A 288,358-nucleotide genomic window follows, 5' to 3' on the forward strand; every position below is an offset into this window, starting at 1 on the left:
CTGTTATTGATTTCTAGTTTCATAATATTGTGGTAGGGATAAATACTTGATTGCATTTCAATATTTTTTTATTTTTAAGAGTTACTTTGTGGCCTAACACATGATCTGTCCTAGAGAATGTTGTATGTGCACTTGAGAAGAATGTATATTTTGCTGGTATTAGATGCAACATTTTCGTCTATTGAATCCATTTGGTATAATATTGTTTAAACTTGCTATTTTACTTATTTTCTGTCTGGGTGATCTATCCATTGTTGACAGTGGAGTATTAAAATCCTGTGCAATTATTTCATTGCTGTTCTTTTCTTCTTTTATCTGTGTTAGTATTTGCTTTATATATTTAGGTGCTCCTATGTTGGGTGTATAAATATTGATAATTATCATATCCTCTTGATGAACTGATCCTTTTATCCATATAATGACCTTATTTGTCTCTTGTTACCCTCTTTCACAGCAAGTCTATTTTGTCTGATGTAAGTGTAGGTATCCCTGTTCACTTTTGGCTGCCATTTTCTTGGGATATCTTTCTCCATACCTTCAGTTTTCCCCTATGTGTGTCTTTTTTTTTTTTTTTTTAATTTTATTTATTTATTTGATAGACAGGGATCACAAGTAGGCAGGGAAGCAGGCAGAGAGAGTGGAGGAAGCAGGGTCCCCGCTGAGCGGAGAGCCCGACATGGGGCTCGATCCCAGGACGCTGGGATCATGACCTGAGCGGAAGCCAGAGGCTTTAACCCCCTGAGCCACCCAGGCGCCCCTCCCCTATATGTGTCTTTGAAGCTAAAGTGAGTCTCCTGCAGGCAGCATATCACTGAAATTTGTTTTATACCGATTCAGTATTTCTATAGTATTTGTTTGGAGCATTTATTTATGTTCAAGTAATTTTTTAAGATTTATTTATATATTTGAGAGAGAGTCAGTGTGTACGAGCAGGGGGAGGGGCACAGGAAGAAGGAGAAAGAGAATCTCAAGCAGACTATCCGCTGAACATAGAGCCCTATGTGGGCTCAGTCATGACCTGAACCAAATCAAGAGTCTGATACTTAACCAACTGAGCCCCCCGGGCACCCCTGGTTAAGTTTTTGGTATGTAAGGACTTAACTACTGCAGTCTTATTGTTTTCTGATTTTTGTATTTCCTTAATTCTTTACTTCCACTCTTGCCGTTTTTCTTTGTAATGTATGACTTTTTTCTTAATCGTTTGTGCTATCTACTACATGTTTTTCCTTTGTGGCTACCTATGAGCTTACATAGAATATTTTATAGTTATGACATCCAATTTTAAGCTGATGAAAACTTCAACTGCATACAAAACTCTGTGCTTTTCCCCATACACCCTCATTTTAGGTTATTGGTATTACAATATACATTTTTAAAATATTGTGTATCCATTATCAAATTATTATGTAGTTATTTTTAATACATTAATTTTTAAAGCTTTTAAACTAGAGTTGAAAGTAATTTATGCACCACTATTACAACATTAGAAAACTCTGATTTGGACTATTTATCTTTATCATTGAGTTTTATATATTTAGGTGCTTTTTACTGTTTTTCTTTGCTGATTTCATTTCCATTTCACTATAAAGAACTCTACCATTTCTCTTAAGGCAGGTGAGACAGTGATGGTGATAAAGTCCCTCAGCTTTTGCTTGTTTGGGAGTTTTCTGTTTCTCAGGACAGTTTTCTGGGAATAGTATTCTTATTTAACAAGTTTTTTGCTTCAATATTTTGAATATGTCATCAGATACTCTCATGGGCTGCAAGATTTTTACTGAGAAATCTGCTCATATTTATGGGACTTCTTGTATATAGTTAATCAGTTGCTGCTTTCAAAATTCTCTATTTTTGACTTTTGATAATTTAATTATAATGTGTCTTGGTGATCTTTTCAGGGTCATATGATTTGAGGATATTTGGGACTCATAAGCCCAGATGTCCATTACTTACCTTGAATTTGGGAATTTCCAGCCAGTGTTTTTTTAAAAAACGTTTTTATTAATATATTTTTGTTAAATTTCTTTGTCATTTTTTTCCCTGCAAGATTGGGTGTTGGTACCACTGTTGTAGTTTAACTTCAGTCCCAAATTCCATGAAAGAGAAATCAGCAGTAAAGTTTTAGAGGGGAGGGAGGGAGGCAGGCCAAGGAGTAAACAGAGTTTGGCTAGAAAAAAAGAAGAGGGTGTGTGTAGTGGGAATTCCCAGGTAAGGCCATTCCTTGAAGGATGGGGTTGGCAGGCAGCTTGCCTCATGAAGGGTTGGGAAGAAAGATCCCCTGTTGGGTCCCCCTCTTCCTAGAGTTTCCTGTCCTTAGGGGAAAGTTATTAACAGGAATCAACCACAACCTCAAACAGGGTTCTCTACCCACCTCTCACCCTGGTTTGACTCTCACCTCTACTCTGCCTGGGAAGTGTATAAGAGATTGGCTTCCTTTGATCCTTCTTTCTGTTGAAGATGCTGATGTGATGGGGGAAGGGATATAACCCACTTAGAGACTACTAAACTTGTCACAGTTTCTGCTCCTCTGTGAGTTCCTGTCATCTAGGCTGGTTGCATTTCCCAAAAATGCCTTCCCCCATCCCCATAACCCAACTGCCAGAGCTTTGGAGAGTGGGGTCCTAGCTCAAGTGCCTCTAACCCTGTGCAGTAGGAAGGTCTTCCTTAGGCCCCTAGGATATCTAATCAAAGGCTATAAGTGAGTCCAAACCAACCAAATAAACTTTAGGGGGAGAGAGGAGCATGGGAGAGATCAGTGGGTAGACATGATTGCATTGGACTTCTTCTTTCCTTCACACATTGCTGTTGAGACAGGCCATTGTATTTTTTAAATAGACTTTCTGTCCTTTGTGTCTCTCTCCACTCTTTCCAGGACCCTCATGATGAGGAATGCAGTGCCACAGCATGATAATTGCTCTGGTTTCTGTGAGTTCTTCCCTTCGTCTTTGTTTCTAGTTGACCCCATTTCGTGTAACTCTGCCAATTCCCCACGGTGTTCCGTGTGAGGTGGGATAGAAGTAAGCATTCCTGATGGAATGCTGGACAAGCTGGATATCAACCTCAGGCTCTCTTTTCTCCACCAGAGAAACCATGGACCCAGAGGAACCCTGTCAGTGTGGCAGTGTGCCAGCCTGAGGGAAGGGCAAATTGGTCAAAATGAAACCATCCCTCTTAGTCTTCTAATCCGGCTTCTCCCAGTTTTTGTTATTCAAGGGGTGCTTCATCCACACCCCTGGATTCTGATTTTTCACACTGGTGTTATTTTCTGTGAATAGTTGTTTGTTGGTCTCTTTGTAATGGGGACCAAAATCCAGGACTTCCTTTTCTGCCGTCTTGTTTTCACAGTGAAAGTACTGGCATTGGCTCAAATGTGATTTAATAATCTTCCAACTGAGGAAAAAAAATGAGTAAAAGTAAATGAATACTTTCTTTACAGAAGAAGATCAACTAATAAGCATAGGAAGAAAGATGGAATTAGAAAGTCACCATTTATAATGTCATTATAAGAGTTGAGTCAGGCAATGATTGTTAGCAGATGCTAAAATCATGAGATAAAAGTTTGGGAGTAATTCTTGATGGAAAATGAGTTACACTCAAATTCATCATCTTTAAGATAAGCAATGTTTATCATCCTGCAGTTGCTGCAGATCAGAAATCCAGGAGGGATTTAGCTGGTGGTTCTGGCTCAACTTCACTCATGACCTATTGACCAGGACTGCATTCATCTCAAAACTCTACTTGTGGTTTAAGATCTGCTTCATTATCAGTCTTCAGGTCCTTAAGAATTGTTGGAATGAGAGCCTCAGATTCTCCCCATGCCATACTACCCCAGCATGAGTGATGAGACAGAGAGATAAGGAGAGAGGTGGAAAATACTTAAGTTTTATTTCATAACCCAAGCTTGGAGGAGACATCCCACCTCCACTGTTTTATCTTGTTGTGAGCAGAGAGGCTGTAAGTTCAGTCTGCACTCAGGGGGAAGAGTTTACACAAGTACATAGCATGAGCAGAGAGCATGCTCTGGGGTAATCTCAGAAGCTGCCTATCACATCAAGGAACCAAATATTTATATGATGCCACAGACTGCATACTAATTATTAATGGAAAATGAATAATTACAATAAAGACATATGACTGTTATCTTAGTCTCCCATCCAAGTATTAACCAGACCCGACCCTGCTTAGCTTCCGAGATCAGACAAGATCAGGTGTGTTCATGGTGGTATGGCGTAGAAATGACTGTTATCTTAGTGATTAAACTTAGCATCACTAATAGTGAGACTTCCTGGATTATGTCCTTACAGATGTGACAAAATAGGAACTTCTCAACATTACCTATGAAAATCTTGTCCAATGCTTTTAACTTGAATCTAATCATTAGGCCTAATTTAATTTATAATACATCAAGGGATGGATGAAATTTACTGGATTATTCAGGATATGCCAGAGAAATAAAACCAATAGGATATACATATATATGAAGAGATTTATTAATAAGGAACTGGCTCATGCAAATATGGGGGCTAGTAAATCTCTGGATCTTCTCTCTACAAGTCTGAAACCCAGGATAGCTGGTGGTGTATGTAGTTCCAGCTGGACTCAAGGTTATTAGAGCAAAACAGGAGCAACCATTGGTGCAAGTCCCATTATGGACGCAGAAGACCAATGTCCCAGTTCAGTCAGGGCAGAGTGAATTATTCCTTCCTCTGCCTTTTTACTCTATTCAGGTCCTTGATGGATTGGATAATTCCTACCGGCATGGGAAAGGCAATCTGCTTTACTCAGCTACCAACTCAAATGCTAATCTCCTCTGGAAACACCCGCACAGACACACCCAGAAATAATGTTTAACCAAATATCCAGGCACCTTGTGAGCCCCTCAAGTTGACACGTAAAATTAAACATCATAATTACCAATACCTAAGAAAGGAGCCAGACAAATCCAGAATGTAGACCATTCTACATAAACCATTTTGCTGGATTGTTAAAAAGTCAATGCCATGTGGAAAGAAAGTTAGAGGAATTAATCTAGAAAATAAAACCATACAACCAAAAGCAATGCATGAGTCCTAATTAGATTCCAGACTGGACAAAATAAATATATATGTATGTATGTGTGTGTATATATATATATATATACACAGTAGAACCTTGAACAATGCAGAGCTCAGGGGTGCTGACTTCCCACACAGTTGAAAATCCACATATAACTTTTGACTTCCCCCCAAAACATAAGTACTAATAGCCTATACTGTCCCAAAGCCTTATCAATAACATGGACAGTCAATTAACAAATATTTTGTATGTCATATGTATTATATGCTGTATTATTACAATAAAGTAAGCTAGAGAAAATAAAATGTTATTTTTCAAAAGATTTTATTTATTTATTTGACAGAGAGAGACATCACAAGTAGGCAGAGAGAGGGACAGAAGCAGGCTTCCCACTGAGGAGAGAGCCTGATGCGGGTCTTGATCTGAGGACCCTGAAACCATGACCTGAGCTGAAGGCAGAGGCTTTAACCCACTGAGCCAGCCAGGCACCCCAAAAAGAAAATGTTATTAAGAAAATCATAAGGAAAATACATTTATAGTACTGTAGTCTAAAAAATCCAGGCAAAAGTGACCCATGCAGTTCAAATCTATGTTGCTCAAAGGTCAACTGTGTTTACACACACACATATGAAAAGGGAGGGAGAAGAGGAGGGAGTATAGGGAAAGAAGAAAAGCAAATGTGGAAAAAAATATTAATAGTCATTAAATCTATGTGTGGCATATATAATGTTCACTGAAGAATTCTTTAAACTTGGGGCACCTGGGTAGCTCTGTGGGTTAAAGCCTCTGCCTTTGGCTCAGGTCATGGTCCCAGGGTCCTGAGATCGAGCCCCACATCGGGCTCTCTGCTCAGCAGGGAGCCTGCTTCCCTTCCTCTCTCTCTGCCTGCTTGTGATCTCTGTCTGTCAAATAAATAAATAAAATATTTTTTAAAAAAAAGGATTCTTTAAACTTTTCTGTACACTGGAAATTTTTCAAAATAAAAATTTGGTGAAAATATGTCTCATCCAAATAATTCCACTGGGCTTAAAATAGTTTCAGCTAGTCTTTTCTGGCATATATTTCCTCTCTGGGGAATGCCTAAAATAATAGTTTCTCTTACTTGCTCAAAATCATTCCTCAGAACAATTACTACATACATAATGCCACATTGTTGTGCAGTTATTTTTATAAGAACTGACTTGGAAGCTCCTGAAGGAAAGAACTGGGTTTTATTTTCACTGCCATTTCTATAAACCTACATAGTAGACTACTCTTATTAGACCATCTGCTGCTGCTCATTCAATTAAGGCAAAGAAAAACAAGAATTAGAAGCTAAGCACGGAAGTAGAGATCACCCAACACTGTAAATATGGTTTATTCATTGCAGAACTCATTCAGCTCTCAAAGAACCTTATAGTTTGTTTCCTCCCTGATATTGAGTGGCTCAGATTCTTCATAATTTGTAAATATTCTTTTGAAATAAAAGTGGCCCTCTTCTTCCCAACTTGATCTACAGATTCAAGCAATTCCATCCAATTAGCCAGCAAGTTGTTTCGTGAATAATGGCAAACTGATTTTCCCGGGAGTGACATTCGCATCATGCCAGTGTAAGACATCCCCCTTTCAAACAACTGAAGAGACATCCATCCATAAGCAAAGATGCCTCTGCAGGAGGCCCTGTGGGATCCAGCACTGCCTGCCAGGGGATCTTGGGGTACTCTCTCCCTCAGTGCATGCAATAATATCCAGACAGCCCTCAGAAGGGGCTGCAGAAAGAGGAAACGCCAGCAAATCTGCCTCAGAGCCTCCAGGCTGCAACTGGGGAAAAACCTGGAAAGTGCTGACTTGGGCAGAAACCCAGGGATAACAGAGACCTTGTAGAAGTCCCGCCTTCCAAGGGGAGATTTGAACACTCTATTGCAGTAGGAATAAATAAATAAATAAAATTATCAGTTTGGACACACTGGAGAGAATAAGAACATTTCCAGTGCCACCAGTCCCCCAAGGTAACACTGCATGGGATGGGACTAGTTGGCAATGACCAGCCCCATGGGAAAAGAGAGAGCAGTGAATAAATGCCAGGCTTCTCTTGCTGTGAGGTACACTGCCCGAGAAACCCATTTCTCGCTAGGAGCACCCAGAGTACTAAGGCAGGACCTCCGTGACTCCAGGGAGGGAGATTGGGAAAGATGCAGATAAGAATATCTAAGGGCATTAAAGGAACACATTTCTTGTTGACTGTACTCAGGATTTCAGCAGAAATTCCACCCTTAAGACTCTGGAAAAACCTCACCCTAGGATCCCCTTCTGGGTCCATAGGAACCACCAACGCCTTATGTGCTAAACCTACACTTGCCCCAAATCTACGGCTGGCTCTTCAGATGTGCTCCTGAGCGTGATGGTGAGAGTGAACTCTCCAGTAAACTGAGTATCTCAGACAAAACAGGCAAGGTCTGTGGGCAAGGGGAAAAGCACAGTCTTGAGCTGTATGTCCACCCTCCGGAAAAAAAAGAAAGGTTTCTAGAAACTAGCCTGGTGAGTTTTAAGAACCAGAGAAGACATATCAGCTTAAGAAATATATCATAAGAGGGAGTAAGAAGTGTGGAGCTGTTGTATCCGTACAAGGTTGGAGAAAAACCCAGATAGAACAGGACCAACAAATAACATATCCATCCTGAAGGTAAGTTGCAAAGATTTGAGAATTTCCTGCTGCTTTGAATATGAAAGCAGCAATGCAAAACTACAAGGAATATAAAGAATCAAGAAAACACATCATCAAAATCAAACAAACAAACAAACAAACAAAAAACAGGCCTCTAATAACCAAACTCAAAGGCACAGAACTTTATGATCTAACTGATAAAGAATTAAATATAGCTGTTTTGAGGGAACGTGAATGAGCTACAAGAAAACACAGAAACACAATTCAATAAAAGGAGCAAAATGATACATGAAAAAAAATGAGATATTTAACAGAGGTAAAAACACTTTTAGAAAGAATGAAACAGGGACGCCTGGGTGGCTCAGTGGGTTAAGCCTCTGCCTTCAGCTCAGGTCATGATCTCAGGGTCCTGGGATAGAGCCCTGGATCAGGCTCTCTGCTCAGCAGGGAGCCTGCTTCCTCCTTTCTCTGCCTGCCTCTCTCCCTACTTGTGATCTCTCTCTCTGTCAAATAAATAAATAAAATCTTAAAAAAAAAAAAAAGAACGAAACAGACATTTTGGAGCTGAAAAAAAATCAGTGAATAAAATTTAAAAATGTGATAGAGAATATTTACAGCATAGTAGACCAAATGGAAGTGGGAATAAATGATGTAGAAGAACTTTAAAGTAAGCTCATCAATGGAAAACAAAGAATAAACAACAAAAGAAATGTAGAAAGCCTATGTGGTAAGTAGGACTCCATCAAACGTAGAAATATTAGAATAATCAAGAGTTCCAGAAGGAGAATAGTGGGGGAATGTGGGGAAAGAGGACTTCAACTGCCTCCAGTTGTTCTCAGTCTGTACTTTCTAATTGATTAAGTTCTTCTTTCCAGCTTATCTTTTAACTCAGGCAAAAGACCTGGCAGCCACAGCATCCCGTGACAAGTAACAAAATTGCCCCCTCAAGGAATAAAGACCCCATGTGATTGACCCCAAGACAATGATCAACCTGACCTTTACTAACCAGCTGCAAGTCCCCACCAAACTTTATCCCACAGTTTTCTTATATAAACCCAGAGGTATTTCCAGCATTCTGGAGACAGCCTTTGAGATGCTAGTCTGCTATTTTCCCAGGGTTGGCCTCATCAAAATACATTCCTTTCTTGTTTCACCACCACGGTCTCTCTGCCTTTGGATGTGTCAGGGGTGAATGGCTATATGTCGTCTGTTGGGACCCCCAGAGCCAGGTGCTCATACACCCTTTGGCCCTGGTTACAGGAACAGAAAGTTGATTCAAGGAAATAACAGCTGAGAACTTTCCAATTCTGGAAAGAGAAGTAGACGTCAAAGTACATGATGATAATAGATCACCCCATTATCTCAATGCAAAACAAACTGTCCAAGACACACTATACTAAAACTGTCAAAAATGAAAGATCGGAGGAGCCTGGAAAGACAGCAGAATAGGAGAATCCTAAGCTCACCTTGTCCCATAGATACACCTAGGTAATAGTCACTTCAGCACAACTAACCCAGACAACACTCCAAACACTGGCAGAACAGACACCCCACAGTCGATTGTGGAGAAGAGGCTGCATCAAAAAGAGTAGGATGGGTGGCAGTAGAGATGAACCAAATTCTCCAGTAAGACTAACCACAAATAGGAGGGACACCGGAGGCACAGAGAAGGGAGAGGGATAGACCCTACATCAGCCACCCAATAACAGGGGACCTGCACTGGGAAGTTGAGTCCCCATAATATTTGGCTTTGAAATCCAGTAGGGGTTAACTTTAGGAATTTGTATAATCAGTGAGGCTTAACTTGGGGCACTTAAGAGATGAACAGGCTCAGCTTGGGAAGAGCCAGAAGATGATAAGAAATTGAGTTCTTGCTTTTAAAGAGGGAACATAAGAAACAACCCCTCCTAGATACAACATAGAAACAGCAGTTTGAAAGGATCCTGGGGTATAGAGAAGGAGATTTATTTACTAATCTCAGAACATGTGCAGGATGGTCAGGGATCTTTAGGAGACTTCTCCAAGAACAAAAGAGCTGATGAGTGTCATTTCTTCCCCACTCCCACCACCTAGCCTAGATAGCCAGACACAGCAGGAATCAGCTCGAACACTCTCCACCTAGCTTGCTAACACCACGTGCCCCCACTCCCTTATTCTTCTGTAGATCTTCCCACTCCAACGTGCCCATTCAGCAGGAGCTCCTCCAAAGTGCTCCTGATGTGTCTCATTATGCAAGCAGCACTGATAGCCAATAGCAGGGCTCCAAAGTGACTCCTGCCCTGGGAAGAGGGGAAGACAACTGCACACACCAGTTCCATCGCAGCTCCAGCAGCTGGCTGGGGCAGACTTCTGGGCGGACCCAACTACAAACATGAGTTGGCCCCAGCCTAACCTCTGAAGAGCACAGGGAATGGATCTTGCTCCCAACAGGCAAAATGGGCCACTGCAGCCTGCTGTACTGAAGACAACTGTAACTCAGCCACAATAGTAGGACATACAAAACACCCATAGGAGACATCCCTGAAGTGCCTGGTTCTGCTGAGCAGGAGACATTGCACCACAGGGCTCTACAGGACCTCTTCTTCATAAGGCCACTTCTTTCAAGAGCAGGAAAGGTAACTAACATGCTGATACATAAAAATAAACACAGAGAATTAAATAAAATGAGACAGAGAAATATGCCCTAAATGAAAGAGCAGGACAAAATCACAGCAAAAGAGCTAAACAAACAGAGATAAACAATATACCTGATAGATAATTTAAAGTAATGGTCATAAAGGTATTCATCAGACTTGAGAAAAGAGTGGAGGACCTCGGCAAGCTCTTTAATAGAGAAAACAAAAAAGAGAACCAATCAGAGATGAAGATAGCTGAAATTAAATTTCAATAGCTGAAATTAAAAATACACTGGAGGGAATCAGTAGTAGATTACCAGAAGAAGAAGATCAAATCAGCAAGATGGAAAACAGAGTAATAGAAAAGAAAAAAAAAAAAAAGCAAAAATAGATAAATAAATAAATGAATAAATGAATAAATAAATTAAGAGTAATAAAAATGAGAACAGGTTAAGGGAACTCAACAACATCATCAAGTGTAATAACATTCACATTGTAAGGCTCCCAGAAGAAGAGTGAATAAAGGGAGCATACAGTTTTACTGACAAAGTCATAGCTGGGATTTCCCTAATCTGGAGAAGGAAGAGACATCCAGAGGTATAGAGAGTCCCCAACGGAACCAACCCATGGATGTCCACACCAAGATACATGATAATTAAAATAGCAAAAATTAGTGATAAAAAGAAAATTTTATTTATTTACCTTAAGGATTTTATTTGTTTATTTATTTGAGAGAAAGCAAGTGAGAGAGAGCACAGATGGGGGGGTGCAGTGGGAGAGGGAGAAGCAGACCCCCCACTGAGCAAGGAGCCCAATGTGGGACTTGATCCCAGGACTCTGGGATCATGACCTGGGCTGAAGGCAGACACTTAACCTTCTGAGCCACCCAGGCACCCCTAAAAAGAGAATTTTAAAAGCAAGAGAATGAAAACAATTACATACAAGGGAAATCCCATAAGGCTAGCAGCTGATTTTACAGCAGAAATTTTGTGGGCCGGAAAGGAGTGACATGATGTATTCAAAGTGCTAAAAGGAAAAAACCTAAAACCAAGAATACTCTATCCATCAAGACTATCATTCAAAATAGAGGAGAGATGAACCGTTTCCCAGATAAAGGTTAAAAGAGTTCATCACCATTAAGCCAGTCTCAAAAGAAATGTTAAAGAGTATTCTTTGAGTGGAAAGAAAAGGCCATAATCAGGAGTAAGGGAATTAGGAAAGAAAGGCAATACACAGGCAAATACAAACATAACAAAAGTAGTAGATTAATCACTTATAAAACCAGTATGGAGGTTAAAGCACACAAACAGTATAATCTATTACATCAGTAAAAAGCTGTCAAGGTGGAGGTGCCTGGGTAACTCAGTCAGTTAAGTGTCTGCCTCTTTTTTTTTTTTTTTTTTTGAGATTTTATTTATTTATTTGAGAGAGATAGAGAAAGTATGAGAGGGGAGGGGGCCAGAGGGAGAAGCAGACTCCCCACTGAGCAGGGAGCCCAATGCAGGACTCAATCCTGGGACTCCAGGATCATGACCTGAGCTGAAGGCAGTTGCTTAATCAACTGAGCCATCCAGGCACCCTGCACCTGACTTTTGATTTCAGCTCAGGTCTTGATCTCTGTGTCATGATTTCAAGCCCCATATTGGGCTCCACACTGTCATGGAGCCCACTTAAGAATAAAGTCTGTCAAGGTATTAACAGAGTAAAACAATGTAACATATGACATCATGTATATAAAATATAGGGGGAGGAATAGCAGTTTAGTGCTTTTAGAATGGGTTCAAACTTACACAACCATTGGGGTGCCTGGGTGGCTCAGTGGGTTAAAGCCTCTACCTTCGGTTCAGGTCACGATCCCAGAGTCCTGGGATCAAGCCCCGCATCGGGTTCTCTGCTCGGCGGGGAACCTGCTTCCCCCTTTCTCTCTGCCTGCCTCTCTGCCTACTTGTGATCTCTGTCTGTCAAATAAACAAACAAACAAACAAACAAAAAAACTTACACAACCATTAACTTACTATAGACTGTTATATACATAAGATGTATATATAAACCTAATGGTAATGACAAGTGCAAAACCTGTAATATATATACAAAAAATAAAGAAAGAGGAACCTAAGCATATTACTAAAGAGAGCCCTCAAACTAAATAAAGGGGGAGAGCAAGAGATGAAAGGAACAGAAAAGACTTACCAAAAAACCCATAAAACAAGTAACAAAATATCAGTAAGTACATAGTTATCAATAATTATTTTGAATGCAAATGGACTAAATGCTCCAATCAAAAGACAAAGGGTGACTGAATGGATAAAAAAGCAAGACCCAGGACACATGGGTGGTTAAGCAGCTGCCTTCAGCTCAGGTCATGATCCCAGGCCCTGGGATCAAGGGCTCCAGGCTTGGTGGGAGCCTGCTTCTCCTTCTCCCTTTGCCCTTCCTGCCCCCCATCCTGTCCCTGTTTGTGCTTGCTCTCTCTCATGCATTCTCTGTTCTCTCTCTTAAATAAATGTCTCTCTTAAATAAACAAATAAAATCTTTTAAAAAAAGCAAGACCCATCCATATGCTGCCTTCAAGAGACTCATTTCAGACCTAGTGACACATCCAGTTGGAAAGTAAAAGGATGGAAAAATATTTATCATGAAAATGGAAGTGAAAAGAAAGCTGGGGTAGTACTTCTCTTAACTACAGGAAACAAACTGAGAGTTGCTGGAGAAGAGGTTGGTGGAGGGTTGGGGTAACTGGGTGATGGGCATTAAGGAAGGCACTTGATGTAATGAACACTAGGTGTTATATGCAACTGATGAATCACTAAATTCTATCTCTAAAACTAATAATATATTTTAATTAAATTGAATTTAAATAAAATTTTTTAAAGTAATGGAAACAGAAAAAAAAATAGGCTTTCATACAAAGAGATAAGGAATGGACACTACCTAATGATAAAGGGAATGACTGAACCAGAAGATGTAACAACTATAAATATTTACCACCCAAAATGGGAGCACCCAAATATATAAAGCAACTAATAACAAACATAAAGGTAGTAATTGATGGCAATACAATAATAGTAGAGGACTTGAACATCACACTTACATCAATGAATAGATCATCCAAACAGGAAATCAACAAAGAAGTAGTGGCTTTGAATGACACATTGGACAAGATAGTTCTAACAGATATATTCAGAACACTCCGTCCTAAAACAGCAGAACACATATTCTTTTCAAGAGTATATGGAACATTCTCCAGGATAGATCACATGTTAGGCCACAAAACAAGTCTCAACAAATTAAAAAAGGTTGAAATCATATCATGCATTTTTCCAACCCAAATAGTATGAAACTTGAAATCAATCACAAGAAAAAGTCTGGAAAGAACACAAGTAAATAACATGATACTGAACAATGAATGGATCAACCATGAAATCAAACAGAAATAAAAAATATACATGGAGATGAATGAAAATGAAAACACAACAGTTCAAAGTCAATGGGATACAGCAAAAAGCTATAGCAATACAGGTTGACCTCAAGATGCAGAAAAATAAATAAATAATCTAATCTTACACCTAAAGGAATGGAAAAGAAGAAGAAACAAAGTCCAAAGTCAGTAGAAAAAAGGAAATAACAAAGATTAGAGTAGAAATAAGTGAAATAGAGACTAAAAAGACAATAGAACAGATCAATGAAATCAGAATTGGTTCTTTGAAAAGATCAACAAAACAGTTAAATCTTTAGCTAGATCATCAAAATATACAGGAGGTGGAGAAAAAGGGATAGAGAGAGACAGAGAGGGAGAAAGAATTCAAGTAAAATCAGAAATGAAGGAGGCCAGGGGCACCTGAGTGGCGCAGTCTGTTAAGCATCTGACTCTCCGCTTCAGTTCAGATCGTGATCTCAGGGTTGTAATCTCAGGGTCATGAGATCCAGCCCAGCGTGGGGCTCTGCACTCAGGGTGGAGTTTGTTTCAGATTCTCTCTCCCTCTGCCCCTTTCACTCGTGCTGTTTCTCTTTCTCTCTAAAATAAATAAATAAGTCTTTTAAAAAAATGAAGGATTAGAAGTAACAACCAAGACTACAGAACCAAGACTACAGAAATACAGAGGATTTTAAGAGAATATTATGAACAATTTTATGCCAACAAATTAGACAGCCTAGAAGAAATGGATAAATTCATGGAAATATGTAACCTTCCAAAACCAAGTCAGGAAGAAACAGAAAATTTGAACAGACTGATTACCAGCAATGAAATTGAACCACTCTTCATAAAATTCCCAATAGACAAAAGTCCGGGATCGGATGACTTCACAGGTGAATTCTACAAAACACTTAAAGAAGAGTTAGTATCTATTCCTATTCTTCTCAAACTATTCCCAAAAATAGAAGAGAAAGGAAAGATTCCAAATTCATTCTATGAGGCAAACATTGTCCTGATACCAAAACCAGATAAAGACACTACAAGAGGCAGGGGTGGTTGGGTGGGGGGCTCAGGTGGCTCAGTTGTTTAAGCATCTGACTCCAGATTTTGGCTCAGGTCATGATTTGAGGGTCTGGGATCCAGTCTGGCATCAGGCTCTGTACTCAGCAGGGAGTCTGCTTGAGGTTCTTTCCCCACCTCTCCCTCTGCCCTTCATTGCACTTGTGCACTCTCTCTCTCTCAAATAAATAAATCTTAAAAAAAAACACAAAACTACAAAAACAAAAAAAAGAAAGCTACAGGACAATATCTGTAATGAACATAGATGCACAAATCTTCATCAAAATATTAACAAAAAGAATCCAACAATCCATTAAAAAATCATTCACCACGATCAAGTGAGATTTATTCCAGTGATGCAAGGTGTTTCAATATTCACAAATCAATCAACGTGATACATCACATTAACAAGAGAAAGGATAAAAACATGTGATCATTTCAGTAGTTGCAGAATTGCAGAAAAGCATTTGACAAAGTAGAACATCTTCATGATGAAAACTCAACAAAGTAGATTTAGAGGGAACATACCTCAACATAATAAAGGACATACATGAAAAACCACAGCTAAAATTACAGTGAATGGCAAAAAACTGAGAGCTGCTCTTCTAAGGTCAGAAATACGACAAGGATGTTCACTCCTATTACTTTTATTCAACATAGAACTGGAAGTCCTAGCCACAGCAATCAGACAACAAAAAGTAATAAAAGGCATCCAAATTTATCAGGAAGAAGTAAAACTGCCACTATTTGCAGATGACATGATACTATATATAGAAATCCCCAAAGACACCACCAAAACAACTTAGAACTGGTAAATAAACTCAGTAAAGTTTCAGGATACAAAATTAATACACAGAAATGTGTTGCATTTCTATACACTAAAAATAAAGTAGCAGAAAGAGAAATTAAGAGAATAATACCTTTACAATTACACCCAAAACAATAAAATACATAGAAAATTCACCAAGGATGTGAAAGACCTATACTCCAAAAACTATAAAACACTGGTGAAAGAAATTGAAGATGACACAAACAATATGAAGGTATTCCAACACTCATGGATTGGGAGAACCAATATTGTTAAAATGTCCGTACTACCAAAAACAATCTACAGATTTGATGCAACCCCTATCAAAATACCAACAGCATTTTTTACAGAACTAGAATAAATAACCTTTAAATTTGTATGAAACTACAAAAGACCCTGCATAGCCAAAGCAATTTGAAAAACGGAGAAGAAAACTGAAGGTATCACAGTCCCAGATTTCAAGATATACTACAAAGCTGTAGTAATCAAAACAGTATGGTACTTTCACAAAAATAGACACATAGATCAATGGAAAACTGAGTAAAGTCTCCAGAAATAAACCCATACTTTTACGATCAATTATTCTGTGACAAAGGATGCAAGAATATATAATGGGAAAAATATAGTCTCTTCAACAAATTTTGAGAAAACTGAACAGCTACATGCAAAAAGATGAAATTGGACACCATACAGCATATTCTATTCTTAGATCATACAAAAAGAAGACAAAATAGATCAAAGACCTAAATGTGAGACCTGAAACCATAAAATTCCTAGAAGAATGCAGAGGCAGTAATTTCTTTGACATTAGCTGTAGAAACATTTTTCTAGTTGTGTCTCTACTGCCAATGGAAACAGAAAGGAAAATCAAACTATTGGGACTACATCAAAAAGAAAAAAAAAAAAGCAAGTTTTGCACAGCAGAAGAACCATCAACAAAACAAAAAGGCAAACTACCAAATGGGAGAAGATAATTGCAAATGATATATCTGTTAAGGGGTTAATATCCAAAATACACAAAGAATTTATACAGCTCAACACCAAAAAACCCAAACGATCCTATTAAAAAATGGGGAGAGGACATGAACAGATATTTTCTCAAAGAAGACAAATGGATGGCCGACAGACACATGAAAAGATGCTCTTTATCATTAATATCAGGAAAATGCAAATCAAAACAATAATGAGATATTACCTTACACCTGTCAGAATGGCTAAAATAAAAACACAAGAAACAAATGTTGCTGAGGATGTGGACAAAAAGGATCCCTCGTGCATTGTTGGTGGGAACATAAACTGGTTCAGCCACTCTGGAAAACAGTATGGAGGTTCCTCAAAAGTTAAAAATAGAAAACAAAAACACTAATTTAATCCCTATGTTTATTGCAGCATCATTTACAGTAGCCAAGATAAGGGACCAACTCAAGTGTCCATCAATAGATGAATGTATGAAGAAGAGGTATCTGTGTATACAATGGAAGATTATTCAGCCATCAAAAGAATGCAGACTTGGGGCGCCCGGGTGGCTCAGTGGGTTAAAACCACTGCCTTCGGCTCAGGTCATGATCTCAGGGTCCTGGGATCAAGCCCCGCGTTGGGCTCTCTGCTCGGCGGGGAGCCTGCTTCCTCCCTTCTCTCTCTGCCTGCCTCTCTGCCTACTTGTGATCTGTCTGCCGAATAAATGGATAAAATCTTTGAAAAAAAAAAAAGAATGCATTCTTGCCACATGCAACAAGAATGGATCTAGATGGCATAATGCTAAGCGAAATGAAAAATTGCTAATTAGTGACATCAGAACATATGAAAATATCCAACACAGAGGCAAACGGAAATATACAGTCAGCTTTAGAGAACTCTAATTTTGTAATAGGATGGTGTGCTAACCACTTAACTCAAGTACAAAGGTTGAAAGAATAGAGTAAAATAAAATAACTGTAGCTACTACAATTTGTTAATAAGTACACATCTTAAAGAGAGGTAAATTATAATATTAAAAATATAGAGGAAGGACATGTGGGTAGAGTTTTTTATGTGATCAAAGTTAAGTTGCAATCAGCTTAAAATGAATTTATTTTACCTTTAAGAGGTTTTATGTAAGAGTTATGGTAATCAGAAAGCAAAACCTTAGAGCAGATGCACAGAAGATAAAGAGGAAACAGAGCATCCAACTACGGAAAACTATGAATTTACAAAGCTAGGCAAAACAGAGAGAGGAAGACAATGGAACAATAAAACCATCAGAAAGAAATTAATAAGATCATATTAGCAAGTCCCTCTATACCAATAATTAAATATAAATGGACAGTTCACCAATCAAAAGACACAGAATGACTGGGTGGATAAAAAAAAATCCAAGGACATACCTGCCACCTATAAAAGACTCACTTCAGATTTAAGAAAAGCTCATAGCAAAGAGATGGAAAAAGATACTCCATACAAGAGAAATCCAAAAGAGATCAGGGATACTTACCTCTGACAAAATAGGCTTTAAGCCAAAAATGGTAACAAGAGATAAAGAAGATATTTACATAATAACAAAGGAGTCAGTTCATCAAGAACATATAATAACTGTACATATGCACACCCCAAATTGGAACATTGAAATATATTAAGCAAATACTAAAAGATCTAAGGGAAAAACTAAATACAGTAAGAGTAAGGCCGCTGCCTTCGGCTCGGGTCATGATCTCGGGGTCCTGGGATAGAGCCCCTCATCAGGCTCTCTGCTTAGCGGGGAGCCTGCTTCCTCCTCTCTCTCTGCCTGCCTCTCTGCATACTTGTGATCTCTCTGTCAAATAAATAAATAACATCTTTAAAGAAAAAAAAAGGAAAGATCGCAAATAAACAACGTAACTTTACATCTCAGGAACTAGAAAAAAACAAACTAACCCCAAGGTAACAAAGTAAGGAACAACAATTATCAGAGGAGAAATAAATGAAAAAGAGATGAGAAAAACAATAGAAAAGATCGGTAAAAATAAGAGCTCAGCTTTAAAAGAAACAGAATCGAACTTTTAGCTAGACTAAATAGGGAAAAAAAGAAAGATTCAGGTAAATAAAATCAGAAATGAGGGGCACCTGGGTGGCTCAATCAGTTAAGCATCTGCCTTCAGCTCAGGTCATGATCCCAGGGTCCTAGGATCGAGTCCCATATTGGCTCCTTTCCCAGCAGGGAGCCTGCTTCTCCCTCTGCCTGCTGCTCCCCCTGCTTGTGCTCTCTCCCTCTGTCAAATAAATAAATAAAATATTTAAAAAAATAAAATCAGATATTAAAAAGGAGACAATACAGTTAATGATGTAGAAAAAAAGGATCATCTGAAACTATATGAACAATTACAAGTCAGCAAATTAGAGAACCTAGAAGAAAAGTACAGATTCCGAGAACATAGGACCTGTGACTGAACCTATGACTTAGAACCCATGACTCAACCAGGAAGAAAAAGAACAATTAAACAGAATCAAAACAGGTAAGGAGGCTGAAGCAGTAATCAAAAACCTCCCAACAACAACAAAACAGCCCACATCCAGATGGCTTCATTGGTAAATTCTACAAAACATTTAAAGAATTGATGCTAATCCCTCTTAAACTCTTCCAAGAATTGAAGAGGACAGAACATTTCCAAACTCATTTTATGAGATCAGCTTTACTCTCATACCAAAGCCAGATAAGGATACTATAAGAAAGGAAAATTACAGACCAAGATCCCTGATAAACATAGATTCAAAAATCCTCAACGAAATGCTAGCACAGTATAGCATAACATACTGAATTGTGAAATCACTGTGCTCTATGCCTGAAATGAATGTAACATTATGTCAACTATATTTTAAAAAATACTAGCACATTGTATTCAAAGCACATTAAATAGTTAACACAATATAGTTAGCTGGGAAATATCCTTTGTATGTAAGTCAATTAAGGTTGGCTTATACACAAATCAATAAATGTGATAGAACACATTAACAACATGAAGGATTAGAATGATATAATCATCTCAATTGATACAAAAAAATTTTGACAAAATCTGATATCCTTTCATGATAAACATTGCAACAAATTTGGATAGAGGGAATGCTCCTGAACATAATAAAAGCCGTATATTGCAAGCACACAGCTAACATCATATTCAATCATGAAAAGCTGAATGCTTTTTATTTAAGATCTGGAACAAGACAAGAGTGCCTACATTTATCACTTCTGTTCAACAGTACTGGAAGTCCTAGCCAGAGCAATTAGGCATCCACATCGGATAAATAAAAGGCATCCATATCAGAAAGAAAGATATAAAACTGTCTTTGTTTTCAGATGACATGATCTTACATATAGAAAACCCTACAGATTCCACCAAAAACTGTTAGAACTAACCAACAAATTCAATAAAGTTTCAAGACACAAAGTCAACATAAAAAATCAGTTGTGAAAAAAACGGTTGCATTTCTATATACTAACAGCAAGCTATTTTAAAATGCAGTTAAGAAGACAATCTCATTTAAACTAGCATCAAATAGGACACCTGGGTGGCTCAGTTGGTTAAGCATTTGCTTTTGGTTCAGGTCATGTCCTTAGCATCCTGGAATGGAGCCCCACATTGGACTCCCTGCTCAGGGGGAGTCTCCTCCCTCTCCCTCGGTCTATCTCCCCTTCTTTGTATACTCTCTCTCTGAAATAAATAAAATCTTTAAAAATAAAACAAAATGAAATAAAGTAGTATCAAAAACAATAAAATACCTAGGAATAGATTTAAACAAGAAGGCAAAAGATTCGTACACTGAAAGTGTGAAAGGTGAAAGGGATAATACACAGATCAAAGAAGTTCAAGTCGGCATGAATAGATGGAAAGATATTCTAATTTCAGGGATTAGAAGCATTAATATTGTTAAAATGTCTACACCACCCAAAGCAATCTATACATTCAAAGCAATCTATATAAAAATTCCAATGGCATTTTTCACAGAAATAGAAAAACAATCATAAAACTTGTATGGGACTACAAAAGACCCCAAATAGCCAAAACTATCTTGAAAAAGAAAAACAAAGTCACAGGCGTCAAATTTCTGGACTTAAACTACAATTGGCCCTTGTACAACACTGAGGTTAGGAGTACCCATGCCCTGTGCAGTCAAAATCCAAGTATAACTTTTGCCTCCCTAAAAACTTGACTACTAATAGTCTACTATTCACTGGAAGCCTTACCAATAACATAAAGAGTCAATTAACACATATTTTATATGTTATATATATTATATATTGTATTCTTACCATAAGGTAAGCTAGAGAAAGGAAAATGTTCTTAAAAATTATAAGAATGAGAAAGTATATTTACAGTACTATATTTAAAAATTCTGTGTATAAGTGGACCTGTGAAGCTCAGACCTATGTTGTCCAAGGGTCAACTGTATATTACAAATGGTATGGTACTGGCGTAAAGACAGGTAAATCAAGGGAACAGAACAGAGAGCCCAAAAATGAACCCTTGCATATATGGCCAACTAATCTTTGACAAGCGCAGAATACATAACGGGTAAAGAATAGTTTCTTCAATAATTTGTGTTGGAAAATGGATAACAACAGCCCACAATAGCCAGACTATGGAAAGAGCCTAGATGTCCCTCAACAGATTAATGGATGAAGAAATGTGGTATATATCTATACAGGAATACTATGCAGCCATCAAAAAACCCCCAAATCTTGCCATTTGCAACAACATGGATGGAACTAGAGGGCATTATGCTAAGCAAAATAAGTCAATCAGAGACAGACAATTACCATATGATCTCACTGATATGAGGAATTTGAGAAACAAGACAGAAGATCATAGGGGAAGGGAGGGAAAAATGAAACAAGACAAAACCAGGGAGACAAACCATAAGAGACTTTTAATCTCAGGAAACAAACTGAGGGTTGCTGGAGGGGAGAGGAGTGGGAGGGATGGAGTGGCTGGGTGATGGACATTGGGGAGGGTATGTGCCCTCAAATACCATCAAATCACCATAGCTACATAGTAAGGCTTAAAATCAGAGTAATTTCTCCCATTTTCTTCTTTGTCACAGCTTTTTCTAAGGCCATGTGACTTTCCAAATAAATTTTATTTTATTTTTTCCATATAAATTTTAGAATAAGATTGTCTGCATCTACAAAAAACCCTTGCCAAGACTTTGATAGGAATTACATTAAAATGATAGACTGATTAGGGAGCACTGACAACATTACTATTTTGAATCTTCCAATCCATGAATACAGTGTGGCTTTCTATTTATTTCAGCCTTAATTCTCTTCATCACCACTTTGTAATTTTCAACATACTTTACAGGCTTTGTGTAGTGTATACCTAAGCATTTCACTTTCTTTGGGGTAAAGGTAAATGGCATTATTCTCTCCCTCAGCTTTATAAATGTGTAAGTGATAAACTTGTAAATATTTAATATGATTGATTATATGTATATATTGTGTATATATATGTGATTTATATATACACACATATATATATGTGTGTGTATATATGTGATTATATATATACACACAATATATATGTGTGTATATATAATCACATATATACACACAATATATACATATATTCATATATATGTGTGTGTATATATGTATATATTGTGAGATGTCACCACAATCAAGTTAATTAACACATCCATCATCTCACATATTTACCATGTAAAAAAACAACATTGTGTTTTTAAATTTTGGATCTGCGTGTTCATTTTGGTAGGCAGAAATGTCATTGACTTTTGTGTGCAACATTGTTGAACTCATTAGTTCTAGAAAATATTTTTAGATTCCTTGGGATTTTCAATCATTATTTACAAACAGACAGTTTTATTTTTTCCAATCCAAATTGTATACCTTTTCTTTCTTTTTCTAGACTTATTGCAGTGGCTAGAAATTACATTACTATATTGTATAGATGGTGAAGAAAACACTCCTGAATTTTTCTTGATATTAGGGGAAGAGCATTCAATCTTTCATCATTATGATGTTAGCTGTAGGGTTTTTTGGATGAGGCTTTTTATCAAGTTTAAGTTGAGTGAATTCCCTTCTACTCCTAGTTTGCTGAGTGTTTTCATTTTTCTTTTTTTTTAAACTGAGGCAAATGTCACATAACATAAAATTAACCATTGTAAATTGAACAATTTTGTGGCATTAAAAATTCCTTCATGTTGTGGTATATATCAGTGCTTCATTCTCTTTTTTAGCTGAATAATACTCTGTGGTACGTGTATGTGACATTTTGTTTATCCATTTTTGTCCATTGATGGACATTCTGGTTATTTCCAATTTTTGGCTATTGCAAATCAGGGTGCTATAAACATTTGTGTACAAGTATTTCTTGGAATTTCTGTTGTCAGTTCTTTGGGTTATATACTTAGGGGTGAAATCGCTGGGTCATGTGGAAATTCTATATGTAACTTATTGAGGAACTTCCAAATTCTTTTCCTCAAGGGCTGAACCACTTTACATTCCTACTAGCAATGCATTAGGATTCCAAGTACTGTACATCTTCACCAATAATTGCTAATTTCCTTTTCTTAAAAAATGTCACTTATGAGTGTAAAGTAGTATCTCATTATAGTTTTGATTTTCATTTTCCCACTGCCTGTTGATGTGAATCTTTTTATATCCTTGTTGTCCATTTGTTTATCATTTTTGGAGAAATTTGTATTCAAGTCCCTTTGCCTATTTTTTTAAAGAGATTTTATTTATTTATCTGACAGAGAGAGATAGCAAAAGAGGGAACACAAGCATGGGAGAGCTGGAGAGGGAGAAGCAGGTTTCCCAATGAGCAGGGAGCCTGATGCCAATGCCAGGCTCAATCCCAGGATACTGGGATCATGACCTGAGTCGAAGGCAGATGCCCAACAACTGAGCCCCCCAGGCGCCCCTCCTTTGCCTATTTTTAAAGTGGTTGTCTTTTTGTTATGAAGTTGTTATTTATATATTCTAAATACTAGACTTTCATTGTATGAATAATTACAAATATTTTCTCCCATTCTTTAGGTTGTCTTTTCACATTCTTGGTAATGTCCTTTGATGCACAAATGTTCTCCATCATTTTTTTTTTAATATTGTCTTGCCTATTCAGGCTGCTTGCAATTTTTTTTTAAATTTATTTATTTGTTAGAGAGAGAGAGTGAGCGAGCACAGGCAGAGAGTGGTAGGCAGAGGCAGACGGAGAAGCAGGCTCCCCGCCGAGCAAGGAGCCCGATGTGGGACTCAATCCCAGGACACCGGGATCATGACCTGAGCCGAAGGCAGCTGCCAACCAACTGAGCCACCCAGGCGTCCCTGCTCGCAATTTCATATGAATTTAAAGACTCACCTTTTCATTTCTGTGAAAATGGCAACTGAACTTTTGATAGGGATTACACTGAATGTGTAGATCACATTGAGATAATTACCACCTTAACAGTATCTTCTAATGCATGAACATAAAATTTATCCATTTATTTAGGTCTTTTTATATTCCTTCAGTAATGTCTTACAGTTTTTCAGTGTATAGGTATTTTATTTCTTTGATTAAATTTCATTTTTTATGCTATTGTAAATGAAATTGTTCTCTTAATTTCCTTTTTGGATTTTTATTCCTGGTATATAGAAGTACAACTGATTTTTGTATGTTGATCTCCTATCCTGCAATTTTAATAAGTTTATTTATTTGTGCTAGTAGTTTTTAGATTCTTTGGGGTTTTTTTCTTAAGAATTTATTTATTTATTTGACAGAGATCACAAGTAGGCAGAGAGGCAGGTGGGGGTGGGGGGAGAGAAAGCTCCCCGCTGAGCAGAGAGCCCGATGCGGGGCTCGGTCCCAGGACCCTGGAATCATGACCTGAGCCGAAGGCAGAGGCTTTAACCCACTGAGCCACCCAGGTGCCCCTGGGGTTTTTTAATATACAATCATTTAATATGCAAAGAGTTAATTTACTTATCCTTTCTAATTTGGATGCTTTCCCCCTCTGCCTAACAGTTCTAACTACAACTTCTAGTAGGATGTTGAAGTATAGTGATAAAAGACAACATCTTTGTCTTGTTCCTGATTTTTAGAGGGGAAGCTTTTGGGTTTTCACCAATGACTATGATAATAGCTGTATTAGTCTATTTGACTGCTATAACAAAACACCATAGACTGGGTGGTTTGAAGAGCAGACATTTATTTCTCACAGTTTTAGAGGCTTGGAAGTTCAAAATCAAGGAGTCATCTCATTCAGAGAGCCCTCTTGCTTGTGAGGGCCATAGCTGTGTCCAAACAATGCCCACTCAATCTCTCTTTTCCTCTTCTTATAAAGCTACTAATTCTATCAAGAGAACCACACTCAAGACCTCATCTAGCCTCAGTTACTTCTCCAAAGCCCCATATCCAAATACCATCACATTAAGAGTTAGTTCTTGATCTTACAAACTTTGGGTGACACAATTCTGTCCATAGTACAAACTGCAGAATATTCATAAATGCTTTTTATCATATTAAGAAAACTCTTCTTCTATGACTAGTTTGCCGAGTGTTTATAACATAAAAGGGTGTTGAATTTTATCAACTTTTTTTTTCTTCTGTTTCTATTAGTATGATAGTGTGGGTTTTTCTCTTTCCTTTGTTCTAGTAATGTGATGCATTGCATTGACTTTCCTAAAATGAATCTCCCTTGCATTCCTGAGATAAATCCCAGTTGGTCGTGGTGTATAATCCTTTTAACATGCTGTTTGATTTGATTTATTAGTATGTTTTCTGAGGCCTTTCCTATCTATATTCATAAGGTAATTGATCTACAGTTTTCTCTTGTGGTGTCTTTGGCTATAGTATTGGGTAATGCCTGCCTTACAGAATGAGTTAGGAAGTGTTTCCATCACTTCTATTATTTGAAAGAATTTGAAAAGGATTGGTGATGATTCTTTAAACATTTGATAGAATTCATCAGTGAAGCCATCTAGTTCTAGATTTTTCTTTTTGGTGATTTTTAAAAATTACAGATTCAACCCCTTTAGTTTATAGGTCTGTTCAGGTTTTCTGTTTCTTCTTGGATCAGTTTGGTCATTTGTCCATTTCACCCAGATTATCTACTATGTTGCTGTGCAATTGTTCATAGTATTCCCTTATAATCCTTTTTAATTCTGTAAGGTCAGTAGCGATGTTCTTATTTTTATTGCTTGTTTTAGTTATGTGTGTCTTCTCCCTTTTTTCTTAGTCGGTCTACCTAAAAGATTGTCAATTTTCCTGATTTTTTTTTTAAGATTTTATTTATTTATTTATTTGACAGACAGAGATTACAAGTAGACAGAGAGGCAGGCAGGGAGAGGAAGGGAAGCAGGCTCCCTGCTGAGCAGAGAGCCTGATGTGGGGCTCGATCCCAGGACCCTGGGATCATGACCTGAGCCAAAGGCAGAGGCTTTAACCCACTGAGCCACCCAGGCGCCCCAATTTTCCTGATCTTTTCAAGAACCAACATTTGTTTTCTTCAATACTGTCTATTGTTTGTCTACTCTCTATTTCATTTATCTTCATTCTAATCTTTTTTATTTTCTTCATTATTTAATATTTTCTTTTTTCTTCCTAGTTCCCTAAATTGTAGAGTTGGGTTATTGCTTTGTGATCTTTCCTATTTCTTTTCTTTTTTTTTCTAATTTTTAAGATTTTAATTTATTTGACAGAGAGAAAGAACACAAGCAGGGGGAGTGGTAGAGGGAGAAGTAGACTCCCTTCTTAGCAGGGAGGCCAACACTGGGCTCGATTCTAGGACCCTGGGATTGGGACATGAGTCAAAGTCAGATGCTTAATGACTGAGCCACCCAGGTGCCCCTGATCTTTCTTATTTCTTAATGTAAGCAGTTGTAACTATAAATGTCACTCTGAGCACTGCTTTTGCTGTATCCTATGTGTTTTAGTTTTGACTCATATCCAAGTATCTTCATATTAACTTTGTTGACTTCTTCTCTGACCCACATTGATTATTTAAAAGAGTGTTATTTAATTTCCACAAATTTATGTATTTTCCAGTTTTCCTTCTGTATTTGATTTCTAGCTTTATTCCATGGTGTTTAGAGAAAATGCTTTGTATAATTTGGGCCTAAAATATCTATTCTGGAGAATGTTCCATGTATATTTGATAACAATGTATATTCTGCTATGGTGAGTGGAGTGTTTTATGTGTATGTTAGGTCTAATTGATTTTAGTGTTGTTCAAGACCTCTATTAATTTACTTATTCATTTATTTAAGATTTATTTATTTATTTTAGAGAGGGAGAGAGCATGAGCAGGGAGAGGGATAAAGGAAAAGGAGAGAGAGAGAATCTCAAGCAGACTCCCTGCTGAGTGTGGAGTCCAACTTGGGCTTGATCCCACCACCATGAGATCATGACGAGCCAAAACCGAGTCCCTCACTGAAAATGACCCACCCAGCTGCTCCGAGACCTTTATTTATTTCTAGACCTTTTACCTAGATGCTTTATCCATTATTAAAAATGAGTTATTGAAGTCTCAAATGATTATGTAGAATTGACTATTTCTTTTTTTTTAAGATTTTATTTATTTGACAGACAGAGATCACAAATAGGCAGAGGAGGCAGGCAGAGAGAGTGGGGAGCAGGCTCCCTGCTGAGCAGAAAGCCCGATGCGGGGCTCGATCCCAGAACCCTGGAATCATGGCCTGAGCCGAAGGCAGAGGCTTTAACCCACTGCGCCACCCAGGCGCCCCAAATTGACTATTTCTTCCCTTAAGTTTTCCTTTTAATGTTTGCTTCATATATTAAGGGGCTCTACTAGTGGTGTGTATATTTTTTAAATTGTTGTATCTTCCTAATGAATTAACCTTTTCCTCAATATATAATATTCTTCTTTTTCTCCTGCATTAATTTTTGACTTAAAATGTATTTTGTCTGACATTAGTATTGCCACTTCTGCTTGACTTTGGTTACTATTTGCATGGAATATTTTTTTCCCACTCTCTCACTTTCAATGTATTTGTGTCTTTGTATCCAAAATGAGTCTCTTACAGATATTATATAAATGAATTATTAATTTTTTAAAAAGATTTAATTTATTTATTTGACAGAGATCACAAGTAGGCAGAGAGAGAGAGGAAGGGAAGCAGGCTCCTGGCCAAGCTGAGAGCCCGATGCGGGGCTCAATCCCAGGACCCTGGGATCATGACCTGAGCCGAAGGCAGAGGCTTTAACCCACTGAGCCACCCAGGCATCCTGAATTATTAATTTTTAAAATCTGTTTACAAGTCTGTCTTTTAATGGTGAGTTCAGTCTCTTTACATTTAAAGTACTGTCAAGGATGTACTTCCTTCTGCCATTTTGCTATTTTCTATGAGCTTTTTTGTTCTTTATTTAAATACAGCCTTCTTTTGTGTTTAAGTTTTTTAGCATAACATTTTTATTTCTTCCTCAATTTCTTTTTTCTTTATTTTGTAGTTATTTTCTATATGTTTATCCTAGTGATTACAACTAATGTGCTAAATTTATAACAATCAAGTTTGAATTGATACCAATTTGGTTTCTTTTTTTTTTTTAATTTTATTTATTTATTTGCTAGAGAGAGAGACAGCATACAAGAGAGCAAGTGAACACAAGCAGGGGGAGTGGCCGGCAAAGGAAAAGTAGACTACCTGATAAGCAGGGAGCTCAACGCAGGACTCTGTCCCAGTTTGCTGGGATCATGACCCCAGCCAAAGGCATTCAAAGGTGGCTTAACCAACTGAGCCACCCAAGTGCCCCAACAAATTTGGTTTCAGTACTATACAGAAACTGTTCCCATACTGCTTTCTCCTCTGTGTTGTTATAGTCTCAAATTACATCTTTACATATTGTATGCCTATTAGCATTGATTTATAATTATTGTTTTTTTCATGTGCTTTAAATAATATAGGAGTAGGGGTGCCTGGGGGGCTCAGTTGTTAAGCATCTGCTTTTAGTTCAGGTCATGATCTCAGGGTCGGGAAATCAAGCCCTGCTTGGGGCTCCCTGCTTAGCAGGAAGCCTGCTTCTCTCTCTCTCACTCCCCCTACTTGTGTTCCTTCTCTCACTGTGTCGCTCTGTCAAATAAATAAATAAAATCTTTTTTTAAATAATAAATAAATAAATAAATAATACAGGAGGGAAGAAAGTGTTACAAACCACTAACAGAATACAATAATACTGGCTTTGTAGTTACCTCTGTAACTATCTTTCCCAGAGTTCTTTATTTGGGGGTATGAGTTCAAGTTACCATCTACTGCTCTCTCCGTTCAGCCTGAAAGATTCCCGTTAGCATCTCTTGGAGGGCAAGCATATGAGCAACGAACTCCTTCAGCTTTTGTTGATCTGCGACTGTCTTAATTTATCTCTCATTTTAAAAAAAGATTTATTTATTGTAGAGAAAGAGAGTAGAGGAGGGAGGGGCAGAGGGAGAGAGAAACTGTAAGCAAACTCCACATTGAGCATGGAGCTGGACACAGAGCTCAATCCCACCACTCGAGATCACCATCCCAGCAAAACCAAGAGTCAGTTGCTTAACTGAATGCTCCCCCCAGGTGCCCCTCTCTCTCATTTTTGAAAGTAAGTTTTGCCAGGTAAAGAATTATCAGGTGACAATTATTTTCCCTTTCAGTACTTAAAATGTGTTATCTTACTGTCTTCCAACCTCCATTGTTTCTGATAATAAATTGCGTATTAATTATATTGAGGCTCTCTTGTAAGTGACAAGTTGCTTCTCTATTGCTACTTTCAAATTTCTCTTTGTCTTTGTCTTTCAAATTTTTGGCTGTGTCTCGGTGTCAGTCTCTTTGAATGTATCTTTGAGTGTGAAGTCTGTTAATCTTCTTGGATGTGTAGATTCAATCTTTAATCAAAGTTGGAAACTTTTAGGCCATTATTTCCTCAAGTATTCTTTCTGTCCCCTTTTCTTTCTCTCTCTTTCTTATCTCTGTCTGGGACTCGCAAAGAATGTTGGTATTCTTTATGGTGTTACAGAGATCACTTAGGTTATATTAATTTTTCTTTTTTCATCTCTTCAGAATATATCATTTCTATAGTCCTATCTTCAAGTTTGCTAATTTTTTTTCTTCTGCCTTCTCAAATCTCCTGTTAAAAACCCCTAGTGAATTAATCATTTCAATTATTTTACTTGTCAGCTCAGAATTTCTATTTGTTTCATCTTATAATCTCTACATCTTTATTGATATTTTCACTTTATTCATATATTGTTTTCCAGGTTTCCTTTATATCTTTGTCTGTGGTTTCCTTTAACTCCCTGAACATACTTAAGATAGTTCCTTAGAGTTTTTGTCTATGATATCCAGTGTTTGGGTTTCATCAGGGATTGTTCATGTCAGTTATTTTTCATGAAAATAGACCATATTTCCCATCTCTTTTAATGTCTTATAATTTTTTGTTGAAAACCAAGCATTTTGAATATTACAATGTGGTAACTCTGAAAATCAGAATCTCCTCTTCTCTGTGGTTCTCTGTTGTTGGCTGTTGAGGTGAGCAGTTGTCTTTCTTGTTTACTGATTTTTCCAAACTGTGTTTGCAAAGACTGTTTGGTGTCATGTGTGGTCACTGAAGTCTCTTTTCTGTTATTTCAGCAGTCAGCTGAGAAGGCTGACAGATTTCCTTAAATACCTGATGCCAAAGGAAAAAGAAGAACAATACTCACCTGATCTTTGTAGTTTGAATCTAAGCTAGAGCACTCCTTCAACAAGATACCAACTTGCCTTAGCTTTTACTTCTTGTTCATATGGAGCTCGAAAATCAGCCAGAGGTGCAAGCCAATGGTCATCTCAAATCTTTTCTGACCAAACAGCTGGCCCTGGGCATGTGTGTGGGTCTTTGTATTCCATGGTGCATACACAGTAGCCCTTCAAAGTGCTTATTTCCCCAAATCTTCCTCCACAGCCTCTTCCTTTTCAAGCTCTGTATCTTCCCAGGCCTTGCTACCTCTGCTTTCTCTTGACTCGGGTGACTATGAGTGGTATATACTTTTAAATTTTTTGTGTGACATGTCTCCTGGACAGTTGTTCCAACCCAGTGGGGATAAAACAAAGGTCAGTCTCTATGCTGATCATCAGGTAGACCAAAATGCATTACTACAATTTTTTGAAAACAAGGTTCCCATAGCAACCGTAAGGTGCACCTGGATTTCAAGCTGTCATTCCCATAGCCACCACTTAGCTGGAGAATGGGGATGATAGGTGGGTAAACAAGAATATAATGTTTTCTTACTGAAGTTTATCAGTCTCTTTCTTTTTAAGCATTTTCCTGGTTGCTATAAGACTTTGCTTATATTCTACAGTTCCAAAGAAGTTGATTCTGCCAGTTTTTGTCAGCTTACTGGTTACTTCAGTGGAAAGATGGATTCTTAGATCTTCCCTCTCTGCCATTTCCATGATCTCTCTCCTGAGATTGTTTGTTTTTTTTTTTTTTAATCATGAATGGGTGTTGGAATTTGTCATCAATAGATATGATCATATTATTTTTTCTTTTTAGCCTGTTGATCTGGTGTATTACATTGATTTTTCAAATTTTGAACCAGACTTGCAAATCTGGAATAAATCCTTCTTGGTCATAGGGCTCATTTTATACATTGTTATGCTCACTCAGGTAACATTTTGTTGAGAATTTTTTTTGCATCTAAGGTCATGAGAGATATTTTTCTGTCATTTTCTTTTTTTGTATTTGTTTTGTCTGCTTTTGATATCAGGGTGTTTGTTATTGCTCTCACAAAATGAATCGGAAAGTGTTCTTTCCTCTTCTGGAAGAGATTGTGTGACATTGGTGTTAATTCTTTAAATGATTGGTAGACTTCTCCAGTGAAACCATATTGGACTGTAAATTTCTTTCTTGAGGAGCTATTTAAATAAATTCAGTTTTTAACATTGGTATAAGGCTATTGATATAATATTTCATCTCAGTTGAATTTGATCATCTGTGATTTTTGAAAAGCAGTCCATTACTTCTAAGTTGTCACATTTATGAATGTAATGTTTTCTGTAATATTCCTTTATTTCTTAGCGGCTGAAGCATATGTAGTGACATCCCTTGTTTCAATACTTATATTGGTAATATGTATTTTCTTCTTTTAGTTTTTGTCAGTCTTACTAAAGTTTATCAATTCTATTGATTTTAAAATAAGCCAGTCTCTTACTTCATTGATACGTGCTATTGTTTTTTATTTTCAATGTAATTAAATACTGCTCTGATCTCTGCATTAGTTCTTTCTTTATACTTTTCAGATTTCTTTTCTTCTTCTATTGCTAGTGTCTTAAGTAGAAACTTACTTTATTTATTTAAGTAATCTCTATACCCAGTGTCGGGCTTGGACTAACAATCCCAAGATCAAGAGTCACAAGCTCTAACTACTAAGCCAGGCAGGCATCCCACATTTAGTAAAAATTTACATTATTGAGTTGAGTCCCATCTCTAATGTAAGCATTTAGTGCAACTGACTTCATTCTCAACAATGCTTTAGCTGCATCCAACAAATTTTGGTATGCTGTATTTTTATTTTCAGTCAATTCTATTTTTAAATATTTACTTTGAGATTTCCTCTGATGCATGGTTATTTTCAATTGTGTTGTTTAATTTCTGGGTGTTTAGAGATTGTCTTATTATCATTCTATTATTGATTTTTAGTGTGATTTCAATATGGCCAGAAAATGTACCCTGTGTAATTTCAATTTTACATTTGTCAAGGTTTGTTTCATGGGACAAGATATATATCTTGGTAAGTGTTCCTTGGGCAAACAACAAGATGTGTATTGTTATTATCCAGTGCGTTTAGTCCACAGGTCACTCCATGACTGGTTGTGTTGTTCAAATTTTCTCTACCCTTTTCGGTTTTCTACCTAGTAATTCTATCAGTTATTGAAAGCTCATGTTGAATTCCCTACTGATAACTGTAGAGTTGCCTACTTTTCCACTCAATTCTATCATTTTTTGCTTCAGGTATTTTAAAGTTCAGGTTTTTGGTGAATACACATTTAAGATCATTATTTCTTCCTAGTCTGTAGATATCTTTATTATGTAATATTTCCCTTTATCATCTCCATTCTACTTTAGTAATTTTCTTTGCTCTACCACCTACTATTTCAGATGTTAATGTAGCTATTTGTGCTTTTTAAAAAATAATATTTGTGTAGTATATATTTTTACATGCCTTTATTTTAACCTAGCTATGTCCCTGAATCTGAAATGAGTTTCTTATCATGACATATCATGGCAAAACTTACAAAATACACAGATAAAGAGAGAATTCTGAAAGTAGTAAGTGACAAAAGGTCCTTAGCCTAAAAGGGTAGACACATAAGGTTAGCAGCAGACCTGTCCATTGGCAGGCCAGAAAGGAATGGAAGGAAATATTCAACGTGCTAAGTGGGAAAAATATACAAACAAGAATACTTTATCCAGCAAGGCTGTCATATGGAATAGAAAGAGAGGTAAAGATTTTCTCAGGTGTGCCTGGGTGGCTCAGATGGTGAAGCATCTGCCTTCAGCTCAGGGCATGATCCCAGGATCCTGAGATCAAGCCCCCACATTGGGCTCCCTGCTCAGAGGGGAACCTGCTTCTCCCTCTCCCTCTACTGCTCCCCCTGTTTGTATGCTCTCACTCTTTCTGTGGAGTACATAAATAAATAAAATCTTTTTTAAAAAAGTGTTCCTCAGACAAACAAAAACTAAATGAGTTAATGAACAATAAATCGGCTCTGAAAAAAATATGTAGGGGGACAATTTGAGTGGGAAAGAGAGAGTAAAAGTAACAAAGACTAGAAAGGAACAGAGATAATCTACAGGAATATCAACTTTACAGATAATACAATGGCACTAAATTAATATCTTTCAATAAATAATTTGAATGTAAGTGGACTAAATGTTCCAATTAAAAGACATAGGGTATAGGAATGCATTAAAAAAAAAAAAAGACCCACTGAAATGCTGCCTATAAGAGACTAATTTTAGACCCAAACAAACATCCAGATTGAGAGTGAGGAGGTGGAGAACCATTTACTATGCTAATGAACATCAAAAAAAAGCTGGAGTACTTTATCATGTGTAAGTCATACCAAACACACCATATTTTTAAACCAAAGACTGTAACGAGAGCTGAAGGAGGACACTATATCAATAAAGGGGTCTATTTAACAAGAAGATCTAACAACTATAAATATGTATGTCTCCAACTTGGGAGCACCCAAATATATAAATCAATAAATATCAAACATAAAGAAACTCACTGATAATAATACAGTAATAATAGAGACTTTAATACCCCGCTAAAAGCAATGGGCAGATCATCTAAGCAGAAGGTAAACAAGGAAACAAGGGCTTTGAATAACACACTGGACAAGTTGGCCTTAACAGATATATTCAGAATATTCTATCCTAAAGCAACAGAATACACATTCTTTTCGAGTGCACATGGAACATTCTCCAGGTTAGATCACATACTGGGTCACAAATCAGGCTTCAACCAGTACAAAAAGATTGAGATCATACCATGCATCGTTTCTGACCACAATGCTATGAAACTTGAAGTCAACCACAAGGAAAAATTTGGACAGACCACAAATACATATAGGTTAAAGAACATCCTATTAGAGAATGAATGGGTTAACCAGGAAATTTAAAAAGAAATTAAAAAAAAATACATGGAAGCAAATGAAAATGAAAACATGACAGTCCAAAACCTTTGGGATACAACAAAAGTGGTCCTAAGAGGGAAGTATATAGCAAATACAGGCCTACCCCAAGAAGCAAGAAAAGTCTCAAATATACAACCTAACCTTACACCTAAAGGAGCTAGAAAAAGAACCGCAAATAAAGCCTAAAGCCAGTAGAAGAAGGGAAATAATAAAGACTAGAACAGAAATAAATGATATAGAAATAAAAAAAACAATAAAACTGATCAACAAAACTAAGAGTTCGTTCATTGACTCTATTAATGAAATTGATAAACTCCTAGCCAGACTTATAAAAAAAAAAAAAAAAGAGAGAGAAAGGACCTAAATAAATTCAATAATGAAAGAGGAGAAATCACAACCAACACTGCAGAAATACAAGCAGTTATAAGAGAATATTATGAGCTATTATATGTCAACAAATTAGGCAATCTGGAAGAAATGAACAAATTCTTAGAAACATATAAACTACCAAAACTGAAGGAGCAAGAAATAGAAAATGTGAACAGACTGATAACCAGCAAATATATTGAAAGAGAAACCAAAAATCTCCCAATAGACTCCAGATACGGATGACTTCCCAGGGGAAGTCTACCAAATATTTAAAGAAGAATTAATACCTATTCTTCTGAAAGTGTTCCAAAAAATAGAAATGGGAGAAAAACTTCCAAACTCATTCTATGAGGCCAGCATTACCTTGATCTCTAAACCAAAGACCCCACTAAAAAGGAGAATTGCAGACCAATAACCCTGATGAACATGGATGTAACAATTCTCAACAAGATAGTAGCTAATCCAATCCAACAGTACATTAAAAGGATTATTCACCACAACCAAGTGGGATTTATTCCTGGGCTGCATGGGTGGTTCAATATCAGCAAGTCAACCAACATGATACCCCATATTAATAAAAGAAAAGATAAGAACCATATGATTCTCTCAATAGATGCAGAAAAAGCAATAGACAAACTACAGCATCCTTTCTTGATAAAAACTCTCAACAAAGTAGGGATAGAAGGAACATACCTGAACATCATAAAGGCCACATATGAAAGACCCATAGCTAATATCATCCTCAGTGGGGAAAAACTGAGGGCTTTTTCCCTAAGGTCAGAAACACGACAGGGTTTTCCATTCTCACCACTATTGTTCAACATAGTACTGTTAAGTCCTAGCCACAGCAATCAGACAACAAAAAGAAATAAAAGGCATCTGAATCGTCAAGGTAGAAGTCAAATTTTCACTCTTCACAGACAACATGATAGTCTATGTAGAAAACTTGAAAGACTCCCCCCCTAAAATTGCCAGAACTGATACAGGAATCCAGAAAAGTCACAGGATGTAAAATCAATGCACAGAAGTCTGTTGCATTTTTATACACCAATAAGGAAGCAGCAGAAAGAGGAATTGATACCATTTACAATTGCACGAAAAGCTGTAAGATACCTAGGAATAAACCTAACCACACAGGTAAAAAATCTGTACTCTGAAAACTATAGAACATTCATGAAAGAAATTAAGGAAGACACAAAGAAGTGGAAAAACATTCCATGTTCATGGATTGGAAGGAAAAATACTGTTAAAATGTCTATACTACCCAAAGCATTCTACACATTCAATGCAATCCCTATCAAAATAATACGAACAGTTTTTACAGAGCTGGAATAAACAATTCTGAAATTTGCATGGTACCAGAAAATACCCCAGTAGACAAAGTAATGTTGAAGAAAACCAAAGCTGGAGGCATCACAATTCCAGACTTCAAGCTGTATTACAAAGCTGTAATCATCAAGATAATATGGTATTGGCACAAAAACATACACATAGATCAATGAGCAGAATAGAGAACCCAGAAATGGACCTTCAACTCTATGGCAACTAATCTCCAACAAAGCATGAAAAAAATATCCAATGGAAAAAAGACTATCTATTCAATAAATGGTGTTGGGAAAATTGGACAGCCACATGCAGAATGAAATTGGACCACTTTCTGACACCATACACAAAAATGAATTCAAAATGGATGAACGACCTAAAAGTGAAATAGGAATCCAGAAAAATCCTAGAGGAGAACACAAGCGGCAACCTTTTTTACCTCAGCTGAAGCAAGTTCTTACTAGATATGTCTCCGGAGGCAAGGGAGCAAAAATGAACTATTTGGAATTCATCAAGATAAAAAGCCTATAGCAAAGGAAACAATAAACAAAACTAAAAGGCAACCTAGAGATATTTGCAAATGACATATTGGATAAAGGGCTAGAATCCAAAATCTATAAAGAACTTATCAAACTCAACACCCCCCCCAACCCCGCCAAACTCTAGTCACAAAATGGGCAGAAGATGTGAACAGATATTCTTCCAAAGACAAAGAAATGGCTAACATCACTTTGCATCAGGGAAATACAAATCAAAGCTGCAATGAGATACCACCTCACACCTGTCGGAATGGCTAAAATTAACAACTCAGGAAACAATAGATGTTGGTGAGGTGTGGAGGAAGGGGAACTCTCTTACACTCTTGGTGGGAATGCAAAACTGGGGCAGTCACTCTGCAAAACAGACACACACAACAGCATATTACGCAGCCATCAAAAAGAATGAAATCTTGCCATTTTCAATGATGTGGTTGGAACTAGAATGTACTATGCTAAACTAAATAAGTCAGAGAAAGACAAATTCTATATGGTTTCAATAATAAGTGGAATTTAAGAAACAAAGAAGATGAACAATGAACATAGGGGAAAGGAAGGAAAAGTAAGATAAAAGCAGAGAGTGGGACACCTGGGTGGCTCAGTCAGTTAAGCGGCTGCCTTCAGCTCGGGTCATGATCCCAGCATCTTGGGATCGAGTCCCACATCAGGCTCCTTGCTCGGCAGAGAGCCTGCTTCTTCCTCTGCCTCTGCCTGCCACTCTGCCTGCCTGTGCTATCTCTCTCTCTCTCTCTGACAAATAAATAAATAAAATCTTTTTAAAAAAGAAAAGATAAAAGCAGAGGGCTAGGCAAACCATAACAGACTCAACTATAGGGAACAAACAGGTTTGCTGGAGGAAGGTGGGTGGGGGGAAGGGGTAAATGGGTGATGGGCATTAGGGAGGACACTTGTGATGAGCACTGGGTGTTATACGTAGCTGATGAATCACTAAATACTACCCCTGAAACTATTAATACACTATATGTTAACTTACTTGAATTTAAATAAAATCTAAAAAAAAAGGAAAAATGAAATGAATTTCTTATAAACAATATATTATGATTATGTCGTGTTTTCTATTCACTCTGTTTATCTATCTCTTTTGATTGGTATATTTAGAACATTTACATTTAAGGTAATTATTGCTATGTTAACATTTAAGCCTCCCATTTTATTATTTATTTTCTCTGGTTCTTGTTCCTCTTCTTTTTTATTACCTTCCTATGAGTTACTTGAGCATTGTTGGGGATTCATCTGTATTTATTTGTAGAATTTTTGAATGCATATATTTTTATGGTTTTTAGTATTTGCTCTGGTATTAAAATATACGTATGTGTTGGGACACCTGGGTGGCACAGTCAGTTAAGTGTCTGCCTTGGGCTTGGGTCATGATCCTGGGGTCCTGGGATTGAGTTCCCCATCGGGCTCCTTGCTCAATGGGAAGCCTGCTTCTCCCTCCCCTGCCCCCCCAATAAATAAATAAATAAATAAATAAATCTTAAAAAAAAAAAAAAGGCTGGGAAAGAAATGATAAAGGAGAGTATCTTTTAGTATTAGGAAGGACAAAGAAACAGCAGAAATATAAATACACATAAAAGTATGTTATTAATTATACAATGGTATATTTTATCAATCATAATGTTTATACAGTGTATTTGATGATTGAAGCAAGAGCAAACAGAAGCAAGGGGAATGACAGACAGAGGGAGAAGCAGGCTCCCCACTGAGCAAGGAGCCCTATGTGGGACTCAGTCCCGGGACCTGGGGTCATGACCTGAGCTGAAGGCAGACGTTTAACCAACTGAGGCACCCAGGTACCCACCCTCATTGTTTCATTTAATGAGATTAAGATATCTGAAGATAAATTTTGCTGAAACTTTAACAATGTGGATAAAAAACACAACCAAATTTGCAGATGCTTGTGGAAAGGTGGAGAACTTGGGGGAAATATGAAAAGGTTAGGAAAGGAGATGAGGGTCATACTGTTATTTGTTTTTTTCCTGCGTATATTGGATTGAACAGACTTTTTTTCCCTTTCTAGTTCTCTGCCATCTCATAAAAGATAAAGAGAAAACCTCTCAATGCCTTTTTATAGTATGACAAATGTGATTTATAATAGCATCATTATTTCAAAACTGAAAATGCTGTTTGGTCTTCTGGGAAAATAAATATATCAGAATTAACTTGTAGCTCCGGAGGTCAGTGGGTTGCTATAACAACCAGAAAAAAAAATGGTGCAGTAATAGCTCTCTCCCTCAAAGACAGGTAATTTACTAAGGATGAGATCTGTAAATGCAGATATTTGTTATATAAATGCAAACAAGCACCAAACACATTCATTTGTTTCTTCAATAATGAGCACAACTCCATGCATAATGTGATGCCAGGAACAGGTGGAAAAAACCAGACATGGCCTTACTTATAATGGGGTGCCCATTTTAGTGGGGGAGACAGAAAACAAAGTATATATATATATATATATAGAGAGAGAGAGAGAGAGAGAGACAGAGAGAGAGAGAGATATCTCAATACACTAAATATTTCCTACATGTGAGAAAAGCCCTATAGGAAATAAAACAATGGAACCTGATACTGGACAAAGCAGAGAACTGCTGTTTTCTCTATATTCTTGTATAGAATATGGATATCATAAATAGCGACTTTAAGTATAGATTTAGTAAAGTGAAGAAATAGAGGATGGAGTCTTACAGGCTATTTATAAAAATTATTTAAGAAACAAAACTGCTGGGGTACCTGGGTAACTCATTTGGTTAAGTGCCAGCCTTCAGCTCAGGTCATGATCTCAGGGTCCTGGGATCAAGCCCCGCTCCCTCAGCTGCTTCCCCTACTTGTGCTCTCTCTCTGTCAAATAAATTAAAAAATCTTTAAAAAAAGAAAAAAAGAAACAAAACTGCTAACTAAAACATTATTATTATTTTGGCTCAAATTCTCATCAAACTGGGTGGATTCAACATGAGAATAAGAGTTGTTTGCGTATTTCAAAAATGGGCATTTTTTCATACCAAGAATCATTCCATTTTTGGTAATAGGCAAAAATTGGCAACAAATCTAAATGTCTCTGCTGAGCAGGGAGCCCAGTGTTGGCACTGGGCTCAACCCCAGGACCCTGGGATCATGACCTGAGCTGAAGGCAGACGCTTAAACAACTGAGCCACCCAAGCACCCATCTTCTGCCCATTTTTAAATTGGATATCTCTTGCTTCTATGTCATTTATTTCTGCTCTAATCTTTATTATTTACCTTCTTCTGCTAACTTTAGGCTTTATTTACTCTTCCTTTTCTATGTCCTTTACAGGTAAGGTTAGGTTGTGTATTTGAGACATTTCTTGCCTCTTGGGGTAGGCCTGTATTGCTATATACTTCCCTCTTAGGACCACTTTTGTCATATCCTAAAGGTTTTGGACTGTCATGTTTTCATTTTCATTTGCTTCCATGTATTTTTTTTTTAATTTCTTTTTAAATTTCCTGGCTAACCCATTCATTCTCTAATAGGATGTTCTTTAACCTATATGTATATGTCCAAATTTTTCCTTGTGGTTGACTTCAAGTTTCATAGCATTGTGGTCAGAAATGATGCATGGTATGATCTCAATCTTTTTGTACTGGTTGAAGCCTGATTTGTGACCCAGTATGTGATCTAACCTGGAGAATGTTCCATGTGCACTCAAAAAGAATGTGTATTCTGTTGCTTTAGGATAGAATGTTCTGAATATATCTGTTAAGCCCATCTGGTCCACTTAGCATAATCTCCTCCAGTCTGGTGATGGGTATTAAGGAGGGCACGTATTGCATGGAGAACTGAGTGTTATACACAAACAATGAATCATGGAACACTACATCAAAAACAAATGATCTACTGTATGGTGACTAACATAACATAAAAAAGAAAAAAAGTCCATCTGGTCCAGTGTCATTCAAAGCCCTTGTTTCCTTGTTGATCTTCTGCTTGGATGATCTGCCCATTGCTGTGAGTGGAGTGTTAAAGTCTCCTACTATTATTTGTATTATTTTCAATGAGTTTCTTTATGTTTGATATTTATGGATTTATATATATTTGGGTGCTCCCAAGTTGGGGGCATAAATATTTATAGTTGCTAGATTTTCTTGTTGGATAAAACCACTTTATTGATATAGTGCCCTCCTTCAGCTCTTTAATTGGTACTCTGGCTTTCTTTTGATGTTCATTAGCATGATAGATGGTTCTCCATCCCCCTCACTTTCAATCTGCAGTTGTCTTTAGGTCTAAAATGAGTCTATTGTGGGGAGCACCTAGGCCAGTTTTGTTTTTTTAAAACATTCATATACTCTCTGTCTTTTGATTGGAATGTTTAGTCCATTTACACTCAGTAATTGCTGATAGATATGAATTTAATGCCATTGTATTACCTGTAAAGTTAGTATTCCTGTAGATTGTCTATGCTCCTTTCTGGTCTTTGTTGCTTTTCATCTTTCTTTCCCACTCAGAGTCCCCTTAAATATTTCTTGCAGGTCCATTTTAGTATTCATGAATTTGCTCAGTTTTTGTTTGAGAAACTCTTTATCTCTCCTTCTGTTCTGAATGATAGCTTTGTTGGATAAAGTATTCTTGGCTATATATTCTTCCCATTCAGCGGGTTGAATATATCATGCCACTCTCATCTGGCCTGCCAAACTTCTGTGGATTGACATACACTTCCTTGTCTTCCCTTCTCTTCCTTTGCTGCTTTCAGGATCTTTTCCTTATCTCTGTATTTTGCAGATTTTACTACAGATTTTTGCAGATTTTGGTGTTGGCCGTCCTTTTGTTGAATTTAATGGGAGTTCTCTGGACCTCCTGGATTTGGATGTCTTGTTTCTTTTTCCAGAATAGGGAAGTTTTCAGTTATTTGCTAAAATAAGCCTTTGTCCCTTTTTCTCTCTCTTCTTCTTCTGGGACTCCTGTAATATGAATGTTGTTATACTTTATGAAGTCGATGAGTTCTCCAATTCTACCTTCATGATGAGTATTTTTCTTTCTCTCTTCTTTTCAGCTTCATTTCCGCCCATAATTTTGTGTTCTCTATCACTTATTCATTCCTCCGCTTCTTCCATCCTTGTCGTCATTACACCCAGTTGGTTTCGCATCTTGGCTATAGCATTTTTTACTTCAGTCTGACAAGTTTTTAGGTCTTTTATCTCTGCAGTAAGGGACTCCCTGGTGTCTTCTATGCTTTTCTCAAGCCTGGCTTTTATCTTTATGATTGTTGTTTTAAATTCTGGTTCAGGAACATTATATCTGTTTTGATTAGATTCCTGGCCATGACCTTTTCTTGTTCTTTCTTTTGGGATGAATCCCTCTGTCTTGGCATTATGTCTAGGTCTCTGTCTTCTGTGCACAAGGAAAGCCTGTTATGTTTCCTGCTTCTGAGAGTAATGGCTATATTAAGAAGAAGTCATATACTGTCCAGGGCCTGGCACTTCGGGAAGTGTTTCTGGTATATCCTGTGTGTACTCTGTTGTATTTTGGCTGCTCTTTCCCTCAGGTCAGTACTCTGCAGCGTTTCTCCTTGCCTGTAGTGGGGAATGTTTGGACCTTGTCCAGTCTGTGGTGAGTTTTAAATAGGTGTGCTCTGGTCTGCTTGTTAAAAGAGGCTAGATCCTATTTCCACTAGAGCTGAAGCTTTGCAGCACTCTCTAGTTAGTAGATTTGGTGCATGTAGGGGGTTTGTGTTGGTCTCTTGGAGGAGGGGACCCACTGCTGCTCTGGCTGTCAGGCACACATGTCCTAGAAAAAAAAGCACCTGCAGAGCACGAGGGGTGGGGCTTGGTGTAAGCAGCTCAAGCCTCCGCTGTGGGTCCTCTGCTGCTCACTGAAGTCCCTCTGTGCTGCCGGGCAAGGGGAAAGGGACATCAGCCTGGTCTCTCCCCCTGGAGAGAGGAGTTTGCGCTTGCCATTTTTTCAGGAAGCGCCCACAGAAGAATGAATAATCTCTATTTGAGTGTCCCAGGAATCCCTCAGATCCCTGTCTGGGTCCGAGCTGTCTGCCCACCTGGTGGCGCAGTGTTCCTTTCTTTTACCTCAGGTGCACAGGCTGAGTTTCAAAACTCCAAACTCCAGATACCCAGCTTGGCCTGGACCCACACTGATCCTCTGGGGGAGGGTCTCCCTGCACTGTGACTGGTGACAGTTTGTCCCAGAAGGGCAATTCCATGAATTTGTGGGGGCTTTGAGTTTATGGGGAAGTGCAGCAAAAAGCTGGCGTCCAGGTTAGCTGCCCTCAGTAGGTGTCTCTGCTTGTATGCTAATGAATGGGGCAGTGCAGTGGTACCCGCTGGCTCTTTTGTCCCTTGAGAGGCAGGGCCACCTCTCCTAAATGCATTCTAAGAAGGCAAACTATCTCTCCCCATGTGACCCAGGGCATCCTCAGACCACCCTGTCCGCTCCCGGGCCTCTGCCCTCCTTCTGCACTGAAGGACTGCTATGCCCTCTAGGCTCTGCCCAGTGCTGACTTCTAAAACTTCAGTCTTTGACTCACTGATTGCAAAACTTGCCATAATCAGCCCTCCTCATTTTCTCCATCAGTGGATTTTGGGGACGTGTTTTTCTTGTGTAATCCCCTGCACACTGCTCTCTCTCTTTCTCTCTCTCATCTCTCTGTGATCATGGCTCCCTCCCCTCTGCAGCATGTGTGATTCTTTTGTCCCCTAAATCATGTCTCTGCCCCTCTTATCTTGCACAATGTGGCCTCTTTTCTTTCTCTAGTTGTGCAGTTTGTTCTCCCTGTCCTCAGATCAAATTTCGTGGCTGTTCGGAATGGTTTGGTATTTATCTAACTGTTTGAGGGAAAAGGTAAGCATAGGGTCCTCCTACTACTCCGCCATCTTAATGCCTCCTCCCCAGGTGGATATTTCTTTGATGTTGCGTGGTATAAGTTCTTTCTTATTTGGATATTAACCATTTATTGGCTATGCCATTGAAAATTCATTAGACTGTCTTTGAATTTTGTTGGTTGTTTCCTTTGCTGTGTAGAAGCTTTTACTTTGATATAGCCCCAATGGTTTATTTTTGCTTTTGTTTCCCTTGCCTCAGCAGGCATATCTAGAAAAATGTTGCTAAGGTCGCATCAGAGAAATTACTGCCTGTGTTCTCTTCTAGGATTTTTACAGTTTCAGGTCTCACATTTAGGTCTTTAATTGATTTTGAGTTTATTTTTGTGTGTTCTAAGAAAATAATCCAGTTTAATTCTTTTGCATGTAGCTGTTCAGTTTTCCTCACCGTTTATTAAAGAGATTTTTTCCCTTTGCATATTCTTGCCTCTTTAGTGAAAGATTAATTGACCATAAAAGTGTGGGTTTATTTCTGAGCTCTGTATTCTGTTCCATTGATCTATGTTGATTTTTATGACAGTACCATACTGTTTTGATTCCTACAGCTTTGCAGTATATCTTGAAATATGGGAGTCTGATGTCTTCATTTTTCTTCTCTTTTTTTCAGTTTGCTTTGGTTATTCAGGGTCTTTGTGGTTATACAAATTTTAAGATTATTTGTTCTAGTTCTGTGAAAAATGTTGTTGGTATTTTGATAGTGAGTGCATTAAATATGTAGATTGATTTGTATAAAATGAATATTTTAATAATATTTTTTCTCCTGGTCCATGCTGCTGGAATATCTTTCAATTTGTTTATGTCATCTTCAATTTTCTTCACCAGTGTTTTATAGTTTTCAGAACACAAGTTTTTCATGTCCTTGGTTAAGTTTACTCCTATGCATTTTATTATTTTAGGTGCAATTGTAAATGGGATTGTTCTCTTGATATCTCTTTCTGCCACTTCATTATTAGTGTATACAAATGCAATGATTCCTATATACTGGTTATGTATCCCGAGACCTTCCTGAATTCATTTATCAGTTCTAGTGGTATTTTGGTGGAGTCTTCAGTGTTTTCTCTACCTAATCTCATGTCATTGGTAACTTCTTTCTTACCAATTTGTTGTCTGATTGCTGTGCCTAGGACTTCCAATGCTATGGTGAATAAAAGTGGTAAGAGTGGGAATCTTTGTCATATTCCTAATCATAGGGGACAAGCTCTCAGTTTTTCACCATTGAATATGATGTTTGCTGTAGGTTTTTCATATATGGTCTTTATTAGTTTGCAGTATGTTCCCTCTAAATCTACTTTGTTGAGGGTTTTTATCATGAATGGATGTTGTACTTTGTCAAATGCTATTCTATATCTATTGGAATGATCATACGCTTTTTATCCTTACTCTTGTTGATGTGATGTCTCACGTTGACTAATTTGTGAATATTGAACCATATTTGCCGCTCAGAAATAAATCCCACATGATCGTGGTGAATGATTTTAAAGGTACTGTTGGACTCATTTTGCTATTTTTTAAAAAAGACTTTAGTTATTTATTTGAGAGAGAGAGCATGAGACAGAGAGCACGCTTCATTTAGCTCTCTTGTTATGATTCTATCCTGTTCTTTAATTTGGGGCACATTCCTCTGGCTCCTCATTTTGTCAAATTATCTGTATCTGCTCCAGTGTTAGGAAAGTCAGCTATGTTTCCTCTTGCAAGTAGTGGCTTTATGAAAAAGAGATCCTATAGTCCCCTGCACTACAATGTCCTCTGTTCACCAGAACCTGATGCTTCAGGGGTTTCTCCTATGTGTGTTACATGCATCATACTGTTGTGGTAGAGCAGCATTTGTCTTAAGTCCAGTCATTTGCAGTGGTTTTCTTTGCCTTTAGTGGGCAAGATTTCATCCCTGTGTTGTTAGTGGCCCAGTCTGGGGCTGCCTTGGCCTTGTGTTGAGTCAGATAAGACATTTTCCAGAGCTGGAGTAGCACTAAACTGCAGGGTGCTCTCTCTGTGTTGTCCCCAAGAAGCTTTTGTTGGTGGGTGTGACCTGCAGTCGGACCAGTTGGTGGAGCCTCAGTTAGACTTGTACGTGTGATTATCTTCCCCTCTCCCTGAGGCAGGAGTCTCTTTGGAATGGTGCTGGGCCCTAAACACATAGAAGCTGTTTGCACAGTGCCACAACCTTGGATTGACTCCTGCCAATGGGATGTTAGAGGGGACGAGTCTGCAAGAGTACACAGGGTCAAGCCATGCAGTTAACAAGGTCGGTGCTGGTACTTAGAGGGAGGGACCTTGCAGCTACCTGGGATACCTCTTGCCAAGGCTGAGATGGAGGGTGCCTATCTGTAGGAGAACATGGGTGGTGGTGGGGTACACTTTTACAAAGCTAGGTAAAGAGTGTTGGTGATGTGCTGATTCCCACAGGTGTCCATGTATCTAGGCTGGGGCGGGGGGAGGAGCAGAAATGGCACCTGTCCCCCAGTCAGATGTTTTTGGAGATGTCTCCCACAGATCCCTACCCCTCCAGCACACGCTCCGAGATGGGTAAATAAATCTCCCTCATACACTCCAGACATTTTTCAAACTGCTGCTTCTATGTTGTATGTCAGTGGGGTTGCTTGTTTTGCTTTCTCTTTAAAGGTAGGGACTCAAGTTGCTATCCCCCTCTGGCTCCTCTCTAGAGCTGAGCTCACTGATATTTAAAGTTCCAGGTGCTAAGACACACTGATCATAAGAGTTTCTGATGTTAGGTCCCTTTGGTTTTCAGAGCCAAAGGTTTTAGGAATTTGCCTTTCCAACATGAGCTCCCATGCCTGAGGTTGGGGGTCTAGTGGGGGTCTGCTCCTCTCCCCTCTTTTCACCCAGTGGCATCTCTCCTTCTCAGAGACTGTGGCGCCTGGACGTATTTCTTCCCTTCCTACCTCTTCAAATGTGCCCTTTTCTCTCAGTTTAACTGTGGAGAGACTGTTCTGCCAGCCTGACCCAGTCTTTGGGTCACTTTCTGGGTTATTTACACGGATGGGGGTGTTATTTAGGTGTATTCATGGGACAAGGTAAGTCTAGGATCCTCCATTCCATCCTCCTACTCAGAAGTCTCCATAGAGTTCATCCTTTTAAAGTTTACAATTCACTCATTTTTACTATCGTCATGATATAAAAACTAGATATCTAAGGGTGCCTGTGTGGCTCAGTTGGCTAATTGTTTGACTCTTGATTTCAGCTGAGGTCTTAATCCAAGGGTCATGAGTTTAGTCCCTGCATAGGGCTTTGTGCTGGCCATGGAGTCTACTTAAAACAAGAATAAAATCAACTAGATATCTAAACTATTTAGATATTGTACAACAATCATCACAAATTTCAAAATATTTTCATTGCTCCCCCAAAACTCCATACCTATTAGCAATGAATATCCATTTCTTCCTGACCTTCCATATACCCAGCCCCCAAGTCCTCAGAAACCACTAATCTCCTTTCTGTCTCTGTGGTTTTGCCTATTCTGGACATTTCATTTAAATGGAATCACTTTGGAACACCTGGGTGACTCAGTTGGTTAAACATCTATCTTTGGCTTAGGTCATGATCCTGGGGTCCTGGGATTGAGCCCCTTGTCAGGCTCCCTGCTCAGCAGGGAGTCTGCTTGTCTGTCTTCCTCTGCCCCTCCCCACTGCTTGTGATCTCTTTCTCTCTCTCTCAAATAAATAAAGTTAAAAAAAAAATGGACTCATACATATGTGTCCTCTGTGTTTGATTTCTTTCACTTAACATATTGCTTTCAGTCCATCCATGTCATAACATGTATCAGAACTCTATTTCTACTTATGGTCAAATAATATTCCATGGTGTTGATTTTGGCATTTTTTCATCCATTTATCACCTAATGGGCATTTGTTTTTTTCCTACTTTTTGTTAGTTATGAATAATGCTTCTATGAACATTTGTGCACCAGTTTTTTCTAGATGTATGTTCCCAAATTTTCTTGAGTATATACCCAGAAGTGATATTTCTGGGTCATATGGTAACTCTATGTTTAACTTTTTGAGGAACTGCAAATGGTTTTCCAGAGCAACTGCACCTTTTTATTTTTTATTTTTTAAAATTTAAAAATTTGGGGGCACCTGGGTGGCTCAGTGGGTTATAGCTTCTGCCTTTGGCTCAGGTCATGATCCCAGGGTCCTGGGATCAAGCCCCACATCGGGTTCTCTGCTCAGCAGGGAGCCTGCTTCCCTTCCTCTCTCTCTCTGCCAGCCTCTGCCTACTTGTGATCTCTGTCTGTCAAATTAAAAAAAAAAAAATCTTAAAAAAAATAAAATTTTAAAATTTTAATTAAAAAATTTTCTTTGTTTTAGAGCGGGAAAGAGAGAACACAAGCAGGGGGAGGGGCCGAGGGAGAAGGAAAGAATCTCAAGCAGACTCCACACTGAGCCTGGACATGGGGCTTGATCTCACAACCCCGAGATTATGACCTGAGCCAGAATCAGGATTTGGATGCTTAAGTGAGTCACCCAGGCACCCCATCAACTGCACCATTTTAGATTCCCACCAGCAGTTATAAGGATTTCATTTTTTCCATGTCCTTCCCAGCTCTTGTATTCAAGGTTTTTTGTTGTTGCTATTTATTTCATTTTGTTCTTTTTTTAAAAAGATCTTATTTTTAAGTAATCTTCACACCCAAAGTGGGGCTTGAACTCACAATCCTGAGATCAAAAGTCCCACATCCCACAGACTGAGCCAGCCAACTGCCCTTCATTTTGTTTTTGATTCTAGCAGTCCATGTGGGTGTGAAGTGTTTTTGATTTGCATTTCCTTTAATGACTACTGATGTTGAGCATCTTTTCTTGTGCTTGTTGGCACTTGTATAGCTTCTTTGGAGAGATGTCTATACACATCCTTTCTCTATTTTCAATTGGGTTGTTTGTATTTTTATTATTAAATTGTATAAGTTCTTTACATATAGTAGATGCAAGAATCATATCAGATATATAATTTGCCAATATTTTCTCCCTTTACATTGTCTTTTCATTTTATTGATGGCATCAGATGAGGCACAAAAGTTTAATTTTTATGAAGACCAATTTATCTATTTTTTCCTATTATTTTGTCACTGATTTTTTTTTTAACAAAAGCCCTGGATGTCAAGCTTTTTTCACAGAATGTACTCTGAAAAATGTCAAATAAAGACAAGTCCCGATAATGGAGCTTTTAGGTGAGCCACGAGAGAAGCAAATCTCTGGAAATAGGGCTTTTAGTGATCTCCAAATCTATTATGTCTCATCCAGTGGCTGCTAAACTGCTATTTTTTACAGGCCCTGTAGTTGTGAAGCTGTTGAATTTTAAGGCTCCCATAAAGCTAGATGAGAAGGATGGGATCAGGGCATGTCAAAATGTCACAGGGCTTACTGCTCTTACCAAGATTCATCTGTTTCCCTTGAATGAACACTTCTTGGTCTTCAGTTAATTTCCATAGTTCTGATACATTTATTTTAAGAGTTTTTGCTAGAGCTTTCATTGCTTTTATGAAAGGGAAGATTTTGGGGGGAGATTGTTACTACATCATTTGGAATATCTACATCTAGAACTGAATTGCCCGATACACAGAAAACTTGGACAAATCTCAAGAGAATGATATTGAATGAAAAAAAAAATCTCAAAAGGTTACATACCATATGATTCCATTTATATGATACTCTTTAAATAAAACAAAAGAGATATGGATTACAGACTAGGGTTGGCAAGGGTTAGGGCAATGAGAAAGGAAAAGGTTGTGGTTATAAAAGAAGAGCAGTTACAACAGTCCTAGATGACATCTTCTTCCAACAGAAGACTTTTTTGTCTACACTTAAAATCTGTTGTTCAGTGTAGCCACCTTCATGAATGATCTTAGCCTTATCTGGAGAACTTGGGGCCGCTTCTCTATGAGCACTTGCTGCCTCACCTTGCACTCTCATGTTATGGAGAAGTCTTCTTTCCTTACTTCATGACCCAACTTCTGCTAGCTTCCAACTTTTCTGCAGCTTCCCCACCTCTCTCAGCCTTCCTAGGATTGAAGAGAGTTAGGGCCTCGCTCTAGATTAGCCTTTCCCTTAAGGGAATGTTGTGGCTGGCTTGATCCTCTATCCATACCACTTGAACTTTCTCCATCTCAGCACTAAGGCTGTTTCAGTTTCTTACCATTTGTGCATTACCTGGAGTAGCACTTTACTTTTAATTTTCTTCAAGAAATTTTCCTTTGCATTCAAAACTTGGCTGTTCAGCGCAAAATGCCTAGTTTTTGGTCTGTTTTGGGTCTTGACATGCCTTCCCCACTGCACTTAATGATAATGAGCTCCAGCTTTTCATTTAAAGGGAGAGACATGCAACTCTTCCTTTTGTTTCAATACCTAGGGGACACCCTAGGATTATTCAATGGCCAAATTTCAATATTGCTGTTATCTCAGGGAATAGGGAAACCCAAGGAGAGGAAGAGAGACAGGGAAACAGCAGATCAGTGGAGCAGTCAGAACACAAAACATTTATTCATTAAGCTTGCCAACTTTTTTTTTTTTTTTTAGAAAGAGAGAGAGAGCACATGGTAGGAGGGGCAGAAGCTGAGGGAGAGAGAGAATCTTATGCAGGCTCCACGCCCAGCGCAGAGTCTGACACAGGGCTTGATTCCACGACCCTGAGATCACGACCTGAGCCGAAATCAAGAGTTGGTGCTTAACTGACTGAGCCATCCAGGTACCCTTAAGCTTGTCATCTTATATGGGTGTGGTTTGTGGTACCCCAGAATAATTACTATCATAATATAAAAGATCACTGATTATGGACCACCGTAACAAACATAATCATGAAAATTTGGAAGTATTGTGAGAATTACCAAAATGTGACACAGAAACACAAAGTGAGCAAATGCTGTTGGAAAAATGATGCCAATAGACTGGCTCAATGCAGGAGGGCTAAAAGCTTTCAATTTGTTAAAAAAAAAAAAAAGAAAAGAAAAGAAAACTAACAATATCTGTGAAGAGCAATAAAAGAAAGCACAATAAATAAAGGTATGCCTATGTTACAAAACTATAATAATTATAACAGTATGTCACTGGCATAAATAGAGATGCATAGATCAACAGAACATAATACAGAGCCCAGAAATAAACTCCTGCATATAAGGTCAGTCAATATTTGACAAGGGACTCAAGAACAGCCAATGAGGAAAAAACAGTCCCCAACAAATGGTGCTGAGAAAACTGGACGACACGTAGAGAAAAATGAACAGGACCCTTAGCTTACAGAGACCTTATTTGAAACACTTGGTTATGCCTCACCTTTCTCCAAATGTTCTGAGTCTCCTAACAAGCAATCCAGTTGGCTGATTCCAACTCTCCATCCTGTCTCTTCTCTCAGACTTTCACAGAGCCAGCAGACAGTCAACATGGGAAAAGAAAGGACCCGAGTTCCTAGAAAATCAGAAATTGACCATATTAAAAGTTCTTGACATTTCAGAGACCTCAAACATTAAATCATATGGTTATTTTAATTTTGACTCCAGCTGTAATTCCAAACTTCATGACGAGAAATGTGTAGACTTTTTGATATAAATTTATTGCGTTTTAAAATAAGTGACATGATCATATCTTTAAGTCTGAACCTTGATACTGTGCAAATTGATTCAAATTTAGATGGTTTTATTGCTGCTCACAGTTATATTCAAATGGTATTCAGTGAGTACACAGAGGTACTATTTGAGAAAGTATACTTTATCATTACCTTGAGATATTTAATATCATAACTGTGAATTTTAATATAAGAAAACTTTGAAATTTATTAAGTTAGCTCAATGCTCTGATTTGAGATTCCTGAGGTATATCTGAACTGAAATGGACAAAATATAATACTAAAAATATAAATAGTATAAATACCAAATATAAATATAAATATAAAAAGCATAATGTAACACTAAAAAATAATACTGTGCATTTTATTTTTTAAAGATTATTTATTTATTTATTTATTCATGAGAGAGAGAGAGAGAGATTGAGAATTAGCAGGGGGCTAAGGAGTGACAGAGGGAGAAGCAGATTCCCCACTGAGAAGGGAACCTGAGCCGAAGGCAGACATTTAACCAACTAGGCCACCCAGGCACCCCTTAAGTTCTTTAGGTTTAAATAAGAAAAGTGGGCTTTAGTATTCTGTGAGTCTAATTGACAAAAACATCAAGAATCACTTAGTGGTCAAGAATAATATACAGAAATTCAAACTATTTAACTATTTATTCAAACTATTTAAGGATTATTCTTAAAATAATTTTAGTAATATATTGTTAAGATCTAGGATAGTCACAGTCCTATTTTACAGCAACACCTCCAGTCTTGATTTTTTTAAAACTCTGTTCAAAGCACTTTGATTGGTGTTTTGAGAGATATAAAGGTGAAATAGGCCCTATCCCTACAAGAAGGAACCTGTAAAGTTTAACTCACAAAGCTTACCAGTGAACAGGTAAACTCTCGGCTCCAAGCCACTTCCTTTCTTTTAGCAGAAAACCTGGCATCCTAATTCAGTGAAAGAATTAAGAAGTTCATCTCTATCTCTGTGAGCCTTTCTCCCTCCAACTTTGAAAGAGGGTCGTGGCTCCCATTCCAATATGACCCTGACCCTTGGGCTTTGGTCCATCTCCTCCCTTTCCTTGAGTTTCTGGGCCCAGGGTCCTCATTAGTCTCTTAATGGATTTTTGCCTGAGCCTCGCAAGGTGTTAAAGGTGTTAAAGACTCAAAGCAACCAAAAACACAACCTGAGGTATTCTCTCTTTCAATAGGTACTGTCTCTTCCTTTCCATAGAGTAGGCCACGCCTGCCCTTCTGCTTCTTCACATCTTACCGGGTAAGGGAGATAGAGTCCTGTCGACATCGTGTTAGTTGTCCTGCTGGATAATTCACGTTCTGGATTTGGCTGATTGCTTCTTCATACTGGTTTTACTTCGTCCTTCTGGCCAGGCTCTCCTGTAAACTGGAAGTTTGTTCTAATGGTTTAATTAGATTCAGGCTGAATATTGTTGGTAGGGGGCACCTGGGTGGCTCAGTCATTAAGGGTCTGCCTTTGGTTCAGGTCATGATCCCAGGCTCCTGGGATCGAGCCCCGAGCCCCACATCGTGCTCCCTGCTCCACAGGAAACCTGCTTCTCCCTCTCCCACTGCCCCCGCTGTGTCCCCTCTCTCGCTGTGTCCCTCTCTGTCAAACAAATAAATAAAATCTTAGGGAAAAAAAAAAAACATTGTTGGCAACACAATTGTTATAAAAACATTAAGTTTTTTGTTGTCATGTTATAAGAAGGGCTGTGAGACTTGAACTCACCTGCGCCCTTTCGTGGCTGGATGAACCCGTATTTGGCAGATGGCTAATTAAAGCTTCATCTCACTTATTCTGATTTATTCTTTCTAGGCTTCTGCCCCCAAGCAAATCTTCAGATTGAAACTTCTTTGCCAAATACCACCCATGGACCTTCTAAGGGCCAAGTCCTTTCTGTGATGTGACTTGGTTGGCCATACCCTGAAAATGACACAGGGAAGAGGTGTTACTGAATTGATTACTGTGGTGGGAGACTGCGGTACAGTCCAGCAAGGGACCCTCTGAGGATCCATACCGAATGCCTTTCAGAGATGTCTCTTTCTTAAAGCTGGGATCCTGCAACATACAACTACCAATTCCCAACCACTGTTGCTTAAGGACTGCCCTGGGGGCATTAACTTCCCCTTGAACTCGGGTGCTGTTGCAAGAGCATTGCCCAAGAGCATGATCTTTCAGAGAAACCTCTAGCCAGAAAAGCAAAGCAAAGTGGACTGTTATCACGGTCTGGGAGTGTGTACCATAGCTGCAGCTGAAATCAGAGGTTGTGGTGACATGGGACACCACATGCGTCTACTAGTGTCTCCAGATCTGATCTGACACCTAAGACTCTCAAACACATTGACAGCACTAACCACTTGGTCAATCCTGATAGCCTCCACTAATTGGCCTCTTCATTCTCTTCTTTTTCCTCTTAGTGAGAGCTGTTGGGGTGTGGGAAGAATGAGAGGGCTCAGCAGTGGGTTCCCAGAAAAGAGGGGAGTGGAAAAGAGCTCTGACACTATGAAGGCTTAATTTCTGCATTGTGAAAAATCTTTATTTGGGATTACATGGAATTTAACTTTTGGGTGTGAATTATTGTGGAAGGAGGATTAGGGAGATTTGAAATGACCGTCAAGGCAATAAAGCCTGCATGGTGTTGTGAATTGTCTTCATTCGAATACAGGAAGCCTGGGCATGTCTCTCTTAAAATATATTAGTTTATTAGTCTATTTAGTAATAGAACACCGAGTTTTAGCTGGGCACAGAGCTACCCCTCTAATGGCTATTTCCCAGTCCACCTTGCAGCTGGATATGGTGGTATGATTAAATTCTCCCCAGTGGAAAAATGGCACAATTATGTAAAAGTCCATTAAAAAAGGAATTTTTTGCACTTCTTCTCTTTCCCCTTTCTTGCAGGCTGGCAACATAGATATAATTCTGGTGAGTGTGCTTTTTGCCTATGGGGATGAGGATGACTCACTTGGAGTTGGGGGGAAAATGATGCAGGAACCTGGGCTCATGAAGAGTCTTATTGGGGAGACCCACCCTGCCAGCCTGTGACCGCTCACTTCTGGGACTCAGTGGAGAGAAACAAGTTTCCATCTTTTATCTTAGGGCCTCTTTGGTACAGAAGTTTGGCTTACACATGAACACAATATTCGAGCAAGAATCTTGGGATAGCCTATAGTCCTTCCTTTCTGATATACCTACAGCTCTCTCATCACCAAACATACAATTATAGGTCCAGCTCAATCTCTTCAACCTCTCATGTCTGCTCCTACCTCACTCACTAAGCCCACAGCTACTGTCCCTGCTGAGGGCTGCATCCTCTCACTGGACTACAACAATGTCCCTTTAACCGTTCTCGCCCCTCAACCTTGGGCCGTCAATACATTCAGAAGCTGAATCTCGAGAAAATAAATTCAATTGCATCAAGTCCCTACTTAAACATTCTCAGTGAATTCACACTATATGCAAAAATAGTCAATTCCCTGGCACAGAATATAAAGTTTCCAAGATCTGATGTTAACCAACATTGCCAGCTTGTTCCCATTCCAAACCTCCCCTCCTACCCTAAGATCTGGTCAAAACAAAATACATTCCATAACTTGAACATTCCCATCATTGGAACTCTTACTGTCTCTGTAGGAACTATAACTCTTTATTGAAGTTATTTCCTTAACGGTCTTCCTCAACATTCCCATCCTCCAACTTCATTGATTACAAGTAACTACCTACAAGTGGCTACCCAGAGTCCCAGGTCCTCCAGGAATTATTGGCCAGAGATATCAGAAAATATTGCCTTTTTCCACTGGGGCTTCCAACCTGGTAGGATGTGGGTCTTGGGTGTCCTGGTAATCATTTTGGCTGCCATGTCATAAAATCTAACCCAACTGATGGTATAGTAGAGATTGCTATTTATACAATATTTTTCCGTAGCATTCTACAAGAAGGGATCTGTAAAGTTAAACTTTATACTTGTTGACCCAGAGTAAAGACTACCTCTCCTAGGCACTCTTGCAGTAGGTGTGGCTACATGATTAAGACCTGGCTAGTGTCATGTGACTGGACACGATGTACACACTTTCCCTTATAGGGAAGGGTCATGTCCTCTTCCTACCCTCTTCCTTATATCTTCTTCCCCTTCCTTCCTTACATAGTCATGAACATAAGTATGAACTAGCTTGGACTGTGTGGACCAGAACCCTCTAGGGTTAGCAGAATGGGAAACCAGAAAGCCTGTTCTCAGGTGACTTTCTAGATGAGGGGAGACATAGCAGATTGTGGATTTATATGATAATCTTCTATCTTATTAAAACAACTATAGGGTCTCCACATACATACAACCACACACAGATCATAATTAATGTATAAGATGAGAGGAAAACATCAATCCCTGATATCTTCTCTACACAAAGAAAGCCATAAGGACTTGGAGACTCTGACCAGACTGTGCCTTGAAGTGAGAGCCATCGCTATTTGTTAGTTACACCAGAATTAAGGAATAGTTTTCTCCCCCACTCCAAATATTCCTACTATATGGTGGTTTCAAGCAGCTGTAATTGCTTTGGAGGTGAGACTCTAAAGTTTGATTCCATTGGAGAGGTGACTGTCCAGAGTAGGAATGGTTACTAAGAAAATACATCTCAAATGGGGGAAATGGTATACAACAATGTCTGTCCCTTACTCTCCCTGTGTCTTAGACCATGGTTAGTCCATAAGGTTCAAGAAGCAAGGAACTGCAGCTGATTGGCTAGATATGGGTGACATAATGGCCCCGAGTCAGGAAAAGGGCACAAAACCTATTGCCTATCTGGTTTTCTAAGACTTGGCAGCTTCTGTGAACACTATTTTTATTCCTTCATGAAATTAAAAACAAAACAACAACAAAAACTGGTTTGCACATATTTAATCATCTTGATGGTTCTAAAAATACCTTATTAATTCTCTTGGGATTGCTAGTCACATTTTCTAAGAATAATTTTCCCTACTACCTTCTTGCCTTATCATATTTGTTATAATGAATATTCTCTTAAAGTTAATTGTAATGATATGGTGTTTAAGTTAAGATGTGGGCGAGATCTGATGAGAGGACAGAGGCAAAGTAAAACACCTAAGAAGCACGTGACATAAAATGATTCCAACAGTTCAAATGTAAGCAGACTAGGGATGTCTACATTCTGGTTACACAGTTTAGGATTTCAAAGACAAACTTTCTTTTAAAATTTAGTGCACTGATACAGAGCTGCAAACTTTTTATACTTCCAACTTGCGAACATTCAAACAAATTCAATTAAATGATTTTAGTTTACATCTCATCTGTCATATTTTATATATTTTCCTTATGTCAGCACAAATTGACAAAAATGACGTCGGGCAAAGCACTGGTTCCTAGTTTAATGAGCAGTGAGTAGCAAATTGATTATATTTTAAATAGACTCTTTATGGTTAAATGTCCTTTTCCAACCACCTGTTAACCTGGTCATTATGAGATAAAGAACTCTGGCTACTTAGGTGTATGGCTTGATATGTTGCCAGTTTGAAACATCTGGAACCTATATTTTGCTTTGAATTCTCATTATACAGTCTTCCTAGATAGTAATCATATACATAACATACATGCATAACTCTTCAAGTTAAAGCTTTCAATTAGCTCATTTGATTAATTTCTTCTGATTCAGAAATCAAATTTAGTTACTTAACTACTCATGTTAATTATTAAATGGAAAAATTTAAACAGCAGAAATGTCAACTCTGTCTCAGTTCTGAGGTACCCCTTCATAGTCACATCCCTTTCAGATGGTAAATGTATATTATTTCATTAGCTCTATTTTAGCAAAGATGTAATAATGCTCTTCTCCCTCTTTAACAAATATTTGAGCAATATGCCTTGTGAAAAAAGGTGAATTTCTTTTTGTAGAAGTGTTCTTGGGACTCTGTCACAAGTGTTCTTTTCCTGGGTGTGTGGAATATCTTCAGAAGTGTCATAACACCCTTGGAATTATAAAAATATGAACATATACACTTTTCTGGGGAATGAGTCAAAAGCTTTCCTCAGATTCTCGATAAGATCCAGGTACAAAACAGAAGAAAACATTGCAACTACAGAAGAATGCAACTATAATTTAAATTTAATCCTAAACCCAAATTAAACAAGGTATTTGCTAACTTAGTCTTTTATCCTTCCGAAAATGCCAACGATGCTTACCATTTGAATTGTGTAAGTATTTAAAATAATTTGGGTTCGCTGAGCTTTTCAGACTACAGGCATAAAGATACAAAAAAAAATTAAGATCCTTCTAAATCCTACACAGAATAGCCTTACAAACAATATTATATTGAGCATTTGCTAAAAGGTGTGTCAATTAATTGTAAAATTGAGACAAAGTTGCTTTCCTGTCAAGAAGGGATTTCAACACTGCTGGTTGTGTCACTCATTGTACAAGCAAAGGTTTTATACACTTAGCAGAAATGCTAATTAAGAGGTCAGAAGGCCTGGGTTCCAGTGCCATTTTTATTTGTAACTAACCATATACAAATCACTTATCTGTAAAATAATGGTTAACATCTATCCCCTAATTCACAAATATATTATGAAACCAAAGTCTTCCCCCAGAACTTCTTTTTAAACCATGACATTACTGTTAATTAGCTTATACTTAACTAAAGGATGAAAATGACAAATTGTAGAATTTGTCTTTTATCAATCAGTTGCAGACTTCAACTCTGCAGATGGATAATCTGGTTGAGATCAGCACTGTCCTATTTCAACCTTACAAAACAAAAAGCTATCAACAAGAAGTTACTAGTGAAGAAGAGGTGGCCAAAAATAACACTACTAAGAAATCACTAAGTTGAGACCAGTGCTTTTAACATCCCTGATATCAAATGGAACAAAAGTTAGCCTTAGGCCACTAAAGAATGTTTGCTGCTTTGAGGGAACACATTCTTTTTTTTTTTTAGGGAACACATTCTTTTTTTTTTTTTTTTTAAGATTTTATTTATTTATTTGACAGACAAGTCACAAGTAGGCAGAGAGAGAGAGGGAAGCAGGCTCCCTGCTGAGCAGAGACCCTGATGCGGGGCTCGATCCCAGGACCCTGAGATCATGACCCAAGCCGAAGGCAGAGGCTTGATCCACTGAGCCACCCAGGCGCCCCTTGAGGGAACACATTCTTAACACATTGCTAGAGCAAGAGTCTTATTTCACTAGAAGTAATGTTAAACAGGAATGTCCTATGGACTCTTCGGATGCCCAATCAAAATGGCCAAGAAAACATCTGTGTGCTTGGTTTTTGTTGTTTTTTTTTAAAACCCTTTTCTCTCTCCCTCTTTTTTATTCAGAATTCAGGTACCTACCCCAGGCATACTCCTCAGTACTCTGATGCGGTGTAAGAAATGTTAGAATTCGGTCACTACAGAATAAACACGTAAGAGGAATTAACATTTTGAAAAAAAGATGCAAAAAGAGGATTCTAAGTCAGTATAGAAAAATTTATAGACTATAAGCATCTGTATATGTACACCATCTATCATGGATATGTGTTGTGACAGTCATATGTATTAAGCACCTCAAAAGGTAAGCACCTCTATTTCTCTGTATTTAACAGTATCAATTTTGTGTGATTTAGTTTCTAGTTCTGGACTTACCTTTACTTAATGGTGACACAAAAACAAACAAAAAGACAAAAAACAAAGACTGGAGCACGGTTCACAGAGAAATACAGAACAGATACAAATACCTTAATAAAATAACCATGTACACCATTGCTAGGGAAACATTTTAGACGAAATATACTTTCACTATTGGCCCCAAATGCCATCACCCACTTAAGTTATTTAACTGTCAACTTTTAATAGAAAAATAACTTTGTGATGATAATCATATACAGTGACTTACAAAACTTGACAGAACATTTCAATGCTACACAAAACAGTTCCATACACAACTTTAAGTTTTAAAGTTCTCTGCGGGCACTTGATTTTATGGTTGATAGATGCAGTAACTACTGATCTCAATAAAATACCTTTTTAGCTTAAATGTATTTTCAAAACCAGTATAACTTCACAAAAACAGTAAAGAATAAATCACTTCCTGCTGAAGAATCCTCTAAGATGAACACCAAAACTATACAGCCAAGATATTTTAGGAAAGCGTATAAACTGTTTAAGACTAGGCATGACGAACAGATAAAAATTTACATTACTCAATCATACATCCAGTGAAAAAAAGGATTGTTTATTTGATTGAATGAAGCACGTATCAGATATAGATGAAATATGATCTTACAAAGCAAGTTACCTTTTTTTTGGTTTAGAAGGGTGTTTAAATAATTGGTGATTCTACTAGATTGGATGTTTTTTAAAATAGAAAAATGGCCATTTAGCAACTGCACATTATATTCCAAAATTAAAAGCGAAATTTCTTTTAAAGCAATGGAATCCTGATTTTTTTTTTTTTTTTTTACTTTCTGTGAGCTCTTAAGACCATTCTGCACATTATCAAAATGAAATTCCATTTTATAACATATATCCAAATTTTTTTCTTTGCATAAGGGGAGAAAACCAAACCAAATTTAACTATACTAACTTATAATACTAAAAACTAGCTAGTTCAAAATTTGGGAAATCTACTGCTTTCATTATTCTGAAGGAAAATATAAACCTTCAAAGCCCTACCAACAACTTCTAGTCCAATGTTCTACTTTTTAAAAATTAAAAAGTTAAATTCTTCGTGGCACTAAATAGAATTAAAAAGTTTACAGAAGGCTAAGGTAGAAAATCAAAATATAAAGGGCGTAACTAACCCAAACAATCCACTGGTGCAACAAATATTTGAACAATGAAAAAACCACCAAGCATTCCAATCAATTAGAATAGTTCATATTTGCATATTTTAATCTCAACTTTTAGCACAGTAAATTATCATATAGGTTGATTTCATGGACTATTTAAATTCTGTAACATTACATTAGTAATTCAAACATGACCCTTTCTAAACCAAATCTGCAGTCCTAATCAACATTTTTCTTTTCAGGAAAAGGAAATCTTTTTGAGATACATTCCATAGTAGTAGAAACATTTTAGTGCTTCAAAATATTTACAAAGAACCCTGCTGATCCTGTGCATTTCGCTGAGGTGCTACCTGCACCCAGACTTCATCATCAGAAAAAGAACTTGAACTTCCTGACTCTGAGTCCAGTTCACTGAATCCATCTAAGTCCCATTCAGTACTAGACTCACTTCGAGCATCATCCTCCTCAGTGATGAAACTCTGTCCAGGTTCGAGGCAGGAAGGATAAACACGTGCACAGAGGCAAATAAAGCCAGAGTCAAACTGCAAAAGGCCTAACATGGTACCTATATTAATCCACTGGTCTTCCCTAGTATCGTATTCATAAACAGTCACCCGGTTTTTTTTCCACTGAGGGGTGGTGGAAGTGATGAGAAGCAACTTTTGGCCATGATTGACAATCTGATAGTTGTGGGTCTCTGAGTCCAAGGGAATGTTACTAATCCGCCTCCATTCTCCCCTGGCTGGGTTATAGACCTTCATGACTGGGATGTCACAGATGCAGTAGATCTCATCATTGAAGACACAGGCTTCCTGAAAGTCACTACGTTTAAGAGAAGCACAGTTCAGCCACGTATTGTGGCTAGGATCATAGTAGAGCATGCGCTTACTGTTCACAGCATAAAGATAGTTCTGAACCACTATTAGTTCAAAGGAATAGAAGGAATGGGGTACAGGAGCCACCAGCGCCCACTGGTTTCTCTGGACACTGTAGCATTCCACTTCCTTCAGTTTGACTCCAGTAATCGGGTCTCGCCCACCCAAGATGTAGATGTAGCCATTGAGGTAGGCCACATCCATGCCCTCCCGGCACAGCAGGCGGTCGGCAAGCTGCTGCCAGCTATTCTGGGCTGGCTTGTACACCCAGAGGTCCTTCCTGGGCTGAGCGGCCAGGTAGATGTCATGGTCTGGAGAGACACAGACAGCTGAGGAGGTGATAGTCTTAGTGTGAGCCAAGCTGGTTAAAGGAGATGGCATTGTGTAAATGTCCCCTGAGTATGGGTCATAGCAGAGAAAGGGATCTCTAGGATGTCCAAAGAAGATCACCATCTCCTTGGCACACATACCCAGTCTCTGGGGGGGATTTTCTGCTGTGGGTACAACAGAGCTGTTGCTGCTATCTGGCTTCGGGACCAGAGACTTGCACAACTTGTCACCATAGCGCATCTGCAGGGCCCCTTCAATAAAGTCCAGACAGTACTTCTTCACTATAGGCTTGGTCAGCAGCCCTTCCAGGTAATCCTGATCTTCATCTCTGAAGTGTGTCCAGCGGACACACTTGAAGACCTCCGCAGCGCTGAGGCCCCGCTCCTTGGGAGCTGCCTCCAACCACTGCACGGCCACATGACACACAGTCCGCTCACTCTCGATGTCCAGACTATCCAGACGCAGGACAGCCAGCAGCTGGGCCAAGCTCAGATCTGCCAGACTCTCCTCCCTTACTGAACCCATCCGGCTGAGTTGCTTAAAATTGTGGGCTATAAAGGACTGGGCCTGTGATCGCAGCTTGTGATGGTCGAAGGCGTCGGCAAACTTGAGGATAGCAGTGCAGTTGGCCAGGTCAAGGCGGCGGGCTAGGAAGGAGGCACAGGCTTCCCGCACATATTCGAGCTGCAACATGTCAGAGGCCGCGTAAAGGCGTTGCACGTTGGCCTCACTCAGCGACACGCGACCCGTGTAGCAGTAGTCGACCAGCACCTCGAAGGACTCGGCATCCACATCATGCATGGTCACGTTCGCCTGGTGGCTCTCGTACATGCCACCGGTGAACATGCTCTTGAAGTAGGGACACGCGGCAGCCAGCACGTTACGGTTGCAGGAAAAAAGGCGGCCGGTGCCAGGCCCGCTGCCAGGTGTCACCACCTCGATGGTCACATCACATAACAGCCGCGCGTCGTAGAAGGACTTCAGCTGTGCCAGGAGGGCTGCAGAATGAGCCGTGTCCTTCAGCTCCTCCGGGCCCGTAAAAAAAGCTGAAACAGAAGGCTTGGAAATTCTCTTGGGTCGCCTCCCGCCGCGGGGACTGGCCAGGCGGCGAGAGCGCGGAGCTTCTTCCCGGGACTGCATGGTGGAGATGGCGGCGGGGTACGAGGGCGAGAATGGGTGCAAGGACCGGGCTCTGGCTCCTCCTCGCCCTCTTTTCGAAGGCGCTAGATCGCGGCGTCCCTGAATAGACTGCAGGGGCCGCACTTACTCAACTCAGCCCTGAGCCGCGGTGCCGCCTCCCTTTATCGCGTAGACAGTGCCTGACTCACCCTCTTCCAGTTCCGCGCCCTTTCTCCGCCTCAGTTCGTTTACAGGACCCGCCGGACGGAACCAAGAAAGCCGCCACTGCCGCGCTGGCAATACCGGTAGGCGTCCAAGAGAACTACAGCTCCCAGGCTGCCTTTCGCGCCTCGAGGCATGCCGGGGCCCTCCAGACTCAAGGGGATAAGCGGACGGACAGAAGCCGTTGTGCATCTTGGGAGTAGTAGTTTGAGTAATATCGCGAGGTTTCTTGGGGCGAACTGCTTGGCTAACAGAATTTGAAAGCGTTAATTCTCCTGGATTTGTTGGTTTGTAGGATTGGCTTTGAAGTTCCAGGGTAAAATCTCCGTTTTAGTATTCGTTAATTGTGTGGCATCCCTCTGAGAACTTTTCCCTCTGTGAAGTGGGGATAATAGTTTTCATGGGATTGTGTGAGAGTGGAATGGGATAAACTGGAGAGGACATAGGGCACTTCAATAAATACTTGTTGATTAGAATAATTACATGCTTACACCATGCCTAGAATAGGAAGATTCGATCTTTGTTAGCTTTTTTTTTTGGGGGGGGGGTGTTAAAAAAAAATGAGATACCCAGAACCTGTGAAACCATGAGCAATTTCTGCAAGAAAACTTTGTTTATAATGTTGCTTCTTTTGAAGGGTTCTGAAGGTTATTACAATATTTTCAATACTAAACGATATCCGTAGGTTCATTAGGATGTCTTAGATAAAGATGAGGTCCTAGAGAACACCATTTATAGGTGGCCTCAAAAAAGCAGATAAGGCATATTGAACAGGTGGGTCTCAACATCTCACCAAATCAACACTTCCTCTGGGGAGCAAGATTATTTTCATAAGCTCTTAATATGAGTGTTTTTTGATTCGTCTAATACTTCTCATTTGACTTCCTTTCCACAAATCAGTCGAAGATTATAGTTGTCTTTATCAAGGAGTTTAAACGGGAGTTTTAAAATATTTAAACACAAGGCCTTGTACAAAAGCACAAGATCCTGAAAGCTCTATATTCATGCATGCTGTAATATTTTGAATTGATATAGTTCAATCTGTGCTTTACAAACGTGTTTATGTATGTATTGATCAATGTTCTTAGTTAAATGTTCAAAATCAAGTGCTTAGAGACTGGGTTTTGGATCGTCTTTTTTAAAAAGAAAACATTTACTTTATTTTTTTAAAAGATTTTATTTATTTATTTGACAGAGATTACAAGTAGGCAGAGAGGCAGGCTCCCCACTGAGCAGAGAGCCCAATGCAGGGCTCTATCCGAGGACCCTGAGATCATGACTTGAGCTGAAGGCAGAGGCTTAACCCACTGAGCCACCCAGGTACCCTGGGGAGCTTTTACTTTAAAAAGCAGTTGCTCTTGCCTCTAGTTTGTCACTCATTACCATAACTTAACAAAATCTTGGTATTACATTGATAGGTGGATAACACATGGCAGGAGAATAACTCAAATTGTTTTGCTCTCTTGTCCTATTAGCTGGAAAGCTTCTACTGGAAATAGATAGTGGGCTCCAGTACCTCCCCTGTAGGGTTGTTGGGTATATCCCTTAGATATACTTGAGAGAATTAGGTCATTAGTAACATTGATTGCTTTCTCACCTGTGCTAGAAGAGCTGGGGAAAAAGCAATTACAATTTTTTCATATTGATAAAATATACAGTAGTTACCATTTTAATTCTTTAAGAGTACATTTCTCTGGCATTAACTACATTCACGTTGTTTTGCAAACATCACCACCACCCATCTCCAAAGCTCTTTTCATCTTGCAGAACTGAAGCTTTGTACCCATTTACAGTAACTCTCCTTTCCACCTTCCCCCAACCCCCTAGTAATAATCACCATTCTATATTGTCTCCGAATTTGACTACCTTAAGTACTGCATATCAGTTCAGCGATTGATTTTTAACTTCCTTATATCTGCCCTTTGTTAGTTGGTTTGGATTATCTTTTTACACAATCCAAAGTATTTAGCAGGACAGTAAACAACGTGTGTTGGAGAGGATGTAGAGAAAGGGGAACCCTCTTACCCTGTTGGTGGGGATGCAAGTTGGTGTATCCACTTTGGAAAACAGTGTGGAGATTCCTTAAGAAATTAAAAATAGAACTTCCCTATGACCCTGCAATTAAACTACTGGGTATTTACCCCAAAGATACAGATGTAGTGAAAAGAAGGGCCATCTGTACCCCAATGTTCACAGCAGCGATGGCTGCAGTTGCCAAACTGTTGAAAGAACCAACATGCCCTTCAACGGCCAAATGGATAAGGAAGATGTGGTCCATATACACTATGGAGTATTATGCCTCCATCAGAAAGGATGAATACCCAACTTTTGTATCAACATAGACAGGACTGGAAGAGATTATGCTGAGTGAAATAAGTCAAGCAGAGAGAGTCAATTATCATATGGTTTCACTTATTTGTGGAGCATAAGAAATAACACAGAGGACATGGGGAGAGGGAGAGAAGGGAGTTGGGGGAAATTGGAGGGGGAGTTGAACCATGAGAGACTGTGGACTCTGAAAAACAATCTGAGGGTTTTGGAGGGACGGGGGGTGGGAGGTTGGCTGAGCCTGGTGGTGGTATTATGGAGGGCACGTATTGCATGGAGCACTGGGTGTGGTGCATAAAGAATGAATTCTGGTACACTGAAAAGAAATTTAAAAAATTAAAAATTAGGAGCACCTGGGTGGCTCAGTGGGTTAAAGCCTCTGCCTTCGGCTCGGGTCATGATCCCGGGGTCGTGGGGTCAAGCCCTGCATTGGGCTCTCTGCTCAGCGGGGAGCCTGCTTCCTTCTCTCTCTCTCTGCCTGCCTCTCTGCCTACTTGTGATCTCTCTCTGTCAAATAAATAAATAAAATCTTTTAAAAAAAAAAAAGAAAAAAGAAAAACCAAAGTATTTAGCAGGCATAGTGCCCTAAGTTCTGAAGGAGTGCTGCCACCGAACTTTGTGATGCTGCAAATGTTTAATACCTGCGCTGATAAGGTAGCTGGAAGCCACAGGCAGCTTTTGAGTACTTCAGATGTGGCTAGTGCAACTGAGGAATTGAATTTAACATTTTAGAAATCCAGCATTGGTATCACTGCAATTCAATGGGAAAAGGAAAGTCTGTTCAACAAATAATGTTGAACAATCAGTTCACAATGTAAAAAAAAAAAAAAAAAACTTTGGCCCTTAGCTTATACCACACACATAAAATTGTAAATGGATTTTAATATTAAACAGAGACATGAAAACTCTGACACCTCTAAAAGAAAATATAGAAGGCTGTCTCTGACTCTGAAGTAGGCAGACATTTTAGGGCACATACACAAAAACACTGATCATAAAAAAAATGATAAAATGAACTTCAACAAAATTACAAGCTTTTGCCTATCAAAAGGCAGTGAAAAAATTAAAAAGACAAGCCATAGTCTGATATATATGTATATATATACATATATATATATGCACACATATACATATACATATACATATATATAAAACTTTTATTTGTAAGGGCGCCTTGCTGGCTCAGTCAGAAGGGCATGTGACTCTTAATCTTGGGAGTTGTGAGTTCAATTGTCACGGTCGGTGTGGAGATTACATAAGTAAAACTTTAAAAAATTTGTGATACATAAACCCAATAGTCAATAAAAACATGAGGAAGCTGCTCCACGTCATTCATCCTCAGATAAATGCAAATTAAATTCATGAGAAAACACTGCATATCCACGAGAATGGCTAAATTTAAAAAGGTCAAAAGTGCTAAATGTTGGTGATGATAGGTAGCCTTTGGAACCTTCATATACTAATAATAGGAATATAATTTGGTATACTCATTTTAGAGAACTGGTAGTTTCTTTGGATGTTAAACAGTAATTTCTCCTAAGCATTTATTTGCCCAAGGGAAATTTTTTTTTCTTAAGATTTTATCCATTTTTTTGACAGAGAGAGAGACAATGAGAGAGGCAACACAAGCATGGGGAGTGAGAGAGGGAGAGGCTGGCTTCCCGCAGAGCAGGGAGCCCGTGCAGGGCTTGAGCCCAGGACCCCCCGGATCATGACCTGAGCCGAAGGCAGACGCTTAATGACTGAGCCACCCAGGCACCCCTGCCCAAGGGAAATTAAAACATACGTCTACAAAAGACTTACACAATAATGTTCATAGTACCTTTATCTGTAACAGCCAAAAACTGGAAATAATCTCCGTGGGCATCAATAGGAGAATGAAAAAAATTGTGGTATATTCATACAGTGTAATACTACTTGGAAATAAAAAGATACCACCTTTGATATATGCCATAATGTGAGGTTTCAAAACTTTTATATTGATCTAAAGAAGACAGATATACAAGAGTACACAGTGTATGTGAAGTTCCAAAATAGTGAAAATAAGTTACGGTGAATATAAATCATGTCAGAAGAAAAAAATCTTTTTAGAGGCTGCCACTGTTGGAGGAAGGGATTTTGGCAGATTGCTGGGTCAACTGGAAAAGAACGCAAGGGAAATTTCAGGGGTGATGCAAATGTCCTCTTTTTGCTTGGGCTGGTGGTTACATGGTGTATGCAGTTGCATTTAATTTACTATAAATTATACCCTCTCTGAGGAGAAGCCACTTCATAATTGGTGGCACTAAATAAAGTTGCAGAATTCTTTGCCAGGAAATTGTGAAGATCATTCCGTCATTAAGTAAGAATCTTTTTATCTTGAGGCGAGTAAGTCAACACTGCTCCAGTTCAGTCGATGTGGCACTCCATGTACGTGGGATAAAGGTGAGGTGACTCAGGGCAGTCTGCGCAGCCTCCCACGTTATGAGCGTTCAGTCCCTTTCTCTCCACAACCTCTAATTCAGGTCCTGTGTGCACTCAGGGGTCACTAGTTTGTCATCCTGCGCCCCATCTGTATTGTTTTTCACTCTCATTTTTAAATAGAGTCTACAAACTGTTCACGCTTTTATTTCCATATCCAAAATAACTTGCACTGCCATTAGTCATTGGCTACTGGAAGAGCTTTTGATGGGTCCACTCTTGTTCAATTAGAGAGGGCTTAGTGAGTGAGCAGCCTTGGACATGACTTGTGTTCCACATTATTTAGTAGCAAACAACTTGTTTCATATCTGTTTTAAACTGAAATAATTTTAAATTTATTATTAAAAAAATTGAAGTACAGCACACATACCGAAAAGGGGAACAAATAAAAATTGTAAATGCAATGAATTTTTTAAAAATGATTTACTTATTTGAGCTGAGCAGGGAGCCCAATATGGGGCTTGATCCCAGGACCCCAGGATCAAAACATGAGCTGAAAGCAGACACCCAACTGACTGAGTAGCCCAGGCACCCCATAATGTAATGAATGATCACAAAATGAATACACCTGTGTAACACCACTCAGGTTAAGAAATAAGACACTACCAGAATCTGAGAAGCATCCCCCTCAACAGCCTCCTAATCACTATTGACCCCTAACACAAAAGTCAGATGATTTTAAAGACAGTTTCTTTTAGTTTTTTTGACTGTAGTAGTTTGTTGATCTTAATCCCTTGACTAAACCTTAATTAAAAATATCTCTAAGTTTGGGGGCGCCTGGGTGGCTCAGTGGGTTAAGGCCTCTGCCTTCAGCTCGGGTCATGATCCCGGGATCCTGGGATTGAGCCCAGCATCGGGCTCTCTGCTTGGCAGGGAGCCTGCTCTGCACCGACCCCCCCCCCCCGCCCCCCGCCCTCTGCCTGCCTCTCTGCCTACTTGTGATCTCTGTCAAATAAATGAATAAAATCTTTAAAAAAATTACAAAAATATTAAAAAATGTCAACTTTATCTTCCTAGTTTGGGAGATAAATTGGTCTACCTGAATCAAGTAGGATTAAAAGTTTAACTGAAATTCATTGTACAAAAATAATATATGTAACAATTGAAAGTACACATAAAATATGTGTAACAATGGAATAATAGGTATCCTAGATCTCTGCTACTCCAAGTGTTGTTTGTGAGTCAAAAGTAACCACTATCACCTGGGAGCTTGTGGAAATGAAATGAATTGTGGAAATACAAAACAACAGGCCCCAGATCTTCTGAATTAAAATCTGCATTATGGTAACATCCCCAAGTGACCTGTACATATACAGAGGTTTGAGAAAAAACACCACCCAAGATTTTTCTGGGTTCATAAGTTCCAACTTTGGTTTTGATTTTTTTTTTTCCTCCAAAAAGTGTGTGCTTTAAGGAAAAGCCAGAGCTGGAGAATGAGGGAAGGGCAAAGACCTTGGTGGTGATATGAAAGTCTGAACTTCCTCCTGGAAAGGCGGAGCCTCCCTTTGGCTGAGGAAGCACTTTTCCTTTTGTCCTCATGCCTTCTTAGAGTCTGCTCTTCCTTGCCATGTTTAGAATATTAATACTATCGAATGAATAGAACAAATTAATTCCTCTTTCTCTTGCTTTCCCTCTTACAACTTTTCACTTTCTTAATGAATTTTTTTTGCAGACATCATGCTTTGAGGCTTATAGTATTTAGTGATTTTTTTCTGAAAATTTAAAAAAATGACATGTGATTTCACACTTGACATCATATAGCAAATTAGACTATCTTCATTTTGCCTCAATTCATGCAATGTTTTAATTTACATTTCCTTGGATAAATGTTTCTTTTATAATTTTTTTAAAGTTAATTTTTTTTAAGTCATCTCTATGCCCAATGTGAGGCATGGCCCAATGTGAGGCATGACCCCTAGATCAAGAGTCTCATGTTCTTCTGACTAAGCCAGCCAGGTGCCCCAGGATGTTTCTGTGACGTAAACCACCTGACAATAAAAATCAGTTTCTAATGTTTACCCTAAAACTCCCTATTTAATTGAATGTTCTTTCAAATTAAATCAGATTCTCCAGAGACATCGATTACTTTAGAGGGCAATGCTTACCCCTGGGGAAATAATAATGATATTGATCCAAACAGGATTAAATTATCTCTCCACTTAGAGAAAGTGAGAGGAAAAACAAAGGAAAGCTTTCTTTAAATAATGTCACCTATTAACGTAGAAAGAACAAGAACATCACCATTTTTTAAACTCAAGCTGATTTGGGCACAGCAAGAATCATTAATTGATGTTAAATCAATGAGATGAAAGGGCACTGGGTACATTCATTACATACAATTTGGTGTAACAAATTACCCTCAAATTTGCAGCAAAAATAATTTATTTACTCAATTTCTTAGAGTCCGGTATCCAGAGCAGCTAGTGATGCGCCTCTGGCTCAAGGGCTCTCTTGTGCAATTACAGTTAAGCTGTTGACCAGAACCACCATCGTGTCAAGCCACCACTAGGGTTGAATGATCTGCTTCCAAGCTCACACCTGTGCTAGTTGACTGAACTTAGTTCCTCGAGAACTGTCAGAACAAGGGTTCTGTTTAGTCATACAATGTGGGCTGTTCTACAGAGCTGCTCACATCATCCAGCTTCCACCAGTGTTGTTAGAGTAGGAAGTTAAGTTTTAACAAGATGCCTGCAGGCCAGCAAAGTGGGAGGCAAGGCTAGCCTTGTTGGGGGTGGAGGGGATGCGGGGGAAAAATTAGAAACCTGGTAGCATTCCAAAACAAAGCCACAAGAAGCTGGATCAAACCAGACAGGCCCAAGACAAAGGCCAGAAACCCTGACCAAGTAAGCGAGAAAGGCATGAAAACCTGCTCCTCCCCCACCCAAATCCCCTCCCCAAGTAATAAATATTCCACCAGCTTTCTTTGAGCTCACCTGCTCTCACATCTTGAAAGTGTACTCTCACTTTAATAAACTTTCTTACTTGCACTGCTCAACTGTTTTGTCTGGTCAGTCCTTGAATTCTCTCTTGTGATGAGACCAAGAGCCTCCTGTGACAACTCGGAGACAGGCTGGATGGAGGTCTCAGGGCCTGGGGGATCTCCCCAGTCCACCCAGCAATGGTGTGAGTAGCCAGAAAGAGAGGCAGGGCCAAAGGCAAGTCTTTTTATAACCTAATATTGGAAGTGAGAGTCCTACCCCTTATATCACATTCTATTAGAAGATAGTCAACTAATCCAGCTCCTGTTCAAGGGGAGCAGATTACACAGGTGCATGAATGCCAAGAATGAGATCACTGGGGTCATCTGAGAAGCTGCCTAGCACTATGAGGAAACAAATGTTGATATAATGCCAAAGTATTACCCCATAGATTACCTACTAATTATTATAAAGAACATGTACTATTTTAATGGAGTGATTTGACAGTTTCCAAACTCAGCATTACTAATAGTGGAACTTCCTGATATGATACACTATGAGTTTCACATTACCCAGGAAGTAGTCTTGCCAAATGTGTTAACTGAATTTAATTAATTTTTAGATTTAATATTACTTTACAGTACATTGAATGGATGAATAAAAGTTACCAATACCTTGAGGAAGCAGTCAGACAAATGTGAATGTAGGTCATTCTATAAAACAACTTTGTGGGACTCTTCAAAATGTCAACATCATGTGGAAAAAAAGTTGAGGGATTAATCCAAACACTAAAGACATACAACCAGATACAATCTGTGAATCCTGGCTGGATCCTGGATTGTACAAAACTAATAAGCAAAAACAGCCAAAAAGACATTTTGGGGATAACTGAAGAAATTTTAATATGTGATAGATCATATTATATAATTATTATTATTATTATACAATTAAGTATAATAATGGGAGTTATGATTTTGTAGGAGAATGTCCTTATTATTAGGACATGCTGAAATATTTTGGTGTGGTGTTACAAGGTCTGCAATTAACTTTTACATGTTCAAATAACCACCACAGGTATGTGTGTGTGTACACAGAGAGCAAAAAACAACAACTACAGCAAAACGGTAATAGTAGAACTCTAGAGTATATACTGTTCATTGAACAACTTCTTTCCTTCTTTTGAGGTTTTTTTTTTTTTGGCTCTATTTCCTTTTTTTCTTTTGTCTTTTCAAATTCTTATTTAAATTCTAGTTAGTTAACACACAATGTGACACTGGTTTCGGGAGAAGAATGCAGTGATTCATCACTTAAATACAGCACCCAGTGCTCATCAGAAGTGCCCTCCTTAATGCTCATCCCTCACCCACCTCCCTCCATCAACCCTGAGGATGTTCTCTTTTGTTAAGAGACTCTTATGGTTTGTTTCCCTCTCTCTTCCCACTCTTTAATCCCTTGCTCCCATATGTTCACCTGTTTTGTTTCTTAAATTCCACATGTGAGTGAGATCACATGGTATTTATCTTTCTCTGATTTACTTCGCTTAGCATAACACACTCTAGCTCCATTCACATCCTTGCAAATGGCAGGATTTCATCCTTTCTGATGGCTGAGTGATATTCCATCATAGATATTACCACATCTTCTTTATCAATTCTTTGAACTCTTTCCATAGTTTGGCTATTGTTGATAATGTTACTATAAACACTAGAGGGCATGTACCCTTTTGAATCTGCATTTTTGTATCCTCTGGGTAAATACCTAGAAGTTCATTGCACTGTTTCTTAAAAATTATTTTAAAAACTTCTTCCGGGTGCTTGAAAATTCTCTAAAGAATTGGGGGAAAAAAATATCATTTCAATGTTTACCTCATAATTCCATTGGCCTTAGAACTCTATTTTAGCTAATCTTTCCTGGGCACATAATTTTCTTCTGAAGAATGTCCAAAATAATAACCCCTTTCTTTTTGACTCAAGAAACTTCCAGAGAACAAGTACTAAATACATCACATCACTTGGTATTAGAGTTGGTGGCTTCTATTTTGGCTCTGTCACTCAACTGGAAGCTCTATGAGGTCAGGACTGGGCTCTATGGACATCACTGCACAGAACCAGGCACAGGGAATTACTCACGTTATACTCCATCTGTAGATGCTCAGAAGTTAAGCCAGAGAAAAACAAGAAAGAAAAACCAAGCAGAGAGTTCACTTTAAATATTGGCTTGTAGTTTATACAGTACAGAATTAGTTCCACTCTCCAAGAGCTCTACAATCTACATCCTGGAGATGCTGTGAGTGACTCCCATTCTTCACAATTTTTGTATTTTTTTGTTTATTTGTTTAAAAGTAGTAGTTAAAAGCCTAATTTTAACATGATTTACAATACTTTTCTTGAAATAGGGGTTTACAAAGTTTATAAGCCTGTATCACATAATCAATTTTCAAAATTTCATTTCTCTTTTCAACAGTGCATGCTTGCTTTCTGCTTGAAGAGTTGGATTGTACTTTATAAGCTCTTCAGTCAAGAAATGTGACTTACTCATTAAAAAATATATTTGTACATCCTGTGTAATTTTAGCAGTACTTTATAAACAGCTGCTTCTTGATATAGGTCCATTTCCTTTATATAATAATAAATAGTAAATCTGCACTTATTTTGCTGATTTAAGGTTTTCATCCAAAAATTCAATAATGGCTTCTTCATCTGCTGAATGAAGGAGTCTCTGAATTAGCTGATCCAGATACTTCTCCCCACATAAAAATTCCTGGTAAAAGAGTTATTATAAAAACCTGATTACTAGAAATAAAGCAGAAACAAAACAAAGAATTAAATGTATATTTACTTTGTTTCTTTACAGTCACTTCTTTTTTTTTTTAAGATTTTATTTATTTATCTGACAGAGAGATCACAAGTAGGCAGAGGCAGGCAGGGAGAGAAAGGGGGAAGCAGGCTCCCCGCCGAGCAGTGAGCCCGATGTGGGGCTCGATCCCAGAACCCTGGGATCATGACCTGAGCTGAAGGCAGAGGCTTAACCCACTGAGCCACCCAGGCACCCCTACAGTCACTATTTAATAGCAACAACGGATTACTAAAATGGCTCTGTAACATAATGGGCAACTTTGCTAACTTGGGAGGATCCCCAGTTATAGTGGCTTCTCATAAAAAGTGAATCCAAAAGAGTAAATAGAATTCTACTCTTTCTTTGTTAACATTATCATTTTGTTTAAAAATCAATCTTCTGGGAGTTGGATTTTTTCAACAACTCTGGAGACAACAAAACAAAGGAGATCTGAATCTCTCTTTAAAACTCCTTTGCTTGATGTTCCTGACAACAGGGTTCTAGGATCTCAAACCATCTTTGCTGAATCCCTTCTCCTTTTGTTCCCTAGAAAAGATAAGGCTTTTTCACTCTTGTCCTGAAAATTCCACCCTTGTCATTCATAACATTATTTCCCAAGGGCAAAAAAACCTGAAATGCCTCACTCAACGCCCCAGGCACTTTGCTGCCACTTGAACCCGCACACCTGAGCCCTGCTAATCTCTGCTCACCATTTCTGGGACCATTCCTGTTTACACTTCTCATCCCAAACTTCAAATTTAGATTTTATTTAATCTCTAAGTGGGTTATACTAGTTGTGTTTCTTCTTAAATTGGAAATATGGCAGTTTTAAAATCTAGAAGTCCTGTGTGACCAAAAAAAGATATATGCCAAAATATTTAGGGGACATGCATTTTGAGTGTGTACCTCGCTCTCAAATGGTTCACCAACAGCGCAGGAGATAGAAGAGGAAGAGAGGGCAAATGTTAACAACGGCTGCATCTACGTCTAGATGTATATAAAGTATATATAGTGTATGTATATGTATACAGTATATAAAGAGTATACTGAACCAGTCTTTAAACATATATACTTGAAATTTTCTAAATAGAAAGTTCAGAAAAATAAATGCTCTTATGTCTACCCCAGATAAGTCCACTGGGTGAAAAGTGTTGTTAGACTTCCCTGTAGTCTTCCCTACAGTTCATCTTTACAAGTCACTAAAATAACTTTGAGTACCTTTCCTGTGTCACAGAGGTTCTGAGTAACAGTTGTTGGGAACAGTGAATTAGCACAGTCTCATATTTTAGAAATGTTCAAAATCTAGACATTGGCTTAATGGAAATATTTCCATGTCAGCATCTGGAACACAGAATATTTAAAATTTTGATGTAGGCATGAACTTTTTTTTTTTTAAGATTTTATTTATTTTAGAGAGAAAGCAAGGAGGAGGGGCAGAGTGAGAGAGAGAAAGAGTCTTGAGCAGACTCTGTGCTCAATGTGGAGCCTGATGCAAGGCCCCATCCCAGGACCCTAGGATCCTGATCCAAGCCGAAACTAAGAGCCGGGAGCCCAACCGACTGAGCCACCCAGGCGCCCTCGTGTGAACTAAACATATATTTGGTCTTTCTTGAACAGTCTTAAGGTTGAATTTTATTTTATTTTTTAAAAGATTTTATTTATTCATTTGCCAGAGAGAGAGAGAGAGAGAGAACACAGAAGCAGGGGGAGCGGGAGAGGGAGAGGGAGAAGCACACTCCCCGCTGAGCAAGAAGCTCAACTTGGGGCTCAATCCCAAAACCCTGGGATAATGACCTGAGCAGAAGGTAGACACTTAATAGGCTGAGCCACTGAGGAGTCCCCTTACAGTTGAATTTTAGGTTAAGTATATACATTCATCTTTCAAATTCAACTGTAGGGGAAAAGATGCCTTATTATCTTTGTATCCTACAAAACACCAGCATATATTAAAACCTCAACCAAACTTTAAAAGTAAAGCAAAAGCCCTATGATGAAGTTTTAAAATTGAAATTTATACCATTTTGAGCATAATATGGGGAATTGCTTATAAAATCAGCATGCCCAGACCTCAAATTATCATGGTGTTGCCAAGGTGATTTCATCATTTGGAAATTATGTGAAAAGGATTTTCACTCTTAACTGACAATCAAACCACATTCAGAGTTTGATTGGAATAATCAGAGTGCCAGAGATACAAAGACCAAAGATGAAGGACTTGGGGAAGCTCATAATCTAGTGACAGAGCTAGGCACCACAACCAGCACAAGAAATTAAAAAAGAAGCAAGTGGGCGCCTGGGTGGCTCAGTGGGTTAAGCCTCTGCCTTCAGCTTGGGTCATGATCTCAGGGTCCTGGGATGGAGGCCCGCGTCAGGCTCTCTGCTCAGCAGGGAGCCTGTTTCCCCCTCTCTTTCTGCCTGCCTCTCTGCCTACTTGTGATCTCTCTCTCTGTCAAATAAATTACAAAATCTTAAAAAAAAAAAAAAGGCAAAAAGCAAGTGAGGGCTGTAAGGTTAATTTTAAGAAGGTAGCATCAGGGAAGAGTTTAGGAAGGAAGAACAAGTTTGCATTAGATCTTAAAAACAGAAGTTTTTTTTCTCCAAATAGAGACAAGCAGAGCATTTCAGTCAAAAGAATGAGGATGAAGCGAGGCACAGAGACAATGTGCAAGCGTAAAGGGCAAGGGGAGATTTTCAGTTCAGGGAGGAATACAGGGCAGGAGATAGGCTGATGTTACAGAATCTGCACAAGGACTTTAAGAAACAGAATAAAAACATAAAACAATAGATTACAGGGTAGTCTGCACTTACGATCTAGATGAGTAAAAATAAAAATAAAATTACCTACAAGAGAACCCACACTAAGAATATGAGGTGATCTCATAGAACCCAAGGATAGAAATGGAAAGGCTACCGCCACCGCCCTGGGAATGAAGCTGGCCACAGGAATAAATGAATGTGAGGACTGATAGCAACAAGATTCTTTCCACCCAGTTCTATTTTTGATCCTTTCAATATCAGCTTCATCTCTTACTGAACACTGCCTTCTCCTCACGGCTTGGAAATGTGGCTTCTAACCTCTTATCCATTTTACATATTTCAGTTTCAGCCGAGAATGGCCCTCTTTGTCTCCAGTTTAAAAATGCTTGGAAGGAACTAACTCATTGGTGGGGGCTCTTTCAGATTTCCTCCCCAAACAAAACAATTACTGTCTTGAGTCAGGATCACGATCCTGTAAGAGCAGAGCAGCTTCATCACGAACTATGTAAATGGAGTAGGGAGACCTCAGGCTCTAAGACCGCAGCTGAGCTGAGCAGAGTCCCACAGACATCCACTTTCTTCCCTCTCCACTCCTTCCACTCTGACCTGTGGCTGTTGCCCTTATCCCTTTTCCTGCCTCATCTATAACTATTCTGTTCCAAAGTTATTCACTCCAACTAGTCTCTTTATTGTCCTTCATACAGATTTTAATGTTTTACTACATTTTTTAATGACATTACCAAACTTTTCCATTTCACTAATATGGGATTTTTTTCCCCTTCCAATGGGCTGCTTAGTCATTATGAGAGCACACAAATATAATTTCCCTAATTATTTCTAAATCTGGCATGTTAGTTTAGTTAGTAATAATATGTTAGCATGCAGGCCAAAGTCAGATACTTTATAACTATAAAAGCCACTTAACCTGCCTCTGTTTCAAGACTGAATATTAACTCAGGACCTAAGGGCTAGTCTAAAAAATATTACCGGTCATAAGAATGCAGTCGTCTCAGGGAAAACCATCACTACTACCAGAAAAACAACTGAAAGAATATGGTGTAATCTGAACAATATGGCCAAACATGTTTGGTTATTACTGTGTGTTTCCTGAGGAAAGGGAAGTTAGCAAATATTTTCTCCTTTTTGACAAGGCTATTATTTTCCTATCTGAGACAGTCTTAAATTGCTAAGAAGACAGAGGAAGTGGCGTAAGATACACAGAAATTTCTAAACATTTTAAAAACACAGACATTGCCCTTATAAAATTAGGACTTTACTTTTGAGTACAGAATGGGACAGAATCAACTGAAAGAAGCCCTAGGTATCACATGACATCAAGGAAAAAAAAAATCAGAACCTTCTACCTCTTGCCTTTTGTATATAGTCCTTTATGAGAACCAGTTCATTTTCCCCTTCAGGGGAAACAAAAGAGGAATTTTCCTTTACTTCATCATTAATGTATTAATGCCAATGGTCTGGCTAAATGGGATTTAGTTAGGTTAATGTTCAAACCATGTTAACAGGGTCTTTCCCCAACAGCATAATTATAACTCCTGAAACTCATGAACAATTCATCGTGCTAGGCAGAACTCTAAGATGCTCCCTGGTGTACACACCTTGCAGAATTCCCTCCCTTACATGGAGGCAGAAGTTGTGAATATGATGGAATATCACTCCAGTGATATTAATCAGTTGATGTTGAGTCATTCAAAATATTACCAGGGTGGGCCTGGCCCAAACAGGTGAGCCCTTAAAAAGGCTTGAACCATTCCTGCAAGAGATTCAAAGTGGGAGAAAGCGTATGGAGGGGCCACTTAACAAGCAACCTGCTAGTGGTCTTTAGGGCCTGAGGGCAGAGAACTCTGCTCTGCCTGCCCAGACTCCTAACCTACGGTAACCATAAGATAAGAAATATTACTTTAAGCCAAAAAAGTTGTGGTAATTTGTAACACAGCAATAGGAATCTGATACAGTGTATATATGTATACTGAATATACCTTAATACACTGTGATTGCACAGCAAAGAATGTGGAGTTCAAAGAGACCTGTTTCAAACTGACACTAAGACCCCATTTCTGACCAACAAACTAATATGAATGTTTGCCTATTTGGGGATACAACCTTAAATTGGCTTCATGATTTTAAGTTACTTGATAATATTTTAGATAGAACTCTCTAGAATATGAGTACACATTCTTTGAAAAGCAAAGGTACATAAAACATATTAAGTTATATTACCTTAATATCACGAACTTCATATGCTATTCTGTGGTCAGTTACTCTATCCTGGGTGAAATTATATGTCCGAATTCTCTCTGACTGGGCTCTTGTTCCCACCTGTGCCACAACAAAAAAGTAATTCATATTTTAACTTTATAATTGCCTTTATTACAATGGGAAACATACTTATAAATGCCTTTTCTATTATAACAGTTTCAGTTTTTTTTAAAGATTTTATTTTTTATTAGAGACAGTAAGAGTGCCCTGGGTGGGGAGAGAGACAGAAGGAGAAACAGACATCTTGCTAAGCAGGGAGTCGATGTGGGGCTCGATCCCAGGACCCAGGGATCATGACCTGAGTCGAAGGCAGACTCTTAACTGACTGAGCCACCCAGTTTGGTTTTTTAGGTCATATATACAAAGTGACAAGGAACAAGAATGGGTAGAACTTAAAGACTACAGCTTTGTAAGGTTATGGAATAAGAATGAGTATTTCTTTGGTACTTTAAACTCCAAATATTTAAAACGAAGTTATCTTTGCACCCCAATCAGTTCTTCCTCCTGGCTTCTATAAATGGCACCACCACATGTCCTTGGTTCCCAGTGGGAAACTCTGACATCCCACAACTTACATAACATTTCACAGGCACTTACTACATGTCAAGCTTTGACACAGACACTGGGGGAGAAACCATTTTCAATTCATCATATTCTCTACCTGTCCATTCCCACTGATTTTAAGGGTCTCCTGTTATAATCTGCCCTTTTCATTTCTATCATTCAAGGGCTCATGATTTTTCACCTTCCTTCCTGTAAAAATCACCTGATGAATCTCCCATGTCTCTGCTTACATTGCATTGCCCTGCTTAGTCTGCTCAAAACAGCTTTCTGATAAGTTTTCTTCTTTCGTTTCTTCTTGTCTACTAAGCGGAGACAACTCAACTCAGCATTCAAGGCACTTCACAATGCAGCCAACTTTCCCAATATTATTTCTGAAAATTATGTGAACTACTATCATGCCACTTACTATACCATATCAAAATTATGGGCGTGTCTGTTTCATCAGCTAAAATATCATCTCAAGGGATGCCCTTCCCACACACTCTATCATCCCCCTTTCCAGCTAGCAACAACTGAGATAGATTAATGTGCTCCTCTGAAACTCCTTGCACTTGGAATCTTCTTCAGAGCACACTACAGTTTGCCTTATGCTATGGTTATTTGCATTCTAATCTCCTCATCTCTACTACCTCCCCAGCACAACACCTTCTCTCACTCACTTTCACATTAAGAAAAAAAAAAAAAGATACATTTATTTATTTGTCAGAGAGAGAGAGCGTGCACACAAGCAGGGGAAGCAGGAGAGGGAGAAAAGCAGGGTCCCCGCTGAGCATGGAGCCTGATGTGGGACTCTATCCTGGTACCCTGAGATCCTGACCTGAGCCAAAGGCAGACGCTTAACCAACAGACCCACTGAGGCGTCCCTCACTTTCACTTCTTAAGACTAAAAAAAGACATTTCTGTAACTTACTTTCTTTACTCCTCAGGCAAATGATATGAAACTGAATTAAATATGGCTGACCATCAGGAGAATATTTATTTATTTATTTATTTATTTATTTATTTATTTATTTATTTTTAGCGTAACAATATTCATTGTTTTTGCACCACACCCAGTGCTCCATGCAATTAAAGACTTTAAAGTCTAATCTCAGATATAACAAAGCAGGGATTATGGATTTTTAGAACATTCTTCAGGCTATCTATTCTGCAACCAGCCAGGTATAGAAACTACTACCCCAAAGTATCATATTAATGCCCAGGCTCCCACCCAAATCAATTATGTTAGACTCTTGGGGGCTGGGGCCTGAGGGACATACAAAGCTCTTCAGGAGATAAATGGACCAGGGTTGAGAACCTGACAAAATGTCTTCCTTATAAAAGCTACTATATATATTAGTTGAAGCAAAAACTTCTCTAAGCATTAGAAATACCTACTAAAAAGTTTCACACAGATGGATAAGTTAATTGGGAGGCATGGAGGTCTTTTCTGGTGCTTGAAACCAGAAATCTCTGAAGAGGACAAACACACACACAACTTACACCAGGCCAATCTTGAATTACTTATTTTTAAAATTACTGTGCGAGGGGCACCCGGTTGGCTCAGTGGGTTAGAGCCTCTGCCTTTGGCTCAGGTCATGATCCTGGGGGCCTGGGATCAAGCCCCGCATCGGGCTCTCTGCTCCGTGGAGAGCCTGCTTTCTCCTCTCTCTCTGTCTACTTGTGATCTCTGTCTGTAAAAAAAAAAAAAAAAAAAAAAATGTTCCCTCCTGGGCACCTGGGTGGCTCAGTGGGTTAAGCCGCTGCCTTCGGCTCAGGTCGTGATCTCAGGGTCCTGGGATTGAGTCCCGCATCGGGCTCTCTGCTCAGTGGGGAGCCTGCTTCCCTCTCTCTCTGCCTGCCTCTCTGCCTGCCTCTCTGCCTACTTGTGATCTCTCTCTGTCAGATAAATAAATAAAATTTAAAAAAAAATTACTGTGTAAAACATCTGGTACTAAAATGCCAAGTAGCAAGTGAATCCTAATGTCTTTTATTAATTCAAATGTCACTCATGGGGAATTCTTAGTGTTTATGTTACCACTCATGTGCTAAGAAGCAATGGTTTGTTAATGGGCATTCCTATCTGCAAATGTATATACTGATGCAGGACAACAATCTAGGATTACCAGAGGATTAATATTCCATTAATCCCATCACTTTTGCACTTGGAAGTTAGAATGTGGGTAAGGAGAGCCTGAAGGGCAAAAGTGTGAGAGCAGGACATCTTGCTTAAAAGAATAATTAATGGTTAAGTTTATATAATTCATTGTCCTGAAAGGCCACAAAGTCTTCCAAATGTTGTGTAGCATACCCACCAGCAAACAACACAAACACACAGTTATTCCACTTTCTCTTCCAACCTTTCTCAAAGACCAACTTTACATTTTTTAGGATTTAAAATCCTATAATCTGTTTACTTAAAACAGTGACATTTATTCATTTTGCTTAGCATGTACCTACATATTTGAATAAATAATACTACACATTTATATATAGTACAAAATTCAGAAAGTATAAAAGTATATAGTGGACATAAATCTCTCTTCTATCCCTGTCCCCATATCCCATCAGTAACAATCATCATTACCAGTTTTTTACAGTGCCATTTACTTTTATCCCATAGGGTTTTAATAAAAAAGTATAGGCTTTTAAATAAAAAAATCTGAAAGTCCCTTAATTTCCAGGGAATTATTTTATCTTTTAACCTAATCTCCTCTCAAAACAGGCATGATACAAACATTGGAGGGAAAAACTGGGAGATAATCCTGAGTTTATGCATATCTAATTGATTCATTTGCAAACTGGCATGTCCAAATTTAGCTATAATCAGTCTATATGCATGAAATTACTGCTTATTTACAAATAAGTATGTTTCCCTATGCTATAAGATAGCCCCATTTGATCAAGAACAAATGCTACATTTTCTACAGAAAATGATGACTTTTGTGCAGAGGTATTATTATTTTTATTTTAAGAACTCTCTACACCCAACACAGGACTCGAATTCCCAACCCCGGAATCAAGAGTCACACTCTCTACTCACTGAACCAGCCAGGTGCCCCACAGAGGTATCACACTGTGTAAGCCTTACCTGCAGTTTTCTAGTACTTTGTTGCTGACACTTGTCTTTCTCAATAATTTGCTGGTAGAGTCTAGCTCTCAACACACGCAAAGCTATTTCTTTATTTTTAATCTGTGATCGTTCTTGTTGGCATTCTACTACAAGCCCTGAAAAAGAACAAGGATCAGAGGTAAACTGTAGCTTCCAGAAGCCAGATTAAGACAGAACTGAGATGTCAATGATAACTCAATAAAACTGGGAAAAAAAGATAGGCCTCAGGAACGTTTTAAAGGGGGAAAGGCTAATCAGGAAAAGATCACAAAGGATTAAAAACAACTCAGACTTAGCATACTTTAGAAACTATACCTGAACCATGCTGATAAAAGCAGTAGATGGCTATTTCGATTCTGAGATCTGAAGGAGATATTTCAGATGAGAAGACTGGAAGCAGTTGCACCTAGAGATGGTTACACGTACTTTCATTCCCACAGCTCTGCCTCTCCCTCTCAGCTCATTCGGATAGACAGCCCAACACAGAGTCTCACCCCCACACAGAGCTGCTCCATTCTCTGTTTTAGTCAAGAAGAACTCAGCTTTCCTTAATTAACCACAAATTCGCACAGAGCTGATGTTTTAAAGATGACTTTCTACAACCCAAGCATCCGTCAACAGATGAATGGATAGGTGAAATGGCTCAGGTCATGATCCCAGGGGCACTGGGCTCCCCGCTCAGAGGGGAGCCTGCCTCACTTTCACTCTCTCTCGCTCTATCTCAAATAAATAAAATCTTTTGAAAACTAGATGAATGAATAAAGAAGATATGGGGGGTGTGTGTGTATAGATATATATTTATAAATGCATATATTTGGGAGTTAAGATGGTGGAGGAGTAGGGGGACCCTGAGCTTGCCTCATCCCTCGAACACAGCTAGAAAAATATCAGATCATTCTGAGTGCCCAAGAAATTGATCTGAGGACTGAGCACAAAATGCACATCTACAGGTAGAAAAACAGCCACTTCACAGAAGTTAAGGGCTGTGGAGAGATGATTTGGGAGACAGAAAAGCTGGGGGTGCTGCGGAGGGGAGGGAGCCCTGATCATGGGGAGAGGAGTGAGAGAGAGAGAAAGAGAGCACGAGGGAAGCAGCAGGCAGGGGGTGGCACAAAAAAACTATTCCCCAAAACCAGTGATTGGGAAAAGGAGAGGGGATAACTATTGCTAGTTTTTATAAGCAGCAGAGTGCCAAGTCTGAAGTTTTAGAAGACTGTGCCATGGATGGGGCTGTGCCTGGGGGGGTTTAGTGCTGCTCTGGTAGGAAAGGAGGGTGGAGACCTGGGAGCTGGGAAGAGTGGTCTGAGCACCCCCTGGGTCATGTGGGTAGAAAGAACTCCTCTTTTTGGAGTGCATCTGGGAATGGTGGCAGGGCCTTTCTGAAGACAGAAGAACTACTGTCAGCGATGTGTGTCCCTGTTCCCTAATAGGAAAAGAGACACCGGCTGAGGGCAACAAGCCTTGATGCTGGCTTTTAGCTGCACTTTACCATAAACCACTGTGCGGTGTGTGACTGCTTTTCTGGGACAAACCAGCACCAGCCAGCGAGGTGAGACCTTCCCCAAGAGGATCAGCGTGGGTCTGTGCCATGCGGATCCCTAAAATTTGGAGTTCTGAAACAGAGCCATGTGCCTGAGATAAAACACAGGAGTACTGTGCTGCCTAGTATGCAGATAGCTCAGACACAAACAGGGTGAAGGCAGGGATCTGACAGAAGCAGGGGACACGAGGGGGGTGATGGTTTGCTCATCTGTGAGCACTTCCTGAAGAGTGCTGGTGTGAACTCCCTGCTCCAGGAGATAGCCTGGCAAAGCAATTTTCTCTCCTGCCCATTAGCACTGACTCACTTCAGTGAGCAACATAGTGCCACCCAGTGGCGACTAACGCAGCTTATACCAAGCTCTCCCACCGCCTCACGGCCCTGCAGGTACATCTCCACTAGGGCAAGTTGGACTGAAAATCAGCACAGCAGGCCCCACTCTAGAAGACCAGCATGGACCCCTTACAGGCACCAAGTCTACTCATCACATAGTGCTGCAAAGCTTCAGCTTTAGGGAAAACAGGATCTATCTTTTTTTTTTTAAAGATTTATTTATTTGACAGAGTAGTAGATAATGAATAAAAAAATAAGACCCATCCACATGCTACCTATAAGAGACTCATTTAATTTATTTATACATTTTTTAAAGATTTTATTTATATAAAAAAGAGAGTGAGTGAGTGAGAGACCACAAGCAGGGAGGAGGGGCAGAAGGAGAAGCAGACTCCCCTGCTGAGCAGGGAGCCTGATGTGGGACTTGATCCCAAGACCCTGGGATAATGACCTGAGCTGAAGGCAGATGCTTAACCAACTGAGCCACCCAGGTGCCCTTTTTTTTTTTTTTTTAATGATTTTATTTACTTATTTGAGAGAGAGAATGAGTGAGAGAGAGAAGAAACTCATTTTAGATATAAAGACACCTGCACATTGAAAGTGAGGGGATAGAGAACTATCTACCATGTTAACGGACATCAAAAGAAAGCCAGAGTACAAACTAAAATTTAAACCAAAGACTGTAACAAAAGTTGAAGGAAGGCACTATATCAACAAAGATGTCTATCCAACAAGAAGATCTAACAACTGTAAATATTTATGCCCCCCACTTGGGAGCACCCAAATATAAATCAGTGAATAACAAACATAAAGAAACTCATTGATAATAATAAGTACTAGAAAGAGACTTTAATACCCCACTCACGGCAATGGATAGATCATCTAAGCAGAAGATCAACAAGGAAACAAGGGCTTTGGATGATTCAAATGACACACTGGACCAGATGGACTTAACAGATACATTCAGAACATTCCATCCTAAAGCAGCAGAATACACATTCTTTTCGAGTACATATGGAACATTCTCCAAGACAGATCACACACTGGGTCATAAATCAGGCCTCAATCAGTACAAGAAGATTGAGATCATACCATGCATCGTTTCTAACCACAATGTTATGAAACTTGAAGTCAACCACAAGAAAAAATTGGACAGACCACAAATAGATGTAGGTTAAAGAACAGCCTACTAAAGAATGAATGGATTAACCAGGAAATTAAAGAAGATATTTTTAAAAACACATGGAAGCAGGGGTGCCTGGGTGGCTTGGTCATTGAGCGTCTGCCTTCGGCTCAGGTTATGATCCCAGGGTCCTGGGATCGAGCCCTGCATTGGGCTCCCTGCTCGGTGGGAAGCCTGCTTCTCCCTCTCCCACTCCCCCGATTGTGTTCCCTCTCTCGCTGTGTCTCTGTCAAATAAATAAATGAAATCCTTAAAAAAAATACATGGAAGCAAATGAAAATGAAAACATGACAGTCCAAAACCTTTGGGATGCAGCAAAGGAGGTCCTAAGAGGGAAATATACTGCAATACAGGCCTATCTCAAAAAGCAAGCAAAGTCTCAAATACACAACCTAACCTTACACCTAAAAGAGCTACAAAAGGAACAGCAAATAAAACCTAAAACCAGCAGAAGAAAGGAAATAATAAATTTAGAGAATAATCAATATTGAAGCAAACAAACAAATAAGCAAAAAACCCAGCAGAATAGATCAAGGAAACTGGTTCTTTGAAGAGTTAATAAAATTGATAAGCCCCCACTTAGACTTAACAAAAAGAAAAGAGAAAGATCCCAAATAAAACCTTGAATGAAAGAGGAGAGATCGCAAGCAACATCACAGAAATACAAACAATTATAGGAGAATATTATGAAAAATTATATGCCAATGAACTGGGCCATCTGGAAGAAATGGACAAATTCCTAGAAACATACAAACTACCAAAACTGAAATAAGAGGAAATAGAAAATTTGAACAGATCTATAATCAGTAACTAAACTGAATCAGTAATCAGAAAACTCCCAACAAGGGGCGCCTGGGTGGCTCACTCAAGCGTCTGCCTTCAGCTCAGTTGTGATCCCAGCATCCTGGGATCGAGCCCCGAATTGGGCTCCCTGCTCAGTGGGGAGACTGCCTCTCCCTCGCCTTCTGCCCTTCTCCTCGCTCATGTTCTCTCTCTCTCTCACTCACTCTCAAACAAATAAAAATCTTTAAAAAATAAATAAATAAAAATCTCCCAACAAACAAGAGTCCAGGGACAGATGGCTTCCCAGGGGATTTCTACCAGGCATTTAAAGAAGAATTAATACCTATTCTTCTGAAAGTGTTCCAGAAAATAGAAATGGAAGGAAAACTTTCAAACTCAATTTATGAGACCAGCACTACCTTAATCCCAAAACCAAACAGAGTACCCACTAAAAACGACAACTACAGGTCAATATCCCTGATGAACATGGATGAAAATTCTCAACAAGATACTAGCAAATTGAATCCAACAGTACATTAAAAGGCTTATTCACCATGACCAAGTGGGATTTATTCCTGGGCTGCAGGGGTGAGTAAATATCCACAAATCATCAATGCAATACACCACATTAATAAAAGAAAGGATAAGAACCATATGATCCTCTCAACAGATGCAGAAAAAAGGCATCTGACAAATACAGCATCCATTCTTGATAAAAACCCTCAACAAAGTAGGTATAGAGGGAACATACCTCAAAATCATAAAGCCATATATGAAAGACCCAGGGCTAGTATCATCCTCAATGGGGAAAAACTGAGAGGTTTTCATCTACGGTCAGAAACAAGACAAGGATGTCCACTCTCACCATTACTATTTAACATAGTACTGGAAATCTTAGCCGCCACAATCACACAACAAAAAGAAATAAAAGGTATCCAAACAGCAAGAAAGAAGTTAAACTTTTACTATTTGCAGACAATGTTATACTTTTATGTAGAAAACCTGAAAGACTACAAAAAATTTAGAACTGATACGGAAAATTCAGCAAAGTCACAGGAATAAAAATCAATGCACAGAGTCTGCTTCATTTCTATACACCAATAATGAAGCATCAGAAAAAGAAATCAAAGAAGATTTCAAAAGAAATCAAAAAGAAATTTACAACTGCACCAAAAACTGTAAGATACCTAGGAAGAAACCTAACCAAAGAGGTAAAAGATCTGTACTCTGAAAACTACAGAACACTTATGAAAGTAACTGAAAAGGACACAAAGAAATGGGAAAACATTCCATGCTCATGAATTGGAAGAACGAACATTGTTAAAATGTCTGTACTACCCAAAGCAACCTACATATTCAATGCAATCCCTATCAAAATAACACCAACATTTTTTTACAAAACTAGAACAATCCTAAAATTTGTATGGAACCAGAAAAACCCTAAATAGCCAAAGCAATCCTAAGAAGAAAAGCAAAGCTGGAGGCATCAGGATTCCAGACTTCAAGCTATATTACAAAGCTGTCATCATGAAGACAGTATGGTACTGGCACAAAATCCGACACACAGATCAGTGGAACAGTATACGTAACCCAGAAATGGACCCTCAACTCTGTGGTCAACTAATCTTCGACAAAGCAGGAAAGAACGTCCAATGGAAAAAAGACAGTCTCTTCAAAAATGGTGTTGTGAATACCAACATGCAGAAGAATGAAACTGGACCACTTTCTTACACCACATACAAAAACAACTTCAAAATGGATGAAAGACCTCAATGTGAGACAGAAAACCATCAAAATCCTAGAGAAGAACACAGGCAGCATTCTCTTTGACCTCAGCCACAGAACCTCTTTTTTTTTTTTTTAAAGATTATTTATTTATTTATTTGTCAGAGAGAGAGAGAGAGAGAGAGCACACAAGCAGGGAGAGTGGCAGGCAGAGGCGGAGAGAGAAGCTGGCTCCCTACTGAGGAAGGAGCCCGATGCAGGACTCGATCCCAGGCCCCTGGGATCATGACCTGAGCCAAAGGCAGTGGCTCAACCGACTGAACCACCCAGGCATCCCGTGCCACAGCAACTTCTTACAGACACATCTCCAAAGGCAAGGGAAACAAAAGCGTAAATGAACTACTGGGACTTCATCAAGATAAAAAGCTTCTGTGTGGCAAAAGAAACAGTCAGCAGAACTAAAAGGCAGCCTATGGAATGGGAGAGGATATTTGCAAATGACATATCTGATAAAAGGTTAGTACCCAAAATCTATAAAGAACTTATCAAACTCAACACCCAAAAAACAAATAATCCAGTTAAGAAATGGGCAAAGGACGTGAACAGACATTTCTCCAAAGACATCCAGATGGCCAACAGACACAGGATGCTCCACATCACTCATCATCAGGAAAATACTAATAAAAACCATTAGATACCACCTCACACCTGTGAGAATGGCTAAAATTAAACACAGGAAATAACAATGGCTAAAATTAATAACACAGCATGTGAAGAAAGGGGAACCCTCTGACACTGTTGGGAATGCAAGCTGGTGCAGGCACTCTGGAAAACAGTACTGAGGTTCTTCAAAAAAGTTAAAAATAGAACTACCCTAACACCCAGCGATTGCACTACTAGGTACTTACACAGAATACAGAGTGGCAAGGGATACATGCACCCAATGCTTATAGCAGCAATGTCCACAATAGGCAAACTATGGAAAGAGCCCAGATGTCCATCGACAGATGAATGGATAAAGATGTGGCCTTGTGGCACCTATCTATCTATATCTACATCTCTATATATCTATATCTCCATATCTATATCCATAGATCTATGTAATGGAATATTATTATTCAGCCATCAAAAAGAATGAAATCTTGCCATTTGCAACAACATGGATGGAGCTAGAGTACTATGCCAAGCAAAATAAGTCAGTCAGAGAAAAACAAATACCAGATGATTTCACTCGTGTGGAATTTAAGACACAAAAGAGATGAACATACAGGAAGGGAAAAAAAAGAGAGGGATGCAAAGTATAAGAGACTTTTAATGACAGAGAACAAACTGAGAGTTGATGAAGGGAAGGTGGGTCGGGGATGGGCTAAATGGGTGATGGGCATTTAGGAAGGCAATTGTGATGCGCGCTGAATGTTGTATGTAAGTGATGAATCACTGAATTCTACACCTGAAACCAATAATATACTATATGTTAACTAGAATTTAAATACAAATTTGAAAAAGAAAAAAGATATTTATATATAATATATCCATAATGGCATATTACTCAGACATAAAAAAGAATTTTAAAAAAGAACAAAATCTTGCCATTTGCAACAACATGGATGTATAGAGGGCATAATGGTAAATGAAATGTCAGCTAAAGAAAGACAAATACCAATGATTTCATTCACATGTGGAATTTAAGAAACAAAACACACACACAAAGGAAAATGGAGACGATAAAACAGACTCTTAAATATATAGAACAAAATGGGCGGTTACCAGAGGGAGGTAGGTGATGGGAATTAAGAGTACAGTTATTGTGATGAGCACTGAATAATGTATAAAACTGTTAAATTATTGCAAACATATTATATATACAATATATATTTGAAACTAACATAACACTGTAAGTTAACTATACTAGAATTAAAAAATTAATAAAAAGAAAAAAATGAAAATGACTTTATATAGTTGATCCTTGAACAACACAGGTTTGAACTGCACAAATTCACTTATGCATTCTTTCTTTTAAAATATAGTATTATAAATGTATTTTTCCTTCCTTCTGATTTTCTTAATAACATTTTCTTTTCTCTGGCTTAATTTATTGTAAGAATGCAGCATATAGGGGCGCCTGGGTGGCTCAGTTGGTTAAGTGCCTGCCTTTGGCTCAGGTCATGATCCAAGGGTCCTGGAATCAAGTCCTGCATTGGGCTCCTTGCTTAGCGGGGAGACTGCTTCTCCCTCTGCCTGTCCCTCTCTCTCTCTCTCTCTCTAACAAATAAATAAAATACTAAAAAAATCTTAAAAAAAAAAAAAGAATGTGGTATATGACACATACAACACAAAACCTCTGTTAATCACTGTTTATGATACTGGTAAGTCTTCCTTCTGGTCAACAGTAGGCTATTAGTAGTTATGTTCTGAGGTAATCAAAAGCTATATGTGTATTTTGGACTGCAAGGGGTTGGGTAGGTTAGTACCCCTAATTTCCATGGTGCTCAAGGGTCAATATATAGATGTTATATGTAGAAACCAAAGAAGAAACTAAACTCTTTACAAGGAAGAGTTTAGAGCAAATATTTCTCAGCTGTCCTGGCTCTAAATTCAGCTAATCCCACATCTAATCATACATGTTTTCGTTAGCCAACTTCTGGATTTGGGTGGATTTTGCCAGTGTAGCCCAGTTACTAGCCCAAATCTCGACCTGAACAGTGACCCTTAAGACTTCAGGCTGCGCTGTCCTTAACTTTGCAGCTACCAGTCTGAAGGTCTGTGTCCAATTCCCGTTCTCAGGTACATTAGAGGTGAAAGTACTTTTCTTTCTGAAACACAGAACCCAGAAACTGTATTAGCTAGGCCAGCTGAACTGAAATACTGGCAATTCTTTGGGTGGAGATTTTTAAAATTCCTATAAAATTCTACTGTCCCTAAACAAAACAAAATTCTCCTCCCCCAATTAGTTTTCCCCTATCTAAATAAGCTACAACGTACACCTGCTAACATTTTCAGTAGGAACACCCAGGTTTCACCTCTATTAGTTTATTCTTTGTTTTTTAAATTTTGGTATCTTTTTATTTTAACCCTCCAGGATATAATTATTGATGTTTTATACAGATTATTATTATTAACATATAACATATTATTAGTTTCAGGGGTACAGGTCTGTGATCCATGAGTCTGTTAGTTTGTTCTTTTTTTTTTTTTTTAAGATTTTATTTATTTATTTGACAGAGAGAGAGATCACAAGTAGGCAGAGAGGCAGGCAGAGAGAGAGGGGGAAGCAGGGTCCCCACTGAGCAGAGAGCCCAATGTGGGGCTCGATCCCAGGACCCTGGGATCATGATCTGAGCCAAAGGCAGAGGCTTTAACCCATTGAGCCACCCAGGCACCCCTGTTAGTTTGTTCCTGACTGCTTTACTGCAGTCACGAGTTTGGGCTGGGGCACCAACTTGCTTTCGTCTTCAGGCATTCGCCTGGAGCTGTCTGGGATCTGCTCTTCTTTTTTCACCACCCGAAAGGATAGGAAAATAGTCATTTCAAGATATTCATAAGCTTTCCTTCAAATTCCTCCTCGTCTCAGCTGACCGGCAGTAAGCTTTGCTTACACATTAACACTATTCCTATCCAGAGGCTCAAGTCAGAATTTTTAGCCTACAACTCTTACTTACCAGCTCAGTAATTCCCAAGGGAATCACCTGATCATGTATTTTACTACACTTTCTGTAGAGGAGTAATAGTAAGTACTCCCTCAGGAATAGAGGATTAGGGTAGAGGGAGGTAAGTTGAATAACAGAAGAGCTGTTAAAGTAAGATGCTGCAGTTGTTAAAAAACTGTAAAAGGACTTTGAAAAAAAAACAAAAAATCTCTTGTGTTGTTTCAATACTCTACAGGACATTCCAAAATTCTAGGCAGCAAAAGTACTAAGTGGATATCTAATATATATTTGTTAAATAACTACATTTATTATTTAAAAGATTTTCAATTTTAAGTGAGAACAAATATACCATATTTTATTCTAAACAGCCCACTTAAAAAAATGAACATCTCTGAACTTGAGATGCATCACACTCATTGGCATATGATAGTTTAATTGGTAGTGTTTTTTATATTTCTTCATAGTAACAAAATAGTGATAGATCTTTCATTTGTTGAGTTCTTAGGTTAGATGAAATAAAGTATACATAACCAAAGGTTAAATAAAAATCCTATAATCTTAAAAGTACAAAATGAAGTAAAAAATTAAATCTGATTTGGAAAAACTAGGTATTATCCATAATCTATGATGATGAAGGGATACAGTGTAAGAATTACAGAGGCCCGCTTTCACTAACTGGTAAGAAACTAAAAAGCTTGCTTTAAAGCACAAAATATTAATGTCTTCATCTTGATTTGATAAATTCTACCAAAAAATTTTAACTTTTCCCCGAACAATCATTTAACCATACCCCTATGGTACCATTCTTCCAATGGCTGAAAAATGAAATTCTGTAGAAGCAGTAGGTTAGAAAACAATACGAGTCTTCAAGAGTCCATGTGCAAGAGGGAAACAGAAGAATGACCTACAATTACTATTGGAGGGATGCCTGGGTGGCTCAGTTGGTTAAGCAGCTGCCTTCGGCTCAGGTCATGATCCCAGCATCCTGGGATCGAGTCCCACATCGGGCTCCTTGCTCGGCAGGGAGCCTGCTTCTCTGTCTGTCTCTGCCTGCCACTCTGTCTGCCTGTGCTCGCTCTTGCTCTCTCGCTCTCTCTGACAAATAAAAAAAAAAAAAAAAAAAAGAAGAATGACCTACAGCTCTCACTTTCAAGGCTAGCATGGACATAGTTCCCATTCTAGGGTTGTGGAGGGGCCAGAATAGAAGACAGACTGAGTTTTCTTTGCAACAGATGCTGAAATCATGGTAAGCTTCCAAGCATACCACTGACTCAAGAAATCACTTGCTCATAACAACATGAACTCATAAAAGTCAGCAGGCCTTGTGATACATTGCTTAAGGGGAGGTTCAAGGGTAAGCCATAAGGCCTTTTTTAAATCAAAGAACTAGATCTAAGTGGCTAACAACTAATTTGGCCCAAGGTAAACTTTGAAACAAAAACATCGGTCACTTTTTGTCAAGTCAGTAATTTATGGCTGCACAAGGGTATATGTTTCAAAATATTCTGATTCATTTTTGTCAGAATTTTTATCACTTTTACCTGACTTTTTCTCATTTTAATTTTTATTTCAGCTTCAGATTATTATTATTCTAGACAGTTTATAATATAGAACAATATCCCACAATACAAGGTTAAAATAAAACACAAAGAGTATCTAAAACTTTGTGGATTTCTTACATAAATTATGGCAAGTTACAAGAATTATCACCTCATTTTTGGTAAAAAAGGATATGCTTCTATACGCATAAAAAAGAATTCAAAAGGATACACACCAAAGATAAATACCAACAGTGGTTATTGGGAATGGTTATAGATGTTTTCTGTTTTTTTGCTTATGTATATATTCTCAGTTTTTACAGTTTCTTATGGAATAAAAATCAACTTGAGAGAGATTATAAAATTATGCTGTTGATGGATATTTAGGTTACATTAACTTTTGCTATTATAAAAGTACAAGCAAAAATAACAGGCTGAAAATGAATTTAAAATTTAAAGGTGACATCTGATCTCAGGATGGCCTCCTCTTTCTTTTAAAAAATCCCACTAAAACAACAAGAACAAGAAATGGAAATACAAAATAAAAACAGGTGATGCACACAGCCCCAAACACAATATATAAATGCAGAAAGCATATGGAAGAATGGTAAATGACTTAGCAGTGGGGAGAAAGGTGAAACACAACTCCCTCTAGTGGGAGAGCTGGCTAGAAACAAGCCTCTTTGCTGTGCGGAGTACCAGAAGGGCTCAGGAATTGAGGCACCAGGTACTTCAAAAGCTGGGGACTAAAACCAGAAAGTCTTAAAGCAGATCTTTAAGTCCCCTCCCTCAGTCTGTAGGAGGTGGAAGGTACAGTCTTTAAAGAACTAAATAAGGGAAGTCTGACTTGGGACTTGGTACAAAGGAGAATAAATATGAAACATGGTACTGAAAGTAAGAGGATTAAGTTTGCTTATTGAATGGTGAGATCTTGACCTTACTCTTAAATGTATCTTGGAGGATCCTACTAAGGAGAAAACAAACTACCCAAGTGAAAAGTTGTACAAACACTGACATTTGGGAGTCCCTAATAAAAAAGCTAATTAATAATCTAACTGTCCCACAGTGAAACTTACTAGTGGGTAAGTGGCACCCAAACACTCAGAGCTTTTATGTATATACAAAGACAACAAAGAATTCCCAGACCTTTCTAAGCAGAAAGTAAGAGTGAAACAGAAAAAATAAACTCAAAGGAAAGAGAGACATTGCAGGAAGCAGAAAAAAATTTCAGGGAAATTAAAATTAATATATTTGAATAAAAAAGGAAAAATGCATCAATAATAATAAAAGGATGCTATAAAAATGGGACAATTCTGAGAATGAAAAGAAAACTTGTGAAAATTTTAAAAAAGAACAAATTTTTAAAATTCAGTAAAAGTGTTGGGGAAAAAACCTAAAACACAAAATGGTAGACAATGTGAAAGGGAAAAAAAAAAAGAAGACAAACAATAAATCCAAGATGTCTAACATCTGACTCAAAGAAATTCCAGGAAGAAAAAGAAAACAGTAAATAAGAAATTACTGAAGAAAATACTTCAAATACAAATACAATGAATGATAGGGGCATGTGGGTGGCTCAGTCGGTTAAGCATCTAACTCTTGATCTCAGTTCAGGTCTTGATCTCAGGGTCATGAGTTTAAGCCCTGTGTTGGGCTCCACGCTGGGTGTGGAGCCTCCTTACATGAAAAAAAAAAGAAGAAATAATGAATGACGAAAGTCTTAAATGTTCTAAGTGGAAACAATTTCCAATCAAGTATTCATGGTCAGCGGAGTATGAACTTAGAATAAAGCTGTTTTCAGAATATGTACATCTCATGCATCTTTTCTCAGGAAACCACTTGAAAAAGGATTCACTAAAATGAAGAAGTATACTAAGAGAGATGAGACAGGATCCAAGATACAGGAGGATCCAACACAGAGTAGGATCAAAGGGAATTCCCTGTTGGTGTTCAGAACCACCTCTGTGTTGTAGCCGTGGAGAGTGACCGCTCTAGACTAGAGAGCTCTGCCAGAGGTGTTGCTACCATGCGTTAGCCCTCTAGAAAATCTGGTTAATTTCATTCTACAGAGTTTTTAGAAGATCAAAGAAGACTCAGAGTCAAAGAGAAGCAAATATAAAAACAATGAAGTAATCATGAACCCTATGAAATGAAATCACAGTATGTCTCCCCTGCTATCAGAAAGTAGAACAATCCTATGAAATCTTTCATAGGCCGAAATGTTGTAAAGTGAAGAGCACTTACCATTAAGTTATATAGAGAATTTTTTGTGCATTCCAAGACCCCCCACCAAATCTGTTATTAAAACACATCTTGCTAATGGACGTGCAAAATAAATTGAGAAAGTAAACTTAGAAAATAAACTGAGATACACAGATGCTCACAGAGTTCATAGCTGTGGCAGCCTGATGCTGAGATGCTGAACACAGTTCTGGGGAAGGAGCTGGCGGGGGCTGCTCTCGCCACCCAGAGTGTGCAAATCTTCTACAACTGTTAGCTGCAAAAAAATACTGAACCCTATTTTTGCTTTTCACCTTTTTTTGTAAAAATGAAAATCTTTTTGAGATTTCTTTTGGTTGATGAGAACAGGTATAATGTAGGTCTTTCATTAAAGTAAAGCAGCTTCATGTGAATTTTTGAAAAGCAGGGAGATACCTGTATGCTACTTGGCTCGGCAGTGAACACTATATACTTGTTCTTTACATGAAAGTAGTGAAGATTAATTCTGCCAAAATATAAATATTTTAGGAAGAGGAAAAGAGGCTATTATGAGAGCCTAATCTTCATCTACTACATTAAGAAGTCAATATGTACGTAATCTTACATCTAATCTATCAGAAGAGCACGATCTGCCTAATATTTAGAATGAGGTAATTACCAGGAAAAAATAACTAAGAGTTTTAAACTGGTTGCCTGTGGCTAATGGGACATTAGGATCAAGGTAGGAGGGAGAGGAAGAAAAAAGACATGTTAGGAGCTGCTGGTTTTGGTTAAAGGATTTTCCCACTGGCCTTTAAAACCATTTAACACATAACATAAAAATTAATTTTAAAAAGGAAATTTTAAAAGCTTGAAATTGAAAGAAGTAAAGTGATAGAAGTGGAGAGAAGTGAAAAATGATAGAAATATTTAAAATCACAGTAAGGGCTGCAAAACTACTTCACAGTATACCAAAATTACCAATATTCAAAATAACAGCTTTAAGGCAACACAGACCAGCACCACAGAGGTAGTGGTCAGTCTAGAACAAGAGGATGACAAAAGCTCCATTGCCGGAGCATGTCCAGGACTGCTTTTGTGGGTTTTTTTAGGCTGGCACACCTCTGGTTGCTCATCACTGTCCAGTATACCTGGGCAGCTTCTTGGAATAGGAACACTCAGTGTCTGCATCCTTTACGAGAGGTGCCTTTTCCAAACAGAGGTGGGATATGAACACTGGGGACCTAAAACCCATGACCCAGTGTCACCTTTAAAGGGTTTGTGCAAGAAACAAGACCCTAACACAAAACTATTTTTTTCTCAATGCTGAATAGTTTTGTAAGACATAAAAACAGATCAAAAGTACAAAAGCAAATAGACTTGATTACCTGTGGGGATATGGACAAGTCTGACAGCACTATCTGTTGTATTAACATGCTGTCCTCCCGCTCCTTTGGCTCGAAATGTATCTATCCGCAAATCCTTCGGGTCCACCTTAACATCTACCTAGAACAAAAGGGAACATGGAAGTCAATTCTACACTCAACAAACACTTAACTTTTTTTTAAAGATTTTTAAAATTTATTTGTCAGAGAGAGAGAAAGATGGCACATAAGCAGAGGTGCAGCAGGCAGAGGGAGAAGCAGACCCCCTGCCAAGCAGGAGACCCAATGTGGAGCTCGATCCCAGGACCCTAAGATCATGACCTGAGCCAAAGGCAGATACTTAACTGACTGAACCACCCAGGCGTCCCAACAAATACTTTAATACTAAATTTATCTCAAGATTCTTCAAATAAACTGTGCTGTGTTCTAAGTCACAGCCATTAGACTAAGAAATAGCTTATAAAAATGAAAGAACCATAAACTCCCTATATTTGACACTGACTTTTGATGCCATGAGATCACTGAGTTTATGCAAACTTTCAAGTTTCAATATCCATCATCCCACAAAGCCACAGGATAGAAAACATACTCTCTCTCCATATATACATACATATATATATATATGTACATATGTGTGTATGTTAAGTGTGTGTATATACAAAAAGTTGATCTTCATTATTCCCTGATTCTGTACTTGCAAATTCACCTACTTTATTTGTTCCCCAAAATCAATTACTACAGCATTTTCAAAGTCACCAGAGAACTTGTGCAGGGCAGCAAAAAATCCAAGCTGTCCTATACGGGCACATTCCCAGCTGATGCCCAACAAAATGACAGTTTGCTTTCTTTTTTCAGTCTGACCAGAGATGAAGACAGGAGGGGGCAGAGCAGATAGTACAAGAAGCTCTGGCTCTCGGGTCAGCTGGACGGGGTGTGAACCCCAATTCTGGCATCTATCTGGTAGTGCAGTGGCCTCAGGCAAGTCACCTAACACTTCTGAACCTCATTTTCTCTTGTAAAATAAAGTAAATAGAATCTATTCTAAGTAACCAGGATGGGTTACTTTCCTCAGTCTTTAAATTTTATTTATTTATTTATTTATTTGGATGGATAACTTTTAAGATTACAATCTACGTAAAACACATAGATATAGAAATCTATATATATGTATATAAACATATGTACACCTGCATGTGCACACGTGCGCGCACACACACACACATACACACAATTTCCCCTAGGGGAAATGCTGGTTCAGTATTTGCTAAATCAGCATTTGCTGAGACTTTATAGAACATAACCACTGTGAACAATGAGAACCAACTGTGCATGTGCAGTGATTAGTGGACTGAACGGAGGCATCCAAAAAGATACGTTCACATTCTAACCACTAGACCCTTACTTGGAAAAAGAGTTTTTGCAGCTGTAATTGAGTGCAGATGAGATCATCCTGGGTTATTCAGACAGGTCCTAAATCCAATGAGAAGTGCCCTCAGACAGCTAAGGAGAAAGAGAACGAGAGGAACATGTGCATTCAGAGTTATACAGCTTCAGGCCAATGGACACCTGGAGACACCAGAAACTGGGGGAGGCAAGGGAGCATCCCTCCCCCACCCAGAAGCTTTGGAGGGAGCACAGCCCTGGCGATACCTTGAGTTTGCACTCCTGGCCTCTAGAACTGTTAGACAATAAATTTTTATTGTTTTAAGCCCCTATTTGTTACACACACACACACACACACCCAGTATAAAATACGCTGTTTTTCATGAAAGAACTAACATCTTATTTCACATTTACCATTCATTTGTACGAATGATAGTAAGTGTGACTCTTTGTAAAGCACAGTAGTAACAGGGTCAATTTTAGAATCTACTATACAGAGTGGTTATTCTTTTGTTTCCTCTAAAATGAGTACTCTATTGTGGAGAAAAAAAACATTCAGCTTTTGTTAAATATGCCAGTGTTGGCTACCTTAAAATTTCAATAAACACTAAAGAGATGAATGGCAATTTCCCATTTTTTGTGGTTTTAGTATATTAAGTAGTTATATAGCAAATATATGTATATTATATGTCATATTCTCCCAAATGTTACAGAAATTACCTAATGACTGTTGGGAAATTCTGAACAAAGAACCAGTGACTTAATAATATACAAAGAATTTTAAATGTCAATTAAGAGAATAATAAGACTTGGCTCTTTTATGAAAAGCAAACTCCACTACATGGGTTTAATTTTCAAGAATGTAAAAAGAATAAGGGGATGGGTGAGAACAGTGGAAGGAATAAGGAGTTAAGAAAGACAACTTAATAGTTTTGATTTCTGAGAGACATAAATGCTTCCATACACCAAAAATGAAATTAGATAAAAGAGGAAGGAAAAATCAAATCCTAACGTTCAATAGGAAAAGAAACCTAGGAATCAAAATATTTGCCATAATGATATCATAACCACACAGAAAAACATTACTTCTGATGGTCTTTGAACATCGTGTTCTGACTATCCTTTCTTGGTGGACTATACTCTAAGGATAGAAATCTTAAACACTGCTCAGTAGTTTACTAAGTAATTTTTAAAGTTTTTATATATGCTATATAATAAGGAAAAAAGTAAACACATTAAGTGATTAAGAAATAAAATTTTTACTCTAAGTGGGAAGAGATATAAATACAAGATGGTGAGGGGGGAAAAACTCCCTGTAATGTTAAATTTGAGTTGGTAATAATAACTTGAACCAGTGTTAAACTCATATGTATCTCCTTGCTCTGTCCACTATGAAATCTAAACATAAGCAGACTTTAGTAATAATGAGCATACCTAGTACCTAGACCTTGATTTCTGGGTACATTTCTCACCAAAAAAATTGAGATCTGACTCCCAAGTCTGAGGCAGAAAGGTAGAAGGTGGGCTTAGGATATCTAATTATACCAGAAAGCAAGGGTATGCTTAAAAATTGATGGGGTCATTGCAAAAGGGACTGCCCTAAAAAGGCTACTACTGGCCAAATCAGGGACAAGTTTGAACATCAAAAACCATAGTAATTATAACTCACACAATTTAAAAAACAAATGTGTTAAGTCTATAATGAAGTCAACAGATGAAATAATATTGAGTTTATGATGAGGTAAAATAAGAGAGAAAGCAAGCAAGAAGGAAGGAGGAGAGAAGGTAATAGGGAGGAAAGTTCTTGACAGAAAAGAATGCCAGGTAATAAATATAGAAGAAATGACAGAGTTACAAAATCGCCATCTTCCACCCCAAATGAAATAACTGATTCAGGCAAAAAACATCACTAATGGATGTTAAGATCGTGGAAGAAAAGTTGTTGGAAATAGGCTATATGTACCGCAGCGTTACTCAGTAACTGCAAAGAGAAAAATACATACTTTTACAACGGAGCTGGTTTTGTGGTCATCTTCACTGAAAATCAGACAATTTCAGATTATGTGCCTTCTGATAAGATGCAATATGAATGTAACTACACCTATAAAGTGTTCCCGCTCAAAACCTGTGACCTGAATGCAATGGGATAAAAGCACAGGTTGCAAGTACCAAGAGGAAACATAAATCCAGAATGTGGGACACCCTACAAGATGAAGGCTCCAGACTCTTCAAAAAAATAATGGCATTAAAAAAAAAAAAAAAAAAAAGGTTGAGGGACGTGTGGATGGCTCCGTCGGTTGAGTGTCCGACTCTTGATTTTGGCTCAGGTCATGATCTCAGGGTCATGGGAGTGAGCCCTGCACAGGGCTCCATGCTCAGTGGGGAGTCTGAGTTCTATAAGCCACTCTAGTAAATTACTGAACCCAAGGAAGGGGTTGTGGAAACCTCTCGATTCATAGCCACTTGGTGGGAAGCACAGGTGACAAGCTGGACTTGTGACTGGCCTCTGAAGTAGGAAGGAAGAAAGTGTTGTGGGGCTGAGCTCTTAGCTATTCCCCAGTAGATGCTGTCAGAACTGAATTGGCTTGTAGGACACCTAACTTGGTATCCACACAGAATTGAAGAAATTGCCTGGTGAGGAAAAAAACTTGACACATTAAGAGTAGAGAAGTATTCTGTGAGGAGACACGCATAGGAGTTTTTCATAGAAATATTACAGACTTGTGGTTGATTTCCATAGTTAATGGCATTTTTTCTAATAACTTTTTCAATTTTATTATTGATGCTATACAAAGGTCTCCAATCTATTGGTTCCTGGGGACAAGTGCGTAACTCCTAGTGTCTCATTTAATCCCTACAGAAGAATTATGGGGTTGGGGCGCCTGGGTGGCTCAGCTGGTTAAGTGTCCAACTCCTCATTTCGGCTTAGGTCATGATCTCAGCATCGTGAGATCGAGCCTCGAGTTGGGTTCTGTGCTAAGCAAAGAGTTTGCTTAAGATTCTCTCTCCCTCTCCCTCTGCCTTTCCCCACCCCAAAAAAGAAAAATTATGGGGTTGAGCTATTATACCCATTTTACTTATTTATTTATTTTTTAAGTTTTTAAGTTCCAGTTAAGATATAGTGTAATATTAGTTTCAGAATTTTGGGACTCATCACTTACATACGATACCCAGTGCTCATCACACAACAAGTGCCCTCCTTAGTGCTCATCACCCACTTAGCCCACGCCCCACCTACTTCCCCTCCAACAACCCTCAGGTTGGTTCTCTATAGTTAATTGCCTCTTTTACAGTTTGTTTCTCTCTCTCTTTCTTCCTATGTTTATGTTTTGTTTCTTAAATTCCACACGTAAGTGAAATCATGTGGTATTTCTCTTTCTCTGACTGACATATCTCACTTAGCATAATTCCCTCTAGCTCCATTCAAGTTGCTGCAAATGGCAAGATTTCATTCTTTTTGATGGCTGAGTAATATTCCATTGTGTATATGCACCACAACTTCATCCGTTCTTCAGTCGATGGACAGACAATGGCATCATTTAGGTAGAAGAATGTCCTATTCTTAGGAGATGTTAAGTTGACGATTTGAGGGATAAAGTCTCACAATGACTGCTATATTCTTTATAGTTATTTAAAAAAAAGTATATATACACACACGTATAGGAATCTAGCAAATGTGGCAAAATATAAGGAGGTGTTGACTCCAGGTGAAGGTTATATAAGTTTTTAGAGTGGTATTCTTCCAATTTTCTGTATGTTTAAAATTAAATTTTAAAAAGTTAGGAAAATAGAGGCAATATGGCTGGCTTCAATAAGACATTGGCCCCATACAGATATTTTATCACTGATCTCAACATATTATCTGTGGAAATCACATTTTTCTTAAGATAAAACTTAAGCAAGAAGAACTGAAAAGCTTTGTGAATTCTATTTTATGAAGAGAACTGGCTTCTAATTAAAGAAAACAAAATATCTTGGTCAGGCGTAAGAAGGGCAACTTTATCTGGGGAGGAGTTAAGGATTTCTCAGCAGAGACTGCAAAGTTCAATGTGAAACACCGAAAATCAGTTTGCTAGAAGCTAAGCTTCCTCAGCACAATACCCACTACATGAGAGTAAGTTTTCAACGTGTGCGGGTGAAGTCACCTCATCTGGCTGAGGGAGGACGATAACAGACATGGTTCCCGTGTGAATGCGCTGCATCCTCGATGACAGGCCCACCTCAGGGATCCGCTGAACTCGGTGAATCCCACCTTCATACTTCAGATGCTTGTAGACACTGTCACCAGAAATTCGGGCAGCTGCGTGATGCAGCCCACCTAGGAACATAAAATCCAAAAATTCCAATGAGTTCTCTTTTGAAAGGGATCTGGATCTTAAATACCCCCAATCTCAGGCCTGAATGCAAGCACAGAGCCAAAGACGAGAACATAAAATAGTACAAGACAGTATTTTCCCAATGTCAATGTAGTCATATATAAAAGGAAATATACCAAAACATTATTTATGCTTACCTCTGGGGAACAGAACAACAATATATTTTTTGTTTTACTTTTTATACTTTGTTTCTAAATTTTCTATAATCAACCAAGTTTTTTTAATAAAAGTATTACTAGAAAAAAAATACTGGAACATTTTCTGCATTGAACTGCCCTCTGCAACCTTAGGCTGATATGGTATCTACATATAAGAACGCTCAAAAACATAACAATTTAATAATGATGGAAAACTCTATAGGTACTCCCAAGTTCTCAAGAGTCTACTGAAATTTAGCTCTTGCTTATCTGTGGTGTGACGATAAGCACCCCCCACCCAAATCTTAATGCCTAAGCTAGTTTTTCCTTATTGGACATATTTTTTAGAAAAACTATTTTATAATAAAATAACATACAGAAGCCTGGGTGGCTCAGTGGGTTAAAGCGTCTGCCTTCAGCTCAGGACATGATCCCAGGGTCCCGGGATCAAGCCCCACATCGGGCTCTGCTCAGCAGGGAGCCTGCTTCTTCCTCTCTCTCTCTGCCTGCCTCTCTGTCTACTTGTGATGTCTGTCAAATAAATAAATAAATCTTTTAAAAAAAAAGTTTTAAAAAATAACATACAGACATAAAAAATCACATGAATCAAATGGTTTAGTGACCACGAGATCAAGAAAAAGAACTTTGTCAGTCACCCAAAAGCTCTCTCATGTGTCCCTTCCCAGTTACAATCCCCTCCTTTCTCACAAGTAACTATGATCCTGACTTTTATTCTTGTTACAATTTTATTACCTAAATGTGCTAGTCTAGTCTTGTCCATTTAAAAAAGTTTCAAAAGTCCTCTTTAAGTTTATTTATTTATTTTTGTGTAGTAATCTCTACATCCAATGTAGGGCTCGAATTCATGACGCCAATATCAAGAGTCAACCAGGTGCCCCCTAAAGTCTGATGCCTTTTAAAGCTCTTAATCTATACACGCTCATCACCTACTTCTTTTGTTCTTTCCAACTTCTCTCTTGAGGAACCTGGACGTTGACCTGTAAAATTTCCCACAGTATGAATTTGCCAACTGCATACTCTTGGTACAATTAATTCACCTGTCTTCCACCCTCTGTTCTGGCTATGAATTGCCAGATGGATCCAGAGACCGGATCAGACACCAGCTTGAGCTCCTTGGCAGGACTACAGGAGGCACGTAATGACTGTTTTCTTTCTTTTTATGGTCTTGGCAGCCTTTGATGTTTAATGTATCATGGGTTATAAAATAGTGATAGTCTAATTCTGTAATTTCTTTGTCAGGTATTAGTAGCTAAAATACATTTATAAAGAAACATTTCCCCTTATCTACTAGTTGATTACTCTGTGCTAGAATTATACAGGAAAGGCAGGATAAATGCTTGATTCTGTTTCTTTACCCATTTTACCAGTATCTGTGTTTTATAATTTGAGTTAGGATTAATCATCTGCAGACGACTATTTTTAAAATATCATTATGAATTCAAGGATCTGAATACATCTAGCATGGTCTATGGCCACACCACCCTGAACGGGCCCGATCTCGTCTGAATATATCTAGCATGTTTAAACCAATTGCAATTATTATGATTGAAGTTCAACATATCCACCTTTGGCCAGCAGGAGCCTCTTCAAGTCAATTTCTGAGTTCTTTTTAACACACCTCTTATTACAGTATAACAAAATATTCCAGGATTATCCTGAACTATTCTTGCCCCAGACCTGAAATCAGTGATCTCCCCAAGAAGTCTTGGTTCCTTTCAGAGAGAAATAATACTTAATTTTTTTTTTTTTTTTGCCTCTTCCCCCGCTCATGTGCTCTCTTTCTTTAAAATAAATAAATCTTGAAGGAAAAAAAAAATTTGAGATCACTTAGCTCGGAATTCCTCTCATATAATGAAACCTACCTCACAGGCAGGTATCATCTGGCCTTCGAGTCACCTTGTAGGACCTGGGGCTCATGGAACCAGCACAAAAATGTTGATATTCTGGTTACTGTTTCTGTGAGTAATAAACCATTCTCCACCTCTGACCCATGAAAGTGTGGCATGCTAACTTGTTAGCTTGCAAGTGGGGTAAAATCTCAGACCATTTGGAGTTCTTGACTACTGATATTTCCAGTGTAAATTCAAGATGACAGCCTCTTCTCTATCACTCTTGTCTTCTATACCAAGAATCTGGTTCTCAACAACAGAGAAGATACTACAATTAAAATATTTCATAACTACTCATCTACTTTATTCGACAGTACACATACAACAGTCTCAGAGTAACAATGTGAGTTCTGCCACAACATGATTACTAAAAACATTACAACTTTTTTGCATATGCTCTTCCTGTTCTTCCCCCATTTTTCAAATGGCTGTACTCTATACTGTCAGATGTTACAGTGGTTATATACTGTGTTCTTCCCTCCTTCTCCTCAAATAGACCTAGGTCTTTTTTTTTTTTTTAAGAGTTTGTTTGTTCATTAGAGAGAGAGAAAGAGAGAGAGAGGACCTAAGCATGGGTGGAAGGGTGAGGCAGAAGGAGAAGGAACCTCCCTGCTGAGCAAGGAGCCCGATGTGGGATTTGATCCCAGGACCCCGGGATCATGACCTGAGCCAAAGTCAGACGCTTAACTGCCTAAGCCACCCAGGTACCCATATAGACTTAGTTCTACAGGTAGCCACATATTTGATGCTCACCCCTACTCCCTATGCCAAAACTTCATATTTTAGCGGTCTAAAGTCCTATTTTCTAACAGATTCCTCAGAAAGGGACCATGGGAAAAGTGTTTCTTGAATTCCTGCATATTGTTAAGTTTGTACCCTTATACTTGTAAGTTAGTTTCATTGCTTATAAAATCCTTAACTCAAATTTCCTTTCCTTAACTATGCTGCCACTGCTGCTGCCACGTTCCTAATACGGTTCTAATGAAGACTCGGTGCTACAACATCAGATCTAACCCACTCAGTTTCTGAAGTCAGCATGGTGGGGCACCAGGATGGCTCAGTCAGTTGGGTGTCTGACTTTTGGTTTCTACTTAGGTCATGATCTCATGGGTCATGAGCTCAAGCTCTACATCTGGCCCTGAGCTCAGCAGGGAGTCTGCTTCTCCCTCTCTCTCTGCCCCTCTTCCCACTCACATACACTTGTTCTCTCTCCCTCTCAATAAATCAGTCTTTGAGAAAAAAAAAAAATAAAGTCAGCATGGTAGAAAAAAATTGGGCATAGTTTTAGATTACCCTAGAAAATGCCAAAGGAAGGTACCTTATCAGAAACTGACCTCGCTTAGTAAGTCCCACACAGCAATGCCTGGGTGGCTCAGTTGGTTAAGCGTCTGCCTTCAGCTCAGGTCATGATCCCAGGGTCCTGGGATCGAGCCCCATGTCGGGCTCCCTGCTCAGTGCGGATCCTTATTCTCCCTCTATCTCTACACCTCCCCCCGCCCCCCTTGTGCTTTCTCCCTCTCTGTCAAACAATAAAATCTTAAAAAAAAAAAAAAAGTAAGTCCAAAATAGCCAGTCTTCCTCCAGCGGTGGAACAGGTTGCTGTTTATCTTCTTGAACGCCAGATAAAGAAGATGACAAGCATTTAGGGGTCAGGTGATAGGAAAAATGTAATGTTTATCATTCACACTCGGTATAGTCAAGATGGTCAATTCTGAAAAATACCTCAAAACTGAGACAGAGCAAGGCCACAACAATTAAATTTTCCACCTCAAAATCATTCTGTACTTTTTTTTTTTTTTTTAAAGATTTTATTTAGGGGCATCTGGGTAGCTCGGTGGGTTAAAGCCTCTGCCTTCAGCTCAGGTCATGATCCCAGGGTCCTGGGATCAAGCCCCACATCAGGCTCTCTGCCTGCCTCTCTGCCTACTTATGATCTCTGCCTGTCAAATAAATAAATAAATAAATAAATAAATAAATAAATAAAATCTTTAAAAAAAAAGATTTTATTTATTTATTTGACACAGACAGAGACATCACAAGTAGGCAGAGAGGCAGGCAGACAGAGAGGAGGAAGCAGGCTCCCCACCGAGCAGAGCGCCCGATGTGGGGCTCAATCCCAGGACCCTGGGACCATGAGACCATGACCTGAGCCAAAAGCAGAGGCCCAACCCACTGAGCCATGCAGGCGCCCCTCATTCTGTGCTTTTAAAATTATTCCCCTCACCCCCTTTACCTACTTCATGTCCAGGGCACATATTTAAATTTATATGACCTGAAAGGAGAGGGCTGCTTTACTGTACAGATTACCAGAGCCAATCTTGGGCCGCCTAGGTTCAAATTTAAGCTCTTCCTCCTAGTTGTGTGTCCACAGGCAAGTTACTTCATTTGTTCATGCCTTGGTTTCCTTTTCTGTAAATGGTAATTACAGCTCGCATCACAGTACTGAGCACCTAAATGAGAGGCCATTCATACTGCAGATCACGTGAGTCGTGCTTCAAGTCCTGTGTAAGCATATGACACAGCCTGAACTCAACCTTCCTCCCTCGAAGGGGCTGTTGTGAGGAATAACTGAGATAAACACTCGTAGCATACTTGGCAGTGTTGATATGTACCGACAGTAAGTATCAGCAGTGACTGGAACTATATCATTGGCTCTCCTGGACCAGTTCAAGACAATGTGGGAGAGAATGACAATCAAGATTCTTGTAAATGGAAATTATGATGTAGGGCAGGAGAGTTGATAGACCTCTGAGGTAGAGGACAGCGAGGTGCACTGCTGGCCTTGCCAGCTGAAAGAAAACTGCCTTTGGTGGTCCTCATGGACGGGTATGGAGGAAAAAAGCATTTGTCAGATCAACAGCTGCACACCAGGTGCCAGGGGGTGTGAACAGCTCAAGCAATGAAACCACATCTGGTACAGCAGCTGTAATGAGAATCACCGGTTGGCTGAGCTAACAGTAACCCACTGTCATTCACTGAGCTCCATCTACTGCCTTTCTAGGCCAAAGAAACAAGTTGAATGGGGATGGGGCAGGAATCACTAACTTTGCATTTTCCAAGTCCTTGATGGTGGCATTTATCTCTGCCACCTCTCCAGGAAGGCAATGTTGCTTCTGGTTTACTATTTTCCCAGGTAGAGGCAGTTCTAGTGGCTTCTACTTGGCCTTTACCACCATTAACAGTTCTCATTCCACAGGTCAGGAAAGATGGGAATTCTGCTAGCTGCTCAGTGTATCTGCCAATTATGTATCCAGAACTGGGGAAAACACCACAGGTTGGGTTTGGGAACCTGCTGGGCCCACTGTGAGTGGGACTGAGCTAAAAGTCTATTCATCACATGACTCCACAAGCCCCTTCTCTAACGGATGGCCGTAGAGATGTTCTGGGTTTCCTGGCATTAGTATCAGTTCAGAGCCAGCATCCAGTAGTCCCTGCAAAGTCTGGTTATTTCCGCTTCTCTAAGGCATAGTTACCCTGGAAAAAGGCGACAGACCCCTTTTGGGAGGAGGCTGGGAGAAGGGTCAACAGCATAAACACCTAGCAATATATGGGGGTCCTTCCTCAAGGGGACCCCGCCCCCTCTTTATTCAAGGGGTTTGGGTCTATCCACTGGCTCAAGTCTGAGAGAACTAACTGAGGGGCCATGGCTTGTTTTTATGATTAAAGTTACATTTCTGTTCACTTGATCTAAAACTTTTCTGCTCATATAGGTAAGTGAGAATTTACTAGGCTTCCTACCTCTTTTACTTGTACGGGCACCACGATCAACAAGCGAATGCCACAGGGCTGCACAAGTCAGACACTTCCAATTGCTGCCTTGGCTCTGCCGTCCGTGACAGTAACCACACTCATCTGGCCTTTGGCTGTGGACTGCTCAACCCTTGACCCCTGCCACCCTGAAATCCAATGACTTCCAGTACACTTAGGTTTCCCAGTTTAGTTAACAGAGTTCCTACTGTCGAGTCTGGCCCACGGAGAAGAGCCATCACAGAGCCCCTTCAAAGATTCCAGGGCTCCCCTTACAAATTTATTTCTCACACTCATGGTAAGAAGTACGTCTTCTGGACACAGAGAACTAACCACCATGTTACCTGAAGTGACCTCTCCCTGAATTTAACTAGCAAGCAGAAAATAACAAAACGCAAGTATAAACATCAATCTGTTGGGAGGGAAGAGATAACAGAACATTTCATAGAATCCCTTTAACTTGAAGAGATTTCAATTTGTCAGATGCCAGGTACACAGAATAACAAAGTGTCAGACCCACACTACATACCCAGAGCTATCACCTTCCCCTGCTGCCACAAAAACCATCCTGTACTCATTTAGCTTGGACTATTCATGGAATACTTGAGTATTGTCCCTATCTGTACCTCCAACCACAAAACTACAAGGCTCTAAGTCACCTGATGCATGAATTTTTGCCTGAAAGTATGTTTCTTTTCAACCTTAGCTTTTAGTGCTGTATGAATCTGCGTTCCTCTCCATTTCAATTAAACATTAAAATATATACACATATTATTTAGTAAGCATATTTTATAAGATAGGTGTTTTTCACCCCTTCTCTAAGTTAGTACTCCTATTCATGTATTTTTCTTTTCCTGATTACAAATAGATCAATTTTTATATATTATTTTCTAATTTTAATGAGTAGAGGTTGACTCCTAATCTTTATTTATTTATTTATTTATCAGAGAAAGAAAGAGAGAGCGCGTGCGCATGAGCACAAATACAGGGAGCAGCAGGTAGAAGGAGAAGCAGGCTCCCTGCTGAGCAGGGACCCGATACGGGACTCAATCCTAGGACCCAGGGATCATGTCCTGAGCTCAGGGCCTGAGGCAAAGGCAGATGCTAAACTGACCCAGCCATTCAGGCGTCCCTCCTAGTCTTTAGAGTAAAATATTTAAAGTTTCCCTTCCTTAAAAAAATAGTCCTTTAGATTTTTTTTTTTAATTAAAAAAGTGTTTTTTATTTTTTAAGTAGGCTCCATGCCCAGTTTGTACAGCCCAATGCAGGGCTTGAACTCACAACCCTGAGATCAAGACCTGAGCTGAGAGTCAGATGCTCAACCAACCTAGCCATCTGGTGTGTCCCCTGCTCTTTTTACTTCTTAAAGTACCTTTATTTTATTTTGCCACTAAGCCAGTCTATCTAAAAGAAAGGTTTCCCAACCACTGTCTAGGGATTGTTGAGGCTGCTCTGCGTCCCTGGAACTAAATTACTCTTCCTGTTATTACTGAGCTCATCCTTCATTCTTAAAAGCTGGATTCAAAATATCTGAGAGCAGTCACTGCTGACATTTGCCACCATTCTCTCTTTCATAATGCTGTATTTCTAAAGATTTTTTTTTTTTAAAGTAAGCTCCACACCCAAAGTGGGGCTCAAACCTACAGCCCCAAGATGAAGAGTCACATTCTCCATCAGCTGGGCCAGCCAGATGTCCCAAAATGCTGCTGTTTCTGACTATATTCCCCTTGAAACTCTCCCATCTCTAGCTTCCATAATATTATACTGTACTCATCCTTTTCCTGCTTATCTCACTCCTCTCTTTCTTTTGCCAAGAGTCAATCTTTCTCAATGTGGCCATTACGTAGGATTTGGCACCCTGAATATTCCTTCTCCCTAGCCTCTCCCTCACATAATCTCTCAGTGTCAGATACCACCTTTGTGCTAAGGGCTACTGAATCTCTCTCCTTCATTCTGTTCTCTCACCAAAGCTCTGCTGACACAACTTCAGCATTTACTGGATATTTCTAAATGGGTGTTCACAATAACCACAGAGTTAGTCATTCGAAAACAACTTATCATTTTTCTTCCCGTATGGGCTCTGCTCTTCAACTTAAACGAATATCACAGTCTTTCTGGCTAGGAAGATCAGGATCCCCATGCCTCATCTTGTTTGTGTTAGAACAGACTACTAGGATGTACTGTGGTTCTGGATCTGACAAGCCTAAGTTCAATCCTAGGACTGCCATTACGTACTGTGTGGTCTTGGATCAGTCACTTATTCTGAGCCCGGCTCCTCATCTGTAAAATGGGACTGATACTACCTATCTCACAGGGCCATGAGGATCAGATCACCTACACTGTATGCAGGACACAGGAGCAAGCGCTGGCCTGTCTTTTGTCCGCTCTTCCTGTGAAGGTCTGCCACGATCTATGCCAGATCTAAGTCTTAGTCACACCTGGATTGCTCTAGGAACCGCTCTGCACTTTACCTTAAATCGAACCTCTTGGTCCATCCCCCACACTGCTATCTAAATAATCTCCCTAAGAGATATATTTACCAAATCATGTGCCTTTTTTTTTTTTTAAGATTGATTGATTGATTTGAGAGAGAGCAAGGGAGCAGGGCATGGGAAAGCAGAGGGAGAGAGAGTCTGAAGCGGACTCTGCACTGAGCACAGAGCTGGACGTGGAGCTCAAGCTCACAACCCTGAGGTCATGACCTGAGCTGAAACCAAGAGCTGGAGGCTTAACCAACAGCAGCAACCAGGTGCCCCCAGATCATATGCTTACTGATAAAATCTTCAACAGGTCGTTACTCTCTAACAATCAAGGTCTATTCTGCTTTTAAGGCTGTTCAAACTCTACCCCCTAGAACTCATTTCCTATGTCTTCCCATCATATACTCCAGTTTCTCTTCTGATCATATGTATCTTTCACCTTTTACTATGTCTTCCTCTCACAGATATGCTCTGGGCAGACTGGCTTCCTAACATTGCCCTACACACACACCAAGATCTTTCCCACCACCATGTGGCTGCTCTGGTTTTTTCTTCCCTCTTCTCTCAATTCCCTTTCCCTGACCAGTGGCCGTATTTAAAACCTGTATCAAGGGATGCTTGGGTGGCTCAGTTGGTTAAGTATCTGCCTTTGGCTCAGGTTGTAATCTCAGGGTCCTGGGATCGAGTCCCACATTGGGCTCTCTGCTCAGTGGGGAGCCTGCTTCTTCCTCTCCCTCTGCCTGCTGCTCCCCCTGCTTGTACTCTATCAAATAAATACATAAAATCTTTAAAAAGATAAAAAATTTAAAAAAACCTGTGCCAAGCACAACTTACTTATTCTAGATACTACTTTTCATCTTTCTCTATTGTTCAACTTACTTTAATCCTCTTTCCCTACTTTATTATTGGGTATCAATGCATAAGCAAGAAGAAGAAAACTTTCATACGGCTTAAAAGAATGAGGAAAAAAGAATTACTATCAGATGTTCTGATTTAACATAACTGAGTATTTAAAAGTTTAAGGACCTGCCTAGGTGACTCAGTTAAGTGTCCAACTCTTGGTTTCAGCTCAGATCATGATCCCAGGGTCCTGGGATTGTGTCCCACACTGGGATCCCTTCTCAGCGGGGAGTCTGCTTCTCCCTCTGCCTGCCCCCAACTCATGTGTGCTCTCTCTCTTGCAAAAATAAATAAATAAAATCTTTTTAAAAAATGGGACAACATGGTTCTAATCAAGATCAAAGGTAAAATAATTTTCAGCATCATCTGTGGATTAAATCCTCAAATATCCCTACCATAATCAGCTGGTGTATAATTCAGGAGTTCAAATTTCCAGTTTTTATAGCTTGAATAATTCTGGTACATATCGAATATTTCCCGAGTAAACTGTTGGCAGATATCACCTAAAAAAATATAAAAAATATTCAGTCAGCACAGACTTTTTTTTAAGAGAGCAATTCTTAGGTATAGACCCCCTGGGAAATAAGGAGTAACTATTTTTATAGTGAAACACATTTACTGGACTGTTAAAGTTATACTGTGTCAAACCAAGGTAAAATTTAAGTGTTTTTTTAGATCATTTACAATAAAATTATTTAACTGACCTCCAGTAGTTCTTCCAGATGTCACCTCTAAAATAACATCATTTTTGTCATATTTCTCCTTTGGCGCTAGACTCTGGAAAAGCTGAAAATGGAAAAAAAGATCAGCATTTGTATGTATATTTCCCATGATTATACTACTGCTTGATTTTAGACAAAAGACCTCCAGACATTAAAAAAAAAAAAAGTCAGTGATTAACAAAATTATATAGTATCCCAATGAGGTCTAGTCATTAAATGCTGCAATAAGTAGACAGCATTAGACCTAAAATAAGTGATCAATTCAAGCTAACAATGGAGTTACTTGTCAGGGTATTCTCCACAATGCTATCAGATTATCTTAATTTTTAAAAAATGCCCAAGTTTAGATCAAAGTCCGGAGGGTTCCATTCAAATTTTTTTCAGATTTTGCCTCTTATTAGCTCTAAACAGCAGCTTCTTTCATCTAATGAATGAAGTGAAGCTTTGAAAAGTCTTCACTTGGAGAAAATGAGGCCTCTTTACATATGATTGTGTATTTTCTCCTCCCACAGATGACAGCTGGCCCCAGGTCGTGCCCTGTGTTCTCAGTAGAGCTGTTCTGCTTAAAGAGTATATTGAGGACTCCCAGGGTAAGGCCGAAATAGTTTCTGAGCCGTGACAAGAAAACAAGGGGCTTCCTAATAAAGTAACTAGCTTCCTTCTAAACAAGAAAAGGGATGTAATTTTATTTTTTATTTATTAGTGAAAAGTTTTTCAAATCAAACTACCTACATGCCATGACTCCCCTACTGCCATTTTTTGAAATACTCCATCTCTGTCAGAAATGGTAATCTGTGAGAGGGAATATCAGACCAAGAATGACAGTCTTTCTGCCTTTGACTTGCTGGTTAAATCAGTTAAATCAGATAACAGTAACTGATACCTCCACCTCCTTCCTCTCAACGAGCCCCTCTATGGAGTCCCAGAGTAGGGGGACCGAAGGCAGGACGAGGGCAAACAGAACAGAAGGGAAGAAACTACAGATGCTATACAGCACTGTGGTCTTCATTGTCTTTTAGACAAATCATCCACTGAACTACAAGGAGCTAAAGATTTGGTATGAACCAACTGTGTCTGTACCTTTGGATTCACTCCACTCTATACAGAAAGCAAATTTTCGATCCTTAATTAACACAATCACTATATACCACTCCCCTTTTCTAAGGCTTAAAAACCCTATTCTTCCTCTTGGTAAACTAAGTTTCTTTACCAGCATCTACCGCCTTGGCTGGCAAGTTAACAGCTTTGGAATAAAATTGCTCGTGGAGGTGAGGGGGGAGATGATGTTTTATTCTCTGGCATCCCAATCGGTTCAACCTCATTCTGTAGCAAATTACAGTACTAAACCCAGCTTACTCATTCACCGTAAAAGAAGGTTTAATAAACTGGTGCTTGGAAAGTACTTTGAACACCAAAGTATAGCCTCGTAAAAACAGTATTCTTTTATAGTAACACGATTGAGCAGTTTACTTCCTAAAACATACCTCACTGTATAACATATGGATTTTTTGAGCAATGGTTTCCCTCTCTTCCAAGGCGAGTTCTTGTAACTGCTTTTCATCTTGTTTATTTAGACCTACAAACCATCAACAAAAATTATGTTTTTAAATACAGGAAAACTCCTAAATAGCTAGCTAATTTCTGTTTATAAATTTTATTTCAGTTGTGAAGGAGGGATTATACAAAAGAACAGTCAGAATAATTGGAAAATATTAATTAATTAATAAGTACTTGTGAAGCACGTCTAAAAAAACTCAGTGTGTAAGAAAGTATGATCATTGCCCAAAAGTTTATGATTTGAATGTCTAAAACTAATTACAGAAATCAATGATTAATAAAACAAGTCTGAAAAAGGACTGGTTAATTAAATGTAGACCCAAATAAGGTAAGTTGTGGAGTAAACTGGAGTGACCGCTTCTTGTCTGAAAGGTAGCAGCCATTACTCAGCACACCGTGGGTAATCCAGGAGGGCTGAAGCCTCCATTTTCTTCCCCCCAATGTCCGAAATAAGAACTCTTAAAATTTTGAAATCTCTTGAAATATTTATACCTAGTGAACACTTTTTAAAAGCACCATGTAAGTCAAATGAAACATCTTTGTAACCTCTGTTTTATGGAAACAATTGTCCTTTTCACATCATTTCAAGAGAGAAAGTTAAATCCTGGAACTCCCAACAAAAAAACTATCATGAGAGATAGCAGATCTTACAACCTTTGACTCCATTGCTCCGGATACCTAGACTCCATTTGTTAGTGGTGATGCTTGCCAGCTGATGTAGAAATGTTTGATTCTTAATAGCAAAGAAGAAAACAGAAATGAAACATCCTAATTATAAAACAGAGAAGGCTCTTGAAACTTCTTCCCTGGTCATGGAAGTCATTAACACCTGGTGGGATTCTATTCCTCATTCATACCTTCAACATCTAACACTTATTATGCACCAGATACTCTGCTAGTTGTTGGGGACACAGGGATGAATAAAATGTGGTTCCAGGTCTTAAGTGTCTCAGTCTGGTGGGAAATAGGACATGTACGCACGAGTACAGTATGGGATAGGACAGTGCCATGGAGGCACAAAGGAGGGGGTCTAACCCAGACCTTAGCACTTGAGGAAGGCTTCCTGGATAGATGTCCTCTGAACTAAATTCTAATTACGGATCATCTGTTGCAGAATTGTAGTATCACTAGTGGCCCCATATCATGTACTTATGCCACAAATGGACACTAGGCTGACATTACTCCATATAGGTACCTGCTGTGTCAAAGATATCAGAAAAACCTGATACGCAGTCACATAAAATTATTTTTGTGGCCTCTTATTATTTTCTGATGTCTGAAATCTAACCTAATTCAATTTCATTATATCAAGAAAGATTTGAGAGTCTATTATATCCTATGTTCAGTGCTACAGGAAATATAAAAATGAGTAAGACACAGGCTCTGTCTTTGAGAAACAGATAATGAGGGAAGGGGCAGAAATTAAGACAATTACATAAAGGATCAAAATTCAAAACAGAGAAAGGTAACATATTTGTTATACAGAGGGGACTGAAGCCAAAGTATGACATCCAAGCCATACTTTGTAAGTGAAATGAATTTTAACAAGGTAAAATTGGTGGGTAACAATGTGTGCAAAGACAGAAATGGGATGACGTATATATTCAGGGAACAGCAAGTTATCTATTTTTCTTGGAAGGTAGCATATACAAAGGGAATTAATACACTATACAGAGAGGCTAGTGTCAGTTTTCAGAAGCTCCTTTTTTTTTTAAGACTTTATTTATTTACGAGAGAGAGAGAGACAGCACAAGTGGGGTTGAGAGAGGGGCACAGGGGAGAGAGCGAAGCAGACTCGATCCCAGGACCCCGGGATCATGACCTGATCTGAAGGCTCTTAAATACCAAATCGAGAAATTTATATTTATAGGCAATGGGAGCTACTGAAAATTTTGAGCAGGGGAGTATTCTGATTAAGGTTGTACTTGGGCTGGGAAAACCTGGAAGTGGCACGAAAAGTTAGGAATGTATTGTAATTATCCAGGATGAGCTATAATAAAGATATAAATTAGCAGAAAGAATAGAAGGGGACTCATGAAGGGTACACTACAGAGGCAGAGGCAGACTCTATTGGAACTGGACTCATGCGGTGGCTAAGACAGGCTATGGAATCTCACTGAGTCCAAATCCTTGCTCCTTGCCTGACTGGCTGAGTGACCTCTGACATTTTAAGCTCTCAGTTTCTTCATCTATAAAATGGGGACATTAATAATAATTCCTATCTCATAAGATTATTGTAAATACTCAAATGAGGTAATATTTATAAAATACTTAGCTTAGTGTCTGGCATATGGTAGGACAGTAAATGTCACTTCTATCACTTTTATTACAGAATAGCAGGATTTTAGACCTAGAAGAGACTTTGGAAACAATCCAATCCAATCTCAATTATACTGGTAATACAATGTATACACCATTGTATAATGGTGATACAACCAAGGCTGAAAGAGATTATGTCAATTGGATTTAGAAGCATTTAGTAAACTCCTGTTATATGCAAAGAACCTTCCCCAAACTAATTGATTACAAATTTGAGTGGCATAATGCAAAGAGTAAAAAAAAAAAAAAATCCTCATTAAACATAGTGAGAGACTCATGGTACCACCAACAGATGGCAGAAAATCGAGACTTTATAGTTATAACTGTGACTGCCTTGAGATTGCTTAACATCTCTAACACTTAATGGAACAGGATGAAGCACAGAAGTTTAGAAACTAAACACCTGTAGTACTATCTGGATAAATGTTGAATCCCAGATTAGTCCACTGTGCCTTTCTCTCAACTTCTGCACATTTTGGTAATTTTCATATGAGAAAAAATGTTAAGGCAATAACCAATATTAAGAAATACCAAAACTAAAAATAAACATCTCTTACATAGATCAAAAAATTAAATGTAAAGTTAAAAAATTTAACTCTCAGAAGAAAACACAGTTGTACTCTCTGTAACCTTGGGTTACACAACGGTTTCTTAGATATGACACCAAAAACACAAGCAACAAGAGAAAAAAAGATAAATTTGACATCATCAAAATTAAAAAGTTATGCTGCTTAGGGGCGCCTGGGTGGCTCAGTCGATTAAGCATCTGCCTTCGGCTCGGGTCATGATCCTGGGGTCCTGGGATAGAGTCCCACATTGGGATCCCTGCTCGGCAGGAAGTCTGCTTTCCCCCTTCCCACTCCCTCTGCTTGTATTCCCTCTCTCGCTGTCTCTCTGTGTTAAATAAGTGGATAGGATCTTAAAAAAAAAAAAAATGTTATGCTGCTTCGAAAGATAACCCATAGAATAGAAGAAAAGTTTTGCATATCATATATCTGAAAAGGAATTTGTGGCTATAATATAAAGAAGTCTCACAATTCAATAACAGGACAAATAATTCATTTTAAAAATGAACAAAGGATCTGAACAGTCATTTATCCAAAGATGAGATACAAAAGGCCAACACGCACGTGAGAAGATGTTCAACATCATTAATCAGGGAAATGCAAATCAAAGCCACGATCAGATATCATTACACCCACTAGGATGGCTAGAATCAAAAGGGTGGGGTAAAAATAGTGCAGCCACTTTGGAAAACAGTCTGGTAACTTCTCAAAAGGTTAAATGCAGAGTTATGATAGGCAATTGTAGCGCCAATGTTCATTACAACCCACAAGTGGAAACAACTCAATATCCAGTAAATGATGAATGGGTAAATAAAAATAAAATGTGGTAGATCCATACAATGGAATGCAGTTCCACAATAAAAAGATATTAAGTATAAACACATGCTACAACATAGACGAAAGACAAACGATGTACTATATGACTCCACTTATATACAATGCCTGAAATAAGGAAATCTCGAAAATAGATGAGCTACTGCCTCGGGTTGGTAGGGAAAGGGGAATTGGGGCAAGTGGCCACAAGGTGCAGGGTTCTTCCTGGGATGATGAAATAATACTTGGACCCTACATGCCCTTTGCTGGGGTAGGAATTGCATTTTTGTGTCTCTGCTACATACGCAGGACAGTGCTCAGGAAAGGCCTGCTCAATAAATTAAAGCTTCTGTAAAGGTCAATATTCAGTCACCTAGACCCTAAAAACTTCTTGGCAAGCACCATGAGGAGCTTGGTCTCTTAATAGTTGATTTTTAGTAGCCAAAATACATCAAACACACAGAGTAGAATCCTGTCTTCTCCAAGTACAGAGTGCAGCCATTCTAGGCTTTTTAAAAGACTGTGTTCAATAAAGCTTTAACCTCTAAAATCAATCACATCGTTTACACACACATACTTTTTTACCTACTTTTACACATTGAATCTAAATCTTCAATTGCTTGCTCAGCCTCCTGAATTTCTCCGTAAATGGCTGCAAGTGGCGCCAACTCAGCATGCCTCCGATTCAGGGACTTCCAGTCCCCTTCATTCACAGACATACGCTGCAAACAGTCGTCAAGCGTCCTGTACTCCTTGTTCAGGTCCTCCATATATTTCTGTAGTGCTTTATGCTTCCACAGCATTTTGGACTGATGACAGTATCTCCTGGGACAATTCTTATTTAACAGATGGTGGAGAATGGGATTCCTGCTTTGTCTAAAAATCCACAGCCTTGTATCAAGATGGATCTGTGTAAACTGATGAGATTGGGAATGGAGGTGGTACTGGCGGGGACCATTAAGAAATGAATGTCTAAAAAGCCAAGCACACAGGTGACGATTCATCTCAGCATCTGAAATATAATAAACACAATCTGAAAAAAAAAATCAGCTCTACAAATACAAAAGCTGGAAGGAGCCTCAAGAAATCTTGTTCAGTTCATGGGCACTGCCAGCTCCAAACAGTCTGAAAATTCAGTAACCCACAAAAGGAAAATAATTCTTCATACCTCTGAATATAACATATTAAAATAAATGAAGATAGCACAGTTTTCTACTTACTCAATGTATATAATTAACGATGGCAAATGAGTAGGAGCATAATTAGTAAATACATCAATAGGCTGGGTTAAATCAGCTACTTTCTAGGAGGTACCCAAGATCTAGAATTGAGTATGTGAACAAGCACTTGAAAGGTATGAAAAAATCATGCAAGTTTTAGGTGATTCACATATATATAGATTTCTAAAGCTCGAAGGAAATATTAACTGTTTTCTTGTCTAATTCTTTAATTTTAGATATCCAGATGTCCATGGAAATCAAGTAACTTAATCATGATTATTTACTTAGCCAGACAGAGGCAGAGCTCATACTGGAATGCGGTCTGCCTGTTCACATTGCTTTCCATTTTCAATTCTGTAATCGGGTGCTTCCCTTTCAGCTAAGATCCTAAAGGAGGAAAACTTCAGATATTAACAGATTAAGAAAGTAGGTCTGGTAAGAAGGGACAGTGGCAATATTTGTATTAAGTGAAAAAAGCAGAATGGAAAACAATATAATCTCAATTGGGTTTTCAAAATTTTCTATGATATATGATATACAAGGAAAATAAGTAAATGGAATATTTTGCGGGGGGGGGGGAACCTAAAAAAGAAACATACCAAAATGTTAAAAAGATGATCTCTAGTTGTGGATACCTTTTGCTTGCTTTCTGCTTTTTCTACATTTCAGCGTTCTTAATTTTTCTATAAACACAGCATGCGTTACTGTCACAATCAGGAAAAAATAGTTACTTTAAAAAATTACAACTTAGGTGAAACCGGCTGTGTACACTAATTTCCTGCTCTTCACCTCTCTAATAGACATAATCAAAAGCAGCTTTATTAAGAAAGGGGAAAGATAAAGTATTTTAGGAAAAACACTTGACTCCTAAAATTCTGAGGTTCCAAGTTGAAATGAGGGCCAAAATTTTGCGATAATCAACCCTTATTGTCTCCAGTGTTCCTACTATGCTTGGAGGTGCATTCATGTATCAACTCATTTGATCATTATAAATCAGCTAACTTGAATATCATAATCTCCTAGAAACTAAAATATTCAGAGTGGTCTCCCAAACATTCAGATTTTGCAGGATTCTGCTAATTAACTTTAATATCTGAAGCACATTTGGAAAAAGACTGTGAAAGAATGCGCCAACGCCCAGCAGCCACACGTTAGAGTCCTTCAGCAGAAGTCACCGTGTCTTTACCTCTAGTCTCAAGCAGATCAGAGAAGTGTGTCCATTTGAAAAAGTGGACAAAAGGATGACAAATTTTTGTTAGAACACTTTTAGCTAAAATGTCCACTCTCGAAACAGCAGTAGAATGAGTAACTCTCAAGGTCTTGAACCTCAATATTAAGAGAGAACACACCCCCCTCCACTTAAACCAAGACATTTACTCGCTAGAGTAAACGGTATATGCCTGAGCACGGCCAGTGTCTCCATCACCCACCCCAGGAGTACCCCAGTACTCTGGTACTCTAGGAACAATTCTCAGAGTCGGCAGGTCAGAAGTGACACTAAGCCTGCGCCAGAACAACACGTGTAAGACACACTTTGTCACTCAGTATACGGAGTGATCCTATCGAGACAACATGGGGAAAAGAGGGGGGTGGAAAAATACTTTTTGAGATCAAAAAAGAGAAAAAAAAATAATTGTGAGTACCTAAGAAAAAGAAGAAAGGACGACAGCTTTCCTTTCTGAAGCCGGAACCTTCTGTGACCTGCTACATTTCAGCCCGAAAAACACTGACTCACTTTCACGTCCGGGTCACTCCTTCCGGGTTAACGCTTGCTCTCAGCGTCTCAAACAGTCGTCCTTGGGCGTGCGTAACAGCTAACAGGGGAAACCCGAGGGAAAAATGACAAATCGAGAAAGAAAAATAAATAAAAAGACAAGGCAATAAAGAAAATCCCAAGAGATGACTACGGGCGGTACTCATCCGGAGCCGGAGCCCAGGACGCGGGTTCCGACAAGATAGGTAGGGTGGGCGGTAGCGGAAAGTAGAATGAAAAACAACTTCCGGGAGCTCCTCCCCAGGAATCCTGGGAGTTGTATTTTGTGCACAGGCTGGCCTCCAAGCCCTGGGACAAAAGTCGACTTCTGGTTTCACAGAGGCAAACACAGGAGAGAGATCTCTACAATTCTGATTAGGAGATCAAGATTTACAATATATTAATAGGAAATTACAGGAATTTTTATATGTGGCAATTATATAACGGAGCCACTAAAGCAGTGGAGTTTTGTTTTGTTTTTTTTTGTTTGTTTGTTTTGTTTTTAAAGCAAAGTGGTTCTTTAATTTTTATTTATTTATTTTTTGAGGACTCCTTTTCATCATCCCCAGATTTAGGGATTCTACATGTTTTTTTCGTTTTTGTTTTTGTTTCTTTTTCTTTTTCTATTTTTACCCTCTATGGGATTCTGCATGTTAGTAGTTGTACTTTCAGCTTTCACTGTTTGAGAAAATACCTAATAACTAAAGGAGGATATAAACTTAAATTTCTAAAAATCATGACAGGATCCAAAAGATAGGAGACTATATATACACAAATTAATGACTTTATAGGTGTTGCATGCATAGATTGAATGTAGGGGCTCAGACTAGGTTCATAGCTTGTAAACTACTGATTAAATAATTATAAAAATCCAACTAATAAACAGTTCCAGGAAAATGCAAACATACTGCCTTACTTTGAATACCACAAGTCACATCACTGCCGTGTCTCAATATTTCTTCATCAAAAGCCAAGGTAAACATCATCCCATATAACTGACTTCACAGGATATTTTCTTAGGTTATGATTGCATATAAAAGGAACAATTAACTCTAAATGTAAATACCTAACATTACCCTACTTCAGGGTATTTACTTTTACCTAGGATATATTAATCCTATATTAAATGGTTTAAACCTATTAATTACTTTAATCCTTACTACAACAACCCTAAAATACCCATTTTGCAGAAGAGAAAACTAAGGCACAGAGAGCTTAAGTAACTTGTCCAGGTAAAAGAACTGGTAAGTAATAGAACTGAGATTCAATCAAAGCAGTCTGTGCTAATGTTCTGTGGCTCCTAAGCTCTGTACTCCATCTCTCCTCCCCCTCCCACAAAAAAAAGAAGAAAGAAAGAAAAAGAAAAAAAAAAAAGAAAACATTCCATTGTTCATTCAACAATGAGCACAGTTATACGCTACTCACTGTGTTCTGGACATGAGAATTTAGCAATGAATAGAAAAGACACAAATCTTTGCTCACATGGAGTTTATGTTCCAGTAAGGAACAAATTCCAAAGGATCCATAAAAAATCATTCTCCGGAATTATCCAATGAAATCATTTAATTCTTTATTTTGATTTGTGTATGCAGATATATAACTTAAGTAATATAGTATATAAAGTTTTATTCTCCTTTAAAAATAACCTTACTGCTATGGACTGAATTGTGTGCTCCCCCCACCAATTTAAGATGTTGAAGGTAACCCCCAGTGTGACTACATGGGGGACAGGGCCTTTAAAGTTAAATGAGTCATAAAGGTGAAGACCTGATCTGGTGATACTTGTGCCCTTATAAGAGATATCAGAGAGGAGCTTGTGAGTGCAAGCTCTCTCTTCTCTCTTTTTCTCCAATACAGGCCTCAGGGTGAAACCTACCTTGCTGACACCTTGATCTTGGACTTCCCAGCCTCCCAGCCTCCCAAAGTGGTATTTTATTATGGCAGCCCAAGCACCTAATATTTATGTATGTAAAAATTTATGGGGATATACATGAAACCTTATGATATACATGAAACTTCACATACTTTATGTATTTTATTTCTCAGTTAAAAAAAAAAGTCCCTAAAGGGATGTCTGCCTGGGTGGCTCAGTTGGTTAAGGGTCTGCCTTTGGCTCGGGTAGTGATCCCGGTGTCCTGGGATTGAGTCCTGTGCTGGGCTCCTTGCTTAGGAGGGAGCCTGCTTCTTCCTCTGCCTGCTGGTTTCCCTGTTTGTGCTCTCTCTGACAAATAAATAAAATCTTTTTTAAAAAATCCCTAAAGACATTTATGCTTGGTACAATAAATACTCCTTCCTCCTCCATGCTTTTTAAAAAAGAATATAATATGGTATGTCTATATTTATGAATATAAAATGATGTCCACAATTCATCATTAAATGAAAGATATTGTTTAAAAAAAAAACAACAACACAGCAAACAAACAAAAAAATAAGAAGGGAGGCAATGGGGGGTGGGAGTACAAAAAAAAAAAAACAACAACAACTCAGCAAACTGAGTTCCATTTAGAAACATATGATGCATGGGACACCTGGGTGGCTGAGTTGGCAAAGCATCTGATTCTTGTTCTCAGTTTAGGTCTTGACCTCAGGGTCATGAGTTGAAGCCTCATACTGGGCTCCATGCTGGGTGTGAAGACTATATAAAAACAAAAACAAAACCAAATATATGTGATGCATATATATTTAAAAGTCCAGTGGAATTACAGGTAATCATTTTCTTCTTTGTAGTAGTCTGGATTTCCTGAAGTTTTATGATGAGTATTATTGTAAATAAGACAGCTATAAAAGAAAAAAAAAGATTTTATTTATTTATTTGAGTGAGAGAGCACAAGTGGGGGGCGGGGAGCAGAAGGAGAAAGACAAGCAGACTCCCCACTGGGCATGAGCCCAACACAGGGCTCCATCTCACCGACCCTGAGATCATGACCTGAGCCAAAAATCAAGAGTCAGATGCTCAACGGATTGAGTCACCTAGGCACCCCCCAAAAGACATTCTTTATTGCTTGTTTGAGAAAGCCTTATGTGAGTTTTTATTATTGAATAATTTTATGAAGTTAACTTCTACCTCCAAAGAGTCTGATACATTACACGAAACATTCTTCTAGAGGTAGTAATAAAAAAGTTGATTCAGTGAAAGTTATAGCATTCGATCAAATTAGCGCCAAGAGCTCCTCTGTCTGAGATACTTCTCACAATAAAGTTGATCTCATAAAACTTTCTATTATGAAAGTATGTGTAATGGGCACCGACAGTTGGGTATTCCTTTAGAAACGAAATGACCTGGGTCCCTTTCCTCTGCCTTGGAGCTAACAACAAAATACTTGCAGCTATTTTTTCAGATTCATTTACAGCAAACTTAGCCCAAAGTCCAAAGGGGTAGAGAATGGGGATTTTGACTTCGATTCTTCTCAGCGACTTCCGGATCGTTTCAAAGATGCTGAGGATACCCTCGTGTCCTTGTGCCCATGACCGGAAGGCTGAATTGCGTCCTGCTGCGGGGATTCCCCATCAGAAAGCGCCCACTTAGGGCTTACCCTGAGAGAAGCAGAGCACCACGGCTTCCTCAGCCCTGGACGCTCTTCAGGGAGCCGGACCGGGGTGGCTGGAGAGATTGTTCCGATTGTTCCAGGCTACGTTGACACCTTTGGTCCCACCTGGGAAACTGTCGGAGGCACTGAAATGAACATGCAATCCCAGGATGCAAGCCATAAAACACGATGGGTTAGAGCGCCCTGTGCAATGCACCTTGGCTTTCGGTTCACCGGAGTTTAGCGTCTTGGTCACATCCTGAGGGATCCCACAGTGTGAAGGTTGGCGGCCACTTGGGATTCTAATCAGCTATATTTTATCACAGGAGAAGTGGAACTACGAATTTGACAATTTAATACAAAATTCAAGCCCTCGCTAAGGTGGAAAAGAAAGAGCAAGACAAAGATGATTCTACTTGTATTCATGTAAAGTATTTCCCCTGAGAGAAGCAGAATACGAAGTATGAAAAGGCAGCGTTTGTTCTCATACATTCACACCGGTTCTCAAATTTTTCTTAGCTTCGGCGGGAAAAAAAAGCAAAAAATGCGCCACCTGCCGGCGTTACGGAAACTAGAGCACTCATTATTTTCAGAGAGTGTGTGAGAGAAGTCAACTTACTCTTTTTTTTTAATTACAAAAAAGAAAAAGAAAAAGAAAAAAAGCAAAGGCAGGTCAAAGACAAACTGATCCTGAAAACTCCTTTTATTCAACTCCAACTGGTCGTAGCCTTGGCTGAAGTCAGCTTTGACAAGCTCTCCTAAGTCGGTGATTTCATCTCTTCCATAGATCATCCTAAATTTCAGGCTAAGTGTTTTTCTTTAATCATTTACTTTGATTTCAAATTGCATATTTTCACATCTTTGTTTCAGTAAATTTTATCTTCCCATCTTTTGCTCCTGACAGTAGTATGCGAATACCCTTTATAAGCATCAAAGTCTTTTCTTTTTTTTTTTTTTTAAGATTTTATTTATTTATTTGACAGAGATCACAGGTAGGCAGAGAGACAGGCAGAGAGAGAGGGGGAAGCAGGCTCCCGGCCGAGCAGAGAGCCCGACGTGGAGCTCGATCCCAGGACCCTGGGACCACGACCCAAGCCAAAGGCAGAGGCTTTAACCCACTGAGCCACCCAGGCGCCCCTTCTTTTTTTTTTTTTTTTTAATTTTTATTTGTTTGAGAAAGAGAGCGGGTGAGGGAGAGGGAACAAGATTTGGGGCGGGGGGTGGACAGACTCCCTGCTAAGCAGGGAGCCTGAGGTGGGGCTCAATCCCCAAACTCCAGGATCATGACGTGAGCAGAAGGCAGACACTTCACCGACTCAGCCACCCAGGTTCCCCAAAAGTCTTTTCCAACTTAGATCCAAAGTGGTGTGCATGGAGGAAATCTATATATAGTGTGTGTATATGTAGATGTATATCTTTCCATTTCTTCCCTTCTTATTACAATTTTCTAACATGTTCAAAAATAGAACCATGTAGTGAACCCCCATGTGCCAGTCACAAATCCTTAAAGTTATCAATGCCGGGTTTCACCAGCCCTCCTCCCTTGCCATCTTTCCATCCTCACTAGATTACCTTGAAGCAAATACAAAACATCATGTCTTTACATCTGTAAATATTTTAGCTCCAGAAGATAAAAACTTCTGAGAAATATAATCACCTCCCAAAACTAAAAATAGCTTCCTAATATTATCAAATACCTACTTCATGTTCAAATTTCTCTCACTGTAGCAGATTTTTTTCTTTTTCTCCTTGGCAGTTTGTACATATTGATATTCAAATAAGGTCTATATATATATATCAATTCTTTTTTTTTCTTTTAAGATTTTACTTATTTATTTGAGAGAGAGTGAGAACTAGAGAAAGAGCACACACAGAAGGAGAAGGAGAGAGAGAGAGAGAGAGCAGCAGACCTCCTGCTGAGCAGGGAGCCTGGGAACATGTCCTGAGCTGAAGGCAGATACCTAACTGAGCCACCCAGGCGCCCCCATATATTGTAATTTCTTCCTATATTTTTGGTTTGTTTTAATCTAGGTCTCCCCCTGCCCCTTTTAATCCTCCTTGCAACATATTTTTTGAAGAAATCAGATCTTTTGCCTTGAGGAGTGTCACACAGTCTGGATTTTCCTAGTATTGTGTTGAGACGTTTATTCCTTGGTGACCTGTATTTCCTATAACCTGGCTTGATCAGATTCAGATTCAAATTTTGGAGGCAAAAGTACTTTATAGGTGGGTTAGAAACTTCCAAAGGGAGGTGCAAAATACTTTAGTTGTGAGTTTTTAAAATGATACTAGAAGCTCTTCATTGCCTAGATCCATTATTTCCCTAGAGATTGCAAAATGGTGATATTTTATCATCCCTTCTTCATTCATTATAAAGAGAAAACGTTGGCTAGGAGGCAGTGGGCTGTTAATCAAAGCTGAAGGCTGAAAGCTACAAGAAGAAGGGAGGAGGAGGATGGGACAAAAGCAGAGATGGAATGTGTTTCGTTTTGCAGAACCAACAGTTTCAGCCAAGGAGATACCCAGTTAGGTGTTTCAGCTGACAGCCCCTTACCTGAGCTTGTTAGAGATGGACCAGGGTTGAGGACCTGTGCAGATGACCTTGAGTTGTCCTGAGGGTACCTTTAGCTCATTGTAATACTAAGATCTCCCATGGGAGTTTGTTGCCATTTTTTGAGCGAAAAAGTATATGCCTAGTGTGTTGACATGCTAGACATGCGCAACTAAACTAGAGTAGCCCTGCAAGTCCCCTGCCCCCGCCCCCCATATACTGAATCAAAGCTGCCTATACTAACCCCGTGGGGACACAGGGCTTTGGGAACTATCTCCCTGCCTCCTGACTTGTAACAAGTAATAAAAAGTTCTTTGCTTTTGACACTTATTTGAGTGGTGTTCAATTTAATGCTCCGCAAGGGTGAACTCCTTTGAGTTTGGTTACAAAACATGCCCTTCTCAACTACTGGTCTCCCTTGCTTTGAAATTTTTAAAAGGGAAAATGAAAACTTTGCCAAAGTGGAGAGGTGATTAAATCAGGTTGTGATTCCAGGGTCCTGGGATCCAGCCCTGCATCGGGCTCCCTGCTCAGCGGGGGAGCCTGCTTCTCCCTCTTCCTCTGCATACTGAATCCCCTTGCTTGAGCATGCGTGCACTCTCTCTCTAATAAATAAAATCTTTAAAAATAAATTTTTTTAAAAGCTTGCTTTCTGAATAATTTCCAGGATTTCCAAATCCTATATCAATTTGGTCTTTTCTTACTTCATGGATGTAACAGTTGTCTGCAATTCCCAAGTCCCAAAAGCTCTGAAAACCCTTATTTTCAATTCAAAAATTTCTGAAAACTGCAGTTTTGGTAAATCACTTGATGGGCAAATCTCCTGTAACCTAAACCAATTTGGCAAGCAATCCTGACTTGGACTGCTATGAGGCTATTTATATCTGTGTTTATCTCACTTGGAATAAACATCCATATATTTTACTGAAGAAATATTTATGTACTGGATTACAGGTTGCTACCCCAGATCCCACTGAGAGTCTTATGCCACATACGGTGTACACATTTTCCTTTCTAAATCCAAAATATTCCCAAGTTTGAAAACATGTGCACCCAACTACTTCAGACAGAGAACTGTGAACTGTAACAATAGTACAATGGTTAATACTCCCTGAGTACTTATTCTTTACTGGGTAATGCTCTAAATGTCTTTCCTTGAACTAACTCACTCAATCTTCATAACACCCCTAGATAGTTGATTGAGGTGCAAAGCCCAGTTTAGGAAACAGGCACAGCATATGGTTAGATGACTAGCTCTAAGTTGTGCCCAAGGGACAGTATCTTGGCCAAAGGGAGTTGAACCACATCGGCTGGGCTGCACTGTGACCCTGCTTCTGCCCTTGGTTTTCCGTCTCACTTAATCATGCATCATCCCCCCCAGCTCTGCACCATCTGGCCCCAATCTAGCCTTTCTTCCATCGCAATCTCCTCCAAGAACCTTATGTTTTTTTAAAGGTAAGACTATGATCCTTGTAGAGATATGAGATGTACACCTGTTAAGAATTTTAATTAGGGGGGCGCCTGGGTGGCTCAGTGGGTTAAAGCCTCTGCCTTCGGCTTCAGGTCATGATCCCAGGGTCCTGGAATCAAGCCCCACATGGGGCTCTCCGCTCAGCAGGGAGCCTGCTTCTCTTCTTCTCTCTCTGCCTGCCTCTCTCCTTACTTGTGATCTCTGTCAAATAAATAAATTTAAAAAAAAGAATTTTAATTAGGTATGAATGAGCGAAGGATGTTATAACTAAAGAAAAATCGCAAGAGAAGACATAAATATGCCATGAGAAGTGCTAAAATGAATTTGTTTAAAAGATGAAAAACTTGGGGCACCTGGCTGGCTCAGTTGGTAGAGCCTATGACTCTTGATCTTGGGGTTGTGAGGTTGAGCCCCACATTGGCTGTAGAGATTACTTAAAAATAAAATTTTTTAGGGGCACCTGGGTGGCTCAGTGGGTTAAAGCCTCTGCTTTCGGCTCGGGTCATGATCCCGGGGTCCTGGGATCGGGCCCCGCATCGGGCTCTCTGCTCCGTGGAGAGCCTGCTTTCTCCTCTCTCTCTGCCTGCCTCTCTGTCTACTTGTGATCTCTGTCTGTCGAATAAATAAATAAAATCTTTAAAAAAAATAAAATAAAATAAAATTTTTTAAATATTTTATTTATTTATTTGATAGAGAGCAAGAAAGAGTGAGAGAAAGTGAGGCAGACTCCCCACTAAGCAGCGAGCCCAATGCAGGGCTCAATCCCAGGACCCTAATTTCGTGACCTGAGACAAAGACAGGCGCTTAACTGAATGAGCCACCCAGGTGCCTCAAAAACAAAATCTAAAAAAAAAAAAAAAAAGACGAAAAGCTGGTCAATATATACGAGGCAATAATAATTCACATTGCCATTATACAGAATTTGCATCGCTAGGGATAAGAATCATTTGTATTGTTAGCAGTTTTCTACAACTTAAAAGAGTTATAAAATAGCTCAAAGGCAAGGGAAAACATTTCACTCAGCAGGACTGTCCCATAATCTTTCTGCCCATTTCAAAGCCTCACGCTTTTCTTCACCACATTAATTTCTCTGTCTGGTATGCAATTCATACTATGTGCCAGGCGTGCTAAGTGCTACGTGTTCAGTGATGAGAATAGATGTCCTTCCTGCTATCACTGTCTTTTATAGATCGGCTCACCAACTTAATCAGCTAGTTCTGCCTCCCTTTGAGCTCCCATGTAATCTCAATTACATCTCTTGTGATGTTGCTAAATCTTTCCTTGTATTATACTTAGCAATGTATTGTTCGCAGTGGCTGTTATAGTTCTGGGGGAACAGGATACAGGTCCCAAATTCTGAATATCTTTTGTGTAGGATAATAAATTATCTCTCTATTCTCGAGGAGGTAAAAGTAACTGCAGTTTATTTTAACTGCAGTTTTTGACTCTCTGCTGTCTGTAAGGTGATGCTATGTGCTAGAGGAAGATGATTAATTCAACAAAGAAGCTTTTGAGGACCAACTCTGAAACACAGTCAAATAAGACATTGTGTCCAATCCAGAGGCACTTCCGCCTCATGGAGGAAATGGACAAGTAAGTTAACAAATCAACATGGTGTGAAGAGTGCTATATGCGAGGTGAGGAATGAGTGTTCTGACAATGTGGAGGATGGCTGGGCCATCCTGGAATTGGGTGGCAGGGATGGCTTCTGGGAGAAGATGATGTTTAGTCTGAGTTTTGGTGGACAGGCTGGAGTTAGCTAGGCACAGAGAAGAAGGACAACACAGATATATATTGAGGACTTAAGAAATGGCCAGTAGTGCAGTCTGGCTGAGTGAGACATGAGGTTATAAAATCAGGCAGGTACCAAATCATAAACGGCTTCACATACCTAGGGAAAGAGGCTCAGCTTTCTCCTAAAATCTATGGAAGGATTTTAAGCCATAAGTGTGAGAGTTATCGTTTACCAAGATCACCTGGTAGGCTGAGTGAAGCCCCACTTCCTGGCACAATGTTCATATCCTAATCCCTGGAAGCTGGGAATGTGTCACTTTACCTGGCAAAAAGGGACTCTGCCTCTGTGATTAAGTTAAGGATCTCGAGATGGGGAGACTCCTGCCTTATCTTGGCGGGTGTGATCCCAAGAGTCCTTATGACAAGAGACGGTGGAGTTAGAGTCAGAGCGGAGATGTGCAGAGGAAGCAGAGGGCAGAGGAGAGAGAATTGACAGTGCTGGCTCTGAAAATGGAAAAAAGGGCCACAGGCCACAGGCCCAGGAGTGCAGGTGAAGCTGCACTTGAGAAGCTGCGAAGGTAAGGAAAGGAATTCTCTGCTAGAGCCTCCATAAGGAACATAGTCCTGCAGACACATTTCAGACATGTGACCTCCAGACCTTTAAGAGAATAAATCTGTGTTGCTTTAAGCCACTAAATGTGTAGTGATTTCTTATAGCAGCAATAAGGCCTGAATACAGACTCCCTCGGCAGCCATGCAGAAAATGAGCTGAAGGAGGCTGGTCAAGGGAGGCGGTTTAGCATGGTAGCTGAGTGCAAGAGCTTCGGCAAGGTGGCCCTTGCTTTGCAGTTTTGTAATTTAGTGCAAATTTACTAAAAAAAAACAAACAAACAACCTCAGTTCTCATTTGTAAAAGTACAATAACAGTATTTTTGTCATAGGGTTCCCATGAGGATTAAATACAAAACAGCCCGTTACATATAATGCCTGGCACAGGGTAAGTGTTCAATAATAGTTATTATGAAATGATTACAGTAATTTATTTAAGCAATCTCTCCCCCCATCGTGGGCCTTGAACTCACAACTCCAAATCAAGAGTCACATGCTCTACCCACTGAGCCAGTCAGGTGATCCTAAGTGATTACAGTCATTAAGAAGACAAGAGAAGAGAGAACAAGGAGAGAGCAGTAAAATCTCCAAAGAAGGTAAAAATGTATTCTCTTCTAAGCACAGATGGAGGAATTAATTCTGCATAGGCCAGAAGGCACTGTTTTTGCTGAGAAATGAAGAGAGAAGAAGATAATGGGTACAGGTGGGTGTTCAACCATTGTGGGCCGAATGAGTGAATAGACAGGGAGATAATGGCGAAAATCCAGACACTGGCAAGCGAGAGGCCACTGAAGAACAGGTGCGTGGAAGACAGAAGAGTGAGTGAGTGAGCCTAGACCCCCTGCATCTTGAAGAATGGATGGCACTGACAAAGGAATCAACAAATGTTTGTTCAAAGAGCAATAAGAGATTGTCATCAGAACATGGACTGTCCCAAAAAGAATCCACTTGGAGTCACTATCATCAGAAATTATAGATGTATATAGAACAACAGTCTGAGGGGTATGGCTCTTGGCTTTGTGCTGAAGTCAGGATGCTGGAGTTTCAGTGCAATGGCAGAAAGACTTCTCTCAAGGGGCGCCTGGGTGGCTCAGTCAGTTAAGCACCTGACTCTTGATTTCGGCTCAGCTCATGATCTCAGGGTCCTGGGATCGAGCCCTGCATTGGGCTCCCCACTCAGCATGGAGTCTGCTTGTTCCTCTCTCTCCCAAATAAATAAATAAGTAAATGAAGACTTTTTTCAGTGTCACACTGACAGACTACTAACCCCGCAAGCTGGGATCTCATCTCCATTAACAGGAATGTCATGCCTACTGTAGGAAGTCTCCCTAGAGTTAAATGAACATTGGCAAATCTCTTGTAATTTAAAAATAATTAGAAAAGTAAGAGTTGGTTCTTGGAATTTCTGATTTGAGACATAGGGCAAGTGTTGCTGATTCAAAATTTGGTCAAAACCCTCTAGGTTTCGGGGCGCCTGGGTGGCTCAGTGGGTTAAAGCCTCTGCCTTCGGCTCAGGTCATGATCTCAGGGTCCTGGGATCGAGCCCCGCATCGGGCTCTCTGCTCAGCAGCGAGCCTGCTTCCCTTCTTCTCTCTCTCTCTGCCTGCCTGTCTGCCTACTTGTGATCTCTATCTGATAAATAAAATCTTTAAAAAAAAACAAACCCTCTAGGTTTTGAAAAATGTATAATGACATGTATCTATCATTATAGTATCACACAGAATATTTTCACTGCCCTGAAAATCCTCCACATAGGATTTTTTCTATTTATCCCTCCCTCCCCCAACCCCTGGCAATCACAGATCTTTTTACTGTTTCAATAGTTTTGTCTTTTCTGGAATGTCATATAGTTGGAATCATGTAGTATATGGCCTTTACAGATTGGCTTCTTTCATTTAGTAATATGTATTTAAGATTCTTCCATGTCTTTCATGGCTCGATGGCTCATTTCTTTTTTTTTTTTTTTAAGATTATATTTATTTATTTAACAGACAGAGATCACAAGTAGCCAGAGAGGCAGGCAGAGAGACAGGAGGGGAAGCAGGCTCCCTGCTGAGCAGAGAGCCCGATGTGGGGCTCAATCCTAGCACCCTGGGATCATGACCTGAGCTGAAGGCAGAGGCTTTAACCCACTGAGCCACCCAAGTGCCCTCATTTCTTTTTTAGTAAAGAATAGTATTCCATTATCTGGATGTACCATAGTTTATCAAAGGGTAGGATTTTTTAAAGATTTTATTTATTTGGGGTGCCTGGGTGGCTCAGTGGGTTAAAGTCTCTGCCTTTGGCTCAGGTCATGATCTCAGGGTCCTGGGATCGGGCCCCGTATCGGGCTCTCTGCTCAGCAGGGAGCCTGCTTCCCCCACTCTCTCTCTGCCTGCTTCTCTGCCTGCTTGTGATCTCTGTCTGTCAAATAAGTAAATAAAATCTTTCTTAAAAAGATTTTATAAAAATATAAAAATATTCAAAAATATCTTAAAAATCTTTTTTAAAAAGATTTTATTTAGGGGTGCCTGGGTGGCTCAGGGGGTTAAGCCTCACTTTCAGCTCAGGTCATGGTCTCAGGGTCCTGGGATCGAGCCCTGCACCGGGTTCTCTGCTCAGCAGGGAACCTGCTTCCCTCTCTCTCTCTGCCTACTTGTGATCTCTGTCTGTCAAATAAATAATTCAATCTTTTAAAAAAATATTTTATTTATTTATTTAAGAGAGTAAGCATGAGAGAGAAAGAACACGAGCAGGGGCAGAGGGAGAGGGAGAAGGAGCCGACTCTCCTGCTGAGCAGAGAGCCCGATGCGGGGCTGGATCCCAGGACTGAGACCATGACCTGAGCCAAAGGCAGATGTTTAACCGACTGAGCCACCCAGGCGCCCCCAAATGCTAGGATTTTGAATCATCCACATGGATATTGGAATCATAGTAGATGGATATTATGAGTGAAGTTGAAAGAACTGTCAGTTGGCAAATGAACAAATGAAGGAAAGTGACCAAGATGAAAAGGAAAAGAGAATGATAGAGTTGGTGGGTATAAACTCAAAATAAATATAGGTGAAGTTTTATGATTTGGGAGAGGCAGTGGGATGGGAAAAAATGCTGATTCTCCCCCACCAACACCTACGGTATGTGAGGACAGGAAGATGCAAAATGAGAGACAAGGTCCTAGGAGAAGGGTTGGGTAGCAGTTCAAGCAAGGAGGAAGAGAGTGTTCAGCAAAGGGGTTGAGGATGAAGCCCAGTGGAAAGTATGGCACAGAGAACAGGAGGAAAAGGACTTTGCAGATAAAGCAGAGAGCCAAACAAACATGCATACAGCAGAAGTGAGATGCCTGGCGGGGTGTAAATCTGATGATGGTTTTGAGAGAACTCTTGTGTCATAATGTTTCTGTGTTGACCCCGAGACTTTAAATGATGCTAATTCTAGACCACATCTACTATTTGTGGGCCTATCAGCAATTTGTGGCTTCTATCTAGGGTTCCTAATTGAATTTTAGTGATGAGGGTTCTTTGCTTGTTTTTGTGCCTTTCCTAAATTTAACCTCAAGATGAATGGGAGGCATATTTAAACCTGGATTAGGATAGAATGCCTTGAAGCAGTGGTTCTCAACTCTGGTTGTACATTACGATCATCTGGAAAGATTTTTTTAAAACCCAACCACCACCCCACCCTAACTGAGTCATTATTTCTGGAGGTAGGACTCAGGCATCAGCTTTTGAAACTTCTTTTTTTTTTTTTTTAAAGAGGTGAAAACTTTTTTTTTAAAGACTTTATTTATTTACTTGACAGAGAGAGACACAGTGAGAGAGGGAACACAAGCAGGGGGAGTGAGAGAGGGAGAAGCAGACTTCCCGCTTAGCAGGGAGCCCACGATGCGGGGCTCAGCTAGATCCCAGAACCCTGGGATCAAGCCCTGAGCTGAATGCAAATGCTTAACAACTGAGTCACCCAGGCACCCCCTTTTGAAACTTCTTAATGTGATACAAGAGTGCAGCAAGGTTGACAACAATCGCCTTCAGACAACTTATAATTTATAAAACATAAAATAGTAAGACAAAGACATGAAAGAAGGACAGAGTGCTATGTAAATTCATGGAAAAGCGAGATCAGATCCACTGGAAAGACTTGGAAAGATTTTATGAAAGTCATGACATTTGAGATGAAGGATTTAAAAAAAAAAATTCAGGCAGTGAAAAAACAACATCTAGTTATCAGATTGAGCAAGAGTATGGAGTTTAGAAAATACTGGACCAGTTATAGTCATTGGTTCCCCTCCTACATAAGGTAATTGTAGGAGCAAAGAAAAATCTGGGAATAGACTAGTTCTAGACAATAGGAGCCACTGAAAGTTTTGATAAACTGAGAGACCCATTTAGGTTTTTGGGTAGAAACAACATATCAACACACCTACAAGCAACGTGCAAAATGAAATGGAGAGAAGACACTGAAAGTGAGGCACTAGTTACGAGGTTTTTGCAGTATTTAGTTCTAAGGTGGAGAGGGACTGAAAAGCAGGGAAGGAAAGGAAGAAACCTGACAGATCTAGCACCTAAATGACAAGGCAACTTGGTGTGGGGATTAATGAAGAAGAGTCAGAGGTGATCAGAGAATTTTAACTACAAGAGTACTACCATCAACAAAAATAGGGAAGTCAGGACTTGGACTGGTTTGATGGGAAGGTTAAGTTTTTTCTTTATGCCCAAATGGAAAATGCTTGGCAGGCCTTAGATGGAGCTCTTTCACAAGCAAGTGGGAATAAAGGCCAGGCCATCAAAAGAAGGCCTGAAGCTAGAGGCAGATTTGAAATCAGCTTGGTGCTAATAATGGAAGCTATGGGAGTGGGAGGATTTATTAATTCTGCTGGTTTTGCTGGTGAGCAGCAGGTGCTCAATGAACCCATTTTATTGCTGATGTTGAAAAAGAAAACAGAGCTGTGTAGACAACCAACGTTTAAGAGAAGGAAGAAGAGTTGATGGAGGACCAGCAGAGTAACTGGGAAGAAGAGAAAACCCAGGATTCTTCATGGTCTTGGTGACTTAAGGAGGAAAGATTAAGGAGGACAGGAAAAAAAAATCTTCAGAGTTGGCCGCTACCTAGCAGCCTTAACATGTAAGCTTCATGAGGGTAGATGTTTTTGTTAGAAGACTGCCTGTCACATTGTACTCAGTAATTAAGTATGGAACAAATGCATTCTTGAGATTTCAGACAACATTTTCAGAAGACTGTTGGAGGCAGAAGTCAAATCTTAAGGAGCAAATAAGAGTTACCACTCAGCCAGAAGAAACCTCATTATTTTTCTTGTCCATTTTCCATAAGTAGTCCGAATGACTTCTATTTTTTTTTTTAAATATTTTATTTATTTATTTGACAGAGAGAGACACAGCGAGAGAGGGAACACAAGCAGGGGGACTGGAGAAGGAGAAGCAGGCTCTCTGCTGAGCAGGCAGCCCGATGTGGGGCTTGATCCCAGGACCCCGGGATCATGACCTGGGCTGAAGGCAGACACCTAACAACTGAGCCAGCCAGTCACCTCCAGAATGACTTTTTAAAATTGTGTGTGGGTTTAAATAGGCTTTATGCCCAATATGGGGCTTGAACTCATGACCCGAAGATCAAGAGTTGCATGCTGTATGGACTGAGCCGGTCAGTCACCCTTTTATTTATTTTATCTTTTTAAAGATGTAATTTTTTTAAAATAACATTTTTTAAAGTAACATTTTTATTTAAAAAATTAAAAATTTTAAAATAAATTTATTTTTTTATTTTTCTAAAGATGTTATTTATTTGAGAGAGAACATGTGTGCATGAGCCAGGGGGTGGGGGTGGGAGGAAGGGGTAGAGAAAGAGGGAGAGAGAGAAGCTCAAGAAGACTCCATGCTGAGCACAGAGCTGGAAATTGGGCTGTATCTCTTGACCCTGATATCATGACATGAGCAGAAACCAAGAGTGAGACACTTAACCGACTGTGCCACCCAGGTGCCCAAAGAGTGTTCTTTTAAAAAAATCAGATCATGCCACATTCCTGCTTAAAGTGCTTCAATGGCTTCCTGCTGAACTTAGGACCAAACCAATCCACATTGCCTGAGATGGCCATCCCCTTATAAGCTGGTCTACATTTTCAACTGAACGCTTTTCATCTCACACACCACCCTCCAGTCACCTCCTTGAAACTGAAGTTCTTACCTGTCCCTTTTAGGCCTTGGCCGTGCTCACCTTGCCCCTGTATTAGGGCACTTGCATGAGGTTCCCTTCAGCTAGAAAATGCTGTCCCAGCTTTTTCCTTGTTAATTCACTTCCCATTCTTTAGGTCTGTTCACATGTTATCACCGCCCCATCCCAAAGATCATTCCTGAGTACTTGATTTAAAGTAGTCCTTCCCTCAATCCCCTCTGCCCTCACAGGACCTTGTTTTATTCCCTCCCTAGGACTTCCCAGTCTGGGAGGATCTTGTTGATCGAAGTGTTTTCTGTCTGTCTCCTCCCATTAGAATACAGGCTATATAAGGAGGGAGAAAATGCAAACATGGGGAGGGGAGCAACTGATGAATAAAAGTTTAGGAAACGCCAAGGGCAATGGGATCAAGAGTTCAAGGGGGCCCTGGGTGGCTCAGGTGGTGGGTTAAAGCCTCTGCCTTCCACTTGGGTCATGATCTCAGGGTCCTGGGATCAAGTCCTGCATCAGGCTCTCTGCTCGGTGGGGAGCCTGCTTCCCACCCCCACCCCCCACCTGCCTTTCTGCCTGCTTGTGATCTCTGTCAAATAAATAAATAAAATCTTAAAAAAAAAAAAAAAGAGTTCCAAGGAGGAATGAAGTACGCTTGCTTTCTCCAAAACAAGAGCAAGGAAGGAAGACAAGAGTAGACACATTAGGGAATTGAGGGTATAATGCACTACGCAACCTGATGAGTTCTTTTCCCATCAGCCTTTAATTACATGGTTCAGTTGGTTGTAGGACTAGCAGCAAACCATGCAGCTAGTTCTGTAAGACATGTTCTGCATATGGGGTGGAGGACATCCTTTTCTAGATTATTTTTTCCTTGCGTCTACTAAGCTTAGCAAGAGAAATCACTGGCGCGTATCATATATGCAAAAAGGTCTTCATAGATGTTGTTGTTATTAATGTACCGTGTGCATGATTCTGAAGAAGGTACAACCTGTCTGAAGCACCAGGAAGCAACATCTGGTGGAGGCCAATGATGGCCCAAGCCAGGCTTCAGCATTCTTCCTGAGAGTCAGCAAACTCAGATTTACAATGCGTGTGCTTTTTTTTTCTTTTCCCCCCTGTGGGCTTAGAAATGATAAAGCATTATATTCACATAACCTTGCTGTGAAAGATTACAAATAATGTTATTATAACCTTGTTTTCTGTTGAAAGGTAGAAATAAGATTTGCTCCAGACTAAACAGGAAGTTAGTAATAAAATTATAACGACTGGCTAATGCAGGCTTTCTGACTGTGCATGCATTACACCCTTTACACACTCTAAGACTTATGCTGACAACAACCAGCAACGCTATTGGCATTCTTTTTTTTTTTTTTTCTTTAAAGATTTCCTTATTTGAGAGAGAGTGTGAGTGCACAGCAGGGAGGGGTAGAGGGAGAGGGAGAGAGAAACCCAACCAGACTCCCTGTTGAGCATGAAGCTCGATGCAGGGCTTGATCTCACCATCCTGAGATCATAACCTGAGCCAAAACCAAGAGTCAGACATTTAACGGATTGAACCACCCAGGTGCCCGCTATTGGCATTCTTTTCAAGTCTTCACCTCTCCCCTTACTCCCACCCTAATGTAGACAATATAGGTATGTGTGTATCACATGCTACGGTGCGTGTAGTAAGGCAGATGAGGAAAATATTAAATATGAGGGTTTATAACTACTCACTTCTCCGTGTTTGGGATTGCAGGTTTCCTTTGCACTGCTGGGAGATGCTGGGGAGGCTATGGGAAGGGGAGAAGTTGGCAATGGGTGGGAAGCTGCTGAATGCAAATGAAGAACCAGTGAAGGGTGCCTGATTTAGGGGTGAGGCCATGGTGAAGATCCAGCAGCTACCGCAGAGAATGGGGACAGTTAGTGATTTGTAATGAGTCAGGCTGTACTAGGCCCATGGAAACTTTCAGAAAAGATAAACATTACATGCCTCCAAAATATTTACAGTTGGCACAATACTTTTTTCCACTTTTTTTTTTTTTTCAACTTGTCCTTTTGAAATCGGCCTTGAGGTGTGGCAGAATAGCTTAAGCCGGCTGAATGAGGTATATTCCAGAAAAGTCCATGTCCGATGAGAGTAAAAGGATGGCCTGACCAGAGTACTGGATCTTCAGCTCTTGCCACAATTAACCCTTTGCTCCTGAGAATGTAGATAAATTGGGAGCCAAAGAATTTTCAGGAATCAGTAAAGCATGGTGAGCAAGCAGTGGGTAAGGACTATGGAAATGATTGGGTATGAGGGTGCTGAGAGCACCCTCTGTCCTGCTCCATTGTCTAGAAGACTACCACCAACCAGTTCAGGTATAGCTCAGCTAAATTCCCATGAAGCTCTCCTTGCCAATTCCTCTCTAGTCGCTTGAGGAGCCTAGGATCTGCCCAGAACACTTAGGTCCCTCTGAGCCTACCTCCCTTTTAATAACAGTACTGTCTCTATTTTATTTTTCTAATTTAAATATATATATGTATATATTTATTATTATGTAGTCTCCTCATCCAATGTGGGGCTCGAACTCACAACCCGGAGATCAAGAGCCACACGGTCCACCAACTGAGCCAGCTCTTCACTATTTTGAAAGACCCCTGTGCTGCCTTCTTCCATCTCCAAACAAACTCAGGCTAAAGGGAAATTCGAGAAAGCCCCACCCCAGCTCCGATTACAGCCCATTCAGTGCAATTACGCATCAACCCCTTAGTAGTCACACAATCAGGCACAAATGAAGGTCCGGAACACACATAAATAAGTTTATGCATCTAATATTTACATATTCCTTGATAATATACCTACCTCATATGCATGGCTGTGCTTGCTATCGATGTATATACGTATCTTTCGAGACTCACACATTTCTATCACCAGGTTGCTTTTTAGGTATGACAGTGTCCCAGAATTGGAAGATCCTGGGTTTGACTATTGTTTCTCTCATTATTATTGGCTTATTAAGCCATGTTATTACATGGCTTGTATGAAGGGGAACCTTCTGAGGAGAAAGGGTAGGTAGACTTGGAGACTCAGTGGCCCCATAAAACCACCACAGTTTTCACCGCCAAGGTCAGGTGTTCTAAGCTGCTGACAGTATGTTTTTTTCCCTAACATTTCAAATATGCTTTCCCGTTAGTCCATTTCAAGGCCCGTCCAAGGACCTCACCTACACTGTGCATGTATGCGTTTTGGGTAGGCACCGAAAAGTCTTCTCTCAAAGTCTAGGAAGGAAAACAAGTTCGTCCTGAATGGAGAGTTTACTCGGAGCCAGCACCGCTTAAGTTCCCGAGTGCAGAGAAATCAAAAAGGTTTGACTCACATTCCGGTGGCCCGCAAGCCCAGCGATCAGAGCACGGCACAGTCAGTGACCTACGCGGGGCACCGGGGTGCGGGTGGCAGAAGCGACCTAGCCCTGCGCACACCGCGCTCCCCGCCGCCCGGAGTCCCCCGCCGCCTCTGGCCGCCAGGCGCCCGGCGCAGGCGCACATCACCCCGCTCGCGGGGACGGGCCCCGGCTGCCATCTTGCTGCGCACGGGAGCCGCGGCTGCTCGCCGGGCCGCAGGGCGGGAGTTGACAGGGTCCGGACCAGGTCCCCTTCCCTTTCTATCGCGAGCCCTGCCCAACGGCCTGCCCGGCCCCGACTCCAGGCCATGAACTGACCCACCGCCCGCCCCCCGGCTCTTCGCAGCGGCCCGCCCCCGCGAAACGCGGCGCCCGGGTGCCGGTCCTCCCCGCCGGCCGCGATGCCGAACGTGCAGCTGCCGCCCAAGGAGAGCAACCTTTTCAAGCGCATCCTGGTGAGTGGCCGAGGCCGCGCTCCCGACCCTGCCCGGTGCGGCGAGCGGTCTGGCGGCGGCGCCTGCGCGGGCTGGGCTGCTCCCGGGCTCCGTTCTTTGTTTACCTCCGCGCCGCGGCGACCTGACTGCCCGCTTCGTCCCTCTGCGGCCGCTCGCCGCGCCCCCGCCGCTCTCCGCAGTCCCTCTGGGCCAGGGCGCGTGGGCCTGGGAGTGACCCCCGTGGCCTCCGCGGCTCCCTGCGGCCGGACTCGCGACCTCTGCACCCCTCCTTCCCCCGTCATCCCGTGTGTTCCTTTCCCCCTCGGCCGGGTGTTCACTCACTGCTTCGTGCTTAACCCATTGCACAGCACACGCCGATACCGGCTGAAGATGGGGCGATCCTAGGGCGGAGTGGGGCTCCGGCTTACACCGGGGATGGGAAAAGCAAACCCTGGGAAGCCGAGCCTCCCTTCGCAAGAGTTTGCATGTTTCTGGTGTACGGTACTTACCCTCTTTAGGGAGCGAATAAACGACTTGAACTGCTTTTCCAAGTTACAAAGTCGAAGGCAGATAGCTCTTTGGTCGCTTCGAACTCCTTCAGGCCGGGACTCGGCAAAGTCGCGCGGGCTGGCTGATTTCACTCTGCAGGGGCGCCTTTACTTTGTTTCCAAGCAGAAACCCGAGTAATGACCCCGAGAGATGACCGCTGCCGGCCGGGAGAGTTTTCTGTAGGCTTCGTGCCACTGTCCCCGGTGCCTTCCCTCGTTTTCTAGGTTCCGTTCTTCCAGGAGGAGAGGCGACATGCCTTCGCTTTTCTCAGCACACATGGAGACTGTGGATTTTAAACTGCTGTTGTACATAGTGTATTTTCTAGGGTGTCATTTCTTCTGAATATAAGCGGGAATTCATTATGTACAGCGTGTGTTGGTTATATGACTATATGCTTACCTTTACTATAAATAAAATACTAAGTTTAGAATAGTTTTAAGTATTATCAGTGGTAGGTAGGAATTCATAGCAGCTCTTCTGTTTCAAGCCAGTAGAAACTTTATGCTTCTTCAAAATGTCAAAAAGATACACAGTAGATGGGATTAACATTTTAAGTCTTAATTTTATGTGATACTTAGTGGTGAGCAAATAATGAGAGACAAATGTAAAACACAAAAATTTCAAATTAAAACATTGTGGCAGATTGCTTCATTGGGCTTTGTGTGTGTGTGTGTGTATATATATATTTTTTTTCTTTTTTTTTTAAAGACTTTATTTATTTGACAGACGGAGATCACAAGCAGGCAGAGAGGCAGGCAGAGAGAGAGAGGGAAGCAGGCTCCCCAGCGGGCAGAGAGCCCGATGCGGGGCTTGATCCCAGGACCCTGAGACCATGACCTGAGCCGAAGGCGGAGGCTTTGACCCACTGAGCCACCCAGGCGCCCCTTTCTTTGTTATTTTAGTTTCGTTTTTTCCATACCTCTCTTTTTTCACAGGGTGGGTTTGGAGAATTGAACTTTTTGCCCCTTTCAGGCTCATCTGTAAGTTGTTGGTTGGATTTAAGTACATTTGGCATTATCCCTAAAGGATGACAGAAAACTTATTTTTCACCCTATTTGGGTATTTTCTAGTTTAAATCATGTTATCGGTAGATTATTTAAAAAACAATTACATGATTTATTATACTCTAGTTACAGAAAGTTACAGCTGCTGCTGAGTTAACTTTGTCCCTACATAAATTGGGAAATGCTAAGTACGTTTTTCTCTGGTTATGTAATGCTTATTATAAGGGTACATGAATTTAGGAGGGTGCTGCAAAAGTGAATGATCTTAGCATCTCACAGTTGCAATAAATGTGGGTAGAGTTTTGCTACAATAATTCCCTGACAAAGTCTCTTCATTAAACTTATTTTTCAAGTTTGGTTGGTGGACCAAAGTGCTCTGCCACCAACAATAAAATTTTTTTTTTTTTAAGATTTTATTTTATTTTACTTGAGAGAGCTTGCTGTCTCCTGTGCATGAGTGCAGGGGGATTGAAGGGTTGTGGGGGAGAGATAGAGGGAGAGGGGAAAGGAGACTCCCTGCTGGACAGGGATCCCAAGATGCAGGGCTCCATCCCAGAACCCTGAGATCATGACCTGAGCTGAAGGCAGATTCTTAACTGACTGAGCCACCCAGGCGCTCCCCCAACAGCAGATTTTTAAAAATGAATTATGAATGTACTTAAACACATCCATACAAATTTAGTAGCTAGCTTATTACATGTTATGGGCTTGTGCATGCCTGTCTTATTCCCCAAACTGGCTATTAGCTTTAGGTTTTTTTGAATTTTGGAGCTGCTCCATGCTTTCTTTTGAGAAGGAAACAACCAAACCAAGGAGTGGTAAGTGACTAAGTGTCTAAGGTTCTCTGTCTGGTTAGTAACAAAGTTGAAAGTAGAATCTATCTTTTGTACTGAGTATAACTTAACACTTTTCTTTAACCTGTGTGCTTGGATGCTAGGGACAGACAACATGGTTTGAATTATGGCTCTGACACTGGCTCTGTAAACTCAGTAACTGTGTGCCTCACTGTCTCCATCTGAAATGGCAATAACCTGTATTTCATAGGCTTTCCTGGGATTTAAATGAGGATTAAGTGAATGATGCCTGACTCTAGTAAATGCTTCCAAAAAGTGTTAACTATTATTATTACTGTTATTGGTAGTATGATTACTAGTATTTCTAGATCACTTGGTAAGTCAGAAAGAAACTATATTTCTCTTTACTGTTTGCCAGTGGTTCCTTCTACTTCTGTTTTTCTTCTTGTCATTTGTCAGATGAACTCCTGTAGTCAACACTATTTTTAATTTTTAATTTTATTTTTAAAGATTTTATTTGAGAGAAGGTGAACAAGAGAGAGAGTGTATAAGTGAGGGATGGGGGAAGGTGCAAAGGGAGAGGGACAAACAGACTCCTTATTGACTAGGGAGCAGGACCATGAGGTTATAACCTGAGCTGAAGGCAGATGCTTAACTGACTAAGCCACCCAGGTGCCCATTTATTTTTATTTTAAATATTTTAGGAATAGGGAATATATTCAGATGGCTTGGAATTCAGGTTTCTCTCCCATTGTTGTCTCCCACCTACTAGGTTCGCTTCCCTAGATGTAACCAAGAAGCCTCCTTTTTTTTGAACAGAGAGAGAACACACGCAGGGGGAGTGGAAGAGGGAGAAGCAGGCTTCCTGCTGAGCAGGGAGCCCCATGCGTGGCTTGGTCCCCGGACCCTGGGATCATGGACTGAGCTGAAGGCAGATACTTACCCACTGAGCCACCCAGGTGCCCCTAAACATTTCTATGAACGCTTTTCTAATTCTCCCCGCCCCATCCCACCCCTGCTGCAAAGATTAACCATTTCCTCCTTCTTTGTTGGAACTGTTTTGCTTTGAACCTAGGAGACTATTTTTTTGAGCGGTCCTAATTTGTGTAGACCCTGAGGATGCAGCATTGTTTACAATAGAGCTCATCTCTGTTCTCATGGAGTTCTTACAGTATGGTGAGGAAGATAGACACTGAATAAGTAATCAGATATGAATTTCGGAGAATGATAGTGCTGTGCAGAAAATGGAGTGATATGATAGAGAATATGTGTGTGGGGGTGGGAGGCTGGCAGTACTAGATAGAGTGGTTAGGCAGGTGACACGTGAAATTCTGCTGGTACGGAAGATCTGGGGAAGAACATTTCAAGTAGAAGGAACACATGTACAGAGGCCCTGATGTGAGCACAAACTTGGCATGTTGAGTACTAGAAAGAAAACCCATTTCAATGTAAGTGGGAGGGTAAGTGGAAGATGATGAGATGTTCTTGTGATCAATGGCTGTGGTGGACAGGTGCTGATTACTTAGCCTGGCTGGTGGTGTTTAGGAAGAAAGGTGTTGCTCATACTTGTATTAGCCTAGTGTGGAAAGATATGGTTTTTGGAATCAGACCAGAGTTTGCAAGTAGGCTGAGCTATTTATAAACACATTTTATGCACTCTTAAATTTCAATTTCTACATCTGTAGGGAGGAGATGATGACACCTACCTTGAGGGATACCTATGAGATATATAACAGGTTTTATCTGGATATGTAGTAGTTGCTGTGTGTGTGTGTGTGTCTGTGTATGTATACCTTGGTTTCATTTTTGAAGTTGCAAAAACATAGTGCAGTTTTTAGTGTTTTTCTATGTTGTTATCACATAATTTTTGCTTTTGAATTTTGAATTTTAAAAAGTTGTAGCAGTATTGGCTGACAATTAAATTTCCTATTTGTTAAGTGGGTTTTTCCCCTTTTTTCCTATAAACGTGAAAATACTCATTCTAGAACAACTTGGCAAGAAGTAGGTAATGAAAATATACGTCATGTTATAAGTGATAAAAATTGACTTAACACCTTCCCATCACATATGTTTTAGACGTAATTTTGGATCTTGAATTTAGAATTTATACAACGCAAAGAAAAGTTGCACCCTATATATTCATTTTATTAAATAATTTTTGTTCATATTTCTTTACAGAAATGCTATGAACAGAAGCAGTACAAAAATGGCCTCAAGTTTTGCAAGATGATTCTTTCGAATCCAAAATTTGCTGAACATGGAGGTATTGTCTCATCTGTGAGAGACTGCTTATCGGAGTATATAACAGTACTTTTAGAGACCTTGTTTCATCTATTACTTTGGGTAGAACTTAAGTTTATGCTTTGATTTCTTATGTATGAATTGAAGACAACATTAGCAGTATAGAAGTAGTATAGTGATACAGTCACATGCATTTTATTCTCTGGTAAATGTCATTCTTACATATCTGCTGACCTTTATAAATAAATTAGGTACTATCGATTTACCATTGGATTATCTTGAGCTGTTTTCTAGCACTGGTGTTACTAGATCTATATTTGCTTGTCTCATCCCTTCTCACTGGTGACCGGTGCTTGTTTGAAGGACAGATAAGATCAGACATGCTAGTTACGGTCCTCCAGCGGAGCACCGCCAGTTAGGGTCTCTGAATATTCGACATGGGTAATTCTTGAGACCATCTTATTCGGAAAGTAGGCTGATCTTGCTCAGCTTTCAACTAAAATTTAAAACGTTCTTTGAAGGAAATGGAAAGAAGTCTTCGGTTCATAAAGTTGGAGAAACGTAAAGTTTATTTTCATTTTTTTTCTCTATGGAACCCTTATCCACATGGCAGCTTGTAGGGAAATTCACTGTGTGAAAACAGATAAATGAAGATGTTTATAGGGGCCTGAACTGCTGGATCACCATGTTCTGAGAACCAGAGTCCACAGAGATCATTTGAAAACCATTGTTCTTGTCTCATTCTTGTGGGTATAGTCAGAGAATTATTTCACTGTAAGCCATCTTTCATTAGCTACCTTAAATATATTTTTGGGTTACCACTCCCTCAGTTCAGTGTTACACTCTTGGAATGCAAACTGATGTTAATCAGCCTAACCAGAGTTAGTTGGAATAAACTTACTGCCAAAAATAAGGTATGTTTTCCAACATTAAATAAACTGAATTTTACATTGTGTGCATCTCTTTGCTAAGGTAGATTGTTTTTGTGGGATATAAATTGGAGGATGATTAGAATTGACCTTGGATGAAAGCTCTGGAGCTACTGCCATAGATTTAACACAGCAGAATTTGGGGGCCCACCATATTACGTTTTTTCAGCTGAATCATCTCAGCCCCTCTGTACAGTCTTATAAAGGGCAGAAGGTATTTGAGGAACTCAGTCCCAGCCTCAGGGATTTCAGAAAAGGACCCAGGCTACGCTTTAATAATACTTAAATGTAGTTTTACTTTCTATGTTTGGACAGAAGTTTTAACTTTGTGATTAAAAAGACAAATAGTGCAAGCATTGGCAGATATCATATTAAAATAGTAGTAAGAGCTTAAAAAAATAGTGGAAAGAGAATAATTTGAAATTTTTGTGTGTAAATAGAGGTTAAAAAATATCTTTCAGAGACTTTGGCTATGAAAGGATTGACATTGAACTGTTTAGGAAAAAAAGAAGAAGCGTATGAATTTGTTCGTAAAGGACTTCGTAATGATGTCAAGAGCCATGTCTGTATCCTTTTGCAATAATTGAAATTTATTATTTCATTTATTTTCCACTTAGTAGGGTTTTCTAATTCAGGAAAAAAACAGACCTTTACTATGGAAAATTTTGTATAGAAGAGAGAATTTAATGAATGCTGTGTACCATTACTCAGCTTCCTTAATTATCAACATTTTGTAGTAGTTTCTTCTGTTCCCTACCCCTTGTTTATTTATTGCAGTAGTTGAAAGAGAATTCTCGTACTTTTTTACTTCAGCTGTGCTTTGTATGAGGGAAAAGTAACTGATCAGTAACTTGATTTTTTTTTCACATATCCATAAACTGAGTGATAACGTTCCTGTCATTCCGAATGAATTACTTGTATAGTGAATTTAAGCTCCTTAAACTTTGTTGTAGACACGAAAATTTCAGGAAAAAAAAAACCCGTTTTAAAGCAGATATGATATTGGTTCTTTAGTGGGGTTTCTGGTGCACAGGGACATAGCTGTTACTCCACTAGATACTTAACCATTTTTTTTTTCATTGGCTGGTATCTCAGTTTGTGAAAAAACAAAAATACTTTTTCAAAGATAGGTCATCGGAATTGATTTCCATTTCCGTTTTGCCTATCTGTATGCTTATTTGCCATCTTTTCACATGTTGCCCTTATCTTAATTTTTTACATTTTATTCATCTAGCTGTTGGCCAGTATTGAACATCAATACTCTAGATAGTGTTTTCACATATTTAGCTTAGGATTCTCTCGAAATACTACATAGTTATTTCTTTATCTCAGCATTTACCCCAGAAAGAGGAGAGAGGGCATGTAAGTATGATAGTTTTTTTGGCTCCAAGATATGCTGAGACCTTAATTTACTATAGATAAAAACTTAATTTTTGTGCTTTTTAGTATCACTAGTGAATTAACTGATGATTACATGTTTTAGAATTGATTGAATATAAACTAGTTCGAAGAGATAATTACAATTTTTGTATAAATAGAAATGAATAAGTGACTGGGGTGCTGGGGTGGGAAAGTGAGAGGGTGAAGGGTAGGGAGTGTGAAGAATTTTTCCAAGAATTTTCTGAGGTTATGTAAACATAACAGAAAATTCCAAATATATGTATGTGGAGGGCGTAGAATGATACACCCACCCTTCCATGTGCCTGTCACTGAACTTCATATAATAGCTGTCAGTCAGGGCTAATCTGGTTTCATCTTTTACCACCCCCTCGCTGTCCCCCTTTCTCTGACCCCAGATTATTCTGAAGTAAGTCCCAGACAACATAACATGTCGTTAAGGTAAGCTTTGTGTTAGCTATGTGGCATAATATATTCTAGTGTCCTTGAATGTCTCTATTTCCTTAACTTAGTAGGTTGGCATGTGTATGGACTCTTGCAGCGTTCTGATAAGAAGTATGATGAAGCTATTAAGTGTTATCGAAATGCCCTCAAATTAGATAAAGATAATCTGCAAATTTTGAGGGATCTCTCCCTGTTGCAGATCCAAATGAGGGACCTTGAAGGCTATCGAGTAAGTACTTAGTCCTAAGTGTTGTTTTTGCAATAGGCATAATTTTAAAATGTGGAAGTTCAGAATGAGGGGAGCATAGGCTGAAATTATGTAGATTTGATTGTTCATTGTAGTCTGGAATAGAAGGGGAAAGTCACCTGAGACCTTCTTCCCCAATAATAGTTTTAAGAAATGCATCCTTGGGGGCGCCTGGGTGGCTCAGTGGGTTAAAGCCTCTGCCTTCGGCTCAGGTCATGATCCCGGGGTCCTGGGATCAAGCACCACATCGGGCTCTCTGCTCGGCAGGGAGCCTGCTTCCCTCCTCTGTCTCTGCCTGCTTCTCTGCCTACTTGTGATCTCTGTCTGTCAAATAAATAAATAAAATCTTAAAAAAAAATTGCATCCTTGATCATTAAAAAACAGGGAAACAGTGTGTTCATTTAATGCTTTTTTAAAAACTAGATTATCTCCTATGTGTTAATATTGTACTAGATTCTTTGTGGGCTTGACGTTTACAGATTTGGTAAATAGAACTTTATTTTTTTATTTTTTAAAGATTTTACTTATTCATTTGACAGACAGAGATCACAAGTAGGCAGAGAGGGAGGCTGAGAGAGAGGAAGAGAAGCAGGCTCCCTGCTGAACAGAGAGCCCAACTCGGGGCTGGATCCCAGGACCCTAAGATCATGACACAAGCCGAAGGCAGAGGCTTTAACCCACTGAGCCACCCAGGTGCCCCATAAATAGGACTTTTATAATTGAAATCTAAATGTAGGGATTAATTAGTTTTCTCTGTTATGGGTTAGTAAATATAAAATACTGTGGGAAGGATTGTTGAAAAGCAGTCTTTCTGTGGTCCAGACCTCTTCGCACTGGCATCTTCAACTCTGCTGGGTTATCTCCATGTGCTTACTCCACTAAGTACCCTAACTTCAGTATGTCCACAGTGGGATTCTCTCCCTTTCTCATGTGAAGGAGCCCACAAACTCTTAACAGTTCTCTTTAAATAAGTTAAGTTCTTTCATCTATTGTTTACTTTTGTCTTCTATTGCCATGTAAATCCTTATGCCCGGTACCTAGATTTTTGCAGAGGTTTCAAGCATGCTGCTGAGCTTAATAATGGTATCATTCTTCCAGATCTTGTGGTTTTTCTTTTAGCCCAAGTGTGGTGGGAGTTAAAATCAGTTATCTGTAGGAATGAGGCAAGGAAATTAAGAATGTTGGCAAGACAGTGCTTGCCTAAAGGGGTAGTGAAATAAACAAAGATATAAGAGCTGGTGGTTAGAGGCCAAGGTTCTAGGGAGCCAGAGGCACTGGTGGTAGCTCAGAACCAGGGTAGGGATGTCACTGAGTAAGAGCGTTGGCCAGAGAATGAGCTGTCTGAATTTATAATTTCTGCATGGGAGTAAGGTCTAGGGTGTGGTTGTGGGAGGGGGTGCCTGACGCAGGGTGATGGAGATCATTAAAGATAAAGAAGTCCTGATTCTAAAACACTAAGTTGTTGGATGGGTGCTCCACAGTGTTGCACTTGTAACAGGATCGTGGTGGGATTTGGCAGAGAAAAAGCAACCGACGCAGACTTCAGTGAAGGAGGGAAGTGACAAAAAAGCAGTGGTGTCAAGGAGAGAGGTGTCAAGGAGGTGTCAAGGCGAGTGGTGTCAAGGAGAGAGACATATTAATGTCATATGTCTGAAGGAACCAGGCATATAAAGGCAGAGGTGTGAGACTGTCTAAGCTGTTTTCTCAAAGATCTCTCTTTCTGCCAAAGATCCGATCATATTACCGCTTATGGCATATAGTGTGGAAGGACTCCCTTGGCCCCTAGTCCCACAGCAGAAGCAAAATGGCACATTTACAGAACTTTGTTGCAGCTAGTGTTCTTCCTGAGGCCCTGCTCCTCCAAGCAGATGCACGTGCCTAAAACTTGGAGGCAAATACGAGCTATCAATAGGTGGGGGCCATGTAGGGAGGGGACATTTTCTGCTGGTGAAGATAATTTGGATTCTTCTGGGGCAGCCACGGTGGAATTTCTGGTGTTTTCTCCCTCGTGTCGTAGATACAAAGCTGTCTTAGAGTGGGAGCGGGATGTTCTGTTTGAGTGTTTGCCCTGGCTGCGTCTGTCCTGTTTCTGAGGCCTGCTGTAACAATGTAGTAAAGATGTTATAATTTCATACAGTGATTTTATAAACAGAAGAATGTATTTGAATAAAATGTATCTTAGTCTCTCTTCTAAGATGTTTAGTTACCAAAAGAAATCCCCATTTATGTAAAGGTTATTTTCTAAGGCAGCACAAAAGCATGGACCACACAAGGTCAGCTCCTCAGTAACAGCTTTACAGGGACCATTACAGAGTATTCTAGAACTTAAGTAATTTAACATAAAAAATATTTCTGTTTTATTCAGGAGCTGTTATTTGTTTGTGGAATTCATTAGAAAGGAATTAAAGGCATTAAATTATTTTCATAAAGCTCTGTGGTGAAATATAAAAATTTTGGAAAGTTAAAGTAAAAAGAGAAAAAGACAATTTTTAATTTAATTTTATTATTTTTTTTATTTTTTTAGGAGACAAGGTATCAGCTTCTTCAGTTGCGCCCAACACAGCGTGCTTCCTGGATTGGATATGCTATTGCATACCATTTGCTAAAAGATTATGATATGGCACTAAAACTTTTGGAAGAATTTAGACAAACTCAGCAAGTAAAAACTTTGTTCTGTTTCTCCTACCACACAAACTAAAGTAGTTGACTTCTATATTGCCCTGATTCCCAGTTGTGCATTAAAGTCTTTGGAATTTGTGGGAGCACCTGGGTGGCTCAGTTGCATAAGCATCTTGACTCTCGATTTCAGCTCAGGTCATGATCTCAGGGTCATGGGATTGACCCATGGGTTCTGTGCTCAGTATGGAATCTGCTTCAGATTCTCTCTCCCCTTCCCTCCTGCTCACTTTATCTCAAATAAATAAAATCTTTAAAAAAATAAAGTCTTTGGGACCTATGGGAAAACTTGAAAATTTTCACAAATTAAGACAGAATTCTTGATACAAAATAAATAATATGAACATTTTTATACGCTTATTGTTTTGATGACATGCAAATGACTAAAGAAAGAAAATACATAAAAACGAAAATAATTTTGTGATCGTGGGAATTATTTCTCGCGTATATTGCTTATGTTTTATATAAACATGTTAATACATTTTAATATATATGCAAAATAGAAAAATACAAAAAGATATACTGTGCATCATGAGATAAACAGATGTTAACATTTTGCCACAATTTTTCCACATTTTGTTATTTTTTAAAGAAATATTACTGAAGTAGCTGTAAAGGTCTCTCACGTCCCTAGAGGTAGCCACTATTCTGAAATAGGTATAAATTGTTCCTACTCATGTTTACATTATGTTTAAGTCCATAAAAGTTACAAACTATTATTTTGTGTATTTAAAAATTGACATGAACAATATGCAGTTTTTTCCTTCAACATGTCTTGCTATATACATGTGTTGATACATGTAGGGATAGTTTATGCATTTTTTTTTAAGATTTGGTTTATTTATTTGACAGAGAATGAGAGTCAGAGAGCATGAGCAAGTGCACAAGAAAGGAGAGTTGCATGCAGAGGCAGAGGGAGAAGCAGGCTCCCCACTGAGGAGAAGGAGAGGGAGAGGGAGAGGGAGAAGCAGTCTCCCCACGGAGCAGAGAGCCTGACATGGGGCTGGATCTCAAGACCCTGGAATCATGACCTGAGCCAAAGGTAGACGTCTGGTTTAACCTACTGAGCCACCCAGGCGTCCCTATCCTTTTCTTCTTTTTTTTAAAGATTTTATTTATTTATTTGAGAGAGACAGAAAGAGCATGAGCAGTGTGAGGGGTAAAGGGGGGTAGAGAGAGAAGGAGAAGCAGACTCCCCACTGAGCAGGGAACCAGGGAACCAGGACCCCTGGTTCATGACCTGAGCTGAAGGCAGCCCCTTAACCAACTGAGCCACCCAGGTATCCCAGTTTATCCATTTTTAACTTTTGCCTGGTATTTCATTATATAAATAAGCTGTAGTTTGTTAATTCCACTTTTTCCTTGTGCCAATACCACACTGTCTTGATTGCTGTTACTTTATAGTAAGTTTGAAATTTGAAATGCATGTCCTCCTACTTTGTTCTTTTTCAAGACTCTTTGGCTATGCAGGGTTTCTTTTATTTCCATTTGAATTTTAGATTTAGCTTGTCAATTTCTGCAAAAAAAGCATGCTGAGAGTTTGATAGTGATTGCATTGAATTTGTAGATCAGTTTGGAGAAAATCACTGTCAAAACAATACTGTTCTGATCCATGAACATGATTTGAAATGTCTCTCCATTTCCATAGGTCTTTAATCTCTCAGCATGCTTTCAGTCTTCAATGTATAGGTCTTACTTCCTAGATTTACTCCTAAATATTTTTTTCTTTTAGGTGTTGTTGTGAATGGAATTATTTTAGTTTTATTTTTGGGTTGTTGGTTGCTAGTATATGGAAGTATAATTGGTTTTTGTATTTTGATCATGTATTCTGTCACCTTGCTAAACTTTTTTATTTTCGTAGTTTTTTACATACTTTTCTGTGGGTATAGGATTTGCTGACCTGAATCTTTACTTTGCCATAGGCAGAAATGCCACCTTTTTGTTTATTTTATTTTTTTAAAGATTTTATTTATTTATAGGACAGACAGAGATCATAAGTAGGCAGAGAGGCAGGCAGAGAGAGGGGGGGAGTCAGGCTCCCTGCTGAGCAGAGAGCCCGATGCGGAGCTCGATCCCAGGACCCTGGGATCATGACCTGAGCCAAAGGCAGAGGCTTTAACCCTCTGAGCCACCCAGGCGCCCCCTTTTTGTTTATTTTAAAGAATGTGTTATTCAGTCTTCTATTTGTAATTGCTTCTTTTAGCCTGTGTGAATGACTTTTCTGAGATAGCAATTAAAGATCTATAATTGTTTTGTGTAATTATATAAATAAAATAATTCAATTTTTTTCAGGTTCCTCCCAACAAAATAGACTACGAATATAGTGAACTAATATTATACCAGAATCAAGTGATGAGAGAGGCAGATCTATTTCAGGAATCTTTGGAACATATAGAAACATATGAGAAACAAATATGTGATAAACTTTCGGTGGAAGAAATTAAAGGTAGGTTGACCTGCTTTTTCTTTTTTAGTGGCCTCAATTAAAGAACAAAAATTATACACTTTATTCTCTCCTAACATTTAAATAAGACTTGCTATATAATAAACATTTTTATTGTTAAGTCATTATTTATTAAGTTGATCCTCATAACAATACTATGTATGATTGTTACATCCATTTTAGAGTTGAGGGGCTAAGGAACAAAGAGGTTAAGTGACTTGCCCAAAGTCATATAGCCAAGTAAGCTCGGTAGTACTAGATTTGAGTCTAGGGGTTTTGACTCCAGATTCCATTTTCTTAGGCAGTATGTTATACTGCCTTCATATCCTCTCCCTTCCCCAAATATGGGTCCATGAAACAAATAAATAAATTACAATGAGAATAGTAAATGATAACACCGAGGTCACCATAAAAGCAAGATTCCTTTATTTTCAATATGGGCTAAGTACGAAGGCAGGATCCTGATAAATAGCTTGTTAAAAATGGGTCAAACACATTTTTTTAAAACAAAGTTTTGCTCATCAGTTACCATTCTCTGAGCAATACTATAATAAAATGTCCAACTAAAGTAATAATGAGTTTAAAACTAAAGCTTCATATAGTTGCAGGACTTCTGAAGCTTAATAAAAATAATAGCTAATGTTTATTTACTTTTCCTGTGTCTCAGAGTATGGTAATTGTTTAAACTGTTCTATTTCATTTGATTTTTTAGCACTTCTAACATAGGTAGATTATCCCCATTTTATAGTTTAAACTGTTCTATTTCATTTAATTTTTTAGCACTTTTAACATGGGTAGATTATCCCCATTTTATAGTTGAGGAAACTAAAATTTAGAGAGGTTAAGAACTTGCCCAAAGTCACCCTACCCTGCCTTTCAGGTGGTAGAGTTAATTTCTAAACACATCTTCCTGGCTTCAGAGCCCTTACTTTTTTTTTTTTTTTTTAACTTTATATTTTATTTTATCTTTTAAAGATTTTATTTATTTATTTGTCAGAGAGAGAGTGAGAGAGAGAGAGAGTGAGAGAGAGAGCGAGCGAGCATCGCACAAGCAGGGGAAGCAGCAGGCAGAGGGAGAAGCAGGCCCCCCACGGAGCTGGGAACCTGATGGGGGACTTGATCCCAGGACCCTAGGATCATGACCTGAGCCGAAGGCAGATGCTTAACCGACTGAGCCACCCAGGTGTCCCTATTATTTATTTATTTTTTAAAGGAAACTCTGCACCCAACATGGGGTTTGAACTCATGACCCCAAGATCAAGAGTCACATGCTCTACCGACTGAGCCAGTCAGTCCCCATACTTTTTTTTTTTTTTTTTTTTTAAAGATTTATTTATTTATTTATTTGACACGGAGAGGGGGAGAGAGAGAGAGAGAGAGAGAGATCACAAGTAGGCAGAGAAGCAGGCAGAGAGAGGGGGAAGCAGGCTCCCTGCTGAGCAGAGAGCCCGATGCGGGGCTCGATCCCAGGACCCTGGGATCATGACCTGAGCCGAAGGCAGAGGCTTTAACCCACTGAGCCACCCAGGCGCCCCCCCCATACTTTTTTTAATCTAAAAATCGTCTTCATTTTTATAGAGCAATTTTAGGTTCACAACAAAACTGAGTGGAGGTATAGAGATTTCACATACACCCTCTGTTGCCACACATGTAAGGGTTGGGCCATCCCCTTCCCCCGCCATATCAACATCCCCTACCAGAATAGTACATTTGTTGCAGTTAGTGAACCCCCACATTGACAGGTGATTACCACCCAGAGTCTACAGTTTACATTAAGGTTCGCTTTTATCTAGGTTTTGAGAAATATCTCCACCATTGTAGAGTTGTATAGAGTAGTCTCACTGCCTCTGTGCTGTCTATTTCTTTCTCCTTGCCCCCAACTCCTGGCTACCACTGATCCTTTTACTATCTCCATAGATGTGCCTTTTCCAGAATGTCATATAGTTGGAATCATGTAGTATGTAGGTTTTCTAGATTAGCTTCTTTCACTTAGTAATTCAAGATTTCTTCATGTCTTTTTATGAGTCCTTACTTTCTCTTTCCCTTTCATGAGTCCTTTCTAACTGCTATACTCTGCTCTTCCAATTAATGTATAATAACTTACTGATTTAATTTTTGTGAATAATATTAATATTGACAACACTTTTAATTTTTATTTTATGTGTTTATTTTTATTTATTTTTCCCCAGTTTTTATTTAAATTCCAGTTAGTTAACATACAGTGTAATATTAGTTTCATGTGTAGAATTTAGTGATTCAGCACTCAGTGCTCATCACAAGTGCCCTCCTTAATACCCATCACCCATTTAACCCATCCCCACTCACCTCCTCTCCAGCAACCCTCAGTTTGTTCTCTATTGTTAAGAGTCGGCTTTGTGTTTGCTTGTCTTTTTTCTCCCCTATGTCATCTGTATTTTTTTTCAAGTTCCACATATGTGTGAAATCATACAGTATTTCTTTCTCTGACTGACTAATTTCGCTTAACATAATCATCTCTAGCTCCATCCGTCTCATTGCAAATGGCAAGGTTTCATTCTTTTTCATGGCTGAGTAATATCATTGTGTATATAATATACCACGTCTTCTTTATCCATTCTTCAGGCAATGGATGTTTGGACTCTTTCCATAATTTGGCTATTGAACAACACTATTTTTCAAACTGTTGGTAAAACGGGGATAAATAATTTGATGTTCTGGTTTCTATTTTCTATCACTTATAATTGATAAGAGCAAAGAAAAATGACAATTATTTTCACATTCTGATGTATTACTGCAGTTTCTTGATTAAATATTAGCTTAGGTTGCTTTTTGTCTCTGGTGACATCAATCCAGAATGCAGTGCTTAAGAAGTAGATATGATGTATGAGATCAATTCTAGTTAAAAAGTCTGCAAATTGTCATGTAACCACATTCATCCATATGTTGCTAGTGAGGGTAATTTGGGAGTCTTCATTTTGAATATAAAGCCAGTTCTTTATACTGTTTATGGAGACAAGTTACAGTATTTTTATTTTTTCAGTGAACTGTGCAGGCCCAGAGACCTTTGGTATTTACAGATTTATGTTTTTTGTAGTCCTTAGCTTATTAAGATCTTTTTATAAACTTAAAAAATGTTGTTAGAGATTTTCACTAACTTATGCATATGTAATTGTGCTTACTTGTTCTGTATTCCTCTAGTAATAACTTTTGCCTGTGGTAGAAGCAGATAATAGAATTGAAAAATATGTTTTTGTCTATTTACCTAGGGTAAGCAGGGTAAAAATGGGACTAGCCAGCAATTAGTTTTGGAGGAGTGGGGCATGTTTATAGTTTTATATAGCAAACATTTATGTATATTTGTTTTTACCAAGCACTGTGCTAATCCCTTTAAATTAATTCATTTATCACAAAAACAAACTGAGGTAGTTGATATTTTATAGGTAAGTGGACATAGGAATTTTGTGCGATAAAGTGGTAAAACTGGAAATTGCATTTGATTAGTCTTCCTCTAGAGCTTGAGTAATATATATGTGTAAATAGTGAAATAATAGTGTATAATAACTACTTCAATATATTGTCTCCTTCAAGATGATGAAACCTGAAATAAAACATCTGAAGACATATTCAAAGGGTTATTTCTTTGAGATAGATTGGGGAAGGGGAAGTCTTATTGATAGAAGTTGAGATATATCCTTTTTTGAGAATCTCCCTTTTATCTTGGGTTAGATGTGCTTTCCTATATATCTGATTAGTTTAGATACTCATTTCCCATACCTCCTTTTTTTTTTTTTTAAGATTTTATTTATTTATTTGTCAGAGAGAGAGAGAGAGAGAGAAAGAGACAGAGAGCACAGGCAGGCAGAGTGGCAGCAGAGGCAGAGGGAGAAGCAGGCTCCCTGCCGAGCAAGAAGCCTGATGTGGGATTCAATCCCAGGACGCTGGGATCGTGACCTGAGCCGAAGGCAGCCACTTAACCAACTGAGCCACCCAGGTGTCCCCCCTTTTTTTTTTTTAACGATTTATTTGTTTATTTGAGAGAGAGAGTGAGAGAACGCGCGTGTGCATGCCTGAGCAGGGTGAGGGACAGAGGGACAGGGAGAGAGAGAGAATCTTCAGCAAATTCCCTGTGGGGAGTCAGGTTAGCCACTCAACCGAGCCCCTCAAATGCCCCTCCCATGCCTACTTTCAATTAGTGTGGTTTAGTAAAAGGAATTTGAACCTTAGGGGCAACCCACATGTGAACCTGGTTTGTGTGGTTTCTTGCTGTGAAGTGGTACTTAGTGTTTTTGTTTTACTGAGTTAAACTTCTCCAATTTTAGTGACGTCGAAAGGAAGCTAAGAGAACTGAATGGAGAATTGTTTAATAAATGATTTGATCAGGTAGAGTACATTCAAATCTAGCAGTAGGAATGTAGGGATGTTTCATTAGGGTTATTTACCAGTCTGTAGAGGGAGTCTTTAATTATCTTAAAGGGTATATAAAAATGTGCATAATACAAATATTTTTACTAAGAATTTAAATACCCTGTGTGTATATTTGGGATGTAGAGGGGAGCCAGAAATGAATGTTAGTGTAATAGAATGTTATATAGAATGAAGGTTCATTTCTGAAGTCAAGCTGTGAATTAATCTATGTTGAGTTGGATAAACTGCAGCATGCCCCAAAGGGAAGCACGTACGGTTCTGTTTTTCATAAACATCTATTATGCTAATAATGCTTAGTGAAGTCTATGAGATCAGAAGGGTATTTAATGTTTAAGTAAAATGAATGTGAATTTAAACTTAATTTTAGGGGAAATGCTGTTGAAATTGGGAAGATTAAAAGAAGCCAGTGAAGTATTCAAAAACTTGATTGATCGGAATGCAGAAAATTGGTGTTATTATGAAGGCTTGGAAAAAGCTCTGCAACTTAGTATGTAATGATTTTTCTCCTCTACGTAATCTTAACTAGTGTTTGAAGTAAATGTGCAGTTATAATAATATTTGAAGACAAATATTTTTAGCCTTAGCATTTATTTTTCCATTTAGGAAAATTATAGGTTAAACATGGCAGTGAAGAGGAATTTAGATATTTATTTATATGTAAGTGAGAAATGCTCACAGATAATTTTAAGTTCCTTAACCCATTAAAATGTTACCAATTTAGACTAACCAGAGAGCTGGGGAAGAAAACAAGCATTCCCTTTCTGGGAAGTTTAATATTTTTTAAAGAATTAGAGGTTTGTTACCCTCAGCCTCTAAGCATGAGAATTAGGCCAAAGAAATTTTGCTGAGGGTATGTACTGTACAGCATCAACATGAAAATTATTTTCTTAATTTCAATCTAGCTTAATTTGTATAGAGCAAAATTTTACATATTTTCTTTTCAAATTAGGTGACCTATCCTTTTTCGAAATCTATAGTATTTTTCCAAATCTTCCTTAATATTCTCATAATTAAATGTTAAGAGCAGTTAATACCCCTAGTAGATTTACTTATGGATAAATACATGGCTGAAATAATTATGAAAATATGACTCAAGGGGGTTGAAACAGCAGAACTTTTAAATTAAATATGGTAAAAATAGGTAGCTATTCATAATCATTTATAGAAAATTTGTTTTACCTTAATCACTGTTAGAAATTAATCCAGGTTTTCTGTGTGTGTTTAAAATTTAATATCACAAATAATTAATTTTCTTCCTTAAATTGTTTTTACAAAAATGATGAAAATTAAAATATTAATTAGATCATTAATTTGTGTCTTTAAAAATCAGGACAAAGGTTATAATATGTTTGAAGGTTGGAAAGGTGAAATAACTGTGATTTTTTTCTTTATCAGTTACATGTAGTTAATAATAGAGATATTTAAATGTTTAGTATAATGAATATATGTTCCATGTCAAGATCCATGCTTACTCTAAAATGTATTGATTACAAAACTAATTACATTACTTTATCTTTTTAGGTTCCTCCTTAGGACCTTTTCTACCCCATGGTAAGTTCTGGAGCTCCAACTTGTGACTTCAAGTAGGGCATTGAAATGGTTTGGTTTTGTCTTAATTTTACTACAGTTATAAGACTTGTTATATCTGGGATAGTGGAGAAAATTTTTTTAATACTCTTTAGATTAGGCATAAATATGAGACCTGCTTTTTAAAAATATGCAGCAAATAGACTTCATGTAAATTTTAGTGTAAGGGTTCTTGATATTTCTTGAAGTCTCCAAGTTGTTAACAAAATATGAAAATTATCTTTCCTATATCCCAGGTTTTGAATCCCAGCACATTGGAGCTCCAAAACATACTATTGGGGGAAGGAAAGAGTCTAAACAAAATCAAACATTACTTTTTTACGTATCGTATTTATAATCTTGATAGTGAACACTACATTTAGTACAGAGATACCTTGATCGCTAGCACCAGGGGTTCTTCTTAAAATACTATTTCTGTTTTCTGAATGAAAATCAATTAAAAACCTTACAGTTTAAAATCAGGTTTGTTTGCTTTTTCTTTAAATTCTCCTGTAAATTGTCATTTTGCTTATATGAAATAAAATCTGTCTTTGAAAATTATGCAGGATATTATTTTCGAATAACAAAGTAGACCCAGATCCAACTTTGCAAATTGTTGCTGCAGAGTAACATGTAGTTTATATTGAGTACTATAAAATTGGGTTTGTCGTGGGAGGGAAGACAACTTTCTGTTAGAAGTATTTTTTATATCATTGTATTTACAGGGAGAAATAATTGCCACTTTAAACAGTCTATACTAATGGGGTTCTTTTTAATGGATTTTCATTGAAGATTTTAAATGTCAAAGCTACCTTAAAAATTTAGTTCATCTTTTAAACTATAAAACATTTACATTCATGATGCTGAAACGGTTGCTTTTTAAAACCTAATAAATCAGTAGTGCTCGCTTCGGCAGCACATATGTTAAAGCCTAACCAGTAAGCAGTTATAGCCTTTTTTGGGGTGTGTGTAGGCCTCACTGAGTTAGAGAATTTGTGTGAGAAAAGTTAGAAAGGAGCACTTTGTTTTTCACGGGTTGTGCGCTAAGGAATATAAGAGAAGCGCTGTGTATCTTGAGTCTGTATGTCTTGTATGCGTCTGATTTGAGTTGGATGTAGAATCTATTGTGATGAAGTTTTGGATTTCTCTGGAGATTGGGTTTAAAATGGTGTTTTGCTGATCCTATTATTTCACCACCAGAGTTTTTTAATATTGACAATGCAATCTTCTTTATTACAGTTTTTAAAGTTTATTAGCATTTTCTCATAGATAAAAGTTCTGATGCTTTGAATCTCACACATATTTACTGATAATAGGCACTTTAGAAGAGAGGCTTCAAATTTATGAAGAAATTAGTAAGCAGCACCCCAGAGCAATTTCACCTAGAAGATTACCTTTGAATCTTGCCCCAGGTAATATTAGGATATCTTTTGTAACACTAATAATTATTTGTTATTCAACATCATTCACATTAAAAAAAAACTTGTTTCTGGTACAGAGTTTACTTTACATCTACACATGTCTTGGGGGTGGGAGTGATCAGTTATAAACTTATTCATGTGGTAATAAGTGTGTGTAGCGTATAGCTATATGTTGCTTTCAAGTATCAGAAGTTATCTATATAAGATTGTTTTTCTTATGTGACTTTAAATATTCAACACCAGATTTAGAAGATAAATTAAGTTCTCTAGAATTGATAACAAATTGTATGTGGGGATATTGTGATTTAAGTGGTAAAAGTTTTGAAGTTTTAGGTTTTCTTTTTGAGCATACATTCAGAGAAAGTGTGGTGAGCCCTTTGTGCCACCACAGTGTTGAAGAACATCGCCATTAGCTGTGAAGGCCCTCTCTCCTCAAAGTTGTCCACTTTCCTGAAATTTGCCTGTGTCACGCTGTTGTTTTTAGAGAGCTCCATGTATTTTGTATCTCTAGAAAACAGAACACGTCCCCCCCTGATTTACTTGTGTAAATCAGAGCACTGTGGTATGTATTGTGACTTGCATTTATCGAACAGCAGTATATTCACGACCTTGATCCAAGTTGTGCATGCAGTTGAACTCCTCCGCTTTGGGGCTGTAGAGGAGGTAAAAGTATATTAGTTCTTCGGATAATTATTATCTTTGTTGATGATTTTATAGAAAATTGTGCCTTTTTCTTAAAGTTGTCTCTATTTTTAGTTGAAAATGCTGTAGATCACTATTTATTGGGACGGGACTTCTCACGTGTCTTTTGACATAAGTCAGACCCTGGAAAGCTAAACAACTTTAAAAAATCTATTCTAGCATGGGGTGAGGAGGTGGTTTATTTTCTAATGAGTTTTCATTTATAGTGGAAATATTTGTTTAAATAATTGGGTTATAATTTTCTTTATCAAAAGATACATGGAAATTAAAAAGTTTTTTAGTTGACTGACTTTAAAAATATATCAAGTACCTGTTAGAAGCATATTGTATTAGATAGTACGAGTTCGTTGTAAACAGTGTATTTTCCACTAGTACATCTCAGATGATAAATAGTATTCTTCTGATGCTCCCGTTTTTGTTGTGGCTTTATGAAATATTGAAAGCAGATTTCCCTGAGATTTTTCAGGGAACATTAAGCTCAAGTGGGTAGTATCAGGCTCAGTGGGGAGGGTGACTTATTTGCTGAGATATTCTTTAGGCAGGTGAGTTGGGGAAGCTTTGGGTTGAACCCAGCAATCAGGTTTCTGTGGGACTTCTTAGAACTTTCATACATGCATTGTGAATTTCTGAGATGCGAAGAGGAGCATTCCCATAGTATTTTGTTGAAGATGTTTGTGTTTTGTTGAAGATGCTTGGCCCCATGTTTCTGTATGTCTTTTTTTAAGTAACAGCATTTAAAATATAATTCACATGCCATAAAGTTCACTTTTTAAAGTATGCAGCTCAGTGTTTTAGTGTATTCATGGAATTGTGCAACCATTATCACTATCTGGTTTCAGAAAATTTTCACCATTCCCAAAAGAAATCTCGTACTCACTAGTGGTTACTCCCTGACCTCCTAGTACCAGGCAACCACTAATCTACTTTCTTTGCCTGCATTTGCCTCTTTGGGACATTTCATATAAGTGGAATCATACCATATGTGGCCTTTGGTGTCTGGCTTCTTTTTTTAATCAGTCTCAATGTGTGTCTTATGTCACATTGTGAGTGGGGATATTCTTTTAGTTTGGAACTTTCAAATGCATTCATTGGCCTCACTTAAGTTTAAGTTTAAGAAGACTCACTTAAGAAGTTTAAGAAGACTCACTTAACTTTAAGATTATTATTACTTTTTTAAAAGATTTTATTAATCCATTTGACAGAGAAAAAGAGATCACAAGTAGGCAGAGAAGCAGGCAGAAAGGGGAAGCAGGCTCCCTGCTGAGTAGAGAGCCCAATGTGGGGCTCGATGCAGGGCTTGATCCCAGGACCCCGAGATCATGACCTGAGCAGAAGGCAGAGGCTTCTGAGCCATCCAGATGCCTCTCTAAGATGATTACTAACAAGATATCTTAGGCCTGTTTTTCCTTTATGGAACATAGGACTTCAACTTTACAGTTCCTCAGTTCTTTTCACAGTACATGAAGTTTGCCAAAAGCTCTTAGTGCATGATAGGAAATACATTTTTACTGAAAGGCAGCTTGGAACCAACTGTGGATTGTAAAGTGTGATTTAAGTTTTTGTGGCCTTACCCTGGACTATCTGGGATTCTGTCTTTGAAATGCTAAAGGAGTCTTTATACAAGATGGGGCTCAGTTGAAGGGTCTTAGGACATGGGCTTCAAAGTCAACGTCACTGTGAGGTTCTAACACATATGGATTACAAAGCTCCAGTGAGCATAAATAAAATCCTACAGATACCTCATTGTACCTGTGCAGAAATTGAATCCTTCGTGGTGTTCTGCCTGTCTAGAAATATTTTTATGTATAATAAGAAAGGTATTTTGACATTATCAAAAGCAGTAAGATTTTTGTTTAAGAAACATCATGGAACTTGAGAATGTAAGGTGAAAGTTTTGAAAAAGAGTTTTCAGTTTTGAGGTAAAAAGGCTTAAAACTGGGATGCCTGGGTGGCTCAGTCGTTTAAGTGACTGCCTTTGGCTCAGGTCGTGATCCCAGGGTCCTGGGATCGAGCCCCACATCGGGCTCTCTGCTCAGTGGGGAGCCTGCTTCTCCCTTTCCCTCTGCTGCTCTGCCTGCTTGTGTCGCTCTCTCTCTCTGTCAAATAAATAAAATCTAAAAAAAAAAAAAAAGGCTTAAAACTATCGAGTAGCAAACACAGAAGTCCTAGGTAGGTTTTCCAACAGCCTAAAATATTAAGCACTGTGAAAACAATGCAGGAATATAGGTACTTTTCCAAAGAAGTAGTTTTAATTCATCATTTTCTATTCTGTTATACAGATGAGAGGGAAGGAGATGGTTCCAGACTATTAAATACAAAGTTCTCATCAAATTTTGCTCCATTCTTCTTTATTGGGTTAATTATTATTGAGGTGTAATTACACATAATATTATATAAATTTAAGGTGTGCAACTGTTGATTTGATACATTATAATATTATCATAGTGGTATCATAGTATGTTAGCTTACACCTCCACTAGGTCACATAATTATCATTTCTTTTTTATAGTGAGAACATTCTCCATTATTTAGAATAAATTCCCAGTGAATCAGCTAGTCTTATCTTGCTGATTGTGTTAATTATTTCAGCAGTGGATTTTGAGACAGCAGTTTTTATTTGAATCCACACTAATCATCCAGAGAAGAATTAGCATAGCATCTGTGTAGACAGATGACCTGTTTGGTAAGCTGTAATGCTAAAAGGCACTAATGAGTAATGGTCTTTTTTTCCCCTAAAGGAAAGCCTGGCGAGGTTGGGAGTTACTAAAAATTATTTTAAAATAACTAGGAAGAAGAGAGATGGATTGTTTTTGTGGAAGGGTTTTTCTTATGCCTAAAGAAAGCGTTTAGGAGATGGATAATGGTAACTAATTTTGGAATAGAGCATGTGATGGAGCATTTGAGTAGCTGTCTGTGGGCCTCTTGTTTAGGTAATGCATTATTATAGTTCCAGATAAAAGATTATAAAAAAGTTTGTTTTTTTTTAAGATTTTTATTTATTTATTTGACAGAGATCACAAGTAGGCAGAGAGGCAGTCAGAGGGAGAGGAGGAAGCAGGGCCCCTGCTGAGCAGAGAGCCCAAGGTGGGGCTATATCATAGGACCCTGGGATCAATGACCTGAGCCAAAGGCAGAGGCTTAACCCACTGAGCCACCCAGGTGCCCCTATAAAAAGGTTTTTAAGTGCAAAGTTTTTTTCCTGTTTATCCCCTACCTACCAAGTTTATTTCTCTAGAGGCTGCCATTGTTACCAGTAGGTAGCATATTCTTGCATAAATATACTGTGCATATACAAGCAAAAATGTATGGGGTAAGGGTTCGTGTATAGCTTTCCTTTTTTCTCCCTCTTCTGTACAAAAGTGTAATAGCATAGATTGCTGTGCACTTGGTTTTCTCTTCTATATCTGTGCTTAAATTCACACAGAAAGAGCTCCCTCCTTCTTTCTCATAGCCGCTCAGTCTAAATAACAGTTTAATGGGAGATGAGGCTTTCAATATTATGGATAATCGAGAGTTGAGTATATTGTCTTTTAACTCCAATCTGCCAGGATGGTCTGAATTGACTGAGAAAGTTGACCAAGAAGAGGAGTTGAGAATAGCCTCTTACATGAAGATAAAATGCTTTTTTTTCTCAGTGGATGTCAGCAAATTTGGAAAAGACTCCTTTTTTCTTTTTTTTAAGATTTAATTTATTTATTTGAGAGAGAGTGAGAGAGCAAGCACAAGCAGAGGGGAGGGGCAGAGGGAGAAGCAGACTCCCCACTGAGCAGGGAGCTCAATCCCAGGACCCCGAGATCATGACCTGAGCTGAAGGCAGACACTTAACCACTTGAGCCACCCAGGCGCCCCTGGAAAAGATTATTAACTACAGAAATATAGTAGCTGTCAGATATCAAGGCCTATAATGGTAGACAACATTTATTGAGTGGTTGCTGTATGCTGGATACTGTTTACTGCTACATATTTACCTGGTTTGAGCCATCTGGGAGCATTCTTGAGGCTGCTGGCATTGTTGCCCTCACCTGCAGTGGGGAAAGTGAGGACTTCAGTGGACAGGTTATTTGCTCAAGGTCACACACAGAGGAGGTGGAAGAATGCACATTTCTCTAAGTACCCACATCTTACTGTCCACCACAATATTAACTTTTGCCTTATATCAAAGAAAGTGCTGGAAAGACTTGATCTCTGAAACTACTTTTGAGTTTTAAAGAAGTAATGATGTGTCTTTAACCCAGAGTGAAATTTTGTGTTGTTTTGGTAATCTGATTTTCAAAACACTTACACTTTGTATATGATCTAATAAAAGATTAGAGATTATCTGAAAATGAAAACAGTCTGTATAGTAACTTGAGTTAACAAATGTCAAACATGTTTTTATATTTGATAAATGTTCCTTTTCCTCAATAAAATTTAAATATCTCTTTCAAATTTTTGTGACGTATAATTATATTGAGTATGCATGTTTTGTTCAATATAGTCAGTCACAACAAATAAAAATAAACACTTTGGGTTGTTGGTATTTTTTTTTGTCAAGTGTTGATTCATAATGAAAACATAGAGGTAGTTTTAGTAGTTTTACTTTAGGTTAAGCCATTTATGACATATATATATTTTTTTTTAATTTTAAATGAGTGAGCAAATCCATGTCCCTGTATATTAACTCTTCCTGTCAAAAAAGTTAAAGCTTTAAGTGAGTTAAAGGCTTTGTGTTGTATTTTTTTTAAAGATTTTATTTATTTATTTGACAGAGAAAGAGATCACAAGTAGGCAGAGAGGCAGGCAGAGAGAGAGGGGGAAGCAGGCTCCCTGCTGAGCAGAGAGCCCAATGTGGGGCTCAATCCCAGAACCATGAGATCATGACCTGAGCTGAAGGCAGAGGCTTAACCCATTGAGCTACCCAGGCACCCCTTGTGTTGTATTTAAAATGAAAATGTTTCTAATTTTTTCTGCTTCCAGAAAGTGATGACAAGTTTTTTTTGGTTAGGGTTTAACCATAATAGAATTATTTACTTGATGTTGCAAATAGGGTATTTAATTCTAATGTTAAAATGCTCTGGGGCTCAGTCTAATGTCTAACAAAAGTTTATTTTGCTTATTATCCATCTTGCCCACTAGAATGTTAAGTTCCATGAGGGCAGAATTTTTTTTTTTTTAATTGTTTTAATCACAACTATAACCTAGAACAGTGCCTGGCGCATGGTGGGTCCTTGAAAGATGATTGTGGAATGAATATTGAAGTAAAGCACTTGTTCATTTGGAAAACATCTTCAAATTCTGCTTTAGTGTTTAAAAAGATATTTTGGCTGCTAATTGAATATAGTGCTGGTTACAGTAGGATCTTTTTATAGTCTGCAGAGTACTTTCTGAGGTGTCTGCAGATGAGGACCGAGTCTGCTGGTTAGTCAGATTAGGAAAGAGACTTGCTATGGGAACTGTATTCAGGATGGTTAGTAAGTAACTTTTTTCACTCTACTTAAAGCTGCACAATGATTTTCTTTACTTACCTTTTGAAGTGTTCTTTGAAGATATTTCAAACAGGATCTAGGGAAAAGTATAGTTGCCAACTAAGATACTTAGTGTTATCCTTTTTTGGTTGTTAAGAGTCAAGCAACAATGCTGACAGACTTTTGGGTTTAAAAATAGGATGGGGGATCATTGTTTTTGAGGGAGCTATATTTTAATTTGTAAAATCATTTTGAGAACTGTTTGCATCAATTGAAGTATAACAAAGTACACTTTTGTTTCTAGGTGAAAAATTTAGAGAACTAATGGATAAGTTCCTGAGGGTTAACTTCAGTAAAGGCTGTCCACCCTTGTTTACTACTTTGAAATCTTTATATTACAATACAGAAAAGGTAAAATTTGGTCTTTATTCAGTTTTGCTATAATCTTTTTACTAACTTATTATAGAAAGATTTCCATGTAAATAGTATGCTATGATTTAATAATTTTCTCTATTCTAGTATTCACCTTAGTTTAATAACAGATGAACTGAAATTATATGTATGTAGGATAAATACTATCAAAGGTATTGTCAGCCTGTGAAATTTACAGAATAAAGGCTTTATAAAAGCAGTAAGATTATAAACGTTGTTTTGAATGGGTGTACTTTTCTCGTAGTATTTTAAATTTGATATTGACACCAGAAGTCTGTATTTAAGTATCTCATGATAATTATTTCATAGTTTATAGATTTTTTAAAGTTTGTTATGCATTATGCATGCTTTTAACATTAGAGCATGAACGGTCAAGTTAGTGCAACAGTAAAATGCCATTTGGTCTATGGAGTATTATTAGTTTTAACTAGTAGGCAACATTTTAATAAGTAAGAATAGTTTTGGCTCTTTCTTGAATTAAAAGAATAGTATTTGTCTACCTTTAAAATTAGAAAATAGGCACTTGGTCTTAAATTAGGTACTTGGAAAATTAAAAATGAATAGAAAACAAGTTATATTTCTGTTTCCGGGCATTGCTTTTTCTTTCTTAAGGTGTAAAGTCTTGTGTTCTTTTCTGTAGTCAGAATTCCTGAAAGTTACTAGTGGATAAAGAAAAGATTTTATCAGACGTGGTAAAATATTTATAGTGAAATCTGTCACTTATGAGTTTAGTTTTGACCCATAATTTGTAAACTAGCAGTAGTTGTGAATATAATATATGGAAAACAAGGTCAATGATAGGTAGTATAGCCAAAGATACTTTCTTTTCTGGGGAAGCAGTTTTCATAAATAAAATGAAACAACTGGTAATATCTAGTGCTCCATAAGTAAAAGGTGTCATTTACATTTTTTAAAAAGTTTATGTTTCTTTAATGTCTGTAGTATCCTTTATTTGATTTTAGTGGTGCTGCTGTCACTTTTTGATAAATAGTGTTTGATTCATGGGAAAACATGGAACAGTCCCTACCAATAATTTCTGTAGGTTATTTAAAATAACATTTGCCAAAATTCCTCCCTTACTCTTTTGGGCAAGCGTGAGAGAAAAAAGGTGAGACGAGACTTCAGAAATAATAAAGATCTTATATGTGTGAATTCAAATACTGGTTTCTCCCGCAACCTGAAAGTAGAGCGTTCTTGTGAAATTTCTCTTGCTGAAGTGGTGTAAAGTTTGAAGAGCAGTTAGCATTAATTTATATGGAAAATCTCTTAAACACTAATTTATATTTGAAAATTTTTTGAAATTCCCAGGCCCCAAAATTACCTCTCTTGGCTTTTCTGATGTCTTAGGACACATCTTGCTGACAGATACACAAACCAAATCAAGACAAAGCACAGATGCTCACAGACAAAGTTCACATCTAGGGTGACTTGATGCTGAATGTCCTTCCTGGGGGACTGAGCTTGGCGGTGTCCCTCAATGCTCAGAGTGCGCAATGCCTCTGTAAGGGTTTACTGCAAAACAAATGCTGAGTACTGCTTTCACTTTCTGCCTTTTTCTGGGGAACTGAAGGTACCAGTGTCTGTCTTTGGTAAAAATGAAGTGGTGTCAAAAAAAAAAATGAAGTGGTGTCATGTGAGGAGCAAACTTTCGACAAGCCTGAGACATTGGTACTGCTTTTATAATAATATCTTGTGGCAGCTGCTGAATACAGTGGTCTTCAAAGGATTTGTTCCTCTTAAGCCACTGAGCCTTCACGGGCTCTCTCAGTTTTCACAAGGGGCACAGGCTTTTCTTCTTCCTCTTCTTCTTCTTTTTTTTTTTTGAAAGATTTTGTTTATCTGTTTGACAGAGAGCGCAGAAGCAGGGGGAACAGGAGTGGGAGAGGGAGGAGCATACTCCTCGCTGAACAGGGAGCCAGGTGTGGGGCTCAATCCCAGGACCCCAGGATCACGACCCCAAGGCAGATGCTTTAATGACTGAACCACCCAGGTGCCCCAGACTTTTCTTTTTTTTAACCCCCTCCCCCGGTATTGACCCCAAATGACCATCCTAAAGATGTAAAGCATTTGTTGGTATTTTATACAGCACACAAATTACATTTTTAAAGAAGGAACTGAGAATATATTAATTTATATAGGAGCCTTTGACATCTCTTTAGTGTTATCTTTAAGCATGGAATAGGAATGTTTACCAAGTGCTTTTGAGAACTGAATTAAACCACAGAAAATTGAGTTCAGGTTATCAGAACTTAGTATTGTAAGAAAAAAATGTACAAGCACGGGGAGTACTTTTCAAATAATTACGGCCATGTATATTTGTGACTTCTCCTAATGAGTGTGTTTTAAAATTGACTTCTAACCAGTAGTAAGTCTTGTAGCTAAATACTGCATTTTAACTCCGGAGGAAGTATTTAGAAGAGGTTGAGGCTGATAAACAGTTATAGTTTCATAAACTTCTGAGTCTTAAAGAATGATCCATGTTAGGTGGCATGAAAATAAAATAATATTTTGAAGTTAGACCAGGATATAGTACAATTGTAAAAAAGTATTTTAAAAATGTCTGCAGCATTTTTAATTGTGAATAGGCAATTTAGAAGCATGGAGAGCATTTTTTGGATAATTCCTGTCAAGGTTTTTTCCCCCTGTGAATTTATTTGTGGTGTCTGTATGTAACTGTAATAATTTTGGCTATAAAGTTTTGTTTTTCCCTTTCCCCCCTTGCAAGTTCGTAAGTATTTTATGTGTTATTTTAGTCTTCCTTACCTTCCTTTTTGATGACTGCATGCTCTTTTTTCAGTCATACCTCCATTGTTGAACTTTGGTTTTCCAAACTGTCACTGTTAAAAAAAACATTATAAATATCTTTGATCACGTACCTTTACTCAGGATTATTCCCGTCTTACAAATTCTTAGGCTAAATTAACGGGTAAAAGGTATGTACATTTTGTGATTCTCAGTAAGCACTGGTACTTTGGTTTCTATGAGGTTGTAGACACCAGTTTGTATCATTACTAGCAGTGTATGTATATGAAAGGTTCACCGTTCCCTCACCAGCATTAGATACCCTTGAATGTTTTCCCTTGTGTTTGCTTTTCCATGGATATAGTTTGTTTTTTTTTAACATAAAGTGGTTAAAAATGTAATATAACTAGGTTTGTTGATCTTTGTATTATGGAAGTTCATCTATTGTTTTAGAAACAGTTTGGAAGGTCCTCTTCCTCTAGGGCAGTATTTCTCAAGTTGCAATGAAGGAGGGGATTTTGACCCCCAAGGGACATTTTGCAACATCTTGAGACATTTTTGATTATCACCACTGTGGGAATATGCTACTGATACCAAACGGGTAGAGGCCAGGGATGCTGCTAAACATTCTACAATGCGCAGGACAGCTCCCCACAGCAAAGAATTCCATATTGATGTGTTGGGTTAAATAATTTGTTATAGGGACTGTCTCTAGCATTATAGGACAATAGACAGTGTCCTTGGCCTCTACCAACTAGATACCAGTAGCTCCCCCCTCCCCAGTATTTTTGTTGTTGTTAATAGCTTTATTTTTTTTTATTTTTTTTTTATTTTTTTTTAGTTATTTATTGGACAGACAGAGATCACAAGTAGGCAGAGAGACAGGCAGAGAGAGAGAGAGAGGAGGAAACAGGCTCCCTGCTGAGCAGAGAGCCCTATGCGGGGCTCGATCCCAGGACCCTGGGATCATGACCTGAGCCGAAGGCAGAGGCTTTAACCCACTGAGCCACCCAGGCGCCCCATGTTAATAGCTTTATTGAGATACAAATCACATACCATAAAATTTACCTACTTGAAGTGTATAGTTCAGTGATTTTTAAAATATATTCAGAATTTTATAACCATCACCACAGTGTAACTCTAGAAAATTTTCATCACCCCAAAAAGAAATCCCATTCCCTTTAACATTAGACAACCACTAGTCTACCTTTTTCCCTGTGCATTTGTCTGTTCTGGGCATTTCATACAAATGAAATAATAAAATATGTGACCTTTCATTCTCTATTGTTTTTTACTTAGCATGATATTTTCATCCATGTGGTAGTGTGAATGACTACTTCATTCTCTTTTATCACCAAGCACTATCCCATTGTATGACTATACCACACTGTAGCAGTTGATGGACACTTTGGTTGTTTCTCCCTTTTAGTTATTATGACTCACGCTGCTGTGGATATTTATGTGCTAATTTTTCTGTGTACATTTTCTTTTTTTTTTTTTTTAAGATTTTATTTATCTGAGAGAGAGAGAGAGCACACATGAGCAGGGGGGGCGTCGGGCAGAGGGAGAGGGACAAGGAGACTCGCTGCTGAGCAGAACCCAATATGGGACTCGATCCCAGGACCTTGAGATCATGACCTGAGCTGAAGTCAGGTGCTTAACTGACTGAGCCACCCAGGTTCCCCTATGTGTACATTTTCATTTTTCTCTTGGGTATATACACCCAGGAATGGAATTGCTAGTTCAAATGGTAACTCTGTGCTTACACTTTAAAAAGACTGCCAGATTGTTTTCCAAAGTAACTGTACAATTTTACATTCCCACAAGCAGTATATGAGGATTCTGATTTCCACATATCCTCACCAATAATCCACTTGTTATTACTTGGCATTTGATTATAGCCATCCTAGTGAGTGTAAAGTTGCTCTCATGGTTTGGTTAGCATTTCCCTGATGACCGATGATGTTGAATAGCTTTTCATGTGGTTATGGGCCATTCGTAAATCATCTTTGGAGACATGTCCATTCAGACCCTTTGGGTTAGTTGTCTTTTTATTAAGTTGTAAGAGTTCTTTGTATATTCCAGATATATGTCCCTTATAAATGATTTGGAAATATCTTCTATCATTCTGTGGCTTGTCTTTTCACTTTCTTGAAAATATCCTTTGATGACAAAACTTTTGATTTTTATGAAGTCCAGTTTATCTTTTTTCCCTTTTGTTGCTTGTGCTTTTGTGTCATAACTAAGAAACCTTTTCAAATCTAGGGTCATGAAGATTTATACATATTTACTGGGAGTTTTACATTTTTAGTTCATTCATTGAGATCTTTTTGGTCCATTGAGTTCATTTTTATTTATGGTGTGAGTCAGACCTGCTTTTGCAAATTACTGTCCAGTTTCCCAGCACCATTTGTTGCAAAGATTCTCCTTACTCTATTGAAAGGTCTTGGTGGTTTTGTTGAAAATAAATGGACTATAATGAGTGTTCATCCCTGGACTCTCAATTTTATTCCACTAATCTATTTGTGTATCTTTGTGTTAGTACCACACTATCTTGATTGCAATAGCTTTGGGATAAGTTGAAATTAGGAACTAAAGTATGAACCTTTCTAGTTTGCTCTTTTTCAAGATTCTTTTGATGCTTGTGGATTCTTTTTATTTAAATTTGAATTTTAGAATCAGGTTTTCAGTTTCTATAAGGAAACCAGCTGGAATTTTATAGGAATTGCTTTGAATCTGTAGATCACTTTAACAATATTAAGTTCTTCAGTCTATGAACTTCGGATGTCTTTACATTTATTCATTATCTTTTTTAATTCTTTCAACAATATTTTGTAGATTTCAATATACAAGTCTCGTACATCTTTTGTAAAATTTACTTCTAAGTACTTTATTCTTTTTAATGCTATTCTAATGGAATTATTTTCTTCATTTTCTTTTCAGACTGTAATTGATAGTATATAAAATACAGCTGATTTTTATGTATTGATCTAGTATTCTGCAGCCATGCTGAACTTGCTTATTTATTATTTATTGCTTATAATTGGTATAATGGATTTCTTAGATTTTTTTTTTTAAGATTTATGTATTTATTTTAGAGAGAGAGAGTGAATGCATGCAAATGGGGAAGGGGCAGAGGGACAGAATCTTCAAGCAGATTCCATGCTGAGCGTGGAGCACGATCCCACAACCCATGAGATCTGAGCCAAAACCAAGAGTCAAATGCTCAGCTGACTGAGCCACCCAGGCACCTCTGCCCTTACTTTTCCTTATGATTTTATGTGCAAGATTGCGTCATCTACAAATAGGAAGTTTTATTCTTCCTTTCCATTTTGTATTCTTTTAGTTTCATTTTCTTGACTAATTGCCCTGACTGGAGCCTCCAGTACACCATTGAATAGAAATTATTAGAGTGGATATCTATGTCTTGTTCCTGATCTTAGAAGAAAGAATCTAGTCTTTCGCCATAAAATATTATGTTAACCATGGGGTTTTTTAATTTAAAAAAAAAAACTTTTTTTAAATTTGATAGAGATCACAAGCAGGCATAGAGGCAGGCAGAGAGAGAGGAGGAAGCAGGCTCCCCGCTGAGCAGAGAGCCTGATGCGGGGCTCGATCCCAGGACCCTGGGATCATGACCTGAGCCGATGGCAGAGGCTTTAAACCAATGAGCCATCCAGGCGCCCCAACCATGGGTTTTTTACAGATGCCCTTTATAATGTTGAAGAAATTCCCTTCTCTTCCTAGTTCATGAAGGATTTTTATCAGGAAAGTGTGTTGGATTTTGTCAAATGTTTTTTCTTTGTCTATTGAGGTGATTGTGTGTTATTCTCTTGCTATGATGTATTATATGAATTGATTTTCAGATGTTAAGGCAATCTTGCATTGCTGGGATAAAACCCACTTGCTCATGGTCTGTAATTCTTTTTATATATATTGATGGGTTCAATTTGCTAGTATTTTGTTCAGAATTTTTTTTTTTTTTTTTTTTTTTACCTATTCCATAGAGGTGCTGATCTGTAGTTTTCTTGTGAGGTTTTTGTCTGTTTTTGGTATCAGGGAAATAAAGGCCTTAAAATGAGTTGGGAAGTGTTCTCTTCTCTTCTTCTTTTTGAAAAGTTTGTGAAAAATTGGTGGTATTATTAAATATTTGGCAGAATTTACCAGTGAAGTCATCTGGGCCTGGACTCTCCTTTTTGGGTAGTTTTTGATTACTTATTAGAATTCTTTACTTGTTATTGGTTTAGTCATATTTTCTCCTTCTTCCTGACTTGGTTTCTGAAATTTGTGTTTCTAGAAATTTGTACGTTTCCTCTCAGTTATCCAGTATTGGCATACAGTTAGTTGTTCCTCTTATTCTTTTATCATCATTTTATTTCTATTATGTTGGTAGTAATGTCCCCTCTTTCATTTTCAGTTTTAATAACTTGAGTGTCTTTTTTTTTTCCTGGTCAGTCTGCTAAAGATTTGCCAATTTTGTTGATCTTTTCAGAGGGCCAAGTTGGGTTTGTTGACCCTTTTCTACTTTGTTAATTTTCACTCTCATCTTTTTTATGTCCTTACTTCTGCTTGTTTTAAGTTTATTTTGCTTGCCTTTTTCCAGTGTCTTTTTCCTAACATGTTCTTAGTGTTCTATACTTTTGTCTTTTACCTAGCTGATTTAATGACTGAAAAAAAATGGATTTTCTCTAACAGCAAAAATCTGTATTTTCAGAAGAAGTTAATTAATGCAATCAGTTATTATTTAATTTTAGTTCAACTATCAAGGCTAAATAGTCTGGATAATTCTGTGTGTTTTTAGTGTCCTAAAGGAACCAAAACGACAAAGAGGAAGTTCAGATTAATTTTGGACTTCCTTTTCACCTATAATGGAAAGTTTTTTCTCATTTTCTTATCTAGCCATTCACTATGTCAGACTCTTGAGAGAAGATAGTGAATCATCATTAAGGTTTGTATAGGTTATGATAAGTCTGTTTGATTCCACTGAAGCTGGACGTCAGTGCCTAGAAGCGCTGAATCTGAATCACTTCAAACAGCATGGAAAGTGAGGACTTGATGAGACTCTGACTGGATGAGGCATCAGAGCTCTCAACCAAAGCTATATGGGTATCCATACACAGAAAGCGAAGGTAGGCTATTTCCCAGAAGACCCGTCTTTCTCGTCTTAAATCTGCCCATACTATGAAAATATCCCAACATCCTTACTCATTTAAATAACTTATGGGGCAACGTGTACCCTTTAGAAACTGGAGACAGTAGGCACAAAGAGAAAACTGGGCCTCTTGTTCGGTGAAAAAAGAGAATCCTCATGAAGTTCATTGGAAGATTTTTATGAGAAGTAGTGAACTGGCTGGGAAATATCTGTAATTGGTTGGTAGGGGTGGTGGGTATACTGGATTTTAATCCTGGAATACATTATCTATAAGGTATCTGTGGTTCTTTCTTTATTCTTAAGTAACTCAGGCAGGTGTAAAATTGAGTTAACATCTATCGTCTATCTAACTTCAGCTGGGAAGGGAAATTAGAAAAAAAATGAAGCTGGATAGCATTATAAAATTAATAGGATTCTGTCATCAGTATAATAATGACTTTACAGTTATGGTTCAGTAAAATTCTAAATTAAAATGCTTTATTTCATATTTACTTTTGGAAAAGTGGAAGATTTTTAGAAGGTGATTTGGGGCATAATTACCAAGGAAAGCAAGTTTGATTTGTATCAGGGCAATATGAAGGAATTTTTTCCTTAGATGCTCTAAGTAATGGAAGAGCTACATTAAGAATATATGTGTCTTTGTGAGGATGACAGATTTCTCACTAAAAGGAAAAAAAGCTCTTTAAAAAAAAGGAAAAAAAGGGAGTCAACAATCCCTATCTTTTTTTTTTATTTAAGATTTTATTTACTTATTTGTCAGAGAGAGAGAGAGAGCACAAGCAGGGGGGAGGGTCAGAGGGAGAGGGAGAAACAGGCTCGGTGCTGAGCAGGGAGCCAGATGCAGGACTTGGTCCCAGGACCCTAGGATCATGACCTAAGCTGAAGGAAGACCCTTAACTGACTGAGCCCTCAGGCATCCCAGCAATCCCTATCTTCAAAAATTCCAAAAGGCGTTATTTGTACTGGTAACAGTATCCGAGAACTCCCCAGCCAATATTTTTGAGACATTCCGATCAGCAGTTAATGATAATTACAATTATGTGCATGAATGAGTTTTTTGTTTATTTAAAAAGAGTTTTAAATCTGGGGAGAGGAAAATAAAAGCAAATGCTTTTCCTACCTAGGAAGACATCACAGTATAGTATAATGTCTGCTGACATGCATTTATTAATGTCCCTCATGACTTTTGCCAAATCGAGGTAACACTGATAGTGTTACTTATTTACGTCATATTTTTCATTAAATGTGATTGCTTTTTTGTTTTTCATAAAACCATGGGTTTGTGCTAATATATTTTTTATAACACACAGAAAGTAAAAATAAAACTTAAATTACAGTTGTTGAATTAATTATAATCATCTTGTATTCTACCATGTGCACCACACTTTGGGAAATACTGGTTTAGGGAAGAGAACATTGTTTTGGAATCAGGCCTGGTTTGGAATGCTGATTCCATCAGTCTTGGCCCAAGCACTTATCTGAGTCTGTTTTTGGATCTTAAAGTTGAAAAAAGACAATACTTGAAGGTTGATATGTGTTTTAGTTAAATGATAAAATTTGTAAAGTGCTTATTGATTCAAAGAAGATTTCAAGAGCTGGTCTTTCTTTTATCACCCCATCCTCACACCTCATCTCTGTAGGAAATTACTTAATTTTAACGTTGTAGTTCCTGGACAACTTATCTCTGTGGCTAGAGAAACCAAAATTGTTACTACCAATCACACATTTATTGGAAATTAATCTAGCAGTTTGGGTCCTTGATGATAAGGTATTGTGCTTAGTTTTTTAATTTGGGTAAAATCCAAAAAACTTCTGTAGCTTTTGTGTTGCAGTAACTATTTTAGACCGTGATTTGTATGTGTATGTAAAATAATCTGTATTGTGCAAAATTGTGTATTGAATATGGCATTACAGAACTTTGTCTTTAAGGTTAATAATTTTTTTTTAAGGATTAGTAATTCTTTTAACACACATAAAAGAGGCAGGTCAAGGGTCATATTTTTGGAAATTATAGTAGTCACAGTATTTGTTAGCAAAAATAAAGCTGCTTCAATCCTGATCAGATATTTAAATCAAGAGAAGGTGATTGAACTTTGAAATTTTTCTGTTCATAAAAAATTTTGGCCTTGTAATTTAAGATGTCCATTTTGAGGCTTTAAGTTTTTATTGTGATCTTAGATAACAAACTCAAGTGGATTGGATTTCTTGATTTTAAATGGCAGTGACAAAACATTTTCAAGAAAAATATCCGTTACATATTAAGTTCTATAAAAAAGGAGTTTAGTTTACTTTCTCATTGAGATATAAAGGATAAGTAAACTTGAAATGAAATGGGTCCCTATATCTGAATAAAATTCTTAGTCTAAAGACAAATTTGGAAAAATAGTTGTCTACTTAATTACTAAGTTAGTGATTAAAATACAGATTTTTTAGAATAAAGAAGTATGCCTAATGAACTAGGATTGCTGGTGTTCTCCATACTTTTTATTTAGGAGATTTCATGTGGACTTTCCATTATCTTGATTCTTTTTCTTTAATCAGATTTTATTTTGAGTCCTGAAGCTGGAAATCTGTTTCATTCAGCAGTTTTTATATTCCTTTATGAAGAATTATGTGTAACATCAGTATATATTGTCTTGTATATTTTAAATTATTGAAACAAGTAATTTTTACCCTAGAAATTCAGATACACCTTTACATAAAATCTGCTCTAGCTGCAGTTTTTGTGACTACCAGTAGATGGCATTGTAAGTTCATGAAAAAAAAAAAATATTTGCCTCCATAAATTAAACAACTTGAATACTGAATTCTAAGCCTGGAAACTTTCAAAGTTACAGATATTCTAAGTGACATTGATGGGGTGGGTTTGGTCATGGTGGGTTAAAAATGTCTGTTACCTTTAATTTTGTCTTACAACAATAGTTGGTGGGGATTTTTGGGTAACATTTATATCAGTTTGCAATCTTTAGTGTGTATCCGAATTAACAGGAAGCCTTGCTAAAAAGAGATTGCTGGGCCCAGAATGTGATTCTGTAAATCGGGGGTCTGGTGCCAAAATTTGTATCTCTAACATATTACCAGGTGATGCTAATGCTCACATTAATGATGTTGATAGTCTACGGAGCACACTCTAAGAACCACAGGTTTGATTTGTTTTTTTATTGTGGTAAAATACAGGTACCATAAAGCTAACTACCTTATTATTTTAAGTGCACAGTTCATTGATATTGAATACATTCACATTATTATGCAGCCATCCCCACCGTCCATCCCCAGAACTCCCTTCATCTTCTAGAACTAAAACTGTATACTCACTAAACAATAGCTTCCCATTTTCCCCTTCTCTCAGCCCCTGGAAGCCATCATTATACTTCCTGTTGCTATGATTTTGAGTACCCTGAATATCTCATACAGGTGGAATCCTGGCATTTGTCTTTTTGTCACTGGCTTATTTCATGTGGCGCAATGTGCTCCAGGCTTGTCCGTGTTGCGGCATATTGCAGAATTGCCTTCCCTCTTAAGGCTGAATAATACCGCATTGTGTGTCTAGACCACGTACTGTTGATCCCTTCATCCATCGGCGGACATTTAGGTTGCTTTCACATTCTGGCTATTGTGACTAATGTTGCTGTGAATGCAAGTGTACAAATATCTCTTCAAGACCCTGCTTCCACTTCTTTTGGGCATACACCCAGAAGTGGAATTGCTGGATCATTTGGTGATTCTGTTTATAGTTTTTTGAGGAACTAACCATAATGTTTTCCAGAGTGGCTGTACCATTTTGTGTTCCCATCAAAATTGTTTTCTGGTTTTTTGATAGTAGCCATTTTCCTCCGTGTGAGGTGGTATCTCCTTTTAGTTTTGGTTTGCATTTTCATGATGATTAGTGATGGGAGGCATCTTTTCACATGCTGATTGGCCATTCTTACCTCTTCTTTGGAGAAATTCTATTCAAGTACAGTTGCCCATTTTTGAAGTCTGTTGTGTCTTTGTTCCTGGGTTTTAGGAGTTCTCTGTATATTCTGGATATTAGTCCCTTATCTAATTTGCACATATTTTCTCCCATTCTGTGGGTTTCTTTTCTTTTTTACTCTGTATAATGCCTCTTGATGAACAAAATTTTAAATTTTCATTAAGTCCAATTTGTCTTTTATTTCTTTTGTAACATGCCTTTGGTGTTGTCTCTTAAGAAATTATTGTATCCAATGTCATCAAGCTTCTGTCCTATGTTTTCTCTAAGAATGTTATTGTTTTTCGTCCTTCCTTTAGGTTCTTGATCCATTTTGAGTTAATTTTTATATGTGGTATTATGTAAGAGTCCAGCTTCCTTCTGTTGCATATGGATATCCAGTTTTCCCAGCACCATCTGGGAAAAAACTGTCCATTCCCCATTGAGTGGCACCTATGTCAAAAATCATCTGACCATATATGTGAGGGTTTATTTCTGGCCTCTTTGTTATACCCCAGTAATCCCTATGTCAGTCTTTATGCCATTATCACACAGTTTTGATTACTATAACTTACTGTAGTAGGTTTTGAGATCTGGGGTGTGAGTCCTCTAGTTTTGTTCTTTTACAAATTATTCTGGCTATTTTGGACCCTTGAGGGTCCATGTGAATTTAAGGATGTGCTTTTCCATTTCTGAAAAAAAACAAAACCCCCCAAAACAAAAAAAACAAAAAACACACACACAAGAAGCCTTATTGGAATTTTGATAGTGATCACATTGAATCTGTACATCTCTTTGGGTAGTATTAACATTAGAAAATGTTTTTACTGAAGTATAGTTGACAAGAATTGACATTTTAATAATATTAAATGTTCCAGTCCATGAACATGAGATGCGTTTCCATTTATTTGTGACTTCTTTCAGTCATAGTTTGTAGTTTTCATTATACAAGTCTTTCACTTCCTTGGTTGAATTCCTAAGTATTTTATTCTTTTTGATGCTATTGTGAATTGAATCATTTTTGTAGGTTTTTTTTTTTTTTAGGTTGTTCATTGTTCCATATAGAAATACAACTAGTTTTTGTGTGTTGACTTGTATCCTTTTACTTTGCTGAATTCATTTTTTTTGTTTTAATAGTTTTGTTGTTTTTGGAATTGTTAGGGTTTTTTTGTTTGGTTGGGTTTTTTTGAGGTGGGGGGGGCAGAGAGAGAGAGAGAGAGACTCTTAAGCAGGTTCCACACTCAGGACTCTGTGCCTTGATCCCAGGACCCTGAGGTTTTGACCTGAGCAGAGACCAAGAGTTGGACACTTAACTGACTGAGCCACCCAGGTACCCCAGAAATTACCAGGGGTTTTATAAGTAAGGTCATACTATTTGCAGAACAGAAATCATTTTCCATTTTCCATGCTCTGGCTGACTTAATGGGCACTACTTGGTGTTTTGTGCACTAAACCTGATCAGGGAAAGTTTCCTGTCCTGCTCTTAGTCTCTAGTCTTAATGTATCCCTGTGAATCCAGGAGAATTGTCCATTAGTAGTAAATGTGCCATGTCTCATCCACTCATTGATACACCAAGTAGTTAGAAACTACTTCCTGGAGCCTTGTTGCTTGGGTTAAACAACTCCATACTTCACCATGGTACACTTTCAGCTTATTTTTATTTTCCTTTCACCTGTAAGATCAAGTTAGTACTAGTGCACACCTCATAGGGTTCTTTTGAGGATAAGTGAGTTAATACAAGTAAAGTCCCTAAAACAGTGCCATGTAGGGGGTTGACTATCAGTATAATTACTACTTTAATACATGTAAAGCACTTATAACGGTTACTGGCTTCTTATTGTTGTTCCTGTCTGCTATCTTCTTTTTGTCTGGTAGTATTAGTGGCATCCCATGTTTTAAAACTAGAAAACTTTAAAAATTATCAGTATTAAAATAATACCATGTTGGTCAGATACTATTAAAAGTTTTAATGGATTTCCTTCACTTTTAAATCTTTACTTTTTTTTTTTTAAGATTTTTATTTATTTGACAGAAAAGAGAGAGAGGGAATACAAGCTGGGGGATTGGGAGAGGGAGAAGCAGGCTTCCCACTGAGCAGGGAGCCTAATATGGGGCTTGACTCCAGGACTCTGGCATCATGACCTGAGCAAAAGGCAGATGCTTTTTAACGACTGAGCCACCCAGGCACCCCTACTCTTTATTTTTTAATTTTTTAAATTTTTATTCTTTTAAAAGATTTTATTTATTTTTTGACACAGCAAGCAAGAGAGCGAGAAAGAGAGCAAGCACAAGCAGAGGAAACAGCAGGCAGGGGAGAAGCAGGGTCCCCACTGAACAAGGAGCCCAACATGGGGCTCGATCCCAGGACCCTGGGATCATGATCTGAGCCACCCAGGTGCCCGTCTTTGTTTTTTTTTATTTTTTTACGAAAAAAGATTTTATTTATTTGAGAGAGAAAGAGAGAATGAGACAGACCTCAAGAGGGCAGAGGGTCAGAGGGAGAAGCAGACTTCTGCTCAGCGTGCGAGCTGGACACGGGACTTAATCCAGGGACTCTGAGATCAGGACCTGAGCCGAAGACAGCCACTTAACCAGGAGTCCTAAACCTTTACCCTTTTGAAATTCACAAATAAGGTAGTTATATTTTCCAACTCATTCTGAACAGTTAACATCAAAAGGGATTTAAAACCAATTATATATATGAGCTGTTTTTTTTCCTCTTGGGCTTCTAATTCATGTCACTTTTTATTTGCCACTTTCAGAGCAGAGCACGTTACCAGTGCAGCTTATTGTATTTCAGTCCTACTTGAGGGGGACATTGAGACGCAAATCTGTTTATCAGAATGATCACTGAAAGTAAAGGGAGTGTAAATATCTAGTTTGGAGTTTACTTAACCTTTTCCATTGAATCACTGTGTCATTTGGGTCATTTCATTTGTCTTTTTTGTTATGAGTAGCTTTAGAAAATTGAATATATAATTGTTTACTACTACCCACTCTTAACAGTGAGAAGCAAAAGGCAGATAAACTATTAGCCAAAAAAAAAGGTTTTGTAGTGATTATTGATAATTTGTCCTTTGAAAACTCAAACCTACTTATTGAGATGACAAATTAATGAGATTCTTTTTACTATTAATAAAGAGAACAGTGTATTTTCTGACAATAAAGAGAACAGTTTATTTTCTGTGTTTTTCTTGCTTTCCCCTCACACAGTGGGGAAGCCGGGGAGCAGACATCCTAGTAGTTTAGTTAATATGTAGTCCTGAAATAACCTCTACATTGTTTCCAAATCTAATGTACTCCACAGTAAATATGAATACCATTAATAAAATATTTTTAAATTTTAAAACTATGTTTCTTTAACAGATTTCTATAATCCAGGAGCTTGTTACAAATTATGAAACCTCTCTTAAAACGTGTGACTTTTTTAGCCCTTACGGTAAGTTTAAATTAGATTGAATTGGAATTTGGTTACTCACTTCAACTCATTTTTAATCACTTAGAGTAAAACTAGCCTGTATTTTATGTATGTGCTACCTGATACCTATTTACTAAATAGTTTTTGAATTTGTGAAGGAAATTAGAAGAGCACTTTCAGTCTTACTTAATTTAAATTTTCCATAATCTTGTGAGATGGGAGTTAACTGTGTTTTAACATGGGTAAACAGACTTAAGAGGCGAGTGGCTTGCTAAGATCGTACAGTTAGTTTCTATTGAAACCTGTTTTTCCCAAATTCCTACTTCTCTGTTCTTTCTACTCTTTTATTACTTTAAATTCTGTATGATTTAGTCTTTTGTTTCTCTTTATCAGGACATATGTAAATTAAGGCATCTTAGTTTAAAAAACATTCTAGAATGCTTTCAAGTCATGCAGATGCTAACTTTAGTCTGAGTTCTTCCTGTGTCTTTTACATGTTATTGCCCTTTTGTTTTTGTTAGTTTAAAACAAACTTCATAATGAAATAATAACACAGAAGTAGATGGGAGAATGAACCCTTGTGTCCCCATCACCCAGCCTCTATGGCCAACATTTTGCCAGTCCTGTCTGAAGTTATCTTGTGTCTCTTTTCTGGGGTATTTTTAAAGCAGACATCCTGTTTTACCTGTCAGTACCTTAGCACGCATCTCTAAAGGTTTAAAACACTTACACAGAAGATGCAGCCGGGGTGCGAGCTCACACAAGTTAACGCTTGTATCATAATATTGAACACCCAGTCCACGTGCAAGTTTCCCCAGTTACCTCAAAAAATGTCTCTGTGTAATTGACTTATTTGGCTCCGACAAAGGTCTACACTTTACATTTGGTTATGTCTCTGATAGTCCTTTAATCTTGAGCAGTAACCTCCCCTCCCATTAAAAACAAAAAAACAAAAACAAAAAAATCTCCACCATTTGTTGAAAGGTCATTTGTCTTATGGAATGTTCCATGTTATGGATTTGGCCGATTGCTTTCTCCTAGTATCATTTAATATATTTTGCTCTCCATATTTCCTGTAAACTTGTAGTTAGATTTACAGTCTTGATTAAATCCAGGTTTCTTGTGAATACTTATGTGTTGCTTTGTCTCACATCTGGAGCCAGAAGACTTTCTGGTTTTCTCTTTGTGATGTAATGATGGGTCCGTGTTTAGACGTGGTCAGCCTGATCTGCTGGTTAAAAAGTTCCTCTTACCTGGTGATTTTGGCAGCCCCTGAGGACCATTGCCTCAGTCCCTTATTTCATTCGAATCATTTTTTCCCCTGCATTTAATCGCTAGAATTTTTCTTATAAAGAACTTGCCTTCATCAAATATCTGGTTCCCCTGAAATATGGTTTATATAAAAGGAACAAGATAAATGCTTGTCTCTTTCCCTTATTTATTATTTGTTTTAATTTATGCTAATTTTTGTGTTTACATTGTTCTTTCATTTGATTAGCTAGTCTAGGAAACCCTTTGTTTTTCCTGTGGTGTGGGTAAATTCTCCTCTCTCCTCTTTCTGCCTAATTTCAGACCTGTATGTCTTCCCTGCTGAAATCCATTTGAAGAGCTTGGTATTTCTTTATCTACTCTTCTGTAGCTCGAGTTTCAGAATGGAGAACAGGATAGAGCTCAGCTGACTGTCACTGCTTTTGTCACATTTTAGGGTTCATTCCACCTTGTCAGGAAGGTCTCTTCATACCTTCAGCTTTGGCTTCCCCTGATGTAGGGTTGAGACCTAGGAAATGCAAAGCCCTGGCAGGTCTTGTTTGTGTGGGGCAGTTAGGGACTTCTCTTAACCCAGCTGTTTCCCCTGACTTTTCCTGGTCTGCTGCCTTACATTCTCAGCCAGAGAATTCATAGAGTTAGACTGATTTACCTCTTTCCCCAGGATGGTTTCTTTGGGGTGAGGTAGGTATTAGAAGCCTATGAAACCAGCATCTTGTTTCTCTGCCTGGCTGCTACTATTTGAACTTTATGGCATAAAGTCCTACCTTTCTCTTTTGAAATTGGTTATTTTTCTGTGTTTTTACCCTCATTTTTGTAGTAATTATTAATTTCATCATGCGTTAAGGGAGAAAGTATGTGATTTGCTTTACTTTGCCTTCTCTATAGTAATTTTATATTTGTTTGATTGCAGAGAATGGAGAGAAGGAACCCCCAACAACACTGCTCTGGGTTCAGTATTTCCTGGCACAGCACTTTGATAAACTTGGGCAGTATTCTTTGGCTTTGGATTATATCAATGCTGCAATTGCTAGTACTCCCACTCTAATAGAATTATTCTATATGAAAGCAAAAATTTACAAGGTAAAATCTTAGTTGTGTTTTTTAATGAATTTGATACTTTAAGGACCCTTGGAGTTTTTTCTATATAAAATATAAAAATAATTTCTAGGGTGCACTGATAATCTATTTCTAACACTCTAATGAGTGTTTTATGTTCCGTAGTGGTATAAACAGTATATAATCCTTGGTAATCCCTTGATATGTCTCTTAGTAAATGCAAATTGTAATTTATCCAAAGAGTTCTAGATAAATTTGTTAGAAGTGGTACCAAATTTCTAGTTTGTCTTTATTGACTTTTTCTATTTGTATTCACCCACAATTTTTTAATCATAAATACTGTGGTTTCTTTAATACTTTCATTTCTTAAAGCACATGGGTAATCTCAAAGAAGCTGCAAAATGGATGGCTGAAGCACAGTCTTTGGACACAGCCGATAGATTCATCAACTCCAAATGTGCGAAGTACATGCTTCGAGCAAATATGATAAAAGAAGCAGAGGAAATGTGCTCCAAGTTCACAAGGGTAGGAAATACCATACATGAGCGTGTACTTTTCTGAATTAGTAAGATGAAACTCCAGTTCTATGATGATTTGTGAAGTTTGCCACTGAAGTTCAAAAGAATTCATTTTTTGTTACTATTTGTATGAGTCCCATCTAAGTCGTGTCCTAAGTACGGTTTCTTCTGTGGTGGCGTGTGTGTGCACATGTGCTTCTGGTGGCGGATGGTTGAAAGACAGTAATAGGAACACAGTACCTTGTACACAAATAAGCAATATGCCAGACTTCAGTGTTTATGTGTAGTATTCAGTTTACAACTTTTTGTCTCATTAGTAATTTGTGGTTCCTTTTTAATTTCTCTTTTACAGTTGTTTTGGATCTGCTCATAGAGTTCTTTCTATGTAGAACTAATATTTGTGGGGGTGCCCTGGGTGGCTGTCGGTTATGCATTTAACTCTTGGTTTCACCTCACATCATGATCTCCAGGTCTTAATATCAAGCCCCACGTCAGGCTCCACTCTTAGTGCAGAGTCTGTTTGAAATTCTCTCTCTTTCTGCCCCTACTCCCCCTCGGGCATATGCACGCACATGCGCTCTCTCTCAAAGAAATAAATCTTTAAAAAAAAAAGAAAAAAAAGGACTAACATTTGTGGACTATAGTCTCTGGCATTTTAGAATTTAAGCTCTCCGAAATTGTTGGGCTTAACATCTATTCCTTTCCTTTCCCTCCTTCACCCTCTTTACGTATATTTTACCATGTGGACTTTTTATCTTGTTATAAAAATATAAGTAGACTAATGGAACTGGTAAGGTCAGAAACAGATGCACACGTATTTGGAAACTTGGCATATAGCCAAGGTGCTTTCAGAATCAGAGATGAAAAGGCATTGCTGACACAATTAGTTATTTGTATGGACAAACATAAAATGACATTCTTCTGCTGTACATAAATCAGTTGCAACTTGATTAAGAAAGTCTTGTAGTCTAGCTTTAGACTTTGAGGTAGGAAGCATTTTTTAAGGCACTGAAAACGTTAAGTATAAGAGTAAAGTGAATATATTTGGGGCACCTGGGTGGCTCAGTGGGTTAAAGCCTCTGCCTTCAGCTCAGGTCATGATGCCAGGGTCCTGGGATTGGGCCCCGCATCGGGCTCTCTGCTCAGCAGGGAGTTTGCTTCCCCCTCTCTCTCTGCCTGCCTCTCTGTCTACTTGTGATCTCTGTCAAATAAAAAAAAAAATTTTTTTTTAAATCTTAAAAAAAAAAAAAAGTAAAGTGAATATATTTGACCATATTAAAATTAAAGTTTACCTATAACAAATATAACTATAAGCAAAGTGAGAAGGTAGACCATAGAATTGGAGAAGGTATTTCCAATCCATATGATGGAATAAGAATTTATAAAGAAAAAAAAAAAAAGAATTTATAAAGAACTCCACAAAGAAATAGTTACTTAATACACATTGAATGTGACTTTGAGGCATAATGTGCAGACCATGTTCCCAAGTTTAATTTCCAACTTTTGATGAAAATACTTGGGAATAAAAAATTTTTACCTCCGAGTGCACATGACATACACATTGGAGGGCTTTAGTGCTGGTGTTTGTGAGTAAGTGATTTTAGATGAAAGTGAGTTAGCGCTGTGCCTTATGATACTAAGGTCTTCCTACTGCAGCCCCAGTGTACCACCTTCCTTAAATGTTAACCAGATTCTGGTTGTGTCAGGGTGTTTATCATAACCTCCTATAATTTAGAAGTCACAGAATAGCTTGAGCTTTTATTGTGAAAACTCAACTAGTTAGAAGAATGTCATGGAAACAAAAATACACACACACACTAAACCTCGTAAGCAAAAGACAAGACAAGAGAAACATGGGCAAAGGATGTGAATAGTTAGTTCACAGAAGTGGAAAGTGGAATGGCCAGAAAAGATGCTTTCATTAGTAATCAGGGAAATAGTAAAATCTTGTTTTGTACTATCTAAGTAGCATAAATTTAAGTCTGGTGTTAGTAGGTAATGGTAAGTAATCTGTCATATATACAGATATATATATACACACATATATATCATATATATGAATATCATATATAATATATCATTAAAATGGCTTTTTCATCTGAATCTTCCTGAATTCCACTTTCTCATATTTAGAGTAATGCAAATAATTTGTGTACCATTTGTAAGGGAAAATAGAAAGTGGCTTTAGCAATTATTAAGCCCTGTGCTAAGTACTTTATATACATAATCTCACTTAATCCTACCAGTCCTCTGATAGCATTACTCCCGTGTTATAGTCAAGAAAATATTTAGAGTGATCAGGTACTGTGCCAGCTGGAGATCACCCAGCTAGTCATTCATTTTGGAGCCAGGATTCTAGCTTAGGGGGTCTCTGACACTAAAACTAAAACACATGTTTTAGAATTGTAATAGGAGCAGAAACTGCAGTGACTAATGTTCCTGAAATTCACATGCTGCAGGGTCAACAGATGCAAAATGGTAGCTATTGTGGGGGGGAAAGCATTAGCAAGAACGATGGCTAACAGGTAAGGAGAAGGAAAAATAAACAAGGAAAATCATGATAATGTTTACGTTCACGTAGCACTGAACCATGTGTCTGGCATTTGGCAACAAAGAGGTAGTGCATAGTGCTGGGGCTCAGACTCTTCCATGCCCTTCGCAGGGCAGCACAGTTTTGGAGATGGCAAGACGGTACAAGAGTAGATGTAAAGGCAGCAGTGTTTGTGCAGGAGACAACCCGCTGAAAGGCCAGAGCAGGGATAAGAAGGAAAGTGCCAGTAAAACGAGTATACACAACTTTTTTTTTTTTTTTAAAGGAAGTTAGGTTTTATTTATTTATTTGACAGAGAGAGAGAGAGAGAGCACAAGCAGGCAGAGCAACAGGCAGAGGGAGAAGCAGGCTCCCTGCTGAGCAGGGATCAAGCAGGGCTTGATCCCAGGACTCTGGGATCATGATCCAGGCCCGAGGCAGATGCTTAACGACTGAGCCACCCAGGCGCCCCTGTACAAAACTTAAGTTGAATAAGTCCAGTGATATATGTATTTTTTTTAAGATTTTACTTATTTATTTGAGAGAGAGAACTCTAGAAGGGGAAGGTCAGAGGGAGACCAGACTCCCTACTGAGCAGGGAGCCCGATGCAGGTCTCGATCCCAGGACTCCGGGATCATGACCTGAGCCGAAGGCAGTTGCTTAACCAACTGAGCCACCCAGGCGCCCCAAGTCCAGTGGTTTTAAAAACGAACATGCACATATGCACACCAAGCCACAGTCAGCCAAGATGTGTCTGAAAAAGCACCACAGGGGACACCTGGGTGGCTCAGTTGGTTAAGCAGCTGCCTTCAGCTCAGGTCATGATCCCAGCGTCCTGGGATCGAGTCCCACATCGGGCTCCTTGCCCCGCAGGGAGCCTGCTTCTCCCTCTGCCACTCTGTCTGCCTATGCTCGCTCGCGCTCTCTCTCTCTCTGACAAATAAATAAATAAAATCTTTAAAAAAAAAAAAAAAAAGAAAAGAAAAAGCACCACAGAATGTGGAAGAACGGGAAGGGCTGGTGGTTGAGGAGAGGAGTCCCCAAAATCTGTGGTCCAGCTGGCTTGTCAGACTTGCATCTGGTCATCCACACTTGACAAGTTTTCCTGTCGGATGGAGAGCTGCTTCTGTTTGGCCACCCTTGTTCTTTGGCCAGGCATGTCCATAATGGTGGTAGACAGCCCATTGAACCAGGGGGGGAAGGCTGCTAACCTTTGAAAGTCATTTTATGTGTGATGATAAGTGATTCTAGCTGATGCTAATAAGTCAGTGAAGTGGCACATTTCCTTCTTGCAGAATTTTCACTGTTTTTTACAGTTTTTTTATAGAGTTGCTGATGCAAGCTGGACAGTTCTAGTTGGTAAAGATTTTCAAATGAAAAAGAATATAGATTTCTTACAAAAATATGTAATTATCAAAAAATGGAAAATACAACCATAAGGAAGAAATAGCATATACCTATAATTCCATTCACTGAGAGATAACCAGTTTTTTTTTTTTTTTTTAAGATTTTATTTATTTATTTGACAGACAGAGATCACAGGCAGAGAGGCAGACGGGGGTGGGGGGGACACATGCTCCCTGCTGAGCAGAGTTCCTGATGTGGGGCTCGATCCCAGGACCCTGAGATCATGACCTGAGCCAAAGGCAGAGGCTTAACCCACTAAGCCACCCAGATGTCCCGAGATAACCAGTTTTTATACTTTTAATGAGAATGTTGAAAATTGAACTGGTCACCCAAAAATGAGTGTGAAAAAGAACTGAAGGCTGAAGTTATTTATGTACATATGCCTTTACCATCTTCCCTGGTGGATCACATAAAATATATTTGAAATAACTCCTCTAAATTGTGACAAAGCTTCAGTGTCCCTCCATTGAAAGTAGGTGCTTTAAGTCTTACACTCTGCTCAGAATTCTCATTGAACCCAAGTTAACAACTGTTCTTCCCAAATACCATTATTTGGTTTTGTCAGCCCACTGCAAATGAGAGGAGTTGGCAAGGAACAGGAAACAGACACATGGACATGAAGAAAGTATCAACCAATGGCCTAATATGAAGGGAGGAGACTGGGAACCTGGAAAGCAGGCTTAGAATTATTCCTAACAGATTCAGCAATAATGGGTGTATACATCAATCATAGTGACCTGAGCCAACAGGGAGAGGTTAAACAGCGTTTGCTTAAAAAGAAGAAGATAGGCAGTGCTTCATAGGATTACTGTCTTAAATGGTTCATTCATTCATTAAGGAGGCTTCACGCCCAGCATGGAGCCCAACACAGGGCTTGAGCTCACAATCCTGAACTATCAAGAGTCAGACACTTCACCAACTGAGCCAACAGGCGGCCCTGTGGTGTTCAAAACTTAGCTTCAGCAGTTTGGTGCCTTTCCCGGGTAGAATGTTGAATACCCTGGCAGAGCTGGGTAAATAAGACATGTGATTTTGAATCAGCAGGAGCCTTTGGAAGCACCTTGAGATAGTTGTTTATTGCTATTTATTGTCATAATAATACTTGTAGCCATCATTGTAAAAGAGAAAATGAAGTTTTTATAGAATCTCTTTTATTGTTTGCTTCCTATATTTGTGAATGCTTCCCTTGCAGGAAGGAACATCTGCCATGGAAAATCTAAATGAAATGCAGTGTATGTGGTTTCAGACCGAATGCATTTCAGCTTACCAGCGTTTGGGGAGGTACGGGGATGCCTTGAAAAAATGCCACGAAGTAGAAAGGGTAAGTTGTAGAATTTTGACTTTGTTTTTCTCCTGTAAGGTGACGAAAAAAGCAGGTTGATTTCTACATGGGATCCTCTATCTGTTCTGACTACTTTGGAAACTTCATTGTGGAAAGAAATCTGGATCATTAGCCTTTCAGACATTCAGAAGTTGTGAACAGATGTCTGCTTTTTTGATCTTCAATTGGTTATGATTGTGACGTGTCTACATAATTTGGTCTGTGGGAAGAAGGAAAAGATTGATCTATCAAGCCATTATTGCTATTATTAACATACATTCAGAATTTCTATTTTGTAATCGGGCCATTGTTTGATTTCATCACTCACCCAGCAGGACACACAAGCCGATGGCCACCTCTTTCCCCTTTGTCAGGATCTGCTCTGTAGTCAGCCTCTCTCCAGTTTGTCTTCCCAGGATATTGTTCTCTGTGAACGGCAGTCTGCGGCTGGTTTGCAGGTTTATTGTATTACTTGCTTTTAGGATTATGTGTGATGTGCCTTAGCAAGGGGACTTTTCTTTTCCTTTGTGTGAATTTTGTTTTCCTGTTCTTTGTCATCTCTGAAGCACTCTCCTTCCAAATGGACAACAGGAGGAAAAGAGCCACAAAAGCGCGCCTGAGGCAGTCCTCAGCAGCCCTCAGTTGGGGGCTCAATCCGCACCCCCCCGCTCCCATGCTGACGCAGTATAAAGCCACAGGCGGCGTAGTCAGGTGAGCCTGCTGTCTGCACTCGGCAGTCACTTTGGCCGTTTTCCCGTGTTAAACTTCTGAGGTGACCCAGAAGAAAGAGAAATTTGCACATCCTCAGGATCATTATAATCATATCTCCAGCTTCAGCCCAGTCCTCCTAACATTAATGACCACGTATTTCTTTGTGATATTTATTGAGGATTGTTAGAATATGATGACTAGCAGTTCCATTTCTAAGTTTCATTTAGATTATGCTCTCCCTTGAATTTATAGTGATGTTGGCTGAGGAACATGAAATAAAATTCTATAATGTCAGATCAGCTATGTCTAGTTCAAGAAATATGATTTGACTGGTAGATAGCATTTTTGAAGAAAAAAAATTACAGGAAATCACTGGCTATCAGAGATTAAAATATGGCAGACATTGTCACCCTCTGTTCATGTTACATAACTATTGCTAGAAACTTTACTGTTTTGATTTTGGATTTGTTAGTCCTTGAGGACAGAACGAATTAGACACAGATTTTAAAAAAGAGTTGGGTGGGGGGTGCCTGAGTGGCTCAGTCAGTTAAGCATCTGCCTTTGGCTCAGGTCATGATCCCAGGGTCCTGGGATCCAGTCCTGTATTGGGCTCCCTGCACTGTGGGGAGCCTGCTTTTCCCTCTGCCTCTGCCCCTTCCTGCTGCTTGTTCTCTCTCTCTCTCATGCTTGCTCTCTCTCAAATAAATAAATGAAATCTTTTTTTAAAAAAGCCTATTTGTAGACCACTTGTAAGCTAGTCTTTTATAGTAAAAGTAAGACTTAATTCTTCTAGTGGTTATATGTTGAAGTGTGAATGCTTAGTACAAATAGGAAGATTAAATATTTATTGACTGATTAATGCTAAAATTCATTTCTAATAAAATTAACATAATCTAAAATAATTCTTAATGATGTATTTTGTGAAGATTCAAGAGTAATTGCAGAATTTACAGATTTATTATAAGTATCTGCATGAATTGCTTTTGTGCCTGGATTTTAACTACTTTTGTAAAGAAATGAGCACCTTTCAAAAATACAACTTTGCAGTTTACCTTCACCTTCAATGAATACAGTAGAAGTTCAAATAAGGGCTAGACCTTTCTTTTGCCTTCAAAAATTCATTCAAGAATTCTCTCTTCAAGCTTAGTTTCAGCTATGACACATATTGCTGTGAACTTTTAGTAGTTGGACTTAAAATGTTAGAATTCTGGAATGGTCCAGTGTAATACTTTGCTTTCATCTTGCCACCCTCAAAGGATTTTAGGATTATATGTAACAGTTATAAAGTCCAGCCCAATCTGTTTAGAACTTGAGTTTTATTAAAAACAAAAACAAAACAACCATCTTCAGAATATTGAATATAAACTTGTCTTCAAAATAACTTTAAACTATTTTCTTTTAAGAATTCCTTTCTTTTCCTATTTTTCCAGGTAATTAGTTTCTCATTATTTTAGTGTGGTTTATATCTGAAACAGAGCAGTAATACATATTTCTAAAACTTTATGATAAGATCTAGGATTTCCAATAGACCAGAGCCATAGGCAGTTCATAACTTGATCTTCTAGCGCATCTTAATCCTGATCCAGTTGATACCTGCTTTATAATGACAAATTTTCTATAAAGGGCACAGAGTCACATATTACGCTATTTGGTCTGGTTATTATTTTTTGAGTCAGAGGTTTTTGTTGCCTTTCTCTATGTGAGCTTTTTTGGTTTCCTCCAGGAACTCTGAGAAGTAATGGAGTGGGAGAATCTGGGTGAGAAGAGAGGGACTAGTAGGGAATTCTTAAAGGAAACCACGCTCTCTTAAGCTGTCACTAGCATTTCTCAGTTCTTTGCTGACTTGACTTAATGTTGATTCCAGCCTAATTTTGACAAGTTAAACAATTCCTACCAACATTACCTTCCCCCGGCCCCAAAAGAACTAGTAGTTTATAATGAGAAAATTGAGTTAAAAGCCTGAGCTGTATGTTAAAATTTGGGTACCTAGTTTCTGCAGGAAGCTGGTAGGTGACCATACTGTGTAATTGTTTAGCTAAAGTATGGGGAAACTAACTTCACCTGTTTGTGTCAGCTAGTAGATTTTTATGTTTTATAAATCTGGAGACTTAAATCACTTCAAGGTAGTGTTAGGGAGATCTTTGTAGTGATGGACTAGTTCTGTGTCTTGATTGTGGTCATATTTACATAAATTTACACATGTGATAAATTCATATGGAACTATATAACCACATTGTTCCGATGTCAGTTTTTTTATTTCGTTCTCATACTGTCTTTGCGTAGGATATAACTTCTGGGGGGACACTGAGAGAAGAGTGTACAGGATATCTCTATGCTAACTTTGTAACTTCCTCTGAATCTATAATTATTCCAAAATAAAGAATTTTTTAAAAAGAAAATCAAGCTAAGATTATTTAGTTGTTTATAAGTAGGATTCTGCAATATAGCATTTCTTCCCAAAGCAAAATTATTTTGTTAGTATCCTACTTTTCCTAATGTACTCTAGCCTTATGCTGTCCAGCACTGTTAGCGTACTATAGAGTGACCAACATCCTGGTTTGCCTGGGGCAGAGCAGGTTCTTAAGACACAGGGCTTTCATTTGAAAAACGGAGAAAGCCCCAGACGAGCTGGGATAAGTTGGTTACCCTATGTATGGAAGACTAACTGGAGAGAGGCAGCCTGTGGGCTGTTAACTGGTAAAGAGGCGGCTTAAATGTTTGTGGTTCCCTACTGCTCCCTCTAAGACTTGACTCAGACCGCGTCTACTAAAGCTGCTAGAGTATCTCCGGAAACTTGCATCTGCCTTTTTACACATAAATGTTTCTCAACTTTAAAATAAAGTCCTGTAATCTCGTAGATGTTATCATCTCATTTTGTATTCCTTGATTGTTGGCACTGCCATTTTTCCTGAGTTGTATTGGATTTTAAGATCTTATGGTGCTAGACATAACTTGATTTACATTAACCACGAAGATAATTTTGTGGTTTTTTTAAAAGCATTTATGAAATATGTAACCCTTTGGTTAAAAAAAAAACAGGTTCATGTTAATTCTTATGAGTTGGTTTGTCTTATTGATGAGAGGAATGCAGTTTTCAAACATAACCTGTTAAAGCATGATTCTTAAAGTTATCAACTAATGTTAAATGTTCATTTTTTCCCCCTCTACACTGTATACTCTTATTCTTTTTATCTTAGAATTCTTCCCTTAAAATCTCAGGTACTTAAAGTAATTCTGTGTGTAGAGTATTTCTAATCACCAACACAACTAAAATTATGAAATGTGGACAATTACTAATGTGTCTTCTGCACAGTGAGTTACTTTGGCCCCCAGGACAGAGGGCAGATGAAGTAGGAGAAGAGCTTAATCTGGTTTTGCGTATTGACTCATTAGTTTTTCTTTGTATTTTTAGAGAAGCTAAAATAGGGGAGAAGAAAGAAGATAGAGGTAGAGGTGCACATAGGAAAGAAAATAAAAGTTTACATTGTTTTAAAGTAGTGATGTTAATTGTCTTCTTGCCATGGAAGGAATTAGCTTTTTAACTTCTAGGGCCATGGACCCTTTGAGAATTGAATGAAAGCCTTGAACTCTCTCCTTGGGAAAATGTTATTATGCTCATTTATACACAGACTACATATTAAGAACCATTGCTAAAATGGAATGTTGGTAGATCAGTGGGAGTTTATTGAATGAGAAAAAAATCATAATGCTCTGTGTCCAATAAAATTTAAAATATCTTATTTGATTCCTTAACAACTTTGTGAAATTGGCTGTATACATTTCTTTATTCCTGAGATTAAATATTTGAGGCTGTAGGAAATTAAGAGGTCACACATGCCTGATAAGCACCTTCTCTCTTGAGTTGGCAAAAATTATGCTTATTGAATGTTCCACCCTATGCCAGACAGTGGGGTTAGAAATGGCAGGGCTTACCCTCAAAGAACTTACAGTTGAGTAGAATAGTCTGATTTGTAAACATTTAATATGAACCTATATATATTTGACCTTCATTTAGAGCTCTGTTTAACTTTGTCATGTTGATTTTGGGAGAATACTAAGGAGAAATATTTCCTTAGAGTGAAAAATTAATATATACTGATTTCAGTTTAAAAAAATCTGATCTAACTTACTACACAGACATTGAGTATCATCACAAAACATGATTTATAAGGAATGGCCAAGGATTGTTATAACAGAAACTTTAGTTGAATACAAAGAAGAGTTTGATGTCCTTTGTAGTGTTAAGGACTGCCCAGTAGAGAGGGCAACTAAGTGGAATTGTGACTGCTTACACTGTATTTGGGGCTTTTTATGATTTTCTTTTTAAAAATAGACATTGTTGACATATATGTAGGAATAATTTTGTGGTTTTTTTTTTAAAGCATTTTTTTGAGATAACCGATGATCAATTTGACTTCCATACATACTGCATGAGAAAGATGACCCTTCGTGCCTATGTTGACCTTTTGAGATTAGAAGATATACTCAGAAGACATGCTTTCTATTTCAAGGCTGCCAGATCAGCGATTGAAATATACTTGAAATTGTATGATAACCCCTTAAGCAATGAGAGCAAACAACAAGAAATAAATTCAGGTAACTGGAAAGGAACTTGTGTTAAAAGGATTGAAAAGAAAACTACATTTCAGAATGTCATTAGCATTAACAACATATAGAAAAGCATGTTGTCAAATGGATGTGAAGACGACATCAGGTCACTTATATGCTAAAAAAACGGTGGGTGGGGAGAGGGAGGTGCTTGGAAGAAGTCAGCTGGATCCTATTCTGTAGCTGATACTTATAAATAGCCCTAATGGATGAATTGCAATCTTATTTATTTATTTTAATTTTTTTAAAGATTTTATTTATTTATTTGACAGAGATCACAAGTAGGCAGAGAGGCAGGCAGAGAGAGAAAGAAGGAAGCAGGCTCCCTGCTGAGCAGAGAGCACAATGTGGGGCTGGATCCCAGGACCCTGAGATCATGACCTGAGCCGAAGGCATAGGCTTTAACCCACTGAGCCACCCAGGCGCCCCTTTTATTTTATTTTTAAAGATTTTTTTTTTAGGTAATCTCTACACCCAACGTGGGGCTCAAACTCACAACCCCAAGATCAAGAGTACCACATTCTACCAACTGAGCCAGCCAGGCTCCCCACAATCATTTTTATTTTTATCTTCAGTAGGCCAATTGGGAAAAATAGAAATGTCTGGGTTCTTTTTCTTTCTTTTTTTCCTTTTTAATAGCTTTGAGCCCTTTTGGGAAATACACATTCTTACAACTTCTACTGCCTACTTGGTTGAAAATAATAGTGCCAGTGAGAACACATGTACAGCATTTCATTCACTAAAATGTTAGTGTCTACAGATATTTGAGAGATAGTAGCATGGAGGCAAATTTCTGAACAGATCACAAGTATGTGTAAATGTCTGACTTACCCTTGATATGTTCCAAGAGGAACAGTGTCATCACACCACTGTACACAGATTGGGACTTGAGGCTCAGCAAGATAAAGTGATTTGCCTAAAGTAATGTGTTGTGTGCAAGGCAGACCTGGGCCAAAATTGATTAATTTTGTTTTATTATTAATTTATTTTTTTAAATTGATTAAATTTAGTCACAGTATTTGCCGGTTGCCTTCTGTGTACTGGTGTGTGTGCTGGGCTGTGGGAATATACTTTCTAAGAAACCTCTGTGTCGTTGCCTTTTCCCCCTTTCCCCACTTAAAGCTGTATTGCTTTAATGCAGTACCGTGTATTGCAGAAGAATGTGAGGAAAATGGAAACCTTGATTTAGAATTTGTGTTCACTTGGATATTTATAGAAAACCTGTCAGCCAAAGAATTGAAGAAAATGCTCAGCAAGCAAAGAAGAGCTCAGAAAAAGGCTAAACTGGAAGAAGAGAGAAAGCATGCAGAACGGGAACGTCAACAAAAAAATCAAAAGAAAAAAAGGGATGATGAAGAAGAAGAAGCCAGTGGTCTCAAAGAAGAACTTATACCTGAAAAGTTAGAAAGGGTGAGATGAATTTACTGTGTTTCTTTGTAGGATTTATGTTATTTGGTTCTGTTCTGGTCATGAACATGTTTTATTAAATCTAGAGATCAGAGCTGTTTTGTAATATTTCAAGGTCATTATGATAGTAGTCAATTACTTTTGAGTGGTAATATGCAAATTTTGGTCAATACGAATGATACATAGAATTGTAGTTGTGGTGGGCAGCACAGTGGTCCTTGAAATCTGGCCACATTCCAAATCCTGGAATTTGCAAATAAGTTGTATTCCATGGCAACGGTGAATTAATGTGGCAGATGGCCTTAAAATAAAGAAGTTAGCCTGGATGATCTGGGTGAGCCCGGTAGAATCACAGTGGGTCTTCAAAGGAGAGGGGTTTGGAGTAGCTGAGGAGGACTCAGTCCTCTGTTATCTGGTTCTGAAGAGGGAATGAGGGAGCGGCAAACGGAGATTGTGGGCAACCTTGAGAAGCCGAAAAGGGCATTGAAACACACTCTCCCTTAGAGCCTACGAAAGGGACATGGTCCTGCTGACTTCCTGATTTTTGAGCCTGGCGAGACCCATGTTGGACTTTAGATCTACAGAACTGCCAAGAGAATAACTCTGTGTTGCTTTATTGACACTAAATTTTTGGTAATTTGTTAGAGCAGCCAATTATCTGTTACATCTGGAAACATTTTGTATACCTTGATAGGTTTTAGTTACAAAGATAAAGCACTTCATCTCTGGGATTTTCTCAAAGTGTCGGTAGTTATTTGGGGATCAGATTTAGGGAAATATTTAACTTTCAGGTTTATTTACTGTGGAATCTAGCGTAAGGATTTTAAACTGATGATTTTTTCTACTTACACAATGCAATTGTATTTGTCTCCTTACTTTAAATGTTTCAATAATAAGGGCTATCAGTATTTGGTGTCCCATCTCCTTAAGCCTGTGGAATAATTTCCTGGACATTTTGGAGTTTTATGAGATTATATTGATTTTATAATCAAAAAACAATAGAGCTATTTTCATTTTGAAATTTTTGACTATTTTGAATTTGTTTACAGATGATAGTTTTAAAATGTTTTCTTATTTGGTCATATAAAGAGAACTGTAAATTACTTTAGATATGTATTAATATGAGATTTGGGGGGAAATTTAACTTGTGTAGCTGTTTTTAAATGTAATTTTCCTTTCTGTTTCAAAATAGATAGAAAATCCATTAGAAGAAGCTATCAAGTTCCTTATACCTCTTAAGAACCTTGTTGCTGATAACATTGACACTCATCTGTTAGCATTTGAAATATATTTTAGAAAAGGTAATCTTTTTTGAATTCAGTTGTTAATCCTTATATTGGTGACCATATTCAGTGTGATCTTTATCAGTTAGATCATTAGAGTTCCATTTCAGCCTTCCACAAAGGCTCCTGATCCCTTTTTCCTTTGCTACTCAAAACTTTACAGGGCAATCAGAATATTATGATCAAATCCATTTTGAGAATAGTTTGAACAGTCATACAAATTGTTTACCTGAAGCATTCAATTCTACATGATTTCAAGCTTTTCTTTAGAAAATAAAAATTGTCTTTGATAACCAAGTTCAGCTGTGAATTTTGCTTATGAATGTTACAAGAAAGGTAACATTTTGTCACTGGAATTTAAGTGAGGCTAACATAAAGTGACTAAAACAGCAAACATAAATATTCATGATGTTACTTTTATATTTTCTTTTCTGACACAGGGAAGTTTCTGTTAATGCTGCAGTCTGTCAAACGAGCTTTTGCCATCAACAGTAATCACCCATGGTTACATGAATGTTTAATTAAATTTTCTAAGTCTGGTAAGTATACAAAAGTTAATGTTAATGTAAAAGCGAAAATGACAGTTCAGCAGCCTTCTGTTAAGTTGGACATTAAAAAGATTTGCAACAATATAAAGCAAAAAAAAGATAATATTTGTAATGCATCTATAAATTAAACATACTAGCAAGGATATGCTAAAAATTAGTACATTTTTAAGCTGGAATATATTTATATTCCAAAGGAGCAATATTTTACTATGTAAAATGTATCAAGCTTAATAGCAAATGTAAATGTCTTTAAAAATGCTGATTTTGTTTCAGAGAGCAGATGAAAAAATTTTTAATTCCAAATATTTTGTTTTTATAGTGTCTAATCATAGTAATCTTCCAGATATTGTGAGCAAAGTTCTATCTCAAGAAATGCAGAAAATATTTGTCAACAAAGATTTGGAAAGTTTTAATGAGGATTTTCTCAAACACAATGCTAACTCTCTTCAGCATCTGCTTTCAGGTCAGTGTCTGACTCCCGGGGTTAAAACATTTATGGAAGAGGTTAGAATGTGATGAAAATGAAAGTTTGGAAAGATGTTCAGCCTTATAAAGTATCATAGAAAAAGAAATTAACACAATACCATTTTTGATCTTTCAAAATAAGAAAGGGTTTTTTTTGTTGGTTTGGAAAAAGGAGATGAACGTATGGTAAAGACATGGTGAATAAGCACTCGGTATTTTGCTTCTGAGAGTGTAAAGTGGCCGAGCCATTTAGGAAAACAGTCTGTCATTCTGAGTAAGAGCTTCACATTGGGGCGCCTGAGGGGCTCAGTCGTTTGAGTGTCTGACTCTTACTTTCAGCTCAGGTGATGATCTCAGGGCCCTGGTGTTAGGTCCGTGATCAAAGGAGCGAGACTGATACAAAGCGAAGATCAAGCAAAGCTTTATTTCACGCCAAGTATCGAGAATCAAACTGATGGTTCAGGGCCACCTCTTACAGAGAGAACCAGTGACTCCCAGCCTCACAGACTAACTTACAGAGCAAAGGCCATGTGGTTGAGCCTGGCCACACACAGGTGGCCAATGAGATTACAATACACAGAGAAAGCTGCACAGTCCCGCTAGGTCACACACGGGTGCCAATTGAATTAAAATTTACCCCATAGTAGCTATTTGAACTAGCCTATTACCTTGGTCAGAATTGGCGCCCAAAAGGCAGGGCCCACACTCCTTGGTAGCTAGGGAGACAGTATGCATTCTCCACTGATTGGATGTCTCCACCTGACCTGACCCACCCTTGTATTTGGGCTCTGTTATCAGGGACTGGTCGGCCACATTCTACTGGTTTCCCCGGACTTTTAAGTAAGTTCCCCATGGTGGTGGTGGGGGGGGGGGTCAGTTGAAGTTTTACTGCATAAACAACAAAATTACTGTTTAACCGAGATGAAATCGCTCTGGCTAAATAGGCCCTTACACTGGATTGAGTCCAACGTAGGGCTGTGTGCTGAGCGGGAATCTGCTTGAGACTCTCTCCCCTGCCCCTTCGTGTGTGTGCACTCAAATAAATTAAATAAATCTTTTTTTTTTAAGATTTTATTTATTTGACAGAGATCACAAGTAGGTAGAGAGGCAGGCAGAGAGAAAGGGAAGCAGGCTCCCCACTGAGCAGAGAGCCTGATGCAGGGCTCAATCCCAGGACCCTGAGATCATGACTGGAGCCGAAGGCAGAGGCTTTAACCCACTGAGCTACCCAGGTGCCCCTAAATTAAATACATCTTTAAAAAAAAAAAAAAAAAAAAGAGCTTCACATTATCTGTGATTTCTTGCTGTGGTCATACTTTTGCAAATAATTTTAAAGAATTAATCCAAAGCAGAGATAGGGCTTTACGTGTAAAGATGGTAACTGAAATGCTGTGTGTAAGTGTAGGGAAAAGAATGGAAACAAATTTAATATATGTCTAGTATGAGGGGAAATGGTAGTAAGTTTGTATTGAGATAGAAAACCAGGCAGTCCTGTAAAGTAATGTTTATTCAAAATATTTGTAGTAACAGCGGTAAGTAATTTTATAATATGAACACAGAATTAACATACAGTATAATCTCAACTATGTTTAAAAAAAAGCCTACATGGGATAAAGGCTAAAAAGAAATACATGTGGAAGCTTTAGTTGTTTCTGTTCACATTTTGTGGTTATGAGTGATCTTTTTTTTTCTTGTATTTTTATTACTTCATATGTTTTGTATTTTGAGAATTTATTTATATCCTACCAGTTACAGGAAGGATTTTAGGCAGTTTATACAAATTGATAAATAACAAAATGGCATGGATAGACAAGATGGTAAACTGGACAAAACATTGTGGAAAAGGCATTGGGGACAGCAAGAAGTGTATAATTATGCTCCTGCAGTAAGCCATATACTTAAATATTTCAACCTAAGTTTTCTTGTTCTAAAGGGAAACTTTTTGATTCTGGTGTCTATGGAAAAAAATTATTTCCTATGAAAAATGACAGCTTCTTGGTAGTAAGGACAGATAATTTCTCTTCAAGAATACAGGATAATGAAAGAAAACATTTCTTTATTATTATTATGGGAAATGCCTTCCCAAATATGTGAAATTCTAAGAAAAAGGTAATTTTTTCCACATAAAAATAAAAACACCATGAAGAAAGAAGGCTGGCGCACCTTCTGTCAAGTAGAGCATGTGACTCTTGATCTCAGGGTTGCGAGCTCAAGCCCTATGTTAGGGGAAGAGTTTACTTAATAAATAAAAATTTAGAAGAAAAGTCAAAAGGCCAATTGGAAAAAAATATTTACAGATATGCAACTAATAAAAAGCTAATAATATATGTAGAGCTCTTATAAATTAACAGTAAACAGTATAAATTGGTAAGAGTCCAAGAGAAAAATGAGCATAGAGTATGGACCAGGAGATATAGGAGATACAGACATGGAGAAAGAGGTTATTAAAATACCTGTTGTCTCCATTGTGAAAGGGAAGGCTTCACGGGTGAACTCTACCAAAAATTTAAAGAGGAGTTAATACCTATTCTTCCCAAACTATTCCCCAAAATAGAAGAGGAGGAAAAATTTCCAGATTGATTCTATGAGGTCAGCCTTATCCTGATACCAAAACCAGATATAGACAGTACAGAAGGAGAACCACAGGCCAGTATCGCTGATGAACATAGGTGCAGAAATCCTCAACAAAATATTAACAAACTGAATCCAATAATTCATTAAAAAATTGTTCACCACAATCAAGTGGGATTTCCTCCTGGGTTACAAGGGTTCAGTATTTGCAGATCAATCACTGTGAAACATCGCATCAATGAGAGAGAAAGGGTAAACACCATATGATCATTTTAGTGGATGCAGAAAAAATACCACCCAGGAATAGGGATTAAAAAAAAAAAAAAACCTTTAAGAATTACTTATTTTCTTTGTGAACATGAAAGCGTTTTCCTTTTGTCCCTCTGTCATACTTCTCTGTGATGGTAATTTGTTCCTTAGTTGTTTTATTTGAAGGTATCATCTTTAAAAAATGATTTTAGCTACAGGGTAGCCCATATTTATAATTTGAGCTTTAGCATTTCCAGGGGGAGGGGTGGTTGTTAAATCTGGTCTCCTGGTAAGTGTTTGACAACCATCTCTTTTTGACAGAAGAAGCCCTGATTTGCAGCATTTTGCCATAATATAAACACTCCCGTTGTGGCCCTAGTCTGGTAGTAGGATGTCTTTGAATTGGGAGTTGGGTGGAGACTTTGCATCTGGCTCCCAAGTTCTGAGTAGGAGTCAGCTCCAACCCACTGCTAATTAAACACTTGGAACCCTATTTGAAGTCACTGGTCGATGTCAGTTGAATCAATTTTAAGATCTTGGAGTTTACTCATTTTGTAGTATCTTGGTATTTCAGGGGCTAAAATGATGTATTTTCTGGACAAGTCAAGGCAAGAGAAAGCAATTGCTATTGCCACTAGATTGGATGAAACTATAAAAGATAAAAATGTAAAGGTAAGTGTTTCAGATTGATTTCTGCAAATTTGTGGATATGGAATGCTCTGACAGAACATGGGTCTTTACAACACAATTCTTGAGTGGGCCTTCAGAGTTATGTCTGGGTTTGGATCTCAGCTCTATCAGTTATGATCTGTGTCACACACATTAGGCAGATTTCCACTTCTTGGCTTCCTCTTCCTCATTTATAAGGTGAGGAAAAAACAGAGGCATACCTGGGAGATACTGTGGGTTCGGCTCCAGACTACTGCTGATAAAGTGAATAGCACAACAAAATGAGTCTGGTGAATTTTTTGGTTTCCCAGTGCATATAAAAGTTATGTTTATACTGTACTGTAGTCCGTCAAGTGTGTAATAGTGTTATGTCTAAAAAAAACAATCTAAATGCCTTAGTTAAAAAAATAGTTTATTACTGAGAAATGCTAACCATCATCTGAGATTTCAGCGAGTTGTAATCACTGATGACAGGTCATCATAACAAATATAATAATAGTGACTAAGTTTGAAATATTTGCAAAAATCACCAAAATATGACACAGGGACACAAAGTGAGCAAATACCGTTGGGAAAATGGTGACAGTAGAATTGCGGACACCAGGTTGCCATAGCCTTTAATTTGTAAGAAACACAATATCTGCAATTGCAGTAGAGCAAGGCACAGTAACACCGGCCATGTCTGTACCACTTACCTGCTTGGCGGGAGGGTTCACCAAAATACTGCCCTGCAAAGGGCTTATTCCCTGCCTGTGCATAGTAAGCCCTCAGGAAATGGGAACTACTGTGGTTAATTAAGGACATTTTCATTGTAGTGATTAGTTTCAGAGAGTCGCTTTTTCAAGTAATAGAACTTTGCCGTTTTTTAAGACTTTGCAGAATTGATTTCTAAAATGTTCCTGTTCTAAACTGAGGGTTGTTGGAGGGGAGGTAGGTGGGGGGATGGGGTTACTGGGTGATGGGCCTTGGGGAGGATACATGATACGATGAGCACTAGGTGTTGTGTGCAGCTGATGAATCCCTGAACTCTACCTATGAAACTAATAATACACCGTATGTTAAGTAATTGAATTTAAATTAAAAAAAATAATAAAATGTTCCTATTTTGAGGTGATTACTAACTGTGAGTAGCAAGTTATCCTACACTGAGGCCTTGCCAGTTTTCTCTTGCTTAATTAACACCTTGCAACTTTTGGTTATTAAGGTGATTAGTAACCCAGCCTTTTTTCTTAAAAATTATTTTTATTCTCGCCTTTTTAAATAGACTTTACTAAAGGTTTCCGAGGCACTGCTTGATGGCAGCTTTGGGAACTGTAATTCCCAGTATGAAGAATACAGGGTGGCCTGTCATAATCTGCTTCCTTTTACTTCCGCTTTCCTGCCTGGTGCAAACGAAGCTGACAGTCCCGGTGTGGCACTCAACCATACAGCCAACTATGATGTCTTGGCAAACGAAATTTGAAATCCCATAGAAAGTCGACTCCTGTAAGACTTAGAGCTGAATTCAGATCAGGGTTTCCTTTTCAGGGTATATTTTAATATAGGTATGAAATGAAATAATTGGATAGAATTTGGCAGTGGAGTATTCTGTAAACTTATTTTATCCTTTATCTGACCCTGCCAATTTACATAAACTCTTTTGAAAATTACCTGTTTATACCTGTACAGTTTTCTTAAACTTTCAGATCATCAGCATTGTGATGGGTGCTGTCACTTCTGTATTATGACTATAATTTCTTATTGTGCTCAGTTGTATACAGCCCCACTGTAGTATTTTCTTTAGATCCTGGTTTCAGAATCTGTGTTTTGATCTGTTATTGGTTTGTTGTATTATTGTTTATTTGGTTGCTTTTTGATTAAAGCACATCAGTTTTAAAGTGTAAACTATATTTTAAAAACAACGTGAAACTTTTTTTTGGCAATGTAGAGGTTTATTTTTAAATTTGTTTCAATTTGCCCTTTTTTCCACCTTAATTTTTTCATGATTTACCATTTCCTCCTTAATATCCATGAAAATGATACTTTCTGTTGAATAAGGGTACTCCAGTTTTATGTAGATGATTCAAAATGTGGGGACTGGTTTGCCTCTTAATCATAGAAATTCACTGGTAAATTTGTTGCATATCCCTAGATCAGTCTTTTAAGGACCTGTGTGTAAGAATTATGCTATCTTGATTAAATTGCTTCAGGTGTTAACAAGTAGTTTATATCTAAGTGGTCTGCTTCAAGGGAGCGTAATAGGGAAGAATACAAATTATAAGGAAACATTGTTACTCTTATAGCCATGCGTTGACTCTTAAATATGTTTTTGTATCAGCAAAATGAGAATTTAAACTATTGTTAGTTTAACTATTAAAACATTGTTGAGCATTTTTGGGCGGGAGTATAGGTTTTTGTTTTATCTTGTACAGAAAACAATATTGGAATCATTCAGTATTTTCTTTCAGAACTGTGTAAATATGTTTAATATTAATACATCCCTTTAAGGCAAATATGAATTCAAAAAGGGAGATTTTATTTAGAGAATCCATTCTAATTAAAAATGGTTTTCCTTCACTCTAATCTGTTTAGATTCATAATTGTTAAGAGAAAAAAACTCACTGTAAAATAATGGCAACCTATATAATGCTGTAATAAATTATTTTGTACACAGTTGCTTATTTGTATTTGTGTATTATTTCACATAAAATATTTTTGCAAAATGTTTTTTCTTCAAAGGAATAAAAATCATTTAATTTTTACAAGTTTATAAAAAAGAAAGTTGGTTATTAAAAAATAAACACCTACCAGTAAATTCTGGTGCCATAGCAGCTTGGCTTCTTTTTAGTGTTTTAATAATTTTTGAACCTGGCAGTCTTTGTCACGAAGTGATCCTGGCAAGCATGTGATTCATTATGTTACTTTCAGCAAGATGCCACTTGCATAAATGATTCCCATTAATCATAATGTGGAAATCATGCTGGCAGCAGCAGTGTTTTATTTTTTATTTTTTCCAGTGCCAGTCTTTTAAAAGGCATCTCACTGGGATCACTTAAGAATTTCTGAGAGTTGGGACGCCTGGGTGGCTCAGTTGGTTAAGCGGCTGCCTTCGGCTCAGGTCATGATCCCAGCGTCCTGGGATCGAGTCCCACATCGGGCTCCTTGCTCAGCAGGGAGCCTGCTTCTCCCTCTGCCTCTGCCTGCCTCTCTGTCTGCCTGTGCTCACTCTCTCTGACAAATAAATAAATAAAATCTTAAAAAAAAAAAAAAAGGAATTTCTGAGAGTTACAGGGTGGATACACTTGAAATGTGAGGAGTTGGGTTCAAGGTGTGGAAGGCAGGATAAAGGATGAAATCCAGTAGTGTCTGAGTCAGTGGATGGAGGTTGTATCTGTTCTCCTCCCTAACACCCATCCCACTTTGAGTATAAGCATCTTGTAAACCTGGTATAGGGGCACTTGGGTGGCTCAGTGGGTTAAGCCTCTGCCTTCCGCTCAGGCCATGATCTCAGGGTCCTGGGATCAAGTCCTGCATTGGGCTCTCTGCACAGCGGGGAGCCTGCTTCCCACTCTCTCTCTGCCTGCCTCTCTGCCTACTTGTGGTCTCTGTCTGTTAAATAAATAAAAATCTTTAAAAACAAAAAACAAAAAACCTGGGATAGGGACAGGGATCTGGGGGTGTGTCTTGTTCCCCCACTCCCTACCCGCTGCCTCCAGCTTGGCAGAGGCCCTTTACCTTTCAGAAAGCTTAAGAAGAAGCATCTGAGAACCAAGTACTTACAGAAGTCTCTAGTCTCAAGAGAAAAGTGAGAAGTCCTTTGTCCTGGGAGATCTGCCAAGATTATCAGAACAGATAGGAAAAGACACAAAGATTCAAAGCATAGTGTGGTAATTTAAGAATTTGACTTCCGGTTTCTTGTGATTTCTTGAGGAATGGAATGAATTTAGTGGGCAAAGCCTAGAGGGTAAAGAACCATAATTCAGTCTGTATTGTGTACCTATTATGTTTCAGACACTAGTCTAGGTATGACATGTACAGTAGTGAGCAGAATTAAGTGCTCTTCTCATGGAGTTTATATGCTAGTGAAGGGAGGGAGAAACAAATATAGGATATATTATTCGGTAGTGATAATTGCCATGAAGAAAAACCAAGCACAGTGTGAAGACAGAGAGTAGTGTTGATTATAGTGAAATTTTTGAATATCAAAGAAAGAATAGTTGAAAAGCTTACAGAGGAAAAAAGATTATTCTCAAAGGAAAGAGAATCAGATTTATCAAAAGCATCATTGAATATAAGAAGGAGGGTTTTTTTCAAGTAGTGAAGAAAAATTCCTTTGAGTTTAAAATTTTATATCCAGCCAAATTAGCCTAGAATGTCATAGTATCTAAAAATATCTTCAAGTGGGGCTCCTGGGTGGCTCAGTCCCTTGATCTCCTTTGCTTCAGTGATTTTCATCTTCATCCTGATCAAACTAACCAATCCTTTGTACACATCCCCTCCTTGTCATGGGTAGAAACTTTCACTTCTGAAATAACTTACACAAGTCATGCTGACTCTCGTCTTCTGTTCCTCTTACCCTGTTCATTCGGTTATTCCTTCCATAGCTGTTTCAGCTCATCACAGCCTCCCACGATTCTCCCGAAGAGCTTGAACCACCCATCTCTATCTTTGCTTTATAGTTCCATCAGTTCAAAACTCTTGTCAACAACTGTCTCCACTGTGCTTCATTTCTGTGCCAAGAAAAAATCCCAACTTTGGTTGATTTCAATAACAAGGATCCTCCATGGGGCGCCTGGGTGGCTCAGTGGGTTAAGCCTCTGCCTTCGGCTCAGGTCATGATCTCAGGGTCCTGGGATCGAGCCCCATATCGGGTTCTCTGCTCAGCAGGGAGCCTGCTTCCTCCTCTCTGTCTCTGCCTGCCTCTCTGCCTACTTGTGATCTCTATCTGTCAAATAAATAAATAAAATCTTTGAAAAAAAAAACAAAAAAAAACAAGGATCCTCCAGTTTCATAGACTGATGCCAGTAGGTAAGTGGGCTTAGTGGGCTCCAATCTCACAAGAGTTCATACTTGGTTTCCCAGTATGCTGTCTCTTAGCTACTTAAAAAATTCTCCACTCACTTCTCAGTGTGCCCTTTCTGCCTCGCTCTCAGGTGTGGTAGGTGGATCATGTGATAGCCCCTCCTGCCCAATGACATCCATGTCCTAAACCTGGAAACCTGGGAATATGTTACTTTCTATGGCAAAAGGACTTCATAGGTGTAATTAAAGATCTTGAGACAGGAAGATAATTCTGGATATCTAGAGTGGCCCCTGAATGTAATCACAAGGGTCCTTTATCTTTCTGTCATCTGTCTACATCTTTTAAGGAATTGGTCCATTTCATCTACTTTATCAGACTTGTGGGCATGGAGTTGTTCACAATATTCCTTTATTATCCTTTTAATATCAATGGGACCAGTAGTGATGGCCTCTCTTTTATTTCTGTTAGTAATATTGTGTCTTCTCTCTTTCTTGGATAGCCAGCTTAGAGGTTTATCAATCTATTGATTTTTTTTCAAAGAACTAGCTTTTGGTTTCACTGATTTCCTGTTTTCAACGACATTGATTTCTGCTCAAATTTTTATTATGTCTTGTTTTTGTTCTTTTCCCTTTGCATTTTTTTTTTGCCCTTTTTCTAGATTAGATTATTGCTTTAGATCTTTCTTCTCTAATGTATGCATTTAGTGCTATAAATTTCACTCTAAGCACTACTTTGCTGCATCCCACAAACTTTAATAAGTCCTATTTTCATTTAGCTCGAAATAATTTTAAATTTCTCGTGATATTTCCTCTTTGACTCATGTTATTTAGAAGTGTTTTGTTAATCTCCAAATTCTTGGAGATTGTTCAACTATTTCTATTATTGATTTCTAATTTAATTCCATTGTCATCTGAGAGCATGTTTTGTGTGAATTCCATTCTTTTATGTTTATTAAAGTGTGTTTTATGACCCAGAATGTGGTCTAATTGGTGAATAGTCCATGTCAGCTTGAGAAGAACGTGTATTTTGCTGTTGCTGGATGAAGTGATCTATAAATGTCACATCCAGTGGGCTGATGATGCTTTGGATTCAACTATATCCTGATTTTCTGGCTGCTGTATCTGTCAATTACTGATGGGGAGGTGTTGAAGTCTCCAACTATAATCGCGGATTTGTCTCTTTCTTCTTGTAGTTCTATCAGTTCTTGCTTCACATATATTGATGCTCTGTTGTTAGGCACATACACAAGGATTGTTATATCTTCTTGGGGAATTCACCCCTTTATCATGTGATGTTTCCTTTATCCCTAATAATTTTTCTTGTGAAGTCGTTTTGTCTGAAATTAATGTAGCTACTCCAGCTTTTTTTTTTTAATTAATGTTAGCATGGTATATCTTTCTCTGTCCCTTAACTTTTAATCTGTGTATTTACATTTAGAGTGGATTTGTTATACACAGCATAAAATAAGGTCTTGTTTTTTAAAATCCGTTCCGATAGTTTGTTTTTAATTGGTATTTTTAAATTGTTCACATTTCAAGTGATTATTGATATTGTTGGATTAAAATCTACCATATTTGTAACTTCCCATTGCCCTTGTTCTTTGTTTTAAGAATTTACCAAAATTAATTACAATGAACAGATCCAGGAAGCTCGGAGAATACCAATTCGGATAATTACCAAAAAACTACACCTAACCAAACTATATTAAACTGCAGAAAATAAAAGACAATGAGAAAGTCTTATAAAAAGAGAAAAACAAACCTCACTTTATCTTTAAAATGACATAGATAAAAATTACATCAGACAGCTCTGTAGAAACCAAGCAAGCAGAAGAGAATAGAGTGAAATATTTCAAGTGTTAAAAGGAAAAACCCACCAGCCAGGAACTCTGTATGCAACAAAATTATCCTTCAAAAGTGGAGGAGACAAAAAAAATTCATTTCAAGACAAGTCAGCAGTAGACTTGTCTCATATGCAATGTTAAAAATTCTTCAGAGAAGGAAAAATGATGTAAGTTAGAGACTTAGATGAGGTAAAGAGAAGAGTGTTAGAGATGGACTAAAGGTAAAATACAGTGTCTTATTTTTCTTACTTTGAATAATTTTCATTAATTCTTAATTCTTATTTTTAATTGATCTAGCACATAACAGTTTTTCAAAATAATAAGAGCAACAGCATATTGGATGATTGTAGCTTATGGATAAGTGGTACAAATGACAACAGTGTCATATGAGACAGGAGGGAGGAATTGGGAATACTTTCTTAGAAGGTACCTGCACTACTCAAGAAGTGATATAGAATTACTTGAAAGTTAGATCAGTTGTCCCAGAGAATCCAAAATCACTAATTCAAAGGGATACATGCATCCTGTGTTTATAGCAGCATTACTTACAATAGCCAAGATACAGAACCAGCCCAGATATCCATTGATTGATGAACGGATGAAGAAGATGAGGTATGCACACACAATGGAATATTACTCAGCCATAAAAAAGAATGAAATCTCGCCATTTGCAACAACATAGATGGAGCTAGAGAGTATAATGCTAAGCAAAATAAGTCAGGGAAAGGCAAACACCATATGATTTCACTTATATGTAGAATTTAAGAAACAAAACAAAAGGAAAGAAGAGAGAGACCAAGAAACAGACTCTTAACTATAGAGAACAACCTGATGTTACCAGAGGGGAGGTGGGTGGTGAGGATGGGAAATATGTGATGGGGATTAAGGAGGGCACTTGGGATGAGCACTGGATGTTGTATGGAAGTGCTGAATCACTGTATTATATACGTGAAACTAATATAACTATACAGTAACAAGAATTAAAAACTATAAAAAAGAAGACTTAATTAGTTGTCAATGTATATTACAAACACTAGGGCAACCGCTCAGGAAATTATAAGAGAAGTATAATTATTATGCTAAGAAAGGAGAGAAAATGAAACCATAGAAACGGTTCAGTTGAAACCAGAGAAGGCAGAAAAAGAGCAGATCAAAAAACAAAAACAAAAAACAAACGACTCCCCCCAAAGCCCCCAAACAAAAAACAAAACGGGCAAAGAATTAAAAACTGTTTCTATCTATTCTCTGTTTGTCTCTTCATCTATTGTCTATCTGATCTGCAATGTCTAGTTAGCTAGGCCTAGCCTCATGTAGCTTTTGAGCACTTGGACTATGGCTAATGTGTCTGAGGAACTGGATTGTAAATTCTATTTAATTTAAATTTAAATAGCCACAGATGGCCAGTGGCTACCATACCAGTGACATCTGTCTCATAGTTCTTCCCACAGGGGCGTCTTTTAGCAAGTCAGGCCCCAGAGGGATGCCTATTCTTTTCAAGACTTTATTTATTTATTTGACAGAGAGAGACACAAGAGAGGGAACCCAAGCAGGGGGAGCAGGAGAGGGAGAAAAGGCTTCCTGCAGAGCAGAGAGCCCAATGCAGGGCTCCATCCAAGGACCCTGGGATCATGACCTGAGCTGAAGGCAGACATTCAACAAGTGAGCCACGCGGGCGCCCCAAGGGATGCCTTTTTCAAATCGCTTTGTAAGGCGGCTCTGCGTGCTAACAGCCAGGGACTTCTCTGGGTTTTCCTTTCGCTGAGCTTGAGTGTAAGCTCCTTAAGGTCCCCGAGCTGGTCGGTTGGTCTAGAGAGTAAAAGCCAGAGCTCAGCACAAAGTAAGTATCCATTATGCTTCCAGACACAAAGTGCTGTCACAAAGCTTACTTGATTGTCGCCGTTGCCCTTCGAGAGAGGAATTAACACCTTCATTTTCCAGGACACTAAGGCCAGTAGAGAAACAAGCTTTTCCCAGGGTCATACTGCTTTTCAGGAGCAGAGCCGATTCAAACCTACCCCTCCCACCTCTGCATCATGTTCCCTCCTCTGTGTCACTGTGCTCGGTAATCACGTTTCTCACTGGCTGGTCTGGCTCTGTTTGTGTTGAAAGTCTCCTGGTCTCAACAAGAGAGCCGGTTCCCTGAGGGCCGGGCCCACCCTAAGCCCACTGTGGGGGCTCCTGTTTGTCCCCCGACAGATCTATCTCCCCATGAGCGCGCTTAAAGTGTGATTTCTGGGCTGTCATTGCGTTTGCCAGAACCATTTGAAGCATGTGGTTAGCTCACCGTTTTCCCACCGGAGGGCACACTTTTCCAGATTTATTTACTTTTCTGATTTCTTAGAATTACAAGAACCACTGTAGAAGGGCCTGGATTGTATTCTATGTTTTCATTGTTTCAGGGGAATTAGATGGCTTCCATGTGTGAGAAGTTGTGTGATATATACATTTCTGAGTCCATATACCCTGATAGGAGCCCTCTGTAGAGCCTACAAATTCCAGATGCAGCCCCTGTTTCGTGGAAAGCCCCCGCATTGGCCGATGGCTTCCTGGGGCGGTGAAGTTTCGTGCACCAGAGTGTCCTGCTCTGAGTGGAAGGACCCGCTCTCAGGCAGGTCACACCCGGCTTCTCCTTCTTTGCCGGGAGGAGAGTTATCAAGGCGAGCAGAACCCCATGGTTCACGAATCTCAAGTGGGAAGGCCCTCAGAGTCAAGGATTGCGTCAGAGCCATTTTGGTGACCCTCCCCTGGCACAGAGGAAGTCCCCCGGAGCCCAGGGGACGTTATGCTCCGCAGCCTTCTCCTAATTAGAGGGTAGAAGCAGCCACGGTTCTGTGCACCATTTAGTGAACTTGGCTCTCTTCCTGGGCTCAAAAGTTTAGACAATGAGAGTTTTGAATGTGGGACAAGTGAACCAAGTTTGTTTGTTTGTTTGTTTTTTAAGATTTATTTATTTATTTTTGAGATTGTGGGTGTGAGTGGGGGTGGGGAGCAGAGGGAGAGGGAGAATCCACAAGCACACTCCTCCCAGGACCCTGAGATCATGACCTGAGCCAAAACCAAGAAACAGCCACTTAACCGACGGAGCCCCCCAGGCACCCAAAAGTGAACCATGAAGCCTTTTCACGCACGTGTCCATCTTGTTCCATGTGTAAGAATAACATGGCAACTCTTCTAGGCAAATCTAGCTGCCTGTGGTCCTGCCCCAGAAGGTTCCAAGTTGCCTCTGTGCACCCACAGTTCTGCCTTTAAGCCTCACCGCAAAATGTCTGTCTGAGGTCAGTGTCACAGCCCAACTGCTGGTGTTCTCCCGTGGTCCCCACGGCATTGGAGAGTCGTGTGCATCTTACACAGCCTCTTCCCAGCGTGATGTCCATCGGCCGCCATCACTGGGGTCACGGAGTCACCTGTATTCCCTGGGTTCTGAGATGCTCTCCTCCCATCTTCATCTGTCTTTGTCTTTGTGGTGGGAAAGAAGTTGGTCCGCAGCGCGTGGCCCTAAGCAGGGGAGGGTCTCCCCTCAGTCAGGGAGGGGCACCCAGGGGCAGAATACTTTGAGAGCCATGTAATAACCTCCTCTCTTTAATTCCACACTGAACAGAAGGAATCGCTGTATTAGCAGACAGGACAGTGATCTTATCTATATAACAGGAAATGGCAACAGCGGAGAACCCACAGACAAAACAAGCAGGAGAACGGGAGATTGACTGGGACTTTCATGATTATTCATCTGTGGCATATTCTCACTTTTTTATTTCTTCTCACTTAAATATACATGTTTGCGGGAATCGGAGCCTCAGGAAAGTTTGTGATGGGAAAACTTGAAATGGGAAAAACGTCATTAGCTGCTTCATTTTCTCACCAGCGGTCTGAAGCTGCCTTTATTCCATCTTTGGGGCGAAACACTCGTATGGAGCTGAAGATGCATCCAGACTGCCCAGGAGCAGAGGCTGAGGACCGCTGAGCTTTCAAGGCGCTGCTGGGGAGCCACCATTTCCCCGAATGCTTCTCCGATTCCTCTGATGAAGTTCATCTGCCCCAAATAACACGTCAGCCCCTTCACAGCACCTGTCATGCCACGTTTATCATGCTTTATATCTTGGGCGGGCCTTATCTGGATACGTGTCTCCTCAGCACTACCAAACTGTAAGATCCTTGAGCCCAGGGGTGAGCGTCACGGTCTGGGTTCAAGTCTCAACTCTGCCGCTTAGCAGCGGTATGATTTTGGGAAAGTTAGTTAACTTCTCCATGACTTCGTTTTCTCATCTATAAATTGGGGCAATAGTACCTTCTTCATAGGACTGTAGTGAGGAAGAAGCCCTGTCCCTGTGTGCTATTAAGACCACTATCTTTGTATCTCCCCTCCCGCGACACCTTGTCAGGGCTTCCCACCCGGACTTGGGCTCCTGAGGGATTTTGCAGAGAAATGGGTTTTCACTGTGCCTTGAGGAATTTATTTTTAGACAAGAGGAACTTCTAACCAGCGCCCCACCCCTCCTGAGAACCCTATCACCCTCAAGGAAATGGAGTGCTGTCCTCAAGATCTCCCCATGGCCATCCTCTGCAGAACTTAAGAAACCCACGCAGGTCTCCTCACACAGATTCTTTGTTCTTAATTATCAGTGTAATATAATGACCTAAATATATCCCACAGGTCAATGCAGGCAAACAGATTTACGAAGTATGGCAAGTCTAACAATACCCTACATTAGATGTAGAGTGACCTTGTCTAAAAGACCAGACTCAGAGATACGGATTGACTGGCCTGGGCTGGAAGCTGGGAAATACTTCTTTTAAGAACCTGTGCATTCTGGCACCATGTTTGACTCTGGGACAACCCTCAGCTGCTCATCACTTGAGAGCTTATAGAACACACTTGGGACCCGCCCTCTGGATATTTCAGTTCCATTGATTTGGGTAGGGGCTGAGCACTGGCACTTTTTAAAAAGCTCCCATTGGAAAAAAGCAACCTAATTTTGATGTTGAGTCCCTCTGCTCTGGATGACGGTGGGATAGGAGAAGACGAGGCTGCGGGAGGGAAGTAGCAAGATGATCTGGGGAGACCATTCGCTGCTTAATATGAGAGCAAGATCTCCCTGGTTCTTTGCACCTCTCTTCCCAGCACGTGATCTGAGAGTAGTGCATTGAGGAAAGGACCCAGCTTTGGGAGAAAGACAGGCATGGTGATACGTCCAAAGTCAGGTAACTTGGGACAAGTTGTTTATCCACTGTGTCTCATCAGAGCGGAGATGGGGGCCTGATGTGATTGTAACCTGCTGGCAACACTCTGCAAATGAGAGATGTTATCTTCAGCCTAGTAAATGTTTGACTGTTTGTCTGCAAGGTAGCTTCTGAGCCCAAAGAGGCAATTGCTTCTTCAAAGCCCTTTGCATGTGAGGTGAGGGAGCAACCCTCCCGTACCCCCAGTGCCAGGGATCAAGACGGTCCCTGATACAGTGACTGTGTGTTCTGAACCAAAAAGTCAGACTAAACCTTATAAAGCCCATTAAAAGCTGTGAGTGTTTATATGAAGAAGATTATAAGAGGATAAAAATTCAATATCTTTAGGTAATAGTTCATATTTTTTAAATGCAAGTATGTACAGATTTCTGGGTTTTATACAGTATGTGATTATTTAAACCTGGAGTCACTCCGGAAAATTCAAGTCATGGGTTCTAACCTTGCATCCTGATTTTTCTCACGGCACCTCGGTACTCAGAAAATGAAAACAAGAAAGAAACCAAATTCAGGGGCACCTGGGTGGCTCAGTGGATTAAGCCTCTGCCTTCAGCTCAGGTCATGATCTCAGGGTCCTGGGATCGAGTCCCACATCGGACTCTCTGCTCCGCAGAGAGCCTGCTTCCTCCTCTCTGTCTCTGCCTGCCTCTCCGCCTACTTGTGATCTCTCTCTGTCAAATAAATAAATAAAATCTTTTTATAAAAAAATAAATAAATAAATAAATAAAAAAGAAACCAAATTCAGAGATATGGGGAGATGGGTAAAGATCTCAAGGCTCTCAGTTTCTGGTCTGTTGCTCTCTTATCCATGGCTGTTTGACATATAAACAGTCTGTTGCTAATAATTCTATTTTCACTTCCAATTTCCTAGTGGTCTTGAGAGTTGCCACTGACGTTGCCCAAAGCATATTATGAAACACTTAAGACTAGCTTGTGAAGGTCCTAATTAACCATGGAGCCCATTACAGGTGCTGCTCTACGGGCTATATGCTAGCCTGAGGACAGGGTGCTTTCCTTCTCACCAACATCACATGCGCGCATGTGTGCGCGCACGTGTGTGTGTGTGTGTGTGTGTATGTGTGTGTGAGTGTGAGAAAGAGAGAGAGAGAGATCGAGAGAGAGAGAGAGAGAAACAGACATTGGGTTGTGTTTCGGGCCTGTTCTCTCTCCAAGATGGACAGAACTTGGATTCCTCTCTTTCAGTAGAGGGATACCTTCCCACAAACTATTTTTACTCTTGTGTAAAATGATCTTGTGACATAAATGCTCATGAATCTGACTCCCAGGAATGTATCGTGAATAACTAATTAGAAACAAAGAGAGCTGTTTAAACTTTTTTTTGTAAAATCGAAAAAAGAAAAGCCGTCTAAATACTGGTCAATAAGGAATTGGTAGGGAAACCGTGGTCAGAGCAGTGGAACATTACACAGCCATTAAAAATGACAGGGACAGGGGCGCCTGGGTGGCTCAGTCAGTTAAGCCTCTGCCTTCGGCTCAGGTCATGATCCCGGGGTCCTGGGATCAAGCCCCTGCATTGGGCTCCCTGCTCAGTGGGGAGCCTGCTTCTCCCTCTCCCACTCCTCCTGCTTGTGTTCCCTCTTTCCCTATGTCTCTATCCAATAAATAAATAAAACCTTTAAAATATAAAAGGTACTTGGCACAAGAAAAACATTTTTAAAAAATGACAGGGACAATCATACTGATGAGAGGGGAGTTCTACTGCATATTGTTGAAAAAACCCAAAACCGAACCTGAAGACAACCTAAAACATTTGACAGTAGAAAAATTGCTTAAAAAATAGAATGGTAGGCCCTCATTATAATTCCAATTTTGAAGGCTGCATTGAATCATTGGAACACACTTAGCATAACGTTCAAAAGGCAAAGATGCTGATTGGTGCCGTGTAAATTATGTCTACATTGGGTCGAAGTCTGGAAGGCGTCAGCAGAAAGTGGAGGGATTAGATGGGGAACTTTTTTTTCCTTTTAAAAACTGCCCACGGTGTTATATCATCTTACAATTTAGAACATCAAGGTGTTCTTGCAAACTTATAAAATCTAAACAATTCAGTCTGACTTCCACATTCTCCCTGAACCTTCCCCGTTCTACCTCACCCCTCCCCGCTCCACTTTCTGGCTCTCTGCTCCAAGATGTTACAGATGAAATGGTCTCTCAACTCATTGCTTCAGAGAATGTAGCAGAGTAATAAGTTTATTAATTTTCTTTGGCTAAGAGGACAGGATGAAGTTTTAAGGGTCTTCTGCTGAACAACATAATGTAGACTTGAAATACTTTAGGAGTAACAAATGTAACGAATGTCCCTTAAATATGATAGGTGATTTAAAAATTATTATGGCAATTTTCAGCCTGGGGGACTCAGTCATTTAAGCATCATTGGTTTCAGCTGAGGTCTTGGGTAGCGAGGTTGAGGCCTTCCTCCCGCCCCCACCCACCCGCCCCTGCACCCGGCTCCCGGTTCAGCAGGGAGCCTGCCTGAAGATTCTCTCCCTCTGCCTCTCCCCCCACTCACAAGCGTGCACACTCTTTCTCTTTCTAAGATAAACAAATCTTTAAAAACTTACTATGGAAAAAAAAAAGGAAGACCACGTGTCCAAAAACCAAAACCAAAACCAAAAAATTATTATGGAAAATTTCAAATACACGCACAAGCAGAGAGAATAGGATAACAAGTCTCATGTACCGACGGCCCAGCTTCGAGAGAAATGAATTGAGAAATGGGGTCCACATCCAGCCCACGGGCGCCAGCGGCAGCCGATCTGATTTTGCCTGTTCCCTCCTCTCCCCACCCCTTTTTTCTTGGAACGTGTAAAGGGAATTCCAGACATCCAGTCCTTTCAACCCGGCTTTCTCCCCCTCTCTAAACACCATAACCTGGTCACCCCCGCATGTCATGTTTTGGGATTGAAGTTCACACAGGATAGACAAGAGGGGCAAACTTGAAAAGGCCGCCTGCTTCCAAGGAGACTTGTCACAGGCAGTCCCATACGGATCCCTTCGTGGGTACAAAATACACACCAGTGCAGGTCTGAGTATGCATTTTTCAGGCAAGCTGCTGCAGAAGGACAAGCTGGTAGGAGTTTTTCTTCTGAATATTTTCAGTCCCCAGCTTTGTGTGGTCAGTTTTAAATGGCTCTGATTAGAATTTTGTCTATTCCTCCTGGCTCCGTCACATGTTTCTCTTCTGTCAGTAGCTTAAAAAAAAAAAAAATTCATTTATTTGACAGAGAGAGAGTGCACAAGCAGGGGGAGCAGAGGCAGAGGGAGAGGGAGAAGCAGGCTCCCCAATGAGCAGCGAGCCAGAGGCGGGATTTGATCCTAGGACCCTGGGATCATGACCCAAGCTGACGGCAGCTGCTTAACCAACTGAGGCACCCAGGTGCCCCTTTCAGTAGCTTTCTTAATTAACGAATGCCAACCAGGAGACCATGTAGGCTCAGGGCTACAGTCAGGATTCCATCTGCCAACCGGAATCCAAAATACAGGACCCAAAGGGGGACAAAGAAATTAGTTGATTTTTTTTTTTTTTAAGAAAACGCCAAGTGTATAATGTTCTGCTTCCGTTCTGCCTTCTCCCTCCTCGTGCCCACCCTCCATCCTGCCGTGACCGTTAGTGGTCCAGCCTCCCCACCCGTTCCTCATCTGCTCCCTCTTTTCCTTCTTGAGCGCACCAGCCGCTCTTCCCTTCCTTATCCTTCGCCTGAACTCAGACCAGAGGTCGCATCTTGGGACCTCTTCTGTGCAGATCTGACAGGCAGTTCATGTCCCCACGGGGGCAGAGAGGTTCTCACGTGGGGTTCCTGCCTCCCCTCATGCATCTGTATCCCACAGTGCCTGCCATGGTCACGGTCTCGGTCTCAGAAGGGGCTCAGCAGCTCTTCCCAGCATGAATCAGCTTGTGGTTTTCAGAGGCTGATTGGTCTTAACTGGGATTTTCCATCCCGGCCTCCCTTGTCACCTTTCTGCAGCCCACCAACGGTCTTTACATCTCATTTCTGCTTCTTAGTATCTGCCACCAGAGGTTGGGAAGGCAAAGAGAACGGGGCAGAGGAAAAGTTGAACTTGGGCAGTGTGTTTGGATTCTCTCGTCTTTTAGTTTTCTCCCTGTCATTCATTAAACCAAATTCCCCGAATCTTACGATGACCTCGGGAATGGTTGTCAGAGGCTGTGTCTTCAGGTATGGGTTGGATTCAGATTCAGCTGGGAAGAGTCACTAAGGCCAGTCTGTCAGAGCAGAAGTGTCCAGACCCAAGGCGGGTCTGTGGGAGAGATCCCCAAACTGTGCACAATGGAGTCACTGAGTTTGGGGGTGGCTCCTCCTCCAGGGGATTCGGGCCACATTTTGGGACGCACTGCTTGGGTGCTGGATTCTCTGTTTCTGGAAGTGGCAAGAATGCCAAGAGGGCACTCACAAGAGGTATGCCCACCCTGTGTTGGACTGCCTTCCATATACTGTAGTACTGAATCCTCATACCACCGCTGGGGAAGAGATTATCTATAGTTCAGCAACAAAATACGACAGGCTGAGTACCTTGGTGAGATTCAGGTCAAATCCCTGGGATCAAATCCCGGCTCTCTCCCCAACACAGGTTCTTTCCGTTCCTGTTGATGCTAGTGGTACAGAGAAGTGCTTCCCTCAGGATAGGATCCAAGCTGAGGGCGCTCAGGAATAACTACTCACCTGTTCCTTCACAGGGAGGCCCTAATTCACCTCAGATCACTCAGTGAGACAAGTGATTCCTTTTTAATTCCTTTTGTTAGTCCTTCTTACAGGAAACATCTCGGTTTGGTGTTAGTGTATTTCTACTACTTCCCTAACACTTGCTGGTCCCCATTTTTGGTGAGAAAGGAGGGCTTCATTAGTCACTTGTGTCTCTAAAATTTTAAAGGGTTTTCAAAAAACTTTATTATTTTTTCCTTAGTATTTTTGTACTTTTTTTCTGAGTATTTATTCTTATGTTCTCTTCTTTTTGTGGCAAATTATAATTATTTTTCACTTATGCTAGTGCTGTCACATGCTCTTTTAAAATAATTTGTTTACATAAAAAGATTAGTGGATTTTAGGCAAAATTAAGTAAATAAATGTGTAAGTTCAGGTTCTGGGTTGACCAGACAGCCACATGCAAAAGAATGAAGTTGGATCCCTTCCTTACACCACATGTAAAAATTAAAGTTAACTCAAAATTAAACACAGGTATATGAGCTAAAACTATAAAACTCTTGGAAGAAAACATAAAAGTAGATTTTGAGACCTTCAGTTAGGCAGTTGCTTCTCAGATATGAAGCCAAAAGAATAAGTAACAAAGAGAAAAATGAATAAATAAATGGGATTTCATCAAAAGTAAAAACTTCAGTGCTACAAACTATAACATTAAGAAAATGAAAAAAAATAACCCACAGAGTGGGAGAACATATTTACAAATTAGCTATCAGATATAGTACCTGTATTCTTTTTTTTTTTAAGCAGGGAGGGGTTGGTTTATTTTTTTTTAAAGATTTTATTTATTTATTTGACAGAGAGAGAAAGATCACAAGCATGCAGAGAGAGAGGAGGAAGCAGGCTCCCCGCTGAGCAGAGAGCCTGATGCAGGGCTTGATCCCAGGACCCTGAGATCATGACCTAAGCCAAAGGCAGAGGCTTAACCCACTGAGCCACCCAGGTGACCCTAGGACCTGTACTCTGAATCTATAAAGAACTCTTACAACTTAATAATAAAAAGAGAAATAACCCAATTAACAAATGGGCAAAGAACCTGAATGGTCGTTTCTCTGAAGAAGATACGCAAAAGGCCAATCAATCAATAAATGAAAAGACATTTGATATCATCAGTCATAAGGGAAATGGAAATGAGATACCACTTCACACCTATTAGGACGGTTATAATAAAAAAGATAATGACAAGTATTAGCAAACTTATGGAGAAATTGGAACCCTCACACAGTGCTGGTGGGAATGCAAAATGATGCAACTATTTTGGGAAACAGTTTGGCAGTTCCTCAAAACGTAAAGCATGGAGTTGCCACTTGACCTAGCAATTTCACTGCTAGATAAATGAAAACATATGTCCACACAAACATCTGTACCTGACAAAAAGTAGAAACGACACAAATTTCCCATAATCTGCTGCATAGATAAATAAAATGTGGTCGCAATGGTTAATTTGATGTTTCAACATGGCTGGGACGTGGTGCCTAGATATTTGGTCAAACATTATTAGGGATGTTTCTGTGTAGGTATTTTTTGGATGTGATTAACATTTATTTTTTGCTTCTTTTTTTTTAATTTTTAAAAGATTTTGTTTATTTTAGAGAGACAGAAGGAGCAGGGGAAAGAGCAGAGGGAGAGCGACAAGCAGACTTGATGCTCAGCTGGAGCTTGATGCAGGGCTTGATCCCACAACCCTGAGATCATAATCTAAACTGAAACCAAGAGTCAGGCACTCAAATGACTGAGCCACGTAGGTGCCCCTGGATGCAATTAACATTTAAATTGGTCCCTCTGCCTGCCACCCCCTGCTTTCTCCTTCTCTCTCTGATAAATAAATAAATAAATAAATAAATAAATAAAGGATTCTGAGTTTAGCAGGTCACCCCCCAAATGTTGGTGGGCCTCATCCAATCAGTTGAGGGTCTAAATAAGACCAAAGATTGACTTGCCCTGAGCAAGAAGGAATACTGCCAGCAGACTGCCTTTGGACTCAAACTCCAACTCTTCCCTGGATCTCCAGACTGTCAGCCTACTCCATCAGATTTTGGACTCATCAAGCTTCCACAAACATGAGCCAATTCCTTTAAGAATAAATCTGGGGTTCTCTCTCTATATACATATTCTGTCGGTTCTGTTTCTCTGTGGGGGGACTCTGACTAATACAGTGGAATATGCATTTAATGAGATATTATTTGGCCATAAAAAGGTTTGAAGTACTAATTCATGCTGTGACATGGATGAACCTTGAGATCAGCCAGTCACAAATTTTACAATTTGTAAAAGTCAGAATAGGCAAATCCATAGAGGCATAAAGTAGATTAATGGTTCTTTAGGGCTGGGGAGTAGGTGTGTGGGGGGAATGGGAGAGCTACTGCTAATGGATATGGGCTTTCTTCTGTGGGGGATGAAAATGTTCTAAAATTAGATTATGGTGATGGTTGCACAACTCTGCATATACTAAAAATATGGAATTGTACCCTTTAAAGAGGTGAATTATATTTCCATACTGCTGGGGGTTTTTCTTTCTTTCTTTCTTTCTTTTTTTTTTAAAGCACAGGTAGTAAGTGGATATAACAAAATTCACGAAGAGAGTACAAAAATGTCTGCAATTCTGGGAAACACCGCACTGGAGCCCGATGTGCCTCAGAGAATCTCGTGAACCTCTCCGGAGACACACTGTCTGTACACGTTTCCTTTTTCTTCCCTGTTGCGTTATTCATAGTAACAGCAAATCAATCCAGTTTTGTCCTAGAATGGTAGCTGCATTACTCAACCTGATTAAAAATATAAGAGCAGAATATAGGTTGGCTTATGAAGCAAGAGGTAGAGACGCTGACAGACGCTCAAGAAGGAATCTAAAATACACATTGGCCTGCTGCCTGGAAGAAGGAGGGAAATTCATTACATGAGGGAGGTTTATGTGATACTTCATGTCCTGAGCGTTTCTCTCCATGAACAAAGAGCTGACCTGCTTCTCAGCCTAAGCGGAGACGGAGACGGAGGTAATGGGGGCGGGCCGCATATCCAGCGTCCTCCATTGTCTCTGATAATCAGCATGCCTCAGAGATTTTGGGGGAGAGTTGGTGCCGATATATTTCTGAGTGGCCGCAGTCCATTCCCTCAAAAAAATTGGTTTAAAAGAGTGGATTGGGGTGCCCTGGTGGCTCAGTAGGTTAAGCCTCTGTCTTCAGATCAGGTCATGATCTTAGGGTCCTGAAATCAAGTCCCTCATTGGGCTCTCTGCTCAGCGAAAAGCCTGCTTCCCCCTCTCTCTGCCTGCCTCTCTGCGTACTTGTGATCTCTCTCTCTGTCAAATAAATAAATAAAATCTTAAAAAAAAAAAAAGGGAATAGATTAAGCGAAAAATTCAGTTCACTAGGGTCTATGTATAAAAAAACACTTTCATATTAAATAAAAACCTTCCTTAGGTAGGCAAGCTTTTTTTAACATACCACCCTCTTCTCTGAAAACTATCGATGGTGGTGAGTGCCCAGCAAGGGTTGTGATCCCACATCGCTGGCCACAGTGGATTCCATCAGGGGAAGTTATCTGCCCCACACGGGGTCATCTCTTTCCTGGAAGTTAGGGATTTGGATATAGAGGTTAGTTTGTATGTTTCCAAAAAGAATTTCAGAGGGGTTTATGAGTTTTCATTGTGTCTATATGGAATTGCAAAGGAGGGTATTTCCTGGGTTTTATAAATTCTTACATTTTAAAATAAAACAACAATATCACTCTTTTACCCTTATCCAGTGAAATCTAAATTCATCCATAAAAAAAAAGGACTTTATTAAGAGCAAGACATTATACATCATTTTTTTCTTTAAACCTATGTTTGCATTCCAAATTAAGATATTTTTTAATCACAATATCTTAAATCTCCAGAACAAAAATACTTACATAAATTCAAATTAGAAATTTAAAAATCTGCAGTGACCCCAAGGCTCTGGTTAAAAACAAGTAAATATGCTACATATTTTCAGAAGTATTCAATGTAAAGTAAAATATTATTGGTCTTTTAAAATCTTGGCTCAGTATTCAGTGATAAGCACTTCATACTGATAAATATCACATATCCCTACTTATCCCCATTTTCAAGATCATGTCTTTAACTCTACATATCTATAATCGATATATATAATACTGATTTTTGTCCAAATAAATGTGCAAAGGAGAATGGAAGTAATTTGCATGCTAATGTCACTCAATTCTTTGACATTCTTCTCAGATTTATGCCCCAAATCCCTTAGTGATAGTCTTCTTTAAAAAAAAATTTTTTTTTTTAATTTATTTATTTGACAGAGAGAGACAGTGAGAGAGGGAACACAAGCAGGGGGAGTGGGAGAGGGAGAAGCAGGCTTCCCCCTGAACAGGGAGCCTGACGTGGGGCTCGATGCCAGGACCCCTGAGCCAAAAGCAGACGCTTAATGACTGAGCCACCCAGGCACCACTTACCTTTAGTGATATTCCATCAAATATTATTTTAATGATCTCTCAGTAGACAACTCTGGTAGCTCCTTCTTCAATCTTGATATAAGCAATAAAGTGGAAACTTCCTGACTTGCCTCCTGGCAGATACTATCCATGCCCCACCCACTCCCGGGAGGCACTAGCATTTTAGGATGTGACGATGGTGTCCTATTGCAAATATATATCACTGTTTCCAAGAGCTTTCCCTTTGCCTGAGTGTGAGGGAGACAAGTGTCAGGGAGTTAATGTCCCTGGGGACAGCCTTCAGTCAATGACGAGAGATTCTGAGCGTCTTTGTTTTGTAGGTGGGATAGTCCTGAGGTGTGTTCCATGCTATCTCCCCAGGGTTCCCTATGGAAGTGAGTGCTACTCGTTTCTCAATACTGACGTGTTAGGGCATTCCATATTGGCTTCCTTCTCTTCCCTGCCACTTCCCGCTCTCTGTTGGTGCTTCCTGAGATCAATTTCCTCATACTGCATTTGCTACTAGGGTAACCCAGCTGCAGTGGGTTGAATTGTGACCCCCAGAAAGACAGGTCCATGTCCCAACCCTCAGAACCTGGGAATAGGACCTATTTGGAGAAAGAGTCTTTGCAAAATTAATTAAAAATATCAAGATGAGATTATCCTGGATTTCCCAGAGGAGGGTCCCTAAATCCAAGGACAGATGTCCTTATAAGAGAAAGAAAAGAAGGCCCATGATCGGAGAAGATCGTGGGAGGACAGAGGCAGAAACAGGAATGATAAAGCCATGAGCCAATGAAGGCCTGGGGCCACCGAAAGCTGGCAGAGACAGGAAGGATGTTCCTCTACAGTCCTTGGAGGGAGCATGTTCTGCTGACACCTTGATTTTGGACTCCTGGCCCCTGGAACTGTGAGCAAATAAACTTCTGTTGTTGCAAGCCACCACATTTGTGGTAATGTTTGTTATAGCAGTCATAGGAAACCGAGTTCTGGGAATGGAGGGTTGCGCAACAATGTGAATGTACTTAACCGCCACTGAACTAGGCCCTTGAAAATGGTCAAGATGTTATAATATGTGTGTTTTACTGCCACCACTATCATGACAAAAAGAAATGAAAAATAATGGCAGCTAGAGATTAATAACAGAATTAGATTTGGTTTGGTCAGTGCTCAAGGGATCCCATGGACTGTGAGGGAGCCCAGGAGGCATTCTGTCATGTGATACGGGGTGGGGGGTGGGGTCCGGAGGGGTTGGATTTCTTGTCTTATCTCACGTTGCCCAGCTGTATCCCTCAGTGGGCTTGGAAGAACAAACCAGAAGGCATCCTCCCATACAAAAACCAACCAACCAAATGAACATGGCATGCTTTTATCTGGAATATAGCAAGCTTTTGCATCCTCTTGGCTTGGAAAGATTTTGCAAAGCTCTTTCTCCCCTGGCTCTATGCCTCCAGATGTGATGACTGCTGAGTGAAACCAGGCTGAGTTCGCTAGTCAGAGCCTTTACACCAGGGGGAGTTCTTGAATTTTCTTGGTTTGCGATTCCTTTGAGCATCTTTGATACTCAAAGCAATACTCGATGACAGGTATTACTTTTTCACCCCCAAAATCTGCATATACATATCCTCTCATGGATCTTCCTGGGAGTTTGTGCACCTAGGGTTACATGCACCTGTTCTAGAAGCTGAGCACGTTCATCCAGGCATTATGCATGCTGTGTGAGCAGAGTCAACGTGGCGCCCATTAAGCCTTACCCATAGCTCCTCCTACAAGCTCACAATCTCAGAGAGGAGACAGATACAGTGTTAGCTGGGACTTTCCCAGGCTTAAGTGATAGAAAACTCATCTAACAAGCTTAAATTAGAAGTCAACATATTTGGTTCTTTTAATTGGAAATTTCAGGGATGTGGGCTTCAGGCACCACTGGATTCAGGCTTCAAGTGTAGCATCAGAATTGAGTCTTTGTTCATCCCATAACTCTGCTCTCCAATGGGTTCTTAGATTCTCCTACAGAGCCAAAGTTCTAGGTGTCTGTGATATTAGTACTAGTAATTTGAGGAAGAGAGATGAATTCTTTCTCTTCCAGGGTCCAAATCAAGTTTCCAAAGAGAGGCGTGGGCCACAGATCCACCCTGATATGTGGTCAGCCTGTGTTGGGTGCCTCCCTGTGTGTGGGAGAGGTGGGGGCCATGTAACTGACAGCCCTAAAAAGTGGAGAAAGGAGTTTCTGAGAAGAAAAGATCCTGGCCAGAACAAAGGTAACAAAGGTCTGCTATAGACAACGTCTACAAATAATTGCAAGTCAGCACGACGGATACTCTAAAGGAAACACGGCAAGGTCCACTGGGAACATCGAAGGGCTTATCGACTTCACTGGATGTGTTCCAGGTAACAACAAATAAAGCCTCGTAGACGATACCATGCAAGATATGTTTTTTAAAAAATTAAAATATAAATATATTAATTATATTCAACACCGTTTCTCTATAGCTCCATGGCTATTGTCCTCCTTGTTCATTTTTTATTCCTGGATCCAAGCACAGTCCCTGCATATTTTAGCCACTCAACAAATATTTGTTGAACTGGAGTTTTAGAACAGCAGTAAGATAACCTCCTGTTGAGATGAAGACTTAAAGAAGTTGAAGCACAAGAAGATCATGCTGAAATTTACATCCCACTTTTTGGGATGCCTTCAGTTAACTTTTATCCAGAGACTCAATTTTGAAGTAATATCAGAAGTCAGTTTTACTTTTATTGTTACTTTTTTGTCACAAACATCTGATAGCCTTGATTTTTTAGAAGTTCTCAGGCTTCTTGCCCCATGATCAAATGAAGCATTATATGAGAACACTACATAAACTGTAAAATCATGGGAAAATGTAAGCCGCTTTTATGATTTAAAGTTTGGAAACTCAATCTTTAACTTATTCTTGTGCTCTAACGGCGGTCCATAAAGAATCTGGAGTGTTCTTAGTTAGCTTGCTTCTCTTTCAATCCAGCAGCTACTTGGAGAATTGATTTATAGACTCCCCCCCCCCACCCTGGTCCGAATAGGCCCCCAAACACATAGAATTTAGCCAGACTGCATATTTGTTAACTAGCAGCTAATCAGGATCTGGTGGAAAAAATTACTAGGGTGAGGAATTTTGATCTGTTCATACCTGTTACTCATCCCCAACACTTTTGATCGTGTGTTTAAGCACCATGGCCTCACACCTTAGGCCAGCTCATTTGACAAAGGGTCTGTGCATATTTTCTCCCCCGACTGTATTTTCAATGGATCTCAGGCACTAAGTTGAACTCATTACCCTTGGTTTACCTCCCACTCATCTCTGGTCCATGCTCGGCCCTCTTTTATTTTATCTACTTGGATGTTTATTTGTTGATCATATAATGAACACCCATGAGCTCACTATCCAGTTAGAGAAGGAACACACCGACCATCATCTTCCATCTTTCAAGTGCTCCTGCCTTCACCCACTTACCTCCTCCACTCCCCGGCCTCCTCCCACTAGATGTAACCACAATTCAAAATTTTGTATTTTTATTTTTATTCGTTCTTGATTTAAAATATATTTTTAAATCACATATACATGCGTGCAAACCATATAATGATTAGTTTTAATTGTTTGTGACTCTTTTGGAGAAGATATCATGCCCTATATAATCTTCTGGGACATCATTCCCATTTAGTTTTCTATTACCAAGAGTCATTCATACTGTTGTGGCTGCTGTGATTCATTCATCTTGAGCGCCCTGTTGTGTTTCATGCGGTGAATACACCAGCCTTTATTTATCTGGCCTGCTGGACACTGGAGTTCAGGCTTTACATTTCTTGCTGTGATAAAGAGAGCTGCAGTGGAGATTTTCATACGTGGTTCTCTCTCCTGGTGCATACCTGGAGCCGTCCTCAGTTTATAACTAGGAATGGAATGTGGGTTGGTGGTAGGGTGTGGGAACGTTCAGCGTTGCAAGACAATGCCAGACCGCTTTCCAAAGCGGTGGTGGCAGCTTATGCTCTCACGAGCGACACGTTAAGACATCCTATTGATCTGTCCTCTTCAGAACTTGGTATCACCAGATGTCTTAATTTTTAACCCATCGAATGGACATAAATTCGTATCTCTTTATGGTCTTCATTTGCATTTCCTAGATTATTTATGAGGTATTCAAGAAATGGGACAGGGAAACATGATTATCCATACGAAAAGCAAATCAGATTCCTATCTCACATCAGACATGCAAATCAACTCCAGATGGATTAAGGGTTCAAATGTTAAAAGAAAAACTTTAAAATTTTTAGAAGAAAACACGGGAAAATACGTTTAGGTCTTGAGGGTAGGGGAGGATTTCCTAAACACCGGACACAAAAAAAGCTCACTGTAAAATGGAAATGTGATGAATTTAACTATAATGAAATTAAAAATGTGTGTTCATCAAAAGACATGTTAAAGAAAATAAAAAGATGAACTGCAAACCGAGAGAAGATGTGTCATATACAATGAAGAATCTATATCAAAAATATTTTAAGAATTCCTACAAGGAAAGGACAACACCTGAATAGAAAAATAGGCAAAAGAGGAGACATATAAAGGTGATACCCGTATGGCAAACTCAATTTCCTTAATTTTGGAAAGCATCTTTTGACTAAAAACAGGAGAGTTTAAAAGCTACCATGGTTTTCTCCCAGGCTAAGAAAAAAAGAAACATCTAGAAGAACACAATGCAAACTTAAACATTCCTCTAATATTCCAGGAAAAGCAACTAAAACTAAAGGAAAGTAGAATATTTACCAATGTATTTTAAGTTTACTCTCTGATTTTGTTATTCCTGTTGCCTTACACATTGTTGGCAGTCAACAATGGTTAATTAATTGATTGATTCACTGTGCCTGATTTCTGTAAGCCTAACTTTGATTTCTTTCAGACTCAGAACAGATGGGCACATAGTTTTAAGACATTAGTAAACATTATAAAACAGGATCTTCTTTCTCTGAACTCTACACCCTGCTTGCTATAAGAATAAAGTATCCACTTGAAGGAAGAAATCAGATTTAATCTAAAAGGCATGGTATAGCTATGCAGAGCCCAGACCCTGTGGTTGAAAACAAAGTGCTTAGTCGGCATTGTTAGGGAGAATCAGAGCACAAAAGAGGATGAGAATGCCCCCGGGCCCCCTGCACAGTCAGACCTCGAAAACAAACAAATGTGCTTTTATAAAACAGGCACTACATTGTAAGGGAGCCTCAAAGAGCACTAGTTTGATAAAGGTGACATTTCAGAAAGTAGGTACTTGTTGTGTATCTAATTGTTAACATGTGAGCTCATCCTATTTTATTTCCAATTTTTTATTTAGGAAAACAGTTCAGAATGTTTCCATTTCCGACGATTGGTTGGTAGGAGAGTATCGGAAAAAAACTGATTGATGTGCTAATATTGTCTTGTATTTTCTGCAGAAGCTACGCCCTAATTAGTATAAGCTTTGTGTTGATTGGTTGGTTGGTTGGAAATTACATACTGAAAGACTTAGCATTTTGTATTTTCTTTGACCCAGCAATTTATGAATTTAGTCTAAGGAAAAAATAATGAATGAGCCCAAGTATATAGTTACTAAAATGTTGATCAAAGTGTCATCTATAAAAGTGAAAAACTGAGAACAATCTAAATGTGGAAAGTGGGGAACTGATTAAATTTTAATCTATGCACATAGCCATTAAAAGGATGAAAAGCAATATTCAAAGACATAGAAACTGATCTTCTGGTCCCAGGTCAACCCAGATTATGATCATGAGGCATGATTCTATTCAAAGCATATACACCAATGTGTGCCTAAAGAAAACATACTGGAGAGCTATACACCAAGCAGTAGAGAAAAGGCAGTACAAATGAATAGAGGGCCACTGGACAGCCACAGAGCCCAGACAGATGAGCAGAGATAGAAAGACTAGGAGTAAAAACACAAACACAGAAATAAACAAAAAAACTTAGGAAAATATTGGTTTGAAGGAATTAAAAAAAAATACGCTTGAATCAACTCTCAAAATAAGAAAACCAGTGAAGATTGTGTCTAGTTGCTGGTGTAACAGATTACCACAAACTTAACTGCCTAAGACCACAGAAATTTATTATCTTACAGGTTTGCGTGTTACAAGTCCAGTAAGTGTTCTCAGTGGGTCAAAGTCAAGGTGTTGGCCAAGCTTTGTTCCTTTGTGGAGTCTCTAGGTAAGTCTCTTTCCTTGCCTTTTTTTTTAGCCTCTAGAGACCATCCATATTCCTTGGCTTGGTTGTCCCTTCCACCATCTTCAAAGTCAACAATGTTGTATCTTCAACCGTTCATCTATTGTCACATCTTCCTCTGGTCACAGCCAGGAGGGCTTCTCTGCTTTTAAGGACTCAAGTGATCCAGAGTTATCGCCTCATCTCAAGGTCCTCAACCTTCATCACACGATGGTCATTTTGCCACGTGATTATGGGGATTTGGACCTGGACATCTTTGAGGGGCTGTTCTGCCAACTGCAGGACCCTTGTAAGCACAATATTTCCAAGATTCCTCCATGTTGTTGTTGTGGGTCAGTAGTTTGTTCTTTCTACTGCTGAGCAGTATTCTGTTGTATAAGCACATCACAGTTGTACATCTATCCTGTTGATGGATCTTTGCGTTATTACCAGTGTTTGGCTACTCTGAATAAAAATGCATTTTTAGAGTATTTTTAGAGTATTTTCTATTTCTTTTGGGTAAAGATGTAGGAGAATGCTAGATTTCAGGGTAATACTGTATTTGACTTTTCACATGTTAATCGGTCATTCATAGAACTTTTGTCAGGTGTACGTTCAAGTGTTTTGCCCAGGTTTTGCTTTTATGGGGCTGCTTGCCTTTTTATTATTAGTTTGTAGATGGCTTTTCTATGTTCTAAAAACAAATCCTTTGTCAAATATATGTATTGCAATATTTTCTTTCAGTCTGTGTCTTGTCTTTTTCTTTTCGTAATGGTCTCTCTGATGAACAAAAGTTTTATATTTTGATGAAGTCTGGTTTCTCAAAAGAAGGTCAAGAAGAGCCCTGTAGGGTGGTCAGAGTTTAATTTCACAGAGGAGGATTCCATAGTACTCTGAGGAGAAATGGTGAGGTGGTTAGGTAGATATTCAGAACAAATCTTTTTTTTTTTTTTTAAAGATTTTATTTAATTTTTTGACAGACAGAGATCACAAGTAGGCAGAGAGGCAGGCAGAGAGAGAGGAGGAAACAGGCTGAGCAGAGAGCCTGATGCGGGTCTCGATCCCAGAATCCTGGGATCACAACCTGAGCTGAAGGCAGAGGCTTTAACCCACTCACTGAGCCACCCAGGCGCCCCCAGAACAAATCTTAAGGAGAGAGTGGTCAATGGCGTGAATGCAGAAGAGATGCCAATTAAGATAAAGAACTAGTGTTAAAAATGTGAGAAGTTGCCCTGTTTCAAAATCATAAGCTGCCTCAAGTCTTTTTCTGGAAGGAGACCATGCAGGTCTCCTTCACAGAAGGACCAAGCGAGCTTCTGGAACCAGAAATTTGTGTAAATCCCATCGTGAGGCTGTATGGTTGATTCAGGTTCAGGGCTGGTGAAACACAGGGCTCCCCTCCCCTCCTCAGTAAAGGACAAGGTCACACTTGAACAGTGAGGTCACTTACCATCTTTGTCAGTATGGCCATGTGGCTGGGACCATAGGGGCCCCTGGAACAGAAAATGGAACAAGTCAAAAGCTCAATGGACTACCAGGTTAACCTTTGCCTTTTGTCTGGTTCTACAGTAGGAAACACACCGCAGTGGACTCATGTAAGCAATAAGAGGTAGGTAGGAGGATGTTAACTGAAGCATTGTTTGTGACAGAGACTGAGAACAACCCAAGTGTCCAAGTGTCCATCAACTGGAGTGTCAATCAACTGGGAAGTGGCTAAATAAAGCCTTCTGTAGTCACTCAATGGAATTCGATTTGGCAGATTCAGTGAATAAACTAGATCTGTGTGTATCAACATATGTAAAGACAATGTTGAGTGAAAACAAAACATGTTGCAGCACTAGTTATGTAAATTTTAAAACCACATAAAGTATTACTATACATTTTTTTTACATAAACATACAAATATAGTTTCAGTACAAAAACACAGACTGGGAGGGTACTTAGCAAATTCTTGGTAGTGGTTGTCTCTGGGGAGGGAGGGAGCTAGGGCTGGGAAGGAAAACCAAGGGGATCTCGACCTTGTCTGTACTGTTCTATTTCTCTTATTAAAAGTATTTGAAGCATATGAAAAGGTGGTCAATTTAATTACTTATTAGGAAAATGTAAATTAAGGCCAGAAGATGAAGGAAGAGAAAGAGGAGGAGCAGGAGGAGGGAGGAGGGGTGGGAGAGAGGAAGGTAAAGGGGGAAGTGGGGGAGAAAGAGAAGACGAAGAAGAATTCCAGTCAGGTACCAGACACAGTCACCAGAGTGGCTAAACTTAACAAGTCTAACAATATCATATGTTGACACAAATATGGAGCAACTGGAATGCTTATACATTGCTGGGAATGTAGATTCATTCAACCACTGTTGGCTTGAAAATAGTTTGGCAGTATCTTTGAAAGCTAAGCGTATGCCTATCCCATGATTCTGAAATGCCATTCCTAGGTATAAACCCAAGAGAAGTGATTTTGTGCCCCAAAAGAAATATACAAGGCTGTTCATAGTGGCTTTGTTTGTATTAGGCGATGACTAGAGATAATCAAACCCATTTTGTTATTCTACTTCTAGATACATATCCTAGAGACTCTTTGTCATGTACACAAGGGGACAGAGCCACTTACCATAGCAACAGTGACAAGAGCAAAGTAACAGCCCAAATGTCCACCAGCAGGAAGATGGCTTAATACTGCAGCAATAAAGAGGAATCTTGAACACATTATGTCAAGCAAAAGAAGCCAGATATAAAAGAACACATACAGTGTGATTTTGTTAAGGAGTTTTCAAATTGGCAAAACTAATTCTTTGTGACAGAATTCAGAATAGAGGTTACCATTACGGTTGCTAATGGAGTATTATTGACTAGAACATGGCATAGGGATCCTTCTGCGATGAAGTCAAAATACCGCATCTTGATCAGGTTGGTAATCACCCAGGTGTATACATAGTTAAAAATTTATCAAACTGTACATTCAAGATTTGTGTACTTTTTCGTATGCTAGCTTTGTCTCAAAAAATATCCAAGGCAAAAATAAAGATATTAACATGTGTTAATTCTCAGTGTGGGTACAGAGTACTATTACCTAATTCTCTCTGTTTTCTGTATATTAAAATTTATAATTAGGAAAGAGAGAGAGCAGTAGTCCTCCATAGCCAAAGGGACACCCATCCTGGAGGGGACTTTTGCCCAGCCATCTCCCCGATGTTTGGGTGAGTTCTTTTACAAAGGGGTAGAGATGACAACAGCCAACCAATCTCTGCCAGAAGAGACAAGGTTATCTTCATTGTCACTCAGGAAACTGACAGAGCTGCTAAAAAGTAGGGTTGTTTTGTAGGCTCTTTGGAAGATCAGCTTGGCTGATTCTTTGGCTGACAGGGACTCAGAGTCTTCAAGCAGGAGCCGGGCCAGCGTGTCCACCACCCTGCACCCCAGCCCCGGATAAGAAGCAAAACTGCGTTTGGAAAGCGGCTCCCTGGCCTCAGTTTCCAGATCGGATGCTGCTGAGTTAGCCCAGGGTATCATCACTGGGTGCCACGCAAGTTAAAGAGCATGAGGGAGGAAAGGAGAGAAAAAAAGAATTTAAAAAGGAGGTGGGAAAAATAAGAAAAGGGAGGTAGAATGAAAGATGCCTTGTTGCTTTAAGGGCCTGGGATCTTCTCTGTCACTTGGAGCCTCTTCCTCCCGGGGGGCTCCGTTCTTCACTGTACACGTGGAGGAAGGGAAAGTGTGGTGAAACCCAAAGTGGCTCTGAAACCAGGCAGACCTGCCTTTCCATCACTACCTGACCGGCAACCTACTTAATCTCTGGCGCCTCAGTTTCCTCACCTGTGAAACTAGCAATAATTCCACTTCTCAGGATTGCTGTATGGGCTGGAAATGGTGCATGACAGAACCTGACCCAGGAGGCTCTTGATAACCGGGGTAAGAGGCCTCTCTTACCTCCCAGGCCAGTTTTGTGGGTCAGACACCCTGGCAGCCTTGTCCAATAGAACTTTCTGCGATGGTGGCCATTGAGCGCTTAATATGTGTCTGGTGAACCTGAGAGACCTGAGGTTTTTATTGTAGTCTATTTTAGTCGCCTTACATTTACATAGCCACCTGTGGCTAGTGGCTGCCTCCTGGGGCAGTGCAGGGAGAGTTATTCTTGACCATGACTGGTCCCCAGCAAAATGGCTGGGTAGGGCTGCCCATTGGAGCAGACGCTGAAAGGCACCGGGTATGCGCTACATCTAAGCAGTAATTTCTTTCCCTGACAAAAACTCCTCCTGAATAAAGTCAGGGCTGGCGTGAAAGGCCAGGACAAGGTCAGACTCCGGGCTCTCGGATGGGAGCAATTAAGGCTTGTAACCGCGTGCACTCCACGTCTTCTGCCCCTCTTGTCCTCTATCTCTGCACTCGGTTTGCCCACAATCCTTAAGTCCCCTGGGGAAATGGGGTGGGGGAAACGGGAGCCTCCCTCAGCCTGTATGACCCCCGTCTGGGCCTCCTAGGGCTACTTTATTCTTCGCAGCAAACCCCAGAGGCTCAGCACGTCCATTTCACAGATGAGGAAACTAAGGCTGGAGGAGGTAAAGGGCATGCGGCAGGAAGCGGGGGAGTGCTCCAGCCCAGCCGTAAACTCTCTGGGGCTCCGGTGGCGACAGAGACACTTCAGTGAGGCAGGTTGTCAGGGCGCGCGGGCGAAGTGGCGAGTAAATATTTGGGGCTGTAACCCGGGCTCCGGCAACTCGCCGTCACTGCGGTTCCGCGGTGGGCGCGTGGCGAGGGCGGTGCCTGGGGGACAGGGGCGTCCCCGGCGCGGCTGCTGGGACACACCCGCCGGCCCCGCCCCGGCCCGCCTCCGCCCGCGGCTATAAGACCGTGGGGGCAGGAGGGTGGCGGCGGCGGGAGAAAGAGCGGGCGTGTGCGCGGACTCGGGGGAGACGCGGCAGGAGCGCGGCCAGGCGAGCCAGACCCGCGGGGCGCGAGCGCGGACAGAAGCCCGGGTAGCAGCGCAGGCCTCGGCGCGAGCGGTCGCACAGTCTCCGGGCTCAGCATCCCGCAGGACCCTCCGCCGCGCGCGCGGGGCCGAGCCCGCCCATGAAGCCGCCCGCCGCGCAGAGCAGCCCCGCGGCCGCCGCGGCGGCAGGTGAGTGCGGGACCCTTAAAGCCCCGGCCCTTCAAAAGAAAGGGCGTCCCGCGGCGTCCGGCTCCATCCTCACCCGCGGGACCCTGCTCCTGGTGGGTTCGGCCGTCCCCCGGCGCCGGGCTGGGGGACCCTTGACGGGCGCATCCCCACCCAGTCTTCCCACCGCCCCCGGTTCGCGCGCGCCGCCGGGGGACGCGAGTGGCTGCAAGTCCCCGACCGCGCGTGGGAAGAGTTCCGCTGCGTGGATTAGCTGGGTGACCTTTGGTCGGCACCCCCACGCGGCGGAGGCTCAGTTTCCGCGTCTGTGGAATGGGCAGGGTAGTAGCACCGCTTCAGGGGCTGGTTGAGAGTAGCAAAGAGAAGCAACCGGCAGCGCCAGCGTGGCTGTCACTCGGCACGCGCGCCGTGAATGCTGGCTCTCCTCGGGAATGGTGGCGGCCCCTCCGGGCCCCGGGACGGGACGGCCGCGCCGCGCCAGCACCTGAGCCCGCCCTCCCCGTCCCCAGCCCCGGCCTTGGACTCGGCGGCCGCCGGGGACCTGACGGATGCGCTGTGCGAGTTTGACGCGGTGCTGGCCGACTTCGCGTCCCCCTTCCACGAGCGCCACTTCCACTACGAGGAGCACCTGGAGCGCATGAAGCGGCGGAGCAGCGCCAGCGTGAGCGACAGCAGCGGCTTCAGCGACTCCGAGAGTAAGTGTGGCCCCAATCGGGAAAGAGCGGGAGCCCAGGGAAATCCCTGTAAGGAGCGCTGGGGGGCTCCGGTCTCAGTTTGCCGATCTGTAAACCAAGGGATGGCGCCCAGCGGAGTGAGCCCACGGCACCGCGCGATCCTAGGACGCCGGCAGCGGGGGCAAGACCCCGGGGGCTGTCACTCGGAGGCTCTCGGAGGGCCAGCTGGGCTACCTGCCGCCTGCAGGTGTCCGGAGGCCTGAGGGTTTTAATAAAGCAGCTTGTCCTTTCTAGCCAGACGGGACTCTTGGGACCCCAGCCAGGCTTTCGCAGCTACCTCTCCTCCCTTCCCCTGCCTTTCTCTCTCCCTGCAGTCATTTTTTTCAGAGTGTGTGGGTCAAGTGCCACAGGAATGGGGGTGGAGGAAGATAGGGCAGGGCACAATACTGAAAAAATTTGTGACACCAGGAAAGATTTCATAAGCTGTTGTTCTTGGGATTTTTGAAATAACTTCTTGCGTTTTCTTCTGGCTCTGAGCTCCCAGACTTGCTGCTGCACTGCCTGCAGTTTTGAAAGACTCTCTGGCGCTACAGAGTTCAAGTGTCCCTTTTCCTTCAGGCAGGTCCACCGCGAGGACTGCGGGCTTGCACACCTCCCCCCACACACTCAGGCTGGAGAGGGAGCCAGAGCAGATGGGCATAGAGGTGCCTCCTGGCAACTTTTCTCATAAGCGAGACTACCCCTGGGTCTCTTTGTCTTAAACAACCTTGCAAGGAGTGAGACAGCTTTTTTCCAAGGACCAAGTGGTCTGTAAGGATTGTAGATATCTGTTTAGGTCTCAAACAGCAAATTTGGTGGAGCCTTTGGTGGCTCAGTTGGTTAAGGGTCTGCCTTCCGCTCAGGTCATGATCTCAGGGTCTGGAAATGGAGCCCTGTGATGGCTTCTCCCTCTCCCTCTGTCTGCTGCTCCCCCCTGCTTGTGCTCTTTCTCTCTCTGTCAAATAAATAAATAAAATCTTAAAAAAAAAAACAAACAGAAAATTTGGTGACTTTTCAATATTATGTGATTGTTAGTTTTCAAATTCTGGATGACTTACTATTTTTCAAAGTGAACGCTTCTGAATAATTCTTGAGACTTCATTCCCTAGACGGGTTACCAGCATGAATGTCACTCCCTTTGCTGCCCTTGACTCTGGAAGTGAAAGCACGACACAGTGACCTTTCCTTGTGATTCTCTTCTTTTGAAATCTGAAGCTCTTCCTTGTTCCAGGGCAAAGACACAGTCCCAGACCTCAACATGAGCTGTCTTCCTGAAAAGGAATAAAGGCACTCATCACCCTATCCAGGGTTTGAGTCAGAAACCTGAGGTCCCTCTTGACTTTCCTTGGCAGCCCTGCCCAAGGGTTAGATTTAATTGCAGCTTTTGAGGTGAACAGGAATGGAATAGTTGCTGTTAATTTTCTGTTTTGTATTTTTGGACTTTATGGGTAATGACGGGATCTCTTATTTTTGAATTTCAAAGGGAAATCTAAAAACTTTTGAAATTTTTCTCAATATCTGGGGCCAAATTTAATATGTCTCCTGGGGCCAAACTTAAATATGTCTCCTGGGGCATGGAGTGAGTTATTCATCAAGTACCAATTCTCTCCCCCACAGGAAAGAAAGCTGGGACAGTCTGTCCAGCGCGGTGCTCTTGCAAAGAACAACTCCTTTCTAAACCACAGCCGAGTTTGGCTGGAATATGGTCTGAGCTGGCCCATCAGGGGTGATTGTAACTCCCTGGGAGTAGGATTTCAGAGTTGAGATCGGTTTTCAGGGGCCTCAAAGACAAGGCACTCAGAAACACATTCTTAACGATTTGGGGGGAGACATTTGGAGTAGTCTATAGTTTCTTGGAGGCGGGGGCATGCCCGCGTGCGCACACGGGTGCACACGTGTGCACGTGTGTGTATTTTGTTTTCTGTTTTTGTTGTTAACTGTTTTGCTGACCCTTAGTTCGGTGGCTAGAGGCGAGGTGGGGATGGTCTAAAGAAGGCTCCGATGACACTCGTCTTCCTTATAAATGTGTAGTTTGTTCCCCATAAGACTGGTTAGAAATAGTGTTGGCAGAAGCAGTGTGTATCCAAATAATAATTTCTTGAGGAAGCATAATGTTTGTCTCTTAACTACCACCAAGAACTGAGCACAGACATTTACTTATTCAATGTGTTTACCTGTTCACTGCTTTTCTGAGGAGGATAATGAGAAAGGTAGATCCTACTGAGATTTAGGCCACCGAAAGGAGGACCTACCAGTATAATGATCTCTTACAAGAGCAGCTGACTTTTACCAAGCCCTTACTAGGATTATTATTATTATTTATTAGCTCTTACTAGTAGTGGTCTATTTGCTGTGCTTTACATTTGTTATCTCATAGGATCTCTACCACAGTCCTATAAGATAGGCACTATTATCTCCATTTTTCTGGTGAGAGAGGGCCCTCTCTAAGACTTTGCTCTTGTCACCATGGATAGTTAGCTGGAATGGGAACCAGGTCCTACTGGACCTGGGTCACGTGCCTCTTTATCAATAGTGGTTATGTCTGAAGGTGTCTCTTCAAGGCAGTGGTCATCTGGCTGAGTCAGTGGGGCCCAGGCTGAGTTCTGTCGGGGCCCCGGGCAATAGGTGGGTCTCAGTTTTCTCTAGCTGCGAAATTAAAGGATGCTATTTAGTAGTGTTAGTAGAAACATCCATAGGCTCACGATTTAGGAGAAAAAATTTGCTCTGTTTCATGCTTTCAGGAAAACATTAAAATGCATACACCAGGCTCTGTTACATAGATCAGATACATTTGTACCAGTGTCTTAAATGGAAATGTTACATATGAGCTATCAACCAGTGGTCCTTGATCCTCACTCTGCCTCACCTAGGGCTCTATCACTCAAGAAAGGTAGCCACCTTACACAGTAGCTCAAAGCAGCAATTCTGTTTTTTGAAGAACCCTTCCTTGGGGACACCTGGTGGTTCAGTTCGTTAAGCATCAGCCTGATTTTAGCTCAGGTCATGATCTCAGGGTCATGAGATTGAGCTCTGTGTGTGGGCGCCATGCAGAACCTGCTTAAGATTCTCGTTCTCTTCCGTCTCCCTCTGCCCCTACCCAAAAAAAAAAGAAAAAAAGGAAAGAACCCTTCCTTTTCTTACTAAAATAAAAAAAGGGTTGCTTGCATCCAAAGAAGAAACAGACTATTCCTTCCATCCAAAGAAGCAAATTACTTAGAAGAATGTATGTTTAATAAGTACTCCCTGTTCCCACTTACAGGGGGTCCTTTAGAGACATGAAGAGGACCAGAATGAAAATTGCAATATCACGCCCCATTAGGATGGCATTCAAATGGGGGTTGATCAAAACAGGCTGGTTCCTTTCCCCTAGACTTGGGTCCAACAGACACTTTGGTGGGAGCTGTCTTAACGTCAGCAGTAAAAGGGCAGTGTAATTAGGAGCTCGGGCAATGTTGTTCAAAGTTGATCCTTAGAGGTGCACCAGGGCTGTAAATTTCTTGGGTTTGAACTTATTTTTAAAAATATACTGCTTTTTCGTACTTTAAAGAAATATATTATTTATTTCTGTGACAGAGAAACAGTGAGAGCAGGAAGAGGATAGAGGGGGGAGTGGGAGAGGGAGAAGCAGGCTTCCTGGTGAGCAGGGAGCCCAAGCAGGGAGCCTGCCGCCTGCCACTGCCTGCCGTGGGGGTGGGGCTTGATCCCAGGACCCTGGGAGAGGGCAGACTCCTGAAGACTGAGCCACCCAGGCGCTCCTGTTTTTCAATATTTCCAAAACTGTAAAGGTACACCATGATTCCTCAAATATGCTTGAAGAAATTTTCACTCAGGATTACCAAGTTTTAACCAATGTGTTAATTTATATTTTCATCGAATGATTTTATATGAAGTTTATATTAACTTGAACTTTAGAAGGTGGTGGGAACTTCCGTCTTTGCTGTGTTGGGGTTTCACACACCTTTTTCCTTTGAAGGGGGGGGGGGAGTATTTTGCTACTTAACAAAAAGGATCCAAAGGCTCCTGTGTATGCAAGGGCTATTGTGATATTGTAGAACCGTCTTAGGGAATGAGGAACTGGCTCCTTTAGCATATGCAAGACCAGAGCATTTGTATATCTTTGCCTAGACTCTTTCAGCGTGTGCACCTGCTAGACGCTGGGTCCCAGCTTGGTAGCGTTTTGGCAGATCCGGGATAGGAGCTCCAGAGGCTAGAATCTGAACTTGTTGAAGCCAGGAGAGAATGGAAGCTTAGGAGCCCTCAGGTGGCCCTGGCATGCTGGTAGGGGTTCCAGGTTGGGGAACGGGGCTCACTCTGGCAGAGACCTGGAGAGGTGTCGAGAGGGAAGCTGGGGCTATAGTGCTGAAGGGAGATTCACCCCCCGCCGCCGACCATTCCCCGTGGCAAAAGGGAAACAGGTCCAAGGCTTTCTTTTTCCCAGTTAATTACTGTAGTTTGCTTGTCTTCAACGTGTGGGGTTGTTCTATATTTACAGGCGCTCTGGGCAAGGTTTACCGTCTGTGGCTTTCCTTCCCTCTGGAGTAGCACATGTCGGCGCTAACCCTAAATTACCTTTCTCCCCTGCCCCCACGCTCCAAAAGCTCAACTACATTTTAAACAAGCTTCTGCTTTGACAGCCGAGTTTCTCAAGCTCTGTTGGTAAGCACTAAGGCGGGCTGTTTGTATATCGTATATGCTGACTTTTCTTCAGCTGGGGTCTTGGAAAACTTGGTCCCTGAGTGTGAGGTGCCTGGCTTCAGCTCGCCAAATTTGCCTTGCCAAGGTCATTTCTAGTGGGACTTGGAGATGCTTGCGAGATGGGGCTTTAGAGCTGATTGAAGTCAGTGCTGTGGAGCCTTGAAATACCTAGTCTTAGCACCTACCAACGTTGTCCAAATCATCACTGTGTGTGCCCATCAGACCCCTGTTAATAGCAGCATCTGACACTGGGGTGGGGCGGTCACACGTTAATATGCTGTCAGCGAGCAACACGTTGGTATCATTTTATCAGACTGGCTGTTTTGCAAGGGATGGAGTTCCAGAGGAGTGAAATGCTCAGGAAGTTAGGCTTTCCTTACCTTCTCATCAACCACAATGCCTTCCATGAGATCTTCTTTATGGAGGGTGCTTCATAAAAGTCTGTGGAGTGAAATTTTATTGGATAAAAGGAAGCAAGGTCTAGAGGTTGGGCTCCTTCTGTGTTGATGGTTTGTTTTACGGAGATTTATCCTCGGGTGCCTCCGAAGATAAGCTTCTCTTAAGAATTTTGTTACTCTTGGGATGCCTGGGTGGCTCAGTTGTTAAGCATCTCCCATGGGCTCGGGTCATGATCCCAGGGTCCTGGGATACAGCCCCGCATTGGGCTCCCTGCTCAGCGGGAAGCCTGCTTTTCCCACTCCCACTCCCCCTGCTTGTGTTCCCTCTCTCACTGTGTCTCTCTGTCAAATAAATAAATAAAATCTTTTAAAAAAGAAGAAGAAGAATTTTGTTACTCTCTGAAGAGGAGGAGGAAGCCGGGCCGTAGTCTTGATGGTTACTGTTCTCTGTGGTGCCCTCTCCTCTCCTGAACATGTCATCCTCCATTTTGCTGGGAACTTTAGAATAAAATCACGAACACCATAGGAATCATACCTGAAATGCCTAGTTATCATTCCCCTTTTGCTGAAGAAGAAACGGAAACTCAGATGTGAAGTGATTTGCACAGGGTCACACAGCTGTCATGGCCTCCCATCCCAGCTGTCTCTACTGTGGCAGCTTCTACTGGGCTCCTTAGCAGCTTTGGGCTTCTTGAAGTTGCTGTTTTCGTGAATGATGTGCGTGCAGTATTACCACAGGGTGGAACTAAACTGTGGGCAGGTTTGGCTCAAGGAAGCTGGGGGGTCATTTCCTGTTGATGGTTGAATATTTTGGAGCCTGGAGTCAGGTCTGGCTCAGATTGTGCCCTGAAACTCATGGAAAGAGAGAGGAATCAAGGTGTGGCAATGTGCCTGTGTGTGAGCCTGTGTGTGTGTGTGTGTGTGTGTGGTTGGGAGGTGTAAGGGGAGAGGGGAAGTGGGGAAGTGAGCACATGCTGTGTGTGTTGACATGCCTGCATGTGTGTGTGTGTGTGTGTGTGTGTGTGTGTGTATTTATATATAGATATTGGAACCTAGTATTTTTTTCTCTCCCTCCCTCATTGGGCGAATAGCTTGAGTTCATTAGCAGTAAGAGGAATTTCTGATTATTTTAAGTTTGGTTTGCAACCGAATTTATTAGGCAAGTAACAGCCACTTTGTCTATATATTTTCTAAGTTTGAGAAAAATATTTGGCTCAAAAAGCCATTTTCACACCGGACTTCAAAAGGCCAAGAGGTCCACTGTGGCAAGGTCCTGGTACTATGACTCATTCTCTACAGAGTCTCAAAATCGCCTGAGTGACCCAGAATTTTTCCTGAATCCTCACTGGATTCTTTTTTTCCCTACCATTTTGCAATGGCCTTTTTTTTTTTTTTTTAAAGACTTTATTTATTTATTTGACAGAGAGAGATCACAAGTAGGCAGAGAGGCAGATAGGGAGAGAGGGGGAAGCAGGCTCCCCACTGAGCAGAGAGCCCAATGCGGGGCTTGATCCCAGGACCCTGGGACCATGACATGAGCCGAAGGCAGAGGCCCTAACCCACTGAGCCACCCAGGCACCCCAGCAATGGCCTTTTCCGTGTTGAGATCGTTCCTTCCCCGAAAACTCAATGACACGGGTCTACTTGTTGTGAGGAAAAACAAATTGTGTGTGTGTGTGTGTGTGTGTGTGTGTGTCTCCCCCTCCCTCACCCCCATTTCCTCCCAAGAATGAGTATATGTGGCTGGAAAATAGTTGAGTTAGAGCAGAAAAGAGGTGGACTCCAAAGTCAGGGCAAGGGCGGGTGGTGCAGGGTGGGGTGGAGTGAGGTGTGGTGAAACTGGCTCTCAAAGACCAGCTGCTGCTGTGAGATAGAGACCAGAGGTGTGGCCACTGAAGTCTGGGCCCCAAGTCTCTGGGCTGGGCCTCTGGGCCAAGGATGGGGGCGATGCCCTCTGTGTCTCTCAGAACCATAGATTACGTGCCAGATGCCTCATATTCCTTCCTTCTGGCTCAGCGGTCTGGGCACGAGGCTGGGCTCCCCGGGGCCCTCTGTGGTTTTCCTGACCCTATGTCTTAACTTCATCTTTTCCCTACAAGTTTCTCAGGTTCTACTTGTGGTGGTTCCCCTCCCTGTTGCGGGGCATCACACAGTAATGCTCTGCTGTCGGTCTGTAGCAGATGTGACCACTTTCTTGTTTGTAAGGGAAAGCCTTTCCCTTGAGAAAATCCAGACTGCTCTAGAGCTGGGCTCAGCTGACCAAGGCAGAAAGGTCTCCCCAGTTGAGTTCCATGGAGTACAAGTGTCCTGCAAAATATTAAGGCACAGCCATGAAAAATGCGGCCTGTAGTTCAATTTGAGAAGTAAGGATAAGCTGGTTTGTCATGAGACTTCTTAGGGACGTTAAAGTGGGAAGACACAGTAGGAATCTCCAGGGGTGCTCAGGGTTTCTCAGACTTAGTTGATCGCATGGTTCTTCTTTCCAAAGGACCAGTGTTCTGAGGAATATATTTTTGGGGAAATAATAAGTGTGAGATTTGGTATTTTGGATCTCAGTAGGCGTTCCTCATCAAAGCCCTGAAAAGTGACTTGTGGTCCTTTTAGGTAATGTGGGCTGGACTTCTGAAGGGAGAAAAATCGGGAAGGTTGGGCATATTCGGAAGAGTGGACAAGATGAGTGTGTAGGTCAGGAAGACAGATGGTGCTGGGACCACCGGGTCAGAGGAGCCTGGGGAGAAAGGGAGCCGGGTGTCTGCCTTCTCTCACCTGAAGAGCCTTTCCAGGGCTCATCTCTGCTACAACCATGGCTGGCTCTGTGTTTGGTTTTAACCAGGAAGGTTGTTACTTTGTGACCTTAGAGGCCACATCCTGCTTCCGTTGGCTGCTCTGCCTTTGAGCCCTTCGAGTGGGTGCCGCTCAGCCACCAGCTCCCTTCTCGTGTCACAGCCACGCGGCTGGGCTGGCCTGGGTTCGTTTCCCCCTTCTTGGCAGGGCCTAGAGAAGCAGATTCTCAGAACTTAAGAGCTGGAAGGGACTGGAAGGGTTAGGAAGCCTTCCCATTTTCTTGGTGGCTAAGCTGAGACTCAGAGATACTGTCTTGCTCAAGGGCACCCGAGTCCCGAAGTAGCTGAGCGGGTTCCCTTGACTCCCAGCACAACCCTGCTTCTGGGACCTTGCCTTGCTCTTGCTCTGGTCTTTGGGGGTCTGGCGACAGAGGGAGCCACCAAATCACTCGAAGTGTCTATATTTGACAATCTCTAGAAGAACTATTTATCTCTGACCCTCTAGCTTATTTCAGAGTGTAGGTTCTTAGGAGAACCACGGCAGAGACTTTCTTGAGCAGGCAGGGAGGATTATTATTATTATTTAAACATTTCTTCAAAAGATTTATTTATTAATTTGAGAGAGAGGGGGGAAGAGGGGAGGGGCAGAAGAAGAGGGAGAGAGAATCTCAAGCAGGTTCCCCGCTGATCATGGAGCCAGAACAGGGGCTGGATCTCACAGTCGTGAGATGGTGACCTGAGCCGAAATCAAGAATCAGACTCTTGACTGAGCCCCCTGGGCACTCCCAGGAGGGAGGATTATTATCTTAATGGGATCCAACCTTGTATTTGTATTGTAGGAAATTCAGAGGGCAGAAGGAACCTTTTTTAGGAAAGATGATACATTAGGTCTAAAATCCCAACCCTGCCGCCCCACCCCCCACCCCCTATCAGCCAAGAATTGGCTGGATTGTCAGACACCCGGGCAGTGGGCTCCTATGTGTTGCAAAGGAGCCTGGTCCGGTCATGATAATCCTATCCCACTCTCCATTCTTCAGGGAGGCAAGGCCCTTGGTGTGCATGACACATTCACACACACACACACACAGGCACACTCCCCTGTCTCAAATCATTTTGGGGGCATAAGTATAAAATCTGGAAATCAGCTTGTTTTCTTTACAACTTCGCTCTTTTTGGACAGGAGCTCTTGGTTACCAATAGACTGTGGCCTGAAAACCACCTTGAATGAGTTATGTTTTCTTTCCTGAAAGGTGCAGATTCGCTCTATAGGAACAGCTTCAGCTTCAGTGATGAAAAACTGAATTCTCCAACAGACTCCGCTCCAGCTCTGCTCTCCCCGGCTGGCAGTCCTCGGAAAGGTAAGCTGGTTAACGGCGGTGAGAGTGTTTGTTTTAGCTTCCTTACTGCCGTCCCCTCCTTCTCTCCTCCCTCTTAGCCCTAATCAATCTTCCCCAAATGTGTGAAACAAATAGAGAGAACTAACATCCTCCTGCGGGACGGTGTGAAGGGCAGTTCGTTCTTTCTCAGGATTCTGATCAGTGTGAAAATGAATCAGATAAATGGAAGAAACCAAATTCGCAGGGAGAGAGAAAACCTGTATTCTCCAGACTCTGCTTTCTCTCTCACGTGGTGTGATCAAGACTGCCAAATGACAGAGCTCTCTCCCCGACTGGTTGGTTCTAGAATTGAAAACTTAGCAGCAGTCGGGGTTTGCAGAAAGTGGGTTTCTTTCCATTGGCATTAACTAGTTGACCAACGCTTTCAGATTACTAATTTAACAAGTCAGTGGGGTCATCCTCATGAGACAAGCGATGATCTGACATGATTTAAAATAGCAGGCCCCAGCCCGGCTCTCCTGTGATATTAATAGACCTAAAAAACTTTTTAAAGATGCATGAGCAGTTTCTTATTTTTTGGCACTTGTCAAGTGTCTCCAGCTAGAGAGCTGAATGTTCTGTTATATTGGACAAGTGCCCTTTTGAAAACAAAAGGAGTTTTTTTCCTCAAGAAACATTATACTTGCTGAAAATAGTTGCAGAATGCAATAAAAATGGAGCAGAGTTAAAAAAAGAAATATGAAGATCCTATTAATGTTCTCACTCTTGGCATTAAGGAGGAATTTCCCTCTTTTTCAAAAGAGTGATTTTTAAATTCTCCTCTCAACGGAGCAGTGTTAGCATCAGCCCCCAGGGACTCTGCGATTGTCCAGCTCCCTGAGGGTAAAACAGAGCTATTGAATTCAGAGCGACAGAGCAGTCTAGGAAGTGGCTTCAGCCGTGCCCAGATTGCTACCTGATCCTCCAGAGATAGGAATTAAAGAGGGAGAGAAAGCTCTAGAGGGAGAGAAAGCTCTAGTGGCGGATTGACTTTAAAAGCTAAGAACAATGAGCTGTTTGTAGCCAGCAAGGGTTAATTAATAAAGCTCTCCAGGAATGCATTTTGGAGAAGGCATGAATAATGAGCTCTACAGGAAAGCCTATATATCTCAGGATCCAGAGAGAACCAAAGCAAGATAAGAACCTGTTGCCTTGTGCGGCCACCTGGATGGGACCAAGCTGTCCCCGACCCGGAAGCCTCCCGGCGCCTTCCCTGTACCATTTTGACAAAGCTCGGTGGCTTTCCGTTCCGTTCCTACTGGAGGGACTCCGAGGGCTGCACCGTGGCCCTGGGGTGGCAGCAGGAACAAGAATGGGTCAGAGGTGAGGCGGAGCGGGAATACTGACTCTGGGTGTCTGCTCTGCACAGTGCCATGCTTACCGAGTATTTTTTGACAAATTAATCCTACATAGTCAAAAAATCAAAACTTTTTTTAGAAAACTTTTTTTTAAAGATCTTTAAAATTTTTTTTATTTATTTGAGAGAGAGAGAGACAGCGCAAGTGGGTGGGAGGGGCAGAGAGAGAAAGGGAAAACCAGACTCCCGCTAAGCAGGGCGCCTGATGTGGGACGCGATACCAGGACCTTGGGATCACGACCTGAGCGGATGGCAGACGCTTAACTGACTGAGCCACCCAGGTGCCCCCAAATCAGAACTTTTTGCCTTTCCCCGAAGCCCCTCATTCCCCCTGCCCTTTTAAGGCAGTGAAGGGAGATTCTCCTTCCAGGTTGTTGGGGTGGGGGAGGCGTGAGGGCTGATGAACTGAAAAACACAAGAAGGAGACATTTTGGCGGATCTTCAGAGTCAGCATCTGAGTTGACTGTAAGTAAATGCGGAGCAGACACCGAGCACTGAGGGTTGGTATAGGACCCTTGAAAATCAGGTCTCTGTAGACGCAGGGAGGCGAAACGGGCCACATAACCCTGGGAACCGAGGGCGCCGTGAGCTGTTGTTGATAATGGAAACTGAAGGTCGACTCTTGTTTTTCAGCCAAACTAGGAGACACGAAAGAGCTAGAAGACTTTATTGCTGATCTGGACAGAACATTAGCAAGTGAGTACATGCCTGGTATTTAAAAAAAAAAAAAAAATCAAACGGAAAACCAACCACCACTGCTGATAAAGTGCCATAATATTTACCAGCTTGCCTGGGGGCAGGAAGTTACATCATCGGGCTTCTTTAGGTTCTGAAACTGAAGAATTCTAGTGGCTCAGAAAGAAGTTCTGAGGATAAGCCTGCGTTCATGTGGATCTTGGCCCTTTCCAAATGCTGAGAACAGGCCACCGGCAAACAATGACATTTTGTTTGAGAAATGCAGAGTAGGGGTGAGAGGAAAATGGGAGCTTTACCACCACGAGAGCCTGGCAGGCTTTTCAGGGGAGAAATGAGTCGACTGACTGCAAAAGCAATGTGTTAACACGCCAGATGGTTCATCCCACGGGCCGGGGAGGTCCTCCCAGGTTAGATCCAGGAGCTTGGAGAGGTCTGACTCCTAGAGGGTTGGGTCCCAAAGGAAAGAATTGGCCCGGGAAGACCCCGTGACCAAAGGCTCACGCCAACTGGTGAAAGACTTAGGTTAAGTACACACTACCTTGTTTCCCATTTGGCAGTTACAGTAATGGTACCCCTTTTGTGTGATTGAAAATGTGGGGAACTGAAGATAGCAGACCGTAACTACAATGGAGGCAGAAGATGGAGCCCTCCGAATTAATCTACCCACTCGGTTTTAAAAAGAAAGGATCGCAAGAGCCAGAAGGATCAGCTAGAGCTTCTGGGATAAAAATTTGACCAGCTGTACTCTTGGCAGGCCTTAGGCAGTCACTGAGCAGAAGAATTTTGTCCCAGCCTCTTAATTTTTCAATGAAAGTATTGATTTTCCCTAAGAAATATTTTTTGCTGTACTCTGCTAAACGGCCAGGTCAAACCTGAAAAATTAGATCCAAAGCTTGTTAATTAAAAATGACTCTGTTTCTGACACCGAGACCTAACTGTGGGTTGGAAAGTCCTGGTGTTTTTCCTATTCATTGGAGAATTTTATGGCTCATTCTTTTCCATGTCGTACCATCCATCCCACATCAGAAGACTAAGGCCTGTTTTGACAGAGATTATGGTAATTACAGCGCAATTCTGGTGAGACCCAGGTAACAAGCCTGCCTACTTCATGGAAACTGCAGCTGGCTGCCCAGTTGTACCAGTAAATCTGACATACATCATGTGGGAAGCCCGTCATGACATGTGGTGCCTTTATGCCGGTCTATGGTGGTGTGATCTGGTTAAGCATAGGAATCGGAAACCTTTGTGAGTGGATAACCTATTTCTTCCCTCTTTATAGGCATGTGAAACCAGGAGAAGTTCTGGGTCCTTCCATCATAAGGAGAAGCTTTGGAAAGCTCCAAGGACCTGGTAAAATCAGCGACGGAATTTGCTGCCAGAGCAGAGATGAGCGCTCACCTACCCCCAGGCCGTGCTCTGGCTTGTCCTAACACCAGCCTTTAAGATCATCTCTGGGCAATTTAGACAGTGACACTGACTTGGTTTACCAGCTTGCAGCGTATTAGAACGGATGATCCACGCTAATATTCTGTTTTCTCTCGGAACTTAGCTTTCCCGTAATTTAAAGTGCTTTTATGAACATATTTGTAATTAATTATATATAGTTGGAAACAGTAATATGCTTTTCCCAGTATAATATATTTTTGTATGCAAATAAAATTTGAACTAGAGTCTGTATTTTTGTACACTTTTTTTTCTTTATTTCTTTCAATATATTCCCATTTAAATAATATTCTGGTGGGAATAACACACCTCTTGATGTCAAACAAGGGCCTTGGGTGCTGCCAGGTTGCTCTAGACAATAGGTTGGGGAACTTAGGGATCACTTCGGAGCTCCTTCAGTACTCCCGAGGGAAATGCTGGCATAGGATTCGTGGGAAATTTTAATTTGAGGATTGGGGGCTTTTTTATTGAGGTATAGTTGACATACAATGTTACATTAGTTCCAGGTATCCAACGTAGTGATCTGACAATTCTATGCATTACTGGACGCTCATGGTGATAAGTCTGTCACCGTACGAAGTATTAGGATATTATTGGCTATATTCCCTATGCTATACTTTTCATTTTTGACTGAGGGTGGTGGTTTTAATGGAAGTTGGGTTTTTCCTCCATCTCTATTCTCCTCATATCTTACCACCTTTTCAGGGGCCATGGGCTCTTTCCTTCAATTAAGGGAAACAGTTGTTGCACTCAAAATCCAGGACTGAAATATGAAGGAACTTTGGGGCAGCTGGAGGACTTGAAAATGATGGCGCTCTTATCAGATCTGTGTGCTGAGGAAGATTTGATGGTGTTGCCCTTGATGCTTGTGTTCAGGTGGCTTCTGTAGAGCCAGAGGGTCCTGATGAGAGGTCCTCCACAGTTGTGGGCTTTGCATGTGGAAGCCAGTGACCACCTGCACTCCCTGCCACCTGCCTTTTGGGGAGGATGGAGAGAGCACAAAATCAGGAAAGTTCCTAATTTTTTTTTAATCTGTGCTTTTTCTATCTTTAAAACCCTGAAGGGGGGTGCCTGGGTGGCTCAGTGGGTTAAAGCCGCTGCCTTCGGCTCGGGTCATGATCCCAACATCCTGGGATCGAGCCCCGCATCGGGCTCTCTGCTCAGCAGAGAGCCTGCTTCCTCCCTTCTCTCTCTGCCTGCCTCTCTGCCTACTTGTGATCTGTCTGTCAAATAAATAAATAAAATCTTAAAAAAAAAAAAACAAACCTGAAGGTAGGGGTGCCTGAATGGCTCAGTTGGTTGGGCAACAAACTCTTGGTTTTGGCTGAAGTCATGATCCTGGGGTTGTGAGATCAAGCCCCATGTCAGGCTCTTTCTCTATGGTCTCCTGGAACTGGAATTCCCAAAGTTAGAAGTATAGCATGTGTGGCTTTGTGGACTGTTGTGAGGAGAAGGTCAGTGGTTTGGGGAAAAGAAGTGCATTTCTTTAGGGCATTGTTGGGGTGAGGGTAGTTTGTATTTTATAAACTTCTGTTAGATGCATAATTGGGGACAAGCAGGCTGTGGTCCATATCATAGGTTGGGGTTCTGGGTATGTTAAAAAGAGTGTTTTCTGTATTTCCCAAGATGCATTTTGAGGAGCACATTCCTAACCTGTTTTGAAAAATAGGTATTAAGATCATAGGTACTTGGAAAATGTATGATCTACTTTGAGATTTCTTATGCACATTAGTACATAAAATACTTAGGGTTCAGTCTAAATTGATGGATCAGAGAACCCAAATATAGTGGCTTAAACAATATGGAAGTTTTTTTTCTCAGAGAACCCAAATACAGTGGCTTAAACAATATGGAAGTTTTTTTCTCACTAACAAGTGAGCAGTACAGGGTTGAGTGCCTCACTGGTCCAAAGAGGCTGCTCCTGCTCTTGTCATCACGTTTACATTCCATCCAGCACAAAGGAGAAAAAGCTAGACAAGCACAGGCTTATTTCTTTCAATGACATGACTAGAGGTGATGCAGATTCCTCAGCTCATATTTCCTTGTCCAGATCTTAATCATATGGTCATTCTCAGTTATAAGGGAGGCTGGGAAAAAAAGTCTCTTACTGGGCTAAAATTTGAGAGTTCTATATTTAAATAAAGACCAAGTGGATGGTGCTAGAGGACAGCTGGTCATGTCTGCCACAGAATGTCAAAGGTTTTGAGAAATCCTACAGCCAAAAGACATTTTTTAAAAAAATCTACCAATAATCCATAGCATATAAGGGAAATGCCATTGTACTTGATCTTGCTTCAGTGAATCTACTGCAGCCCACCGCCACCAAGACCTGAGAGCCAACAGCACGGCCCTTGCAAACTGCAGAATTGTTATGCAGAATAAGTGTCAGCCAGTGGACTTTCCTGGAACAGAACAAGACCAGATACTGAGCATGCAGAGCTCATAGGAAGTGAATAGTCTGTTTTTGAGCTTGGGAAATTTGCACTCTAACTTCTGGGAGGAACAGCTAAAGCAAAACAAAACAAAAAATGTGACACCAAAGTAAGAGCATCGCGTGCCAGCCCAAATACACACCAGCCAGCCTCTGGGATGGGACAGAGGAACCAATAGACACCTCTTCTTGGGGAATTATGATGGAGTCTGGCCACATAGCACACCCGTCTATGGTGTGAGAGGGCACATCTGAGCCAGGGTGAGGGATATGGGGAGCAGTTGGTGGTGATGGGTGGCCTACTGGCAATCAGCCAAGACTGGGGATGCTGACGACATGTTGCCACAGAAATATCCTTCTGGGTATGGATGGGGAAAAAGAGAAGCTATGGGGTTTCAGACTAGACCAGGTTAAAATCTCTTGGTGCCATGTTGCATCTGGGCAACCTTGGGCAAGTGTATCCTCCTTTCAGAGGCTCTGTTTCCTTATTTATAAAATGGCGGTATGAGTCGTGTCTCCCTGGGGTCATTGTGAAGAACAAATATAGAAGGTGTAAAGCCTCTAGCAGTCTTCCTCCCCCTCCTGATACCACAAGGATATTGGGCTCCTGTACTGACGGCAAGATTAAGCTCCACCTCCAGTGGTCACAGAGGGCAGTTCCAACCCCACTGTTCCTCATCTGATAGAAGAAAGCCAGCTGCTCTGGTCTCATGGGGCCAGTGGGAGCGAGGCAGGAGAGAACATAGGACCGAGGGAAGAGAGAGAGGCTTCAAGCCACTGCCTTGCCATGGACTGGATTCGGGCCTCTCTCTGTGCCTCAGTTTCCTCCAGGTTCAGCCCCTGTAGTTGAGTGGGCTCTGGCCCGACCTCAGACTGGCAGCTCTTGTCTGAGAGGCAGATGGGGTATTTTTCTTGTTTTTTTTTAGTATGTGTTTCCTCCACACCCTTCTTCTCCAAAATGTTTTCCTTTTGCTAATTTATTTGGCTAAAAAGGTTTGTGGTGACAGACACCAAACAGGAAATGGCTGTCATAGCTGCTGTCTGCAACTCTGTTTTTTTTTTTTTTTTTTTTAGGCTTTCTCCTGCATAGCTCACCTTCTCTGTGTTGCTTGGTATTAATTTAAGTGCAGGGCTAAGTGGAAGGGGAAAGGGAAAGGGAAACATATTTTTAGAAAGGAACAGTTTCCTTGAAGTTCAAAGTTTATTAAAGGTTAAGGATTATACACAATGACAGTGTTAGGTGGCTTCCTTCCACCACAGGGCCTTTGCACATACAGTTCCCTCTGCCTCAGAGGCTCACTCTTCTTTGTTTTTCTAGTTAATTCTACTTCTTTACGATTACCTGGAGCGTCATGTCCTCAGAAAATCTTCCTGCCTGCCCTCCCTTCCCCCAGTCTAGGTTGGTTCCTTGCTGCTATTCTGATAGAGCCCTTTTTGAGTACACTCATCCTGGTTTCAATGAAATGGTCATTAGTGTGATTTTCAGGGATTACTTTCTCCCCACCCTACTGCAAGTGGACCAGAAGCTCCACCAAGGCAGGGGCCATCTCTGGTTTGGCTTGCCACAGTATCCGCCAGTGCTTGACACGGCTCCTGGTACATAGTAAGTGTTCAGTCTGTACCTGTTCAAGGAATGAGTGAAACTTCTCATCTTTTCCACAGCCCAGGCAGGTTGGGCATAAGGCATTGTCGGCGGGGTGCTTGTTTGCCTCGTCTGTGCTGTCCCCTTGCTCCCCCCTTGCAGGTTTTTTCTGTTTCCCTTCCCAGGGTCTTGCTCCCATCCTACCAAAGTATCTGAAGGATTCATCCAGACCAAGAATTCATTGGAGGGCCCATCCCAGTCTTTTCCCAGCTACTTCTCATTTATAGGGTGAGAAAGGGTTGTTGAAGACAGAAAGACCTTTGAGGCCCAAAGGAACAAATCTTTACTGGTAGAATTTCAGACACCCTAACTGGTACTACATGGAAAGAGGCAGACTTCCTAGTCACTAGGGAGATGTCTGATGTTAGGCAGACCCTGACACTGACATAGCATTTTTTTTTTTTTAAGATTTTATTCATTTATTTGAGAGAAAGAGAGAGAGAGCACGAGCAGGGGGGAAGAGTAGAAGCAGAGAGAGAAGCAGAGTCCCCACTGAGCAGGGAGCCCGATGTGGGGCTTGATCCCAGGATCATGACCTGAGCCAAAGGCAGATGCTTAACCGACTGAGCCATCCAGGGGCCCCTGACACAATACCATTTCCTAGAACTCCAAAATTCTAAAGTCAATAAAATCTGCGCCCCATTGTGGAGAGAATATGATGAACACACTGAGTGTATGGGAATGTGTCCGTACGTGTATATGTGTACACGCATGCTTGTGTGTACTTGCTTGGATGTGCATGTGTATGCGTGTGTGCATGCGTGTGTGCATGTGTGTGTTATGGATTAGTTAGAAGGAAGAAGAAGACACGGACTCTGGTTTGGAAGACCCACAGGAAAACGCACGGCCGTGGGAGGGTCTGGGTTGAACTGCTCCCTAGACAGTTAAGCTCTCTGGGCCTGGGCTGGCCCTCCCTCCCTCTGATGGGCTAGTCCTTGCTGATCAACATTGCAAAATAGGATTGCTTTTGTAATTGAGTTTTCATGCCTCACGTGGGAAGGGCCCATTCGCTTGTTCTCCTGGGAGACATGTGACCTGCTGTCCTAGGCTAGGGGCCAAAGCCTATTCTGGAACCAGAAGATCAAGACTTGGTTGTAGGTTGTAAGTCAAAGGAAGCCCCTACCCAGCCAAGAACAGGTCTGGGAGGGGCAGGACCAGAGGGTGGCCCATCACCAGTCAAGTGTATCTGGAGGGCAAGGCCTTGAGCTGCAGGAAGGAGGTCCTAGGAGACGTGGGTGAGGGGGGGAGTGGCAGAGTCCTCAAGGAAGGGATTCTGAGTGGAAAGCCTGCCCCTGCTTAGGAAAGCAGGAGTGTGGAGTAAGTTCCTAGGGTAATTCCGGCAGCCGACATGAGTTCAGGATCATTCTGGAAGGTGGGTCGGCTGCACAACTTTCAATCCAAACAAGGGCTGCCATCTGATCCCTTGTCCCAGTCCTGCCCCTGACCGGCTGTATCTCCTTGGGCTGATACACAAAAAGCTCATCTAGTCAAGCTGTCTCATTTTAAGCACCAGAAAATGGACACGGGGCCAAACGGTTAAGTGACCCTTAGACAAAAGTCTCAGACAAAGAAGGTTCAGGAAGGGGAAATCAGAGACGTAAATGCACCAGGGAGAAAATGAGCTCCCCAAACCCAAATTACAATTAACTGTCACTATCTCAAGATCTGGGCCTGATAGAGCGATTAACCCGGCCCAGAAAGACCTTGGTTTACCAATTGCTTGAGCACAGATAAGAGAAGTTGCATGAGGCCAGTGGGCTAGAGAGCCAGGGAGCACGCAGACTGGGAAAACACTGTGGGAGGGAGGTCACCTTGATCTGAGGAAGCCCATTGTGCTAAGATTAGAGTCTGCCCTCCAAGAGGCTCTGACACTGGTGAGGGCCGTGGCCGGTGAGGCCCAGGGAACATGGGAAAATGAGATCTTGATCCTTCTCTGATTTTTATTTTATTTTTTAAATTAAAAATTTTTTATTATTAACATGTAATGTACTATTTGTTTCAGGGGTACAGGTCTGTGATTCATCAGTCTTACACAATTCATGGAGCTCACCATAGCACATACCCTCCCAATGTCCATAACCCAGACACCCTATCCCTATTCCTACTGTGCCCCCCGCCCCCCCGCCCCGCAGCAATCCTCAGTTTGTTTCCTGAGATTAAGAGTCTGTTATGCTTTGTCTCCCTCTCTGGTTTTGTCTTGTTTCATTTTTCTCCTCCCTTCCCCTGTGATCTTCTGCCTTATTTCTCAAATTCCTCATATCAGTGAGATCATAGGATAATTGCCTTTCTCTTATTGACATATTCTGCTTAGCATAATAGCCTCTAGTTCCATTCATGCTGTTGCAAATGGCAAGATTTCGTTTTTTTGATGACTGTGTAATATTCTTCTGTGTGTGTGTGTCTGTGTGTGTGTGTGTGTGTATACCACATCTTCTCTGCAGTCAAAAGCTCTACCACTGAGCTATACCCCAACCACATCTTCTCTGATTTTTAAATCTTGACCGAGACAGTGAAGACTGCTTCTCCTGGGTGGGCTGCTGAACGGTGTTTTTCAGACTGCGCACACTGTTCTAATTTGTGATCTGAGACACCAAAGAAGAAAAGTTTTCCTTGTGTGAATCCTGCCTTTTCAATTCCCACATCCTGGGGTTCAGAATGCCCTTCGTGTTGTAGTCAGTCCTGTTTTAGAAGGCAAGTGGTTTCCTCACTGGAAATGAAAAAAGAGACAGATGTGCTATCATTATCTGAAAGGTCGGATTAGCATTTTCTCCTGATAATGAAGACTCTGTGCGGAGAATCGCTTCTTTATTTCTCTTAAGATGATCAACACCTGGCTTGTGTTTCTTGGCCTGAGAAGAGAGGCTCTTTTTCTGAGTGTCATATCGGCCGGATGGTCCGAGAGAGACACAGGGAACCTGGAGATGATCTGAAGGGAGTTATGAGGCATCAGGAAATAAAACCGCTCATTTCAGAGGGCTGGGCTTACATTGTCCTGCTTTCCTGAAAGACTGGCAATTTAATGCCACTTAAGAGAGGTTGCCATGCTTTCCATATCACCAAAGATGGAAAAGGGATTTGGGGCTACATTGGACACACTAATCTGGTGGTGAGTGTGTAGGAGGGTTGGGATTTGCTTTTTCCTGAGGCTTGATCATTTTTAAAGGATAGATGTTCACTGGTCTGAAAGGATGTAGGCAAGAACCCTTCCAAAAGGAGAGGGGTGTCCTTGACCACCAGGTTTTCCCGGCCCTGTGGGAAAGGGCCTTCCAGGACTCTGTTCCTTCCAGGTCTCCGATCCTCACTGGGGGCCTCTTGAGCTGTTCCTACATTAGAACTTGGAATTCCACTTTGACGGTTGAACTGGCCGTGAGTGGGCACCTAGGTGCACATGGCCCGCAGGGCAGGCTAAAAATGAGAACCTGGTGTGAGCCCCACCTAATGTCACAATTTCAGCTACATCCCGTTCAACCATGGGATGCAGGAACAGTCAGGCGAAGTGAGCCCTTCCCAGGGTAGCTCAACAGCCTCCGAGGTCACGACGGGGTTTCCAAAGGCAAGGACATTCCGTTCTGGGTTTTAGATAGATAAGTCTGGCATTCAAGGAGTGTGAAGTAATCCTCAAAGATGGCCTCTTAAGGAGGGATGTTTATGTGAAGGCAATGCTGAGTGAACCCACTCTAGAGCTTTTCAAGAGGAGCTCTGTGAGATCTCGTGGTGGGCATTCAGTGCCAATTACAACAGAAACATGCATGGGGGCTTGGGCAGAGGTGGCCTCATCTCGTACCCAGGGCAGCCCGGTGAGGCAGGCCTTACCATCCCCAGCCAAGGGGATGGAAAGGAAAAGGAGGACAAGGAAAACAAGGAAAACGAGGCTTAGGCCACCGTGGTGCCGAGAAGGACCACAGCTGGGCCCAGCCGGGTTAAGCGTCTGCTTTTTTTTTTTTTTTTTTTTTAATCATACCAGCCAGCCCTCAAGGAAAGTTCTGGGTTAATTGGTCTCTTGACACTTAAGGCTCAGAGGCTGGCCTCCTGGGGACTTTGGTCAGGCAGAACTTTCGGAGACTTTGCCCCTTGTCAATGAAACTTAGTGTTTGACTCATCTTCCAGCCAATGGCTGACACTCTCAGAACCAAAGTCAGTCTCACTGTGGGTAACAGATGACTTCCAGAGAAGGGGCTGATGAGTGGGGCTCTGCTGCCCGTGCCAGGCCCTAGGGCAAATGTGGAAAAGCAGAAACACAGAAATTACCTGAAGAGTGCAGAGAACCAGCTTCTTCAGGAGCCGAGCAATGCTGACAGCTAACGTGGCAGCCAGCCAGCTTGGTTCTCGGGTAGCCAAAGTTACTGGGATGAGATTGGTGCCAACCTAGAACCATGGCTACCTCCTTAGCCTCATGACCCGCTTTGTGTCCCTAGCACGGGACCTGTTTCACACTCTGCTTCAGTCACACCCAGGCTTGTACAACTGTCTCCTCTAGGACCCCATGAGCTGTTTTTGCAGGTGAGAGTGGTGTCCTCCAACTGGGTTCCACCGGGAGCTGGTTTGGGCCCTGCACATGGTATGTCGAAGCTTGACTGAACTGAGGAAAAAAAGTTCATGTCCGAAGCAGCCAAGAGATGCTTCTTGGGCCTACTTGGCACACACGGCGTTTAGAAGATGAGATTAATAGCTCCCCTTTTTAAAACTAACTGGGACTAAGGAGAATATGGCTGAACTACAGGCTAGGAAAACTGATTCGAATTTGGGCTCTGCTACTCTTCCTTGTTGATTTCTGGATGATTCTGGGCAAGTTGTTTGACCCACTTGAGTTTGAGTTTCTGGCATAAAACATGAGTCCTGGGATGCCTGGGTGGCTCAGTCGGTTAGGCATCTGGCTTCAGCTCAGGTCATGACCCCAGGGTTTGGGGATCAAGCCCCCTGTCAGGCTGCCTGCTCTGTGGGGAGCCTGCTTCTCCCTCTCCCTCTGCCTGGTTTGAGCATCAGGGACTGTGAGGCCATAAAGGGTGGCAGGTTCACGAGATGGAAGGAGTCTGTGTGCTGGAATCACCATATGGAGGGAAGCCATAGGCTGACCGAGAACGCCCCCCTGGGCTGATATAGGAGTGAGAAATTAACTTCTGTTGTCTTAGGCCACTGAAATGGCCTTGTTTTCCTTACATGAAGCATTAGTATTTTCCCTTTGACCCCCTTCCTCCTAGTCACTCAAATAATCTTACTCTGAACCCGCCCTCTTTAAACAAAGTCAAGCAGGGGTGAGAGATACCCATGAAGTTATCATAGCAAGAACTGGAAAAAAAAAAAAGCCCCCCCCCTTTTTTTTTTCTTTCTGCCCTTAAACACCCACAATGTTGCCACACGTCTTTACTGAATGGAATCAAGGGTGCTAGGAAGTACACCGAATTGACTAAAAGGGGGCACAATTTATTTTGAAAGGCGAGTTGTGCTGACTAGTATCTTAACCAGGAGCATGGAAAAGATTGTTGACCCACCCAGTGATGCAGAAGGAAGGAGCTGGTTTGTGCCACGTGGTGGGAGCTGACAGATACCAACAGGTGTTCCTGGCTTATCGCCAGCTGATGGCTGATTGCTGTTTCACGTCTCAGTTCACTGGCCACAGACACCTGGGTTTTTGCATGTTGTTGCCCAGACCCCAAAAGTGCCCTGAGGGGTTAAGCAATTTGCCTAAGGTCACATGGTAGGTGAGAGGGGGAGACAGGTTTCCATTTGGGTCTGTCTGACCCCAAAGCCCAGTGCTCTCCACCAGCATGTTTCACAGCAGAAGGCGCAACCCCTGACTTGTGTGAGTGATACAAGTATGATGCTGGGATAGAGATCATGACTAGGGCACACCTCCGGGCCCCAGGCTGTGTGGCTGGACTGACTCAGGGTCTTTGCTGGAGGTTGAGGTCAGCTTGGAAGCGGGCTTGGAAAGGAGAAGGAGAAGAAGGAGGAAAGGGAGAAGGAGAAAGTGTGTGGTGGGGTGGGGAGGGGGTGGGGGGAGACAATTTCAGGCTGCATTAAGCATATTATGGTGTCATTAATGCATGTTCTTTTTGTTTCTGATGAATGGCGGTCCCCGTATGATGACAGAATCCCCAAACCAAATCTTCAATTGAGGGAACCTGGTAGCAGGTAGCTCAGGCTTCAGGCTTCAGCTTCCAGCCTCTAGAAAAGATTAAAGTGGGCTTTGGGATGTAGGGCAGACTGGATGGCATTGAGGCTGGCTCGGACGGCTCCAAGAGGCTTCAGCCCCTGGTATATGCCCAGGATAGAGAAAAGCGACGATTTCTTTTTCTTCCCTAGGCTGGTGTCCATTAACCTGCTCACCCACCTAGGCTCGGTTTCTGGCTCAAGTCTCTCCTCAGGAGGGGAAGGGTATGAGAAATGCTGCTCAAGGACTGAATGTGGGGACTTTAGGGGTGGAGTTTCAATAGGGGATTTGAGAAAGTAACTGGGAATAGGGGCTGTCCACGATTAGATTTTGCTTAAGGCATTTACTCATTGTAAATTAATTTCTACCTTCCACATTTGCATTTTTAAATTTGTTCCTTCTCTACTGGTAACGGTAGATTGGTTAACTAGCTCAGATTCTTCATGTCTCCCAGGTATTCATTCATGCCCTTTCCCCTGCGATTCCGCAGGTTCTTCCACTAGGGAGAATTTATTTGTTCTTGTCACATGACTTGTTTTGGCCAATGGACTCTTAAGAGACATACAAGCAGGGACTTGACATGTATTTGCGTGGTTCGGCTTATTTTTTCATGTATTTGCCTACATCATGAGAACAGGCCAAGCTAGCCCACTGGTCTAAGGAGTATAAGAGACACAGAGAGCAGATCTGGTCCCAGTTTGCAGCTTAGAGTCACCCGGTCAAGCTCAGTTTGTGTCAGACTGGCTCCAGCCAATACACAAATGCATGAGTGAAATGCATGTTTATTACTGTGTAATCTTGACATCCTATATTTATTTATTATGCAGTAACAGCTGATTGATAAATTAATAGAAGTTCCTTTTGATGTGCTCTAATGTTTTCTTTGCTGAATTTATGAGTAAAATCATTTTACAAACCTTGGTCAGGATGCCTCCTAGATCTAGATGTTCTCAAGTTTAGAAAGCTTCCTCTAAATTCTGGGGAGGACTGGGGCAAGTCTGGAAATGAAAGAGTTGGGAGATGTTGATCATTCTAGAATAAGAATCTGTTATTACACCTTGAATAAACAGTTCATTGTAAATGAAATACTCATTTTATCTTTAGGTTGAAGCTTTAGGGTGTTCAACTCTGATGAGGTAAACATACTGCTTGGGAGGGAATTTTTGAATGTGCTTGGAATTTGCACAGTTTGAGATGCCAGACTGTGGAGACTATGTGAATCCCAGGACTAGGAAGAACCCCAGTGCCTTCAAGTCCATACACCTACCTGCTTTCAGGAAGGACCATATTTTTAAACATTCTATTTTTGTTCTGATTTGACAGAAATACACACCCATTTTGGAAAATACAGAAAGCAATAATGAAGAAAATGAAAATCATCTGTAATCCTGGTACCCAAAGATAATTACAACCAATATTTTGGAAGTTTCCTGGTGACTTCTAAAAATGTATTTTATCCTGGGGCGTCTGGGTGGTCCAGTCAATTAGGTGTCTGACCCCTTATTTAGGCTCCGGTCATGATCTCAGGATCATGAGAGCCCTGAGTGGGGCTCCTTGCTCAGCAGGGGGTCTGCTTGAGCTTCTTTATTTCCCTCTTCCTCTGCCCCTCCCCATCCTGTGCATGCACTCTCTCTCTCTAAAATAAAGAGAAAAATCTTCTTAAAAAATATATTTTATCCTACTTATTTTTAATGCATAACTTTTTATCTTGAGGATTTTTTCACGTTGTGAAAGACTATAAATTTAGTTTCAACAAACACTATTGCTTCGTACACTGTTACCTTGTTATTATTTTTTAAAAAGATTTTATTTATTTATTTGACAGAGATCATAAGTAGGCAGAGAAGCAGGCATAGAGAGAGGAGGAAGGAGGCTTCCTGCCGAGCAGAGAGCCCGCTGCGGGGCTCAATCCCAGGACCCTGGGATCCTGACCCGAGCTGAGGGCAGAGGCTTTAACCCACTGAGCCACCCAGGAGCCCCTATCTTGTTATTTTTTGTTACCAATCCCTTAATATTAGTAATATAGTAATTTCCAATTTTTCACAAGTGTAAATAATACTTACCTAAATATTTTTGTGTAATTTTTCTTCATTTTTATGATCTTCTTAGAAGAGATTCCTAGAAGTGCAAAATGAATATTTTTAAGACTCAGGAATTAATTTCTGAAGTTAATTTCAGCAATTTACACTCTTACTAGACACATGTGAGAGTTTCTATTTTGCTTTTCCCTCTATACTTTGAGATGCTTTAAACATCTTTGCTGTTAAAATGAATTAAAACAAGACAAAGCAAAACCCTATTTTGTCTCAATTCCTTGACATCTGTTGTCTATTCCATGCCTGCTCTGGGTTCACTGAGTTGGCTGGAGAAACAACCATACGGGTTGGTTTCACTTAACTCCATAACTAGTGATCTCAAGTGGGCTTATGTTTTTGCCTGACAACCTGCCTCTGTTCTCCACTCCCCTAAACTATTTCACACCTTCTCCTTTTCTCCTCCCTCCTTCCTCCTCACCCTCTGCTGATGACCCCAATCCATATTTCACTGAGAAAACAAACAGATGCTTCCCCCACCATCCTGCCTGTACTGACCCCCATTTATGCTGCCCATAAGTAGACCATGGTCTGGGATCAGCCTCTGATAGTCTCCAGATTTAATCCTTTCTTTTCATCTAAGCACTTCACTCTGGCAGCTCTCTTCTCTCCTGCATCATTCTAGTTATCAGACCAATATGCTCTAAAGTCTCCTGTCTTAAGAACAAAACACCCCCAAACCTCCATTGACTTCACATCTCCCTCCAGCTGCTGCTTCTGTTTTCTCCTTGATAGCAAAGGCCTCAAAAGATATCTCACTGTCTCTGCTTCTTCTCCCATTCTCTTTTGGTGACACTTAATCATCATCATTTGGCTCAAACCGCTGTTGTCAAGGTCATCAATGACCCATGCTGCCAATGGTCAAAGCATGTTCTTTTTTTTTTTTTTTTAAAGATTTTATTTATTTATTTGACAGACAAAGATCACAAGTAGGCAGAGAGGCTGGCAGAGTGAGAGGAGGAAGCAGGCTCCCTGCCAAGCAGAGAGCCCGATGTGGGGCTCGATCCCAGGACCCTGGGACCATGACCTGAGCTGAAGGCAGAGGCTTTAACCCACTGAGCCACCCAGGCACCCCTCAAAGCATCTTCTTGACCCCTGCAACTTTTGACACAGTTGGTAATTCCTGAAGACTTACTTCATATTGGCTTCTGAGATACTGCTGATTCTCTTGCCTCCTGGTTGCTTTTCTCAGTGTCTTTGAAGTTTCTCAGTATCTCTGTATCTTAAGGTTGGAGGGCCCGAGGTTTAGCCCTTGGAGCTCCTCTCTTTATTTACTATGATTGCCTTTTGATCAACTCAATCTCATGACTTTAAGTGACATCTACATGCTGTTGACTCCAAAATTGGTATCTTCAGACTGATCTTCTCCATGACCCCCCCATTCATGCATCCAACTGCCCATTTGACTTTGCCAACTGGGATCTAACATTTCAAAATTAACGTGTCCGAACAATCTCCTGATTCCATCCTTATCATCAGTGTGCAGTCTTGTTCAGGCAAACACTCTCCTTCCACATATTTGTTAAGGCCAAAAACTTTGGACTTAGCGTTGATTCCTGTTTTTTTTTTTATTTTTTTTAAAGATTTTATTTATTTATTTGACAGAGATCACAAGTAGGCAGAGAGGCAGGCAGAGAGAGAGAGCTGGAAGGAGGCTCCCTGCTGAGCAGAGAGCTTGATGTGGGGCTCCATCCCAGGACCCTGGGATCATGACCGCAGCGGAAGGCAGAGGCTTTAACCCGCCGAGACACCCAGGCGCCCCTGGCTCCTGGTTTTTTTGTGACACAGTTTATTGCCCTGAACCCAGGGCACCTTGTCTTGCCACATCCCCGCCATTGGTCATTCTTTGTTTTAAAAAAGGTGAATAAACTTTGGGGCCCAATGGCTTCTTCAGGCCTTTATTTTCCTTTTGAATGAAAAATATCACATAAAATGTGTACCCTTTTCTCCTGTTGATCTGTCTCATCAATTTAATTCTTTGCTCCACCCTCAGAGGGCTGAAGGAAGTTACTCCTTCTCTAACCCTCTGAGGGGCCTCACGAGGCGGCGGCAGCAGTACCTAACGTGCTAATCATCCCTGAGCCTTAGGAGATTTGACCGATGCAGCAACCTGCCCTGGGCTGTCTTGTGGGGGAATGGGGCATCCTGTGCCTGCACTTGGGCCCTCCCCTTTGATCCGGTGGGTGATGACCGTGGTCATTACAGAGAGGTCCCCAAGGGGCAGGAGTTCTGGAGGATATGAGGCTAGGCCTTCCAGTCGAGTCTACTCACAATGGGCTTTTTACTCCTCTGCCAACTTGGGATGATCCAGGGGCTATTTTGTCAAGGGACGTAGCAGATTTGCTTAAATACTTTGACGGGGTTTGGATGACGCGTTGTTTCAGTCCTCAGGAATGGGACGGAGACTACTCTGGAGCGGTGTTGCAGCCGTAAGTTCATTGCAGAGCGCGGCGTAGCGTCCCAGAGCACACTTCCGGTGGGGGTGGGGCGGTGGCTCTCAGAGGCTGGAAAAGCCGGAGGACATCAGTGCCCTCTGTCAGACTGGGCTAATAGTGAGGAGAGAGCCGACCGGCAACGTGGGAGTTAGGATGGGGTTTGGAGGCAGTTTGGCCCGGGGCTAGCCCTGATGAAATAACTATAACTAAGGCTTATTAAGTGTTTATATGCCAGAATCGTCCCAAAGTGCTTCACAGAAGGGGGCGGATCCATTATTACGTTCCCATGGTTCCCCGGGGAAACCGAGGCACAGAGAGTTAAGTAACTCACTTAGTACGCAGCTCATTAGCAGCGGAGCCTGGGTTTGAACTCGAGCCCTCTGGCCATACCTGCCTGTGGTGATACTGGAGATAATGACGACGACGTGAACGTGCACACACACACGGTACGGCTTCTGCTCTGGCCTTGTTCTAGGTTCTAAGAGTCAGCCCTGAGCCGGAGAACAAATCCCCTGCTCTACGGGGATTGCATTCTAGTGCAGACAGGAAAAAACAAAACCAAACCCACAACACATTGATGACTAAATAACTTCAGAGAGCGGCCAATGCCATGGAAAGTTCAGGCAGGGGGCTGTGACAGAGGAGGACAGGAGAGGAGCTCAGGAAACTCACTGCAGGGATGACTGTGTGAATGAGCAGTTGGGGCGCGGGAGGGTGGGGGGGGCAGGAGGTACCTCAGGAATTGAGACAATCCTGAGCTAAGCGCCACCCAGTTACGGTCTGCAGCCTGAGGTCCCTGCCCCCCCACTTCCCCGGATGCTGTGAGGGGAGCTCCCTTGAAGTCACCTCACCCAAGTGTTTATCCCTTACACACCTGAGCAGTCAGCCCATGGTTGTGGCAGTCCTAGCGTTTAATGTTGAATGCATACAGGAGTGTTTCTTAGAAAATCCTTTCTCCATTTGTCCAGCGACGTCAGACTTTTAGTGTGGGTATTCACTATGCATGTTATTCTAACATTAAATGATACCACTTCTACTTCAAAAGAGGTCTCTTGGAAACAAAGAATCATATAACTTTTGAATCACAATATTCCCTCTGCTAAGCATCCCCAAGCTACTGATCTTTCTCCAGAAAAGTTTATTGTTACTTTATTTATTTTGTCATTCTGAGATGCAGTGTGAATGGAAAGGGAAAACATCCCAATTTTCATGCAATTGGAAGTAAATACTAGGGAAAGGTTAGTGCTTTTGCATAGTACCTCCCTCTGCAAAGTAAACATAAGGAGCATAAAAGCATTTCAAGAGTTCTATGGGAACAGTGCCACTGGCTTATAGACTGTGGAGTGTCACACCAGCCTCACACCCACCAACACCGTGAGCTTTAACATCTGCAAGACAGCGTCCTGTCGTACCTCCTGGTCAACAGCTGGGGCGCTTGAAGGAGAGCAGCAAATAAGGAGGATTCTGTGCCGGGTGCAGTGACGAGAGCAGGCAGGTCAGTGCCCTGGGGTCTGGGTTCTTAGCATCCCTTCACTGTCCCCTGGGGCCATCACAGGTGCCTAGCAGTGAGGATCCCTGTGTTCTGCACTTTCCCCCTCCCTTCTGTCGCCTGTCCTCTCTCTCTGGTCATCGTCTGATTGGGGGAAGGGCAGGGTGACAGGAGCCAGGGACTCCCGCAGTCCCCCACCTCCTCAGCCGGTGGAGCTGGGACTCTCTGGTCAGCAGGTGTGGGAGGAGGAAGGACAGGGCAGGGAGCAGCCGGCAGCGGGCAAAACCAAGTTACAGCGAGTCCTGGCCGGTGTGTGGATAGCAGAATGGCAGGGGCGAGTCCGGTGACAGACAGGTATACATGCTCTGCAGGGGTTCCGCTGGGAGGAGAGTGTCAGGTGGGTAAGGCATAGCCTTCCTTATCAGGGGACCTTGGTGAGCTTGGCAAGTTAGTTCATTTCTCTGGAACTCCGTTTTGTCCACAAAAGGATGGCTATGTCCTTGGCGGGTTTGGGCTTCCCACTGAAATGAGGGAGTTAAGGTGATGGTGGGCGGGGGCACTGGGCGGCTGCTCTTGCGTCCCGGTGCAGAGCCAGTTGTGGGGCGGAGGCACCAGCGTGGCCTGGGTCCAGAAGGCAGGGCTAAGGTCAGCGCTGGGCCTCAGGGTGGGGCCAGCATGATGCTAGCCACCTGCCCCCAGGACCAGGCTGAACCGGGCCTTCCATAGAGGTGGTGAGACTGGTTCCACAAGGTGGCCAAGGGAAGGGACGTTGTTAAATAATTTGGGGGAGGGGAAATGTCTCATGATACAGCCCCTCCCTCAAGTGTTCTAAAACCTCGAACCTACCAGTGGCTTTCAGAGTCCTGCATTCGGAAGCCTTTTTCAGCTTTGCTGCTTCTCCTAACCCACCTCCCCCCTTTTCCTGAGTAATTAACATCCCTAGGAACTATAGATGCCAGAGCCTTTTCAGTTTTATTTATTTGTTTTTAAAGAGTTTATTTATTTATTTGTCAGGGAGAGAGAGAACACAAGCTGGGGGAGCAGCAGGGAGAGGGAGAAGCAGACTCCCCGCTGAGCAAGGAGCCCGATGTAGGGCTCGATTCCAGCGCCCTGGGATCACGACCTGAGCCCAAGGCAGATGGTTACCGACTGAGCCACCCAGGTGCCCCTGCCATTTCAGTTTTAAAATTCTCTAAATTCCTCCTTCCTCTGGAGGTCTTAAGCTTGGGCTGGGACAGCGATCTTGGGAGCAGCCCAGCTACAGGGGAATGCTGCAGGAGCGTGTCGTCGGAATGTGCCAGGGCCTGACACTATTTTGTTTCTCTTTTTTAAAAAGAACCTTAAAAAAAAAAAAGAATATTTTTATTTTGGGATGACTGTAGATTTATAGGGAGGTTGCAAAGATGGTCCAGACAGTTTCCATAGCCCCTTCACCCAGCTTCCCTTAATGTTAACGCCTTACATACACCCCACAGTACCTTCGTCAGAGCTGGGAAAGGAACACCGGGACAATACAATTCGCCATCTGCAGACTTCATTCAGTTTGCGCCTGTGTTACTTTCTTTTTCTTTTTTTAAAAGATTTTATTTATTTGACAGAGAGAGATAACGAGAGTAGGAACACAAGAAGGGGGAGAGCAGAGGAAGAAGCAGGCTTCCCACTGAGCAGGGAGCCCTATATGGGGCTTGATCCCAGGACCCTGGGATCACGACCTGAACCAAAGGCAGACGCCTAACTGACTACCCACCCAGGCACCCCACCCCTGTGTTTCTACCGTGTCCTCTTTCTGTTCCAGGACCCAGTCTGGAGCACCGCATTACACTGAGCTCGTCCTTTTTCCTTCCTTCTCTCTCTCACCCCCAGTTCCTTTGTGTGTGTGTGTGTGTACCTCCTATTCTCCCCCCTTATGGTAGGTGAGGGGGACAGCAAAGTGAGTGCGGGAGTCCTCTCTATTGGGCATAAGTCACTGTGATGCCTTTTGTGAGGTGAGCTGTGGCTGCCAGGAAGAGAAGCCCACAGTGCGGCCAGATGGGGTCCCCGGGGACCTGATGGCCCATCACGAGCAGGGAGAGGAGCCTGGAGCCTGGCAAGCTGAGAGAGCAACTGTGTGCATCCGGGGAGTGATAAGATAGGACGGAGAAACCCAGGAAGCTTAAGGAGCCACTTTCTGAGGACAGTAGCCCCAGGACTCCCATCTCAGCCATGGTTGCAGGTGGAGTGTGCTAGGGAAGAGGAAGAATACAGCAGCCCTGCTTCCTGAGACCCTGGTGGTTTGATCAGGTGCCACAGTGTCAGGCAAGGCAGTGGGCCAGGTTAGGGAGAGCTGGAGCACCGAGGTGGCTTGGCAGGACTGCTGCTCAGAGAGGGTGACTGAGACAAGCTGACCAGCCCTTCCCCTGCATAAACGAAGGATACATGCTAGGTGAACACAGCACAGGCCCTGTGAGCTCCAGAGCTGTGTGGGGGGAATGGGGAGAGACACCTCTGGGTTTCTGTGAAGCCCGTGGAGCAGACACTTCTGGACACCTGGCCCTGCATGGCTTGATTCCCTTCCTCCTTGCTGATTTAATTGAGGTTTCCACTCCCTGCCTAAAGGTCTAAAAGGCAAATGCTTCAGGAAGGCTGGCTTCTGGGAGTAGGTCCCAATTGGTCTAAACGCATCAAAGTGCTCCCATACTGCTGGCCAGGGATTGGGTTAAGTGGGGGCATGTGGTACAATTCTGACCAACAAGGTAGATGGGAGGGGAAGTCCTCTAAATTAAGGTTGTGGATGTTCAGGAAAAGCTTACGTCACTCTCAAAGAGACTCAAAGGTGAAAGTGCTTTCTTTCCTGAATCTTGGCAATGGTGTGCCTTGGATGCAACATCTAGAACTTTGGCAGCCATCTTGTGACTGAGAGCAGTGAGCCTGCAAGAATGGACTGATGGGTGGGTTCAGTTGGTATAGCATGCAACTCTTGATCTCAGGGTCTTGAGTTCGAGCCCCATGTTGGGTGTAGAGCTCAATTCAAACAAACAAGGAAGCAAACAAACAAACAGACTGATAGGAAGAACCAAGATCCTCCAGAACATCACTGAGTCACCAAACCAACCCAGCTTGGTTGGGGCCACCTGCCTTTGGACTTCCCCTTGTTTGTAAGCCAGGTGAGTTGGGTTTTTATATTACCTGCTGTCACTGAATCACCCATACTAGGAGATCTATGACCTGGTGGGGCAACTCCTAGCTCTCCCTCCTGCTCCTATGAATCCTTATCCTAAATCTCTGTATTTGTTTCCTATTGTTGTTACAATAATTCCAAGTATAGTGGCTTAAACCAAAACAAAAGTATTTTCTTATCTTTCTGGAGATCCGAAGTTTAAAATCAAGGTTTTGCCAGGGCTGTATTCTTTATGGAAGTTTCTGGAGAATCTAGTTCCTTGCCCTTTCAGCTATGCGAGGCCCCCTGCATCCCTTCACTTGTGGCCCCAGCGTCCCATCACTCTGACTTCTGTCTCCCTCCTGTAAGGATCTTTGTGATTTAGTTGGGCCCAGATATCCAGGATAGTCACGCCATCTCAGGATCCTAAGCTTAATCACATCTTCAGAGTCTCTTTTGCCATGTAAGGTGGCATGTTCTCAGGTTCTGCAGATTAGGCCATGGACATCTTTGGGAGGGTGTTTTTCAGCCTAACCCTCTCCCTCACCAAAGGTGATCCTTGCATCTTCTCCTGGTTCCACATATGATGGTGGTTCTTGTGATGTCCCCTTCAGGGCATGACTTGCACAGACACCACCCAGCCTGACATGGTTTATCTGATATTTCCCACCACCAACTAGGGAAACTCTACTCAAATCTAGCGTCTGCTTTTGGTGGGAGGGGAGAGCTTGGGTCAGAGAGAGACAGGGATTTTGGATACAGAATAAACTTTAGTTACTTCAAAGTGGAGAGAAATAGGGGCCTTGTGTGTTCTCAAGCTAAAAAAGATGTTGTTAGAGGTCTACCAGATGCTGGTAGAGGCTCAGATTTTCCTTACAAACTCACTGCCCCCCCCCTTTTTAAAGATTTATGTATTTATTTATTTGACAGAAAGAGAGAGAGAGATATCTCAAGTAGGGAGAGAAGCAGGCAGAGAGAGAGGGGGAGAAGCAGGTTCCCTGCTGAGCAGAGAGTCCGATGTGGGGCTCCATCCCAGGACCCTGAGATCATGATCTGAGCCAAAGGCAGAGGCTTAACCCACTGAGCCACCCAGGCGCCCCCAAAACTCACTGTTTTTGAGGACCTCATAGACATCAGAGCCTCAGAAACTCTGAGGTCAGGGTGCTTGGGCATCTCATAGGGAGTATGAACATCATAGTTGGACTCTGACACCAAAGGGCCACTGATCTGTTTCTCATCCATTTTGCACACTTGGCACACATTTGGGGTGGGGAGAATTCGGAAGAACTGCAGGGTCAGCTCTGGGGAGCTTTCCAGCCATTCTTCTCCTTTATGCCACATGCTGGGCTTTTGGCCGAGCCATGGGGCACCGTGTATGAATCCCAAGTGTATTTTCCACATTGCAGCCCAGAACACGCCTTTGCCTTCTGCCTTTACAACACGTCTGGAGCAAAGGTCACCTTTGACTGTAAAACGAAGGGTTGGGAACAGTCTCAAAGATTTACAGCTTTCAAATGTCATGGCTTGTGGTTGGGAAAGGGACATGGAAGAGAAATTTTTGGAGCCAGAAACAATGAGGCCAGAGCATTTTCAGGTCTCTTATGCTGAACTCAACCCCACGGAAGGACGTGGAAGGAGGATGGGTGAAGTTGGCCTTGGGCAACACCTCTCACAGCCTGGGGAGGGTGGTATCTTCTAGCCTCATGGGTGACTACACTTCCCTACCTCTACCCTCTGTCTAGCCTCCTGTAGAGCTGCTCCTTGGCGGGAGAAGATGCACCAGCTTTGGTGTAGACCAGTCCCACTAAGAGAAGCAGATCAATGACCCAGGGGATGACAAGCAAATTTTGTTTGGAGAACAAGCCACTTCTTAGAGGGCAAAGCTACAACATCCTTTTGTGGGTCTCGAGTCTAGTGATCATACCTTTGCCTTGGTGAATCTTCAGGGAACTATGCACTTCCAAAAAATGCTTTATTTACTGGCTGAAAGAGGAAGAACAGAAGGGAGGAAATGGGAGCCTTTATCCACCAAAAGGTGAGCACAGTGGACGATGTCATCAACGGCTGATGTGGGCGGATCCCTGGAACTGGCCGCAGCGGCCCTCAGCTGGCACGGTTCTGCTACACTGAAGTCCTTCTTGCCTTCTCTAGGTCTCACTCTGCCCAGCTGGCTTCTGAAATCTCTGCGCTTTCCCACTCCTGAGCACGTTGTGGTACATCGATAGATAAGGCATGTGGTAAAAGAGTTCTTTGGAGAAGAGAATGTTGACCTGGCAATCTTGTGCTCATGGGAGCAGAACAAGCACAGCGTCTCTTGCTGTCTATGCTGAGCGCCTCCAAGCCCCACGGTCAGTGTGAACTTCCCTCAGAGACCACACATATAATCAGTGCAGGGAGGCTTCTGGGAGGGCGTCAGGCTTTCAGACACAGTCACATATGAGGGAAAAGTCCCACAATGAGGACACTCAATGGACTGAGGAGGTGGCCCTCATGCATGGTTTTGGCATTTGTCAATGTCATGGTTGGAAATCCATCGTGGTCTGTTCGGTTGCTTTGGGTTCTGTGCCAAGTGTGGTTGGGGAGACCTCTGAGGGTCCAGATCTGCAGAGTCTGATTCATCCGACTCCAGACCAGGGTGATGACAGACATAGTCTGATTTCAGGCAGGGAACGGCAAACCCGTGTTAATAAGGGACAATCCTACTAGATGCTTCTGGAAGCATTTCAGCTTTGTGCTCTTCCCTTACCTCCTTTCCCACACTCAGCAGCAAAACAGCTAGAAAACCACAGGCTCCAAAGAGTCTCTGGAGAAGGGGTGGTGGTGGTGGTTAGAGCTTGTTTTCTAGAAAGCCAAGATAAAGTGGGGGAGCAGGCATCCCATCCACATGGGGACATTTCGCTTCGATGATGGTTAGAAAGGTGGCCAGTGACTTGAGATCAGGGGAGATGAAAATGGAAGTATCAGGTATAGTGCTGAGGGATATCCTTAAGAATGTGACCACAGGGAGGCCATTCTGTCCACACCGTCCATTGGCTAAGGACCCTGGATACTTGACATACCCTTGAGAGGCAGAATTTGGCAAGATGGCGTAAAGGAATTTCCTCTTCAGCCAAGAAAAGGCAAAGTTCTCTTTCAGTCAGGGCTCATAGTTGCAAACAAAAGCAACTGACCCTGGGTGATTACACAGGGGAAGAACTTATTAACAAGACATCGAGCAACTCACAGCATCTCCAGGAGCTCTGGGAGCCTGGTTTGGAAGCCACACCCTGGGTATAACACTCCAACTCCTGCCATAGGACCTGGATGGTGAAGAAACACTTGCTCTGCTGTAGGGCCCACTGCCAACACCCCAACACTAGGCACAGGGTGCTGGCTGGAAACAGAGCCCGTGCTGCCTCTAGAAACTAGAGGTCCTGTCCCCCATGACCACCACTACCACTTGCCAGAATATATTCCGAGTTCTTCTAGGTTCTCCTTGTAGGTGACAGAGCCCAGGCCACTTCCCTGTCTACCTGTCAGGGAGCTGGAAAAGCCAGTGTCGGGCCCCTTAGCTTTTTATAGTGAAATGTGGGCTTTGCCTCATATGCGGGAGAGGGGGAGGGCACAAGCACAGAGGAAGGTGCAGAACCTTAGTGACCAAACAGATGACAGTTGTCTCCTTTAAGGCTTGAAGTGATAGGAGCTGACTGCAGGTGTTTTGGGTGCTACTGTACTTGTTCACCTTGTGTTGACTCTGGGAACCACTATATTCTGGCTTCTTTCACTGACACTGTTCTTGTGATGGTCTCCCGTGATCGCCATCTTGCTAAATTCCGTGGTCATATCTCCGTCCACATCTTGAGCAACCTCTTAGCAACATTTGCCAGTTAGTCACTCCTTGAAACACTGGCTTCTCATGATTTCCATGACACCTCAGCCCACTGGTTCCCCTCCACCCACCTCCTTCTCTGCCATCTTGGCTGGCTCTGCTTGCTCTGCCTGATCTTTGAACATCAGTGTTCCCTAGACATGGTCCTGGCCCCTTCTCTTTATCTTTGATGTCTCCTCTATTACTCATCAGTTCTCAGGACTTCATTTTTTTAAAGAAGATTCTATTTATTTATTTGAGAGAGAGAGAGAGAAAGAGAGAGAGAGAGAGAGAGCGCATGAGCAGGGGGAAGGGCAGAGGGAGAAGCAATTCCTCACTGAGTAGGCAGCCCAACAAATAGGCTCCCAAAAATAGGGAGCCCATTTTTGTTAAATAGAACATTCCTCATTTTGTGTTTGTCTGATGTTTTCTCATGATTAGGGTCAGGTTACTTACACTCTGCTGGAATACTACCTGAGTTAGGTTGTGTTTTCTCAGAGGATCACATCTGGAAGCACAGTGTCCCTCACGGGTGATGTTAATTTTGATCACCTTGTCAAGGTGCTGTCTGATTTCTCTACTATGCAATTACTCTTTTTTTTTTCTGTTTCTCATAACTAACACATGGTCTGTGGAGAGACACTTTAAAACCATGCAAACATCCTCTTGCTCTTCAAAACTCACCTAAAATTTAATATCCATTGCTGAGTCTTGTCTGATCTATCCATTACTGAAATGGTTGGAAAATGATGTATTTCTAATTCTAGCATTATCTACACATTGATCTGTCAACCCGTGACATGCTACTATAAGTAAGAGCCCTCTATTTCCCCCATCCGTCCCTTCCTTCTTCTCCACCTTCCTTTCTTTTTAAAAATTTGTAAGTTTATTTCTTTATTTATAATCTCTACACCCAACTTGGGACTCAGACTCATGACCCCAAAATCAAGATCCCATGCTCTTCTGACTGAGCCAGCCAGGCGCCCCTGCTACCCTCCCTCCTTCCATATTAATTTATGTTTGGAATGGACTTCTGAGTTTTTCAATGGATTATCATTCATTAATGCCCTTCATTATTTACGTGCTCAGATTATATTTTTGACATCTTCACTTGGCTGTCTCGAAGAAAGTTCAAACTCAACATGTCCAAAATGGAACTCTTAATTTCCCACCACAGATGAACGAACCCCCCCACTTCATCTTAGTCTTCTCGTCCTAGGAAATATCACCATCATCTCCCCAGTTGTTCAAGCCAGAAACCTAGATGTCATCCTTTGTTCTTCTCTGGTACACCACCTAATTCATACACAAGTTCTGTTGGGTCTAGCCCCTAAAGTACATCTTGAGTCCCCCTCCCGTCTCCATTTCTACCCCATGGCTTGCATTTCCACCATCCTCATTGCACACCGGAAGCATGGCAATATCTCTCCCTGCCTCCAAGTACTTCCCACTCACTAGCCAGTATGACTATTTAAAAAAAATTTGTAATCAGATCATGTGTTTCCCCTACTTCAAACCCTCCAACGGCTTTTCATTGCATCTAGAATAAACTACAGCCTTTGGCACAGCTTCTGGAAGTCTGCAGCCTCTTTGACTGCATCTCCACTACTCCCCCTACCCTGTCCCCATCCCTGTCTCTCCCCCCCATACCCCCACCCTGCCGGTGCTGCAGGGGGACATGCACACACCTACATCCCAGGTACATGACTGACTTCCCCCAGCCAGCCTCGCCACATGACCCTCCCCAGGGCACTAGCTTAACAGGAACCCAGATTCTGGGGAGAATTTTCCACAGGATCATCTCACTATTGAGCAATTGCTGCTATTCAAGGGGTCGTCCTCCCAACCCTTGGATTTGAAAGTGGTTTGTGGAGTTGACTCATGTTTGGCTTCATGTTCAAGAAAGCCATGGTTTATGGTTTGGTTTTGTTTGTCAAGGAAAGTGGGAGATTATGAGAAATAGGAAAAAGTTCTCACTGAAATCAATGAAAGACAGCGGGCTGAGGCCCCTCTCTGAACCTCTCTTCTCAACTTGTAGGAGGGGCTCCCCTAGAAGCCACAGTTCCACGCAGTGCCTCTTGGCTCTCCCCAGGGCCTGGGGACTAGCGACAGTGCCAGCACTCTGACACCTTTTCTGGTCCCTGCAGACTTCCAATTTTTATAGGTATGGACCTTGGTTGATATGTTGGACTTTGGTGTTTGGTTCTGTCTCTGGACTGTTGCTTTTTGGAGATGCTGGGTAACTCTCTTCTAATCTCACTGGTCTAACAAACAAAACCAAAGGGAGACCTTCTCCTCTGGGTTCAAATGCGACTTCTGTTCAGTTCTCACTTGAACCTGCACTACCCAGTCCTGCTTATCTCCTGGATCCAGCCTCCCTGCCTGTGTAAGACCCCCCAGAGCCTTGGCCTCCCCTCCGCAATGTGACTCCTTGCCCAAGCTTAAGAGCACAGGACCTAAGGTGCTGGCCATGAACACCTGGCAGCCCCACCTTGTCACTTCTTGAAGCACCTGGTTGGGACCCGTCCTTTCCGGCCAGCAGACCCTGACTCTGGATCCCTGGGGCCCTGCCTTGGCAAGACTCAGGCAGTGGGAGGGCAGAAATCTAGTCAGCAGTGTTTGCCTCTCCCTAAGCCGGGCTTAAACTCTTAGGAGGACTAGACTTTGCTCCTAAAGAACAGGGCAGTGCTGTGCGAACAGCCTGACTCCCAGAGGGTCTCCTGGGTCTCCACCGAAGGCTTCATGGCTTTTGAGTTATCACCCACAGCTGACCACAGCTGACTCCCCTGGGCTTCTGGAAGCAGAGGGCTGTTTTGGGGGGAAGAGTCTTTGGGCATTTCTGAGGCTGTCCCCTGAGATCTGCCACTGACCAACCGTGTGGCCTTGGCCAAGTTACTTCGCCCTTTCTGTCGTGTTGGGATGGTAGGAGTCCTCTGACCTGGAATCGGGAGGCTAAGCAAGCCCTCCAACTGCCAGTTCTTCATAGTTAGTGGTTATTACTGTTGGTGCGACCACTGACTCCTCCTGTTTGTAATTATTTCTTTACTTTCTGTCTTCCCCAGTAGCTCCTCACTCTGTATGTGCCCCATTCTCCTCCCTGACCCCAGAGACTGATTGTCAATACATATTGTTTGATGAATGAATGAGTGAATGAATGAATGAACTTGTCATGACAGTTAAATGAGGTGCTGGGAAAGCTCTCGGCACAGAGAGGCTCTTCATCTGGGAGCAGGGAAGTGGACAGGCCCTCAGCAGCTTGGTGGGGGCAGGCCCAGCTCTGAGCATCGGGCACGCAGTGGGAGAGCCCAGGTGCTGCTGCGGGAAGGTTTCCAGGTGCTTCTCAAACCAGGTGGTACCACCCCAGCAGGCGGCTTCTCACTTCTGACCTGTGTGTGAAGTTTTGGCCCCGCTCTACACGTGGCCTCCTGGGTCTCCTCAGAGGAGGAGGAGAACTGGCTGCACCATCTTGCTGGCACTTCAGCTCCTCTCAGGGGCCTGGGTCTGAGCTGTGGGTGATGGCTGCCGCCGGTCCCCAGAGAAAATGCCATCTCTTTCCCGTCAGTGTGAACTCTCACATTTACTTTTTTGCCAAGTTGGAAAAAACAATAACATAAACTCCCCTCCTCTGTGAGGCCCTGAGGAGAGAAGAGAAAAAAGCCCGGCCCCGTCCAGGAAACAAAGTCCTCTCTGTTGGAAGACATGGGCTTCTGTTCAAGTCCCCAGGGTCCCCGTGGTGGCAATGGATTGAGCTGGGCCCAGCAAGTGGGGCTTACTGTGTGGTCTGGGGCAGCCCCCCAAGGCCTTGTTTCTCACCATGGGGGAGGGGCAGCTCCCAGCCTTGCTGAGGCACCCATCAAGGGGCTGATCCCTCCAGGTCTGTGGGATCCCAGGGGCCTGAATGCCTCTCCTGTCCCCGGGGGTCAGTGCCTCCCACCCCTGGCCCTGGGAGCCCTGATCAAGGGCACATCACGTCCCTTGCCAGACTGAAGCCCAGTGTGTGCCCAGAGTCCCTCTCCTTCAGAACAGTCTTCCTTTTCACCGCCCTGCTCAGGAAGCAGAAAAGGTTAAAATTTCCATCTTCTGCCTTAATTCCTGCTGTGACTCAGTCTCTGACAGGAGTCCTTTTTTTTTTTTTCCACCTTCCAGGGCGGAGTCTGAGCTGGAGGCTCAAGGCAGAGAGGCTGACAACATGGAGCATTCTGGATGTGCCTCTGGAGAAGGCTGTTTTGCCACCTCCACCCCAGTGCTGCCATGCGGACAGGCAGCCGTGGGCCCAGGGCCTGAGGGAGGCTCAATCTCAGGCAGATCTGAGAGGCAGGTGAGCCTGAAGGCTTTGCCATCCTGACCTCTCTGCCTCCCAAAGCCACAGACACTCATTTTCCTTTGCTCTATTTTGGCTTCAGCCCCGCCTGTTCTCAGCTCATTACCTAAGGACATTTTCCCCAGCAGGGTGCTCAGGTGAGCTTTTCCAGCTACCCGCAGTTGGGTGCTGACCCTGAAGTGGCTGAGCCGAGCCTCAGGGTTACGAGGCCCTCGAGATTTGTGCTGAGCTGACTACAGAGCGTCTGGGATGCCATGGTGAGTGTTTCTGTGGTGACTCAGGCCAGCCTGCCTGTGGCCTGAAGATCTGTTAACTTGGGGACCTTCTCTGGTGCCAGTGTCTGTGGCTTCAAATAAGGCAGGTTAACTTTCCGGTGGTAGAGTAGCGAGCAAAATCATAATGGAGTCGTCAGTGGAAGTGAGACAAACGTCTGACCCATAGCGCCGGGAAATGCTAAATTTTCAGCCGGGTGTAAATTGTTCCATAGCTATTACAGTTTTCGCTGCAGTGGAGACATCCGGAAGGGTGTTTTGCTGCATTTAGGAATGCAAAGAAAGAAAAATAAAACAAGAAGGTGATTTTATAAGCCTAGTCAAGGCTTATAAAATGGGAACCTAGGTTCTCAGAGTGCACAGGAAAAATGTCATGAGATGTTTACTTATTCCTATCCCTAACCCGGGAGAGGGTCTCTTGTTGTTTTTTTAATTGTAAAAGTAAACACTTGAGAAACAAACAAACAATTTATGCAGAATCCCGTCACTTAACATGCCACGATTATTTGCTTAGATGGCTTGGTTTTAATTTACTTGAGCCTTTTCTGGTTTAAATATCACTTACATATTTGAAATCTAAATAACTGTTATGATTGCCAAACAACTTTCAAGTTTGATCAAAACCCCCACAACAGACAGACTGGAGGCTTCTTAAGAGAATTTCCCGAGTTATTCACTCCTCTCTCATTTACCTAACAGTAAGTTGACGACTCTTTGAGAAGGGATTTAAGACGAATTAGAGGAATAAAGATACCAATGAAAAATTTACTACTCACTATTACATAGATCAGAGGCTCTCAACTTCAGGGCAGGTGTTTTAAAAAGATTTTATTTGGGAGGGAGAGAGAGCACAAGTAGAGGGAGGAGCAGAGGGAGAGGGAGAAGCAGGCTCATAGAGCAGGGAGCCGATGCAGGTCTCCATCCCAGGACCCTGGGATCATGACCTCACCCGAAGGCAGAAGCCTAACTAACTGAGCCACCCAGGTGTCCCTTGAAGGCAGATTTGTTTCCCAGGGAACCTTTGGCACTGCCTGCCGCCATCTTGGTTGTCCCACGCAGGAGAAAGGCAGCTACCAGCGCTGCGCGGGTAGAGGCTAGGCATGCGGGTCAGCGTACTCCCGTGCTCAGACTACTCTTCCTGGAGACTCCGCAACAGAGAATTATCTGGTTTAAAATTCAGTAGTGCCAAGAACTGTGGCATAGAAACTATGAGAGATTTTAAAAAGCATGAGGCACAATTAGCATTTTTTAGGCATTCACAAGCTAAATCATTTTTTTTTTTAATGCTGCGTGGTGGAAACAGATGGTCCTCTTCCACATGTCTTGTTCCGGCCCATGTTTCAGATCTATGGAAAGGACAGGAGTCCTGGCCCGCTCCTGAGTAAGGCATTGTGGGTAAGTCCGAAGCGGCAGAGCCAGGGGCTGAGGCGATGGGTGTGACTCGTCATGGCTGGCTGTTCCCTGGGTCTGCACTCTCCTCAGGGTGCCAGTGAGCGACTAGACCCCATTTTTACCTTTAGGGGGTCCACAGCTCTGAACCCACCCAGGAACGCCAGGGCCCTGAGCTGCAGCTCCGACGGAGGAAGATGAGGAGAGGGGGTGTGGCTGCTTCCGGGTCCTGTCAGCTCTGGGGAGTCTTCTGTTTGTCTGTGGTTCTCTTGCTGTCCTCAGGCTCCCAGGTGGCCCGTGTTCCATCTAGCACCCAGAACTGGAGCTTACACCCTGGGCCATCCCAGCGCTCTGTCATCTCTCTGCCACATTCCACAGGTGGGCCTTACCTCCGGGGAGGCCCAGATTAGACTCCTCAAAACCTATATACTGTGCATGGCACTGTGGTTGGGAAGGATAGTCCTAGCTTCTAGAGATGAAACAATATGATGTCCGTGATTTGGGTGAGAATAATCTGCAGGTGGGCACTGGGGAGAGCTGGTGAGGTGACAGAAAACGAGATTTGCTGTGAGCCCTGGGTGATGGTCCATGGGGGTTTACTGTGCATATCTCTCAGCTTTCATATATATTTGGAACTTTCCATAAAATATCTCTAAGCCATGCTTGACCCTCAGAGCCGGGCAGGGCATGGGGTAAGTGCCAAGTCTGTGGAGGGACGGAATGAAGGGACCTTCCAGTTCTCTTTCAGAGTGTGTTATTTGATTTCATTTCTGACTGCAGGCCTGGGTGTGGAGTGAGAGTTTTTAACGCCGTCCTGTTGATGTGGAAGATAGGACTCCTGTCCAGTGGGTATGTTTGGGGGACAGTGTGGGTGGAATGGGAGAGGAGGGAGGGTGGAGGAAGGGTCTGTCAGGCCATGATGATGGGGCTGGAGTCCACCCCTTAGAGCTGCCCTAGAGGTGGGAGGGTCTGGAGGAACGGAGGAGGACATGTTGGCCTTCGGGGTAAGAGGATGGGACCTAGAAGTGCCCCCCGGGCAGAGAGAGTGAGCAGATGGTGACTCAGGATCAGGATCACTGATGACTCCTGTGTTTTAAACTTGCCTACAGTAACCGAGAAACAGGCAGCCCCAGTCTCAGTATCTCAGTACTTGATGTCCCATCCCCTGGGGTCCCCCGCCTTTACGCTTCATGTGGAAGGGGTGGGGATTTGATTGCAGGGTCTGTCTGTCTCTCTCTCTTTTTTAAGATGTTATTTATTTATTTGAGAGAGAGTATGAACAGGGGAGAGGGGCAGAGGGAGAGAGAGAAGCAGACTCCTTGCTCAGCAGGGAGCTGGATGTTGGATTCCATCCCTTGGATCCCGGGAACTTGAGATCATGACCTGAGCTGAAGGTGGATGCTTAACCCACTGGGCCACCCAGGTTCCCCATGGGCTTGTCCCTTAGATGGGGGAAGCAGGGCGTTACTTAAGAACAGCATGGGGTGGGGGTGAGGGGTGCCTGGGTGGCTCAGTGAGTTAAGCCTCTGCCTTCAGCTCAGGTCATGATCCCAGGGTCCTGGAATCGAGCCCCGCATCAGGTTCTCTGCTCAGCAGGGAGCCTACTTCCTCCTTTCTCTCTCTCTGCCTGCCTCTCTGCCTACTTGTGATCTCCGTCTGTCAAATAAATAAATAAATAATCTATTAAAAAAAAAAAAAAGAACAGCACTGTGGGTGGGGGTGCTTGGGTGGCACAGTTGGTTAAGCATCTGACTCTTGGTTTCCACCCAGGTCATGATCTCAGGGTCCTGGGATTGAGCCCTGCATTGTACTCTGTGCTCAGCCTGGAGTCTGCTTGAGATCCTCTCCCTTTCCCTCTGCCCTTCTTTCTCTTGCTGTCTCTCTCTCTAAAATAAATAAAATCTTAAAAAAAAAAGAAAAGAACAGCACTGGGGACTTTTTCAGTTATCTATGGCTCATAACCAATCTCCTCCAAACTTAGTGGCTTAAAACAGCAAGCATCTTCTTGCCCCCCAGGCTCAGTGGGGCAGTTCTTGGGCTGGTCTCCCATATGGCTGTAGTCGGGTGACACTGGGGCTGATGCCACCTGGAGTCTCCGTGGGCCTGAGGCCATCTGGCCTTTCCTTGTCACCTCAAGGCATCTGCTTCCCATATGGCCTCTGCGTGATGTCTCCACGTGGCCTCTCTGGCAGAGGAGCTAGGCTTTCTACATGGAGGTCTCCCCAAAGTGCCACTGCAGAAGCCTTTTCAGGGCTTAGCAGGAGACTGGCCCAGCTTTGCTTCTACCACCTTCTGATGCTTATGGAGTTGGGGGCCAATTCAGGCTCCAGCAAAGGGAAATAAATTCCAGTTCTGGGCAAGGAAATGACAAAGAATGGTGGCCATCTTTAGTCTACCACAGGGAGCCTATTTGGAGTCTGCTTGGAAGAAGGACAGAGCTGCAGCCATACTAAGTAGGGCCACCTTGTAGAGGGGGAGATCTCAGCTTTCCTGTCCCTTGCTCCTTCCCCATTTTGTCTCTGACTTGGGCAGGCATGGGGATGATGCTTCTCTAGACCTCACGTCATCATCTGTCAAATGGTGTCACAATGATCTGTCTCTGGGGCCAGTCCTGGGCCAACCACTTCACTGAGTACTGGTCTTGAAAGTCATTCACCCAGCCTGACTCTGAAGCCAGATCTGTCCCTCCATGCTGGGGACCTCCTCCATGAGGTCAGGCTTTGGCCACATCCTGGCCTATCTTAGCCTGTTTGGGCTGTTATAACAAAAGTGCCATTGACTGGGGGTTGGATGAAAATCACATACTTCCCTCAGTTCTGGAGGCTGGCAAGTCCAAGCTCAAGGCCAGTAAAGCCTGTGTCTGACAAGGTCCTGCCTTCCAGTTCACTGGTGTCTGTCATCTTGCTGTGTCCTCACATGGCAGGAGTGGAGGAGCTCTCTGGGATCTCTTTCTAAGGGCACCAATCACCCAATCACCTCCCAAAGGTCCTACCTCCAAATGCCATCACCTTGGGGATAGCATTTCAACATAGGAATTTTGGGGGAACAAAAACATTCAGCCTATTACCTGGTCCTCTCATTCTCCTCCTTCTGGACCCACAGAAAGGAGGTCTTTGGGGATGTGGGAATGAGACCCTGACTCAGCTGTAACTGAGTCTTTCAAATTATGGATCCAGTGGGCAGCTGAGGGGAGCCTGGGGGAGAGATGATAACAGAACGCCTTCACATGTTAGCATCTGCTTAATCTTCCCACAAGCCTGAAGCTGAGAAGTTAGTACTGACCTTAAGAGTTTCCAAGTGGTCGTGGTGGATTCAAGGGTCAAGGCCAGGTTGCCAGACCACTGCATCCAACCTCTCCCCATAGCCCCAGTCACAATCCCCTTGGCCTCCCTTTGGGTGGGCGGGGAGGTGAGTGTAGAGGGCGTCGGCCCTGCTGTCATGCGCAGACTCCGTGGGGATTCCCTTTCCTTAGTTACAAAGAGCCTTCTCTTTGGTTTGCTACCTGGGACAGATGTTCTCAGTTTTCAAGGAACAAATGTTTCTCATTTCTCATCTTACCTTAATCAAATTACCTGGGTTCTGTCCACAAAGTGTCTGGGGAGCTGGATAAATGGCAGGGGGTCCCAGCCACCTGCAGATCTGGAGGGGAGAGTGTGTGCCATGAATGGCTTCTCTGTCTGCTGGCCGTGGACTGGCTGACCCAGGGGCTTCACCGGGGGAGCAGAGGGGAGCAGGTCGCTCTGGCTCCTGGGCCTGTAATTGAGATTTGACCTGTTTCCAAGTCCATATGCCTTGAAGGAATTCTTCATTCTCTCACTCTTCTCTGGTTCTTGGCTACCACCCCCATCTGTCCCAGTGCCCAGGTGGAAAATGAACACTCTAACACCGCGGGCTCAGGCCCAGGCTCTCTCCCTTCTCTGCCACATTCCACACACAGTTGGGGTCTGCTGGGAGACACTCCTGGGTAGAGCGTGGCTGGATAGTGTTTTTTTTTTTTTTTTTTAAGATTTTATTTATTTATTTGACAGACAGATCACAGGTAGGCAGAGAGAGCAGAAGGGAAGCAGGCACCCTGCTGAGCAGAGCCTTACCGGGGGCTCAATCCCAGGACGCTGGGACCATGACCTGAGCCAAAGGCAGAGGCTTTAACCCAGGTGCCCCCTGGATAGTGTTTTTTAAAAAGTCTTTGAAATACACTCATATTCAAAGCAGGACTGGAGGTGGAGGCAGGGAGTGAGCTCAGGTAGACTTGCAATGTGTTCTTGGAGAGACCCATTTGCTTTCAGTTCTGAGCAGAAGAATCCTCGGCAGCCCTTGTGTGGTTCCCCTTACTTTACAAGGACCGGGTGTTTCTGTGTCCGCCTCCCTCATTTAGCTCCTTGCTAATCACAACTGGAATCACCAGACACCAGGAGGTACCAACAAGAGCTCTCTTTGATTCAAGGTCATGGCTCCCAACCTTGGCTAAATGTTAGGATCATCCGGGAATCTGCAAAACACGGATGCCAGACTCCCACCCATAGATATTCTGAGGAACTGGCCTCAGTGCCAGCTGGATGAAAGCACCCCACGTGATGCCAACGTGCAGACAAGGTGACAAGCTCCCACTCCAATGTCCTTCTTTTCTCCTCTGCCAGCCTTGCTTGAGCCTGTCCATGCCTCAGCTTGGGACCTGCTCATGTGGGTGTCCATGGCATTGCCTCTCGTCAACCCGTGGGACCTGGTCAGACTCTGCTGGTTCCCAGTGTATTCACACGGCGTGACCCGCAGAGAGAGGATCTTAGCTGGAGATGTCCAAAGTGCCTTCAGTCCACAACCGTGGAGAGTCAAAGGACACAACTTGCAGGTGTCTGTAGATGGCTCGGGAAGCCACTGCAGAAGGCCTGTCACACTGCAGATGGTCTCTGTGCTGTTAGTGGAGGAGGCCTTGGAGGTGGAAGGTGCAGGGCAAGGCTCATTCTTTCTCCTTTATCTGCTTGGCTTCCTCAACCCAGTAAATGGCAGCTTTATGCTTTCAGTTTCACAGGCCAAACACCTTGGACTCATCTTCGATTCCAGGCCTCCTCTCACATTCCACATCTAATCCATCAGCAAATCCCGTTGGCTCCACCTTCAGAATATCTTCAGATTTTGACCACTTCTCACCAACTCCACTGCTCACCCAGGTCCCTGCACCAAGTTACCATTGTGCAGCGAGCTCCTCACCTGGTCCCTCTGGTTTCCACCTGGACCATCTATGGTCTATTCTCAATATGGCAGCCCGAGGGCTCCTTTCAAAATAGGGTTCAGAGTATGTCACTATTGTGCTCAGAATGCTCCATTGGCTTCCAGACTTACATCCTGTAAAATCCAAAGTTCTTCCCATGATCTGTAAGGCCCAGCATAGTGTGGGGCCCGATACCTCTTTGGCCTCATTGTCTGACACTCTCCCCTCGTTCATGCCAACCCAGACATACCCATCTCCTTGCTGTTCTTTCTTTGGGCTTGTGAAATCTGCTTCCACCTCAGGGTCTTTGTACATGCTATTCTTTCTGGCTGGAATGCTCTTATCTTTGATATTTGTGCAGCCCAGGTCCTTACTTCTTTCTGGTTTCTTCTCAATTGTCGTCTTATCAGACTCAGGCTTCCCTGAGTACCTTATTTGAAATAATGTTCCCCAACCCAACCCTAACCTTCTTTTATTTGTATTCTCAGAGCTTGTTACTACCTGCATATTTTCTGTTTATTTTTGGCCTTGCCACTAGATTGTAAGTTCCATAGAGCAAGTTCATTGTTGTAGCCCAGACCAGGTAGTGCCTGAAACAGCAGGTTCTCAGCAAATATTTGTTGGATGCGTGAATAAATGATGAGGTGAAGTGGTAGCAAAGAAGATTCTTGGGAAATCCTTCTCTCAGGAGGTCCTGTGACTAGGCTTTGAAGGGCGGAGGGGTGGGCAGGTGGGTGATGGTGTGGGAAGGTGTTTCCAGCGAGGGAGAGGACGGACACGGTCCATCCCGAGCTGTGGCAGACTTCAGAGCAGGGCATGGATGGAGCATCTGGAGAGGAGGCTGGAGGAACCCTGGGTTGTCCAGGGGCTTAGTTCCTTGTTACCTAACTACCCTGCCGGGCTGCCGTGATGTGGGGATAATGGGAGTGTGCCCACTGGCCCATACAGCCCGGAAAAGGCGCTGCACAGAGTCAAGGTTTACTGCCATTACTTAGCTGCTGTTCCTGGTTGATACAGCAGACCACATAATCCCCGAGTTTAGTCTTCTTAGAATCATTCGCGAACTACGAAAGTCTCCCTCCCCAGGGCTGGCCTGAGGTGAAGGGGGAGTGGAGCTGCGGTGGTTGGAGAGGAGCAGGGGTTTTCTGCCTCCTCCAAGTTGCTGTGGCATGAGTCGGCTGTGGCTGCGTTTAGGCTTGGGACCTGTGACCAGAACTGGGTTAGACCCTTGGTTCCCTGGAGAGGTGGCCTTTCGGGAATCAGCACCTCACCAGCCAGCAGAGATCAGACAGCTGAGGGAGCAGAGCCTGGGAAAAGTAGCTCTGACAGGGAGGTGGGAAGAAAGGAGGCGATTTGGTTTAGGAGGAATGGAATGGAAGCCCAGGTGGGGTTGGCCAGAGGGCTGCTTGGGTGTAAACTGAGTCCTTAGAGGATTGCACTGTGTGTTCGAGAACAAGGTTAGGGAGCACCGGCACGTTCCCTGCCACTTCCTCTTTCCCTGGTGATAATGACTTTCTGGAATAACTACTAGCACCAGGCAGTATTAGGGGAATTACACATTACCTTATTAATCATCCCCCACGAATGATGAAAAGGTAATAATATAGTTGAGGAAATGGAGGTATGAGAAACTTCTCAAGGCGGGCAATGTGAATGAAAATGGTGGGGTCAGGACCTGAAAATCTTCCCCTCCATAAAAGCAATGAGAATACTGGCCATCAATCAATCAATCAATCCAAACATACATACATACATACATACATACATAGGTCAGAATCAACTGTTTCAAAATTCTGCGAAATAACCAAAGACTGCAAAAATCGAGAGCATATATTTAAGAAAAGTGGCAGAATCTTAGTAAGAATGGTGAGCTTCGTGGTGTGTTGACTTGCCCTATCACAGCTAGTAAACAAGTTTGGCAAGAGGCAAGCTCAATATACAAAACTCAGTTATATTTCTTTTCTTTCCTTCCTTCCTTTTTTTAAAAAAAGATAGATTTATTTATTTATTTGACACAGAGAGAGAGAGAAAGAGAGTGAGCACAAGCAGGGGGAGTAGCAGAGGGAGAGGGAGAAGCAGGGAGCTGAGCAGGGAGCCCTATACGGGACTCGATCCCAGGACCCTGGGATCACGACCTCAACCAAAGGCAGACACTTAACTGACTGAGCCATCCAGGCACCCTCAGTTGTATTTCTGTACTTGAGCAATGACCAATATGAAAATGAAATGAGGAAAATAATCTCATGTACAAAAGCATCGAAAAGAACAAAATACTTAGGAATAAATACACACACATACATACTTAGGAACAAAAATGAAAGAAGTGCTAGTATTATACACCTGAAAACTATAAAATATTGTTGAGTGAAATTAAAGAGGTACTCAAGAAATAGAAACTCGGGGTGCCTGGGTGGCTCAGTGGGTTAAAGCCTCTGCCTTTGGCTCCAGTCATGATCCCAGGGTCCTGGGATCGAGCCCCCTGTCGGGCTCTCTGCTCAGCAGGGAGCCTGCTTCCTGCCCCCCACTCTGCCTGCCTCTCTGCCTACTTGTGATCTCTGTCCGTCAAATAAATAAATAAAATCTTAAAAAAAAAAAAGAAATAGAAACTCATCTTGTGTTCACGATTGGACAACTTGATATGGTTAGATGGCAATACTCCCCAAAGTGATCGGGAGAGTCAATGCAATCCCTATTAAAATCCCAGCTGGCTTTTTTTTTTTTTTTTTTTTAATGACAAGCTGATTCTAAAATTCATACGGAAACATAAAGGACCTAGGACAGCAAAAATATTCTTGAAAAAGAACAAAGTTGGAAGATTCATATTTTTCAAATTCAAAACTTACTGCAAAACTCTATTAGACAAGACTTCATGGTAGTAACATAGGGATAGTCATATAGAGCATTAGAATAGAATTCATAGTCCGGGAATAAACCCGTATGTTTATGGTCACTGACTTTTTGACAAGGATGCCAAGATGACTCAATTGAGAAAGAACTGTCTCTTCAACAAGTCCTGCGGGGAAAACTGGACATCCGCATGCAGATGAGAAGTCATACCTTCATCTCACAAAAATTAACTCAAACAGGATCAAAGGTGAGAGCTTAAACTGTTAAACTCTTAGAAGAAGATGAAAGCATAAATTTTCATGACTTTGGATCAGGCAATTTTTTTTTAAAGATTTTAAAATTTTTATTATTTATTTATTTATTAAAAGATTATTTATTTATTTATTTGACAGAGAGAGAAATCACAAGTAGGCAGAAGAAGTAGGCAGAGAGGCAGGCAGAGAGAGAGGGAGAAGCAGGCTCCCTGCCGAGCAGAGAGCTTAATGTGGGGCTTGATCCCAGGACCCTGGGATCATGACTGGAGCCGAAGGCAGAGGCTTAACCCACTGAGCCACCCAGGTGCCCCTAAATTTTTATTTTTAAATAATCTCCATACCTAACAGGAGGCTTGAATTTACAACCTTGAGATCAAGAGTTGTGTGCCAGACCTACTGAGCTAGCCAGGCACCCCAGCAATGTTTTCTTAGATGTAACACCCAAGTCATGAGCAACCAGAGGAAAATGGACATATTGGACTTCATTAAAATTAAAAACTTTTGTGCTTTGAAGGGCATTGATTAAGAAAATGAAGGCAACCCCCAGAATGGGGGAAATAATTGCCAATCATATATCTGATAGTGGCCTAATATCCAGAATCCATAAAGAATTCCTACAATTCAGCAATGCACTGACAAATAGGCAATTTAAAAAAAAAATGGGCAAAGGATTCGAATAGGCATTTCTCCAAATAAGATATACAAATGGCTTATAAGCACATGAGAAGATGCTCAATATCATTAGTCATTAGGAAAATGCAAATCCTACCACAATGAGATGCCATTTCACATTCACTAACATCGCTGTAACAAAAAGGATGGAAAATAGCAAGTATATGGAGCAGTTGGAGTCCTCATATTGCTGGTAATAATTTAATGGTCTAGCCATTTTGGAAAATAGTTGGCCAACTCCTCGAAAAGGTAAATACAGAGTTACAATATGACCTAGCAATTCCACTCCTAGAGAACTGAAAACATACGTCCTCTCAAAAGCACGTATGTGAAAGAGCAGCATTATTCATGTCAGACAAAAAGTGGGAACAGCCAAAATATCCGTCAGCTTATAAATGACAGCTTATAAAAACAAAATGCAGTATGTTGATACAACTGAATATTATTTGGCCGTAAAAAAGAGTGAAGTAGTGATCTATGGTACAAGGATGAATCCTGAAAAGATGGTAAATGAAAGAAACAAAAAAAGGTCCCATGTTATATGAATCCATTTACATGAAATATCCAGCACAGACAAATCCATTGAGATAGAAAGTAGATTAAAGTTGCCAGAGGTTGGGGAGGAGCAATGGACAATGACTACTAGTGAGCATGAGATTTCCTTCCAGGGTGATGAGAATATTCTGGAATTAGATGGTGATGATATTTGCACAACTTTCTGAACATACTTCAAACCACTGAACTGTGTGCTTCTCAAAGGGTGAATTTTATGGTATATGAATTGTATTTCAATAAAACAATGTTTAGAAAACTTCCTATGACAGAAGACTAGTTAGTATGGAAGTCATGATTTGAGTCCAGTGCCAGTGAGCTTAAGGACATTTGTTGCCAAGTCCTTTGTACCTCACTAAGCAGCATGTGGTCCCTTGGAGCTGACTTAGTTACCCATAGAAAAATGGTTTCTGTTGGCTGTCACTGTGTCTCCTGGGCACAGCTGTCTGGATGTCTGCTTGTCACCAAGGGCTGACCTGGACACAAATTTACATTCAATACCATGCAGCATCCTTGCCCCTCCCACTACTAAGATTCTGTTACAGGGTCAAGCTTGGGTGTCTGATTTGCTCTTCTCTTGAGATGACATCTCCCTGTGGCTCCTCATCTCTTATGTAAACAGATTAGGGGTAAGTCTATGCTGTCACTCTACCAGATGCGACAGAATTCCTGCTTAGGCTGAAGCTGGTACTAATCTCCTTTCCTTGAGGTATTTTATTTTATTTTTTAAACAATTTTATTTATTTATTTGGCAGAGAGAGGGATAGCAAGAGAGGGAACACAAGCAGGGGGAGTGGGAGAGGGAGAAGCAGGCTCCCCACTGAGCAGGGAGCCCAATGTGGGGCTCGATCCCAGGACCCTGGGATCATGACCTGACCCAAAGGCAGGTGTTTAACCCACTGAGCCACCCAGGCGCTGCTCCTTGACATATTTTAAATAGGATAACATTTTTCCTCTTTAACCCATCCACCACCTCATTCAGCCAGCCAGCCAGCCAGCCAGCCAGGCATCCAGTTTGACCAATCCATGTTGTGTGAGGCTCTTTGCGAAGCTACCTGCTGAAGTGGTTTTATCTGGGTTTGGGAACATGGGCCAACTGATTTTTTTTTTTAAGTCTTCTAGAGATTTAGGAGGTTAGGGAGGCAGAGTCTAAGGAGGGTTGTGTGTAGGGTTGAAGTGCTTAGCAGTCATGGTGATCAGCCAGGGGTCCGAGGCAGCCTCACAAAGGTAAAAATGATTCTGATCCTCCCTGCTAATTTCTTTTTCTTTTCTTCTTTCTTTTTCTCCCACCATTTCTTCCTTCCTGCCTTCCTCCCCTTCTCCCTTCCTGCCTTCCTTCCTTCCCTCTTTCCTTTCCCTTCTCTTCCCTTTCCTTTCCTACAGAGCGAGCCATTTTCAACAAAAGGGCTTGCAAATGTATAAGCTCCTCCCTGAGGCCTCCTTCTGCATGGCACAGACCTTTCATCACCAACCCAACTTGTAATCTTGGGTAAAAGAAGGTTCTCCACTCATCTTCAAAGAGAAAAAAAA

The 288,358-nt window shown here is 40.8% G+C and overlaps 4 protein-coding genes across 7 annotated transcripts; 2 read left to right on the forward strand and 2 right to left on the reverse strand.

Annotated features, from left to right (window-relative positions):
* Window positions 1-57,884: 57,884 nt before the first annotated feature.
* Window positions 57,885-62,156, reverse strand: KBTBD7 (kelch repeat and BTB domain containing 7). Its single transcript, XM_080798769.1, has one exon. The coding sequence runs from the start codon at window positions 62,005-62,007 to the stop codon at window positions 59,968-59,970; it is 2,040 nt and encodes a 679-aa protein (XP_080654895.1). The 5' UTR covers window positions 62,008-62,156; the 3' UTR covers window positions 57,885-59,967.
* Window positions 62,157-71,143: 8,987 nt separating this feature from the next.
* Window positions 71,144-119,634, reverse strand: MTRF1 (mitochondrial translation release factor 1). 2 transcript variants are annotated; one of them, XM_080799000.1, is made up of 10 exons: window positions 119,545-119,634; window positions 117,271-117,693; window positions 112,911-113,002; window positions 111,409-111,490; window positions 111,100-111,207; window positions 101,300-101,472; window positions 95,775-95,892; window positions 81,418-81,554; window positions 77,745-77,843; window positions 71,144-72,674 (listed from the first exon to the last, which is right to left on the reverse strand). In XM_080799000.1, the coding sequence occupies exons 2-10, from the start codon at window positions 117,683-117,685 to the stop codon at window positions 72,561-72,563; spliced, it is 1,338 nt and encodes a 445-aa protein (XP_080655126.1). In that variant the 5' UTR covers window positions 117,686-117,693; window positions 119,545-119,634; the 3' UTR covers window positions 71,144-72,560. The 2 variants fall into 2 exon arrangements, with proteins under 2 accessions (XP_080655126.1, XP_080655127.1); XM_080799001.1 differs by having other exon boundaries at window positions 71,150-72,674; window positions 101,375-101,472; window positions 119,545-119,629.
* Window positions 119,635-139,227: 19,593 nt separating this feature from the next.
* Window positions 139,228-204,722, forward strand: NAA16 (N-alpha-acetyltransferase 16, NatA auxiliary subunit). Of its 3 annotated transcripts, XM_080798237.1 has the most exons (21): window positions 139,228-139,519; window positions 144,024-144,108; window positions 145,477-145,581; window positions 146,929-147,086; window positions 149,629-149,763; window positions 152,073-152,226; window positions 156,995-157,114; window positions 158,149-158,178; window positions 159,510-159,605; window positions 166,065-166,171; window positions 181,403-181,475; window positions 183,634-183,803; window positions 184,152-184,304; window positions 189,428-189,556; window positions 194,650-194,863; window positions 196,092-196,285; window positions 197,475-197,583; window positions 198,006-198,104; window positions 198,433-198,576; window positions 201,973-202,070; window positions 203,332-204,722. In XM_080798237.1, exons 1-21 carry the CDS (start codon window positions 139,466-139,468, stop codon window positions 203,527-203,529), a joined length of 2,625 nt encoding a protein of 874 aa, XP_080654363.1. In that variant the 5' UTR covers window positions 139,228-139,465; the 3' UTR covers window positions 203,530-204,722. The 3 variants fall into 3 exon arrangements, 2 of the variants coding, with proteins under 2 accessions (XP_080654363.1, XP_080654364.1); XM_080798238.1 differs by lacking the exon at window positions 158,149-158,178; XR_013966521.1 differs by lacking the exons at window positions 158,149-158,178; window positions 166,065-166,171; window positions 197,475-197,583; ... (2 more) ...; window positions 201,973-202,070; window positions 203,332-204,722 and having other exon boundaries at window positions 196,092-196,196.
* A 29,645-nt stretch (window positions 204,723-234,367) lies between these two features.
* On the forward strand, window positions 234,368-248,325 carry RGCC (regulator of cell cycle). Its single transcript, XM_080799335.1, has 5 exons — window positions 234,368-234,633; window positions 235,140-235,325; window positions 244,470-244,577; window positions 246,586-246,648; window positions 247,928-248,325. The coding sequence occupies exons 1-5, from the start codon at window positions 234,585-234,587 to the stop codon at window positions 247,933-247,935; spliced, it is 414 nt and encodes a 137-aa protein (XP_080655461.1). The 5' UTR covers window positions 234,368-234,584; the 3' UTR covers window positions 247,936-248,325.
* Window positions 248,326-288,358: the final 40,033 nt, after the last annotated feature.

Source organism: Martes martes, assembly GCF_963455335.1.
Source record: "Martes martes genome assembly, chromosome: 3".
Taxonomy (NCBI): domain Eukaryota; kingdom Metazoa; phylum Chordata; class Mammalia; order Carnivora; family Mustelidae; genus Martes; species Martes martes.

Excerpts from the sequence above, each read along its gene's own strand:
- KBTBD7 (XM_080798769.1), bottom strand. The coding sequence starts at position 62,007 with ATGCAGTCCCGGGAAGAAGCTCCGCGCTCTCGCCGCCTGGCCAGTCCC.
- MTRF1 (XM_080799000.1), bottom strand. The coding sequence starts at position 117,685 with ATGAATCGTCACCTGTGTGCTTGGCTTTTTAGACATTCATTTCTTAAT. Across the intron at positions 113,003-117,270 it reads TTTAGATTCAATGTGTAAAA|GTCTAAATAAACAAGATGAA; the intron begins GTAGGTAAAAAA and ends GATGGTTTGTAG. Across the intron at positions 95,893-101,299 it reads TCCTCCCTCAGCCAGATGAG|GTAGATGTTAAGGTGGACCC; the intron begins GTGACTTCACCC and ends CTTTTGTTCTAG.
- NAA16 (XM_080798237.1), top strand. The coding sequence starts at position 139,466 with ATGCCGAACGTGCAGCTGCCGCCCAAGGAGAGCAACCTTTTCAAGCGC. Across the intron at positions 144,109-145,476 it reads AAAATTTGCTGAACATGGAG|AGACTTTGGCTATGAAAGGA; the intron begins GTATTGTCTCAT and ends AATATCTTTCAG. Across the intron at positions 152,227-156,994 it reads TTCGGTGGAAGAAATTAAAG|GGGAAATGCTGTTGAAATTG; the intron begins GTAGGTTGACCT and ends ACTTAATTTTAG.
- RGCC (XM_080799335.1), top strand. The coding sequence starts at position 234,585 with ATGAAGCCGCCCGCCGCGCAGAGCAGCCCCGCGGCCGCCGCGGCGGCA. Across the intron at positions 235,326-244,469 it reads CGGCTTCAGCGACTCCGAGA|GTGCAGATTCGCTCTATAGG; the intron begins GTAAGTGTGGCC and ends CTTTCCTGAAAG. Across the intron at positions 244,578-246,585 it reads GGCTGGCAGTCCTCGGAAAG|CCAAACTAGGAGACACGAAA; the intron begins GTAAGCTGGTTA and ends CTTGTTTTTCAG.